Source organism: Biomphalaria glabrata, chromosome 3 (assembly GCF_947242115.1).
Source record: "Biomphalaria glabrata chromosome 3, xgBioGlab47.1, whole genome shotgun sequence".
NCBI lineage: Eukaryota > Metazoa > Mollusca > Gastropoda > Planorbidae > Biomphalaria > Biomphalaria glabrata.
The window spans coordinates 5555001-5762500 of NC_074713.1; the positions used below are offsets into that span (position 1 = coordinate 5555001).

The 207500-nt window shown below is 39.7% G+C and overlaps 2 protein-coding genes and 1 long non-coding RNA gene across 4 annotated transcripts; 1 reads left to right on the top strand and 2 right to left on the bottom strand.

Moving 5' to 3' along the window:
- Positions 1–52724: 52724 nt before the first annotated feature.
- On the bottom strand, positions 52725–53417 carry LOC129924994 (variant surface antigen E-like). Its single transcript, XM_056022794.1, has one exon. It carries the CDS (start codon positions 53415–53417, stop codon positions 52725–52727), a length of 693 nt encoding a protein of 230 aa, XP_055878769.1.
- A 6613-nt stretch (positions 53418–60030) lies between these two features.
- LOC129924995 (coiled-coil domain-containing protein 1-like) lies at positions 60031–119080 on the bottom strand. The gene is made up of 2 exons (XM_056022795.1): positions 118750–119080; positions 60031–60137 (listed from the first exon to the last, which is right to left on the bottom strand). The coding sequence occupies exons 1-2, from the start codon at positions 119078–119080 to the stop codon at positions 60031–60033; spliced, it is 438 nt and encodes a 145-aa protein (XP_055878770.1).
- Positions 119081–121752: 2672 nt separating this feature from the next.
- On the top strand, positions 121753–192421 carry LOC129925233 (uncharacterized). Of its 2 annotated transcripts, none has more exons than XR_008777041.1 (3): positions 121753–122380; positions 150556–150668; positions 150858–151717. It is a non-coding gene; the product is annotated as an uncharacterized LOC129925233 (long non-coding RNA). The 2 variants fall into 2 exon arrangements; XR_008777042.1 differs by lacking the exon at positions 121753–122380 and adding an exon at positions 191232–192421 and having other exon boundaries at positions 149354–150668; positions 150858–150930.
- The last annotated feature ends 15079 nt before the right edge of the window (positions 192422–207500 follow it).

Consider the following 207500-nt stretch of genomic DNA (forward strand, 5'->3'; position numbering starts at 1 on the left):
CTTTAGTGACATGTTTATATCCATGGATACGTGTTTATCAAGTGATAGATGTATTTTCAGTAATGCGTGTATCTCCGATGATACGTGTATTTCTAGTGATACGTGTATCTTGGGTAAATGTTAAAGTGAATAAGATTGTTGGTACGGAAGTACTCAAATATATTATCTAAAATTAAACCCTTTTTTTATTTTCAAAACCCAGCCACCTCTATCTTTCAGCATGTTAGACTCGACAGTAACGCTGGTCCGCCCCTGCTTCAAGACTGATATGTGTCAAATAAAGTGTGAATGGAATAAAAAAAAAACAACAGTCAACTCTCTACGCGTTGCTCGCGTGCGCGGTGAAACCTAAGCCAGTCAAAACATCTGCCACATCTTGCCGAGATCTGGGTTTACAAGACAAAACAAAATAGGTTTTAAAACGCCTCCAGTAATGTGCAGACGATGCACGGACTGTGCGCGCGCTATTGATTGCTATGGTGACATATTATTAATTATTGGGAAGTCGGATTTTCGTTAAACGCCCTATCAGACTAATGACCTCAAATGTATAAGAAAGTCTTTTTTTTTCTTTCGCTCTACTAACCTACATCTTACGATATGCATAAGAAAACTAATAGGTCGCTTATTAATTATCGAATTATGTTTCACGCAATGACGTCCATACAAATGCTGGGTAATAATGTAAATTTGAAAAAAAAGTAAAGTTTCCCCTTTCAGACTTTACGATATATAGGGCAGATGATGTAAAGGCCATCTGTTTCTGTGACTCACGGCAAACATGAGTTCATGTGGCCAGCACAACGACCTTTACTGTTCCCCTTCGCTAAAAGTAATTATTTGACTATCTACTCAGTACCTAACCGCGTGACTCGGGGGTTTATTTTTTGTTGTTTTTTTTTTTTGCACTGATTTACACATTTCTGCTTCCAAACGGAGAGGTCCAGGGCTCGAATCTCGGTGAAGACTAAGATTTTTCATTTCGGGATTTAAAAGGAAGCCCCAAAGTCCACCAAAACCTAATGAGTACCCTAACTTCTCATGGGGAAAGTAAAGGCAGTTGTGATCGCTACATGGCAAGCTGCATGTTAACCGTTGAGCCAAAGAAACGTTGATATTTTTACAACAATAGAAATAAAGTTTACTTAGTATCTTTTTACTTCGTCGCCAAAAAGTGAAGACAAAGAGGAATGGAGAAAGACGGTCGACCGATCCTGTGTGGTGTCCCAACGTTCCAACAGACTAAGAGATAGGTCAAGGTCAAGGTGAAGGAGAAAAAAAAAGGGGGGCGTTGTGGCTGAATGGTAAAGCGCTTGGCTTCCGAACCTAGAGATCGTGGTTTCGAATCTCAGTGAAGACAGAGATTTTGAATGTTGGGATTTCCACCCAGCTCTAATGAGTACCTGACTATAGATGGGGGAAAGTAAAAGCGTTTGGTCGTTCCGCTGAGCACTTGACACCCTCGTTAACAGTCGGCCGCAGAAACAGATGACCATTACATTATCTGCTCTAGAGATAGCAAGGCCTGAAAGGGCTACTTTACCTCTACTGTTTTAATTTTTAAAACTTTTTTTTTTCTTTTATTTCTACTTATGCTTTATTATTGCAAAAACCTTAAGGCAGGCGACCCAAAAGCAGACCCCGAAAGCGATGGATTGATGATATGGAGGCAAATCTGCAACAGCTTGGGGTTAGGGCGTGGAGACGAAAGGCTTAACAGAGATCTGAATGGAGAGATGTGTTGAAGCAGACCAGAACCCTCCACGGGCTGTAGCATCACAGGATGGATGGATGGGTTTATTATTGCTAGGATTCATACAAATGAGCTCTACATAATCAATTTTTTCTATAATAGTACAGCCTGATTTCTGCATAAAACAGTTTGCAAAATATTCATGTAAACCAACGTATTTATCCATCTCTTTAATAACCACAAAGAAACATTTGAGTTGAGTGAGGTAATTCTCCCTGACCTGTGTTAAAAAATAAGCCAAATTTAATTGTAAGATGATTACAGTTAGAAAAATTCAAACGGTCAAAGCATAGATTTCGCTGAACGGCTTTTTTGTGACGGTACGCACCGGTACGGCGTACCGGCACCTTTTAATGAATGTGGGAAAAAATTATTACTTTCTTGTATTTTAACGTATATTATTAATTTATTAGTAGTTAAAAGTTAGGCAATTAATCACTGAGTACCGGCACCTAATCACTGAGTACCGGCACCTATTTTTTTTTTTAAAAGCACTGTTTCACGGTGTGGTCGATTAGGTACCGGGTATTTTTTTCTCCCAAAGATATAGATCTACATAAACTGTCCCATTTCTAGCAAAATTATGGGAAAGATTTTCGGAAATTCTGGTAAAGTGTCCAGGTTCCTCCTAGTTTTAACCCAGAATTTTGACATACTTAATTAACTCAAACACAGTGTTGACCTGCTTAACACAGGCACAATGTTGACCTGCTTAACACAGGCACAGTGTTGAACTAGGTAACTCAGGCACAACGTGGACCTACTTAAATCAGGCACAATGTGGACCTACTTAAATCAGGCACAATGTGGACCTACTTAAATCAGGCACAATGTGGACCTACTTAAATCAGGCACAATGTGGACCTACTTAAATCAGGCACAATGTTGAACTAGGTAACTCAGGCACAATGTGGACCTACTTAAATCAGGCACAATGTGGACCTACTTAAATTAGGCACAATGTGGACCTACTTAAATCAGGCACAATGTGGACCTACTTAAATCAAGCACAATGTGGACCTACTTAAATCAGGCACAATGTGGACCTACTTAAATCAGGCACAATGTTGAACTAGGTAACTCAGGCACAATTTTGAACTAGATAACTCAGGCACAATGTGGACCTACTTAAATCAGGCACAATGTGGACCTACTTAAATCAGGCACAATGTGGACCTACTTAAATCAGGCACAATGTTGAACTAGGTAACTCAGGCACAACGTGGACCTACTTAAATCAGGCACAATGTGGACCTACTTAAATCAGGCACAATGTGGACCTACTTAAATCAGGCACAATGTGGACCTACTTAAATCAGGCACAATGTGGACCTACTTAAATCAGGCACAATGTGGACCTACTTAAATCAGGCACAATGTGGACCTACTTAAATCAGGCACAATGTTGAACTAGGTAACTCAGGCACAACGTGGACCTACTTAAATCAGGCACAATGTGGACCTACTTAAATCAGGCACAATGTGGACCTACTTAAATCAGGCACAATGTGGACCTACTTAAATCAGGCACAATGTGGACCTACTTAAATCAGGCACAATGTGGACCTACTTAAATCAGGCACAATGTGGACCTACTTAAATCAGGCACAATGTGGACCTACTTAAATCAGGCACAATTTTGAACTAGGTAACTCAGGCACAATGTGGACCTACTTAAATCAGGCACAATGTGGACCTACCAAAATCAGGCACAATGTGGACCTACTTAAATCAGGCACAATGTGGACCTACTTAAATCAGGCACAATGTGGACCTACTTAAATCAGGCACAATGTGGACCTACCAAAATCAGGCACAATGTGGACCTACTTAAATCAGGCACAATGTTGAACTAGGTAACTCAGGCACAAAGTTGACCTGCTTAACTCTTTCAGTGCGAATTATTTTGATTGAAAAATTGGAGTTTTCCGGAACGCACACAATTTTTCAAGGGGGGTAGAGTTACTAAAACAACTATAACTTTTATATTTTATTCAATAATCTAACATATTTTATTTTATTTTAAAGCAAAATGAATGGGTTTCAAAGGTGAAATAAATTAAATAAATTATTCAAACAAAAACTTTTTCATTTATTTCAAAGTGAGTACGAAAAAGAAAATATTTTTAAAATTCATAAAAAAATCTATATACTGAAAGATTTAACCTTTTAATTAAACATTTAATCCAGTAATATTAAACAATCACCATACTTAACACATTTAATCACTTCAAATTCATAAAAGATTAACAAATGCACTAAGAAATTGCACTAAGAAATTGTATTATTTACATTTTTCGGGTCCCGGGAATTAAACTAAAAAAGAGGAACCATTAACATAATGTTGTCTATTTTTTTTAAACATGTTGATACTGCATCGAATTTACAATCAAAACAAAGACCAATCAGCCCCACATCCGGTAAATTAAAAAAAAAGAGAGAAATAAAAAGTTCAACTTAAAAAGATAGTGAAATAAATATTATAAACCAAGTTACTCGCTGAGAGTAACGCTGCACTGAAAGAGTTAACTCAGGCACAATGTTGAACTAGGTAACTCAGGCACAATGTTGAACTAGGTAACTCGGGCACAATGTTGAACTAAGTAACTCAGGCACAATGTTGAACTAAGTAACTCAGGCACAATGTTGAACTAAGTAACTCAGGCACAATGTTGAACTAGGTAACTCAGGCACAATGTTGAACTAGGTAACTCAGGCACAATGTTGAACTAGGTAACTCAGGCACAATGTTGAACTAGGTAACTCAGGCACAATGTTGAACTAGGTAACTCAGGCACAATGTTGAACTAGGTAACTCAGGCACAATGTTGAACTAGGTAACTCAGGCACAATGTTGAACTAGGTAACTCGGGATCAATGTTGAACTAGGTAACTCAGGCACAATGTTGAACTAGGTAACTCAGGCACAATGTTGAACTAGGTAACTCGGGATCAATGTTGAACTAGGTAACTCAGGCACAATGTTGAACTAGGTAACTCAGGCACAATGTTGAACTAGGTAACTCAGGCACAATGTTGAACTAGGTAACTCGGGATCAATGTTGAACTAGGTAACTCAGGCACAATGTTGAACTAGGTAACTCAGGCACAATGTTGAACTAGGTAACTCAGGATCAATGTTGAACTAGGTAACTCAGGCACAATGTTGAACTAGGTAACTCAGGCACAATGTTGAACTAGGTAACTCAGGCACAATGTTGAACTAGGTAACTCAGGCACAATGTTGAACTAGGTAACTCAGGCACAATGTTGAACTAGGTAACTCAGGCACAATGTTGAACTAGGTAACTCAGGCACAATGTTGAACTAGGTAACTCAGGCACAATGTTGAACTAGGTAACTCAGGCACAATGTTGAACTAGGTAACTCAGGATCAATGTGGACCTACTTAAATCAGGCCCTACATAACAAACATCTTATAATTGTTAACACTAAACGTCACCAGCTACACACCAACAGAACAGACTCAATGTGGATGGCTGCCTGGTCGTGCAGTATGCTTGCTGGACTGCTGTTCAATCGTCCCGATGGTCCTGGTTCATACCCTGCCCGCTGCCATCCCTCGTCGTCCTGCGGGAGGTTGAACCAGAGCGTACATTATCCATGGTAAACATTTGACAAACAAGACGTTATAACAATGACAACATTTACAATTTCTACAACTAAATACCAAAACCAAAAAACAACCTCTTGAACAAAACAAACACATGAGCACATTAGTTCCTACAACCTCTTGAACAAAACAAACACACGAGCACATTAGTTCCTACAACCTCTTGAACAAAACAAACACACGAGCACATTAGTTCCTACAACCTCTTGAACAAAACAAACACACGAGCACATTAGTTCCTACAACCTCTTGAACAAAACAAACACACGAGCACATTAGTTCCTACAACCTCTTGAACAAAACAAACACACGAGCACATTAGTTCCTACAACCTCTTGAACAAAACAAACACACGAGCACATTAGTTCCTACAACCTCTTGAACAAAACAAACACACGAGCACATTAGTTCCTACAACCTCTTGAACAAAACAAACACACGAGCACATTAGTTCCTACAACCTCTTGAACAAAACAAACACACGAGCACATTAGTTCCTACAACCTCTTGAACAAAACAAACACACGAGCACATTAGTTCCTACAACCTCTTGAACAAAACAAACACACGAGCACATTAGTTCCTACAACCTCTTGAACAAAACAAACACACGAGCACATTAGTTCCTACAACCTCTTGAACAAAACAAACACACGAGCACATTAGTTCCTACAACCTCTTGAACAAAACAAACACACGAGCACATTAGTTCCTACAACCTCTTGAACAAAACAAACACACGAGCACATTAGTTCCTACAACCTCTTGAACAAAACAAACACACGAGCACATTAGTTCCTACAACCTCTTGAACAAAACAAACACACGAGCACATTAGTTCCTACAACCTCTTGAACAAAACAAACACACGAGCACATTAGTTCCTACAACCTCTTGAACAAAACAAACACACGAGCACATTAGTTCCTACAACCTCTTGAACAAAACAAACACACGAGCACATTAGTTCCTACAACCTCTTGAACAAAACAAACACACGAGCACATTAGTTCCTACAACCTCTTGAACAAAACAAACACACGAGCACATTAGTTCCTACAACCTCTTGAACAAAACAAACACACGAGCACATTAGTTCCTACAACCTCTTGAACAAAACAAACACACGAGCACATTAGTTCCTACAACCTCTTGAACAAAACAAACACACGAGCACATTAGTTCCTACAACCTCTTGAACAAAACAAACACACGAGCACATTAGTTCCTACAACCTCTTGAACAAAACAAACACACGAGCACATTAGTTCCTACAACCTCTTGAACAAAACAAACACACGAGCACATTAGTTCCTACAACCTCTTGAACAAAACAAACACACGAGCACATTAGTTCCTACAACCTCTTGAACAAAACAAACACACGAGCACATTAGTTCCTACAACCTCTTGAACAAAACAAACACACGAGCACATTAGTTCCTACATTATTAGCTGTGACCGTAACAAAAACAAAATCTTTGCCGAAGCATAAATGTCTCCTCTGTTGTAGCAGCCTCTCATCGGAGTAGAAAAGAGAGAGACATCTCAGTACGAAGACTTCTATCCAATACAATTGAACTTGTCATATTAAGTGAGATCAATACTTGACCGACTTCTGCCATTTTTTATTTTCTATCTCGGAACGACTCTGTGTCCGGTTTGAGGGAAGTCTCAGAATAGAGACAAGAGTTGGGAATAGTATGAGTGGTCAAAGTAATCTTAATAGGTTACTATCTATCTATCTATCTATCTATCTATCTATCTATGCTATCTATCTATCTATCTATCTATCTATCTATCTCTATCTATCTATCTATCTATCTCTATCTATCTATCTATCTATCTATCTATCTATCTATCTATCTATCTATCTATCTATCTATCTATATCTATCTATCTATCTATCTATCTATCTATCTATCTCTATCTATCTATCTATCTATCTATCTATCTATCTATCTATCTATCTATCTATCTCTATCTATCTATCTATCTATCTATCTATCTATCTATCTCTATCTATCTATCTATCTATCTATCTATCTATCTATCTATCTATCTCTATCTATCTATCTATCTATCTCTATCTATCTATCTATCTATCTCTATCTATCTATCTATCTATCTATCTATCTATCTATCTCTATCTATCTATCTATCTATCTATCTATCTATCTATCTATCTATTTATCTATCTATCTATCTATCTATCTCTATCTATCTATCTATCTATCTATCTATCTATCTATCTCTATCTATCTATCTATCTATCTATCTATCTATCTATCTATCTCTATCTATCTATCTATCTATCTATCTATCTATCTATCTATCTATCTATCTATTTATCTATCTATCTATCTATCTATCTATCTATCTATCTATCTATCTATCTCTATCTATCTATCTATCTATCTATCTATTTATCTCTCTATCTCTCTCTATATATATATATAAATATATTTTTTTTTGCTATTTGTAATATCCACTTCAAGGCCAAATTTAAGTAAATCGAGGCCCCGGGGCAGTATTTTTATGGAGGCCTTTGAAAGCTTGAATAAATAAGCACTAATGAATGAAATAGTAATATCTAAAAGCGTGCTATATTTTAGAACAGTGGTCTTCAACGGGGGCGATATCGCCCCCTAGGGGGCGTTTTCGAGATTTTGGGGGGCGCTGAGAGCCAAAGGGGCGGTTGGGGGGCGCTGGGCACAAAATGGGGCGGTAAGGGGGCGCTTGGCATAAAGGCGGAAAGAAGAAACTAAAGGTGCTCTGAAACATAACAAATTTAAAAATTCTTCAACATTAAAGCTGGGAAACTGAATATAGACAAATTATAGTTAACTTGCTTCTAATTTAATTTTTTCTATTTTTAAATTCTTACTTCTTTTACTGTGATCGTAGAGTATTTATTGTCCTTGGATCTTGCGCGTATAAACGTTTAAGATTTGATCAACAAACTAGGTAATACGCCTTTTAGATTATATCTAGATATGTTAATATATTGATATTAAAATATTAATTGCAAAAAACATTAAAGGTAACATTTAATAGAATAATTTAACTTTTTGAAAACAAAAAACATTGATTAAATAATTTTACGAAAACTCACTGGGATGTCATGTAATATTTCCTTGAGATTTAGTGAATTGCCACTAGAAAAAAAGTAAGTTCTACTTTGATGGCATTTTCAGATGATTATAAATGACAATTATTAAACATCTGTTACTGACTTTCAAATTGAGTTGCATGAAAAAATAGATTTACAAAACTATGTCTTCAGTAAAAAGAATGTAAACATAGGAGGCACACAGTGGCGTAGCTAGGGGGGGAGGGGGGAAATTGAAAATCCCCCGGGCACCCATTTAAGGGGGGCCCAAATTAGTGCTTTTTAAATTAATTTAATTAAATATTAGCAAAATGCAGCGCCCCCAAAGATGTCAAGCCCCTTGGACCCAAAACGATGGAAATTCCTAGCTACGCCCCTGGAGGCACAACAGAGATGTGGCTGCATTTAAATGTTTCAGTAAATTTCCAAAACTGTGGTCGATATCGGAATTATGTTTTAGCTTTTCAACATACATGGGTAACCTAAATTTAGTGCGTAACAAAGTTAATGAATAAGCAAAGAAAGAGACTGGATGTACCCACTAGAGACCTTCGCCTTGCTTTGGCTAACTTAAAAGCTTGAAATTTCTAATATTGTCAGACTGCAGGCACAAGGTTACCAATAGCTTAATTTCATTTTGTATTGAATTCAGCAATAATAATATTTATATTAAAAAGTAAAACTAAATTTACAATTAAACCTAAAAACAGTAGGCCCTAATATTCCAAAATTTTAGCGGAGACTATTCTTAGGATTTGAAAGAAAGTCTTTACAATTAATTTTTGTGTGTAATCACTGCAAATTATTTGCCATAATTTTTGCATAATGATAATATTGCCTGTTTTTGCCTTTAATCCCGAAGAGTCCAGTGTTTCACATAACTAAGCAAACCCAACTGCGACCTACATATTTTCCCGAATTTTATGCAGACAAAGCCGTTGTATGCTGGCTTTTCTTTGAGTATCAAATGTTTGTCCCGCAGTTCTTGTAAGTGCTCTCGAACTGTTTCTCTCAGAGGCTATCTGCTGACAGAGAATACTGCCAGGTACTTTCCTCTATGCCATTGAGAGCGAAATGGCGCCTGAATACATCTTTATAGCGCTCACGGGGGAGGGGGGCACCTCTGTAACTCAGTCCTCCTCAAAGCTTATCAGTCATAGGCCAAGGAGTTCACAACAATCGCCTTTGGCACGCGGTCGTCTCCCAAGCGGGATAAGTGTTATTGACAGCATACAAATTAATAGATAGATGATATTTTGTTCAAATTTGCCTTCTCACGCTTCTTTATAACTGTTTTTCTTAGAGGGGGGCGCTGGCGAATTATTGTAAAGAAAAATTTCGAAAAGGGGGCGGTAGGCCAAAAAAGGTTGAAGACCACTGCTTTAGAAGAAAGAGATGGATATGTTGTAAGTTTGATCTCAATTTCCTTTTTAAAAAAATATTTAATATGCATAGGCTTATTTTAGTTTTTAAAAATTGAATATTTTTGAGTTTGTAGAGAGTAATGCCCTTGGTGGACACACTGTCGTAAACACGGAGCTGTATTGACTTATTCCCAGCATGCTACAAGAGGACATTTCTTCATCACGACATTTTTGAAAAGTCGAAATACGAGGGGGAAAAATTAAAAGTTTCTGACTCGTCGAAATTCAAATATATTTTTATCTCTTTTGTGCAAGCGCCGTTTTCGTGGAGGCCCATGAGGGCGGCTTTAGCCCCGCCTGCCCTTCCGGCAATAATCCGGCCCTGGCAATCTTAAAAGAAACTCCACACAAACTCATACAAACTTCTTAATATTTTGTCGTCAAATTTGTATGCTTGTTTACTATAAGCGCTTTATATTTAAGGATGGAGATTTTTTTATTGTCCAGTATATCTTGGAGCAGACGAGGTTAACCAAATCAGTAAGACATGTCAAGTGAAATTTAAAGTTTCCTTGACTAACGAGTTTACTAGAATGTAATGTAGCCAATACAATGATCCCCCTTCATTCCGTCTGATGATATAAGGTGCTGACTACTAGCCCAAGAGTGGACAAAATCACGTTTTCTTTGCTGTATCTCTTGAAGGGCTTGAACCTGAGTGCTTTGGTGTACCAGCCAAACGACCGTTAATGAACCACCAAATACTTGCAAACACAAACTTTACTAAAATTAATTATTAGACTATGAACCTAACCACGTGACTGGGTTTTCTGTTTTGCTCTGGATTACACATTTCTCCTTCATCCTGTGAAGGTCAAACCTGGCCGTCGATTGAATTATCTTTAAGTAGACTGTCTATCTACAAGTAGCTGCCACAGTGGTCGGGTCGTATCAGAAATTAGAGGCAACGGTTCTCAGAATATGTGTCTAGATGACACAGGACTCAGGAAGATCTATCTTTATATTAGTCAGTGTTGGAAGATCGAGCATTTGAAAAATGAAAGGAGCTGACATTGGTTACATTTACACACTTTTACTTATAGGATTATAACATAATTTAGCTTAAACTAACGCTAGTGTTTCAATAGTTTATTTGAAATCCAATGACTCTCAAACCTGCGAAGATGACGCCCTTTCTTTACAGTTGTTCTCGTGTGTTGGCGTTTTGGAAATATACCTTTTACTAATGAGCAAACTGCTATTTTGTGACTTAGTTCAACTCGCTTCATATCTAGGTCGGAGATCAAAATTCGTTTGTGCGTTTAACCGGAGGTTGCGACTAAGTGGAACATATATATTTAAAAACGAGCTCGAGTTTGTTTGTTTACAGCATTTATTTTTAAACAGCAAACGAAATGTGATCAAAATTATATGGGCCATGTTTTGCATGTGTGAGTGTGACCTTCTACATTACACGGGCCATGTTTTGTATGTGTGTAGTGTGACCTTCTACATTACACGGGCCATGTTTTGCAAGTGAGAGTGTGACCTTCTAAATTACACGGGCCATGTTTTGTGGGACATTCTAAATTACACGGGCCATGTTTTGTGGGACATTCTAAATTACACGGGCCATGTTTTGTGGGACATTCTAAATTACACGGGCCATGTTTTGTGTGACCTTCTAAATTATACGGGCCATGTTTTGTGGGACATTCTAAATTACACGGGCCATGTTTTGTGTGACCTTCTAAATTACACGGGCCATGTTTTGTGGGACCTTCTAAATTACACGGGCCATGTTTTGTGGGACATTCTAAATTACACGGGCCATGTTTTGTATGTGTGACCTTTTAAATTACATGGCCGTGTTTTGTTTGTTGTTCATGTGATTGCCGTCATTTATACTTTGATGGTGTTGGAGCTAGATATAAATTGAAAGTGTAGTGACATTAAAGGGGTTTGGTGTTTTATAAATTTCACCTAGTGGGAACATAAAATAAAGTAGGCTTTTAATTTTCGGGATATATTTTGCACTCATAATTAATCTTTAAGACTCAATCACAACTTAGACTCCTTCAAGTATTTGATGACTCGTCAATTTCATGCATCCACACATCTTCAATATGTATTATTAGATACTTCATCTTCTCATATAATGGTATGGAACTACAGTGTACACGCAACTGCGAAAGAAGTGTAATTATCTCCCCCTGAATACACCCAAAACCGTGTTCTATTTATTGTGCTGAAAATAATTCATGAATAGTCTACCATTTGTTGCTATGTTGTTGTTTTTATTTTTTTTGTTCCTGACCGATCTATAAACTTACGCACATTTCTATTACGTCATTTGACACAAGGAAGTGTTTTGCTCAATTGATGTCCCTACAATGATAACAATTGAAGACAGGGGATATCCAGTAACCCATCTTTGCGAGGACAGCAATAAGCTCTTCAATAACAGAGTCTCAGCACTTTAATTATCAAGCGAGGCGAAAACTGGGTTTCTGGGTTTCCCGAACAATGACGAAAATAAACATTGATGGACATTTCGACTTCGTGGTTGTCGAGGAATGGGGTAGGTAAGAGGGGGGGGGGCTTAATAAATGTTTAATAAAAAGGGGGGGGGGGCAGTGAATTGATTTATTGTGACGCGCTTGAAGGGCTTCAAAATAAAATGTCTATACACCAAACTTTAAAAAAAATGTGCGTATCTTGCAAAGACAATGCAGGTTGGAGGAAGAAGGTGAGTGGGAAAGAGATGGAGGTTCCCAAATGTTGATATCTGGGTCATTCAGTAAGAAATCGGTTGCCAAGTTGTAAAAGGAGGGGTCTAGAGTTTTACGCCCGGTGGTGACTGGGTTTTTTGAATTACGGGAATTGAAGGTCGCGTTCGAGTCCACCGAGCACACTAAACATCTATCTATCCATCCATCCATCCATCTTCTATCTATCTATCTATCTATCTATCTATCTATCTATCTATCTATCTATCTATCTATCTATCTATCTATCTATCTATCTATCTGTGTGTGTGTTACATTGAACACTTTTACTTACAGGACTATAAACTAACGCAAGTCTTTCAAAAGTTTTGTTGAAACCCACTCTCACACCTGCGATGAATACACCCTTGGAGTTGGTCTCGTGTGTTTGCGAGTTGCTACATCAAGAAATAAACAGGCTACAAACAAACAAAATCAGAGAATTTACAAACTTAACAAACTTAACAAACTTAACAAACAAAAAAATAAAAAAAAAAAAAACGACACAGCCATCTTGGCATTGACAGGTTAAAGGACAGCAGGTTTTCTTGTTTCTCACATACACAAAGAACCTCGAAAAAAAAAACCAATTTATGTTTCCCATTTCATCCTCTTCAGAACCCAGATTTATATTTACTGCGATGTAACATGATGATTTTGACATTTGATATCAATTCCAATAACAACCAAAATTTTTGACATATTTATCTTCTTTAGAGTAGGTAAAGCATCTCTCTCTCATCTGACCAATGACTTTCGTCTTAAAAGCGCTTTGACTGCACATACAGCATCGCTCCCTCTCCCTCTCTTTCTCTTTTTCTCTCATATGACCCTTGATTTTCGTTGTAAGTCTTCTGTGACAGTTCGTTAGGGTGTTGTGACAGTTCGTTGGGGTGCTGCGACAGTCCGTTGAGGTGCTGTGACAGTCCGTTGGGGTGCTGTGACAGTTCGTTGGAGTGTTGTGACAGTTCGTTAGGGTGCTGTGACAGTTCGTTAGGGTGCTGTGGCAGTTCGTTAGGGTACTGTGAAAGTACGTTAGGGTGTTGTGACAGTACGTTGGGGTGCTGTGACAGTTCGTTAGGGTGCTGTAACAGTTCGATATGGTGTTGTGACAGTTCATTAGGGTGATGTGACAGTTCGTTGGGATGCTGTGACAGTTCGTTTGGGTGCTGTGACAGTTCGTTTGGGTGCTGTGACAGTTCGTTGTGGTGATGTGACAGTTCGTTGTGGTGCTGTGACAGTTCGTTGTGGTGCTGTGACAGTTCGTTGTGGTGCTGTGACAGTTCGTTGTGGTGCTGTGACAGTCCTTTGTGGTGCTGTGACAGTCCGTTGTGGCGCTGTGACAGTCCGTTGTGGTGATGTGACAGTTCGTTAGGGTGCTGTGACAGTTCGTTGGGGTGCTGTGACAGTTCGTTTGGGTGCTGTGACAGTTCGTTATGGTGCTCTGACAGTTCGTTGGGGTGCTGTGACAGTTCGTTGTGGTGCTGTGACAGTTTGTTGTGGTGCTGTGACAGTTCGTAGTGGTGCTCTGACAGTTCGTAGTGGTGTTGTGACAGTTCGTTGGGGTGATGTGACAGTTCGTTGGGGTTTTGTGACAGTTCGTTGTGGTGCTGTGACAGTTCGTTGGGGTGCTGTGACAGTTCGTTGCGGTGCTGTGACAGTTCGTTGGGTTGCTGCGACAGTTCGTTGCGGTGCTGTGACAGTTCGTTGTGGCGCTGTGACAGTTCGTAGTGGTGCTGTGACAGTTCGTAGTGGTGCTGTGACAGTTCGTAGTGGTGCTGTGACAGTTCGTTTGGGTTTTGTGACAGTTCGTTGTGGTGCTGTGACAGTTCGTAGTGTTGCTGTGACAGTTCGTTGGGGTTCTGTGACAGTTCGTAGTGTTGCTGTGACAGTTCGTTGGGGTTCTGTGACAGTCCGTATTGGTGCTGTGACAGTTCGTTGGGTTGCTGTGACAGTTCAATAGGGTGCTGTGACAGTTCGTTGGGGTTTTGTGACAGTTCGTTGTGGTGCTGTGACAGTTCGTTGGGGTGCTGTGACAGTTCGTTGGGGTGCTGTGACAGTTCGTTGGGTTGCTGTGACAGTTCGTTGCGGTGCTGTGACAGTTCGTTGGGGTGCTGTGACAGTTCGTTGTGGTGCTGTGACAGTTCGTTGTGACAGTTCGTTGTGGTGCTGTGACAGTTCGTTGGGGTGCTGTGACAGTTCGTTGGGGGTTCTGAGACAGTTCGTATTGGTGCTGTGACAGTTCGTTGGGTTGCTGTGACAGTTCGTTGCGGTGCTGTGACAGTTCGTTGTGGTGCTGTGACAGTTCGTCGGGGTGCTGTGACAGTTCGTTGGGGTTCTGTGACAGTTCGTATTGGTGCTGTGACAGTTCGTTGGGTTGCTGTGACAGTTCAATAGGTTGCTGTGACAGTTCGTTGGGGTTTTGTGACAGTTCGTTGTGGTGCTGTGACAGTTCGTTGTGGTGCTGTGACAGTTCGTTGGGTTGCTGTGACAGTTCAATAGGGTGCTGTGACAGTTCAATAGGGTGCTGTGACAGTTCGTAGTGATGCTGTGACTGCAGCATCTCTTCATCTGACCAATGACTTTCGTTGTAAAGGTGCTGTGACAGTTCGCGTAACCTAATTCCTCCCGTTCATCTATAACAGAAAAAAAAAATTAATTTGAGAAAAAAATCGTACGACCACAGTTCTATATATATATATTACACCTAGACTGGAAAAGGAGGACAATCGCTCTTTTCCTGGTAGAAAACTTATGATCTCATTTTGCGGATTTTAAACTATGTGTCCAGACAAATCTTTGACATAAAGCCATTTGCTTTTTGTTTCCATTGAGATAATGTTTCGACAATCCTAGATCGAAATAATTTCAAGCGTGTTGATTCTAAGCTTCTTGTGACTTTAGAATATACATTTCAATAGATCGATTACCTAGATCTTTCTAGATCTCGATAATGGATCTAAAACTTGCAGAATAATTATTTTGAGACGAGTTTTTTCTTATTAACGGTGTTCAATTAATCGGACAATACAGTATAACGACTATTAGTGTTATATATTACATAGGTTAGGGATGAAAAAAAAAAACAAAAAAAAACTTTACTTCTTATAACTACTTTACAAAACAGCACTTTGTTTCAGCTTTTGAAAGTTGTTTCTTTTGGTGTAGTGTTAAGAAATCGCATGTCCAGTCTAGGTATTATATATATGTTTATGTTTCAAGCAAGCTCATAATTCGTATATTTCTCTTTATATATATATACAGGTCTGTGCGTTCGACCTATTAATAGTCAAGAAGGTACATTACTAAATTCACAGTTTTATCTACCTTGGAATATGAAAGTGTAGAAATGGCTAAGCTAATATCAAAATCTGGGATCATAGAATGTCATGCTATGGTATTTTTCGGAGTCGAGGATTCTTAAGTTATTCCTTGTCTTGATATTTGCAATGCAATTTGATATTTCGTAAGGGTTGATATTTAAAGTAATTGGGGTGGCAGTGCGCAATTAAATTCCTCCCACTAAATATCAGCTCTTCTCTGACGTCGCGGCGCCCCCGACTCCCTCTCTGTGTATCCATTCTTGGTGTTTATTTGTCTACCCAAAACGTAATTCTAGTAATGACACCCCATTACTGCTGACGCCCACGAACGAATTGGAGAACGCTGATAGCGGAGCTTGGCCTGCTAAATATGCAGCATATCGAGTTTTAGTAATGACGCCGCCAAAAAAGTAGTTCTTTTTTTATTTGGGAAGGGGGGGGGTTGTTTATGTTTCTAGCAAGCTCACAATTCGTATATTTCTCTATCTATCTCTTACTCCCTTCCCCCTCGTCCCTTTACATTTTCTTTCTCTCTCTTTCTCTCGTTCTCTTTCTCTCTCTCTTTCTCTCTCTCTTTCTCTCTCTCTTTCTTTCTCTCTTTCTTTCTTTCTCTCTTTCTATGTTTCTTTCTATCTATCTCTTTCTCTTTCTCTCCCTTTATCTCCGTGTTTCTCGCCCTTTCCTTCTCAACCTTTCTTGCCCACTCCATCTTGCTGTCTTTCACTCTTTCTCTCCTCCACTTCCCCTCTCTTCTCTCATTTGTTCTGTTTCTTATCCTCTGTTTCAGAACCTCTATCTACCCTTTCTCAGTCTCTCTCTCTCTCTCTCTTTTCATCTCTCTCTATCACCCATTACCCCCTTTCTATCTTTTGCTCTAACTCTCTCTATCCTCCTTGCTCTCTTTCTCCCTCACTTCCCTCCCTCTCTCTCTTTCACTCTTTGCTTCATGTTTTTACTTCGCACCAAATTTCCTTTTCTAAAAGATACTAATTTATTATTTTTTATTATTTTTTTTAGGACGCAAAGAAAATTGACTGGATGTTTCCAAAAAGCCACAGAAATGTCTTCAGCCTGAAGGCACAGACCGAAAATAGAACAATTTATAGGCGAGCATGACGTCATATCTTTTTTCTTTTTTAGAGCTACTTTCGGAGCCAAATGAAGAGAGTTTAAAAATAAAAATAAAACATCCGAAAGGTCAACTAAGTCCAAGCTGTGATCATCTCCAGAAAACGATATTGTCATTTAGTATAAGGTCATGAATGTGACATTCTGAAGCTGGGAGTTGACAAGGAATGGGTGTGGGTGTTGCAAGAATGTGGTTAGAGGCAGCGGTGCCCAAACTAGGGCCCGTGGGACGGTGCGATCCGGTCCCTAGAAAAACAATTTCACAGTCCGTAATGTAGCCTTGTGTAGAGCTTTAGGTCGTCGGCTAAAAATGTGACACTAACAACAGATAACTATAAAACCTTTTATTTTCAGACGTACTTAGCTAGCTTAGTGGCTAGAGCGTCGACCTTCCGTGGTGAAGACTTGAGCCTTAGAACTCCAATTCAGACGTGCGATTTTAAAATATTTTTTTTTTACATAGATTTTGAAAAGCCAGCACGGAAACCTTCTTCCAGATTTCCCCCTCCTCATCCCCGCCCCTACAACTGGTCCACAAAAAGTGATTAGACCAAAGCGCATTCAGAATGCTAAAAGCATAGGCCTACAAATTACGCTAAACAAAGAATAGCTTAAAAATATTTTCATCTCACAAAATTATTATTGTTAGTCTACATCTGTTTAAAAAAATAATTACATAACTGTTTCAAAATAATGGACACAATTACACAATAGAAGCTTTTGTCTTTCCTGTTTTCTTTGTGATGCCCTAGATATGCGTGTCGGAAATGTAACTGACCCTCGGGCAGAAAAGGTTGTGCATCACTCGATTGACTTAACGTTTTGTGTTGCAACACTTCATTACAGACATCATGCTCTGTCAACTAGACCAGAGATTCTCAAACTTTTTACACCTGGGGAACCAGTTATATAGTCAAAACATGTCCACGGACCCCCTAGGTGAAAAAGATTTTAGCGAAAAAGTTATTTTAATTGTATAAAATTGTCATCTTTCTGCGGGTCCGCGGACCACAGTTTGAGAGACACTGAAATAGACAAGCTATAAATATTTATAGAGATTCGAATTTCCAAGGATAATGTAATAATCATATAATAATATCCTTGCTTGGTCGGCCCAAGTCACGACTCTTTGAGGTGAAAAATAAATAAATTGTGTTATTGGTTAGATATTGGACTGGATGTTTCATTATGTATACAGGACACTTTGCAAGGCTTGATCAATGTTTGTAAAGCGTACAGCGTACTCGTGTTACATATTCAGTTCGTATTACATAATTTACTTGTTACATTCACGTCTTTCACACTTCTTATCATCTTATAAACTACAGACGTTACTTCAAAAGAGAAGATAATTACGCCCTACGCACTTGCTGTTGACGACCGTTGACTTGTAGCACCAAACTTCTGGTAGACAACTAAACCGTTGTAGGCGTATTATAATTTAAATTGTAAAGCTTGAGATAACTTGGGTTACTTCTTTGTGATAACTTTTATTACAATATAAACACATTAAATTTGTGATGAAATAAGTAACTGTAGTAGACTTTAGTAATAATATAAAATAGTATTCTGAACAAAATCTAACTCACTAGAAAAACACGTCTTTTCACTCTGGCTTTCTGGAGTCGTCTCCCCTAAGTCCGCTGACGACATTGCCGCTAGTTAGCGATTGGTTGGTGGCTATGAAGTGTGAATGATGCAAGATAAGATGCACTGTCGTAAGGGGTACGCCAGACGAGCCCAGGATGCCAGAGAGTAAAGACGTGTTTTTGTTGTGAGTTTAGATTTGTTTAAATATCAGTTTATTTCATTTCAAGTTGAATTTGTTTATATTGCAATAAAAGTGATATTTAGTTTTGTTCGCAAAGAAGTTATACAAGTCTTATAAGTTAAAATGATAATAAGCCTACAGTTTAGTTGTCTACCAGCAGTTTAGTGTTATAAGTCAACGACCGTCAACAGCACAGGGCCGGATTTAAGAATGAGGAGGCCCCTGGGTAGGATTTTTGTGGAGGCCCCTAATCTTTCTTTCGAAAGGTATAATAAAACTTCAGAAAGTAATAATACTTATATTTAAAAGCGATATTCCAGAAGAAAGAATAAGAGTTCTTGTAGCTTTAATCTTATTTTCCTATTTTAAAATAAAATATTGAATATGAAAATTTTAGTTTTAAAAATGTATATTTGAAGGTTAAGGCCTGGATTTCACGCACAGGGAGCCACAAGCGGGCACTTCTTAAACACGATAGTGCTGCCTACCGCAAAATTTAAAGTATTGTTGGTAAAAATGCAAATAAATAAATTAATTAATTATTCGAAAAAAATTGAGAATTAGAAAAAAAAAGTAAAAAGCTTCTGACTAGTTGTAATTGGGATATTCTTTTATATTTATTTTTGGGGGCCCCTCTTTTGGTTATCCCATTTCTTCAGTAGCCCCGTGGGCTCTCATTTCAATCCGGCTTTGACTGTGGCTAGTTAAGTTAGAACGCTACCTGACACTTAAGATGGAAGAGTCAAGTATAAAAAAAACCTGCCCATGCTAGATGTGCACTCTAAATATAAACCACAATAGAAATGTCTGTTGAAGTTGCGGATAACGGCAGAAGCAGGATAACCATTTAAATAGTGTATTATAAAGTTGAGTGAAATGTAACTGCGTGTGTATGTAGTGTGTGGATAAAAGCGTTTAAATGCGTTTTAGTTATTGTATCTTATGACGTAGGCTGTATTTATGTAAGACGTGTTTCTGTCGGCTGGATTTTGACGCATTGAAAAGGGAAGGGGGGGGAGGGCGTCTAGAAAACAAAATGGGAGGGGGGGGGCAAGTTAAGAGATCGCAAATAGATCATATAGGTTAAAGCAACATCGCCGTAGGGGAAAAAGGGGGGAATGATGGTGCATGTTGAAGTCTACTCTAAACGTTAAGTGTGATGTAGATGTACGCTGGGAAGTTTGTGTTGGTAATAGGAGAGCAGACTTGATACAGATCTGATTTCTGATCTTGTTTTCTGCAGTGCTGTACGCTTTTTTTATGTCTAGTGTGTTAGGGGATATGTTGTGAGTGTGTTAGGGAATGTGTTGTGAGTATGTTAGGGAATATGTTGTGAGTCTGTTAAGGAATGTGTTCTGAGTATGTTAGGGAATATGTTGTGAGTGTGTTAAGGAATGTGTTGTGAGTATAATAGGGAATATGTTGTGAGTGTGTTAAGGAATGTGTTGTGAGTATGTTAGGGAATATGTTGTCAGTATGTTAGGGGTATGCTGTGAGTGTATTAGGGTGTATGATGTAAGTGTATTAGGGTGTATGATGTGAGTGTATTAGGGGGTATAATGTAAGTGTATTAGGGTGTATGCTGTGAGTGTATTAGGGTGTATGATGTAAGTGTATTAGGGTGTATGATGTGAGTGTATTAGGGGGTATGATGTGAGTGTATTAGGGTGTATGATATGAGTGTCTTAGGGTGTATGCTGTGAGTGTGTTAGGGTGTATGATGTGAGTGTATTAGGGTGTATGATGTGAGTGTATTAGGGTGTATGCTGTGAGTGTATTAGGGTGTATGCTGTGAGTGTATTAGGGTGTATGATGTAAGTGTATTAGGGTGTATGATATGAGTGTCTTAGGGTGTATGCTGTGAGTGTATTAGGGTGTATGCTGTGAGTGTATTAGGGTGTATGATGTAAGTGTATTAGGGTGTATGATGTGAGTGTATTAGGGGGTATGATGTGAGTGTATTAGGGTGTATGATGTGAATGTCTTAGGGTGTATGATGTGAGTGTGTTAGGGGGTATGATGTGAGTGTATTAGGGTGTATGATGTGAGTGTATTAGGGTGTATGATGTGAGTGTGTTAGGGGGTATGATATGAGTGTATTAGGGTGTATGATGTGAGTCTATTAGGGTGTATGATGCGAGTGTGTTAGGGTGTATGATGCGAGTGTGTTAGGGTGTATGCTGTGAGTGTATTAGGGTGTATGATGTGAGTGTATTAGGGTGTATGCTGTGAGTCTATTAGGGTGTATGATGTGAGTGTGTTAGGGGGTATGCTGTGAGTGTGTTAGGGTGTATGATGTGAGTGTATTAGGGTGTATGATGTGAGTGTATTAGGGGGTATGATATGAGTGTATTAGGGGGTATGATGTGAGTGTATTAGGGTGTATGATGTGAGTGTATTAGGGGGTATGATGTGAGTGTATTAGGGTGTATGATGTGAGTGTATTAGGGGGTATGCTGTGAGTGTGTTAGGGTGTATGCTGTGAGTGTATTAGGGTGTATGCTGTGAGTGTATTAGGGGGTATGCTGTGAGTGTGTTAGGGGGTATGCTGTGAGTGTGTTAGGGTGTATGCTGTGAGTGTATTAGGGGGTATGCTGTGAGTGTGTTAGGGGGTATGCTGTGAGTGTGTTAGGGTGTATGATGTGAGTGTATTAGGGTGTATGATGTGAGTGTGTTAGGGTGTATGATGTGAGTGTGTTAGGGTGTATGCTGTGAGTCTATTAGGGTGTATGATGTGAGTGTGTTAGGGGGTATGCTGTGAGTGTGTTAGGGTGTATGATGTGAGTGTGTTAGGGTGTATGCTTTGAGTGTATTAGGGTGTATGATGTGAGTGTATTAGGGGGTATGCTGTGAGTGTGTTAGGGAGTATGCTGTGAGTGTATTTGTGGGTATGCTGTGCGTGTGTTTGTGGGTATGCTGTGAATGTATTTGGGGATATGCTGTGGGTGTGTTAGAGGGTATGTTGTGTGTTAGGGGATAAGCTATGAATATGTTAAGGAGATGCTGAGAGTGTGTAAAGCTGTATGCTTTGTTGATCGATAGCTGCATGTGTGGTATATAAGCTTCAGCTGCACATGCAATCATAGTCGTGGCTTCTTATAGCGCAGCAGTAAGGATTTCCCACTCCGTTATTAGCCATCTTTTTCTGTCACCCGTCCATTTTCCGTTGGCAGTCATCAGTCGCCACAGGAGTATTTATCTTAGGTCGCATATTACAAATAACTTCCTGTTTCCCTAAGCCCAAAGATAAAAGTATTTCTAACTAACTTATCCGTTTTATTTCTTATATATTTGTAGCCTTAGTATATAACATAGTCAATTATATATTTTTTATAACATCGAATACTTCAAGAAGTAGCAAGGACTAGCACCACTTGACCCCGATGTGTGGTCACATGACCCAAACATTGTGTAAATCAGGTGACAAATCAGGTTCCTGGATATTCATTTCAATTTCTTAAGACCATGATGAAATATTTTCTTGTTTTATTTCTAGAGTCTCCTTGCTGCAAATAATACCTCAACAAATGACAATACAAATCGGGAAGTTCCGATCAATGTTTTGAGATAACCGAAAGGCTAGTGTGATGAACGCGGGATTTTTAGAACTGTTAAAAATAGAAATGGACATTTTTCTCTCTTCTCCGCAGTAAAGTGACTAGTTAGTCACCAAAGTATGAGAGAGGAGGGGGGGGGAGGACTTAATGTGTTGTGGAGTGTTACGAGATGCACGCGGTGCTGAACTTTTGAAAGTAATGTGAATTTTAAAAGAAATATATATTTTTAAAGACAATTGTGGGGAATGTGCAGGTAGCAAGCAGATCAACCTGAGTGTCTGTCATACGTCTGGTCAAGAGTATTTGGTGTTTCAGGATGTCACGTTGTGTCTGTGTGGAAGATGACCCGTGTCATCAACATGTCATGTGTGTGTGTGAAAGAAAGTTGATTTCAGTCACCATAATGTCATGTGTGTGTGAAAGATGATTTCAGTCACCATAATGTCATGTGTGTGTGAAAGATGACTTCAGTCACCAACATGTCATGTCTGTGTGAAAGATGACTTCAGTCACCAACATGTCATGTCTGTGTGAAAGATGACTTCAGTCACCATCATGTCATGTCAGTGTGAAAGATGACTTAAGTCACCAACATTTTATGTCTGTGTGAAAGATGACTTCAGTCACCAACATGTCATGTGTGTGTGAAAGATGACTTCAGTCATCAACATGTCATGACTGTGTGAAAGATGACTCCAGTCACCAACATGTCATGTGTGTGTGAAAGATGACTTCAGTCAACATCATGTCATGTCTAAGTCAAAGATGATTTCAGTCACCATCATGTCATGTGTGTGAAAGATGACTTCAGTACCCATCATGCTGTGTATTAGTCTTTTGTTGTTCTGTTCTGTTGTTGCAGCTTATGAGGGAGGGGGAAAGAGAATAAAAGATGGGGGGGGAGGGGGCGGGAATGGACTAATGACCTGGGAAAGAGAAAGAGAGAAAAAATATGTCAACCTTGCACGAGACAACGTCGTGAGGGGTCACTGAGTGCTTGCCAGGGACTCGTCCATCTCCCGGACACATGTTGCCACTACCTTCCGGCTCAAACCCAAACCTCCAGGTCCATGTCAAATGTCATTTGACTTATAATTGCTAATAGATGCTTGACCTACATGCAAGTAGGTGCACTCGGTAGAGACTCAGAGGCGGACTCACGAAGAGGTTGCTATTTGTGGACACTTTAAGACTGCATAACCGAATCTTAACAGTGTCTGTAAACATAAATCACTAATGAAGCTAATTCTACCTTTCTAGAAATATACTGACGATAAGTATACAAAATGGAAAACAACCTGCACTGATGTCATTGCAAATTAAACACGTGCCCTGGGCATCACCGAAAAGTGGGCATCATTCTGCAAAAATCATGGCAAATAAAAGTATAGAGTCTGTTGCATTGTAATAAATGTATAGTCAAAAACCTTAAATATGTCTAATGAGTAACATAATAATTTTTTTTTTTTCCTATCGCCAGTCCGATTTTGCATAGTAATATTTACAAGTGCTTTTAATTAGTGTTGAAAATACCTAGTTATAACGAAATGTCTGTGATTTAAAATGTCTAATGATCTCAGATCTTCAGTTGATTCTTACTGAAACAAATAAAAACAACATTTAATTAAATATATAAGTGTACTTTCTGGAATGAGTTCATCAAGATTTATATTATTCCGGTATTAACAAAAATTAACATTCTGTCGTCATCGAGAAGTACATAGAAGTCTATTTATAAAGCGCTGGTTATGTGTATGTTTTTTTTTATCGTGTGTGAATGTCGTTCGTATGTGCATGTATATCGTGCATCTAGATTGTTATTGTACAGTAGTTACGCTGAGGTTGCCAATTGTAGTCAAACCGAATTTCCATTTGATTGGATCAATAAAAGTTATCTTATCTTATCTTATCTTATTATTTTTTAGCATGACACTTATTGTTAACGGGGATGTAGATAGTTAACTCTATCCACCAGTCGTCTGTCCTACATCCTCGTAAGTACATCCTCTGTTACTGTAAAACTTACGAACTAAACTCTTCCAAGATGCAAAAGTAATCCAATCATCATCTCATCGCTGCCTGTGGTCCCGATTGGGCATAGGCCACAGACCAACTTCCTCCTCCAGGGGTCTCGGTTCTGGACCATTCTCTCCCAATATCTTGTCCATCTGCTTAGCATCTGAATCCGAATCTCGGCGCCATGTTTTTCTGGGCCAGCCTCTTTTGATAGAGGGTCTACGCACGAAAGGAAAAGGAATTCATTAAAACTTGTCTGGTGTTAGAAACGAAACAAGCTTTGAACAGTTAGAAAGTGAACAGTTAGAAAGTGAACAGTTAGAAAGTGAACAGTTAGAAAGTGAAAAGTTTTCTTTCCTAAGACATAAAAGCAATCATCGAAAAGTGAGAACTGAATTCGTCTTTTTTCTGCTGGGTTCAGTTCTCACGTCAAATGTCTTCCTTCATTGTAAGACTCGATGACTTTTAAGCGCTAGACATTTCTAATCAATTTATTTTTCAGTTTTTTTTAGTTCAATTTAAAAGTCTTGAGATTCTGTTATTTTTGTATTTTATAAATGTTTCGAAATAAGAGAAGATGAAATATTAAAAAAAAAATAAAAATTGATAGTTCAGGTTGACATCGCACTGTCTGACGTAACCACAGATTATATTTCTGACGACAATAGCCAGGAGAAAGATATTACTGGTTAGGCCTGAGACTTATGACTATGTATGCGATATGGCTGCATGACTTTAACATTTGGTCACTTGAGAACTCAAGAGACGTAACCCAACAAAGGGACAATACTCAACAGGAGTGGAAGGAAAAGGTCACAGACTCTTTGCATTTCACTCGGGGTTATTGTGTCCCTAATGGCATTTCAACAAGGATCTTGTAATGAAAACCTTTTGAAACTTCTTGAAATATTCAAGGGAAATTCATATCAATGAAATCAACACTCTTTCAAAAGAATATTTCCAAGTAGGTCAAGGTTTTGAAAAGAATGGCATCCATTTGCAGAATTTTACATTTTCAAAGTCAAAGTAACACCACATTTCAAATGTTTTTGTTTTTTTTTTGTTTTGTTTTTATTTGTTTTGTTTTTTTATTGAGAGATAATTAGACGAGTGGCTTAGCTTTGATCTAAAAACGTTTATTTCCGCCATCTTGTATGTATCGACCCATCTCAACAATACGATTAAGTGCAATGTCTTCGATGCCGAAGATTAAGTATGAGTGCAGTGTTTCACATGACTACGCAAACCGAGTTGCGACCTACATATTTTCCCGCATCCCGTGCAGGCAAAGGCGTTGCCCGCGGTCTAGAGTTGTCGTCTTCTGTGCCTGTCTTCAACAAGGGATTTTTCTCATAAGTGTGTGTCATACGAAAATGACATAGATTCCCTCAGTACAGCGGTTCTCAACCTTTTAAACTCGGCGACCCCTTTTTACAATCCACTATTCTGCCGCGACCCAACCCCCAACACACACATACAGCGATAGAAGAGTAGACAATAAAAATCCACATTTTCGATGGTCTTAGGCGACCCCTGGCCAATCGTCAATCGACCCCCCAAGGGGGTCGTGCCCCACAGGTTGAGAACCCCTGCCTTAGTAGATACAGTGCAGGATTTTAGTAAGTGGATGTTACTAATAATAAGCTAGATAACACAATAAGTAATTTACAACGCTCTAAGCCAGGTCCAATAAGGACTTTTATTAGCACACTAACATAGCACACAAAACACAGAACATTACTATGTGAACTCTCTTGCTAAGGGAAATAATTCTAAATAATAAAATGCAAATATCTCAACGTCAAAAGTGGACGCCACGCCCTGGATATAATTTTTTTGAGGCCCTTGCCAGGGCCAGCTTTAGGTAGTTGATGGCCCTAGCGAAGGGTGACCCCAAATAAAATAGGACAATAAAAATTTAAGACTGAAAAAATAAACAATGACTTGAAAGATTCCCTGTATCTATATCTAAACCAACAAACTAGTTAAATTAAAATAGCACTATAGGTGTAACCACATAGAAATAAATATATTTGTACAGACGTCATAAACTGAATGTGCTTCATGGACGATTCATGATCTCTAAACTGTAAAAACGGTTCGACATTTCACCAAAAAGAAGAAGCAATGGTCCTCGAACCTAAGTAGCCTAACAAAGTAGATCTTTGGGAATAGACCCCCCCCCCCTAAGTCATAGTGGATACTTAGAGGTACGCTAGTGGAGTTCCGCTACATTTGAGATTTAATCCAAGTTTCGCATTTTTTTCTCTAGAAAAAAATAATAAAATTTCATTAAGTGTGAGGCCCCCACCAATCGTAGACCCTAGGCGGTTGCCTAGTTTGCCTATGCCTATTCTTTAAGCTCCATTATAATGCACTTAATAATTGGGTATTTCTAAATCTAAAAATGTTGCATTTGTGAAGAAAGTAATAGAATATTTATCCAGTTAATCTCATTTTTCGACTATATGCAAAGTTTGGTTACCAATTATATTTTTTAAATGTGGAAGCCTTCTTTAAGGGTACGGCCGGCGGCTTCGACGCACAAAACTAAACACTGCCCGGGAGTCAGCTAGCATATACTGTACCATAAATACGGCCTTAATTTTAACAAAGCTTTTATCTAATCACTCTGTCAGTCTAGGTAGTTTCGTATATTTTTTTCTCCCGTATATTTTTTTCTCCCAATTCCTATGCTTGGATCCAATTGAAACCTAGCATAATTATAAACTGGGTTTTTTTTTTTGTGTTTTTTTTTTCGGGGGGGGGGGGTTGGGTTAAATATTTTTTATTTATTGCTTTTTTTTTTTTTTTTTTTTTTTTTTTAAATTACACATCTATACTTTAGACAGCTCTTCAATATGTAAGAACAATTATTGTCATAGCAGACGATCTATGAGTGAGATGCAATCAATCATTGTCTTGACAGAACTTATTGGTGCATGGACTTCAAGGCAGTCTCAGTTTGTTGTTTTTTTGTGGTCCCGTCCTTTGTCCTTAATCAACTTGTTTGTTTCGTTTCTGTTATGGCTTCTGAGAACGAGTCCTATTACTCCGGATACTATTTCCGGTAATCTACATTTTGAAATGCTCGATGCATGATATGGCGTTTGATAGCGTTGTTTACGTCTGCAAGATTAAATCTGGATTTCAGAGATTTAACTCCCTTCTATTTCCTTTAACTACAAAAAAAAAAAAACTAGCAGATTAGCAAATTTTAAAAAGAGATTGTTATTGTGCAATATAATAAAACGTCATAAGTTCAACTAGGGGAAAATCCGTAAATTTGTGTAACTAGTTTGAGCTTTTGATTGATTTATGTTTATTTTTTTATTTCAGTGTTTGTATCTTACTGCGTTTGTTAAAATAAAGACACATCTATTTTTGTCTTATGTTACACTGTTTGTTACAGAAGCACTTAAGACTGGATACGTCACATGCTGATATTTTATACTTAGACACCATTTGTCATTGATCACACATAAATGATAGGGACTTCGACTATGAGGCCCAGGGCGTCTAGTCTGGGATAAGAAGCAATGTTCCACGGCCTGTTACAATGTTATTGATACTGATTCTTGTCTAAATCTGTCTGTCTCATGTAGGAGACGCGGTGGCTGAGTAGTCCCGGGGGTCCCGGGCTCGAATCTGGTGAAGACTGGAATTTTTAATTTCGGAATCTTTAGGGCTCCTCTGATTCCACCCAGCTCTAATGGGTACCTGACATTAGTTAAAGAAAGGTAAAGGCGGTTTGTGGTTGTGTTGGGCACATTATACCCTCGTTAACAGTGGGCCACAGAAACAGATCACTTTTACATTTACCCTATAGATTGTAGGGTCTGAATGGTGGAACTTTACTAGGTATCAGTGCACGATAATGTCAAGAGGTACTCTGATTTCCCCATGCTAAGTAAGTGGATAGGAGTTTTAATAGAAGGACTGTAAATAAAACTTTTAAAAAACTAATTCCTACTTAATGTTCAAATAATTTATTAACACTTGCCAAAATGTTTTAAGACACAGACTACAAGTAGTCCAATATATCTATGACCTTTCTATCAAAACTAGGCCAATATATCTATGACCTTTCTATCAAAACTAGCTCAATATATCTATGACCTTTCTATCAAAACTAGCCCAATATATCTAAGACCTTTCTATCAAAACTAGCCCAATATATCTATGACCTTTCTATCAAAACTAGCCCAATATATCTATGACCTTTCTATCAAAACTAGTCCAATATATCTAAGACCTTTCTATCAAAACTAGCCCAATATATCTATGACCTTTCTATCAAAACTAGCCCAATATATCTATGACCCTTGTATCAAAACTAGGCCAATATATCTATGACCCTTAGATTCAAATCAGTCCACTATATCTAAGACCCGTAAGAAACATCAATGAAGCATTCACACAGATAGATCGAATAGCCAAACCCAGCCACTGAATGAGTTATACATGTCTGGTCACGCTCTTCTGAACTGGACAGGACTCAAAAGTCTAGACAGCGATTGGACATGGTCAATTACAACGGATAGACAAGAGTGTGGGAACATCAAGGTCTTTGTGGTGATGGGTTCTCGTGTGATATATATAGTTCAGATTTAAAACGTATAGACTTAATTATTTTGTTGTTGAACCAGAGACGTGACTATTTAGGAAACTAATGTGCCATTAATAAAATATCAAACTCTAAAACACCACTTGAATTTTTAAAGATGTATTACATTTCTATTTTTCAGCATACATCTAGGTTAAAGGTATATTTAAAAAAAAAAAAACAACTTCAGCTTATGTAAATATTAAAAGAAAAATCTGAATTGATTGGTCTCGCGAGGAGAGGTCAGGTTTGAACTGTTTTACATTAGCATAACTATATTTTTTGTTTATCGACGTCCTTCAAGCTCTCAATGTAGGCTCTGCACCAGTCTTCATTCGAGGTCAACTTTCTCTCTATATATATATTAACCAATCTTAATCCACTCTATCTAACATTAATTGAGCAGTTCAGCTAGTTAATGTGTTAATTTGACACGTGATGCCGGACGGGGAAAGTAAGGAAGAATTGGTTGCTTATGAAATGTTCAGTTCCCAAACAACCTGGTCCTGGATCATGAAAGTTTAGACCATCTGTAACTGCGTTGTTACAGTCCCTACATAGGTCTCCGTCAGTTCGTATTGAAACACTTAGGGCAGTGGTTCTCAACCTTTTAGGCTCGGCGACCCCTTTTTACAACACCCCACTCTGCCGCGACCCCCCCCTCCCTTTCCGTATACACACTCAGCAATAGAAGAATGGACAAAAAACAATTCGTTTTTTCGATGGTCTTTGGCGACCCCTGGCAAATCGTCAATCGACCCCCAAAGGGGTCGCGATCCACAGGTTGAGAGCCCCTGACATAGATGATCAAGCTGGAAACGGCTTCAATTATTTCATATTGACGAGAGGATCGTTGAGTGGGTGAGCCGAGACATTGGCGAGTGGGACATGAAAGGAAATAATATCATTTTTTATCGGTGCCGGATCTAATCCTACAGGTGCTGGGCTCTGTTCTGATTGTTACAGCTTCACCATTGACCTTCGAAGCCACGTGCGTTCAACATGCCTCGGAAGTATTACCGATTGGGGTCAATGGGACCTGGCAACAGGTGTGATACTTTCCTCCTCCCCCCTCCCAAAACTAGTACTCACACACACACACACACATCACGTAATCTGTGTCTTTGTTTGCCAAATATTTATGACCAGTTCTGCGTCTTGGCGTGTGGGGGGGGGGGCGCGGTGGCAAGAGTGAGAGAACCGTGTGGTGTTCCTCGGGCGCTAACGATGTCCCAGGGGCGCCCTTCTGAAAGCTGTTCAAAGATGGTGAAGATTGCGCTCTATTTCACTGGCAGACAGATTTGATCTATCATCCGACAACAGAAAAAACAGCAGCTACAATATACATCATTTTAATCAGAAGCGTTACTGGGGTAGGTGGTCCAAGGGGCAGGAGCTTACTTCTAGTTACCTTCTGAAACTTTCACATTAACCAAAAGTCAAAGAATTTTTAGGGCCACAGTTAATTTTACACTTGAAATGTCTCCCTCCCCACCCTAGGGTGCTAGAGGGAATCAAAATTCAACCTTTTAACTTTCTGGGGTAGATTGCTTTGTATTGGGATATAAAAATTATCGGACTAAAAAATGATTAGTCTTTGTCTCCTGCTTAGGAGATTGGGTCGCTGTTTGATTCGGGAATCGATTCTAAAACTTTGGTCACTGGAGTGATAGTTTGAGTTGTCACCTGGAGGGATTCTCCGGCGTTTTTTGTTGTTGTTGTTGTTGTTGTTTTTTTCGTGGGTGAAATTATCAAATCACAATCAAGTGATCAACATTTAATCATGCGCGCCTATTCTTGACATTTTTTCTTCTGTCAGGGTATTATCAAAACTTGTGTCGCGAGAGCGAAAATATCTAACGTTTTGTCATTTGAAGTGATTTTCCATTTTTTATCATGTGAAGTGATTCTCAAGCTATTGTCATGTAGACATTTGTCTAAATTCAAATTTTTGTCACGTGAAGCGATTCTTAAACTTTTGTTACATTAAGCAAATCCCAAACTTTTGGCACGCGAAGCGATTCTCAAACTTTTGTAAGGCGATTCTCAAACGTTCGTCACACTTTGCGATTCTTATACTTTTGTCACGTGAAGCAATTCTCAAACACATGTCACGTGATGCAATTCTCAAACACATGTCACGTGAAGCAATTCTCAAACACATGTCACGTGAAGCAATTCTCAAACACATGTCACGTGAAGCAATTCTCAAACACATGTCACGTGAAGCAATTCTCAAACACCTATCACGTGAATCGCTTCTACTTTCTGCGCATGACGTCCTCTCTTGCTCAGAATACTTCTCTTATTTATGACGATTTCATTTCCTCAGCATCGATACCGAGCTCATTTAAATGATCGATACCACTGGATACCATATCGATCTGCCTGACCTTTTTTCTATTGTATTAGTTTAACAAATGAACCGTGAAGAAATAACACTTACAATAATTTAGGATTCTTATCTTTTTTTTTTGTTGTTGGACATGGGGGGGGGGGGGAGGGGGGACGATGGAGAAAGGGGGGAGCAGAAGGGTGGTCTATTAAAACGAGGTAAGTTCTCCTACATAGACAATCAAGTACTCGTTTTTTCTGAGGTCATCTTCGTAATACTCGATATAAATAAAAAAAAAGACTCTCATAACGATATTTGATTATGTTTATATTGGTGCAACGCGCGTCTGATATATGTGATATCATTATCAATTAAGTCTGTAGGCATTAGATCAAAAGAAACTGGAGCACTCGACTGTGTAGTATTTGTGTGTGTGTGTGTCTGTGTGTGGCGGTGGGTGCTGAGAGCTTGATAAGTGTGCGGGAGAAAAAAAAGTGGCGCATACAATTGAAGACATAATGTCTATAGGAGAGGAGAGGGGAGAGGCTGAGAATGATTGTGTGTGACTCATGCATATATTAACCGATTTGTTGTTCAAACTATGCGACTTCCTAGTGTTTGTGATTCTCTCTCTCTCTCTCTCTCTATCTATCTATCTATCTATCTGTCTGTCTGTCTGTCTGTCTATCTATCTGTCCGTCTGTCTGTCTGTCTTTCTGTCTGTCTGTCTGTCTATCTATCTATCTATATGTCCGTCTGTCTGTCTGTCTTTCTGTCTGTCTGTCTGTCTGTCTATCTATTGTCGACTATTCTTTTGTTCTTTTTCTCTGTCTTTCTCTTCTTTCCTCTATATTGCTATTTCTCCTCCTGTCTCTCGCTCTCTCTTGACTTCATCCTGTCTACCTCTTTTTTTTTTCTCTTCGTTCTTGTTAATGGTTTCTTATCTTATCATCTTATCTTATCTTTTGGTCCTCTTTACCTTCTTGTTTGTTTTTCTACTATTTTCTTTTCTGCCCTCTTTCATCTTTCTCTTTTTCACACAATCTTTTTTTTTTCTGCATTTCTAGCCCTCATTTTCACTCTCTCTCTCTCTCTCTCTCTCTCTCTCTCTCTCTCTCTCTCTCTTTCTATCTCACTAATTCTCTTTATTCAAACGTGTTCTGTCAACTACAGTCACTATTACCATAAAGGCTCATACCAACTGTTACAATAGGCTGCTGAGAAAGCAATTATCAATAAACTTCAGGGACTTCAGTGCAGACTACATATCTAGGTAGATAAATTAGGTCAAGGTCATCACTATAAAAATTACTCACACACACACGTAATAAAGCGCAAAGATGTTTGGCGCCCGTAATAACTTTTATTTGTGGCTCATCTCGCCCCTTCCCCGCCTCTACCACGGCACCCCCCCCCCCCAGGGCGACACACAAGTCGTTGGTCAACGAAAAGCGTTTGTCCAAGATCTGTGACTCGGCGAGACCCGACGTTTCATCGCACGTGCAGATAAACATTACTTAGCTCAGGTGTGAGTCGCTATTGAGCAGAGAGGCTTACATAACGACGTGAGCACCGTCTTTCCCCCAGCCACACAGGATAGCTATTAAGATTGTTGGTTAACTTTTAGGTATGTAAATTTCAGTTAGAGAAGAAAAGCCAAAAGAATAGGGCTTTCAATCTTAGGGTCTCGAAGTGAAATCTTAGTGGAGGCAGGCAGGGCCGGCCTTAAAAATTGCGGGGCCCAAATTAATGGATGTTTGCTAGACCCCTCTTATATTTTGTGTAAAAAAACAAACAAATATTAGTATTAGTTAGATCATTATATAAACATTTATTATACGAAATGCATAGGAAGCTAAAATAGGCGCCAGTGAGTTAATAAAAAATATGACCATCGTACGATACACTAATTATGTTAACCCTTTAAGTCCTAAATTTTGGCCTGTGACAAGAGACATGACTGATAGTGATATGCAAAATTTAAAATTTGCGGGCCCCTGCCAGTCGCGGTGCCCAGTTTTGACAATCGTTCAAATAGTCTAAGGCCGGACCTGGAGGTAGGGTTTTTGTATATATTCGTGTAAGCGTCCCTGTGCGGCCATCTAGTCCTAATGGATATCTAACATCTTTTGGTGAGCATGACGGTGTCATTGTCAAGGCAACGTAGCCCCAAGGTTAACCTTTGACCCGATATTGGGTGAACCTTACTTCACCTGTTGATGGACCGAAAATATATATTTTTAATGAAATCAAACATGCATGCAAGTGTGAGAGCAATGAGAGTGAGAGTGCACTATGTCTCTACCTCAATCCATTAGCAAAAGAATGTGGCTTTCAAATGGACTTAAGGGTTTGTTCAAGCGTTAAATAGGGTAGAGTTAAGTCAGTTTTAATGTTCACCTTTGGCAAAGTGCTTTTTTCCTAAATCTCTAACTTCCAGGGGCAAATCTAGAAGGGGCAAGTCTACCAGGGGAAATTTTTTAAGGTGAACATCTAACTGACATGAGCAATCTATTTACCAGGGACACATCTAATAGGGGCAAATCTAATATGGGCTAATCTATCTACCAGAAAAAATTAACAAAGGTACAAATCTAACTACCAGGGGAAACTGTAGCTACCAGGGGCAACTCTTGCTACTAGGGGCAGATCTAACTGACAAGAGCAAATCCAACTAGTGGGGCAAATTTAACAGTGGTAGACCAACCAGGGGCATGTCTAACTAGCAGCTACCAGAAACATATCAGAGGCAAATCTACCAAGGGCAACTCTAACTACCAAGGGCAAATCTAACTGACGGTAGAAAGTCTAACTACCATGGGCAACTTTTAGCTACCAGGGGAAATACCAACCAATGACATTCGTTCCACCGTTCTGAGCGTTTCTCTACGGTATTCCATTCATAGAAGGGTGTCTACTGTGTCTAATGTGCCTAGGGTGTCAACATGGTGTCTACTGTGTCTATGGTGTCTATTTTGCCTATGGTGTCTAGGGTGTCTACTGTGTCTAGGGTATCTACTGTGTCTATGGTGTCTACTGTGTCTAGGGTATCTACTGTGTCTAGGGTGTCTACTATGTCCAGGGTGTCTACTGTGTCTAGATTATCCACTGTTTCTATGGTGTCTACTGTGTCAAGGGTATCTACTGTGTCCAGGGTGTCTACTGTGTCCAGGGTGTCTACTGTGTCTAGATTATCCACTGTTTCTATGGTGTCTACTGTGTCAAGGGTATCTACTGTGTCCAGGGTGTCTACTGTGTCCAGGGTGTCTACTGTGCCTAGGTTATCTACTGTGTCTAGGATATCTACTGTGTCTAGCATATCTACTGTGTCCAGGGTGTCTACTGTGTCTAAGGTGTCTGTCTAAGGTGTCTACTGTGTCTAGGGTGTCTGTCTAGGGTGTCTGTCTAGGGTGTTATTAGATTGAAGATATGGGGAGTCATGTAGGAGATGCTTGCCCTAAAGAAACGGCCAGGCCTATTTTCTACCAAGCTTCATTGCAAAGCAAAAGCGTTTTTCACTTTTAATGTAAGTATACAGACAACAGATACAGACCACAGACAACAGATACATACCACAGACAACAGATACAGACAACAGATGCAGGCAACAGACGAAGGCATATATAGTTTTGTGTATGTATTATAAACTTTAAAAGCGGGTCAAGGTGATTTAAAGATGATGTGTAGTCGCGTATGCATGGCTGAGTGTGTGTGTGTGTGTGTGACTATACGGATGCGAAAAAGGGCGAGATGTCATCACATCATCAATCACATCCAATATCACTACGAACAAGTTTACCTTTTTTTTCCAGATCAAATCGTTTCAATGTCTTTTAAATCTATGTACTATAAACTCTATGACTAATTCTAGATAGTAACCTCCCTTATTACTCTTTAAACGTTGTAGCACTTATCTTCTTTTCTCCTGTACCAAGTAGGGCAAGTCGAACCATCGGGCTCATATTGCACGGCAGCCTACACGCAGTGGCGTAGAAAAGCACCACACGGCCCTTGTTCCACAATATGTTGAGTTCGGTAACACTAACCAAGCCAGCCACCCTGAATGTATCAGTACATTTACAGACAGCAGAATCAGACAGCTTGAGCTTTGGAAGCTAAAAATTGAAACTAGTGAAACTTGCCCTTGTAGAGCGACACCAAGGACCAAGTCCTTCAAAGTTGCATATCAAGTGGTCCGAACAAGGCACTGACCCTCCAGCCCCCGGCGCCAGACCAAAAACCATGCAAAGAGTTACCTGATCTGGCAACAAGTGCGCAGTTCATCTCAGATATAGGGCTGGTTGACTGAACCCCGTCAACATACAAAAGAGAACCATGAAGAAAAAATGCAGTGACAAAAAGACATTCCAATGTATTTACCATCTTTTAGAAGCAATAGTGTTCAGTCCATTCAGTAACGATCTCTTTCAGGTGATAGTGTTTATATAATTAAATGTCTTCCCATAATTAATAATTCTATCGTTTAATGGCACCTCAGGGCCCCTGTTGGTCACCGCTCCTTCGAAACCGTAGTTGCTACGCCACTGCCTGCACGCGAGCAAAGGTCAAAATGTGAGCTGCATAGTAGACAGGCTGTACTCAGGATGCAAAAAAAAGTGAGCTGTCCTACAAATAAACCTCGCTCTCGTTACCGGCCTCGGGATTATGCGTTGTGTGTGGACAATTATTTACAGTACAAATACTTGGATTATATAGGTCATGTGTTTGTAGTTGGACAGGCGTGAATCGTAAATACCAAATGGACTTTAGTATCTATTTATAGATCACACTCAACCACACACACACACACACACACACACACACACACATACAGGCCCAGCAGTGACTAAACACTTTGTCCTGTCAAGCTAAAGGTAAGTTCAGTTAAGTGTGACCCGAGTACCTTTTATGATTGTGTTTCTGAGTGACTGAGCTCGTACACTAGGTGACTACAGGTGGCCTCGGGGCTAGACGTCAGAATAACTCGGCCGAATAAATTAAAACAATACACCGTGCAAGAATAACAACGACACTCTTTTTGCCCTTTGAGAGTGTTTCTTTGTGGACATGTTTCTATCAAACCCTTTACGACATCGGCAATACCTATTTTTCATAAGCCGTGTGTCGTATCACCTACTTATCATAAAAACAAACAAACCCGGAAGAGATTAGAAACAGGATCAAATCAGCAATTAGGCCACACGATGACCCGCTGACCACTGTCAAAAGACGTAAACAACACCCATACCACAAGGTCCTCTGGGGCTTGCAAAGACTTTCCTTCAGGGAACAGTACCAGGAAAAAGAAGAAGAGGAAGACAGAGAAAAGCGATGGGAAGACAACATCAAAGAATGGAAGGCCCTGTCATGGAAAGAGATTATATCCAAGACAAAAGACAAGAGAGGAATGGAGAAAGAAGGCAAACAGATCATGTGTGGTGACACAACGTGTATGTCTTCATTTTAAACAAAAATTGCAAAAAGAATAGCAACAAATTTACTATCTAAACATATTTTGTCTGAGACTTGTCAAGTGAATTTGTAGTTTGTGGGCCAATTTGGTTCCAGCAATCTGTGTGGTAACTTGATGATTAACCCTTTGCTTCCGAGCCAGAGATCTTCAGACAGAATGCCTACGGGAGGTTAAATTAAATTTTTATTCGAGAATCATCTCTGATTCAAGGCAACACTACTGATCCTACTTACTGAGCATGTGTTAGCGGAGTTGAATCAGTTGGTCTTTATTTTGGGTCCTCGTTCTATTACGGGATGAATAGCTTTGAAAAAAAATTCAAACTAACAAAGACCAATTTTTTATATAACTTGTAGGCATATAATTGACAGGTTTAAAATCCCATTAAAGATATGCAAGAACGCATACTAAGATAGTAAGCGCTAGAAAGCAGAGCATGTAAGGAAAAAAGAAATGGCGAGAGTGGTGGGGAATATATTTATGTTCTCTTGTCACATTTACGATTTAAAGGGAAATTTAAACTAAAGTCGTGACCACTTCCACTGTCTGGGGCCACGTGGGCTCATCAATACACTGGCTATCTCTGTCACGTGACTGAACAGCATGTCGCGCATCTTTCGCGGGAGGCTAATTAAAATAGATAAAGTAATGACCACCGTGCTGGTCAGTTGGAGGCGAGCGTCCAAACTCCAGCGCCACCCACACCCCTCCACCAACACACGCCTCAACCGCATTCATTAAGGTGATAAGCTGCGGGTAGGTCGAAAGGTTCTCCATGGATTGGGTGGAGGTTAATGTGACTTTTTTTTTACAACGCCAAATGAATCTTTCAAATTTTATTCCTTTGGACAATCAAAAGAAAAGCATGTCTTGAATTTTCTTGCAAATAAGCGGATCCGATGGAGACCGCCTCTGAGTTTGTGTGATAACACAAACTCTCTTTGTAATCTTGTTCTTGTTTGACTTTCAAATACCTGGAACGTATGTTTAGCGGCCCTACGAAAGGAGAAAAGACGCAATTAGTTTTGTGTGGCCTGTCTGTCCGTCCGTCCGTCTGTCCGTCCGTCCCAATTAGATCTCAGAAACTAGAAGAGAAAATGAAAATCGGACATTATGATAATTTAGATCAAAGTTCTGATGCAACGGCAATTTTTTTCTTTTCCTCATAACTCCTCCTACTACCTTACCCCACCTCCTCCCTAACTGCTCCTCTGTAAATGATCATCCTCCTCTTAACTACTACTACTACTACCAAACTACTACTACTCCCTAACCCCCTCCTACATTACCCCACATCCTCCCTAATTTCTCGTCCATTACTCCCCCTCCCTTACTACCACTACTCCCTCCATCACTCCTCCTCATCCATTACTCCTCTTCCATAACTCCCCTAAGCCTCTTGGCTCTTAAGTATATGACTGACAACTGACAGACAAACAACTTAAAACAACGCTGCGAGTTCAAAACTTTCAAAAGCAGCAATAAATGCTACGATCACGAAACAAACACTTCCCACAGTCTCAAAGTAAGTCACGACCAGAAGGTCTAGTTCGGATTCCAATAATGTCTGCTGATGTTCCTATTCAACCATTTCTCTGCGGTTTTCGGGCAGAAGGTCAAGGAAATTATTCAGTGTCTCGACGTCCAGCCTCGGGTATTTGATCTTGTCTTCTGACGGAATTAATTAGTCGTCTTGCCCGCTGGGTTGCGAGGCTTGAACTTCAGACGTAGACCTTAAGAAGGTCAGATTTACCTGGGCTTCTCGAGTGGACAGGTGAAAGGGAGCCAAAAGGTCAGCCAGGAGAAAATGCCTCGGATTTCTGCAGGTACTTGATAGCCCATGATGGACAGGGGTGGACCGTGTCTGGAGGAGTTATGCTAACCGCCGAGTCATGATGTATAGATCTGGAGCTCATAACGACAGACAGACAGACAGATGAGGGAACGGAGCGCGTGCCTTTGAGACTGCTCAGAGCAGGTAAATCAAACTCATTCGGCTACTCACCCTCGACATTCCGTTTTGTGATCGTATAAAGTGCTTCTGAAAATGAGAAGGCAGTTGTCATCATGCTAATGGATTTATACAATAGACGGATATATCTAGCCCTTTGAATAGATAGATAGATAGATAGATAGATAGATAGATAGATAGATAGATAGATAGATAGATAGATAGATAGATAGATAGATAGATAGATAGATAGATAGATAGATAGATAGATAGATAGATAGATAGATAGATAGATAGATAGATAGATAGATAGATAGATAGATAGATAGATAGATAGATAGATAGATAGATAGATAGATAGATAGATAGATAGATAGATAGATAGATAGATAGATAGATAGATAGATAGATAGATAGATAGATAGATAGATAGATAGATAGATAGATAGATAGATAGATAGATAGATAGATAGATAGATAGATAGATAGATAGATAGATAGATAGATAGATAGATAGATAGATAGATAGATAGATAGATAGATAGATAGATAGATAGATAGATAGATAGATAGATAGATAGATAGATAGCAGGTAATTACAATTTTTAATAAACAAGCTAAAAAATGTTAAAAAACTTTTTAAAAAACTTATACATGGGTGAAGAACTGTGTATTTACAGCACTATGGCTCATTACTGTAAGATTTATTTCCTTTTTTTCTATATCAAACTTAATTAATTACCACTAATTAATTAATTAATTGGTTAATCGATTAATGTTTTGTTAGGGATATTGAATAATTGCACAGAGTTTTAACTTGACCCGAGAATGGGGAAATGGTTGAAATAACGTGTACACAGTTAACACAAGACAGACGGACGGAGAAAGTTGATATATGAGTTTTGTTAAAAGCTTTGTATCTGTTTATTTAAATATTGAACAATGCCACGCTGCAATCAGGGTTCGAAGTCTTACCTTCGGCACATATTGATGCTTTTTTATTGTAACATTGCGAGTCTTTCAGTGTCGACGTCTGAACGCCACCAACTGGCCGCACTTTCTTCCAAGCTGTCTGCTGCTACCCTGGGTCGTGGTGTAGATGGTCGTCTGCTATTATCTGCACGTCTCATGTCACATAATTGTTTAGAAGTCCTCACTTCACTTTTCCTTTACCACCCCCCCCCCTCTTCATCCTAGTGCTCGTCTTTCCCCTAGATTCTCCCCCCCCCCCTCCCCAACCTCCCATCACGACTTTGAACCGTGAATGGCAATCGGCTCGAACTCTAGGCCAACAGAAAGACAAAGTCATTCAACCGTGCAACTCAGCGCTAAGTGGTAATATTAACGGCCCATCACACGCGCGCACGTACAAAAACGATCGGTCCATGTGGTCCATGTGGTCATTTCATTGCGAGGAGAGGAAACAAAAAAAAAAACAAGACAAAAAATATTTCTTCATTCACGTGATACATCCTCAGTCACGTGTGAGTCGCTTTCATTGTCCAAAACATTATTCAAGTCTCTCCACCCCTTGGCTTTCTTTATTGTTTTTTTTTTCTAACAGGATTCTTTTTTCAACAACCGTCCGCCAACCCGCCCGCTACTTTCGACTCCGCGTATGGATAATGTCTACAATGTAACATCCGTCGCAATCCGTAATCCATAAAATATCACCCAATCGCTCACTCTCTCTTTAACAGATCCTCCCCCAGCGCCCTTCATGCTCGCCCCATGCAAGTTGGTCTTGTCCTTCATGCAGCTGCGCCCCCCACACACGCCCCCCCCTTCCCCCGTTGTCATTCTGGCCTTCACTTGATCTGAGTTCATTTGTTCTTGGGGGATCAAACACCCCACTCCCACGCCGGCGATTGTCTTTGTCAATTAGCAGTGCCTGCGATGAGGCCCCCATGGCCGGGCAATCTCGGACTCCGAGAGAGGCACTACAAGATCACGTCTGCTGAATACAAATGGCGCATTTGTTGACGTTATCTGCGGGCTCCTAATTACTTTTTTTTTTCCTGTGACAACATAAAACTGTAAAAAGAAAAAGAGAAACAGTTAAAATACATAGAACAAAAAAAAAGTCTCCATTGATCGCCCACATGTCTGTTACATTTCTCAAGACAAGAAAGTTTTCTGTTGGCGTTCAAAATAGTGAGTGTGAGTTTGAGTTTAAGCTTGAGTTTGAGTTTGAGTTTAAGTTTGAGTTTGAGTTTGAGTTTAAGTTTGAGTTTGAGATTGAGTTTGAGTTCCAAATAGTAACATTCACACCAAAAATAAAAGTTTCCATTTCAGACCTTGTGGTCTATAGGGCAGATGATGTAAAGGTCATCTGTTTCTGTGTCTTACGGTTAACGAGGGTGTCATGTGGCCAGCACAACGAACGACCACCTTTTACTTTTCCCCAACTAATGTCAGGTACCCATTAGAGCTGGGTGGACTCAGAGGTGCCCAAAGATCCCGAAATTAAAAATCACTGTCTTCACCAGGATTCGAGCCCGGGACCCCTGATTCGGAAGCCAAGCGCTTTACCGCCTCCGTTCAAGATAAAGATTTCAATGTGTGGGATAAAAGTTTAAAAAAAAAACAACAACAATACCTCCTTTAACTGATGACGCTTCGTATGAGCGATTTATTTACTTTTAATAACTTATTTATGTTGGATATATAAAACAGGGAACACTGTTACTCCGCCCCAAATGCCACCTTACCACGAAAAAAAAAATGTAAGCGAAAGTATAAATCCACTAAAGTTACGTTTCCCTTTCAGACCTTGCTATGTCTAGGGTAGATGACACAAGCTAATTGATACATATTAACAGTGCTTTTTTTTGTAAAACAATAGGTGCCGGTACTCAGTGATGGATTGCCTAACTTGTAACTACTAATACATTAATAATAAACGTTAACATTCAAGAAAAGTAATCACTTATCCTCACATTGAAAACGTTGCTGGTACGCAGTACCGGTGCGTACTGTCACAAAAAAGCTCTGCATATTAATATACGCTTTTTTTTTTTTTAAAGTATTTCTTTTTATTTTCATTGTTATTTAAATATTATTATTCCATTGTATTATTACATTATGATGAGGATATGATATACAATTACTGCCCCCTTGCATTCCTATTAAGTCGCATTTGTTTATAGCACATGTAAGCCTAGAGGCTATTAAGTAGTTATTATGTTAATATTTTTAAAACAAAATTGTAAGCACAGGGTATTAAGTGGGATGGCTGTGCAGACGTCATACTTACTTGCCCCCAGGGCACGCCTCTGTTCATTGACCAATTCCGTGTTTGTTTGTTTGTTTGTTGTTGTTTTTTCTTCCTGGAAATGAAATAATAGATTATATCTCTAGGGTAATGTTTACCAGTTGTTAAAAAAATATGTAAATTAGCTTTTTTTAAAAAAAATTCAAATTGGTGTTACAAAATGTCAATAGCAGACTTAATCTCTCGACATTAAAAACGATTTAGGAATGAAATGAGCCTAGAAGGTCACACAAAAGTCAGACAGCTAAAAGGGTCAAGGTCACAACAATAAATGTTTACACCGTTCAGAGTCAGACTGAAGGGCGGACTTGGTTTCAAAATCGACCCTGGCGATACTTACTATCAGGTCTTGGTCTTGCGTGCCATATGACAAGTAGCCATTTGTACCTGTCGTTATAACAACGTTTGGTCATAGTCATAGTAAACTGAACTAATGCATTCGTTGTCTTACGTAAAGTAGAGGCTCTATTGTATCGGTCTGCCTTACTTCTTAATTAAACTTCATTTGAGCTGCCTTTTACTTGCTAGGAGACATTGTGGGTTAGAGACTTCAGTTGCCTTGCCTTTTACTTGCTAGGAGACATTGTGGGTTAGAGACTTCAGTTGCCTTGCCTTTTTCTTGCTAGGAGACATTGTGGGTTAGAGACTTCAGTTGCCTTGCCTTTTACTTGCTAGGAGACATTGTGGGTTAGAGACTTCAGTTGCCTTGCCTTTTTCTTGCTAGGAGACATTGTGGGTTAGAGACTTCAGTTGCCTTGCCTTTTACTTACTTGGAGACATTGTGGGTTATAGACTTCAGTTGCCTTGCCTTTTACTTACTTGGAGACATTGTGGGTTATAGACTTCAGTTGCCTTGCCTTTTACTTACTTGGAGACATTGTGGGTTAGAGACTTCAGTTGCCTTGCCTTTTACTTACTAGGAGACATTGTGGGTTATAGACTTCAGTTGCCTTGCCTTTTACTTACTTGGAGACATTGTGGGTTATAGACTTCAGTTGCCTTGCCTTTTACTTACTTGGAGACATGGTGGGTTAGAGACTTCAGTTGCCTTGCCTTTTACTTACTTGGAGACATGGTGGGTTAGAGACTTCAGTTGCCTTGCCTTTTACTTACTAGGAGACATGGTGGGTTGTAGACGCTACAAAAATGCGTTACTGAAGCTCAGAATGCAGAAAAACGCCTGGCGCCTTACCTCCGACCCAGACTGTGGTGTTTGAGCTTACACTGCTTACACCAATCCCCCTTGCAGGCTATTTTTCATTCGGGAAGGGGAGGTGTCACGTGTAGAAGTTGAGAACCACTGACTTACTTGGTTTAATAACAGGCAGTTGAAATCGTCAGATGTTTCAACGTATCACAGTGTGTCCCGGTGTCATTGTGTGTCTGTGTATCACTATCGATGTGCCTCAGTGCATCACAGTCAATGTCTCAGTGTCAATGTGTTTCAGTGTTAATGTGTCTCAGTGCTAATTTGTCTCGGTGTATCACAGACAATGTGTCTCTATGTCTTCGAGTCAAACCTGAAATGACAAATTTTCCCTAAAAATGTTTCTCACGTTCTCTAGGATCTAACTTAGACAATCGTGTCAGCACTCCCTCCCCCCCCCCCTTTTAAACATCTCCGAGCCAAATCAATGTAAGACTATGTTTTGAATTCATCGTGTGATTCTATAAATGTCACCAAAACGCACCAACCATGAAGGGGGTTCCCTTGTTGATCTTTGCTGGCTTGCTGGACTCGCACATTTTTTAAAAGAGAAAACTGAAGACATCTTGAATACGTTTGGCGAGAGGGAGGGAGGGGGAAGAAAACCGCAGAAACTGTACAAAACAAAAACCTGCATTCTATCAATTTTTTTTTTAAAAAAAGGTAATTGAATATACCGGAAAATGTCAGGGGTAAATGTCGTTCTCAAAACTTCATTAAAGAAACATTCATGTGCCGAAAATAGAGAATGTACTTTTGAACGGCTGCTGGCGGAGAGGGTTGGGGGGGGGGGCTGTGGCGATCAATAAGGAAGATGATGTAAAGTTCATCTGTTTCTAGGGCCAACGGTTTACGAGGGTGCCATGTAGCTAGCACAACGACCAGCCGCCATTACATTTTCCCTAATAATGTCAAGTATTCATTAGAGTTGGGTGGACGCCCTTCAAAATCCCGAAATTCAAAATCTCAAGTCAGCAGTGAGATTTGAACCCGAGTCCCCTCTTCCGAAGCCAAGCGCTTTATCACTCAGCCACCACGGTCACGCCCCTGGCCTTACTAATTAGTAGATTAAAATGCCAGAATAATATCTGTTCTCTCTTTCTCTCTCTGTTCTTTCTGTAAACTTTCTCTATTCTCTATACATCTTCTCTCTCTCTCTCTCTGATCTATCGCTCTTCTTTCTCTCTCTGTCACTGTGTCTATTCTCTCTTTCACACACACTCTCTCTCTCTCTCTGTGTCTCTCTCTCTCTCTCTCTCTCTTAGCTCTTTATGTCTGCACTGTATCTGTTCTTTCTCTCTCTGTCACTGTGTCTATTCTCTCTTTCACACACACTCTCTCTCTCTCTCTCTCTCTTAGCTCTTTATGTCTTCACTGTATCTGTTCTTTCTCTCTCTGGTTTATCTCTGTTTTATCTGTTGTTTATCTTACTGTTTAAAAAAAAATTCACATTGCCATTGGTACTTATTAGTACTTTTTATAACAAAACCGTCCTTTTTTTGCTTTTTTTTTTATATTTTTGACCTTTGTGGAGCTTGTTATCCAGTCAAATTACCAATTGCTACAAATGCTTGTCATAGCAGTTTATTGAGCTGGATCTAATGAAAATAAATATTACGTTGTCAATACTTGCCATTAGAAGCCATGCCGAAAATAGAATAAACCTACTGGAACTTTGAGACGATGTTTGGATTGGAATCTATTTATAGTCTCCTCCTTGTTATCATGTGTTAAGGGAAGCATGATCAGAAATGGAGATTAAGGCTATTTTTAGATCCGACTCAATTTGTGCGGTACTAAAAAGGGAATAAATCCATATTTTTAATGGGTGTTTTCAGACATTGCTCTGATGATGTTATATATATATATATATATATATATCAGGAGAAATCAATGGGAGCGGTGAGATCGATCAGGGAAGTAGATGCTGCTTACATCAAAACATATGTTGATGACGACATCTACCTTGACCTTCCGACCCACATCGCACAATGTCCTTTTAAAATGAATGACCTAATTGTATCGTCTGCTGAGATGCTTTTGTTCAAGATCAGAGCTGTGCATTCTATGAGAGAATCATTAGTAGTATCATTATCTTATTCAGGCTCTCTCACTTTCTCTCTCTTCTCTCTGTCTCTCGTTTTCCTGTCTCTTGGTGTTAATTCTCTGTTCTTATTTCAGGTACACTAATGTAAAGCAGTAGTCAGTGGCGTAGCTAGGGGGGGGGGGGAGGGAGAATTTGAAAATCCTCCCGGCCCCCACATGCGGGGAGCCCCCATATGAGTTTCTTTTTACATTAAATATTAAATATTACGCAAAATGCAGGGGCACCCCAAAGAGGCCAAGACACCCCCCCCCCGGGGCCCACAAATGATCCCAACTTCCTAGCTACGCCACTGGCGGTAGTACACAGCTGTGGAACTTCCAGCAACCCTGTCATTGGGATACAAGAATAGACAAATTTTGTACATGACACACACTCACACACACGCTTGTTGTAATTCATTCAATAAATCTCATAGAGACCCGTACTAACGAAGATCAGTTCGGTTACTATACAGAGCATCTGGTTAGCATGAGTCTTAAGCTGACACACAGAAACTTATAGGACACACACGCACACACACACACACATATAAGTAATATTTTCTTTCATGCTTAAACACACATGCACGCATTCAAACGCACAAAGAGACGCGGCCAATAAATGCAGACAAAGACACAGACCTGATGGACTTAATAGAGAGCGCGAAACGCTCGATATCCGATGGTCCCCCCCCCCCCCTTTTTTTTTAAATTACCCCCGCCTATGCAACAGAAGTTTACCGGCGTTGTAACAGACTGTCAAGGGCACTAACTCTTGACCGGGGCGGGGGGGGGGGGGAGGTTGAGGGGAGGGGGGGGATTTAAGGCAAGGCAGGGGCGCCACACATGTCCTACCATATCGATCCCAGAATATAATTACATCTAATCATTCAGATGACCCAGTGCACCCAGGGAAACCTTGTTTGGCACTGGCCACGCCCTTTGCTCCGCCCTCAAGTCAGACACGTGACACACACTGTCCTCTTTCTCACGAGTCGAACCCAACAAAAACTACGTTTTGAAATGATCTGTACATTAGCCTCAATTTACTCAACACTAAAGCACAATCTCTTGGCAGAAGTTATATCTTGTTTTTTTACTTTCGTTATCACATGCAAATAAGGCGAACCAAAGTTGATTTCAAATATCTTTTTTTGATGTTGTTGTTGTTGTTGTTGTTGTTTATAAAAACTTACAAGATGACTGCGTAGTCGTGTGGTAAGCGCTCCGGACTGTCGTCGCGATGTTCCCAGATTCGAACCCTGTCCACGCCGGCTCCTGCCGTCCTGCAGGAGGAATGGGAGAGGACTTTTAGATCTATAATCCTTGACCTTCCTCTAGACAACTAGATCTATAATCATTGACCTTCCACTAGATCTATAATCATTGACCTTCCACTAGATCTATAATCATTGACCTACCCCTAGATCTATAATCATTGACCTACCCCTAGATCTATAATCATTGACCTTCCACTAGATCTATAATCATTGACCTTCCACTAGATCTATAATCATTGACCTTCCACTAGATCTATAATCATTGACCTTTCACTAGATATATAATCATTGACCTACCCCTAGATCTATAATCATTGACCTTCCACTAGATCTATAATCATTGACCTTTCACTAGATCTATGATCATTAAAGCTTTTATGAACAGCCCATTTGAAGTGAATACGTGACCATGAAACATGCCAACTCTGAATACATTTTCATTAAGGTCTGATATGGTTCAACTGTTATTATATATTTCCTTTCTGTCTCCGATTAATTACATCGCGGTAATGTTTGTTTTAGTACCATTTTTGTAGTGCATACATTTGGTAGCAGTTTTATGCATTTGAAACTATAAATATTACAAGGAGACGTTTAGAAAGAAACTATTTGGCGCAAAACTGAAATTTAAAAAAAGTTTACGTACAGATGTCTTCGCCTGCTCTATACACACACACACACGCACACACACACGCACGCACGCACGCACGCACGCGCGAGTATGAAGTAGATAAATATAGAAAAGAAAAACAAGTTTTCGTGGCCAACTTATTTCTGTGTGAGAAAAGAGTGATGGTCAGGTTATTTATTCTTGTATTTTTTTAAATTTATTTTTTTTGTTTACTAGAAATCCGGTATCATATACGAGATTTGATTGTTTGATCCGCCATTATGACGGGTTCAGCAGCTAGTTTTCATTTGACACACTTCCCGCCCGTCACTTGTTTTTGTATTTTCATGTTGTTTTTTTTTAATCGAAGTTAAAGGCTTATATATCTAAACCAGTGTTTACCAAGTTTGTTTTTCTTAACGGAGCCCTCTGCCAATTCTAAGTATTTCGCGGAACCCTTTGATTTCTTTAGAGAGAATAATTTACGTGGTGGCCTACAAGCTAATTATTACAGTAGTTCGCGGAACACCTATTCAGGACTCGTGGAACACTATGGTTTGTGTTCCGCGGACCACAGTTTGAGAAACACTGATCTACGCTAATGATTTAACACTCTTTCGATATATACAGTGAATTAGCTTGTTCACTTTATATTGATGAAAAGCAATTTTTTATAGGTTAGTACTTGAAAATACTTGTTTTTTAATAGGCCTATATATAAATTACACACACGTATTCTAGAAGCTATAGAGGTTAGAGTTTATGTTCTTTCAGTAGACTTGCTTATTCTACACTATTGTTATTACTCTGAGATTGACTTGACAGACTTTGCATTAAACATCCTGTGATAAAAATATTATTCAATAAATTTCTGCTTCAAGTAGTTGAGACTGTCGCCCTCTTGTTTTGTTTTTGTAGAGATGTGTGGCGGGGGGGGGGGGGGGGGTAGCCGCCGACTCAGCCTAGTGCTACCATTAGCCATTGTATTTATCGGAGTCTGATTGTTTGGCTACGCTAGTCCGCTAATTAGTTTTCACGCCCCTGAAACGCCAGGGGCGGGGAGAGTAGTCACAGTTAAAAAAAAAAAAAAAGACAGTTGAAATGGGGGCGGTAGGCTTAAAAAAAAAATAGGCCTGTCGATTTGCACGGCCGTCTCCTGGCCCGTCACCTCGCATTGCAGTGGGCCATAATTGTGGCTCCTCACACGTTACAATGGCCACGGGGTGACAGATGGCACGGCGGAGGCCATGCACGTGCGTGGGGCTGAGAGGTCTCATCATTTCACCCACGCCTCTAACCCCCCCCCCCCCAATTTTTTAAATCTCACCGTCAATAGCGTTAACGCGCCCCCCCCCCCTTCCACCCCTATTGTTTTTGTATTACCTGCTCTTGGGTGAGCACTGAGGCAGAGTGTATTGTCCGTCATACTCTTTTAGTTGATTGAGTAAAGAGGACAATCAGAAAAAAAAAAAGTGTGGGGGGGGGGGAGGACGTTTAGCGGGGGGAGGGGTATTGTGTAGTGTGGGGGATGCTGAGATTGATCCCCTTTTTGTAACGGGTGACAACAGAGTAACTAACAAGTCTGACAGATACGCCCATGTGTTCTCCCCTCAACAGTCGTTCATATATCAGTTACGAGAAACTGACACCCACACACACACAAACACTGTGACACACATGCATATTTGGAATAATCGGAAAACAGACAAAGGCATGAGCACTTTGAAGACATTGGGGGCTGTTAGTACTCTGTGGTTGGTTCGTAGCTCCGACAGTGTGTACGGTGCGGGCCGTCTTATAGTTATATTAAATTTTTCATGTAGAACTTGAAATAAACATAAAGAAGCTTCTTTTAAAATGCATATCTGAATATAACTTTTATATATAAATGTACACAGATTCACCTTCAAAGTAGCAGTGTACGTAGAAAGAAAAGTGTAATACTAATTTTAAATCCTCATTTCAGACCTTGTGATCTATAGGGCAGATTGTATTAAACTCTTCGGCCAACGGTTAACGACCAAGTACAACGACCAGCCGCCTTTACTTTCCCAAGCTTAAGTCAGGTAGGCACTAGAGTTGAGTTGACTCAGGAACGCCATAAAAGTCCCGACATTCAAAATCCCAGTCTTTATCGAGATTCGAACCCACGACCACTGGAAGTGAAGCGATTAACAACCACCGCGCCCCCTAATAATAATTTAAACAAGATATAACTTAATAAAATAATAAATCCTAAAAGAAAATTTGAAAACGCTTATCTCCCCTAAGCTTAGTACATTTTCTATATAAAAACAAATGTAATCAGTTATGACTTATTGATTAACTATTTTATGTTATTCTCGTGTTCTCACTGAGCACGAGCTTGTATGCAAAATTTGATGACGATTGGATGAGAAGAGATGGTCGAACATTCGATTGTGAAAATCCCAACCAGCCAGAAAGATACATCGGGAGTTAATAGCTTTGTAAATACTCGTCTCACGCCTCTGTCTAAGCTCCTCTGTCTAAGCTCCTCTGTCTAAGCTCCTCTCTTCAGCTCTCACACCAGTATTTATTGACTTGATCTACGACACGCCTCTGTCTAAGCTCCTCTCTTCAGCTCTCACACCAGTATTTATTGACTTGATCTACGACACGCCTCTGTCTAAGCTCCTCTGTCTAAGCTCCTCTCTTCAGCTCTCACTCCAGTATTTACTGACTTGAACTGCGACAGACCAGCTCGTGGTTTCAACGGAATCCATTTCGTCCTACACAACCAAAACTTCCTGCTCCCCTTTTTTTTTCTCACATCAGACACTCTCTATCTTTCAGCAGTAACAGAAATGGCGAAGGTATTAGGATCAGAAACATCTCAAGTGAATACCCTATGTCTGATAGGAAATGAAACAACGATGCTGACACCAAGAAATGTTTCATTAAATAAAACCACACATTCTGGCCTGACGTGGAATTGAAACATTGACTAAAGTGCGCTTGATTAACACACACTCATCTATAACTATAATACTACTTCAGCATTCAAATATATGGCTAAATTTGTTGGGTTTAGTCCCCTTAAATAATTGTTAACGCTATTTCTCCCTCACGTATTCTCCGATCAAGTTGAAACTTTAATCAATTATTTATTCTATCTAGCCAAAACATGAATCGATGAACTAATATACTCAAATAGTTAATTAATCATTGGTAATTAATTTTTGTGTTGCGTAGGCATTATTGTTAGATATAATTTTAAGGACAGAGTTTTTCCCCTTTAGACAAGTTTTTTTTTTTTTAATTTTTCTAGTTTTTAAACTATTTACTATTTCGCCTTGTTTGAACCCGAGACCTGCGAGACGTCTGTCCAGAGCACATACCACACGACCAGACAGCTCTCCAAAAGTAGTGAAGATCTCATGTGGTATAATACGTTCGATATTTATTGACAATGGACCTCATTCACCAATCGTAAACAAACAACATTTAGCCACGTGGTGCTCTATCTCTTCTATATAATTTACGATCTCATGTTTAATTCATGATGGCTGTCACGTGACAGTTTTTTTTCGTTGTTTTATCAATAAGATCACGTGGCTAAATGTTGTTTGTTTACGATTGGTGAATGAGGTCCAATGAGAGCTCGCGCTTATTCTGGATGTAAGTCATGGTATGTTCAACGAACTAGCACAATATGCCTGGAGTCGCGAGAAATGTGAAAACTGCCCCCCGCCTCTTTCCAACAAATCGCTAATCCTCGCGGTTTTCAGACGACTCTTTTCCCCCATAGAAACACATTTCATTATCGATACTAGAACCTTCTCGACCCTTGTGCAAACATAACAAAGTCTTAGTGTGTGCGCATGTGTGCGCGTGCGTCTATTACCCTGCACAACACCAAGTCTCAAGCAAAGCACGCACCAGTCAAATGCGAAGTTTGATCTATTTACATTCCATTAGCGCAGTCTACGTCTGGAAGAAGGACTTAATTTTTAAGCTGTCCTTTCAGTGGACATTGAACGTACAGAAAAAACGTCATTCGCTATGACAAGGGAACTTACTTTGTATATTTATTATCTGAATTTCATTCTGTCACAAGGCGCACTGCGGGGCTGTGTGGTACAGTCAATGTTCGCCATTTCTCATCATTTTCATTCTAATTGTGGCAACAGTCTATGAAAATGATAATAATAATAATAATAATTTTATTTATAAAGCGCTGTTAACAAACAAAATGCAGGCTCAAGGCGCTGTAATAACATTACAAACACAAACACGACACCACAAATCAAATGATTGAATTGTATCCGGGATCTCAGTTTAGATTTATCGTCCGGGGGGGGGGGGGAAAGGAGGGATGATTAGGAAAGGAATTGGAGGGGGATAGCGGGGGCAGTTTAAACTTTAGAGGAACTATCCGATAAATCCCGTTATGTGATAACTTTAAAAGAGAGTAGATAAATAAAAAGTATGTGGATATTTTTTGTATCAACAAACTACGTAAAAATATCTTAACTCTTCAACAGCTCATGACCTTATTTCCACTTCTATAAACTCTCTCAATGCTTACCATAGCATGCCCTACCCAAAGCGAAAAAGGAAACTTGATAACATGAAATGACTGCAGGTCACAAAGTAAAAGTAAGTAGAAAGTTATCTGTTTCTGTGGTCTACTTTGTCAGGTACCTATTAGAGTAGACTCAGTACCGCACTAAAGATCCCTAAATTTAAAAATCCCTGTCTTCACCAGGATTCGAACTCCGGAGCCCTTCGAAACGAAAGCCAAGCGTTTTACCACTCGGCCACCGCGCCTCCAGATCGTTACGATTGCGCAATCAGGTTAAACGTTTCTATTAGAGACTTATATATTTTATTGTGAGTTGCAAGCCGTTCTTTCTTGTGAGTTGCAAGCCCTTCTTTCTTGTGAGTTGCAAGTCCTTCTTTCTTGTGAGTTGCAAGCCCTTCTTTCTAAGAAAGTCAATGTTTGGTTGGCTATCTAAGGCTCGGACATCCTTCAGAAAGGACAATTTCTACTTAGTGGTCTAAACCCCTTGCGGGACGGCGGGGAATGATGACAGGGAATGATTTCAGGGATTGATGACAGGGAATGATGGCAGAAAATGATGGCAGGAAATGATGGCGGGGAATGATGTCACGGAATGATGAGAGGGAATGTTGGCAGGGAATGATGAGAGAGAATGTTGGCAGGTAATGATGAGAGAGAATGTTGGCAGGGAATGATGGCGGGGAATAATGACAGGGAATGATGTGAGAGAATGTTGGCAGGGAATGATGGCGGGGAATGTTGACAGGGAATGATGAGAGAGAATGTTGGCAGGGAATGATGAGAGAGAATGTTGGCAGGAAATGATGGCGGGGAATGATGACAGGGAATGATGAGAGGATATGTTGGCAGGGAATGATGAGAGAGAATGTTGGCAGGGAATGATGGCGTGGAATGTTGGCAGGGACTGATGGCGTGGAATGATGAGAGAGAATCATGACAGGGAATGATGGTGGGGAATGTTGGCAGGGAATGATGAGAGAGAATGTTGGCAGGGAATGATGGCGGGGAATGTTGGCGTGGAATGATGAGAGAGAATGTTGGCAGGGAATGATGGCTGGGAATGTTGGCAGGGAATGATGAGAGAGAATGTTGGCAGGGAATGATGGCGGGGAATGTTGGCAGGGACTGATGGCGTGGAATGATGAGAGAGAATCATGACAGGGAATGATGGTGGGGAATGTTGGCAGGGAATGATGAGAGAGAATGTTGGCAGGGAATGATGGTGGGGAATGATGACAGGAAATGATGGCGGGGAATGTTGGCAGGGACTGATGGCGTGGAATGATGAGAGAGAATCATGACAGGGAATGATGGTGGGGAATGTTGGCAGGGAATGATGAGAGAGAATCATGACAGGGAATGATGGTGGGGAATAATGGCTGGGAATGATGAGAGAGAATGTTGGCAGGGAATGATGGTGGGGAATGTTGGCAGGGAATGATGAGAGAGAATCATGACAGGGAATGATGGTGGGGAATAATGGCTGGGAATGATGAGAGAGAATGTTGGCAGGGAATAATGACAGGGAATGATGGCGGGGAATGTTGGCAGGGACTGATGGCGTGGAATGTTGGCAGGGAATGATGGCGGGGAATGTTGGCAGGGACTGATGAGAGAGAATCATGACAGGGAATGATGGTGGGGAATGTTGGCAGGGAATGATGAGAGAGAATCATGACAGGGAATGATGGTGGGGAATGTTGGCAGGGAATGATGAGAGAGAAGCATGACAGGGAATGATGGTGGGGAAGAATGGCGGGGAATGATAGACCAAGCAGCCAGGTGATTTCAGGGTAGGGGGTGTAAGCGAAAACAATAAGTTGATGGGTTAGAAATTCTTGAAGTGCCGCCCCCCCCCCTTTTTTTTTTCTTTGTTAAATGGACACAGGTCTAGAGTTCACATTTTATAGAAAGCTAAACGTCTCGAATGATGTATTACTTGTTGCAGGCGTTTCTCTTGCTAAAATATTGTCAGCTCTAGTCAACACTCGTAATCACACGCGCACACACACACACACATACACAAAGCTATTAGCGCAATGGTGCATGACGAACCAATTAATATATTTACCAGCATGTCAACATGGCAGAAATGTTCAGGACTTATGCAGAGAAAGAAAGTGTACATAGGCGTAATTTGTACATAGGCGTGCTTTAAAACTAAACATAGCCGTATTTTAACTACATAGAGTTCAGATCAAAGTATAATTTGTTATTGATATTATCTTAAATTGATAAGTAAATTTAAAATATTTGCCTAAAAAAACTCTTATATACATCAGGTGCGAAACTTTTTGAATAAAAGGACAGGAATCTAATTAGACTTAAGGAAGGTCAAAGTTCAAAAAAGTATATCGTTTTAGTTGAATTGATAAGTAAGTTGTAAATATTTGCCTAAATAAATATCTCTGATAACATCGGGGGCGAAGCTTTTTGCATAAAAGGACAGGAATAGCCATTAGACTAACCCTAGCCTGAAGAAACAGAAGTCATCGAGACAGATCTAAGGGGGGGGGGGGGGGGACATTCACTTCTAGCAACAAAAAAAAAAAAAAGGAAATATCTATGTCACTTTTTATAGTTAGCCTTTTGAATTCTTTCAGTATACATGTATCCCGTATTACTCTTGTAGTGCCATTATTGAAGTATATTGACCCATAAGTGAAGTGGATTGGGATCAATGATCTAATTGAGGTGTTGACCTATATACATATTTTAAAATGCTCATTGTCGTTAGTCACACTCTGACAATGTGACAGTTGAGCCAAGAATAAGGCACGGAGGTATGTGACTATCCCCTATCCCAGACTAAATGCTCAAGTGACGGCGAATCACAATTACCAATCTTTAAGCGTCCCATTGTGCCCCCCCCCCTCCCATTTCTTCATTCTCCTCCCTAACGCCTGGGCCATTTGCTCACACACGGCTACATTTGGTCATTAGATGCCTGCTGTGAGCGCCGGTGTGAATAGCAAGTCATGGGATAGCACGTGCAGATGAGAGGTGAAAGGTTGGGACAGAAATGTCAAGGTTGTATTTTTTTTTTGTTAGATTAAAATTCCAGTTGAATGGATGTGCAGTTCTAGTAGCATGGTGTGTAGGCCCGAGTTCGAATCTTCAACTTTTTGAAAAAAAAAAGTGACAGCGAATCTCAAATTTAGGTTTGACACAATGGCAGGCAGTTAAAATAAAAACGGATCTTTAAATTATGAGGACTTCTATGTATGGATATTATAGTGGTTGAGTGATAAATACGTCTCAGAAGTTAAATCCCTTTATATTTCTAAAATTAGCTTCACCAATTGACAGGACTGAATCTGAATATTCAACTGAAAAGATAATGACTGATCCCGTCTTTTGTCTTCGCTTGTGTTTATAAACCTTCTCTAAAATTAGCTTCCCCTATAGACGGGACTGAACTCTACTGAAAATATCCATGACTATGCTTATTTTTAACTGACTTTTCTATTTATAATTCTATTGCACTATCACTGTTGTTTCTCGAAATGTAAACTCGGCGTTTATTGTTTATGCAATGAAATCAAAATTGAAATTTATAAAAATGTGACAATAACATATTTATAGTATGCAGAACTTTATAAACTTAATTGATTATTGTTGTTTCAGTACAGACTCTATAATTAAAGCAACCAATTCAATGTTTTCTTTATATTAGATTAAATCATTTTTGGTGTATTTAGTGTTTTGCTGTTTTCCTTTTTTTTTTTTTTTTTTTTTCACAGAAAATGAAGTATCTTCACAAATGACCACTCACAGAATATATACATAGAGTTGACCAAGCCTTACAATAAATATAAACTTGTGACACTAATTTTGTGGTCAGACTATCCCTTTGATTTTGTGGTCACGAACTATCCCTTTGATTTTATGGTCAAAGACTATCCTTTTGATTTTGTGGTCAAAAACTATCCGTTGGATTTTGTGGTCAAGAACTATCCCTTTGATTTTGTGGTCAAAGACTATCCTTTTGATTTTGTGGTCAAAAACTATCCGTTGGATTTTGTGGTCACGAACTATCCCTTTGATTTTGTGGTCGAAGACTGTCCTTTTGATTTTGTGGTCAAAGACTATCCCTTTGATTTTGTGGTCAAAGACACTACACAATGGAGTATGGACTTTAAACTTACCAAATGAAAATCTTCACAGCAGGGAGATAATTACTACTAAAGCGATCTACCGATGAATTTATGGGAGAAAATCGGTTCAGAATTCAGACCTCCTATAAAGAGAAGCTTGTCATTGATACGATGGATTTGGTTGACGAATATGTTTGAGTATGTTTTAGAGGTCAAATCTGATGACTCAGTATCTAAGTGTATGCCGAGGATTCTAGTATTGGAGAAAAAACCAACAACACTCTTGTCTAGATAAAATAATGTAAGTTTCTAAGTTGAAATAATCAAACAAGAGATCTCGCACCGGACTTCCTGTAACACGCAATAGAATTTAAATTCAATAATAATTTCACAGAAGTAGACTTAACATGAAGTTTGAACTGTACACACTGATTAGAACTCTGGTTTAAGGTCGTCTAATCTATTTATGGTTAGTCCCAGACTCAAAATAAAAAAGTAATAGAAATTTCTGGTACCGAAGACGAATTATCTCCACTTTCATGTAGAAACTCGAAGTTACCAGAATCCAAAGTGAAACCGAAAAATACTGCTTATATATTTTATGGCAAGCTTGACGGTACATTTTTGTGTACTTATCGTTTCCTTCTACACAGTTAATGAATACGCCCAGAATGTTTCTTTTGAGGGTACATTCATTTAGATAAAGAGAACATTAGTCGCCCATACGTCATGGTCCATATCCTAACCTGACTAGAGTGATGCAAAGATGAAAAAGGGGGGGGGGGAGGCGGATACCTGACGCCCCCTAAGCATGGAGTTTCGAACAGATGGAGGTAGTCAGCCAAATAAAGCAATACGTCTAGGACAATGGTGTACTCTGATTTCCAATCTCCGTTGCCTTGGGGTGCCAATGCTTCAGAAGCCAACCTCTTGGAAGAATCTGAAGTAGAAGTTCGTTTCTTTGGGGTCCATCAACCATGACTTTGGTGCTCTCTCGGACAACTCCTAAAACTGAGCCTGGTGTCGAAGTTTTGCATCTCTATTTATAGCACTCTTCTCAGCGTCTGTTTTTCCCTTTGGGTTGTTGCTCTTCCTACACTGAACGCGTTCTGATCCAATACTAGCTACACAAGTGCCTTGCCCATTTCTGGATGTCAATGCTTCAAAGATGTGAGAGCTACATCTCTCCTCCAATAAATCTAGTACTCAACGACCTCACTCTAATGACCTTTCAACCCCTGCTTCCTGTTTTGAGCTGACATGTAATTAACACTTAACTGACTTATCAATGTTTTTTATGATTGAATAGTTGTTTTTTATGTTATTGTTTTTTTTCCTCCTTATTTCTGTTTATTAAATGTAAGCGAGCATGTCGTGCTGGATATATAAATCAGCTGTCGACAGTATAAATTAATGAAAACTAGAACACGAGTTGTCTTCGCATGACTGCTATATAAAGATGAAACTGAACACTTATCTCCCCTGCTGATTCTTTGTCTATTGAAAAGATCGACTTTTTATTTATGCATACATTGAACATAAAATGTCTATTTATTAGGTCTTCACTCACTCACGCGCACGAACACATACACACCATCTCAAACGCATTCGGACACACACACATACACATGACGTTAAGTCACTCACTTAGTCACACACGCTCACTGTACCACAGATGCACTCAGGCTCATACCACAAAACACACACGAGAAAATGTGTGCGTGTGTGATCCTGTGGAGCGTTTCTATAAGTGTGTGTGTTGTTAAGTCAGCGTATTTGTCCTTTCGTTGTTTCACTGCGTCCAGGCTATCCATCCACCAACCCATCCATCCATCCATTCATCTATCCATCCACCAACCCATCCATCCATTCATCTATCCATCCACCAACCCATCCATCCATCCATTCATCTATCCATCCACCCACCCATCCATCCATCCATTTATCTATTCATCTATCCATCCACCAACCCATCCATCCATCCATCCATTCATCTATCCATCTATCCATCCACCAACCCATCCATCCATCCAACCATTCATCTATCCATCCACCAACCCATCCATCCATCCATTCATCTATCCATCTATCCATCCACCAACCCATCCATCCATCTATCCATCTATCCATCCACCAACCCATCCATCCATCCATTCATCTATCCATCCATCCATCTATCCATCCATCCATCCATCCGTCCGTCCGTCCGTCCGTCCATCCATCCATCCATCCATCTATCTATCCATCCATCCGTCCGTCCGTCCGTCCGTCCATCCATCCATTCATCCATCCATCTATCCATCCATCCCCATCCATCCATCCATCTATCCATCCATACATACATACATGTATTATTCCATCCATCTATCTATCCATCCATCCATCCCAGTGGCTCTACAGCACATGGTTGCACTGACCTGCCTCAGCGAATCACTCCATTCAGATCTCTCCCGAGCCTTTCGTCTCCACAATGTGTCTCGTAGTTTCTGATTCTCACTTTGAAGTGAAACGCTTGTATAGTAGGTTTATTAAAAGTTGAAACTCTCTAAGCTGAGATATAGAAGCACAAAATTCAAGCCTTTTTATACATAGCGCCCGAAGAATACTAGATTCTGGTTATTGTAATTTTTAACTCCCTTAAACTTCTGTGAGCTATTTTTCTCTCTATCCTAAGCTTCCTGTAATTTCCAGAACAAAAGAGGGTAAACAACTTTTGTTTTTATATTCGACCATTAGCTCGTTTTGTAAAATGGTATAATGAAAGTAACTAAAGATACAAATACTGGTTAGAATCTTGTTTCATTTTATATTCTCCAAGAAGCACCATTTTGTATTCTCCCAGAAGAACCATTTAATATTCTCCCAGAAGCACCATTTATATTCTCTCAGAAGCACCATTTAGTATTCTCTCAGAAGCACCATTTTATATTCTCCCAGAAGCACCATTTTGTAGTCTCCCAGAAGCACCATTTAGTATTCTCCCAGAAGCACCATTTAGTATTCTCCCAGAAGCACCATTTAGCATTTTCTCAGAAGCACCATTTTGTAGTCTCCCAGAAGCACCATTTAGTATTCTCTCAGAAGCACCATTTAGTAGTCTCCCAGAAGCACCATTTAGTATTCTCTCAGAAGCACCCTTTAGTATTCTCTCAGAAGCACCATTTTGTAGTCTCCCAGAAGCACCATTTATATTCTCCCAGAAGCACCATTTAGTATTCTCCCAGAAGCACCATTTAGCATTCTCTCAGAAGCACCATTTTGTATCCTTCCAGAAGCACCATTTAGTATTCTCTCAGAAGCACCATTTAGTATTCTCCCAGAAGCACCATTTTGTATTCTCCCAGAAGCACCATTTTGTAGTCTCCCAGAAGCACCATTTTGTATTCTCTCAGAAGCACCATTTTGTATTCTCCCAGAAGCACCATTTAGTATTTTTCCAGAAGCACCATTTTGTATTTTTCCAGAAGCACCATTTTGTATTTTTCCAGAAGCACCATTTTGTAGTCTCTCAGAAGCACCATTTTGTAGTCTCTCAGAAGCACCATTTTGTAGTCTCCCAGTAGCACCATTTTGTATTTTTCCAGAAGCACCATTTTGTAGTCTCTCAGAAGCACCATTTTAGCACCATTTTGTAGTCTCCCAGAAGCACCATTTTGTATTTTTCCAGAAGCACCATTTTGTAGTCTCTAAGAAGCACCATTTTGTAGTCTCTCAGAAGCACCATTTTGTAGTCTCCCAGAAGCACCATTTTGTAGTCTCTCAGAAGCACCATTTTGTAGTCTCCCAGAAGCACCATTTTGTATTTTTCCAGAAGCACCATTTTGTAGTCTCTCAGAAGCACCATTTTAGCACCATTTTGTAGTCTCCCAGAAGCACCATTTTGTATTTTTCCAGAAGCACCATTTTGTAGTTTTCCAGAAGCACCATTTTGTAGTCTCTCAGAAGCACCATTTTGTAGTCTCTCAGAAGCACCATTTTATAGTCTCCCTGAAGCACCATTTTGTATTTTTCCAGAAGCACCATTTTGTATTTTTCCAGAAGCACCATTTTGTAGTCTCTCAGAAGCACCATGTTTACGTTTCAAAGTTCTCACTAAAATGCCTACTTTGCTAAACATGTTTTAATTAATACTTGCATTGGTCAGGATGTCTGTATAGAAAATATACCATAGACATAGTCTACATTTAGGGAAGCTGTTTGGACCAAAGTAAAAACACGGTACGTTAGGGCCACGAGGCCTTCATCGGCTACAAATAAATGCAAAAGACAAACAATTAACACAAAATGATAATAAATGTATTCAAACTGAACTGTGTGTGTGTGTGTGCGTGTTCATTTATGTTTACGCGCAGGCGTGTGATTATAGATAGCTTACTCACAATCCACACCAAAAAATAACAACATTCCAATGAATTATGCACAAACCCAAAAAAACTAATAAAGAAACGGACTAGTCTAGACAGAATTATATAAATAAATGTTTCCCTGAGGCCAGGAGACATTTCCGTGTTTTCTTATGAGCATATGTGCGTGTATATGTGTGTCTGAATGTGTGTCTGTGTCACGTGGATTGAAGATTTAGGGATTAAGTGGCTGTTAGACACATGACCATAAAACGTTTATTTTACCTAGAGTTTATTTTGTGAGAAAATTGGTGGAATTAATTACTAAATTAGTGAATAGACACGAGTTTTAAATGAAGTCATTAAGTACTTTTCATACCTTTCAAAAGGACTTATGCCATTATAATACTTTATGTCAAGTTTCAACGTTCGCAGAATGGGTCGTTAGGCAAAAAGTTGGTTAGACTAATTTACATAAAAAGACCGGTATTAACTAAGGAAATTACAAGTATTGGTTCTGTCCATGAGATAAAGAGAGACTTAAAGTACGTGAACAAACACCACTCAATGGCCCAGTTTACCACAATACCACTACTGCCGCTAAGAATAAAAAAAAAAAGAATTAGAAGATCAGTAAATATTTTATCAAGGGACACCATTAGCGAATATGTTTTTTTTTTCATGGGTCACAATTCATGGAAATGAATAACATTTAGATCAATGATTCACGCACTAGCCCATGGATGCACAGGTCAAGGTCGTGTGTCTAAAAAAATTGAAAGAGGAAAAGATCAAATATAAATTACGACGGAGTGGACAAATGGACAAAGTCCGATTCACGCCACTACTGGTCAGCTGGTCAGCCAGTTCACGTCATAGTAGAGAACTAGAAAATGAGATATTGGATGAAAACTAAACAATGGCTCGAGTGGACAGTTACTGTCCGCTGTGGTCTACACACACACACACATCCTGTCAATGTTGCTTTTGCGGTGGGGGTGAGCAGTTTGATTTACTGGCATGCGGTTGGCAAGTGTAGATACTTTATCATAAATAATAGGTCGGAGGTTAAGTTAGATGAATCTGTTCAGATTGCCGTTGCTATGACAGCACGAGACAGTGTAATGGACCTATTTCCTTGAGTGCAAGTCCATTGATCACAATCGGACCGAATCAAAGTTTTTGTGATTGCGAGCGATGAAGAAGCTCCGACAGTCAAATAAAGCAGTGTTTCCCAAACATTTCTTTAACGGAACACTTCACACATTCTGAGTATTTAGCGGAACATTTCGCACATTCGGAGTATTTAGCGGAACACTTCGCCGATTCGGAGTATTTAGCGGAACACTTCGCACATTCTGAGTATTTAGCGGAACACTTCGCACATTCTGAGTATTTAGCGGAACACTTCGCCAATTCGGAGTATTTAGCGGAACACTTCACACATTCTGAGTATTTAGCGGAACATTTCGCACATTCGGAGTATTTAGCGGAACACTTCGCACATTCGGAGTATTTAGCGGAACATTTCGCACATTCGGAGTATTTAGCGGAACACTTTGGTTTTTTTTTTAAGAGAGATCAATTCCAGTGTTGGCCAACTTGTTAATTATTCCAGTCGTTCGTGGAACACCTATTCAGGCCTCGCGGAACACTTGGGTTAAGCGGAACACAGTTTTGGGAAAGACTGAAATTAAGCAAAGAGTTGTTCTCCCATAGATCGTTTGGTCTGAAAGGATTACCTTTAAAAATAAGTTACCTTTAAAAATAAGTTACCTTTAAAAATAAGTTACCTTTAAAAATAAGTTACCTTTAAAAATAAGTTACCTTTAAAAATAAGTTACCTTTAAAAATAAGTTACCTATAAAACTGTACAGCCAATCAGTGTCTCGCTGGATTGGTGTGTCCAAATCTCAGACATGGTTAGTTGTTACACGAATACATTATATTAATTCCATTATAATGTTGTTCAGTCTTTTTCTTATAATACCTTAAACGTTTGTTTGTGTACAGAGTATAATAAATGATTTCCTGTTTCATATTTAATTACGAGGCACACTTTAGGAAACAAATTACTTCGCTCGCCAACCAGAAATTCTATTTCGCCATATTTTTTTTGCCTCGTTCTAGAATATAAATCTAGCGCCAACTATAAATAAAGTCTCCTCCCTCATAAAACCTTGGATTAGGTCTTCTGTCGCAGTATGTATTAGACTAGGTCTTCTGTCAGAGTATATGTTAGGCTAGATCTCAACGTAGATAAGGTCATCTGCCTCAGTAAACCTTAGACTAGATCATCAGCTTCAGTAAACCTTAGACTAGGTCATCAGCTTCAGTAAACCTTAGACTAGGTCATCAGCTTCAGTAAACCTTAGACTAGGTCATCAGCTTCAGTAAACCTTAGACTAGGTCATCAGCTTCAGTAAACCTTAGACTAGGTCATCAGCTTCAGTAAACCTTAGTCTAGGTCATCAGCTTCAGTAAACCTTAGACTAGGTCATCAGCTTCAGTAAACCTTAGACTAGGTCATCAGCTTCAGTAAACCTTAGACTAGGTCATCTGCCTAAGTAAACCTTAGACTAGGTCATCAGCTTCAGTAAACCTTAGACTAGGTCATCAGCTTCAGTAAACCTTATAGGTCATCTGCCTTAGTAAACCTTAGACTAGGTCATCAGCTTCAGTAAACCTTAGACTAGGTCATCAGCTTCAGTAAACCTTAGACTAGGTCATCAGCTTCAGTAAACCTTAGACTAGGTCATCTGCCTAAGTAAACCTTAGACTAGGTCATCAGCTTCAGTAAACCTTAGACTAGGTCATCAGCTTCAGTAAACCTTAGACTAGGTCATCTGCCTCAGTAAACCTTAGACTAGGTCATCTGCCTTAGTAAACCATAGACTAGGACATTTGCCTCACTAAACCATAAAAAAGGTCATCTGTCTAAGTATACCTTAGACTAGGTCTAATGCCTCAGTAAGCCGTAGACTAGGTCTGATGCCTCAGTAAACCGTAGACTAGGTCTAATGCCTCAGTAAACCTTAGTCTAGGTTATCTTCCTCAGTATACTTTTAGACTAGGTCATCTGTCTCACTAAACCATAGACACAGTGACAGTGGCGTACATTAAATACTAAATATTACGCAAAATGCAGGGGCCCACAAAGAGATCAATCCCCCCGGGCCCCCAAATGATGGCAAATTCCTAGCTACGCCACTGCAAGGTCATCTGCCTCAGTAAACCATAGACTAGGTCTAATGCCTCAGTAAACCATAGACTAGGTCTAATGCCTCAGTAAACCAGAGACTTGGTCTAATGCCTCAGTAAACCATAGACTTGGTCTAATGCCTAATTCTTTAGTTTCAAAAAGCTACTCATGAACTAAAAAAAAAGGCCGACAGCAAAAACAAAATATTATCAAGTTTTTGTATTACTTTTTTTTTTATGTTCATGACTTATTGCATTGTTTGACCCCTCCTATTTCTTATTTGTCTTCTCCCCCACCCCGGGACGAATCCTCAAATACCCACTCAATGTCTTCACGCGATGCCACAGGATGGAATAAATCTATAGTATCGATCACTTGATATCAATCTACTTTGATCGAAACTAAAAACAAAATCTAAAGAAACAAAATCCCCATTATCGATCTGTCTCCCAGTCGAATGAAAACACGACTGTCTGATGACTAACGTATTGACAAGACCCAGGCATGATCGGGATCGATACGGTAAGTACTGATAAGGAAAAGATAATCAAATGAAGCTGCTGGTTAGTTCCCCCTTCTTATTTTTTTTTTCATAATCTTTGAACACTGGCGATTTGTTTGCTAAAATAATCAATCTTAGGGAAGGGCGTTGAACTCTTGTCGCAAGAAATAGGAGAAAATAGTCCCAGAGTTCTTGTTCTTCATTCGTTCTTTATGAACTTTGAAAAAAAAATATTTTGTTTTTCTTGCTATCTCAAAAACAAGACATTTTCTGGAGTGTGTGTGTGTGTGCTTATGGTGACAGGGTTTAGTGTATAGGCTAAATGTATAATGGAGCCATTATCCTTGAGCAAACACAGCAGTCTTGTAGGCCTGTAGCCTATGTTTTTAAACCTATTTCTGGTGTGTGCACGCGAGCACGTAGTGAGCTCAGTGTTTGTGTTTGCAGCTTAAAGTATGTGACTTATTAGGAAGTGTTCTGAGTGGAGCTGGGTTTTTACGACAGGCCAAGTCTGGGTGTGAGGATCTACTTAAATGAGTTTCACTGAGGCGTTTACTCAGGAAGAATGAAAAATATTAGGTACGTCCTGGCCCAAACCTCCTTCTGGATGACAATGTATTGCTGCGGGCAATGTCCAAACCCAGGGGTGGTGGTGGCTGTGGTAAAGCGCGTAGCTTCCGAACAGAAGCGTCTCGGGTTCAAGCCTTGGAGTAGACTGGGATGTTGAGTTTCTAGATTTTTTGAGGACCCCAATGGGTACCTGACATTAGTTGATAAAAGTAAAGGCGGTTGGTCGTTGTGCTGGCCACATGACGACCACGTTAATAACCCGCCAGAAATTGATGACTTGTATACAATCTTCCCCGTGGATCGTAAGGTCTGAAATGGGTACAACGTCCGAACCCGGCGCCATGGCGACGACAGTGTTCAGCGCAGCCTACTCGACCAAGCAAACATCCTGACGAAGTGTCTATCCTGGATTGGGGAAGTTCAGAGACTCGGACCCCCGGGTATTTTTTTCCCCAAACCCTTTCTTTTTTTTTTGGGGGGGGGGGACATGGTGATCAAGCTGATTAAGTATTCATTTCGTCAGAATAACAGTTCTTCTAAAAATAGATCAGCTAACTCTCCGGAATTAAAGTTTAGTTTATGAGAAGAAAAAAAAAAGATAAGTATGAGCTTATAAAGCCGAGACGGTACCCATGAAATGATTAGATATCAGAATACCATTAGTGCCCAATGCGAACAGATCTGATCTGGTAAGTTCTAGCCAATCATAATTCAGTACTTTAAATGTACATAAGATAAAAAATATGAGTAAAAACCCCATGTCCTTATAAAAAAAAAGATCTGTGCGATTTCTAGGAAATTGGCAAAAATCGGCCTACTAAATGTACGCATCTTTGTCAAATGAATTGTTATTTGTTATTATGAGTTCCAGAAAATGGGTATTCCCCTTACAATTTGTGTTGGCACTACAATCTAAGAATGCCCTCACTGTGAAAATACCTTTCCCCCCCCCCACACACACACACAAACACACACAAATAGGTGGCAGAAATTGTAACCGTCGTTACTGTGGTACCAAGTCTGAACCTTGCACGCTGTCATGACTTTCTTTGACTTCTTTCAGGTAACCCTCAAAGTTAGGAGGACTCAACTGAAGCTGACAAAAAACTAAGAAAGACACTTTCTTTGTAAAGACAGTACCTCCTTTATACAACTTAGAAAGCGATTGTTTTTCTCTTAATAACCAATAAATGTTAGATTTTTTTAAAAATGGAACATTTATTAACCCTCTAACTCCCCCCCCCCCTTTTTCCCCCGAAAGAAAGAATCCTGGTTCAATGAATTGAGTAAACCTACTAGACTTTAAAATATTCCAATGATAAGCTTTAGATCTAGACTTTATAATATTCTAACGATAAGCCTTTAGATATAGATTTTATAATATTCTAGCGATAAGCCTTTAGATCTAGACTTTATAATATTCCAATGATAAGCCTTTAGATCTAGAGTAATCTAGACTTTATAATATTCCAATGATAAGCCTTTAGATCTAGACTTTATAATATTCCAATGATAAGCCTTTAGATCTAGACTTTATAATATTCCAATGATAAGCCTTTAGATCTAGACTTTATACTACTCCAATGATAAGCCTTTAGATCTAGACTTTATACTATTCCAATGATAAGCCTTTAGATCTAGACCTTATACTATTCCAATGATAAGCCTTTAGATCTAGACTTACAAGACGATGAGCAAAACCTTTCTGAATTGATTAAACTCTTGAAAAACAAAATATGCCTACATGCGGATATACCCGAATAGTCCCTTCAAGATAAATTATTTTCTAGCTCTCTAGCCCAATTTAAGTTATATATATATATATATATATATATATATATATATATATATATATATATATATATATATTTATATATATATATATATTGAAAAACTATATTATGTTTTATTTTATTTATGATTTGAAAAATTATAGCGGTAAAAAAAAACAACTAGAGATCCCCGTGTGGCCAACGAGCCAGTAATTATTTTCCAAACACTGAACCCATAGACATACATAAATATAGACTGGCCGAAGGAAGTAACTTCATGTAACTTGAAAACATGTATATCTATTGTATTCGGATTTCCGAATTATGAAAAATTGCATGATCTTCAGTCTTAGAGATTTAAAAAAAAAACACTAGTGAAAATAATGTAATACATATATAGGTTATGGCTGAAATAGATATGAATACTTAACTTTTATACTGCTCATAAATGCTGTATAATAAAGTACACAAAATTGCAAGTCACAAATTTTTGTTTCATAAAACTCTTTAATCGGCCAGTCTATATTTATTTATGTCTATGACTGCACCATAATCTTGAAATACAAAACCAAAATTTAATGAAATACTCAGAAAGACACAAAGATAAAGGCACATTCCTCGTTCTATATGCTAGGACAAATGTGTACAAATACTCCTTCTTCCCTAGTGCTATTAGAGCATGGAATGGGTTGCCTGAGCTAGCCAGGAAAACCAGTGACTTGGCAGAATTTAAGTCATTGGTTAATATGCATGACTGAATGCATGACGCGTAGGACGTAATCATCTTCTTTTTTTTTTTTTTTAAGGTAAATCTGTATTATACAAGATAGCCTATTAAATTTATAGCAAAATCGTTAGAGCCGTTTTCGAGATCCGTGTCCACCCAGGTTTTTTAGCTTACCCCTTAAAGGTTTTAGGCTTTAGTATCCACGAAAGTACAAGCTGAATAGAGGTATTGTAAAAAAAAAAGAGCATAGCTCTACCATTGTAAGACCCGAACCCATGTGTCTTTGAGTCAGATTAAATGACCTCTAGTAAAAATGTATCCACTACGCCACTTGTATCTAGCTTACGAACATGAATAAAGCTACGTGGGTTGAAGATTTATTAAAAAGGTTGTAAAAATTGTTAAGGGTGGGGGGGCTGTATATCAAGTGCAGTCTACATTCTCTGTTACACCCACGTAGAGAATTTTACTAGAGTTCCCCCACTATGGTTAACCTTGACCTATAAAGCCGTAGACTCTAGAGCGCAAAGCTATTTTTAGCTATACACGGCTGTAAGGGAATACCCGAATATTTTTATAGTGATAGAGTTGTCTTCTGAACTTGTTAATTTCCAAAAAATACATCAAGTGAACAGTAAATCGTCATACACGTCACAAGTAGGTCTTTCTCTATCTCTGTCTCTCTTTCTGTCTCTCTCTGTCTGTCTCTCTTTGTCTCTCTCTGTGTCCCTGTCTCTCTCTTTATTTCTCTCTGTCCTCTCTCTGTCTCTTTCTCTCTCTCTCTCTCTCTCTCACACAATTAAGTAAGTTCACCATTCAGACCATGCGATCTATAGGGCAGATGATGTAAAGGTAATCTATTTCTGTGACTCACGGTTGTCGAGGGTTTTATGTGGCCAGCACAACGACCAACCGCCTTTACTTATGGCCAATTAATTTCAGGTACCCATTTGAGCTGGGTGGACTCATGGGCACCATAAGGGTCCCAAAATTAAAAATTTTCATCGGGAGTCTTAAATTATAATTCTGGTGTGTTTACTATAAGTTGTGTACAAGTGCAAAATACGCATAATCGATGTAAACCTTATTACAGTAAAATCAAATATATTAAAGGGAGTTAAGTCTTAAATTGTCAGTACAACATTTCAAGGAAATTCTTGTGTGTTAGATTTTTTAAAATAATAATGATAGCAATAAAAATGACAACTTTTTAAAAAATATATATATAAATCATTCGTTTTTGCTTTTGTTTCATAGATATTTTCATCTGATATTACGGTACATATTGACTAGTTAAGATATATAAATTAATAGTGTAAATAGACAGTAACATAAACTTTTCCTTATTATTAGTTATTTCATCTGGGGTAAAATTACCGGTAGACTAGATATACTGTTTTAAATCAAAAGAAAAGAGGCATAAGGCCCAAGGATTCCTATGATGATAAAGCTAAAACTGAATAGCGCAAATTCTGAGGTTTCCTTTAAAAAAAAAAGACTAGATATACTGTTTTAAAAAAAAATAAAAAAAATAGACCAGATATACTGCAAAGAATAATCAATCCTAGATTTCATATAGTACTCCCAACCTCTCATGAGTTCTCTGCAATGCTGTTTGGCCTCAGTCTTGGGTTGACGATAAGTTAACATCTGGAAATCGTACCGGTCTGTCCACTTGTGGAGGTCCGCAACGTGATGTCCAGGAACATTGTTGATTAGCCCAGCTTTAAGTGTTGTACATAAAAACATCAGATCAATAGGACCTCAGGCTGATCTGTCAGCTGGTAAACGCAGCAACAAAATCATTAACAATGAACAATTTTGGATCTACGCTCTTTGTAATGAACATGAGAAACTGATCTTGTTTTGACCACTCGCTAAAGCTCCTATATCTGGGACTATGAACTCCAGCGAGTATATTACAATGAACAGTGTATTAGATCATGAACTATATACAACTTCTCAATAACCTTGACTGCCCAACAGTATTATATGGTCTGGACGTGGATGCGTTAATCCTGTTTGTCTTGTGTGGTTTGTCTTATGATATTTTGTGTCTGGCCTCTCTTTTGATATTTTGTGTCTGGTCTGTCTTATGATACTTTGTGTCTGGTCTGTCTTATGATACTTTGTATCTGGTCTGTGTCTTATGATACTTTGTGTCTGGTCTGTCTTATGATAATTTGTGTCTGGTCTGTGTCTTATGATACTTTGTGTCTGGTCTGTCTTATGATACCTTGTGTGTAGTCTGTCTTATGTCTTGTTTGTTTGAAATGTTCAATCATACTAGATACAGTAAGACTTGGTTTGGGCTCAGTCATAGTCTACTGAAGGGGGGTGGGGGCTTGACGTTCAGTCATAGTTTACTGAAGGGGGGCTTGACGTTCAGTCACAGTTTACTGAAGGGGGGCTTAACGTTCAGTCACAGTTTACTGAAGGGGGGGGCTTGACATTCAGTCACAGTTTACTGAAGGGGGGGGGGCTTGACATTCAGTCACAGTTTACTGAAGGGGGGCTTGACATTCAGTCACAGTTTACTGAAGGGGGGCTTAACGTTCAGTCACAGTTTACTGAAGGGGGGGGGGCTTGACATTCAGTCACAGTTTACTGAAGGGGGGCTTGACGTTCAATCACAGTTTACTGAAGGGGGGTGGGGGCTTGACGTTCAGTCACAGTTTACTGAAGGGGGGTGGGGGCTTGACGTTCAGTCACAGTTTACTGAAGGGGGGTGGGGGCTTGACGTTCAGTCATAGTTTACTGAAGGGGGGTGGGGGCTTGACGTTCAGTCATAGTTTACTGAAGGGGGGTGGGGGCTTGACGTTCAGTCATAGTTTACTGAAGGGGGGTGGGGGCTTGACGTTCAGTCACAGTTTACTGAAGGGGGGCTTGACGTTCAATCACAGTTTACTGAAGGGGGGTGGGGGCTTGACGTTCAGTCATAGTTTACTGAAGGGGGGTGGGGGCTTGACGTTCAGTCACAGTTTACTGAAGGGGGGTGGGGGCTTGACGTTCAGTCACAGTTTACTGAAGGGGGGTGGGGGCTTGACATTCAGTCATAGTTTACTGAAGGGGGGTGGGGGCTTGACGTTCAGTCACAGTTTACTGAAGGGGGGCTTGACGTTCAGTCACAGTTTACTGAAGGGGGGTGGGGGCTTGACGTTCAGTCACAGTTTACTGAAGGGGGGCTTGACGTTCAGTCACAGTTTACTGAAGGGGGGCTTGACGTTCAGTCACAGTTTACTGAAGGGGGGTGGGGGCTTGACGTTCAGTCACAGTTTACTGAAGGGGGGCTTGACGTTCAGTCACAGTTTACTGAAGGGGGGTGGGGGCTTGACGTTCAGTCACAGTTTACTGAAGGGGGGCTTGACGTTCAGTCACAGTTTACTGAAGGGGGGTGGGGGCTTGACGTTCAGTCACAGTTTACTGAAGGGGGGCTTGACGTTCAGTCACAGTTTACTGAAGGGGGGTGGGGGCTTGACGTTCAGTCACAGTTTACTGAAGGGGGGCTTTACGTTCAGTCACAGTTTACTGAAGGGGGGCTTGACGTTCAGTCACAGTTTACTGAAGGGGGGTGGGGGCTTGACGTTCAGTCACAGTTTACTGAAGGGGGGCTTGATGTTCAGTCACAGTTTACTGAAGGGGGGTGGGGGCTTGACGTTCAGTCACAGTTTACTGAAGGGGGGCTTGACGTTCAGTCATAGTTTACTGAAGGGGGGCTTGACGTTCAGTCATAGTTTACTGAAGGGGGGTGGGGGCTTGACGTTCAGTCACAGTTTACTGAAGGGGGGCTTGACGTTCAGTCATAGTTTACTGAAGGGGGGTGGGGGCTTGACGTTCAGTCACAGTTTACTGAAGGGGGGCTTGACGTTCAGTCAGTTTACTGAAGGGGGGTGGGGGCTTGACGTTCAGTCACAGTTTACTGAAGGGGGGTGGGGGCTTGACGTTCAGTCACAGTTTACTGAAGGGGGGATTGACGTTCAGTCACAGTTTACTGAAGGGGGGCTTGACGTTCAGTCACAGTTTACTGAAGGGGGGTGGGGGCTTGACGTTCAGTCATAGTTTACTGAAGGGGGTGGGGGCTTGACGTTCAGTCACAGTTTACTGAAGGGGGGCTTGACGTTCAGTCACAGTTTACTGAAGGGGGGCTTGACGTTCAGTCATAGTTTACTGAAGGGGGGTGGGGGCTTGACGTTCAGTCATAGTTTACTGAAGGGGGGTGGGGGCTTGACGTTCAGTCACAGTTTACTGAAGGGGGGCTTGACGTTCAGTCACAGTTTACTGAAGGGGGGCTTGACGTTCAGTCACAGTTTACTGAAGGGGGGTGGGGGCTTGACGTTCAGTCACAGTTTACTGAAGGGGGGCTTGACGTTCAGTCACAGTTTACTGAAAAAGGGGGGGGGGGGAGACTTGACATTGTATTCCTGACCCCTGACCCCTGTGTGCCAGCTCTTGCAAGTTACATGCAAACATCTGTTCATTAATGCTTTCCTTTTTTCACATTTTCTAAGTACCATATCATTTATTTCATTATTTCATTTTAATCCAAGAGAGTCTACATCCAGACCTATTCTGTCTGTTCATCTAAGTTTAATAACATGCCGTGTGGCATGTCAAAATAGCTGCATATAGGGGAATTCCCCCTAAGGGAGAGAAATACATGCATGATTCATTGTTAACGCATGCCTTTGTTAATTTTTGGTTAAAGCCAAACGTTTTTTTTTTTTAGAAATCGGAAATTTCCATTATTTGAATGATATTCTTGCGGGAAATAAAGACGGGGTTGGGGTGGGGGGTGGGGGGCGTTTAAACTCTGAAACCGTTTGACTCATGTTGACGAGATTGAATCAAAGAAATTTCCCATCCTTCGTCTAGCTACGCCATTCAAAGTAACGCGCGCTTTGACCTACTTAAGACCACGTGGTGCTGACTTGACGCGGCTTTCAGTTTGAGTTGAAAGTTCCCAAGAAATATAACCGGACCTTTTTTTTTTTTAGATCGGCATAACAAGGGTGTTGTCATGTCAGGCTTATTATTTCCTGTCAGGCCATGTTGCATCATACACGGAAAGCGTACTGAGGGGAGATAAGGGGGGGGGGGGTCGAGGTGGAGCAACAGATGCTGGTCGATGCAGTAATAAGAGTAGACCACAGAGGCTTGGATGAAAGAAAGAAAAAAAAAAGGGGGGGGGGGGGTTCGAATCTAATGTAGCCTGAATAGACTAACAAGAAAGGCCACCTTCGTTATGCTCCTTCCCCCCCCCCCCCCCCGTTACTACTACCTTTGACAACAGAATAAATTAGTACAATATATATATAACTAAAAGTATATAATATGTAAGCAAATAATTAATATTTTGAATCGAAATTCATGTTTAAGCCCTGACGTCCTACAGGAGGTTTGGAGTAGGTCTATGATGTTATACTCTTCATGTTCGGAGTAAGTGAAGTTCCTCTTTCAGCCCACGGTGAACGAGGGTGTCATGTGGCCAGCACAACGACCAGCCGCCTTTACTTTCCCCAATTAATGTTAGGTACCCATTAGAGCTGGGTTGACTCAGGAGCGCCCCAAAGATCCCGAAATGAAAAATAATAGGTATTTTTCACCAGGATTCGAACCTTGGACTCCGTTTCGAAAGCCAAGCCACCACGCCTGTTCTGTAACAGCCCACCTGCTATTCTCAGACGGTTGTTCAGTGCCACAGTGCATGAAAACAAATACGTAAAATGTGGATATATTTGTAGAATGAAACCGTCAGGCATAAACATAGAGACATGTACACACTTGTAACAATGGAGGCTTACAGTAACACTGTGTCCCTTCAAACATGGTGCTATTAAACATCCGGGTATTTCAAAGTGCATTTACAGGGGCATGAAATAGTACGAGACTTTAAACACTGTATGGATAGATCAAACTGGTTTGTGAATATATCTTAATCTATCTATCTCTCTGTCTGTCTGTCTATCTATCTATCTATCTATCCATCCATCCGTCTGTCTGTCTGTCTGTCCGTCCGTCCGTCCGTCCGTCCGTCCGTCCTCTCTCTCTCTCTTTCTCTCTCTCTCTCTCTCTCTCTCTCTCTATCTATCTATCTATCTATCTATCTATCTATCTATCTATCTATCTATCTATCTATCTATCACCTAACCCTAACCCAGTTATCCTTTAAATTTATTCATGCAATAGAGAAACAAAAAAAAATGTGTTGACGTGATAAAGAGAAGGGTTTGACGGAGGGGAGGTAATCAACCATTTTCAATAAGTGACATGTTTTAAAGCGGGGGGGGGGGGTGCAAATAGCATTTCAAACGTGGGGGGAGGGAGAGGTGACGATAACGTTAGGGGAGAGAGGGAGGGGGGTTAGGAGAGAGACAGAGAGACAGGAAGACACAGAGACAGAGAACACAACAACATGAATGAAAAGCTCGTAGACCGGTAAATATTGATTACAGTCTGTAAATTCAATCGAGGGGCTAACAGAATGTTGATTAGCTTCCAACTCGACCACACCCAAAACTACTCACCCCACCATGCAAGAGTGCAAGGCCAGAGGAGTGACCACCGCAGCTCGGGTTTAATGACGGCATTCGCTGCCATTCAGAGACAGAAAAGGGGGAGGGGGGGTACAACGTAAAGTACTCTTTGAGGTCAAGGTCATGGGGAAACTGTTTATCTTTGTGTCTCAATGAACAGTAGAGAGTGGACTCAATGACGTGAGTCTTCGCGTATTGACAGAAATCCCTAAACGGAAATGGGGGAATGCCAAGTTTTTCTGATGCGTACCAACAAAAAAAAAATATAAACCTAAGTTTGAGTGGTCAATGTCCAGCCATAAGCATAGTTCCACTAACCCCCCCCCCCTTCCACACATGGTTGGACAAATAAAGGCCGTTGCGATGAAATCCAAGAGGGACTAGTGGCACTTTGCTTTAAAACAATCTTCCAGTAGGGAACAACCTTGACAGTCACAGATCATGCTAGAGACTCTCACTTACATTTGAGACCTGAACACACACCAGCGAAGTCACAGCCTGTGGTCAGTTTAGGCTAATAGCTCGTTGCCACGTCACAGATCCGTACGAGCCTAACGAATGGTCTCGGTTACACCCCCCCCCCCCCGAGGAACTGCAATTAAAGAAGTCGTCAGCTGTGATATGCTTTATATCACACCACTAAATATTTTTTGCTCGAGTAACAGGTTCGTACTAAGTAATGAAAGTATCCCCTTCACACCTTGCGAGCTATAGGTCAGATGAAGTAAAGGCCATCTGTTTCCTGTGGCCCAAGGCCAACGAGGGCGGCATGTGGCCAGCACAATGAGCAACCCCCTTTACTTTCCCCAATTAATTTCAGGTACCCATAAGGGCTGGGTGGACTCAGTCACAAAATCAGAACTTTAATTAGTGGAGTGCTAGAGCTGGACTTTGATGGAAGCTCCTTTACTTTCAAGCATCAATCTAAATTCACTAATTAGTATTGACAAATTTAAAAGCGTGTGATATTTGTGCAGAAAGAAATACTTGTAAATTCAATCTCATTTACTTTTAAATTATTATATTTAATTGGCATATATTTTTAACAATTTTTTATTTTTGAAATGCCGGAAGCCCAAATTTAAGGTCGAGGCCCCACAGTTTTGCATTAGCGTAGATCCGGACCTGACAAAGGGGCTTTTTTGATGGAAATAAAATAAATCCGCACCCTCTTCGATGTTTTAAATGTTGAAAGTACCATCGTAACAATACTTTATCGGTGGTACGTATGTAACGAGTTTACTTTAGGTCACAGCGGTTCTCAACCTTTTAGGCTCGGCGACCCCCTTTTAACAATCCCCCACTTTGCCTCGACCCCCCCCCACACACACACACACATACAGCAATAGAAGAATAGACAAAAACAATTCATTTTTTCGATGGTCTTAGGCGACCCCTGGCAAATCGTCAATCGACCCCCCAAAGGGGTCGCGATCCTCAGGTTGAGAACCCCTGCTTTAGGATCTTTCCGAGACGGAAGTTTGTTCAGACAGACAGATGAAGGCAAGCTTCCATAGGCCTGGAGTTCCAAGAGTCTTCGACCCGACTCTTAGATTGATTACAATGTAGAAAAAGAATCCATGGACTTGTATTCCATAAATAAAAGCCGTGATGTAGTAAAACTGTTACAAAACAATACATTGTCACTACCGGATTTGTTTTTACTTGCAATCTTTTGTTTAATCAAAGAAAAACATCAGTTTATCAAAATTTATGTGTGTAAGTGTGTGTTTTGTGAGGGGGGGGCACGGTGTGGGTAGGGTTAGATATGCTCTGGGTAGAATGAATTTAAAAAAAAACAAAAAAAAAACTAACGTCTCTTTTAGATAGTGAGACTCAAGTAGTCAGGTCAAAACAATATGGCGGAGGAGATCTTGGTGAGAAGATAACAGGAATATACATTTGGTTTGTTCAGAGTGAACGCCCTTGTTTGTTACCAAAGAAAACGGGGGAAAAAAAAAACTTCAGCAGTAGCCCTACTGAGAGTTGTAACGTATGTAAAGTATGTGGACTTAAAATGAATGGTCCAGCACTTGGCTTTTATTGACATTAAATAATAAAAATGTGGGCTTATAATAATGAAGAAAAATTATCATTTATCTATCTATCTATCTATCTATCTATCTATCTATCTATTTATCTATCTATCTATCTATCTATCTATCTATCTATCTATCTATCTATCTATCTATCTATCTATCTAAGCTCTTCCGATTGAATGACAGAATGCTTTCAATACAGATATTGCATGTGACATGTTCTCTATGACTTTAAACTCATGCGAAAATAAAAAAACATATAGGCAACTAAAGGTTTTAGTAAAATAGAGTTAATACGAATATCAACTGATACTCAATCGAGACAGAGTTAAAACTCATTTTTTTTTTATTTAGTTGGCAACAATGTAGTTTAATTTAGCGTCCTTGGCAACGCTTAGTTTATCGTGAAAATATCCAATAACACAATTCACATATTACGAATTATATTCATTAAATAATTTGGCCTTTAGCCTGCAACGTTTTGGACCTGGAATGGTCTTTGACACCAACATGTTTCACCACTTCTCAACCAGGAGCCATACACATACAGGCATAAATATAACAAAAACAACAACAACAACACCCCCCCCCCCACCTTCAAAATCTTTCGTCACTGAACGAGAGCTGACCCTAAGACTAAGAGCCCGCTAAGCACCTCCAACACTATTACAAACAAGCTGTTGCACTGACAGTCGCGTGCTCAATACCCCCCCCCCACTCACATAGTTTAGCTTGCTGTATTAATACAACGAGTCCTTAAACAGCTTTTAATTTGTCGCATTGTGCTCAAATTGACCTTGTCTCGTAAGAAGGTCTGACCTGTGGGACTCACATACTATGATGGGTCAATCAATACATTCCTTAACTCTTTCACCCCCCCCTCCTCCTCCTCTTTCCTTTAACTTTGATCACCTCCAGGGGGGATACAACTCAATGTCAATGGGCCCATAAAGGGTGAGCTGATAAAGAAAAAGGTTGTCAACGAAGCTGCAGTTTACACGTGCAAGTGTGTATTTACTAGTGTGTGTGTGTGTGTGATTTCGAGCATCTAGGCTTAATAAGAGGGGACATTGATGGGGGGCGGCAGTCAGAGTAGTGACCCTCCCAAGACTCTTAGCTACTAGGCCTCTGCCCGACATCTTTTTCTCCACATATACCTGCTGCATATCTCAAAATAGCAGAACGAGCTCAGACCTTGACCTTCGTAACCTCATACGTCACTAAACGGGCAGAAGCAAAGGTTGAAGCATAAGTCGAACTTAGTGTCCAAATCGTTAAAGATTTACGTCGAATTTAACCGTGGGCCACAGAAACAGCTGCCCCCACAAAAATTCGCAATGGTTACCAATTTTTTTTATATTTACGCTAAGTTAAGACAGACTAGAGAAACTGATGATCAAAATAACATTACTAATTCTATTAATTAATCAATAAAATTGAGTGTTTTTTTTATAATTATTATTATAGCTTTTATATAGCGCTACTTTCATGCTTATATAGCATGCTCAGAGCGCTTTTGGTCCAATCTCATTTGTGGACCAGTGGGGAGGGGGGGGAGGGGGTATCTAGGAGTTGGTTTTCCGTGCTGCCTTTAGGCGCTCAGTAAACACAACTCTGCCCGAGTCGGGTGTCGAATCTCGAGCCGCCTTCTAGGTAGCCAAGCACAAGCCAAGTTCAAGCGCAGTAGGCCTCTCGACCACGAGATGTAACTACTAGTATATTTTCAAGCGAACTAAACAACTTTACAGCTATGAGTTCGCTAATTTGTGTTCTCTAAATTTGTGTCTCAGACCGGGAAGTTACGCAGCACGAAGCCCACAGCGCATAAAATTGAGGATTAAATTGTACTTCTCAATCAAGCATGTATGTGTGCTGGTACTGTGTGTGTGTGTGTGTGTGAGTGTTGCCATGACGACAGAGTATGAACAAAGAAACCGAGCATTGAGTTAGTCGACATATCAATACAACTGGGATTTTTTTTTTTTCGATCTTAAGTCTATGGGAATGTAGGCTAGCGGTAGAACACCTGATTATCACGTGGAGAAGGGGACTGCTGAGGCGGAGATACAAAGAGAGAGAGAGAGAGAAAGAGAGAGAGGGAGGGAGAGAAGAAAAGAGAGAAATGAGAAAGTAAGTAACCTTTTCAGACCTTGCGATCACCTGTTTCTGTGGCCCACGGTTAACGAGGGTGTCAAGTGGTCAGCACAACAACCAACCGCCTTTACTTTTCCACAACTCTTGTCAAGGTACCCATTACAGCTGGCTGGACTCAGAGGTGCCCAAAGATCACGAAATTAAAAATCCCAGTCATCATCCCAGGTTCGAACCCGGGACTACGATTCAGAAGCCAAGCGCTTTACCGCTCAACCATCGCGCCTCCGAATATGTCATATAACATGTAAAATAACATGAAGGACAAAAGTTATCAACTTCAAACAACCACCAGGGAGAAATGAATACTTTCTAATCAAATGACTAACCACGAATATCCGAACATAAGTGGCGATGAGGGACAAGGAATGGTATTTTAGTCAGGACCATCAGGATAACAGAAAGTCTTCTAACACTTAGCATTAAAGTGCCACTAGATAATAATTATTAGACACGTACTAGCTACTTACCCTGCATCCAACCGGACAAACCCACAAGGAAAGAGACGGCCCAGAAATACATAGCGTAGCGATTGGGAAGCAGAAGCCAAGCAGATGGGAAAGGACAGTTGGAGAGACTCGCCAAGAAGACGCCTGGAGCAAGTTGAGGCACTCTGAAACGGAAATAAAAGCTTTATATTAACAAAAGTTGAACGATACTTTTTTTTTTAAAGCGTATCCAGGGAGAGAAACCTCACACTTTCAATTAAATCTCTCCATAATGCAGAATTTATTTCCCTTTTTCGAAATGTAAGAAAATAATTAATTGATTGACTAATTAGTTAATGCTTTAATTGATTCCTGTTGTGTTAGATACAATAAATATAATTGTGTTAACTTTTAACTTGGGAGAAATAACGTGCATAAAATTAGTACCAGACAGACAGACTGACGGACAGAGTTTATATAAGCTTTGTAATAATAAGAAGAAAAAAAAAAAAGAAGAAACTGTGGCTGATTTTTAAAAAATCAGGCTTCATAAGTTTTTAAAGAAATGTTTTATAAAGTGACACAAAATGTATGCAGGGCATGCTGGTCGAGACAAACCTAGTTCCTCGCTTAGTCTTTTGAGTTTTACTTTTCAATCTGTCCTGGAGTTCAAGGGGTCTGTTTCTCTTAGGCAAACGTACGCATCTCATTCCAACAGATGTTTCATTCGACTACGCCCCTGACATTGTTTACACTAATAGTTATTGATTTCACAGTAACTACACCATACTTATCAGCTACAGGTGAAAAACTTTGAAACACAAAAATCAAAATAAAGGAGGGGGTGGGGGGGGGGAAATAAAAATTATTATTTTTTTCTTTTCGGGGACAAACTAAAAGTTCTGAAAACACAACCATTCTGAGCTTCTACGCGGACAGTTCTCGAGACGACCAGGTGTAATTTCACGTCTGCTACACACCATACCAAAGAGAGATCATGAGGTGCACGTGACTGGGATGCTTTGTTTCCCGCCAATACTCACGTCTGCATGCCGACACTCTCTTCCTAATCAATACCGATAATTTCAGACTAAAACCTGATGAAATGGATTTTCCCCAAAAAATTTTCCCAAACCAACCAATCAGGTAGAGCTGAAATTAGTATCTTCCAAAAAGCAAGATTTATGTTATTTTCTTTACCAATTACTCCCCGCCATTTCCCCCCCCTCCCCATCCCACCGCCAAGGTATCAGACATACCAGACACGAGTACTTACTTTGTATACATTACTCACATGGGTATTTCCAAGTATTGATCACCAAATTACCGGCGGGTTTTCATCAAGGCAAGACGAGGCTCAATCAATGGTATTTTGTTGTGATGAGTCACTTGCTTACATCAGGTACACCTAGATCTCGGTTGACAGAAACGTAGGGGGACATGTCAATGACAACTTAACAAGGTAAAAATGGTTTGGCGGATTGACTTGGCTGGTGAATGGATAATGGATGGAAGGATGGATAAACGGACGGATGTATTAATGGAGAGATAGTTGGAAGTATGTATGAATAAATAGATGGATGCATGATTTAATGGATTGATTGATTGATTAAGCATATCTACATTTACCGACACAGTGTTTGTTTTTTTAGATGAATTTCCATTCTTTTGAACGTAATCCATTTCTTGTTATTATTTTACAAAGCCTATATTAACTCAGTCAGTTTGTCTGTCTGTCTGGTATAAAGTTTGTACACGTTATTTCTCCCACACCCAATCTAGGATCAAGCTGAAATTTTACACAATTATTTCTTTTACCTGACAATACAAGAATTTTTTTTTAAAAGTTAAAATTAGTTAATTAACTATTGGTAATACATTATTTTGTTTAGTATCTCGAACAAGGTAAATAAATAGTAATTGACTGAAGTGGTGGTATAAGCTGAATTAGTGCCCTTTATAGGTCATCGTCTGAGTCTTAGTGAACACAAACCTGAAAAATAGGACGAGACTATAGAAACAATAGGTAAGTATACAGTCTTCCATGTTCGTAAGCTTTCCACTAGCAGAGTGGTTAACGTGTTGGCTTGAGAAGCCAGAGAAGGCTTGAGCTATGAGTTCAAATTCAGGTCTTTCCCTTTCCCCCCCCCCCCTCTTTTTTTTTTCTATAAATGCTTTTTTATTGTTAGTCTAGATCTATTACAAATTTAATTACATGACTGATCCAAACTAATTGATACAAGTACGCTTAATATAAGTATAAGCTTAGGGTTGTTGTTTTTTTTTAAGTATTTTTTAAAACTTTTTTATTGTGTTTGTGAAAAATGAAATGGCTTAAAGTAAGCAAATAAATGAAAGACACATTTCTTGTTCCATATGCTAGGACATGTACAAGTGCTCCTTCTTCCTTAGTTCTATTAGCGCATGGAGTGGGTTGCCTGAATCAGCTAGGAAAATCAATGATTTGGCAGAGCATTAAGCCACTCATTAACACGTATGACTAGATTGATGCAGGGACGCGAAAAGGAATTGATTATCTTCTCTTTTGAAGTCACGTCTGTAATGTATAAGATAAGAAGATATGACATAAAAACTAAATGTTATCTTTATATATAAAGTGCTAGATCTTGAAGCTATATCATCTCCTTAGAAATGAAAACAGAGAGAAACAAAGGGGAACTCGTTATGGTATTGTACTAAATCAGGGTTATCAGCCTGTGGGTCGCGACCCCCTTTGGGGTTGATTGACGATTTGCCAGGGGTCGCCTAAGACCATCGAAAATTATTAATTGTTAAAAATTGTTACTGTCTATTCTTCTATTGCTGTATGTGTGTGTGTGTGTAGGGGGGTCGCTGAAGAGTGGGGGATTGTAAAAAGGGGTCGCCGAGCATAAAAGGTTGAGAACCGCTGGACTAAATGATTTGTGTTATCAAAATTGTTAAATGGACAGACTTTAGGTGGAGACTTAATGAAGGTCAATAAATATTTTTGTAGAGGTGAAGGTCGTTCAGGAACACCTACAAATAAATGTACCAATCAATAAGTCATTACACCTAAAGTCATTGCGACCCTGATGGAAATCCCGAAAAAAATGTACTAGATAAACGCATTGGGGAAATCCACAGGTGACGGGGGGGGGAGGACTGAGACAAGGGGGAGGGGAGAGGGAGTAGTGAGGTCAGTTATGCTACAGACCATTACTTGGACATATTGCATGGACACCATACAATAAATTCAAAGACACCTTATACGGGTAAATTATCTGGACACCTTTCACAGTACTTAGACCCATTACATAGACACATTACGTGGACATTACGTGGACAGATTTGACACATTAAATGGACACTTCTCATGGACAAATTTACATGGACATATTACATGGACATATTACATTGAAATGACATTACATGGGCATATTTCCAGAACAAATTGCATGAATACATTACTTGGACACATTACGAGGACACATTACATGAACACATTGCATGGACACATTACTTGGACACATTACTTGGACACATTACATGAACACATTGCATGGACACATTACATGGACACATTACATAGACACATTGCATGGACACATTGCATGGACACATTACATGAACACATTGCATGGACACATTACTTGGACACATTACTTGGACACATTACATGGACACATTGCATGGACACATTACATGGACACATTACATAGACACATTGCATGGACACATTACATAGACACATTACATAGACACATTGCATGGACACATTGCATGGACACATTACATGGACACATTACATGGGCACATTGCATGGACAAATTACATGGGAATGACATCACAAGGATCTATTTCAAGGACACACACATGAGCCTGACACTACTATTAGTAATATATATATATATTAGTATAATATATATAATATAACGGCATGACAGGAATATGACATTAAATAGACATCAGATGACATAGCTGCGCCTTATACTGTTCACTTGTATCAAATAACTCTCGAGACATTTCGAGCTCTCATCTTTAATTCCCAAATTAAACTCTTCTTCCGGTTCTCTTTTATGGCAAAGATGGCCAACCTTTTGTCGTTCTAGAGATCACGTCTGCTACGCGTTCCACACATCCACGTGTCACGAGAACAAACAGAGAGTACGCTAACTCCAGAGTTTTACTCGTGTGTCTGTTTTCATACTTCTGCTCTCTTGGTATCGCTGTCCCAGCCAAAGCCATTCAGCAACGCTTAACGATGAGAGAAAATACATATGTCAGAATCGATTTCACTTTTAGTTAGTTGGTCAATCCGATGTAGAATCGATATCAACTCGTACTACTTGTTGCATCTCGTGAGAGTTTGGAGCGTTTCTAGACATGGACTTTCTGTGGTATCGTTTTGCTCTTTACTGAATTCGAAAGTTCGGATTTTACTTCTTCGAATCCCCGTTTATAATGTTACATAAAATAAGAATCGATTCCAAACTCAATAGTAATTTTTTAAAACAATTACGACTAACACATATAGATCGTCCCCTCCACTGGAACTGAACTATGCTGCCTCTTTAAAGAAAACTCTTATAGTTTTTTTGTTTTTTTTCAAATTTGAGTTATTGACATATTGAAATTCTTCGTAAAAGGTGTAATATAAATTATACCATTTTCCCATTTAGATGCTTGGAAATTATATTTAATATATTAGTCATTAAATTCTTCACATGCCAATGAGAGTACGAGCCCCCCAAACAAACCCAGATAACATTATATTTTGTTCTTAGACATGCCTACGTCACTCCCCTCTAGATCAAACCAATCGCATCGATTTTGGCATCTTTGAAATGGGTCACGAAGATTACGATCGCTTAATATTTACAGTGACTACCGGGCCTAGTCCATAGGATTAGGCTGTGATAGTCATTAGTCGGAGATTCCCTTTAAGCACTAAAAAATGCTTCTACTGGCCGGATGTGGCCCGCGGACCGTAGTTTAGACACCACTGTGCATGACTTATCAGAGGCGTTACCTATTTATTTTTTTTTTGTTTCCGAAGGGTCTGAGAGTGAATATATGTATTTATCACAGCCCCCTCCCCCTTTTTTGTTACACGCCGTTAGATGTAAGTCTCTTTGAGATAAGTTTGATGCTACAAAGGGAGAGGTGGGCCCTAAATTACATTTCTCCGGGCCAGCTACACTTCTGAATGTAGGTCAGTATTCAATTACAAAAGCGTTATCCAACAATGCAAAACGAAGAGCCTTCCCCTGGTCGTGTCTTCAGGACAAACTCATTAGTGCTGATGGCTTTAATTGTGTAGTATGGTCACGTGGGTCCCTGTTGAGATTACAGAAGTGAACGTTGGCCAGGTTCCAGCTGGGGGTGACACCTGGGAGGACAACTTGGTTCATGTCTGTCCTAGAACTGTAACGGAATTCGTTTAAATCTTTTTTTTTTTTTTTGTTAAGACTTTAGGCAGACGACATTTAGCTGGGCAACAATGCTATGAACACATTTGTTTTGACGACACATCTCGGTGTGCTCGAGGGAAGCACACTGGTTACAGGAGGTCAACATGAATAATTCATTTTGAAATTTAGCAATTGGACGAAGCATCGTTTAGAAACACACACACACAGATATATATATATATCTATATATCTATATATCTATATCTATATATCTATATATCTATATCTATATACTATATATCTATATATCTAAATATATATATATCTAACTATATATATATATATATATATATATATATATATATATATATATATATATATATATATATATATATATATATATACAGAGAGAGAGAGAGGGAGAGAGAGGGAGAACAGGAAGACAAAAAGACATACTGAAATATTAAAATCAATAAAATTGTTTTTCTTCTTTTCCTTATATTTGAATACTGATAAATGCCGTTCTTTATTTATCGCGCGTGGGATTGGCGTTTTCCATCTTAAATAACACCCCAAAGTGACAATTTTTGTCTATATATTTCAGAAGATTTGTATGAGTTTTCAAAAGGTTTTAATTATGTCCGGAGATTTCAAGGACTTTTTCGTACATTTCGCAATTTAAGGAGATTTCCATGACTTTTTCGTATATTTTGCAATTTGAGGAGATTTCCAGGACTTTTTCGTACATTTCGCAATTTGAGGAGATTTCCAGGACTTTTTCGTATATTTTGCAGTTTGAGGAGATTTCCAGGACTTTTTCGTATATTTTGCAATCTGAGGAGATTCCCAGGACTTTTTCGTATATTTTGCAAATTTGAGGAGATTCCCAGGACTTTTTCGTACATTTCGCAATTTAAGGAGATTTCCAGGACTTTTTCGTATATTTTGCAATTTGAGGAGATTTCCAGGACTTTTTCGTATATTTTGCAATTTGAGGAGATTTCCAGGACTTTTTCGTATATTTTGCAATTTGAGGAGATTTCCATGACTTTTTCGTATATTTTGCAATTTGAGGAGATTTCCAGGACTTTTTCGTATATTTTGCAATTTGAGGAGATTTCCAGGACTTTTTCGTATATTTTGCAATCTGAGGAGATTCCCAGGACTTTTTCGTACATTTCGCAATTTAAGGAGATTTCCAGGACTTTTTCGTATATTTTGCAATTTGAGGAGATTTCCAGGACCTCATGTTTAATCGACAGGAGGCCGCGGGAAATCTTTTATACGTTGTAAAATGGTTTAATTTGATAATTTACAACTACAATTAGCGCGGGTCCTATGAAAGTGCGGGGCCCAGCGCGGTCGCATAGGTTGCAGTGGCCTAATGCCTGCCCTGCAAAATAGCGGCGTATGCTACGCCGCGGGTCGACTAGTATTTTAAATTTGTCTGGTTTCTATGTAACTATTTCTCCTCCAGCCTGGTCGTTACACGCTCCAATGATTAACCAAATCTTACATGTCACTGGGACAACAAAGGCATTTTGAAGAACAAGGTCACTTCTGGAACTGACAGACAGACGGGTCATGATCATGGTGCCAATGACGTAAAACGAGTGCCCTCCTGAGCTGCCCTCACCCCGGCCCCACAACACTCTATTCTACCAATTACCCTCACATCAGTGCGTACATGCGGGGTAACATCAGTGCCCCAAAACCCTTTCTATTTATAGATTAATCACAAAGAAACTTCTCCAGACCGTGACTGAAAATCACGTGTGCAATTACTATAAATAGTAACACAAACATTTAGAAAAGTATACGTATACTATATGGCTGAGCTATTAATAAGTACATTTACTCTCAGACTCTTGCGATGTATATCTTCAGGGATAGATCTAAGTCCTGTTTACATCATGTTTAATTCTGTTTCAGTATTAAGTTTCAAAATGTCATAGAAATCTTTCAACAATTTAGTTACCATTTCATTTTTCTACCTTGCTGTTGCTGCTGTCGTTACCGCTGCTGTTTGTATAGTTCACTGTTTCCCAAATTGTTTTCCTTAACGGAACACTTCGCACATTCTGAATATTTAGCGGAACACTTTGCTTATTTTTTAGAGAGATTAATTCACGGGGTGGCCTACTAGTTAATTGTTCCAGTAGTTCGTGGAAAACCTATTCAGGTTTGGGAACACAGTTTGGGAACCACTGGTGTTGTTGTTTTCCTAGTATGCATTAAGTCCTTTCGAAAACATGAGGCGGCCTTAGGGGGTCGAGAGTGGGGCAACCGTCCCAGGCACCGCACCTTAGCCCATTGTATAAATATTCGTGGTCCTGTTAGGACACTCGCCCTGGGCCCTGCGCACTGCTAAAGCCTCCTCTGCCGAAAACCTATTACTAGGCCTGCCATTGAAAACCTCGAAACTCCCAAAATCCTGCTGAGTCAATCAAGTTCATTGATACCACAATTGTCGAAATTGTCTATTTTATAAAAGTGGTTCACAAACTAACTTTACTTTTAGAAGTGGTTCCCAAACTTTCTGTGCTTATTGCAGTGGTTCCCACACTTCTTGTGATCAGTTTTGCTACTTTAAGCAACTCACAGCAAACCTTGTAAAAGTACGTCCTAAAGTACGTCCATTGATGAATTTGAGGATATGAATCCCTAGACTGGGAACCTCTCATCTCTAGACTGGGAACATCTCATCTCTAGACTGGGAACATCTCATCCCTAGACTGGGAACCTCTCATCTCTAGACAGGGAACCTCTCATCTCTAGTCTATTGATCAACACCACTTGACCTAATTTAAATCTGAAAGATGGTTTGTGTTTGTTGTTTTAAGTAGACTACCGTCTTTTAGTTTACTGCCGCTTTCTTGGGACTTCTACTTTGGGATGTTCAATATTTTATTTTGGTCTGTCTTTTTTTTTTAGCTGGTGGGGAGGGACACGTTTACTTTGTTACTTGGGAATTTTACTTGGGACTTTTACTTGTGAGTTATACTTTGAACAGGAGACGCGGTGGCTGAGCGGTAAAGCGATTGGCTAATAAAATTGGAGGTTCGAATCCTAGTGAAGATTGAGATTTTTAAATTTCGGAATTAATCTTTGGTGCCACTGGGTACCTGACATTAGTTGGGGAAAAGTAAAGGCGGTTTGCCACATTCAAATTCGTTAACCGTGCGCCACAGAAACATATGACCTTTACATCATCTGCCCTATAGATGACAAGGTCTGAAAGGGTAACTTTACTTTATACTTTGAACTTTTTAAAAATTTATTTTGGAGGGAGGGGGAGTTTTCTTTGGATATTTACTTGGGACTGTTACTTTGGATATTTACTTGGGACTGTTACTTTGGACATTTACTTGGGACTGTTACTTTGGATATTTACTTGGGACTGTTACTTAGGATATTTACTTGGGACTGTTACTTTGGATATTTACTTGAGACTGTTACTTTGGATATTTACTTGGGATTGTTGTTTGGAATTTCGCTTTGAAACGTAAGTGCTGGACAGGAAGTTGTATCAGACGACTATATTGAAGTGAGTTTGTCACTTTGTCCACCTATCGTTTTGCTGGACTCACAACATTCTTATATGATCAGAGCGAAAATAACAACGAATTGCGAACTGTCAATCTAAAAGTACTCCCTCAAAACGTAGTTGGACGAATGACTGCGGACGTGCGTGTGGGAGTGGGGGGGAATGTGGAGACAATGGGGGGTCGGCGTGACCTTCGCTCACAGTGACAGCACGACCGACTGGTACAAGACACCGAGGTGGTCAATATTTGGCATCTAGTCAGTTAGGAGGGGGGAGTCGAAGCCTTTGGTCAAGGCCATCTCAAGGCGGAATTATCGTGGCGAATATAGCGTGCTTTGGTCATCTCCGGTTTGCTGATAGCAACATCTTGCTGGGGTCATCTCCGGTTTGGTGACCATCTCCAGAGGAAGCAGTTCTCTGCAAGTCAAACAGGAGTCTGGATAATGTGTTTGCTCTCAGTTGACCATTTGGTAGCTGACCATTAGACCAACAATTGATTTAACCTCGACGTTAGAAGATAAGCGAAAGAAAAAAAAAAGGGAAAGACACTGGAAGGACAACAATTAAAGAAAACAAACATTTACTTTGTGCTAATGCATAGACCAACAGAAAACACCCAAAACTTTGGGGTATTATATATTCCAATTTATATAGATTATATTTTTCTTACCAGCAATATAATACAGTATACAAAGAGTTCAAGAAGCAGGGGCGTAGCCAGGAATTTTTTATCATATGGGGGCCCCGGGGGAGGGGCTTGACTTCTTTGGGGGCCTCTGCATTTTACGTAATATTTAATATTTTATGTAAAAAAAACTCATTTGGGGGGTCCCTCAAGTGGGGGCCCGGGGGTATTTTCAAATTCTCCCTACTCCTCCTCCCTCATCCTAGCTACGCCACTGTCAAGAAGATACAGGGGGCAAGAGAAGCGAGCATGTCTCTAGTGAACGTACAAAACTAGAAATTGTTGTAGGGACATATAGACGGAGACAAATAGAGAGACATAAACAGTGAGGGGGGGGGGGGTTGTGGAGATACTGGCACACAGAGAGAGAGAGAGAGAGAGAGAGAGAAAGAAAGGGAGAGAAATAGAGAGGCATTGAGACTAAGTTAAGGAGAAACACACACTGAAATAGATTGGCATCAAGAGATACACAATGATGGGTACAGAAAGAAAGAGAGTGAGAGAGAGAGAGAGAGAGAGAGGGAGAGAGAAGGTGTGAGAGAGTTATAGAAAAAAAAAAGGTCGGAGGGTTGAAAGATTGGGCGAGACTTATCACAAAACAAACTCCAAGAATTTTTTTTAAACAAATCTTTTCAATAGATTATGACATTCAGGTTTCACATTCAACCTCAAAACCTGGAAACAAATGGAACATGAAAACAAATGGAACATGGAAACAAATGGAACATGAAAGCCAATGGAACATGAAAGCAAATGGAACATGGAAACAAATGGAACATGGGAATTAATGGAACATGAAAACAAATGGAACTTGAAAACAAATGGAACATGGAAACAAATGGAACATAAAAGCAAATGGAACATGGAAACAAATGGAACATGAAAGCCAATGGAACATGAAAGCAAATGGAACATGAAAGCAAATGGAACATGAAAGCAAATGGAACATGGAAACAAATGGAACATGGGAATTAATGGAACATGAAAACAAATGGAACATGGAAACAAATGGAACATGGAAACAAATGGAACATGAAAGCCAATGGAACATGAAAGCAAATGGAACATGGAAACAAATGGAACATGGGAATTAATGGAACATGAAAACAAATGGAACTTGAAAACAAATGGAACATGGAAACAAATGGAACATGAAAGCAAATGGAACATGGAAACAAATAGAACATGAAAGCCAATGGAACATGAAAGCAAATGGAACATAGAAACAAATGGAACATGGGAATTAATGGAACATGAAACAAATGGAACATGGAAACAAATGGAACATGAAAGCCAATGGAACATGAAAGCAAATGGAACATGGAACATGGGAATTAATGGAACATGAAAACAAATGGTACATGGAAACAAATGGAACATGGAAACAAATGGAACATGGACACGGTTCTGAAAAACGAAGGGGGGTAGGAGGAGGTCCGGACGGGGTCAACGTGTTCCTTTGTGTAAATTCTAACATTCACTAGTTATTAAGAACAATATAACCGCACTATGAGATGTGTAAAGGAGGTACTCTATTTTATAAAATAAAGTTGTTGTTTTGTGTGTGTGTGTGTTTGTCTTGTTCTCAATGACTGTCTTGTAAGAAGTTTTTTTCTGACGTGACCTACACGCCAAAGGTTTCATTCGCTTTCAGGAAACGAGGTTACAGTAATTAATTGGATTTTGAGAACAAAAACAACGACCACAACAGCCACAGCAACAGCCTGACAACTTTAACCCCCTGCCCAGTACGTGCGCGCGTGTGTGTGTGTGTGCGCGCACCAGTGTATGATTGTCTGGCCGGTTAAAGAAATATAAAGGGAGATAAACAATTGGGTTTATGAATGGACTTAACTCCCCTGTTTTACATTTGAGGCTTTTGAGAAGGATATAGACAACAAACAAACAAACAAACAAACAAACAAACATGGCCAGAGACAAACGAAATCTGTGTCAAAGCGTTTCAATTCCATCACTCAAGTCAGAAAATAACATTCAATGCAAGCTATTAAGACTTTAAGAATGTAACGCAAAAATAAAGTGATGTCATCTAGGCAATTTAATGGCTCCGAGAAGGATATACATTGAATACCAATGTTCTGATGTAGGCTTAATACTGATGTATTGATGTACTGATCATGTAGTAATGTAAAGATGATGTATTGATGTACTAAAAATGAATGCCCTACTGATGTTAGAACGAAATGGCTCAAAGAAAAAAAAATGATTGTGTTCAGTTTGAAGTATTGGTACGGTATTAGTACAAAATATATTCTAGTTCAGGAAGAAAATAGATAATACGTTAGCAATGGTCTACTAGTAGTCTCTTCGTCAGTCTTAGGACAAAGAAAAGTGTTAAACAGACATTCGCTCTATATTTATCTATCTATCTATCTATCTATCTATCTATCTATCTATCTATCTATCTATCTATCTATCTATCTATCTATCTATCTTTCTATCTATCTATCTATCTATCTATCTATCTATCTATCTCTCCATCTATCAATCTATCTATCTATCTCTCCATCTATCAATCTATCTATCTATCTATCTCTCCATCTATCTATCTATCTATCTATCTATCTATCTCTCCATCTATCAATCTATCTATCTATCTATCTATCTCTCCATCTATCTATCTATCTATCTATCTATCTATCTATTTATCTATCTATCTCTCTATCTATCTATCTATCTATCTATCTATCTGTCTGTCTGTCTGTCTAGTGTTCAAATACAAGGAAAAGAAGAACAACAATTTTATTGATTTGAACATTTCTCAAAAGATAAAATTCGAAATGCTGGCGCGTGTGTTTTTTTTTCCCTCTGTGGTTTTGTTTGTTCTCTTTGTCTTGAGATAAACCCAGAAATAACATGTGATGTCATATGATGTCATGGATATTTTCGCTCGGGGAATTTCTTCAATGAGAATCGCCCGGAGTCTCCACAACATAAAACTGTTCCATTAATGATACACCGGATGAATAAGCTTGCATTTCGCAATGGCTTTGTCTCCCATGTTAGTCTTGTCTGTAGAAGAACATATAATGACATTCAGGGGAGAGAAAAAAAAAACCTAGAAATACACAAAACACTTTGACATTTTAAAACAGAAATTGCAGAATCGATTTCTTTTGAAGACAGAGAAACAGTGTACCAAGAAAATAATGGAATCTTGTTATTTTAAAGTCTCTTCAGCTCCCGCCCTGACCTCTTAATGTCCACCCCCACCCCCCTAACGCCCCTACCTCCTACCCTCTATAAATAACACGACATTTCCAATACGTATTTAAATCGGGAAAATTTCGCAATAATTTTTTTTTTTTTTTTTTTTGTCGAAATTTTAACAAAATCGAATTTTAAGTGAAGGATTTTGAATTGTCAATGAAGTGTACGCTTTAAAAAGGGGGGGGGGGAAACTCTGTGGGAGAAATCAATACTTCATTGATCAATCTGGAGCAGACGATGTGATCTCGCCCCCCCCCCTCCCCTATTTTTTCTCTCCATGAATCATCGTGAGGAATGAGTAAGTTACCAGGCTCCAATTTCTTGCTCAAAGCGCAATTTTCTGGTGTGGTGTGGAGGGAAACAAGGGTTGTTTTGTTTTCGAGTCTGGGAAATCTGTCCCAAATGTGAAATTTAAAAACAGAACAGGATCACGTGACTCGGTGAGGGCTTGGTGACTTCCTTTCAATATTTTGTAGTTTTTATTTTCAACTTGAAGAATCCCCCCCCCCCACTTTTTTTTTAAGATGGGAGAAAAATTGATGTGAAACTTTATGTCTGCTTGTGACGTAATGAGAGGAGATTGAACAGAAAGCGGAAACCAGACCGTCACGTGACGTAGGAAAAGTATCGTCAGGGCCGCTGCGTAAACACCTTTTATGAGACCCCCAAGAGACCCCCCTCGTGAAGGGCGCCACGAGACCTTACGATATCCAAGTGAGACCCCAAGAGACCCCATTGGTAATTTTAAACTGGTAAAGATCTTGAAGCACCTGAAACACAGACGACTAGGAAAGTCTAGAATGTTTCAGTATAGAGATGGAGGGATGAAAAAAAGAGAGAAAGATGAGGTAAAAGAGAGAGGAACAAAAAAAAGAAGAGAGAAAAAGACAAAAAGAGATCAAGAAAAAGAAAGTTATAGAGAGAGAAAGAGAGAGAACGAAGCTTGGAAGAAAGATACACACGATGATAATATAATGAGATAATAAGAGAAGGTTTAAAGTAGAAAAAAAATTGAATAAGAGAAAGAGAGAGAAGGAGAAAATAAGAGCGCGTGTTTTTTTTTATGTTAAGAGAACAAAGCTTTAAGTTGAGTGAGACACATCAGAACATCCCCCACAATTTTTTTTCATCTCAGGAACTCCTCTCACACTCTCCCACACAGAACATTTCCCACACACTTGTCTTTGAAGAACATTCCTCACACTTCCCCTCACAGAACATCCCCTACGCTGCCCACCACAGTCAGTCCACCACACTTCCCCTCACAGAACTCTCCCACACTCACACTCCCCCCCACCCCGGTCCCACCCCCATCACAATCTATCTAAAAGTATCATGCAATAAGTGACTTCCCTCCTCTCACGCCCCCCTTTCCCCCCCCCCCCCACCTCTCTGGGAGGAGGTAGGGAAATGCAGTTTGTGTTTACATCTTTGATTACTAAACATTAAATTTAGATTTTGAAATGTCTGCGATGTCGTCATCAGCAAGTTTAGATGTGTATGTGCAGACGTAGAGCTTATGATTGGTCCATGCACTCAAGTTGTAGTTTAGTGGCTACCATTAGCTTATATATACAGGCATAGAGCTTATGACATTATGTATCATGCACCATAGTTGTTGTTGACTAGCAACCATTAACTCCAAGGGCGTGTCTATCGTGTTATTAAAGACAACAACCCTTTAAAAGACTTATTTGTTTTCTTTAGTTACCTGTTTGAAGAATGTTGTGGCAAAGAGAATTATGTGTGGTTTAGGAAAATAGCCTGTGGTCATGAGAAGGGTGTGTGGCCACGAGAATGGTGTTTAGTCATGAGAATGGTGTGTGTGGCCATGAGAATGGTGTGTGACCATGAGAATGGTATTTGGCCATGAAAATGGTGGGTTGTCATTAGATTGGTGTGTGGTCATGTGAATAGTGTGTAGCTACGAGAATGGTGTCTTGTCATGAGAATGGTGTATAGCTACGAGAATGGTGTCTTGTCATGAGAATGGTGTGTGGTCAAAAGAAGAGTGTGTAGTGATGAGAGTAGTATGTGGTCATGAGAATGGTGTGTGGCCATTAGAAAGTTGTGTGGTCACAAAAGTAAGAAAGATGACTACGTCTTGTCTTACGGAAATAAGTCAAAACTTTTATCTACAGGCCTCGTAGCGAAACCAGCAAACCGCTGGTCAAATCTACTTCGGTTCCCTAACCAGCATGCCCAGTTACTTCCGACTTTCTCCATCATTTGGTATTCATGGCTGTCTTCTGCTATTTCAGTTTCCGGAAGTATTATCATAGATAGTTTTATTTTTTTTATCATTATTTCTTGTCCAATCAACACAGTTCGCTCCGTCGCGCTGACTAAATTATTCATTGCCAAGTCTGTCTAGCTTCTTAAATCTACGTGTTGATGTCTTACTACACCAGGGAATACTCAGAGGCGTCGCTTTGGGAAGTGGGGGGGGGGGGGCTGCAAGTGTCTGACACATTTTTTCCCCCCCGTTTAGACCAAGATTATGTCTTGTTAGATTTCTTTCCCGTGTCATTACGTTGACCGATTGCATTCTGGCATTCCCCCCAAATCAAACTATTTTGGATCCAAGCGCCGTAACTCAATCTTGGGTAGATACAAGTGCTCTAAACTTGCCAACTTTCTTCAAAGTTGGTCGATCAGTCAGGATGTAAGACGAAATGACGTAATGCCGCTTCAGTGAGGGAGACTTCCTGTATCATGGTGACATAAATTGAATTGTGGGATTGCAAGCTGTTTCGTATATCAGCGAAAGTCAATACCGTTTTCCAACGTTACGTTATGACCTTGATATTTCTGCATAATTTTTTTTCTTCGCCCTCCTTAAACCCTTCGTCACTTAAAAATATACAGTAGATTATCTTGCTGGGACGGAAAGTCATATCTCTCCCCTATTGCAAGCTATCCAACTAATCTCCCGCCATTTAAGAATTAAAATTTTTAAACAAATTGAACAGCAGACGTGAAAACATTCTGCGAGGGAAACTCAAATTTATATTCCGGGTCTCTAAGCTTCAAGTCTACTTGTTTAAAGTAAAGTACCTCTTTCAGACCTTGCGGCCTATGGGGCAGGTCACTTGTTTCTATGGCCAGCGGTTAACAAGCAGGGTGTCATGTGGCCAGCACAACCACTAACCGCCTTTACTTTCCCCAACTAACGCCAGGTACCTATTAGAGTTGGAGCACCCTAAAAATCCCGAAATTCAAAATTCCAGTCTTCACCGAGATTCGAAATCAGGAACCCAAGTTCAGAAGCCAAGCGCTTAGCCATTCAGCCATCGCATCCTCTGGATATACTTGTTTACAGACAATTATTAGATATTTTACACACCTAAAACAAACCCATGGAGTTTGTCGAGGTTACCGTGTCTCATGATACTATACTGCTCTCTCTCTCTCTCTCTCTCTCTGTGTCTCTGTGTGAGAATGTGTGTGTAGAAAGAGGCCCATAAGACATCATCCAACTTATAGGACTTCGCCAAAATTTAAACTTATAGGATATTGTTTAGCTTCAATTATAGGACATCATCCGACTCTAGATAATATTTTCCATTTATTACAAAGCTTATATGAAGTCACTCTGTCTGTCTGTCTGTCACGGTGAATTCTTTTACACGTTTTTTTCTTCCACTTCCCATTATCGGATAAACTTGGATGGAACTTTGGATAATTTGACACTATCGATGGTAACATATGAATCCATCAAAAGTTCACTCATTAGTTAATTAATTAGTGGTAATAAATTTATTATGATTTTTTTTCTATAGAAAAAGATAAATCTTGCACTATTGATATATATGGCAGTATTTTTGCGTTTTTTTTTAAATATTGTTGTAACTCTGCTCCCGCGCCACACTGATTGTGCGCATCGCAGCACTATTAAACACAAGTAATGGAGAAGACAAGATTATTCTACAGCAGGAGTTCTCAACGTGTGGGTCGCGACCCTCTTGGGGGTCGATTGACCATTTGCCAAGGGTCGCTTAAGACAGGGGTCGGCAACCTTTTGAGTCGGAAGAGCCAAAAAAATGACAGTTTACACAATTTCAACGTTTTTAAAGAGCCACAATATTTTTTTCTTCCAAACAATAAATAGTACCCGCATAAATAGTTTTTTTTTAATTAAAAAAAATAATTTAAATAGCCATAAGAAAAAATATCAATTAATAGTGTTTTACACAACAAATTTGATTATATATATATATATATATACGGCGTACCGGCACCATTTCAATGTGGAGAAATGTGGGGAAAATATTAATTTTCTTGGGTTTTAACGTTTATTATTTATATATTAGTAGTTAAAAGTTAGGCAATCCATCGCTGAGTACCTGCACCTATTTATTACAACAAAAAGAAATGTATACTATTAAACATTTACGTACAAAAATGTCTCATAGTTACATAGCAAACTATTGAGCAAACAAATCTAATAGTAACTATGGCTTTGCATGGTTTTGGTTCATATCTTTTTTTAGTTTCAAACTCGACTCTAAATTTTCATTTGTAAGTTGGCCTCTTACTTTACTTTTAATTATATTCACGCAAGAGAACGCTTGCTCGCACAAATATGCCGATCCGACAGTAGTCCGCCTTCCAAATGCCAACTTTTTCACCTGACTGTAGCAAGACTATTTCATGCGTTGAATATAAGTGCCTCAACTCGCAGCATTTCTTTTAAAACTGTCCACTTTTGTGGACATACATTCTAGACCTTCAACTTTTACAACAAAGCTTTACTTTTGAAATCGATAAATTTCATGGTCTAGAGATCAATTCCAATGTGGTACTATAAGTGTTGAGAAGATTTTTGATACATGCTACAGTCGTTTTGTTTGTTTTGAATTGCTCAAATCTGTCAATAAATTCATCTTTAATTTTTCTTTATAACTGTGCTGTAGAAACTCGTGTCTACTGTTGCACTGGTTTTATCGCAATATTGCTTTAATATGAAGTAATTGACCACTCTGAATAATTTCCAAAAAGAATACATTTTTCTTCAAAACAAACGAATTCTTGTACCAAAACATAGACTGGGTATCCCTTTCCTAGTAGTTGTAAGTGTTTCTCATTTAATTTACTGTTATTACACCTTATAAAGTAAAATGCTTGAAACCATTTGAAACTATTCACGGTGATTAATACCTTTTTCATTTAGAAATGTATTTAATTCATTCAAGCACAAAGCAAAACATTTCAACACCCTACCTCTGGAAAGCCATCGCACTTTATTGTAAAGAAGGAGGTCAAAATAATGAGTCTCCATTTCGTTAAGAATTTTTTAAACTGACGATGTTAGAGTGCTTTTGACAAGATACTGTTAAAAATCTTGATTACCAAATTCATGACCTCAACTATTTCAGTTGGAAATGTTTGGACACAAAGCGCTACTTGGTGTATTATGCAGTGAAAACATAAGAATTAGTTGGTTTATTTTGCACCAAAGAATCGTAGTTTCCCCATTATTGTTTTCCTGTCATAATGCTTGCTCCATCAGTTGCTATTGAAACGATTTATTTATATCGATCTTATTGTCTTCAAGGAATTTTTGCACGACATTAGTTATATCTTCTCCTCTGGGAAGACATATATCTGACAAAAAAGTCAACTTTTGCAGTGTCTTTTAGGTCGCAGGACTAATCTATATCAAGTGATAAGGCAGTAGAAAGTTGAACATCTTCCACCTTCAAATATGTTACATTTCAAGACATGGGGGAGGGGTGCGCTGAAAAGCGAGTACAAGAGGCTGAGAGATAGAATCGAATCAGAACGGTTTTTAAATATTTTTTTTCGATAAAATAAATAATATTTGCGTATGGAACTGAAGAGCCGCAGCTTAACATCCAAAGAGCCGCATGTGGCTCGCGAGCCGCAGGTTGCCGACCCCTGGCTTAAGACCATCGAAACTATGGATTGTTGTTGCCTACTCTTCTATTGCTGTATGTGTGTGGGGGGGGGGGGTCGCGGCAGAGTGGGGGATTGTAAAAAGGGGTCGCCGAGCTTAAAAGATTGAGAACCGCTGTTCTACAGGAAGAAGGACTGTTGTGGATCCGGCTGGAGCGATCTGCAAGTGATTGGAGTCTGAGCTGTCTTGACTCAAGAGAACGTCCTTTGTGCTATCTGTGAACTGTGTTTAGGACCTGGGGGGCGGCACTGGGAAGTGTGTCGGTGGTCTGTACTGGTATGTAGGTAGAAAAGGACTGGTGTCTCTTAAGATAGGACACTCTGGGACTTAATAGCTGAAATTCAAGCCTATTTGTACTGTAAATAAATACATGGTTTATTATTACTTTCTACCTTTTGTTGACTGCTGGCCGTAGGCTTACAACAATATTTTGCATGTTTTATTTGGTCTCTAGCGCTGAACCACAGACAGACGAAGACAAAAGTCTCATCTGCACAGTGGACTCACATTTCTAAAGAACGACAACTCGGCTCAAGTCTGCCTAATTGTAAACATTTACTCTGGTCTTTCATTAGCTCAAACTGCCTGGTCAGTGATCCTTGGCACATCTACAATGACCCTTGCGGTCAGTACAATAATCCCGTGAATCTCTTGGTTCAATGATAGGTTCCGATAAATCAACCAGGACAAAGCAAGACCTTAATACGTCACAGCCTTTTAGCGGATTTGAACCGGACGCCATGTCCTTTTTCACTTTCCTACCTCCTTTAATCTTTACACCACCCGCCGCGACGCCGGATGTTTACTGATCCGCTTGAGTTCACCAAATAGTTATGGGCCGTGCCCTGTGCCGTCAGCCATGTGTAGAGGTTTTCAAACTACGGCCATCGGGGCACAAGGCGAAATAATTTCCTGCTTCAGTGGCCTAGGTCTAAGTTAGGAATCACCAGTCTGTATCACCAGGGCTGGTAGGTATGATCACTATGAAGTAAGACAAGTAAGTGCTCAGGGATCCATTTGTTGTTGTAATAAGTACATTAGTAGTTCATTCAATTAAGGAAGCCATACAAGGCCTTGTGTTGCAAACAGATGCAGATAGTTTGTTAGATACCGGTATTATAATGGTACATATATGGTTCCCGGTCATTTCATCCCCGGTCACTTCATCCCCGGTCACTTCATCCCCGGTCATTTCATCACCGGTCACTTCATCCCCGGTCATTTCATCCCCTGGTCACTTCATCCCCTGGCCACTTCATCCTCCGGTCACTTCATCCCCTGGTCACTTCATCCCCGGTCATTTCATCCCCTGATATTTTCATCATCTGATCATTTTTATCTAACAAATTGTAATTTTAAAAATCATGAAATGAGCAATATTCAATGTATGTCACTTATTAATGCTATTATCTAATTCTCTTACTATATTGATTTCGTTATTATCGTCCCCACCCCACCCCCATCCCTAGCCTGACTTAGTAGTAACGTACGATGTGGAATAGAGCTATTGGTCTAAACTGCCCACAGGCTGTGACGTTGTCAGCGCTACGGCCTTCCATAACGAATGGCGTCAACTCGAGACCTGCAGGAGGGCAGCGAATAGTCATAACAAAAGACCAGGCAGTCACCCTTTGAAGACATTCGGTATAATACAACTATCTGTTTTTAATAATAATAATAATGAAAATAATAATAATCTTTATTGTCTGTTTTATTATTTAAAATTCTCTTTGTCATATTTTGTTTTCTACATTCTGGACTAAAAAAACAAACAAAAACCAACATGCTCTATTTTTAGCCTCCATGATGTCCACTAGAACCGGACAGGAACATGAACAAAGAGGCGTCACTCCGAGTGTTTTCATCCATATTTCCAAAGAGCTATTTCTTACAAGAGCCTCAACTCATCTTAACCTTTGCAATTCAATCATATTGACATTTCCTTGGAAACAAAATGTTCTGTTCAAACTTATATCGGATCATCCCATACGTTGTACTTTTTTTTCGTTGGATTTTTCTCCGAAGCTAACAGAAAGAAAAAAAAAAAAAACAAGATGGATGTAGGTATTTATATAAACATTTTTTTTGTAAAGACAATCTGGCAAACATTCCGAATGAAATCGCGTTGAAAATGTAAACAGATTATTTTCGAACTGTCACAGTCAGAGAGGTACACACTGATACAGTCATGTGTCTTTTTGTGACATGCACACTGACAAGGGAGACATGGGGGTGTGACAATTTATAGCCCCAGGTTGCAGACTGCTTGACTTGTCATAGCGACCACATCCTGAAAGTCCAGTGTAAAATTAGAAGTGAAGGTGGAGATAAACTCAGAAGGTTGTTTTGCTCTCCCCCTGATGTCAACTTTATTTTTAAAGTTGTCTCCCCTTGTATTCACTTAATTTTAGGTTGTTTTTATTTATTTAGTGACAAAAGTAAAATTAAATCAGCAGACGTTTGGTAGATGTTGTATGGTGTATTTCTATGTTGTCTTGTAGGCCTGTGTCGTCTGCTGGTTTCCTGTCATTCTAGAACTCCTATTTAATCGTCATATTTGTATCATACTCTTAATGTGATAATTATTGAAGTCATTTATGCAACGGGATATTATAAATACACTTAAGTCATTGGTTAATATGCATGATAGAAAGAGAAAGAGCGAGGGACAGAAAGAGAAAAATAGAGAGACAGACAGAAATAGAAAAAAAAAGAGAGAGAAAGAGAAAAAAATATATATAGAGAGAGAGTGGGAGAGATGAGAGAGAAAAAAGAGAAAGGTAGAGGTTGAGAGAGAAAGAATAAGAAAAATAGACTAAAAGAGAAAAAAGAGAGAGGGAAGGAGAAAGACACACAGAGGCAGAAAGAGACTAGAGTAACATCTTTAGTAAAATCACTAAATTTAGAAAGCCTTCAGGACAGAAGACTTAAAAGTAAAGTAGCAATCATACATAAAACACTGAACCATAATCTTCAAATACAAAAACACAATTTTATGAAATACTCAGAAAGACACAAAGATAAAGGCACATTCCTCGTCCCATATGCTAGGACAAATTTGTACAAATGCTCCTTCTTCCCTGGTGCTATTAGAGCATGGAGTGGGTTGCCTGAGCTAGCCAGGAAAACCATTGACTTGGCAGAATTTAAGTCATTGGTTAATATGCATGACTGAATGCATGACGCGTAGGACGTAATCATCTTCTTTTTTGAAGTAGCTTTACTTTTGAATCTTCTATCCTGAAGGCTTTCTAAATTTAGTGATTTTACTAAAGGTGTTACTCTAGTCAAATGTGAATATTTGTTTGTTATGAATCTCACTGCTCTATTTTGTCTGTTCCAGTTTCTTAATGTTATCTTGAGTTGAGGGGGTCCTAAACAGAGGATGCATATTCTATTATTGGCTAACCAACGTTAAATAACTTTTTTATGTTTTTATTTGATTTGTTTACATGCGTGGCTAGATTGCCCCAGGGACGTAATCATCTTGTTCGATGTAACGTCTGTAATTTATAAGGTAAGCTAAGATACGAAGAGTTAAAAATGTCATATTTTGTTCAGTGTATCAAATGTTTTCTTTTAGTTTCTTAAACATACAAAAAAAAAAAGTTTTTGTTTTTGCTTAACTCTTTCTCTCCGTAATTATTTACCACATTCTGGTGGAATCAACGCTGGTATCGTCAGTTAGGAGAGAAAGAGTTAAGCTGGTGAGAACCATCACAAAAAATTAACGGACTATCTACGCCATTAGATGTTTCATTCCCTTGAAAGTGCTGACCTACATCGCTAGTTGAAAGACTTCTAGTGAAAACGTTTTGTCAAGTCCATTTTAGTAACAGATTTTGACGGGTTTTCCTTTTTAGTACTTTGCCCTGTTTAGTCTAGCAGAGTGATATCCCTTGTAATGAAATTGCTTAAAAGAGCGAAGCTTTAGTAAAATAGATTGGGGCAGCGAAGCGGATGTGGATGCAATCAGTTACGTCCCCCTGTTGCCACGGGAGACAGACATCTCTATGGACGCTCTCGGCTAAATTCGAGGGGAGAGAAGTACAAGTGAAACATATTTAGTGAAATTGCTTTTGATTTGTCATTAATGCTTTAAACAGTGGGCTGGGGGTGGGGGGGGGGGGGGGGGAATGGTGGCGTTTCCATGAAAACAAAATGTTTGGTAAACGTTAAGTTTGGAGGCCTTGCTTAGTGTTTGGAAAGAAACGCTTTCTAGTGCTCAGGGTTCAAGCCTCCAGCATCACGCTCTGTTTATAAAATGTATATGTCTTAAGAAGAATAGTGCGAACTATTCCGGTCATTTTAGGAGGCGCGGTGATTCCGGGTTCGAATCCCGTTGAAAACTACGATTTTCAATTTCGGGATCTGAGTGCATCCAGATCTAATGGGTACATGATATTAGATGGTGAAAGTAAGGGCGGTGATTCAAATAGATGACAGACACCTATATCAGTGATTCAAAAGTAAAACGACTCAAGCAGGGACGGACTGGGTGTCAAAATCGGCCCGGGCATTTCTATACCATCCGACCCATAACTTGTGATATGATGAGCCTCCAATTCTAGGTCTACCAGCCCCCAAGGTTATTATTATTGATACTGTACCGATAACTGTACACATGCGTATAATGAACTCTATATCTTTATAAGAAATATAGGCCTTAAGTTTCTTGTTCATTGCTAAGTGTGTGGGCCCTAAAAGGATAAAGCCTACTAGCAGCACTGTCTACGATGTAGGTTAAAACATTATCTCGATTTTTTTTGTTAAACACGACGCTCAGAGGGCCCTTTTTATAAGAGAATATTATAACACCTTTAACAATTTAATACCTACCATATTGGCATCCATGCGAACCTTTCGGTGACCCTACCTGCCCATATAGCCAGTCCGCCCCTGGACTCAAGATTAGTGGCTATATGAACACCCTCATAAAACTAATCAAGTCACTAACTAAGCTTAGTAAAATCCCAGGTTTCAATAGCTTCACAGAGCTATAATCTTAGCAGACTTTTGTCATCTAATCACATTTTAAATCCAAACTGTGTAACACACATAACCCTAACCCTAACCCTAATTATTATTGACATATTTCCGAATTAATTCTCTTTAAACTTCTAAATCGAGGAGCTAATATTGGCGTTAGTGATGCGGATGGCCTTGACCTCTTCGACTTCTAGCGCTTCTGATCTAGACGCTAATGTGTATAACGTTTCCAGTAGCAACAAAGATGTTAGCGTAATATCTCATTAACACACAAAGATGTTTTTGTAACATCTCGTTAGCAACAAAGATGTTAGCGTAATATCTCATTAACACGCAAAGATGTTTTTGTAACATCTCAGTAACAACAAAGGTGTTTATGGTGTTACATTTCAGTAACAATAAAGATATTTGTGTAACTTTTTTTTGTTTATGTTAAAACTAGTATATTTAAAGAAGCAACCAAAAAGAAAAAGTACCGGCACAAAGAAGGGTGCATTGGAGCGGGGGGGGGGGGGGGGGGTATAAATGCAGAAAGTGGTTAACATCTTAGACGAGAGGGGTGTGGCTGTAAAGTGAAGAGTGGTTGACAAACTTGACGTCTGGGAGGGAAAAAAACTTAACAATGTTATTACATCAATAACTTTTCCCATAAAATTGCCTTCAATTCAAGAAACGGAATTCCGTGATCCATTAAAACCCGATTGAACTCTTTTAGTTAGACCAGTGATGCTCAACCTTATTCGACCTGCGGGCCATTTTAACTTTCGAAACGCGTGTCGCGGGCCACATCAACAAAAAGGTACGAAAAATGAAATCAAAATTCACCTGAAACTATTTGAAACTATTGAATCTAGTACTTACATTTATTAATGGGATAGTTAAAGTCTATCATTTTTAAGCGTCTTAAAATGGTTTCATTTTTCTACTTAAAATGTGAGCAACATTTTAGCTACCTTTACCACCAACTTATTTTCTTGTCTCTTTTCGGTAAATATTCTCATCGGTCCTCCAATCTCTAGGCGTAGTTTAACCAACCTTTTAGACACGGCTTAAACCAAGAAGGCCTTCATATTTGTTTTACAATGCCGCTGTATATGGTTTTTTGTTTGAAACAGCCAGACTTTCTTTACAAAACAAATATGTCGGCTTATTATCATGTTCCACAGAAAAAGATCGATTCACTTTTTCTGGTAGATTCTACATTCAGAATTCCATTTCATAAACTCATAAACGCACACTCGTTAAAGGTCATGGTATCAATCCATCACAGAAAAAAGTGAGGGCCCTAACGAAGGTAAAGATACATTTACAACTATTTTTAAGGGGGGAGGATTTTCTACTTTTTGTGCCGACGTTTCGGTGGGCCGGATGGAACCCCATCGCGGGCCGGTTCTGGCCCGCGGGCCGTACTTTGGGCATCGCTGAGTTAGACAATCAATGTCACCCGGAGAGATAACTCTCGATGGAAACAGACGTAAAGAAAGAAGCAATTCGCCGATAGATATTGACTTCCCCGAAATTTTCTAATAACAAAAATATTCATAAATACATTATTTTAATTAAATTAATTAACAAAATCAACGAAACAACACAAAACAAAACCCACGAATTACTAAAAGTGTGAATCTATCAACATGAACCAAAGATTATTATCACGAGTTGTTGTTCTTCTTTTCTTTTGGGTCAATTTTTTCACATCGGAACTGGGAAACACGCGTGAATATGAAATCATCGAACTGTCTAAATATAGCATCACAAAGGTTGATAACGTCATCAAGGACTTGCCATGTTGTTCTCCTCCTGGCCAGGTTCAAGAAAGAAAAAAAAAAATCGATCTCTTTCTTTTTTTATTTTTTTTTTCTTCTCAGATTAGAATCCAAACCGGCAAGAAAACATTTTTTTGTGTGTGTTCGATTGGATGACAAGTCGCGGAAGAAAGAATTTCTTGGGCGTCCTTTGTATGCCAGGTTTTCTTTTTTATCTGGGAATTAAAGACTGCCAATTAAAAGCGAGTATTAGCCAAAGTAAGCAAATGTATAAAAAAAAAATCTGAATGGTAACGGTAAATGTGTTAAATTGTTCAACCCATTAGGAGTTAAGTACGGATATAATTATACCTTACGTTTCAAATGTACTTTAGCTCTGATTGTTATGTTGATAAATACTCGTTTTCTCTTAAGATATTTGGTTGTCATACGGCTGAGTGGAAAACGAACTGTCTTACACACTTTGCCCCCCCCCCCTTCTTTTCCCCACATTTTTTTTTCCCAAAACGAACATCCCCCGGGGCTCTCCATGTTGACTGTTTCGGTGACAGCAATCAAGGACTCCGCCAAACAACGACATCAGCCGCTAGCTACAGCTATGTACGACTTCGACAAAGTCGATTTTTGTGTTACCGAAAAGAAGGAGTTTATCAATTTGATCAAATGTAATCGACTGCTACATAGAGAGTAAAAAAAAAAAGAATGAATGGAATCGATAAACTGTGTTTACTTGAACGATACTTCTAAACGATGAATAATACGAAACGATTTCCCACAAAGAAGAGGTGAGGTCATGGTCAAACTTGGTATGCAGCTAACCTTTCGTGTTAGTGTAACACACTAGTTAACTAACATAAGTGACCGTTAAGCCGCCACTACCTCTTGAAGCCGCCACTACTTCTTCAAGACGCCACTACCTCCCTAGCTGCTCCTTGTTTTTGCTATTCTTAATTTTTTCAGTGCATCTGTGAGTTCATGGAAAAGTCATTTTAACTCAAGGGATGACAATTGTTCAGTTATGGTTATTGTATCTTGTGGAAGAGGCTTTTTTTTTTTTTTGGAGTTGTGGTTACTGTATCTTGTGGAAGAGGCTTTTTTTGGAGTTGTGGTTACTGTATCTTGTGGAAGAGGCTTTTGTTTTTTGGAGTTGTGGTTACTTTTATTTGTGGAAGAGGCTTTTGTTTTTGGAGTTGTGGTTACCGTATCTTGTGCAAGAGGCTTTTGTTTTTAGGGTTGTGGCTACTGTATCTTATGTTTTGAGGCTTATTGTATTACGTGATGTGCAGTTTTGTATTTGTGTGTGGTTGGGGCTAACTTAGAGTGCGCAAGTACCAATGCAGTGGTGGTGGCATTTAAACAATCCTTTTAATTCTGTCTTCTACTTAGTAGTAGAAAAGGCTGAACATTTTGGAAGTCAGGAGAGAGGGCGAAACTTTTTTCTATGTCGCATCCAAACCCGCAGCATTAGCGATCAGCTTTAATAGATGTTCTCAGCCATCTGACTGAAAGACTACACAAATTTAATGCAAGTTGAATTCTTCACAGGGGACAACATCAGTGCATCGGAATCCCCATAGCAAGTAAAAAGGCCTTTCACTTCAAGGGAGCTTATCCCTATCCTCTTTAAGACGTTTTGAATAGGTGGCCACTTTATCTCTCCATATTTTATAAATTACAGACATTCCTTCAAGTAAAGATCCCCTTTCAGACCTTGCGATCTATAGGGCAGATGATGTAATGTTCATCTGTTTCTGTGGCCCACTGTTAAAGAGGGTGTTATGTGGCCAGCACAACGACCAACTGCCTTTACTTTTCCCCAACTAGTGCCTGGTACCATTTAGAGCTGGGTGAACTCACAGGCGCCCAAAGATTCCGAAATTAAAAATCTCAGAATTCGAACCCGGGACCCCGGAGGTTAATTGCTTTTTACTCGTAACCATGTGTTAATCTAGTCGCGCATGTTAGAGACTTAAACTCTATTAAGTCACTGGTTTTCCTGGCTGATTCAAGCAACCCGTTGCTATGATCGCTCCTTCTTGAGGTGATTACATAACAGATGTAAAAGACGTTTAATCATTACTGTGGGTGGGCTGCCTGCTTCAGTGGCTAGGAGCTAAAATTTGCCATCAAGGTAGTCCCAAGTTCGTCGCAGGATGTCTGGGATAGGATGTAATAATTTTCACTCTTGAAGGAACATCTCAAACTTATTAAGTAATAAGTAATGTATACCCATTTCAAATTTTACGACACATAAGGCCAGATGATGTAAAGGTCGCCCGTTTCTTTGGTCGACGTTTAACGAGGGTGTCATGGGTCCAGCACAACGACCAACCGCCTTTACAGACTAATGTCAGGGGCGCCCTGAAAAATCCCGAAGTATAAAATTTCCCAGTTATCACAGAAATTTGAACTCGAGACCCTGTCTGTTCGGAAGGCAAGAGCTTTGCAGCTTGACCACCACTCCCTTTAGACATGGAAAACAAAACAAAACAAAACAAAACAAAAACAGAACTATTGTAAGGAATGCAAGATGAGTTTTGTGTACTGACCTGTCCAGCAACAGCGGGTCACACTTTTTGGGGTCTGAAATTCAAGCCTGGTTGAGCCTCAACGGAGCGTTACTTCCTGTAACAGAATCATTATTTATGAATTGTCCCCCCCCCCCCCTTTTACGCAAGATCGCTAGACTATATTAATGATCTAGATATCAGTGACACTGAGATAACAGGCACCCATCAATCATTTGGGCTTCCAACTGGTTTGAATGGAAGGGAAAATAGTCTTCTCCTGAATTGGCACTTGTCCATATTTCTAAGCAAGGAGAATCTATGTCACAACGATTTTTGCTTGTCTTAAATTACACACGAGTTTTCTCCCCTTTGTAAACTTTTTTTTTAATCCGATTATCTCCCGTTCTAAACAATGTCATTTTTGTATGACAGAAAAATCGAAATTTGAATGTAAATAAGAACAAAGTGTGTCGAGAAAAATCGGTGCGTGTGTGTGTGTGGTAAGATATAAATATTTAAAATAAACTCTGTGTATTCTAATGGCAGTGTCGAGTTTTATGTTGCTTACCAATCTTTCATATAAAGTTTCCCTTTCAGACCTTGAGATCTATAGGCCATAGGACAGATAATGTTAAGGTCATCTATTTCTGTGGCCCACGGTTAACGAGGGCGCTAGAGCTTGGTGGACTCAGAGGTTGTCTAAAGATCCCGAAATTAAAAATCCCAGTCTTCACAAGGATTCGAACCCGGAACCCCTCGGTTCGGAGGCCAAGCGCTTTATTACATAGAAAATTATAAAAAAAAATTAAATTAATTCTGATTCAAAATATAGTTCTGTATATGGTATAAAAGCAAACTCCTGATATTTTTTTAATTTATTTTTTTTTTTTACTCTGCAACAATCAGATTATTGTTTTTACATTTTCTTTTCCGAATCACATTTTTCTTTCAAGGTCACATATCCCAAAGATCACCAGGACAGATGGCGTAAAATAGAAAGGATCTCCTCTATTCTAAAGAAGACTCAAAAAAAAAGAAAAAATGGTTGTTGAAAAAAAAAATCGTGTCTTCAATTGGCTCCGATAAATTGAGTGATTTAGCCTCGTTCTGACAGCTCGGACGTCCAAATGTCCTCCATATTATGTCAACTTTGAAAGAACATGCGGAAGGTTTTCCCGGGGAAAAAAAAAAGGAGTCCGCATTTGGCTTTGACCATTTTGTCCTCACAAGAAAAATAATTAATAGGGTGGGGTCCAATCTAATAAAAATTAAAATGGGCGGAGCCTCTACCAAGAAAATGTCGTTATCTTTTTTTTTTTTTTTTTTAAATCAGAATCTTTATTGGAGGTGACATGGCGTCGACACTCCAATGCATGGAAGCAGCCAATCAAAGCGCCAGCACTGAAAACATAGCCTCTAACCCAACAGCCAATGAAAATCTCGCTCTATCATTTGAATCTGATGCAATCACCGTCATTAGCATTTCGTTGTGTGTTTTTTTTTTTTTTTTAAATCCTTTACGGGGTGTTGACGTCAAAACGAATACAGCTGCGACGAAGATCAAAGTGGCTATTGCGAAGGGGAGCTAATAATAATCGGCGCTGGCTGAACACAGAAGGTTATTTCCCTTGATTAAATTTTGTATTTTGCATAACGGAGACGACAATCAGTTGCATCACTCCGGACCAGTGTCAGAACACTCCGGCGCACTACATTTAATTATTGTTACAGACCTTTTTGATTACAAAGATTTTTTTTAAAAGTGGACCCAACGTACAACTCAATCGCATAGCCGGACGGCAGGATATAAAAGAAAATCGATACTTTTAGAAGTTAATTAGTTCACCAAATGTCTCTCGGAGTCGCAGACAAAGGGACTCCAGACTAAGGGGCGATTACCTGCTCATCCACTTGGTACTGTTGGAGTAATTACGTAATGGCTCGTACTAATGGTTGGGTGGGAGAGGGGCAGCTAAGAACTTATTTTTATATCGCAATTTACAATGCTGTAGGGCTGCATGTGATGTAGTACTGCGCGGTAGAAAGCAGTGCCTAGAGAGGCACACAGGGAAAGATAATACATGCTTCAAATTGTAATTTTGTTTTTATTGGATAAAGAACGTAGTTGTTTTTTTTTTTTATAAAACTTATATCAACTCATTCTGTCTGTCTGTCTGGGAAAAAAAATTTGAACGCGTTAATCCTCCCAGTTCCCATTCTCGGATGAAGTTGAAACTTCGCGCAATTATTTATTGCTCCTAACAAAACGTGAATTAACAAAAACGTTAACCAACTACTTAATTATATAGTGGTAATTAATGAATTTCGTTTGAAATAGGAAAGGGGGAAAAGCGTACAATAATGAGATATATGGCTGTAAATCTAGAGATATTCTCCTTAGATTAGCTCTCCTTTTTTATATATATTTTTTTTCATATTTTGCTTCTTTTTTTTATTTTGGTAATTTATATTATAAACACGAAAAGAAATGTACCGGGTATATGTGCTTTGCTACACAGATTCAACAATGAGAGAGAGAGAGAGAGAAGGAGAAAGAGAGAGAGAGAGAGAGAAGGAGAAAGAGAGAGAGAGAGAGATGAGGCGTTAGAGGCACATAGAGTAAACGAGAGAAATACTTGTTTGTTTGTTTTTAATTTAGAAAGCAATACAAAAAGAAATGTTCAATGTCCAGTTGTCATGAGCTGTCATAAATCATTTCAAAAAAATACATTGATGTAATCTTGTAAAAAACTCCAAATTATCTATTCATCTCGATCTCTTCTCTCTCTCTCTCTCTCTCTCTCTCTCTCTCTCCATCTCCCGTTAACAGAAAGTCGCTATAATTAAATACTTCCACACCATCTTTAAAAAACAAAAGTATTGAAAATAGAATTATATATATATATAATGTACATATACACACAAACAACAAATACACTTCAAACGTCAAAGATAATTTTCAGAATATTATACTCGAGGTCTGAACGCCTCAAAGTTCTCCCAAATATTAATTCATAAGCAAAACACAAAAGACTGTTTCAGCGATACTTTGTTTCGTGTGGAATCGATATTTAAATTACGTTTTTATTTGAACTTATTATTCGATTCCATTAGTTGCGTGATAAAATATTAATTATCTTCAATCAACCGATGTTGAACTGTGGTATCGACTATTTTAGAGCCTTTCAGTTGGAAGAAGGAGGGAAAGCGGGGAAAAAATCGATATTTAGGTTTATTTAAACCCAGCTTTCCTTTCCTGTGTGACAATTCGACTAAATGTTCGTTCTCTTCACCACACCAGATCCGTTGACCGTTGGGGCACCACACCAGATCCGTTGACCGTTGGGGCACCACACAAGATCCGTTGACCGTTGGGGCACCACACAAGATCTGTTGACCGTTGGGGCACCACACAAGATATGTTAACCGTTGGGGCACCACACACGATCTGTTGACCGTTGGGGCACCACACAAGATCCGTTGACCGTTGGGGCACCACACAAGATCCGTTGACCGTTGGGACACCACACAAGATCTGTTGACCGTTGGGGCACCACACAAGATCCGTTGACCGTTGGGACACCACACAAAATCTGTTGACCGTTGGGGCACCACACAAGATCCGTTGACCGTTGGGGCACCACACAAGATCTGTTGACCGTTGGGGCACCACACAAGATCTGTTGACCGTTGGGGCACCACACAAGATCCGTTGACCGTCGGGGCACCACACAAGATCTGTTGACCGTTGGGACACCACACAAGATATGTTAACCGTTGGGGCACCACACAAGATCTGTTGACCGTTGGGGCACCACACAAGATCCGTTGACCGTTGGGGCACCACACAAGATCCGTTGACCGTTGGGACACCACACAAGATCTGTTGACCGTTGGGGCACCACACAAGATCCGTTGACCGTTGGGACACCACACAAGATCCGTTGACCGTTGGGACACCACACAAGATCTGTTGACCGTTGGGGCACCACACAAGATCTGTTGACCGTTGGGGCACCACACAAGATCTGTTGACCGTTGGGGCACCACACAAGATCCGTTGACCATTGGGGCACCACACAAGATCTGTTGACCGTTGGGGCACCACACAAGATATGTTAACCGTTGGGGCACCACACAAGATCTGTTGACCGTTGGGGCACCACACAAGATCCGTTGACCGTTGGGACACCACACAAGATCTGTTGACCGTTGGGACACCACACAAGATCTGTTGACCGTTGGGGCACCACACAAGATCCGTTGACCGTTGGGACACCACACAAGATCTGTTGACCGTTGGGGCACCACACAAGATCTGTTGACCGTTGGGGCACCACACAAGATCTGTTGACCGTTGGGGCACCACACAAGATCCGTTGACCGTTGGGGCACCACACAAGATCTGTTGACCGTCTTTCTCCATTCCTCTCTGAAGTTTCCTTTGGATAGAATCTCTTTCTATGTCAGGACCGTCCTTTCTTTGACGTTGTCTTCTGATCGCTTTTCCTGTCTACCTATTCTTTTTCCTGGTACTGTTACCAGAAGGAAGGTCTTTGCGAGCCCTGAAGACCTAGGGCATAGAGTTTTAGTTTGCATTTTTTTTAATAGTAGTTAGCAGGTCGACGTTTGGGGTCCAATCGCTGTACTAACCTTGTCTCTAACCTCTTCGTTTGTGATGTGGTACAGGTTGGACTAATTACCCAAGCAAAAAAATGGGATTTTATAGACTATCACCAGCTTCATAAAGAAACTTTTTTAAAGTACTGTTATTACTTTCTGGCTTAACTCTTTCTCTCCTAACTGACGATACCAACGTTGATTCCAACAGAATGTGGTAAATAATTACGGAGAGATAGAGTTAAAAAAAACAACAAGCAAACTATGTTTATTGTTTTACTACTTAGCAGTACATGGCAACGATGTCTTGACTGCGGATTTCATTTATCAAGATCTACTGTGGCGGTATAGTGCACTGGGGGGGGGGGGAGGGGGAGGGGGAGGTGGGTCCAACGTTGTATGACCGCAGAGATGGAGGGCTTCCGGTGCAGAGAGAAAGTATGTTGTAAGCCTATATCTACCCATGTCTATTCTAAGATAAACCAAACGACTGGCTGAGATGAAATTGTTGTTTATGACCTAATTTCCCGCGCTAAATGTTTACACCGCGTGATTGCTTGTTATCGAGCAGACGATGCCGCCATTAATTTCTAACATCAAAGTGTACCTACTGTTTTGTAATTATTATTTTTACATTAATTTATTTCGTAGTTAAAAATATTTTCAAAGGCTTTCATTAGCGAGTCTTATTGGGAAAAAAACTTTTTTTTTTGTTTTCTTCGGATGCTTTGTAATAGCAACTGTTTTGTCGTCTGCTTGTCCCGCGGGCGCGCTCGGAAGATTTGTAAAGAAAGGAAACAAATGAGGAGAATGAGGAACCGGGAGAGAGGTTCGTTGACGTGCGCAGTGAACCTAGTCACGTGACGGGCTCTTGTTGCTCTTCTCTCCCTCCCCCCTCTTCCCCTCCACACTCAACTCTCCCATTGACGCACGAGGCAAACGTGAGCGCCGCCTAAAGGTGAAAACTCTTTTGTCTCCGCCCCTGACGTCGCAGAAGTGTTTGATCTGTGCCGGGGCCATTATGCGGACTTGGTCAGCGAAGACGGAACAATGGCCGCGGACAATAGCCGTGCGTCATACTCGGAGATTTGTTTCTCTTCCCTCCTTGTGGAAATCTCTGGAAGCGCCTCGTTTTGAGATATCGTCTGCAGGCCGAGCATGACTTAATCTCTTCTCCAACTTAATTACCCGCGTCTGCCTGTGTCACGAAAATTAACGTATTTTCAACCAGCCCAGGAGGCTCCACTTCCGGTGCGATATTTCTGTCTCATTTCCCTTTGATGGACAAAAAAAAAAAAAAGATTTCTCTCCCATTCTAATGTAAACACACGCTATCACGTGTAAACACACACACACACATACAATATATTTAAACAAAGAAATTCATTCTTTCTGTGAATTCCCATGTTGCTGTATATATTTATTTTTGGCTGTTCTAGAGTTCTGACCTTTTAATGAATTCATCTTAATGAAAGAAAAAAATATATATATACTAGCAGAAATGCCCGGAGTTACACGGGTTTATTTATTTTTATTAAAAAATTTAGCCAGTAAAATTGAACTGCTTTTTTTTTTTTTTTTTTTTTTGATGTTCCCCAACCTGAGTGATGGTGGCGGAGATCTCGCTTATCTTAACGCCTAATGAATATTCATGCCAAGTTTTATCAGATTTGTTTAACGGTGCTTATTTCTATAAATAACATTACCGACCGATAACTCGACATTTTCCTTTTTAAATGAGTAAGAAGTTAATTAGTTGACAAGTCAATGTCTCCTCATTTAGTTGAAATACAGACATTTGAACAGACAATGGCCGCTTGGTTTTTCGGTATGCATACAGAACTGTCGTGATGATGGACCCGAGTACGAACCCTGGCCGCTTCCACCCACCGCTGGAGCGTTGGACTATGACGTAATAATCTTTATTTCTGAAAAAACTAGTTCTACTAAAGAAACCTGGAACAGGTCATCATCTGGTCAGTCGTGACCTTATTGAAGTCGGCCTTTGGTCAATAGATGAATGTTAGTACTGTTAGGCCGTAAGCAAAAACAAAACATCTTTTGACTCCTCTTTACCAAGATCCTATCGGTAATATAGCGTTCAACCTATTGGTCATGACGCCTAGAAGAATCCTTATCAGCTTTCTTCAACAGTCATCAACTGAACCGAAAAATCGCCGCTACAAACTCATAGAATCTACTTGTGGAAGACTCTTGATGATAGACTCGTTTTCCACTGCGGGTTTACAGCGTACACTAATTTCTACTTCCTGTGTCATTGTTTACACTACTCTCTACCCGCCGCTGGACGACTGCCCCCTGGTGAATTGCTCTGTGTGCCAGCTCTGATCAAGGCCAAACTAATCAATAACAAGAAAAAATGTGACCTTGGCCCACTTCCACTTGATTTCGTCCGACACTTTAATTTTTATTGTTTGGAAGAATGAAGCTTTGCTGGGATTTCGCTCCAGTAGTATTCCGTAGAGATTTCTGTGTTAGTGCTACTGTTTCTTCTCAATGGCTAGTCTGTTTACATAGATCTGCAACTCTACTGAGAAATAAAAGTGTGATATCTAGACCATGCTAAGTTTATGTTCTGTAATGACCGAGAAGTAAAACTTATTATTTATGTATTTCCTGGTGTCCCTATCACGTGAAATACCATACTCCCCATTAACCTTTAGACTCACAGACATGCCCTATTATTGGTCTTTCAACTAATGATACTTCATACAGAGTGAACAATTCCATATCCAGATGGCTCACTGGTTGTGGGGGTTTGTTTAAGCCCTGGCGTCCTTCATGATGTTTGGAGAAGGTCTATGACGTTATATTCTTCATTTCTGAAGTAAGTAAGTTCCTCTTTCTATCATCTGTTTCTGTGGCCCAAGGTTAACGAGGGAGTCATGTGGCCAGCATAACGACCAACCGCCTTTACGTTTCCCCGACTAATGTCAGGTACTCATTAGGGTTGGGTGGACTCAGCGGCACCCAAGGATCCCGAAATTAGAAATCCAGGTCTTCCCCATGATTCGAACCAGGGACTTCGGTTCGGAAGCAAAGCACTTTACCAATCAGCCACCGAGCCTCTTTATTTCTTATACAACGTTCTAAGCTTATAAAACAAAAACAGTTAGGTCCTTTTTTTTTTTTAACTTGCTCATCAATAAGTGATGTCCAGCCTACGACCCGTGAGCCATAATCGGCTTGAGATGTGGTGATCCGGTCAGCCCGCACTGCAGGAAATCGTTTCAAAAACGTATATGTTTGCAATGCTGCCCTCTATCTATATACAAAGGTATAAAATAGAAATAACCAAATGATATTTTGTCTATTTAAATAAAGGAAGTCGTGGGATTATTTCCTCTGCCAGGCAACTGCTGGAATAAGCGAAACATCAAAAATATGACGCTAGCACATTTGTTAATTGAAGGGTATAGTACCACTTGCATGGTGGCCACTAGCTCTATTTTACAGTCATAAAAAGAGTATTTTTTCTGGTAGGCTTGATTTGCATATTTTGTTGTTCAAGAAACTTAAGAAATGGTACGTTAGAAAGGAACAATTAATCTATTTCAATATGATCGCTGTCTCACTGGAGCGTGAAAAGTTTCGCCTCAGTGGCTATACGACATTGCATCCGAGGGGGAGGGGGGGGGGGTCATCACCTCTTCATGTTTCTGTTTTCCGAAGGCGGGAAAATGAAAGACACAGAAAGCGTTCAGAAAGTGCTGACATACAAACTGCGGGTCATGTCTCTTGAGATAGTCATTGAAACATCTATGTCTTGGCCATGGTTGTACAAATCTAATATCCACTCACTGTTTTTTTTTTCTGGTACAAATTTTGTACACGTTATTTCTCCCACTTCCCATTCTCGGATCAAGTTGAAACTTTGAACAATTATTTATTGTTCCTGACTATGTATGAATCAATGAAAAAAATTGACCAATTAATCAATCAATTTGTGTTAATTAATTAATTTTGTTCGATATTAATTAAGGAAAATAATCCTACAGTAATGATAAAAGTGGCTATAAATACATACCTCTTCCCCTTAGAAACGTTTTGTTAAATTTAAAGAAAAATATGTTCACAAAATTGTCTACAGTCTAGTCCGTGTGAATTTACTGTCATAGTTGTGTTTGATTGGAGACTATAACAAGAGAATGAGAAAGAGGAAAGAGAAAGAGAAAGAGAGAAGGGGAGGAGGGAAAGAGAAAGAGAGAAAGAAAAAGAGAGAGAGAGAGAAAGAGAGAGAGAGTAAAGGCAGAAGAATAATATTTCAACAATTGATCTTTGCTAAACTCATGTCTCTATTCTATCCAGAGGTGAACTTTTTTTAAAAATTATTACTAAGCTTAAATCAACTCAATCTGTCTGTCTGTCTGGTTCTAATCTTGTACACGTAATTTCTCACACTTCTCATTTTTCGGATAATGTTGAAACTCCGAACAGTTATTCACTGTCGATGACAACCCATGAATCGGTCGAAAAATTAATCAATTAATTGATTAATAAGTGGTATTAATTAAAAAGTTTATATATATATATATATATATATATATATATATATATATATATATATATGTATTTATTTATATATATATAAAGGATATACATCTTGCAGTATTAAGAAATATTGTAGTAGTTGTGAGGCTAGTTCCCTAATACACGCTTTGTTTTTACAAAGTACTATTTTGTTATTTTATATTTCAACAAGAGAATTCGCAATTAAGCTAAATTAAACTATTACAACTCTGCTAGCCACAAATTCTCGACCTGTATGGTGACATGTATGCACTACGGAAAACAGCAGGATTTCTGTCCAGGGCTTTTACAAGAGAGGATTTGAACCTCTCAAGCCCTCACTCAAATGGATTTTGATGTTAACGATGACTGACCTCGCTTTCTCCACGCCTCTAAACTTTAAAACAAAGTCAAAATTTTTTGAAGTAGTCAAGACGCCTTGTTGCACTTAATAGCCATCAGGATGTACAAAGTTAATGAAGTTACTAAAGGGGCATCCTCCTATGACGTCCAGATATTAGTGTGGACTTTAAAAAAAAATATCAACCAACGCACGAGACGCAAAGGTTCTAATATAAATCTAAAGAAAAAGCTCTATCTCACCAGACAATTCTTACACTATGACCTTTTCTTAATTATTTTTTTTTAACTAATATTTTTCAGGTCGTCACACGGGGATGCTGCCTTAACAAAAAACTTCAAATGCTCAGTCCTCGCTAGTTCATAAATCGGCCAAACAATGTGGACACTGTTCATTTATTAAGCGCTGTAGAAACCATAATGTAGGCCTTGGGCAGGAAGTGCCCTGACATGACGTCATCACGTGACAGAGAAGGACGAAGCAGCGATTTCCATACGCTCTACACCTCCAGCATGTGACTATTTACTTTAACCCATTGGCTACTGGACATAGAGACTAACATATGTATATATATCGTGAGAACGTTTTCTTTTGGTATACGCTGGAGGAAAGAGTTAACAGACCGCAAGACCTCTGGTGAAATTAAGACACCCTCCCCCCCCCATTAGGGGGCCTGTTAAAGACGATATGCCTCTTATACGGCATACACTAAAAACGTAATTGCAATTAAGATTTCGTTTTTATACTTTTAAGTTGTATATTACGTCTATTGATGTCTTTTTTTTCCCCAAACAAGAGTCCAGAGACTTATGCTGATGAAAACAAACGTAACGCTAATGGTGGGGAAATAAAACTTAAAAAGAAAGCAAAATGTAGAAAAGAAAAAAAATAGTTTTAAACAAAGCTTATATAAGGGAAAGAACTGCACATTTACACCTATGTATCTCAATACTGTAATATGTATTTCCCATTTTCCATATCAAACAAAATTAAATAATAACCACTGATTAATAAATTCATTGTTTAATTTTTTTTTTATTGATTCAAGTTTTGTTACGAACAATGATAATTTTTCAAAGAATGGGAATTGGGAAAAATAACGTGTACAAAAATGTGTACCAGACATAAAGACAAACAGACAGAGTGAGCTGTAAAATGTATGAGGAGGTTTCAAAATATAAATTATGCTATTTCTTAGAAATATCAATGGTAAATTAGTGGGTTGGAACTACTTGAATATGACTAACGGTGGCTGTCGTGTCCTTTTGTACAACACTTACACAAACATCTACACACACAATATTCAATATATAAACATATTTACACAGAACCAACGTAAACACACACACATACACACAATCTTAGTTTGGGTTTCTTGAGTCTCTCGAACATTGGACTCCCCTGTTTCGGATGAGCGCCCACACTGTACGTCAGACGATGAGGTAGATACCCTCATGTCACCAATAACTGATACCGCCAGGTCTGTTGGATGGCGTCCTTAGTCTCGGTCCAACCCAAGTGCCCGTATTCAACACGACTACTCAAGCGTACCAATTAAATCACAAAGTGGAGTAGCGATACAAATGAAAACTGGGTTAGGACAATATCTTCCATTAGTCCTAATGGACTTTGCTCAAATATTTATACGCACAATAGAAGAGGTAGAAAGTGTTGTTTTTTAATCGAGAAAAGTGGTTCTCAAATTATACCATCAGAGTGTTTTGTTGAGAGTTCAATCCAACCAAATCTTGTTTCATGCATAACTCGGCTGAGTGACTAAGCGTTGGCTTCCTGGCCTGGGCTCCTGGGTTCGAATCTCGGTGAAGACTGGGATTTTGAATTTCGGTATTTAAGGGCGCCCATGAGTTCACCCAACTCTAATGGGTACATGCCTGTAGTTGGTGAAAGTTAAGGTGGATGGTCGTTGTGCTGGACACATGACACCCTGAGCCTTGGCCAAAGAAGCAAATGACCATAACCTCATCTGCCCTGCAGATCGCAAGGTCTGAAAGGGGACCTCTGCTTTACTTTTGCATGCATTAACTGAACGCACAATTTGAATGAAAGCTTCAACTGTTCTTGGATTGATAAAACGAATCTCAAATTTTGTATTCATCTCAATGAAGCGAAGGTGCTAAACACAAATCAGATTCTAAGTGGTTCAAGGATGGTCAATTATCTCTTAATCTTCTACAAATCTACTCGCTAATTGTCATTCGGTATTTCAACATGTCTGCTGTTTCATTAGTCGTCTCCTCCCCTCTTCAATACAAAGAATATGCAAGCCACATTTCTAAAAAAAGCATCTTAGTCATATTGCATCAGTCAAAAGAAAAACACCAACACCATAACGCATCTAAGAGTTTCACACACACACACACACAATTAAAATTGGAGTGGGAGGGTGAATAGAGTGTGGAAAGGAGGGACATCGTCCAGCGACTAATGTCCAGTAATGATTGGACTTACCAGTGTTTAATGTCTTGGATTTTTTTTTTTTTAATAATAAATACAGTACATAGAGCTCTTTGGGCGCTCTGGCTGAGCGGTAAAACGCTGGTCCCTGGTTCGAATCCACGTGAAGACTGGGATTTTTAATTTCGGTATCTTTGGGTGTTTCTGAGTCCACCCAGCTCTAAAGGATACCTGACATTAGTTGGGTAAAAGTAAAGGCGATTGGTCGTTGTGTTGGTCACATGACACCTTTGTTAACAGTAGGCCACAGAAACCGATGACCTTTAACTCATCTGCTCCACGGATCACAAAGTCTGAAAGGGGAACTTAAATTGTTTTATATAGAGCTCCTTGATCAGGCTGAAGTTGCACCGATCAGACACGGACTTGGAGTATCTGCAGTGTTATGTTTGACCTGATGCTACGGTGCAGACTTGAGATAATGTAATCAGTAGATACAACTTGAATGTTTAGAACAATAATAAATACGCTTAAGAATCTGAAATATTATTTTTTCCCGCAATAAATATATATATATATTCAATTTTAAAATATCAAGAAAAAAAAAATAGACCCGCGCTAAAACCTAAAACACCATGCCATTCAATAATAACATCCATGTCATCCGTATCATCCATGTCATCCGTGTCATCCATGTCATCCGTGTCATCCGTGTCATCCATGTCATCCGTGTCATCCATGTCATCCGTGTCATCCATGTCATCCATGTCACCCGTGTCATTTATGTCATCCGTGTCATTCGTGTCATCCGTGTCATCCATTTCATCCGTGTCATCCATGTCATCCGTGTCATCCATGTCATCCATGTCATCCGTGTCATCCGTATCATCCATGTCATCCATGTCATCCGTGTCATCCATGTCATCCGTGTCATCCATGTCATCCGTGTCATCCATGTCATCCGTGTCATTCGTAGGAACAATCTCAACCCTAGCGAGCACGAAGCGATCACTACTTTCATAACAATCACCTCATCCATTATAACCAACCATAACGAGTAGATCAACCACAACAACCACGAGAACCATGACAACCATGTTCTATCTCTGTTGACTGTCTGGCAAATAAAGCGATTTTAAAAAAATAAAGTTAAGTTAGTGAGGTCAGCTTCTGCATCAACTACAACATGTACATGTACTAACCCAAACACTAACCCTAACACTAACCCTAACACTAACCGTAACATCTATTCAGCATCAGTAGCCACTACAGATTTTATCTCCACGCTACATCCATGTCTTCTAAAATACCCACTTCAGTTAGTAGAAAAATATTTTTAAAAATCCTTACCAAAATACTTACGTAGAGCCCAACTCATAATTGGACTCTTTTAAACAATTTGCACTGACTAGACTCGATGAGTTCAGTTGAAATATGAGCTCCATGTGAATGTATTGACCAACAAGGTCACGATTGAGTTTCTCCCTACATTAGGGTCTCCTTGATGCAGACATCAAGTTTGAAACATTTACTCGAGTGACCAGAGATTCTAAAAATGTATTCTATTTATTCCTTAAGCGCATTCAGAGAAATTTTAAAGACTCATCAGTCCTAGAGTTAATTACAATGGCGTAGCTAGAAATTTGCCATCATTTGAGAGCCGGGAGGTGGGGGCTTGACCTCTTTGAGGGGCCCCATCATTTTGCGTAATATTTAATATTTAATGTAAAAAACAATTTCGAACACTCATTTGGGGGCCCGGGGGGTCTCAAAATCTCCCTCCCCCCAAACAAGCTATGCCTCTGGTTAATTCTAATCTTAATACAATTCGAATTGTCAAATTCCTCCTTATTTATTTATGTGTAGGTAAGTTGCCTGAACCAGTCTCTAATTGATATGCACGACTACATTGACTCATGTATACACGTAAGACGTTAGCATCATCTGTTAAGAAGTCACATGTGTAATTTATAAGAAGATCCCCAATGCAAAAAGGACTGAGAATCCCCGGTTAAATTAACAGTTAGCAAGCTAAAAAAAAAAAAAGTTTCGAAATGTACCTTTAAAAAAAAGTATGTTAATTATGCTGTAATCAGATCAACTGTCTGGTTAGTCATTCGATTAATTTGTACTTAATAAGCTAGAAACACACTGCTGTAGATTACAGAGTAAGGAAGTGCTCTTAAGTGACCTACATCGATCAAAAATGACGAGACTAGAACGTGAACACAATAAATGGGATTAAGAGATATGTGTACACTGGAGACAAGCTCAAATCAGGGTACGACCTTCAACTTGGGAGTGAGAAACACTACTGAGGCAGGGACATAGACCTGTGTTGTAATGGTGTGTGTGGAGAGGGAGAGATTTTTAAAAGCGTATGGGACGATATCAGCATATAATTTAATGTAATAGTAAATTTGGCGCATTAGCGCTGCCTACGAGTTTGTGTTTAACACAAACTCCCTTTGTAATTTCTTTTGTTTATTCAGTCTTTAAGGGTTAGGTTTGAAACAGGGCTATAGTAATTAGTTTTATATATAGATATTAAAGAGGTTTAGTTTAAGGTCATGATAAACTCTGATGTCATTCTTTAGTCCAAAATGGATTACATAGGTCCAATTTCAAAATGTCTACCCTATTGACCCAACATTACAGCCAAGGACGCTATCACGTACATGCTCTAACCGGCGAGTCATTGAAGTTAAGTAGTAAGTAATTTGTAACAGCTGCTGACAGCCGTGTCCCTATGATGTTGCCTTATATGTGTGTCAGTTTTAATAACCCTTTTTTTTTTTTGTGTTCACTGGAATGTTTCTAACTGCGATTAATATAATGTCATATCATCTAGGCCTACATTATTGTGCGGCATGATAATTGCTCACCCCCAACCGCATGTTGCCTCAGGGAATGTTATGGCGGAGTGGTTTCGTACTTTTTTTTCTTTTGTTTCATTATGCAATCAATTGAAGTACGTACCCAAGGATATTGCTGACTGCGCATGACTGTGTATGCCAATGACGTTTGATGCCTTCTTGTATGCAGCGTCGTTTAGTATTGATACTGTTAGCATTAGCTTCCTGGTAGTTAGTATCGTACTGTAATAGTCTAGTTAGAGAGCTGACCTTTGACCTTTCAAAGAGGTCAAAGAAGTTGAGGGGCGTGGTGGCTGAGTGGTAGAGCACTTGACTTCCGAGCCTGCAGGGTCTTCAGTTCGAATCCCGGTGAAAACTGAGATTTCCGTCTTCGGGATTTTGAAGACACCCCTGAGTTCAACCAACTCTAATGGGTACCTGGCATAAGTAAAACTGGTTGGTCGTTGTGCTGGCCACATGACACCCCGTAAACCGTCGGCAATAGAAACAGGTAAGCCTTACATCATCTGAACCAATAGATCGCAGAGTCTGAAAGGGAAACTATTGCTTTACTTTATCAATCCAATAACAAATTTTTTTTTACAATACTTCTACTCATGTCACTCATTCCTGGAGAAATCTGGTGGATGGGTGGGTAGGCGGGAAACTGATCTTAAAAACGGCTCTAACGATTTTCCTAAAAAATTTAACATTTTATTTTTTTCTTATATTTGAAGCCTAATGGTGGATGTATTTGTCACAGTCCCAGTTGACATTGCATGATGTAATGTTCACGTCATGTTAAGAGGTTAAAAGACACGTGGAATTCCTGATGTAGAAAACAGGAAGTAGAATGAATAAAGTTGACTTTGAGTTCAGCCAAGTCAGTTAAGTCAAGTGGGATACTTTGGACCGGGTGGTCAAGTCAAGTGTTATTCTCTGTACGAGGCAGTCTAGTATATTTTGGTCCAGGATGGACAGTAGCGACTTAGAAAAGTCGAGTAGTACATTCAGTTAGATAATAACTCAAAGTATCTTGTGGGCAGTTGTTGCCAGTGGTCTTTTTGAGACATATATTGGTTAATCTATATTTCTGCACAGTGTTACCCGCTGAGATGCGGACGTGATTTGTAATCTGGAGACTTTAACGTATTGGATATATATTTGATACCGCTGTCATGCGGATAGGATTGTTTGTTATTTCTTGACACGTAGCACTAACAAGGAGTGCAGTATTATTATTATGTTGTAAAATAAACTTTATATTTGTCTGCTGAAACGGACTTAAGTCAGTTTGTAGTGTATATAAATGTCACGTGGTAAGAGTACTCCAGGAAGCAAGAACCCAGCATTCCACGACATTCGCATTCTTCAACATTACACCATTGAACATCATTTACGGTATTGTCTTGTGTGTGTGTTTTTTTAAAATATACTTTCGAAATGTTTTTTCTTGTGTCTCTTTAAAGTTTCTGTTATAAACACATGTCGAGTTATTGTGCTCTTTGTTGGAAAGCTATACTGTAAGCGACTTCCGCATTTCTGTTTTCCGAAGTCTTGACATTTGAAACAATCGCCTTAGGCTGGCCTGCCTCTGTTCTCCTTATGTTATTAACTGACTCGATCAGCCAGCAATGTGAATACGTTATTAATGCTAAAACGCAGCTAATTGTTATAATCGGAATATACTTTGAATTAGACCAATACGTTGTGGTTATTGTTGTGTTGGTTTCGCTTCATTCATCCGTTGGTTTCAGATCTACATCTTCAATGTTTTTAATGTTCCGTGACTCTAAGAGATATACATAACATTGAGTACGCATCTCTTTTTTCACACAATCGATGCATTGTGAGTTTGATAGAAGCAGGAGCGTCTACTCAGACAAAAAAAAGGGATCGAAAAGTGGTGTCTGAGTGGTTAAACGCTTGGCTTCCGAACCTGGTGTCCTGGGTTCGAATCTCTTTAGTTGGGGAAAGTAAAGCGGTTGGTTGTTGTTCAGGCAAATATTCTGAGAATTCACAATACAAAAACCTAAACAAATGTTATCAGAAATTATAAAGCATTAGTCTTAGCAAAAAAAGCTAAATGCTAAAAGCTTGAAGGGGGGGGGGTGATGAAGAGAGATTCAGATTATTCTACCACGTGACTGACATCAGCTGATGAATGGATGACGTCATTTTGTTATATTATTACTCAGAAACAACTTACGCAATGCCTAAACCTTTGCAAAAGGCAAATGTGTCAACACCGGGTTGTTTTTGTTGGTTTTACATGTTTCTGATGTGTTGTTGTTTTTTTTTTCGGATTTGAAGATTATTACATCCTGGCCCAAACCTCCATCAAAACGTCGAGGTGCCCGGGGGGGGGGGAGAGAAATTGGAATCATCGACAGGACAGTCCAAAGCGCAAACCACACAAGCAGGCAACCTGATTGAGGCGGGGGTTGAAGACAAGACGTCTAGGGAATTAGCATCTCCCGCCAACAGGGATATATGAAGCGCGACCCATTAAAAAAAAAGCGAGTCAATTACACAGTTAATCTTAATCATTACAATGGCTTTCTTCTTCAAGCTCTAGGAAAAAAAAACAATAAAAAGATGGGATTTCGTTTTATTTCATCTCGTAACTTCTGCTCATGTCCAACTGATCTTCTCTTCTTGCTGTACATTTAACGCCGTGCAAAGACACTGATATATTTGTGATACCGTTGTCAGCTGTTCCAAAATTAGAAGAAGAAAAATAAGAATTGTTTCTCTTTATGTGTACCTTGCAACTCCGCACACCCAAAAACTTCCACATAGGTCTTCACGACAATTATTCTATTTATAATTTCAAACGTATGGGCTGTTCATTCGCCCCAGAAACAACGTGACGTAACTCTTGTGTAAAACGTATCTTCCTTTTTCTTCTCTGTTATAATTCCTTAAAATTCCTCGTCAAGGGGCTCAGCAACAGAAATAAACATCTTTCCGCATCTATCTATAACATACGACTTGAAATTTTCACGAGAAACTTTACAATGTCAAGGACGCTCAGGACTGTTGCCAACTCAACAAAAAAAGAATTGAGATTTAATTTTGACACTACTTCAATGCCTGGCAGTTGAGTCTTGTATCAAATCCCCTTCATTACTGCTAGCCAGATGACCAGTGGTCTTGAAATAAGTGCCAAGTCATAGTGTGGCCACAGTTCCTCCACACTGAAGTTAGTTTGTGCTACTAATGGAGAGCTTAGAAAATTTTATTCGACAGTGCTACCTTTTAAAAAAAAACACCTAGCTCAACAGCACTTCCTTTATTTGTTCACCGGATACGCCAAAAAGTGTGTTCTTTATAGTTTGTTTTTTTCCCCCAGCATGCACGAGCATGTCCACTTACATGACAGTTTCCCTGCTAAAACAAGTCGTTTAAAAACATGCCTGCAGAAGCGGCATCAACAGAACGCGAGGCCCTGGGCCTAAACTTAACCCTTTCTCTCCTAATCGACGATACCATCGTTGATTTGACCTCATTAGATTAAATTAATGTTTAATTTTATAAACTTGACTTTGTATGATATAAAAAGATAACGCATTTTCCTTTAATTCTAGACCAAATAAAACAGTTTCTGATAACAAACAACAAAGCTAGTGAAGCTTAATTATAACAGGGCTAGTGAAAAAGTAATGAGCAAAATGAAGAATTCCTTCGAAACGTGGACAAATAATAACGGAGAGAAAGAGTTAACACTATCCTAAAATACCATCGTGAGAGTTAGTAAGCCCTTTCGTAGTGATTGGTATAGATGCAGGAGAGGCTTCAATAGTATTAAGTAATAAAAGCTCCTGTGGATTGACGCATGTAGCTATGCATCACGGTGTAGTTCAGGCTATATGACATTGGTTGGGTATATTAGAATGGGTGGCAGAGTCCCCGCATATTTGTGTGATTTGCTGATGGTGACATGTTGCTGGCAACCGTTGGCGGTTTCTCCTATTCGGCACCGCAGAGGTTGACTCTAATATATATAATCCACTTCACAGAATTAAACATTGTTGTTTTTGTTTTTTTCTTTTAAAAATAATAAGTTAATAACGTGTGTTCCTACATTAGATATATCGATTTTTTTTCGATAGTTTTTTTTTAAAGCCTTTAAAACTTAAATGTGTAGACACCGGTAACCTTGACCCCCCAGAACGCAGTACAAGCAAGAGCGTACAACTGTCGTCTGAAGACACCAAACAAAATGTACAAGGCCGCGTTGCAGTGTTGAAGACACGGTAACTACCGCAGACGTCAAAGCCCCGCCAAATCGTGACACGATATCTCATAAAATTCCCGCCTTTCTAGCGAATGTAACTCGTCCTTGGAATTATTATTATTTTTGTTTCGCCGCCTGCAGCCGCATGGGAATGAAGAGGTCACGTGAAATAATCGCAGGGTCGTAGAGTTGCTTGATCATTACACAGCCTGGCGTCACGATTTCTGTAGCTCAAGGGTGGAATGATTCTCATTTTAAAACATTTACAATCACACACTAGAAAAATCTGGCATATATAGACCCCAAAAGAAAAAAAAATAAACAACTTGCGATGAAGAAGTGATATTGTGTTTAAATGTCACAATGGCTATTAGGAAACTTTAAAAGATTCTGTGATGAGCTGTACAATACAGACACACAGAGAGAGAATGACCCGCAGAGATAAATGAAATAATGGAATAAAATACTTTAGATACTGTTTATAAACATAGCTTTTTTTAAGGGTAGTACTGTACATTTACAGCCAAATATCTCAGTATTATACTATTTATTTCCCTTTCTATTAAAAATAATTCCCTCTATTTAATTAATTAATGGGTCGATTCATGTTTTGTTAGGGACAGCTTGATCCGATATTGGGAAGTGGGAGAAATAGCTTGTACACATTTTTTACCAGACAGACGGACAGACAGAAGGAGTGTGTTGATATCAGCTTTGTAAAAGTGTATGTACTTTCACTTTTGTACAGATGCAAACTTTTGAACAACCTAAGCAAGTACGAGGGATCAAGACTTAGTCAATCTAATGATAATAATAAGGCCCGGTGGGCAGGCACCCAATGTGGGCAGGTTGGGTCACAGCCAAATTAATAGTGAGAAAACGTTTGAACGGATGCCCAACAGATAACATGCAATTTGTAGGTCAGGTTATGTGTATGGCCTACGCCAATTTGGACTCCTATTCAGCCTCTTCTCGATAGGTTAGTACCTGACAAGAAAGAAATGTAATAGTGATTGAATATTGTATTGGCCACATGACATCCTCAAGGACTAAAACCTAAGCTCTGATTCCTCCCCTCACCCCCCACCCGCCCTTTTTTTCCCCTCGAGACGAAAAACCTTTGTTCATCTTCGCTTGAATTCCCACTGAGTTCTTGATTCTTTCCCCTTCATGTAGGCCTTACCTTAGTCTGATGAACCGTTGGGACACAACACATGATCTGTCGACCGTCTTTCTCCATTCCTGTCTTTAGATTTAGATAGAATCTCTTTAAATGACTGGCCCGTCCATTCTTTTAATATTGTATATCCAATCGCTGTCTCTGTCTTCCTCTTCTTCTTTTTCCTGGTACTGTCCCCTGAAGGAAGGTCTATGCGAGTCCTGAGGACCATGTGATATGGCCATACAGTTTTAGTTTGCGTTTTTTAAACAGTAATTAGCAGGTCAGCGTGGGCCCTAATTGTTGTAGTAACCTTGTCTCTAATCTCTTCATTTGTGATGTGGTCTTTCTAGAGTCTAGAGCAGTGGTTCCCAAACTTTTTTGTCTCATAGACCCCTTGCCAAGTTTTCTGGTTTTCGGTAGACCCCCTTCTTAACTTTCACATTATTGCAAATTCATCAACATGTTTTCAATAACTAATTTCTAACTGTAGTGAGTTGAAGAGTGAAAAGGTTTTTTAAAGTTACATATAAAGTTATAGAAATTATTTACGGAAATGTTTTTTTTTTTCTTTAGGATTCGAATAAGAGATTTAATACAACAATTTTTCGTTTCAATAGCAGGATAAACATTTAAAGGATTAATTAAGGTACAAATTATATATTAGTGTATGAAAGAATTACATTAATGGGTTGTAAAAATTATTTTAAGCCACGACCTGTTTAAATGAAATCTATTATCGTAGACCCCCGAGGACATCTCATAGACCCCAAATTTATTTTTTCACTTTCGTAGACCCCTTGGAAGTCTTCGTAGACCCCTGGGGGTCTATATAGACCACTTTGGGAATCACTGGTCTAGAGCATATAAATTCTATTGGTAAGATCCTCATCTCTAGTCAGCGTCCTAGATTCGCAAGCATGTAAAGAGTGTGGCCATGACCAAGTAGCGCATCCATGGCCGGTCTTAGGCTTAGACAAACTAGGAACTGCATAGGACACTCACAGAATTCAAAGAAATGATTTCTTTAGAGAACAAATTAGCGAAACTTGGATCAAATCTCAAACCTAGCAGAACCCTCAGGCTCTATGTCTGCAAACCTAGCAGAACCCTCAGGCTCTATGTCTGCAAACCTAGCTAAACCCTCAGGCTCTATATGTCTGCAAACCTAGCTGAACCCTCAGGCTCTATGTCTGCAAACCTAGCTGAACCCTCAGGCTCTATGTCTGCAAACCTAGCTGAACCCTCAGGCTCTATGTCTGCTAGCCTAGCAGAACGCTCAGGCTCTATGTCTGCAAACCTAGCTGAACCCTCAGGCTCTATGTCTGCAAACCTAGCAGAACCCTCAGGCTCTATGTCTGCAAACCTAGCAGAACCCTCAGGCTCTATGTCTGCAAACCTAGCAGAACCCTCAGGCTCTATGTCTGCTAGCGTAGCTTTAAGTATCTGCTACGATTTAGGGTTTCTTTATAAATGTTTAGATCTACATGTTAGACTTACCTTTACGTTTACCTATCCCTTAGTCTGTTGGACCGTTGGGGCACCAGGCAAGATTTGTCGACCGTCTTTCTCCATTCCTCCCTTTTTTTTTTGCCTTGTTTAGAACCTCTCTCAATGGCAGGCCCGTCCATTCTTTAATGTTTTCCTCCCATCGCTTTTTCTGTCTGCCTCTTCTTCTTTGACCTGGCACTGTTCCCTGAAGGAAGGTCTTTGCGAGCCCCGTAGATCTTGTAATGTGGCCAAAGGTTTTAAGCTTTCGTCTTTATACAATAGTTAGAAGGTCGTCATGGGCTCCGATCGCTACAGTAACCCTGTCTCTGATTTCTTGGTTTGTGATGCGGTCTTTGAATGTGATGCCTAGGATCCTTCTGAGATGCTAAAGATGCATGTTAGACTACATATGCTAAAAGATCATTGTTTCTTCCCTATGGTGAAATGTCGAATCGTTATGTCTAGTCACGTGATCATGAATCGTCCATAAATCACTCCGGTGCTATCGGCGCTATATGAATTTAACTTATGTGCTCCTTTCGATATAGATACCGAGCGCCTTATAATTCATTGCGTATTTTTCGGTCAAATTTTTTTTTTGCATTTTCTTTGGGTTCATCCTTTACACATCGCCTAGGATCTCCAGTAATCTTAGGCCAGCCCTTGCGCCTCAGTCAGATTTTAGTGTCGAAGGGCTATGCCTTTGTCTTTAACTCTGTATCAGTGATGCTCAAAATACAACCCGCGGGACTTAATGCTATTTGTCCCCTTTAAAAAGAAACTACATCGAATAGGCCCGTAAAACGTGGTGCGTGAAATTTGACCCCTGACTTTAGGAAGTTAAGCCTCATTGCTCTAGATACCCATATTCGGCCCGCGACGTGTTCTATCCGGCCCACCGAAATATCGGAACAAAGTGTAGAAATCCCCCTCCCCCCCCCCCCCCCGCCCCTAAAAAATGTTGAAAAACGTATCTTTACCTACGTTAGGGCCCTGATTTTTTCTCTGATTATCTGGTTCATTGGTACCATGCCATTTAAAATGTGTAAGTTTATGAGATGGCAGGTCTTTACTTTTTTGTGGAACATGATAAGTATTGTTACACTGCGCCTAGAGATTGGAGGATAGATATTTACCATTAAAGAGACAAGAAAATGAGTCGTTGGTTAAAACTAGCTACAATGTTGCTCACAATTTAAAAGAGAAATGGAGCCAGTTTCCGATTCTTAAAAACAAGAAGAACCACCAAAATCCGATTGTAAGAACCATAATCTTCAAATACAAGAACAAAATTTAATAAAATACTCTGAAAGACACAAAGATAAAGACACATTCCTCGTCCCATATGCTAGGATAAATTTGTACAAATGCTCTTCTTCTTCCCTTCCCTAGTGCTATTTGAGCATGGAATGGGTTGCCTGAGCTAGCCAGGAAAACCAGTGACTTGGCTGAATTTAAGTCATTGGTTAATATGCATGACTAAATGCATGACGCGTAGGACGTAATCATCTTCTTTTTTGAAGTAACGTCTGTATTATATAAGATAAGAAGATAAGATCCACAAGTTTCTGATAAAATTGTTTCAGGTCCATCTCATTTCGTTCTTGTACTTTTTCGGTCATGGGGCCCGCGACATGAATGCCGGAAATTTAAATGGCCCGTTGTTCGAATTAGGCTGGGCAACACTGCTCTAGATGTATTACACAATAACAAAACAAAAATGTCAAAGTTTTTAAAAAGTTGCTGTGTGAGAGATCACGCTTCCGTGAATGACATCACCGCTATAAATAGACGCATAGATTTTGGTGATAGGGAAGAATAAAAGCTGGCATTGTTTTAAAGACCTGGGCTAACACTTTCCCAGCCACTTCACCCGAGCAGACGATACAGAGATGTAAGAACTGGCTCTTGAATCTTTTGCGGAACTCTATTTATAGAAGATCCATAAGAGACTCTTTATTACGTACTCTGTCCCATGTTGAATGTATGTATATTATGAAACTAGGCTTACAGAGTGAATTAGTCATGTCTCGCACTGCCATGCAGTGATATTTCCTTGAATAAACGGTTATTATTAACTTCTTGACCACTATGAGAGTATGAATACTTCGATTACCCGCCATTTTATATCAACGTATCGAACGTTCGAACCGTATTTCACAAAAACAGTGTACTATTATCGACCACATATAATCATTACACCTAATACATATATTTCTGAGAATATAAGTAGCTCACCCGAAGTAAGTCTTTTCTGCCTGGAACCAATCCATCTTGACTCACTGATTCCTAGGCTGGTGAGGTTGTACCTTTTAATCTCAGCTGCCACTTGCGCTGTCTTCCCAGTCTCATACATTGTCCGGACGTTCCATGTACCGATGTTGGTGGTGGTCCTGGTAGAGATGATGGTCTTCGGCCTGTCAGCTTCCAGATGACTCTGGCTTTCCCCAACGTGTGTCATAAACCTTCCAGCTGGAGGTCCATCTTCTCCCAGGTCCGTGACTTTTGTTGATTTGCTGTTTGGTGTTTCTGTAGCTAGTGGTTTTCTACAGAGTAGTGTATATATATATATATATATATATATATATATATATATATATATATATATATATATATATATATATATATATATATATAATACTAATAATAATAATAATAATAATAATAATAATCTTTATTATCCGTAAGGAAATTTGTCTTACACTGCATTACACTAAACAAAAAACATTATAACTATAAGAAACCAAAGTGTACATTCACACCAGACTCACTCATAATTTACATGTGACAAAGTTTATACCAGATTGTTCTTATTTAATGATTTGATTGCCAGGGGAACAAAAGAGTGTTTGTGTCTGTTTGTCTTTGCTATCGGTGTCTTGTATCTCTTTTGTGATGGTAAAATCACAAAATCCTGACACCAAGGGTGATTCTTTATTTCGAGGATCTTGTTAGCTTTTTTATAGATGTTTGTCTCAAACAACTGCCCAAATGGGGTTTGCTTTTGCCAATGATTTTGCCAGCAGCATTGAGGATTCTATTAAGTTTATTCCTATTTTTAATGCTCAGATTGCCATACCAGGCAGTGATATTGAAACTTAAAATATTGCAGATGTGAGCGTGATAAAACATAGCCAAGGCCTTTTCGCTAACATTGAACGAGGACAGTTTTCTTAGTAGTCGTAATCTTTGCTGCCCTTTTTTGCTGATATAGTCAGTATTTGCAGTAAAATTTAGTTTATTGTCTAGGACAGTACCAAGGTATTTAAAGGTTTGCACAATTTCAATAGTCTCTCCAGCTACAGAAACAATATAATTTTCCTTCTTGTCCCTGCGAAAATCGATTATCATTTCTTTGTTTTTTTTTACATTTAATAATAAAAAATTATCTTTACAGTATTCCTCAATATATTTATAGATATAGATATAGATATAGATAGATAGATAGATAGATAGATAGATAGATAGATAGATAGATAGATATAGATATAGATATAGATATAGATATAGATATAGATAGATAGATAGATAGATAGATAGATAGATAGATAGATAGATAGATATAGATAGATATAGATAGATATAGATAGATAGATAGATAGATAGATACAGATAGATAGATAGATAGATAGATAGATAAAGATAGATAAAGATAGATATAGATAGATAGATAGATAGATAGATAGATAAAGATAGATAGATAGATAGATAGATAGATAGATAGATAGATAGATAGATAGATAGATAGATAGATAGATATATTTAGATAGATATAGATAGATAGATAGATAGATAGATAGATAGATAGATAGATACAGATAGATACAGATAGATAGATAGATAGATAGATAGATAGATAGATAGATAGATAGATAGATAGATAGATAGATAGAGAGATAGATAGATAGATAGATAGATAAAGATAGATAAAGATAGATATAGATAGATAGATAGATAGATAGATAGATAGATAGATAGATAGATAGATAGATAGATAGATAGATAAAGATAGATAGATAGATAGATAGATAGATAGATGTATAGATAGATAGATAGATAGATAGATAGATAGATAGATAGATAGATAGATAGATAGATAGATAGATTTAGATAGATATAGATAGATAGATAGATAGATAGATAGATAGATAGATAGATAGATAGATAGATAGATAGATAGATAGAAAGATAGAAAGATAGATAGTCAGTCACATTAAAATCAATCTAAGGTCAAACACACTAAAGTCTAGAATCAAATTCACTTGTTATAGCTATACAAGCATTAAGTTCAAATAGATTTGTTTATAGTACGCCAATAGATCAGCTTTTAATTCGACTACAGATCAATCACAGTGCCTGATAGATCAGTTTTATTGAGCTCATGTGTTGTTGTTTTTGGTTTTTGTTTGTTTGTTTGTTGTTGTTGTTTTTAGTGCGCCAAAAAATCGTATCCAAGTGCGCTAAAGGATGTGTTCAGTGCGCCAATAGATTAGCATTTTATGCTCGTTAACAACTGTATGCATTTACAGTTTTGAGAACCGTTGCTCTAAGATTTGACTGTATGGAATCAGAGGCGTAACCAGAGTGGTTCAATACCAGCTTACTGCTGCCTCTTTTTTTTTTTTTTTTGTAAAGTAAAAAAGAATGTCCACACATGAACAAATGTCCTCTCTCACAAAAAGTTTCACCATATCTCCATCATCACCCCCCCACACACACACACACACCATTTCATCTATTTGAAAACTCTGGAGTCTAATAATCGACGCTGTAGTGTGTAACGCCTTTGTGCTGTCCCCTCCCTGGTGTGTGGACCTGTAACCAAATATTTAGGTCGTTGGTTTGGTAACTTAAAACCTGGACAATTGGTATCTGGGTGAATGTCACGGCACCAAGGGAAGGGTAACAGCTTCCCCCCCCCCCCAAGTTTACTGCGAGAGAGAGTGTGTGGAAGTATTTCTAACTGTGTGTGTGTGTGTGGGTCAAAGCGAGATGTTGAGAGAGAGAGAAAGAGAGAGAGAGAGAGAGAGACAGAAGAAGCTAGATATTGAGGTAAGAACAGTTAACAACGATCTGAACTACCAGACATACCAGGCAGTATGTAATACAGACAAGACTATCCTTATATAGAGGCAGTATGTAATACAGACAAGACTATCCTTATATAGAGGCAGTATGTAATACAGACAAGACTATCCTTATATAGAGGCAGTATGTAATACAGACAAGACTATCCTTATATAGAGGCAGTATGTAATACAGACAAGACTATCCTTATATAGAGGCAGTATGTAATACAGACAAGACTATCCTTATATAGAGGCAGTATGTAATACAGACAAGACTATCCTTATATAGAGGCAGTATGTAATACAGACAAGACTATCCTTATATAGAGGCAGTATGTAATACAGACAAGACTATCCTTATATAGAGGCAGTATGTAATACAGACAAGACTATCCTTATATAGAGGCAGTATGTAATACAGACAAGACTATCCTTATATAGAGGCAGTATGTAATACAGACAAGACTATCCTTATATAGAGGCAGTATGTAATACAGACAAGACTATCCTTATATAGAGGCAGTATGTAATACAGACAAGACTATCCTTATATAGAGGCAGTATGTAATACAGACAAGACTATCCTTACATAGAGGCAGTATGTAATACAGACAAGACTATCCTTACATAGAGGCAGTATGTAATACAGACAAGACTATCCTTACATAGAGGCAGTATGTAATACAGACAAGACTATCCTTACATAGAGGCAGTATGTAATACAGACAAGACTATCCTTATATAGAGGCAGTATGTAATACAGACAAAACTATCCTTACATAGAGGCAGTATGTAATACAGACAAGACTATCCTTACATAGAGGCAGTATGTAATACAGACAAGAATATCCTTATATAGAGGCAGTATGTAATACAGACAATACTATCCTTATATAGAGGCAGTATGTAATACAGACAAGACTATCCTTATATAGGGGCAGTATGTAATACAGACAAGACTATCCTTATATAGAGGCAGTATGTAATACAGACAAGACTATCCTTATATAGAGGCAGTATGTAATACAGACAAGACTATCCTTATATAGAGGCAGTATGTAATACAGACAAGACTATCCTTATATAGAGGCAGTATGTAATACAGACAAGACTATCCTTATATAGAGGCAGTATGTAATACAGACAAGACTATCCTTATATAGAGGCAGTATGTAATACAGACAAGACTATCCTTATATAGAGGCAGTATGTAATACAGACAAGACTATCCTTATATAGAGGCAGTATGTAATACAGACAAGACTATCCTTATATAGAGGCAGTATGTAATACAGACAAGACTATCCTTATATAGAGGCAGTATGTAATACAGACAAGACTATCCTTATATAGAGGCAGTATGTAATACAGACAAGACTATCCTTATATAGAGGCAGTATGTAATACAGACGACTATCCTTATATAGAGGCAGTATGTAATACAGACAAGACTATCCTTATATAGAGGCAGTATGTAATACAGACAAGACTATCCTTATATAGAGGCAGTATGTAACAGTCTCCCATAACTCAATAAATACGTTGTTTTTTAAAGTATTTTTTATATTGCTTGTTTGTTGTTATATTTCTTTACCCTTTTTAACAGTCTCGCAGCTAAGGTGGGGGAGGAGGGGGGAGAATTTAAAAATCCCCAGGGACCCCATTTCAGGGGGGCCCCAAATGAGTGGGGTTTTTTTTACATTAAATATTACTCAAATTGCAAGGGCCCCCAAAGAGGTTAAATCCCCCGGGCCCCCAAATGATGGGAAATTTCTAGCTACGCCCTTGCTATTTGATGATTTTGTAACAATTGACATAAAAATAAAGTCACCCTGTCAGGCCTTGCAACTTACTGGGCAGACGATGTAAAAGGTCATCGGATTCTATGGCCGACGGTTAAAAAGGGTGTTAAGTGACCAGCTGCAATTGCTTCCCCCAACTAATCTCAAGTACCCATTAAAGTGGGGTGGACCGGCACCTTCGACATAGACACGGAGGTCACGGGCGGACTCAGGGATGTCCTAAAAATCCCGAAATTTAGAATCCCAGTCGTCACCGATATTCCTACCCGAGAGCCTCGGTTTGGAAGCCAAGCGCTTTGCCATCCAGGCACCTTGCACCATAATCTGCCCATGGTATGTGTTCTCAAATAGTGTAACGAGAAAATAAATTTAAAAAAACTGATAGTCCTAATGAGTGCAAAGGGTTCCTGACTGCTGAATATTAGATACACTAGATAAAATAAAATACCCAGAAAAACACAAAGATAAAGGCACATTCCTCGTTCCGTATGCTAGGACAAGTTTCAACTCGTATTAATAGCTTGAATTTTTACATGATGAGGGATTTTTAAATATTTTATATTTAACCATTTGCATTGAAATTGTCACGGGCCGGACTAAACATTTCCGAGGGCCAGAGTTTTCCCGCGGGCCGTAGTTTGCTCATCACTAGTTCAATAGATACTGTGTTACAATGATTTTGAAATCATATAATGTATTCTATGATAAACTATATCATTATGAAGAAATATCGCTGAGTTCCTTATTTCATTTTTTTTAATCTTATCTTCTTATCTTATAAAATACAGACGTTACTTCAAAAAAAAAAAATGATGATTACGTCCTACGCTTCGTGTTACAACACTTTATCAGATGATGACGACGCAACAGGAAATGATTTGTCAGAGTCACCGTGCTGGAGAACCTTCGTCTGGACATCGCTGATTGTCTTGGCCAGGGATACGAGATGGAGTGACCTCTCCATTGCTGGGGGAAGGCCTGGGCGGTTAAATTTGCGAGTGCTGGGTTGCCCACACGTCAGCACACTTCTCTCTTCTATACTGACCGGGTTAAAAGGGATGGCAAGCCATCACAGTTTGGGGTCAGGTGGCTGCAGGAGTTTGCCAGAGTGCAGTAGTCTTACTACTTTCCCCCCGCCTACGGGGCTCCAGGACCGGATTTTCTGTTCGGGTCTACTCCCTTAGCCTTAGACCTTGCAGGGAAGCACACAAGGCAGTGCGACCATTGACCTATAGCCAGGGGTTTGGTTTGTGGGCAGCAAGGCGTGTCCGCACGCCGACGGGCCATGCCTGCCTCACATCTTGGGGCCAAGCCTCCTCCGAGACCCTTGCAGTTTAGCCTGAGACTTCACTTCCTCAGTTTCCATTTGCCACCACGAGGAGGTACTGCATATGTCTAGCTGTGGAGAGGCTATGTACTGGCAAGAGAGACTTACAAGATTGCTCCCCTTTCAAAGATGCTAGCCAGCGGTGGCAACAAGTTAAGCTACCACACTAGATGCTTCCCACAACCTTTGGACTGACAGGGATACGACAATTGTGCAAACATGAAGGGAAAGCACCGAGGAGCTCAAGAGCACATTATTCGCAACAGTCGAGCTTATTACTCCCCTTGCGGCTGCAATAATCTCAACCTCCAGCGTGTTTAGCAGAAATATTATTATCTATTTTGTTGATTGTTCATGAAAAATAATTTGTGAATCATTAGTTACGTTGATTAACCTTAAAAGGCATCAGTTTAATTTGGATATCAATTGATCAGTTACTAAAATTTTGTATTTTTTCGTATCAAAAGTAAAATTATCGCCCTCCAGATCTTTTTATTTATCTTAAAGGCCCATATCTACTTTGTTCGTTTAAGTCAGTGATGCCCAAAATACGGCCCGCGGGCCAGATCCAGCCCGCGACATGGTTATATCCGGCCCGCCGAAACGTCGGCACAAATTGGAGAAAATACCCTCTCCAAAACAAAAAATAAAGGCTGAAAAATGTATCTTTACCTACTTTAGGGCACTCATATTTCCTTCTGATGGATTAGTACCATGATCTTCAACGTTTGTGCGTTTATAAACAGGGACTCTGAATGTAGAATCATTGGAAAAGTGGGCAGATCTTTACTTTTCTTTTTGTATGTGGAATATGATAAGCCAACAAATTCGTTTTACAAAGAAAGTTTAGCTGTTTAAATAAAAGAACATATATATCGGCATTATAAAATAAATATAGGGCATTATTGGTTTGAGCCACAAATAAAAGATTGATTAATTACGACCAGAGATTTGGAGGATCGATGGGATTATTCACCAAAAAGAAACAAGAAAATAAGTATGTTTTAAAAGCACCTAAGTCCTACACTGTTGCCAACATTTTAAGTAGAGAAATGAAGCTATTTTCTGACGCGTTGAAAAATATAATCGTCATATAGGGGCGTATTACATGAATGTAGAACTACATCCAAGGGGTTCTGTTAAAATAGTTTTCAGAACAATTTCATTTAATTTTGGAACTTTTCGGTCATGTGGCCCACGAGACGAGTGTTGCAAATTACAATGGTCCGAAGGTTGATTTAGGTTTGGCATCACTGGATTAAGACATTTCTTCTTTAAAACCCATCACAGATGGAGTCCATAAATTTAAAATATACAATGCTTTCGTGTGCGCATCAAAATGACATTTAGTTTTATTTGTATATGTATACTAAAAGATTGTATTTTATTGATGGTTAAAAACATTTAAAAAATAATAAATTTATTATTTTAACATATTTAGTTAATAACTGTATTTACCATTTAGCGTCATTTCGTTTTGGGAATAAAATTTAACTCAATTTTTCATGTTAATCGAAGGTTTACAGTACATTTAAAAAAATTTTTCATGTTAATCGAAGGTTTACAGTACATTTAAAAAAATTTTTCATGTTAATCGAAGGTTTACAGTACATTTTAAAAAATTTTAAAAAGTTAATACACACATTTATTGAGTTTACTCCCTTGTTGAAAACTAAATTCGTCAACTTGAAACTTGAAAACCATAAGCACGGTATATGAAAAAATTCGACGGATCACTTATTTACAGAGAATGTTGAAAACGTCTTCAAAACGAGGGTATTTCCAGTTTACTTTGTAGCGTGATAAGTAGTTTGTTGCTTGCTTGAAAGTTTTGGAGATGGAACTTTTTTTTGGGGGGAGAGGAGGGAATTTTTTAAAAAGTGTTAATATACTATTATTGAAACCATGAACTTGTAATCATTACTCTTGCAATGTTAAGATTCCGACGCCTTATAAAGTGATATCGCAGCACCTGTACCTCCATTAGCATTATCCACTTTGGAATTTATCTTCTGTTTTTGTGTGTTCAGCAGTGTTCACCAGTGTTCAGCAGTGCCGTTCTCTCTGACAACACGAATCTTACAGGTATTCCAAAGCCTTGAAGATGTCGGCCAGGTCACCACAATACGTATGTCCCTTCTCAGACCTTGCGATCTATGGGGCTGATTATTAAAAGCTCATTTGTATAGGGCATCCTTGGAACGAAGGTGTCATATGGCCAGCACAAGGACCAACCGCTTTTATTTTTCCCAACTATTGTCAGGTATCCAACACAGTTAAGGAGAACTCTGAGACATTGTAAAAAATCCCGAAACTCAGAAACCAAGACTAGGATTTGATCGTTGATTAGGAAGCCTTGCTCTGCACAGTTCACAGTTCAGAGTTCACAGTTCAGTCCCTACACCTTCACTTGATAAATATCAAAATAGGAATTGCTTGTTTCTACTTCCATTCTTAATTTTAATTTTTTGTTTTTGAACATTTTAAGTTAACTTGATCCGGGAGGCACGATGGCAGCGTGGTAAAGCACTTGGCTTCCGAACCGGAGTCCCGGGTTCAAATCCTGGTGAAAACTGTGATTTATAATTTATGGATCTTTATGGCGCCTCTGAGTCTACCGAGCTCTAATGGGTACCATAATTGGGGAAATGTGAGGGCGGTTAGTCGTAGTGCTGGCCACTTAACACCCTCGTTAACCGTGGGCCACAGAAACAGATAACCTTTACATTATCTGCCCTATAGACCGCATGGTCTGAAAGAGGAACTAATTGATCCAAGACTTGGTGTGGGAGAAATAACGTGTACAATTATTTAAGGGGACAAAACCCGACATATTCAACCATATCTCTATAAACTTAAGGATTAATTTCCTTTGCTGGTATGAAACAAAATAACCAGTAATTAAATGTCTAATTAGTTAATATTTACAATTGATTAATACATTGCCTAAGCTAATGAACAATTGTGCAAAGTTTCAACTTCATCCGAGATTGGGTGTGGCAGAAATAACGGGTTCAAACCTTTTACCAGACAGACAGACAGAGTGAGTTGATATAAGCTTTGTAAAAATATAGAGAGAGTGAAATGGAATATCATTGGGTGCTGGAGCTCAAATGCTGATGATTGTACTGGAGCTAAGTAAGTCTCTTTAGCTCCTAAGTCAACAAATAAACCTTCACCCGGGCACCAGCTCATCCGTACATCCAAACAAGAAAAACATTTTAAAAACTTTACAAAAACAAAACAAAACAAAAACAAAACCTCCTTTCTACAACTTACAGAGCGATTGTTTTTCTCTAAATAATAATAATTCATGAATGTTAGTTAAATACTCTGAAAGACACAAAGATAAAGGCAGATTCCTCGTCCCATATGCTAGGACAAATTTGTACAAACACTCCTTCTTCCCTAGTGCTATTAGAGCATGGAATGGGTTGCCTGAGCTAGCCAGGAAAACCAGTGACTTGGCAGAATTTAGGTCATTGGTTAATATGCATGACTAAATGCATGACGCGTAGGACGTAATCATCTTCTTTTTTGAAGTAACGTCTGTATTATATAAGATAAGATAAGAAGGTTTATTGCGCCATCAAAACTTGACTTTCATTAGCAGACGGTGAGTACAATTATTGTATTATTTATTAAACTCTTGAATCGATGATGCCTTACACTCGAACGCGACGGTTCTTTCAAGAACGCGCTAGTCCTTTCAAAACCGATGTAGGATCTAGATCTAGACCACATTCTCTAGCCAAACTTAAATATATTTCTTTTTTTTTTTTAATTGAAAAATTAAAACGGTCAAACAAGAGTTTTCCCAGTGTGTCCAACGAGCTTTCTCGGCGTCATACATCAACTGTTAAATTTATAGAAACTTCGTTAGAGCCGTTTTTGATATTCGTGTCCAGGTTCCACCCATCCAGGTTTTTCCCACCCAGAAGTTTCCTCCAGGAAGCTGTGACTTGAATAGAGGTATTTTAAAAAGAAATCGGGGCTGGAGTAAATTGAGAATTCTACATTGGCATGGAGTAGCGCTTTACACGACTAATAATAATAATAATAATTATTATTATTATTATTGGAAGTATTTTTAATTATCAGCAGAACGGCTCAGTAGTCTGACACGACCATGTCAACAGAAAAAAAAAAACAACTTTAATCTCTGCTGATAATTAAAAATACTTCCAATAATAATAATAATAATAATTATTATTATTATTAGTCGTGTAAAGCGCTACTCCATGCCAATGTAGAATTCTCAATTTACTCCAGCCCCGATTTCTTTTTAAAATACCTCTATTCAAGTCACAGCTTCCTGGAGGAAACTTCTGGGTGGGAAAAACCTGGATGGGTGGAACCTGGACACGAAGATGACAAAAGATTCTCTTTACAGCGTCAGCACAAATAGGCTGTCTCTCTGGTGACAATTTACCCACCAGGATAGAACCTCAGACCGTCAACTAAGTACACACATGCTCAATCGCTCGATCATCCTGTTGCTAACCACATTGAAAATAAATTTGTCCATCGTACTGCGCCATGTTGTATTTTCGGTGATTATATTTTTTTTTTTGTATTGCCGTTAGATATGTCGTGGTGGAGAAGTTCTCATTTAGATATGCTAGATGTCATGCGTATGTCAACGGGTGGGAAGGGAATGGCGAACGTCGAGAGAGTTGTAGCGATGCCAGTGTACGAGTTACATGACATTCGTGCACAATGTTTCAATGTTACATGTCACTGTAACATGACATACGGCATATCTAACGGCAATACAAAAAAAAAATATAATCACCGAAAATACAACATGGCGCAGTACGATGGACAAATTTATTTTCAATGTGGTTAGCAACAGGATGATCGAGCGATTGAGCATGTGTGTACTTAGTTGACGGTCTGAGGTTCTATCCTGGTGGGTAAATTGTCACCAGAGAGACAGCCTATTTGTGCTGACGCTGTAAAGAGAATCTTTTGTCATCTTCGTGTCCAGGTTCCACCCATCCAGGTTTTTCCCACCCAGAAGTTTCCTCCAGGAAGCTGTGACTTGAATAGAGGTATTTTAAAAAGAAATCGGGGCTGGAGTAAATTGAGAATTCTACATTGGCATGGAGTAGCGCTTTACACGACTAATAATAATAATAATAATTATTATTATTATTATTGGAAGTATTTTTAATTATCAGCAGAGATTAAAGTTTTTTTTTTTTTCTGTTGACATGGTCGTGTCAGACTACTGAGCCGTTCTTGTATTATGACTACCTGGCCGCAAGGTATGTGCTCCAGCCTGTCATCCAGTGTAGGGTTTGAACCCTATCCTACCCGCCGCCCTCCCAGTCCACCCTAAGGAGGTTTGAACTAGGCTGTAAAAGTCTTCGTTTCTGAAGAAAAATCTGAAAACGTCCACAAGTCACTAGTTGATGTTGTTTCATACTTATAAATAGACTACACGGTAATGGACAAATTGCGGGACACTTAAAATGAACTTTGGTTATTGTCTTAGTCTAAATTTAAAACAAAACAAAAAACTTGGCTGTTATTATAATTACATTATGTTTAGTCACGAGCTAAGTGGCTTTCGTTGAATAGAGTAGGCCTGGACTTGAATACAGCACTAATGACATGATTTGAGAAGTGATAGTGTCTTCATATACTGACAAGAAGTTGTCATCTTGAGTTTGTAGATGGGAAAGATTTGAACATTTATTAAGGATACGATGTGTTAATTGGATTATTAGAGCAGCCCTACTCTATATAACGTGTTTTAAGTCAAGTTTGTATTAATCCAAAATGCGTATGTGGTGTATACATGTGACTTTGTGCAACCTAATGTGTGGAATGCACAGCAGTCCTTTAGGGTCCGTATATGAGTTCGTGTATAACAAAAACTCCCTTTATTATTTGTCATTTCTTAAAGTTTATATGTTCATGAATACTATATTTCATTAAAATGTAAAATAAATATGAATGATTCAGTAATTACTCATAAAATACCTTGACATTTTAAAGAAAATGTCAAGTTTTAAATTAAATGATGGCTCGTCTTAGACTTAAATTTTATTCTCATTACGAAATGACGCAACGTGACAAGTACAGGTATTAACTATTGCCCTTTGTTTCTATTTAAATATACGCCATGCAAACTGATTAATGTCGTTATTGCAACTGCTGCCCAGGCTTCAAGTGACAAAGAATTGTGTCTTTGACATGTTTCAGGCGATCCTTCAGCCTCATGCAGGACGGCGACTGGTGGGGTTCGAACCAGGGACCATAGAGACGATAGTTCTGAGCCCATATCGCACGACCAGGCAGCCTGAATACAATGGGATCAATGGTAGTGGAGTGCCTTAAGTTTTTTTTTTTGTTTTTTTTGCGAGTTTGAGCGAGGTTTGAACAACTTATTAACTTGGCTAAAATAAAGTTCACCCACGCCCCGCTCCCCCCTGGGAGAAAGTCGTAGATGGGGAAATGTAGCGCGGGGAGACCACCCCCTACCTCTTCCCCCCCCCAGGGAGCACAACATTGAGTCAAAGAGTGCGTTAAATTGATGACTGTCAGCAGTGATTTACCGCCACAAAGGAAACGTAGTGAAAGATGGGTGGTAGTGGGGGGTGGTGGAGAAGTTCTCATTTAGATATGCTAGATGTCATGCGTATGTCAACGGGTGGGGCGAACGTCAATAGAGTTGTAGTGATGCCAGTGTACGAGTTACATGACATTCGTGCACAATGTTTCAATGTTACATGTCACTGTAACATGACATACGGCATATCTAACGGCAATACAAAAAAAAAATATAATCACCGAAAATACAACATGGCGCAGTACGATGGACAAATTTATTTTCAATGTGGTTAGCAACAGGATGATCGAGCGATTGAGCATGTGTGTACTTAGTTGACGGTCTGAGGTTCTATCCTGGTGGGTAAATTGTCACCAGAGAGACAGCCTATTTGTGCTGACGCTGTAAAGAGAATCTTTTGTCATCTTCGTGTCCAGGTTCCACCCATCCAGGTTTTTCCCACCCAGAAGTTTCCTCCAGGAAGCTGTGACTTGAATAGAGGTATTTTAAAAAGAAATCGGGGCTGGAGTAAATTGAGAATTCTACATTGGCATGGAGTAGCGCTTTACACGACTAATAATAATAATAATAATTATTATTATTATTATTGGAAGTATTTTTAATTATCAGCAGAGATTAAAGTTTTTTTTTTTTTTTCTGTTGACATGGTCGTGTCAGACTACTGAGCCGTTCTTGTATTATGACTACCTGGCCGCAAGGTATGTGCTCCAGCCTGTCATCCAGTGTAGGGTTTGAACCCTATCCTACCCGCCGCCCTCCCAGTCCACCCTAAGGAGGTTTGAACTAGGCTGTAAAAGTCTTCGTTTCTGAAGAAAAATCTGAAAACGTCCACAAGTCACTAGTTGATGTTGTTTCATACTTATAAATAGACTACACGGTAATGGACAAATTGCGGGACACTTAAAATGAACTTTGGTTATTGTCTTAGTCTAAATTTAAAACAAAACAAAAAACTTGGCTGTTATTATAATTACATTATGTTTAGTCACGAGCTAAGTGGCTTTCGTTGAATAGAGTAGGCCTGGACTTGAATACAGCACTAATGACATGATTTGAGAAGTGATAGTGTCTTCATATACTGACAAGAAGTTGTCATCTTGAGTTTGTAGATGGGAAAGATTTGAACATTTATTAAGGATACGATGTGTTAATTGGATTATTAGAGCAGCCCTACTCTATATAACGTGTTTTAAGTCAAGTTTGTATTAATCCAAAATGCGTATGTGGTGTATACATGTGACTTTGTGCAACCTAATGTGTGGAATGCACAGCAGTCCTTTAGGGTCCGTATATGAGTTCGTGTATAACAAAAACTCCCTTTATTATTTGTCATTTCTTAAAGTTTATATGTTCATGAATACTATATTTCATTAAAATGTAAAATAAATATGAATGATTCAGTAATTACTCATAAAATACCTTGACATTTTAAAGAAAATGTCAAGTTTTAAATTAAATGATGGCTCGTCTTAGACTTAAATTTTATTCTCATTACGAAATGACGCAACGTGACAAGTACAGGTATTAACTATTGCCCTTTGTTTCTATTTAAATATACGCCATGCAAACTGATTAATGTCGTTATTGCAACTGCTGCCCAGGCTTCAAGTGACAAAGAATTGTGTCTTTGACATGTTTCAGGCGATCCTTCAGCCTCATGCAGGACGGCGACTGGTGGGGTTCGAACCAGGGACCATAGAGACGATAGTTCTGAGCCCATATCGCACGACCAGGCAGCCTGAATACAATGGGATCAATGGTAGTGGAGTGCCTTAAGTTTTTTTTTTTGTTTTTTTTTGCGAGTTTGAGCGAGGTTTGAACAACTTATTAACTTGGCTAAAATAAAGTTCACCCACGCCCCGCTCCCCCCTGGGAGAAAGTCGTAGATGGGGAAATGTAGCGCGGGGAGACCACCCCCTACCTCTTCCCCCCCCAGGGAGCACAACATTGAGTCAAAGAGTGCGTTAAATTGATGACTGTCAGCAGTGATTTACCGCCACAAAGGAAACGTAGTGAAAGATGGGTGGTAGTGGGGGGTGGTGGAGAAGTTCTCATTTAGATATGCTAGATGTCATGCGTATGTCAACGGGTGGGGAGGGAATGGCGAACGTCGAGAGAGTTGTAGCGATGCCCGTGTACGAGTTACATGACATTCGTGCACAATGTTTCAATGTTACATGTCACTGTAACATGACATACGGCATATCTAACGGCAATACAAAAAAAATAAAAATTTAATCACCGAAAATACAACATGGCGCAGTACGATCGACAAATTTATTTTCAATGCGGTTAGCAACAGGATGATCGAGCGATTGAGCATGTGTGTACTTAGTTGACGGTCTCAGGTTCTATCCTGGTGGACAAATTGTCACCAGAGAGACAGCCTATTTGGGCTGGCGCTGTAAAGAGAATCTTTTGTCATCGTTAGTCCATCCTACAAATATTCGGGGGCCCTGTTAGGACACTTCGGGTGCCCTGTTAGGACACTCCCCAGGCCCCACGCACTGCTATGGCGAACTGACTGGCACTGTTGCTTCTGATTGAAGGGTGGAAGTTTTCGAGTCCACCCTACTTTATACACATACCCAGCCAAATCTGGCGGGAAAGTTAAGACGTCTGGTGTTTTTGTGACAAGATCTAAGGGTTGTTACTCTAGACAACTAGTACAGCTAAACCGATATAGGAGTAATTCTTCCTTACAGCCGATCTTGAATAAAAACTTCTTTTAAAACGAAAATGAAAGTACATTTTTGTTAACCCTTAAGATGCGTGTGTTAGTTTAGCCTCTAAACTCTAAACAAGAACATTGTAATTTCATTTTGTATGTCTTTATTGCCAAATAGCTCAGCACTTTAAGGGTTAACAGCTTTCAGCTTCTATGTAGATGTGGAAACACAACTGAAACAATCGTATCTTCGATAAAATAATCTCATTTTAAACGATTCGTCGTTCTATCGCCAGTTTCTCGTCTCCTCGGTAAGCGTCCAATTAGGGTCGAGCTTGCTCTCATTTATGACCCTTTGACCAACGGAAAGGAGTTTACCCAGGAATGAGAGATTGAACCTGCAGCGATACTTCTGTTCAGGGGTTCCCCATCGACTAAATAATCATTTAATCACTTTTGTCTACGTAAGTCACGACTCCTTGAGCCAACGCTATGGGTTTCTCATTCCCATTCGATGTCGGAGGCCGAGCACACTGGGGTCTCCTCCGTTTTCCTATAATGTACCGCCAGTATTAGGGGGAGGGCCATCACCACCGGTAGGGTCCCCGTTGAGGAACGGCGTGGTGGACATCTTCCCCACATGCAATGTACCTTCTCTAGAACGTAATATGTAAGCCAACTGGAGGCAGTGATAGATCCTAGTTAGACCATTTGATCTTCAACGAAAATTTAACGTTTTGTTAAACTGCGGTATCAACATTAGTAGACACTGCACTTGGTCATGAAGTCTTAAAACAAATAGAATTTAAACGGATGCACCCCCAAAAAAAATCATAGTTAAAATATGGCATTACTTTCATTTTTTAAGATCTATGACTTAAATCCTTTTTGTTGTGCACCTAGATTTAGGGTTGTGGGCCTGGTGGCTGAGTGGTAAAGCGCTTGGATTCCGAATCGAGAGTTTCAGGTTTGAATCTCGATGAAGAATCAGATTATGAATTTTTAGGACGCCCCCAACTCCACCCAACTCCTCTGGTAAATGACATTAGTTAGGGAAAGTAAATGGGGGTTGGTCATTGTGCTGACCACATGACACCGACGTTAACCATAGGTCAAAGTAACAGATGTGTTTTACATCATCTGCTATATAGATCGCACGTTTTAAAATGAGTATAAACTTTTCTTATATATAGGCTCGAGATTCTAAAAAAAAATCAGGTACAAAAAGCCATTGGATCAATTAAATTGGCCATAAAATTTCCACATATTTCAATACATTATCAATTTGGCCGTAGGATGTAATCTTAGAAGTTTGTTTTTTTACTAAAAATAGAATCCTATTTCTAACCTCATTTTCAGATCGGTGGTGTATTAGTAATTACCATCTAAAGCATTGCCCATGGCTATGTCAGTGTCATTCAGTTCACAAAGTCACAGTCCAGCTTTCAAATCTGATTAGGTTAGTCCATTTAAGTAGGCAGTCTGGTAGTTAATGTACTGGTTTGTATCGCCCGTCTTGCATTGAAATAGCCTCGTCAACTTTCTCTGGTTTTTTTTTTTTTTTCGCAAAAAATTGAATATGTGCGAAACTTCATTTTTTTCTTCGCCCTTTACTTGTGACTGGGGGCGAGGTGGCTGTTGGTATGAGCTTGGCTTCCGAACAGAGCAGTCTTGGGTTTAAATCTTGGTGAATTTTGGGATTTTAAGGACGCCCATACATACGCACAACTATAATGGTTACCTGACATTAGTTGGGGAATGTAAAGGCGGTTGGTCTTTGTGCTGACCACATGACACCCTCGTTAACCGTAGGCCAGAAAAACAGATGACTATTATATCATCTGCCCTATAGATCGCTTAGTTTGAAATAGGAACTTTACTTTTTTTTTATATCTGTTTTGACTTGTGACTCTTATAGTGTCCATGCAACTTCCATTCATATTTCATCATGTACTTTCTCTTCCAAATTCGGACTCTTAAATGTTGTAATTGCAGGGCCGGATTTAAGGGAGTGGATGCATTACTTTTCATCTCTTCATATGTAATATGTATTAATTGAGCATGTTTTTGTTTGTGTTACATGTTTCGGTGTTCAGATTTGAAGACTCTTACATCTCCTATCAGGCCCAATCTTTCTTCAACTCTCACCTATTGCTGTGTTTAAAACAAATAAGGAAGGAGGGGGGTAGCATTAGCCTACATGGTCGAAAATGAATTTCCAATGGCTACGCCTCTGGTGATAATCACATGTTGCCATTATTTCTACTATTTTCCCTTACCAATGCGTTTATTTGGGATTGGCTATTGTGAGATAGTCGTCCTACTTGGTCAACGCCTCTGGCAATAAACTGGTGCTGAAATTCCGCATCTAAACTAACACCCGCTTTTTTAAATTTCAAAGGGATCGCGAGTCACGGTCCAGAAAAAAAGTTCCTGCCAAGTTTATAAAAAGATGGGGGGGAAAAAAGCTTTACCGCCTTCAAGTTCAGAGATATCAGCAGCCTTGACATTTGGGGGCTTCCATGACGTCAACGCTATTGCTTTTTTTCCCTCCACCTTGACCCTCCTCTCCAATGTTTCCCGCCTAAAAAGCACGCAGCAGAAGTAAAAAGTGTGTCCAAGGCTAGCTGGGTTCAATGGTGCGGTCTGTATTCATATCTATACATGGAAATGTTTGAGTTGTACGATCGCGCTGTTTTCCATCAAAGAAATGCTTTGGGGCCTTATCGTGTGGTTCTAGCTTTTAAGATCCTATTTACTACGCTCAAATAACGGCTTTGCGAAACACTGAAGATTTTTTGGTTAGCTCTAAGTGTGTCCAAGACTCATGTCACATTAGCTCCCCCAGATACGCCGCGCCAATTTCAAACAGACGCCCCCCCCCCACCCCCTTCTGCTAGGTCGTCATGCAAATGTGACAGAGCGGCTCGCGTTTATTTCCAAGTCAACGGCACACTACGGGATTGTATGTCAAGCGCAACTCCTGACTGTAATTACTTTTCTATGGTTTCCTTGTCAGGTATATAAAGTCTGATTGAATCTTGATTATAGTCAAGTTACATTTAGTCCATCACGTGTATCCCATGTAAACAAAGTGTGTTACACATGAACCAGGTAAAGAGAGCCCAGGTATGTGTTGTGTTTTACGTGGGGTCCAGGCCCAATAGTATGTTACGAATGGTGCAGACACATATAGTGTTACATAGTCAACAATTATTTTTAAACTCAATGTGGTCTAAATTATAGTAAGACGTTGTGATCAAGCCCGATGATTTAGGAGAGACGAGAAGACGAACTGCGATTGCTATATCCATGATGCATCTTATCTTGTAGAAATAATTCGATTAAAGAAATAGGTTTAAAATAAAACATGTGAGACCAAGATTTGATTCCTGGTCTTATGGTATGTGCTGAGACCAAGATTTGATTCCTGGTCTTATGGTATGTGCTGAGACCAAGATTTGATTCCTGGTCTTATGGTATGTGCTGAGACCAAGATTTGATTCCTGGTCTTATGGTATGTGCTGAGACCAAGATTTGATTCCTGGTCTTATGGTATGTGCTGAGACCAAGATTTGATTCCTGGTCTTATGGTATGTGCTGAGACCAAGATTTGATTCCTGGTCTTATGGTATGTGCTCCAACTTGGCCCACACCCTCCATGAGATAACTAAAATTACATTCAACTCAAGATAGGTGTCACTTGCATGTATTTAAATGTCATACCTTGCATTATATAACCTTTTGTTTTATTTTTAGCTGCAGGAGTTAGCAACTTGATAGAAAAATACATTAGACACACATAGAGAGGAAAACATTTGCCCCAGCAGCGCTTCTTCTATGAATGTCACTTGTTTTTGTTTTGTCAATGATATGGCACACTAAAATCTCATGACATAAAATCCTGGTTTAAATTAAATATTTATTTTAATCTAATTTCCTAAGAAGGGGCTACTTTCGCCCCGGGGACGACCTAAAAGCCCGCCACCCCACCCCCCCCCGACACACACACACACACATACTGATGGTGAAATTCGTAATTCTATAGATCAAGTTTCACCGGACAGGAACTATTTGATTCAGCGGGTTGACATCTTCACTTAGCCTGAGGGCAGAGCCAGCGTGACACTGTTAGTTTAATCAGGCATTACGCTACTCAAATTGACTGTGTGTTTGCCTGTGAGTACGAAAGTGTGAGTGTGAGGGAGTCTTTTTAATTTCATTTGCATACAGATACATCGCACTTCCGGTCAAATTGCTGTGTCTCAGCCCCTAGATCAAAAGTGGCAAATAGTTGTTTGGGACTTTGATATATGGAACTTAACCTTACTTTCAAATCACCTTTCAGTAGGAAAGGTTGTCACCTATAATGTTATTCGTGCCAGAATGCATTATCATTGGGGCACACCTTCTTCGAGTTTTCCAGTGTCTTTATTGGCATAGTGGTCCAATAGGCAAGCTACTCTCTCTCTTTCTCTCTCTCTCTTTCTCTCTCTCACTGTCCATTGAAGCATCCATCTTGCAGGCCACCTAAATTCACTTTGATACTGCGTTGACATTTTGTTCTCAGTAAAACTCTAAGGGCCAGTTTATCAAAGTTGTGTTGACGATAGGGCTGCTGATCCAGCGGTCTTGGTTGTAATCTTGGAATTGGGAGAATGTACCTTATGGACCTAGACTCTTTTATTAGTCTCTACCACTGCCTACTAATTAATCAAGTCTGGTCAACTAAATAGAAACACACACACAAACTTTGAGCAATCATTCAGTATAACTGAGACTGACTATCTTTCTCTCTTTCTCTCTCTTCATATGTGTATAAGTTTTTTTTACATACAATAAAATCGTATCTTTTAATTTTCAAAAAAAAAAAAACTGTATAAAGACACACACACACACGTTCTAAAACAACACATTAGTTTAAGAAAGTGACCTATTTGTTTAAAATACACAACACACTATGTGTAGTCTAATAATAGACTCGCTTTTATATTGGCAAAGAGCCACTGGCGTTGAGAGAGAGGAGGGGAAACAAAAAGGGCGGAGGGGGTGGGGGCTCTATTTACTTAACAAATAATAGAGCAGAATAAAATTTTGCTGAAAAATTACTGCCCTACAGCCCATTAAATAACATGGTAGAGTTCTGGGATACATAGCACTAATGTCCCTGAAGGAATCGTGGTCCACCAAGTCCGCTGACCAAATCAACTTCTTTTAAGTGCATTTCACTTTGACTTCAGGTCTTCAAATGTCGACTGGACAATGGATGCAGACGTCGCAAATGTCATGTACAATGTGTATATATAGCCCGGAGAGCGAGCGCATGACATTGTCTGGTGGACGGGGAGGGGAGGTAAATATGATTAATGTATATTGTATTTTAAGAGTGTAAAAGAAAGGAAAGATAACTCCATGTAGAGTGGTTTTAGTAGAGCCAAATCTTTTTCTGCACAGCCATGTAGTTTTAACTAACATTATGTAGTGTTATATATACATGATTATATTATATGTATATATTCATTATATGTATATATATATACAGACACAGGAACTACTTAAAACACAAATGCATAGAGAAAGAATGGACCAGTGGTGCGTGACTCTTCTGAAAGCAGGTCAGTCGTGTGTTTGAAGTCAAGGCTGCAGTTAATACCAACCTGTACTGTCTTTTTTTTTTTTCGGTGGTTCTCAATATCCAACTAGTAGACTCACATCATTGCTTCTGTGTATGTGTGTGTGTGGTAAGCATGGGTGTGTGAGAGAGACCTGTTTGACATCTAGACTCTATTCACTTAAAAGTCTGCCCCCCCCCCCAAACGACCACCGCGAACTCCATACCCCCCTCGAACCTAAAAAGCCTTGCATTGGTAACATCCTAATTAAATTCGAAAGTACTGCAGACGGAGAGGAGGGGGGGGGGAGCGGGAGGAAAAAGGAGACGCTAAAGGATTCCCGTTAATGTCCAGAGGATTCAGCCAGTAGCCCCGAGGGGTCAAGTGGTCAATGGCGTCCAGTTAGAATTTGAATAGCCAAGTAAAAGGGAAGAAAAAAAAAAGAATGCACTGTTTTCGTTTGGGAATGTGGAAAAGGGGAGGGGAGGTGGTGGAATGGCGAGGCGAAGCTATATTTTGCCCATTCACGCTCCACGGGCGGTCAAAAGAATGGTCAGCCCAAACAACCTGTTAGTAGTGACCGCTAGAACAGAAGTGGGAGGAAAAAAAAAAAACTACTGATGAAACTGATGTGTGTATGGAAAGGGGAGACATAGGAGCCAAATGATGAACAGGTGACTTTTAATGGTGGTCATACGGTGCTGGGCTGGGCATTAGGATTGCCCTTCAAACGAAAACAAGGTGAAGGTCATTCTACAAAAAAAAAAAAAAAAAAAAAAAAAAAAAAAAAGCTTTTAAAGCTTAAGTTAAGCGACCAAATTTAAAATTATCATTCTATTTAGATTTCTGTCTAGAAGCAATTTATATCTATTTCACGTACATGTTCCCCCAACAGTAGAGATTTATTGATATGTATGACCTACCAACAGTAAAGATGTATTGATATGTATGACCTACCAGCAGTAAAGATTTATTGATATGTATGACCTAACAACAGTAAAGATTTATTGATATGTATGACCTACCAGCAGTAAAGATTTATTGATATGTAAGACCTAACAACAGTAAAGATTTATTGATATGTATGACCTACCAGCAGTAAAGATTTATTGATATGTATGACCTAACAACAGTAAAGATTTATTGATATGTATGACCTACCAGCAGTAAAGATTTATTGATATGTAAGACCTAACAACAGTAAAGATTTATTGATATGTATGACCTACCAGCAGTAAAGATTTATTGATATGTATGACCTACCAGCAGTAAAGATTTATTGATATGTATGACCTACCAGCAGTAAAGATTTATTGATATGTATGACCTACCAACAGTAAAGATTTATTGATGTGTATGACCTAACTATTGATGTGTATGACCTACCTGCAGTAATAATAATATTTGTCACTCAAGTCTTAACTTCAAAAACAAAAAAAGCGTCTTTGATTATTTATTATTAGATTTAAAGAGAGGATTCTATCATCAAAGTAACACCAGTTTGTACGGAATACACGTGCAGCTCAAACGTGACAGACAGACAAAAAATTGAGACAGAAAATTGTTTTAGAAGAAACACTCAAACATATCACACAACATAACTGATGGGTGTCAGTTCAAATACTATGAAGATAAAGAAACAAATTCTTACGAGCAGAGAAATGTCTCCCTCTGTTCCCCCCCCCCCCCCATTTTCCCCGCAGCTTCCCCTTTCCTCTTGCCCATTTTAATATCTTTCCATCACATGGACATATTTGAATCCTCTTTATCTGTCCATCTAACCAAGAGTGTAAGATTGCAAGAGAATCAGAGGAGATCAGACCACAGCAAAAATACTCCACCCACCCCCCTCTCTTTATTCACCACTACCCCCCCCCCCCCAGGCCCACATCTTCTTGATTTTTCTCATCTGTTATTTCTACCAAATGTTAGTTAAAGAGAGAGAGAGAGAGACAGAGAGAGAGAGAGAGAGAGAGAGAGAGCGAGAGAGAGAGCGAGAGAGAGAGAGAGAGAGCGAGAGAGAGAGAGCGCGAGAGAGAGAGAGAGCGAGAGAGAGAAAGAGAGAGAGAGAGAGACTGAGAGAGAGAGAAGAAGAACGAAGGAGAACAAAAGAGACACACAAACAAAAAGAGAGAAAGAGAACCCAAGGGAGGCAGAATAAGAGAAATGTGTGGAGAGAATAAGAGAAAAAAGGAATGGGAGTGAACAAGACAGAGAGAAGGAAAGTAAGGGAGAGAAAGGGAGGAAAGAGAGAGAGGGAGAGAGAGAGAGAGTATGACATTGGATAAGAAAAGAACTCTAGAAAGAGAACACTAACAAAGTAATTGTACATTAATTCTGCATCAGTTTTTTGTAGTGGGAGAGAGGTCAAGCCAAGGAAAAGCTTTAGACTTCATCTCTGGACCTAATACAACACTTAAAGCGTTACAAAAATACATCTTAGATGAATGGTTTTTGTTGTTGTTGTTGTTTTTTTTTCTTCTACGACTTCTGAAAACCCTGAGTTGGATTTACCTACAGATAGCATAATCTATAACTTAGGTCCCCCGCTTGTTTGGCTGCCCTTCAGAAATATTTTCAAAGATATTTTCAATCGTTTAGAAGAAAGATTCAAAGAAACAAAGGGCTCCCAAACCCCGAATAGCTTAGGCGCTTCGCAAGTCTAAATCCGGCCCTGTTTAAGCCCACAAACCAATCATCTTGAGTGATGTGAACAAATCAATGTTGAATAATGTCTGCCTTTCCCCCAGCTACATTTTGTTTGCGCAATGCTCACCCCCCCCCCTCATGACCATAAGTGAATGTTAATTATTCGAAAACCCTAAGTTCAAAAAACCATTGTTCTCGTTAGGTATCAAGTGTTGAGAGTGTCGGTCAATTAACAATTCGATGGAAAAAAAAAGTTCACAAAAAATATAGTTTGAGCTTGACCAGCTGCTGTCGTAACTGTAACCTGGCTATGACGTAGCACGTGTAGCTACGTCATCCCTATCTTTAATACGTTGGGGTCGCTAAGGGGCAGGCGGTCTCTGCTTCACAGTCCACTTGATGCAGCGATGATTAGTCCACTCTGGTGCATTCATGGTCAGTCCTCTCTGGTGCTTTGATGATCAGCCACTCTAACGCATCGATGGTCAGTCCACTCTGATGCATCGATGGTCAGTTCACTTGGATGCATTGATGGTCAGTCCACTCTGATGCATCGATGGTCAGTCCACTCTGATGCATTGATGGTCAGTACAGGACCACTCTGATGCATCGATGGTCAGTCCACTCTGATGCACTGATGGTCAGTCCAAGTCTACTCAGATGCATCGATTCCATTGATAGCCAGTCCACTCTGATGCATTGATGATCAGTTCACTATGGTGCATTGATGGTCAGTTCTCTCAGATGTATTGATTGTCAGTTCACTCAGATGCATCGATGGTCAGTCCACTCTGATGCACTGATGGTCAGTCCAAGTCTACTCAGATGCATCGATTCCATTGATAGCCAGTCCACTCTGATGCATTGATGGTCAGTTCACTATGGTGCATTGATGGTCAGTTCTCTCAGATGTATTGATTGTCAGTTCACTCAGATGCATTGATGGTCTGTTCACTCAGATGCATTGATGGTCAGTTCACTCTGATGCATCGATGGTCAGTCCACTCTGATGCATTGATGGTCAGTCCAAGTCCACTCAGATGCATCGATTCTGTTGATGTCCAGTCCACTCTGATGCCTGAGTGTCCAATGTTGCAATGACCTTAAACTTTCCGAGACGCTCGTTCCTATCTCCGTTCTCCTTTAAAGGGCAAGTATTGTCTACATCGGTTGTTTTTTCTGTGTTTTTTTTTTTTCAGAGGCAGATGGGGGTTTTGTTTTTGTTTTTGGAGGGGTCAAGATATAATTATTTTTAGATTTGGAACTACATCTATAATCTCAGTACAGTCCCCTCCCCCTATTTTTTTCCTACGTTACCTGTTGTAATCGCCTTACTGTTCGGAGTCGATACGCAATGGTGAAGAATCGATTATCACGTGGTATCGCACACAACTTTATTGCCAGAAAACAAGGGTGTCATGTGACAAGATTTGAATGAATCATTTAAGATATCATGTGACCAAAAACAAATCGAAGAAAAAAACACAACTAGGCCAGAAAAGACTAACTAGATCTACAACAAACTGAAAGTTGCTTTAAAAACGTCATTTATGGGTTATATGTAGTTGGAAGTCTTATGATCTGTGAACACACAAAATTTTTTTTTAAAGGTCAACGAAATTTCAGTATGCAGTGGTTTTGTGTTTCAAAGTACATTGATTGGATGTCCAAATTTTTTTTATGTCAGTTCATACGATGGAGAGACACAAAGTGCCCAAAGACCAAAAAAATACTCCCGGTACTAGATGGCACAGTCAACAAGTGACAACTGTTATGTCAAAGCTGCCAATGCTCGAAAGATAGTAAAGGCTACAAAGGGGGGGGGGGTCAGGACAACCCACCACGATCCTTTAATTGACAGTTACGTATGTAACATCAAAAAGACGTTTAGCAAGGCCTGATGTCATCACACGGAGATGTCATCACACGGAGATGTCATCACACAGAGATGTCACGTGATCAAATCTATTGATGCAGCACCTCCGATGTTACCAGTGTGTGACAGCGTGACTTGTCACTACACCCATCTTCGAATCTACATAGTCTGAATTTTTTTAATTTTTTTTTTCGTTTCAAACAACACCTGGGCCATCTTGATAGTCATGGTAGATCTCCCCCCCCCCCCCACCTCGGCCCCCCACCCCACCCCATCATTATTCACTAATTGTTAGTTAAATCAGCCAAAGGGCGGAGAAGCTAGAGATAGAATCTGAAATGTCAACGTGGGTTCATATTTAAAACATTCGTTTAATTTGATTCGGGCTAAGGTATTGATGAACGAGGCCTGGGCTCAGGGGCGGCGAGCGGGGTGGGGTTACAAAACAACACCTCACAAGTTGACCTCAGTGTAGCTCAAGTTTCAATTACTCCAGCCAAACGCTGTAAAATAATTCCGTCCGCGATTGTTATCGCAAGCGGCAGCTAGAGTTACGTACTCTGGGTGATTATAACACCATTTGCATAAATTAGCATATTGTTGTTGGTAGATTATTGCAGCGCTAATTATCCCGGCCTCACTTTGTGCATTTATGTTTCATATCAGGGTAGGCAACTCTCGAACGTGGGCGTATGACCCGGGAGGGGGGGGGGGCGGTTGTCCAGAACTTTTAATAAGAATACTCACCCATGCACACACTGTATGCATTTCGGTATGTGGGGGGCATGATGCATATTAATGTCTAGCTTGGCTACATTTATATACGGGCGCTAAATATGATGTAGGTGTTATATTAATTAGAACCAGCTCTATGCAAATAGCAGAGGGGACAAGCTCTAGGTCCCAGGCCTTATGATGGCCTTGCAATAAGTGTATATTTCAATGTGTATAAATCTTAATGTGTACTGTACAAATCTAAATGTGTATAAATCTAGATGTGTATTTAAGAAGTCTAAATGTGTAGCCTATAAATCGCAATGTGTAGCCAATACTGCCAAACCGCACTTGGAAACCTATTTGACAAAAACATAAACTAAGAAAGCTATAAATATGTTAAGCAAAAAAAAAATCACCCTCTTCTTCATGATTCTTATCTTATCTTATATAATACAGACGTTACTTCAAAAAAAGAAGATAATTACGTCCTACGCGTCATGCATTCAGTCATGACTTAAATTCTGCCATCACAAAGAAGACATAAGACAAAGATTAAAAAAATAGAACAAATTGACACAAAAACTCTTTGGTTCCTTGGTCCATTGAACAAACTGTAACTTACTGTTGTAAATGTCGCAAGTAATGTTGAAAAAAATCTGGGGTATAAATGTATATTTTGTGTGCTTTAATAGGCCTGCATTGTGTTTGCTCTAATAATGTAATGTTTTTGTAATACACATATGTACAACAAATTTATTCACGGATAAAAAAGATTATTATTAATAATAAATCTAAATATTTAGCTTATAAATCTAAATGCCTATCAATCTAAAAAAAAAAAGTAGGCTATAAATCTAAACGTGTATAAATCAAGCTTTGTTAGCAGCAGCAGACGATTTGGCTGCCTTGGCCTTGTTCACATAATGCCACAAAATCGACTCCCACAAGACGGTGAACTAACAGAAGCCGCAGGTCGTCCACTTCTAAGGTACACTGATGAATGCAAACGCGACATGAAGTTCTTCAAAATCAACACTAGCAGTTGCGATAAAGAGGCACTGGATAGATCCACACGGAGAGAGAGCATAAAGGAAGGATCCTGGATTGCAGATGCCACACACCACAGTAGTAGAAAGAAGGGTGAAAGTGCAACGGTGCCTGGAGATTACATATGCCCAACCTGTGACCTCAGTTGTGTATCAAGGATAGGCCTCTTTAGTCACACAAGAAGTTGCAAAAGGAAAAGACTATCTATCGAGACCTAAAATGCCTCAGAATGCACCAAACTTTGTTTCATATAAGCACTACGCTGTTATGTTGTACCGGTTACCAAAGTTCTTCCTCCTGACCCGCGTGCGAAACATTTTGCTGAAATTGACAGCTGCACTTTACCAACATATTTCCTGAGCAGAACTTCCCCACCTTTTTTCTTTTCATGTTAACCCCACCCCCATAGGGACCTAATTGATCCAGAATTAACATTAAGTGATGAACATAAAAAAAATAATCAGTTATCTACAAAAAGGATGTGTATGTGTTTTGCGTGTGTATATGTGTGCTAAAAAGGGGGGGGGGGGCGAGGATACAATAACAAATTCTAAATAAATTGTAAATGAACATTTGTATCTGTTGCTTCCTCTGTCCAGGTCCATTTCACTCAAACAGAAACAGTATAGAATTTAGATGTTTGTATTAAGATAGGATCTACAAAGAAAGGCCAAGGTTAGAGCATATCCTCAGCACCATCAGACTCCACTGGAGTGGGGCATCGAGGGTCAGTTCCTTCCTCGCAAAAGCCTTGGACGAAAACCATGCGGTTGTGCGCAATGTAGATCACCATATAGGTCAAGAACTCGTGTGACTTCCCAGACCTGAAACACAGTAGGTCTGGGTCGGTCAGGAAGAATTTTGGCTGAAATTTGCGAAATAGAATAGATAAAATGGTGTTAGGCGAAGAATCGATGTAGATTTATATAATATAGAATATAATATAATATATATATATATATATATATATATATATATATATATATATATATATATATATATATATATATATATATATATATATATATATATATATATCTGTGTCAGAAGAAATGTACATGTGTTTAGATATACTTTATATTTGACCAGCCGACCCGTGGCCTAGCATACGCCCCACCCCTCTTTTTTTTTCTTTAGTCCCGCTCTCTTGTCACCGCAAAAGTTACGTGGGGTAACTCTAGTCCGACTTGCAGAAATAAAATAGTTATCTTTCCATGACTTTTTCATCGTGGTGTCCCAAATGGTTGGGCCACGAAGAGAATTATGTAGATAAAAGTAAAGTAAAGTTCCCCCTTTCAGACCTTGTGGTCTATGGGGCAGATGATGTAAAGGTCATCTGATTCTGTGGCCTACGGTTCCGTTAACCAGGGTGTCATGTGGCCAGCACAACCGCCTTTATTTTTCCCCAACTAATGTCAGAGGCGCCCATGGATCCCGAAATAAAAATCCAAGTCTTCACCAGGATTCGAACCCAGAAGCCAAGCGCTTTACCGCTCAGCCAACGCGCCTTTTGAATTATGTAGATAGATGGTGTGAAAAATCTTCGGACCTGCATATACAGTTTAACGTTTGGCATATAGTCGCTCCTGTCAGTTCATTCGTACCTTTTGCCATCTCTCAAGGAGCAACACGATGCGGCCTACATATGCATTGGAGAGGACAACCTTTCCCCCCCCCCCCTCTTGTCTTGGATAGTAAAGTACAAGTTTGTATTATCTGATAGAGCTTTGTTTGTTTCAGCTTGTTTTGTCCAATCAGGGAAACTATGGTCTAAATAACTCTCCACTCTAGAAGTACCAGATAGATGGGGTGACTAATTGCGTTTCCTGTCATGTGATTTGGAGCATATGTTGAGTACAAGACATTCCCCCGGATGAATAAAGGTCTCTTAATGGGTACTAGACCAATGGCGGACACATAGGTGTGTATGGGAAAGGGAACGGAGGTGGGTTGCTACTTGCTACAAACAGATATGAAGATGAAATGGAGAGATTGGAGTTATTAGATTCCGCCTTTTGGAGTCAAGACCAGTTTTGAAGGTAAACCCAATCTAATGAATTATCAGGTAGAGGGCAGTGAAGGGCTAGATTACAGTGAGTCCCCCGCTTAACCTGGATTCAAACTCAGTGCTTAAGCCACCTCAAGCTGACACTGTACCACTAGGCTAGCGAAGTGCTTATGAAAGCAGTAGCGGCCTTAGGGGGGGTGGGGCAACCGCCCCAAGCCCCGAGTCTGAGAGGGGGTCCCGCGATTGGAGATTCCCTGTTACCGTCTGTTTCGAAAACCAGATCCGTTCTTATAAACTAGGACTCGTTAAACTTGGTCAAAGTTTTAATGCAAGTGTTAGGGCCCTACCTTGTAATTCATGGTCAGTTTGCGACTCCAGCAGGTGTGGAAGAAATTATTAGTCATTAGTAATTCTCATCATACTATAGGTTACGAATCATTAGTTACATTCACTAACCTTAAAGGCAAAATCTTCCATGCAGTATGTGATGTAGTCAAACGGCTAATAGTACAGTACTCACGTGAGGTACTAAGCTTGTAACAACAAAAAGCGTTAGCGTGATGAGGTACGGTTTATTTAGTCTACCCTTACGGCTCAGGGCCCCGCATATGACACTTTCCGATTGTTCCTCGCCGCCAGGGCCGCCTCTGTATAAAAGTGAAAGATTTTATAGTTATCTATTGTTAGTTTCCAACGTTAGAGCTGCTACCTGTAAAGAAGGCTACGTCAGCTTTATACCACCACAAGTCAAGTACGATTTCTTTCCCTTGTGCGAGATACCAAACAAAAACTAATAATTTATTACCAATAGTTAATTAACTAATTAGTATTTTTTTTTTAATTGATTCTTGTGTTATCAGTCAAAAGAAATAATTGTGCGAAATTTCAGCTTGGATTGGGTGTCGGAGTAATAACGTGTACACACTTTCTACCAGAGACACAGAGTTGATAGAAGCTTTACAAAAAATGGACGAAAATGTGTATATTATTTTGAATCTATAATGTGTACGCATAAAAGAGAGTGAGAATTTTGTGTTTTCTCATTCTCTCAAACTTTTTTTAAAAACAAAGCCTCAGAGCCAGTGACTGATATTACAATGACTTTGCACCAAACGACCCAATGTACATACACCAAGAACTAAATCTTATCTAATAAATTATGCAAACATCGATCAGAGAGTCCAATCGCTGTCAACTTTATAGAGATATAAATATTTAGTATGTAGTGTACATGGGGCTCTATGAGAGTTTTGAGAGTATACAACGTCACGTTGATGCAGGTTAGAGAATACACAAAGTCACGTTGATGCAGGAATAAAGGTTAGAGAGTACACAACGTCACGTTGATGCAGGTTAGAGAGTACACAACGTCACGTTGATGCAGGACAGAAGGTTAGAGAGTAAACAACGTCACGTTGATGCAGGTTAGAGAGTACACAACGTCACGTTGATGCAGGACAGAAGGTTAGAGAGTAAACAACGTCACGTTTATGCAGGTTAGAGAGTACACAAAGTCACGTTGATGCAGGAATAAAGGTTAGAGAGAACACAACGTCACGTTGATGCAGGTTAGAGACTACACAAAGTCACGTTGATGCAGGAATAAAGGTTAGAGAGAACACAAGGTCACGTTGATGCAGGTTAGAGACTACACAAAGTCACGTTGATGCAGGAATAAAGGTTAGAGAGAACACAACGTCACGTTGATGCAGGACAGAAGGTTAGAGAGTACACAACGTCACGTTGATGCGGGACAGAAGGTTAGAGAGTACACAACGTCACGTTGATGCAGGACAGAAGGTTAGAGAGTACACAACGTCACGTTGATGCAGGACAGAAGGTTAGAGAGTACACAAAGTCACGTTGATGCAGGACAGAAGGTTAGAGAGTACACAACGTCACGTTGATGCAGGTTAGAGAGTACACAACGTCACGTTGATGCAGGACAGAAGGTTAGAGAGTACACAAAGTCACGTTGATGCAGGACAGAAGGTTAGAGAGTACACAACGTCACGTTGGTGCAGGTTAGAGAGTACACAACGTCACGTTGGTGCTGGACAGAAGGTTAGAGAGTACACAACGTCACGGTGATGCAGGGCAGAAGGTTAGAGAGTACACAACGTCACGTTGATGCAGGGCAGAAGGTTAGAGAGTACACAACGTCACGTTGATGCAGGAGAGAAGGTTAGAGAGTACACAACGTCACGTTGATGCAAGAAAGAAGGTTAGAGAGTACACAACGTCACGTTGATGCAGGACAGAAGGTCAAGGCAAAACAAAATCTAACTGCGAATAAAAAGAGTAGGGGAAAGAAATGAAAGAATAGTTGGAGTGAATAAGTTAGAGCAGGGGTTCTCAACCTGTGGATGGCGACCCCCTTGTGGGTCGATTTACGATTTGCCAGGGGTCGCCTAAGACCATCAAAAATAAGGATTGTTATTGTCTATTCTTCTATTGCTGTATGTGTATGTATCGGGGGGAGGGGTCGCAGCAAAGTGGGATATTGTAAAAAGGGGTCGCCGAGTTTAAAAGTTTGAGAACCGCTGAGTTAGAGATATTCAGACTGACACGCACAGACAGACAGACAGATTAGATAGATAGATAGATAGATAGATAGATAGATAGATAGATAGATAGATAGATAGATAGATAGACTTATAAAATAAAGAATAAAGTGAACTCACATATACACACACACACACAAAAAGACAGAAGTACACATTAAAAAAAAAAAAAGATGGAAATTCTATCCCGACATAACAGCATGTGTAAGCTACTTTATTTCTGTGCTATCATATTTTTCGTTCGTCCTTGCACTTTGACACATCACTCCCTTTGTTAGACCCTATAATGCAAACTCTCTGGCCCCATGCTGAAAATTTTAATTTCTGCAGTAACGAGTTTATCTCCCCCTTGTTGCAACTGTGCATCTGTGTATCCGACTGTGTTGTGTGTGTGTGTTGTGTGTCTGATGTCCATGTTTGTGCATATTGCGTTTCATCATTGTTGCTGTGCAGACGAGATCTCGGGCTGGTTTGGGAGATTTGTCTCGGGTCCGAGTCGAGAGCCGCTCCTCAAGAAAAAAAAATTAATGCCGTTTACCTCCCTCTCCCATTACCTTTAGTTATATTACCCTCCGCTCCCATAACCACCCCCACCCCCCAAATGTTTTGTTGTTTGTTGTTTTTTTTTAAACTATTCTTAGGGATTGCAGTTGAAGGTCACACCAATGTCACAATTACAGGTCACAAAGTAAAAAATCAACAACATGGTTAAACGATTTGATTGTGTGTTAGAGAAATGCTTACAATGGCCAACATTTAATACCTCCACAACAGAAACATACAGGTGAGCAGAAGTCAAATTAGAAATGGGCATCAGGAGCGTGGCTTAGAATCGGAGGGCTATGGTTCAAATATATGATCCCACCCCCCTCCAGGTTAAGAACAAAGAAGTTGAGTAACAGAAAAATCTAATCATCTTCTATGTGTCGAGTCATCTTCTACGTATCGAGTCATGTTGTATGTATCGAGTAACATTTTTATGCATCAGAATGTACAAAGAGACGGACTACTTTAAGTGCCACATTACGGACTACTTTAAGTGCCACATTTGACAAGAACTAGTGTCATGACACTTAAGACGTGTAGGCCTTCCTTCGATGAGGCCGAATCAGTTCATGGTCGCTGGCAAAATGAACCCATTCATTTTATGATTGTTATGCCACTGATTGGCATCAATGTGTGTGTGTGTGTGTGTCTGGTAGTGTCTGGTTCTGGAGAAGGGAAATCGCCCAAATTTTGGTTAATGTCATAATTGATTATAAAATAATCCAATAATCACACAATCTTATTTGATGATGCTCTGCTGATTTGATTTCACTTTATTTTCTTCGGGTTTTAGAGTGACGTCATCCCAACAGTTACCAAGAAGTGATGACGCAAATACTTGACCTTATGGCGCCCAGACTCAAAAAGATCTCTTTCATTAGGGTTACATGATCTTTTTTTTTTTTTTTACGATAATACTACGCCCTAGGTTAGAAATACCACTCTCCCATTTCATTGTCACCATTGACACCAACATCACCAAGTCTCTCTCCTTTCGAACCCCAAAGACACAAATCTTTTTATGAAACTTTTTGATAACTTGGAATAAAACTTTGCTTTTTCGACGTTGAGATTACAAACACACGTCATCAGCGTTTAGATACTATCTATCACAGAATGCAATAGTTCCATTTGACACTAACACCTTTATGATTAGTGTATCAGTGATATTATTATTATTATTATTATTATTATTAGTGTGTGTTGCAATAACTAGAGGCTTTGTTCCATGCACCCCTATAAGGCAGCTGATGTAACGGTCGTCTGTTTGTGTGGCCTACGGTTAACGAGGGTGTCATGTGGCCAACACAATGACCAACCGCCATGACTTTACCTCAACTAATTTCAGGTATCCATTAGAGTTGGGTGGACTCAGAGTTGCCTTAAAAATCCCGAAATCCTAGTCTGCACAGGGATTCGAACCAGAAACCCTTCACTTAAAAAACCAAGCGCTTTACCACTCAGCCCCCCACCTTCACATTCTTTCCATCTACAGATCACATGAAAACAAACAGAAAGAGCGAGATTTATTTATTTTTGAAGGGGGGAAGATTATAATGGTTATTATCGCCAGTAGTCATTTACTGAAGATCTTCCTTGTACAAGGACCACAACGGATATTTCAGTAATGAGAGAGGGGGGTACTGCTAAATTAATCCACCACATGTTGACCTGATGTCAGCTTGTGTGTGCCACCTGAGTTCGAACGGGTCCCCACAATCAACAGGTTTCACAGTAAACAGTTTTGAGTTCTATACCAAATGTCTCTTCATTTGCTAATTGCTTCCATGTTTTGCAAATAACGAATCCTTGACAATAACAAAAAAAAATTAGATTTTTTTTGACATTGCCACTCTAAGAGAAAGCAAGGACAGCAACTTCAGGACAGATCTATTTTACAATAAAAACTAAAGCGACTTTGTCTTATGCCCTTGTTGGTCGGGCCAGGTCTGAATGATCGTCTGTGATGCCAAAGGTTGCACGCGACCCCTTTAGATGGCGTGGTGTGGACCCACGGCATGCTTCTTCCTGATGCTGTGACGACCCCCCCCCCCCCCTTGGCAGTAGACATTCACATTTGTAAATAAAAGAAAGACTTTATTAACTCTTTCTCTCCGTAATTATTTACCACATTCTGGTGGAAGCAATGTTGCTATCGTCAGTTAGGAGAGAATGAGTTAAAGAATATTCTTGTCCTTGAAAGCATTGCTTCCTTATGCCAACCCAGTTTATGGGTCGCTTCACGGTGCTGAGAAGTCACGTGGGATGGAACCCGGAAAACGGGGTTGTCTCATTTCATTGCACGGAATACCTCGTGGCGTTCAAGAAAAAGCCGTCGTCTGCATAATCAGTGAAGCGTGTGTTGAACTATGAAAAAAAAAGACACTGTTAGAATTCGTTGCAGACGAATTGAACATTAAGCTTCAATTCAAAAATGTTGTTTTTTAAGCAATAATAAGTTAATAACACTCAAGTTTTGGGTTTTCTGATTCGAAGATAATTACACCCTAGCTTAAACCTCCGACAGGACGACGAGGGAATGGTAGCCGTCAGGGTTCGAATCCTTTACCCTCGAGACCACCAAAAAACGACAGCCCAGAAGTCATCCCGCTAATGTTAGAATGAACGGAGAGGTGTTCACTAAAGTTACGATGACATGGAGCCAGTTAACTCTTTCTCTCCGTTATTATGTAACACGTTCTGGTGGAATCAACGTTGGTATCGTCAGTTAGGAGAGAAAGAGTTAACAAAGACTCTCCTTGCTTCTCCACCCTCCCCATAGCACTGTATCGGAAGAACCACAGATATCGTGGTCAGTGCTGGTTGTACAACATAAGCTATAGTTTAGGGCCCCCACCCCAAAAAATTGTTTTAAAAAAAAACAAAAGAAAAAAATAGCATTATGTTGATTACAAAGGGGGGCCCCGTATCTCAGATAGCTTAGCTTTTTTAAGCCTTAATCCAGTCCTGATTCTGGTAGCTTCCCCCCCCCCCATTCCACACCCCATTCATTTCCAATGTAGATAAAGATAAACGTGTTGTCATTTTGTGTGTGGTGTGTACCACAAAAAAAAAAGTGTTTGTAAGAGTGTATGTCAGACTTTATGCACTTCATGGGCTCCGCGATCCACGACTTTGCCCCAGCACAGAAAAAGTGCCCCTAAAGTGCATGACATTGATTTGTAAATATCATTTTACCCAAGGAACTCCTGGACGTGTAGAGATCACATAACCAGCTTGTTCGGATGTCCAAATCAAAGAAACATTCCTAGGTTTTATTGTGCTAGCGGTATTTCCATAACCGAAAGAGATTAGCGGACGACAGCATTGACAAAAACATTTTTTTTAAAGGCGAACTTGTTGAATCGGATAACCGGATTCCGAAAATAGCCGGATCTCATGAAAGCAGTAGAATGGCCGTATATTGTGAACAAGTAGGTCTACACTTACAGAATCTTGTTCATTTCAATGGACCTGACAATGTGAATGCAGCTATGGCGCCTTGAAAGAAGTACATGGATTGACCTACACCCAATGGCGAAGAAGTCAGTACTAGTTAAGTACTATCCAAGCACTATCTTAAACATCTCCCCCCCCCCCTCTAAATAGTTTCTCTTTAAGAGACAATCTTCTATTCTAACCTACTTTTCATTGTATTTGACCTGTCACCGAAATCCCTTCACTCTATCTGTCCGATCTCAAGCACCACTTCATGAATTGTATACGATACGCTGCAAGCCCCCCCCCCCCTCCCCCTCCCCCTATAATCCTCAAATCTCTTCCCCAGCCCTCCTTTTTCTCATAAAAAAAAACTTTTTTTTTTCTCTCTCTCTCTCTCTTTTTTGGTCAACCCTGTTAAGAAGGTGAAATAGTTTTTTCAAACCAAGGGAATTAATACAGCCGTATCGACCTTGTTATGCTTTTTTCTTGCCTTATGAAAATTTATTCCCTCCCCTGTCTTATATGGTCCTAGTTTGCCTCTTAGATCTCGGTTCGTGGTTTTTTTTTTTTTTTTCTTTTGTGAACAGAAACTAGACTATGAATAGAGACTAGTATAAAAGATACAAGAGGGGGGGGGGAGGAATACGCGCGGGCTGCAAAGGTTGTATGATTCACATCGAGGCACTTCCTATGCAGACCACGTGACACGCTCTAGTCAACAACAACAACAAAAAAAAACGATGACGTGGTGGCCTTCTGTTTATCTCTGGAGACGTACGTCATATTTGGGAACTATGAAAACTAGCAGACGACGGGGGACATGTGCTAAATTATTGTCACAGTTTTTTATTTTGACAGGTAAAACTAGCCTAGGAAAGAAAGAAAACAAAAAAAGTATGTGAATAGATCTAGGTAAAAGAAAAAAAATATAGAGTTGAGGTCTAATCGGGTCAAACTGTCAAGACGCCTTCATTTGCAATGGTAGCCAATGATAGATATGGATATTTTCCCCCAAGGCTAAGTATAGTCGCACACTCAGCTACTACGCATGACCAAAGTCACACATTTAAATCAAAGTTTAATTTTCAAAAAAAGGTTTTTTTTTCCTGCTTACTAAAAGGACATTTCTTGCGTGGAATAATAATCGAAAAAAAAAAAAGATTTTGTGTGTGTTAAATTAATCAATAACCAAGAAACAAATGTTCCGGATATTTACGACTCCATTTTGTTAGCAATCAACGTCTACAGTCAGATAATTATCGAGCACTCAATAGTTGGTGGTTGAAGAACCAAACGTCGCTTTTATCGAAATATCGCAACAATAAAGTGTGGTATGTTAAAACAAAAACAAATGTCACTATCATTTAGGTTAAAAAGTCTTGACAGGATGATAAAGCACTTGGCTTCGAAGCAAGGGCCTCGTGTTCAAATCCCGGTAAATATTGGGATTTTAAACATTGGGATTTTATGGACCCCCCCCCTCCTCTAAGTTGACCTAACTCTTAATACCTTACATACGTGGGGGAAGTAAAGGTGGTTGGCCGTTGTGCAGGCCACGTGGCACCGTCGTTAATCCTGACCATAGAAACGGATGAGCTTTTCATCATCCCATAAAAGTAAAAGTAAAGTTCCCCTTTCAGACCTTGTGGTCTATAGGGCAGACGATATAAATGTCACCTGATTCTGTGGCCTACGGTTCTAACTGAATGGAAATTATAGATCTATGTGTCATTTTGATTCGTTTTCAATGTAAAGAGAAATTCTTCTTTTCAAAGTTTGCCTGATCCATGTGACTGATGGGAGGCGCGGTGGTTGAGCGGTAAAGCGCTTGGCTTCTGAATCGGAGGGGTTCCGGGTTCCAACCCGGGTGAAGACTGGGTTTTTTAATTTCGGGATCTTTGGGCGCCCCTGAGTCCACCCAGCTCTAATGAGTAAAAGGCGGTTGGTCGTTGTGATGGCCACATGACACCCTCGTTAACCGTGGGCCACAGAAACAGATGACCTTTTTCCGCCCTATATATCGCAAAGTCTGAAAGGGGAACTTTACTTTGTTAGACGTTCTCTCTATGACTTGAAACTTATTTCCAAATAATTAAATTGAGGGAATGTCGAAATTTTGAGCTCAATTCTTTTTAATGTAGTTGGCAACATTTGTTAGCGTCCTTGACATTGTTTGCTTTAATGGGGAAATCTCCCAATAGACACATTCTGACGCAACTTCCGTCCACGCATGCATACATTTGCATACACAGCCCTGCAATTTCACGATTAACCACGTTTGTCATCTTGTTTGCTCGCTAGCAGCTCAGATCATAATGATGTTCCTTTCACATACCAGGTCCACAAGACATGGTCCCCACGATAGCAGTACACCGGCCCACATACTGCCAACTAGTCAATAAACTATTGACTTATGGGCAGTTATCTCTTGTCTGTTATCTCTAGCTTGAAGAGTTTCTCAAGAGGTTCTCAGCCTGTTGTTTTAGCGTAGACACATATTAAAGGCACACATAGCAACAGTTAAAGCGTTGGGGAACAGATTCACTAAATAGGTTATACAAATCACGCCTTCTTTTTAAGTGACGTCATAATTGGGAAAATGGCGGGTGTGGATACCAAAATTCAGACAACAAAATACTAAATTGAATTTGATACGAGAATACAGCAGAAAGGATCTTCAATGCAAGATATATGATAGTTCTCATTTTTAACACACAAAAATATGTATTGGGTTGAGGGAGTTTCATGTCAAGCGCTTTGCTTTGGTACCGAGAGGTCTTGCGTTCAAATCCCGGTTTAAACTGGAATTGAATTGCTGGATTTTTAGTACTTCCTGTTCTAATGAATGGCGCCAAACGCTAAAAGGGAGACTAACTATCTCACTTTTGACAGAAGTGCTGAAAAAGCACTTCCGTTAAAAAAAATAGTAATTAAATATAACTTTACATCCTTCTTAGATTTGTTTCTATAAGATATGATGTCTTGAGATAAACTCCGATTGGGAACAGAGCAGGAAGGACTAATTCTCCCCTAGTGCTCTAGCAAGAAACTGCCACGTCTGGCGCAATACCTTGTAGCCCCCATACAGACCACCCTCCCCTTTTTAAATCTTGGAGTTGGGGACGCTCTCTCCAACGTGACGGCATCAGGAGTCGTTTGGACGAAACAGGAGAGTTTCATACGACACAGCGCAATGATTGGAATCTTAGAGACCACCTTGGTCTCGGAGCCATACAAAAAAAAAAGTGGTGAGAATGACTGCTTTGTAGAGCTCCTCCAAGTACTTTATCAAAGGTGCCTTTGCTCCATAATGGGCATCCTCTGGTAAGACTACCTCACAGAACAACGTCTTCTGCTGGTGGCAGGTGTGGACAATATATAAGCGATACTTACCATTCGATTGCTGTGCTGAATTGGACACTTATCCCGTATGGGGGCTGACCACATGCCAACGGCGACGTTTTTTAAGCGAGCTAAATGGAAGACCGAGTAACAGAGGTGCTCACCTTTTCCCGGAAACACTATAAAGATCAAATCTGGCGCCGGTTCGCTCTCACTGGCATACAGGAAAGCAGCTGGCTGTGGTTTGCCTCTGTCATAGAAAGCTGGAGAGTTGTCAGGAAGATCGCGGGACACACCTTTGAGACTAATAGAAGGGCCCTTGCCGAAGACAGGCGCAGCTGCCTAAAATAAATGACTCCTTATCTGGCATTTTCAGTAGCAGACTTTATTAATAGTCAATGTGGTCTTTTTTTCCCAATACGATGTTTCTGGGTCACACTTTAATCAGATATTTGTAATATTATTTGTCCATTTCATTCCCACACTTCTCTCTCTCTCTCTCTTTCTCTCTTTTCTATCTCATATATTGTGTACATGTACACATATCAATCTTGACACTTTCTAAGTAGTGCTGCGCAGATTCTCAGCATTTCAAGACTTTCCCGTTCAGTTAAAAGAAGACCTTACCTAACCAGCGAAAACCTCATCAATCAAAGGAGGGGATTCCCCTAATTTGAATATGCTTTATACTGAGCTGGTAATATCCGCTTTTAGAAAGACCAGAACAAAGAATACACCTACATGAAAGCATTTAATTATTTATTTATTGTAACTTTTTTTTTTCATTTTCAAAGGTCGCTATAAAAAAAAAAAATAATCATAAAACAAACTGCGGTCTTAATAATAATATATTTATTATTTTTTGAGGTATTGTCTTACAATTTGCACATTGCACATAACAAAACATAATAACAATAGCCATGGAAATACATCTCTCCTTGTGACTGTTTATGTATCTTTAATGGTACAATGTTAAAACGCCGTGACCTAGATGGCGTTTTTTTTTTTAGCGGCCCCCGAAAGGGAAAAAGACGCTATTAGTTTTGTGTGGTCCGTTTAGAGCTCGTAAACCAGAAAAGATATTGAAAATCCGACATCATGGTATTTTAGACCTTTCAAAGTTTGGCTTTGAATTTATTTGACTTTATTTTGTTTTTAGTTGCCCCCGAAAGGGGAATAGACGCTATTAGTTTTGTGTCCGTCCGTCCGTCCCGTTTAGATCTCTTAAACTAGAAAAGATATTGAAAATCCGACATCATGATATTTTAGACCTTTCAAAGTTCTGATGCAAGAACAGGCCTTCCCAGCATCTTTACGGTCCTCAGGCAACGTCGCCTGCGCTGTTTCGGACATGTTCGAAGGATGGAGGACAATCGCATCCCGAAAATCATTCTGTACGGGCAGTTTGCGTCTGGCTCAAGAAAAACTGAAAAAGGGATTTAAAATAAGAAAACATTGATACTGACCATTGGGAAGACATAACCTTAGACCGCTCTAGTTGGAGAGAGACAGTGACCAAGAAAGCTATAGACAGCGAGAAACCATGGGCCTCGATTCTTGAAGAAAATGGCGAAAGTGAAAGCCACCTTGACATGCAATATATGTGGACGGGAGTGTCTCTCCAAAATAGGGCTCCACAGCCACATGAAAAAGTGTTCGAGATGAACCATAGTCGTTTTAAGACTGAAGGAGCCCGGGCATGCTACCCTGCCTCATAATTTTTTTTTCGGAAATGTTGTTGTTGTTTTTGTTCTTGGGACTTTGAATAAGAGATTAACCCTTTACAAAACAATTAGATCAATTAGATTGCATTCCTCACTAATCTTCGGACTCGAAGACAAGCTTTGTTATTATTAGATCAATTAGATAATCATTATATGACATCAGTTAGGCCAGGTTCACCTCTAGCTTCACCTTCACTTTTACCTATCCTATCGTCTGCTGGGCCGTTGGGGCACCACACAGGATCTGTCAACCTTCATTCTCCATTCTTCTCTATCATTTGCCTTTGAAAGAATTTCATTATGATTTTCTATCTGTAAATATTGAAACTTGCCTTTTTACCTGCCAGGGTGGACCACTTCGGCACCGATTTAGAGTTTGTGTTTCCACACAAACTATCTTTGTAACATTGTTTATGTTTTAAATCTTTTTAGCTTTCTTACGAATGCTTTTTTTCTTGAATAAATTGTCTAACAAGTGACGTCATTTTTGTTGCCAACTGTCTATACTACAATCATTCTGAATTTGATGAAGTTTATTTATACTGTCAATACAGACTGTCACACCAGACAGCAATGTTGAAAGTTAAAATGCAGCAGACGACAGCCTGGTAAAGCAATGACCAGGTAACACAAAAGGACATTTTTCAACATGTTGAGTGCTCCGATATTTTTAGAGAGTTCAAAGACCCATCGCCAACAGTTCCGTTGGTCTCATCCTGTAGGGCCTACTTAGGGTTGCAGGTGTTTGAAAGATAGTCTGCTACCAACATCCGGGTTCGACTCGCGCCAGTCATCCAGACATCAGGATGTGGGCTATTTTAAATTAGAAATACCACAGACAAAGAGGAGGGTTGGGTTTGGATGGATGCACATGGCGAGTAAGTGACAATGATCATAAAATTAATCTTATTCATGCGAGACTCGCAATCTCATATAAGAAACAATGTTTATTTAACCTAGTATTAGAAACAGGTGACGTTATCTGCACAGTAACCGTATGCTAACTAGCGCCACCTACTGGGGGGGGGAATTTGTTTTCTATAAATAAATAAGGATGTGGTAATTGTGGCGTATATATTTAGTCAACCTGTGGGTCGCGACCCCCTTGGGGGTCGATTGACCATTTGCCAGGGGTCGCCTAAGACCATCGAAATATGGATTGGTATTGTCTACCCTACAATTCTGTATTTGTGTAGGGGGGGGGGGGTGCGGGGATTGTAAAAAAGGGTCGCCGAGCTAAAAAGGTTGAGAACCGCTGCTCTAAATCGTGATTACCTCCTGTCCAATAGTCCATAATCTTCTGAAGACCTGGCCATTCAGGGTTGGGGAACGCGCTCCGGATTGTGGTCTAGATGGTTGGCAGATCGAACCCTGTCGCCGCCATACCGTGACGTCATGATGGAGGTTTGGGCTAGGATGTAATAATCTTCATGACGTAAGGAATTCCATGAGTTAATAACACTGTCGGAGGCGCGATGGCTGAGGGATAAGGCGCTTGGCTTCCGAACGGGGGTTCTCTGGTTCAAATCCTGTTGAAAACTGGGATTTTTTAAATTTCGGCATCTTTTGGACTGTTCAGAGTCCACCCAGCTCTAAAGGGTACCTGACATTAGTTGGGGAAAAGTAAAGGAAAAGCTGGCTGTTGCGCTGGCCACGTGACACCCTCGTTAACAATAGGCCACAGAAACTGATGACCTGCCCCATAGTTCGCAAGTTCTGAAAGAGGAACTTAACGCTGTTGTTGGGCGTGTGTGTGTGCTCCTGAATGTTATTGGTGTTTGCATCGATATTGTTATTGTAGCTTTGCTGAGGTGGACAATTGTAGTCAGTGGCGTAGCATCCATGGCGCGAAGGGGTTCAATGAACGCGGGCCCACGACCATTAGGGGCCCAAAGTCTGCGACTTACCAACCATGGCAAGTTTGGGTTTTATTGCGATTGAGCCCATTGTTCTTGACCGATTGGGGGCCCACATGAACCGAATTTAAACTACACTTGCATTTGAATGTCTTTTGGTAAACATTCAGACTACTCATTTTTTTGCCACACATTAAATTTGTCTTGGGGGGGGGGGACTTATATTTTCTTGAACCCGGGTCCATGGATACCTTGCTACGCCACTGGTTGTAGTCAAACTGATTTTCCATTTGTTTGACCAATACAATTATTTTATTTTATCTAGAACTAGCCCTACGACAAAATCTGTTACAGGGGGCCTACCAACCAAAAATTAGCTGTTTATCCTAAATGCAAATCAATCCTTAAAATTTACTCTCTAACCCAGAGCTTCTCAACCTATTAAGCTTGGCGACCCCTTTTTACAATACCCCACTCTGCCGCGCCCCCCCCCCCACGCACATACACACAGCAATAGTAGAATAGACAAAAACAATCCACTTTTTCGATGGTCTCTGGCAAATCGTCAATCGACCCCTAAGGGGGATCGCGACCCACAGGTTGAGAACCCCTGCAACCAAACACCGTTCTCGATGAAGGCAAAACACTTTAAAAAAAAAAAAAAAAGAATATGTCTATAAACAGCAAATGCTATTGTTTTTTTTGGGCCTTCTCTGCGAAGCGGGCGCAGACGAAACGTGGCTCTCGTCTGCTCATATTCACTGGCTACTATTAATTTGAGACTCTCTGTACCGATAGATAAATAGATTTGGAAGAGTGCTTGACTTTCTAGAAGTGTGCGGTTACCATGTGTCTGTCTCTGTGTGCACGGGAAAAAAAAAACAATGCATATGTGTGAGATAAAGTGTGTGTGTGTGTCTGTAAACGTTTGTTTGCGGGAACGTGCAATCTGCGCCTAGTCAAAGAACGATAACCATGCCTGCTCTTGTTTTTTCCCTAAAACGCAGTCGAGATAGACAAGGGTGGTCTTGGGGAAAATGATAATGGGTGGACCGTTAGCACAAGCGATCTATCTCCACTTGGGCCAGCCTTGGACAGCTGGATTCGTTGTGCCCCACGTGTGACGACGAGACGACACGCATGGCAAGCCGTTAGATTGCATCATGTTGCAGGACTGTGCTGACACACATTCATAACGAGGCTCACAATAAAATAATTAAAAAATTTAAAACACATTATGATATCATGCCTGAACATGAAACAATGTGTAACAGTCATTTGAGATTTAGAACTAACAAACTTTTTAGACAACGCAGTCTAAGTATTTATGCAACTATTACATTTTCAAGCATGCTGTTAATTTCGTACCAATGACACCTTCACCTGTTAATCTTTTGGTGCACCACACAAGATCGGTTGACCATCTCTCTTCATTCTTGTCTTTTGCTAGGATTAAAGCCTTTTTGTTTTATATGCTTGATATGCTCCTAGAAACTTGAAGATAATTAGATCCTAGCTCAAGCCCCCCCACACGACGATGGAGGATTGCAGCGGACAGATTTCGAACCAAAAACCCTCGATGTGGTAGACCAGAGCGCAAACAACACGACCAGGCAGTCATCCTACGTTCTGCGATACAGTGACGATACTGTATTCCTAGCTCCCAGAATAGCCTGCAGTTCGTTTTGGTATCATCGTCAGAGACAAAGTCTGTCCACCTGCGGTCAATGCATTTATTTTGTTCAGCGTTCAGGCCATCAGAAACAAATGTCCACTTTGGCCTACCACCTTAGGCGATTTGAGCTTTTCAGTAGAAGCCCATTGTCAAACTTAATGGCAGTAGGTCTTAGCTCCGGGGGGGGGGGGGCAAATAAAAAAAATAAAGAATGCCCAACACATATATACCAAACATTTATAAAAATGTATACAATCACCATGCTAAGAGCTGGTATTAATTTGTTCTGGCTTCATCGGCGGCGTTTTGGACCGAGTCCAATTGTTATAGAAGATCTGAACACTGACCTGCAACGTCACAATCTGTGGGGATATTGGACTGGTACAACGTGTTCACGAACAATTGGTCTAAACTGACCACAGGTTGTGAAGCTGCGGGTCAGTGTTGAGGCCAGTGGCGTCACTAGAGGGGGGTGCGACCGCACCGAGTGACACCCACCCAAATGACGCTACTGATTTCCCACTTCAATATTCTATATTAATAATAATTTAATGTATAGACAAACATAACGTAAGCTCTGTGATCAACTGAGAGACAAAACCATGAGCGGTAAAATGGCAAGCTAGTTTCAATACGATTTGAACGGTGGTAATGTTTTATTCGAGTGCAGCATTTCATATTAACACAATAGCCCAGTTGCGACCTGCATATTTTGTAACATCCAATGCAGACAAAGCCGTTGTCCGCAAAAGGGGGGGGGGGCAACGTAAGTTGTCTTTTCGTAATCTGCGCTAGTCTTCGGCTAGGGCCATTTAGTGAGTCTCAAATGTGTGCCCCGCGACCTTAGGGAGAGCTTTCAGCTTTCAGATGTCTCTTACCATCCTCTGTCAGCTGCTTCTAAGCCAGTGCGGGCAAAATGGCGCATGATTTTATCCTTTATGACGCTACACAGTGAATGAAATCTCTGTTTCCGTGTCCATCTTTAAGCTCGAAATTGGTAATCGTTCATCTCCCCTAAGTGTCCGACCCAGCGCAGCTGTCGAATGGTAAGTAGGACTTCTATATTGTTAACACCGGCCTCCAGCAGAACATGGTTTAATAGTGAGTTACTCTTGCCACCGTATAGGCTACCCAGTATGGAACATTGGCACCTTTGACGGAGACCAGGGCTCACGATGTTTATAATGAAAGTTATATTGATATCATGGGTTTTTTTTTTTTTTTTTTTGTTGCTGTTAGGGTCAGCGTACTGTAAATAAAAATATTGTGTTCAGATTGATTACAGACACAAGAGAAGTTGTTAGTTAGAGTGTGTGTGTGTGGAAGGGAAGAATGAATATGTGACGTTGTGTGTGTGTGTGTGAGTGTCTGACAAATGAAGAGAGAGGCAGAAGAGCGATGCAGACAGAGCCTCAGAGTGTAGAGCATGGGTGGTTGAGGAGAGGGGGGGGGGTACTGTGTACTAATTGGTAGTTCACCGGTGTGCCCGAAGGTAAGGCCGTATGACGTCACGCCATCTATTAATGTCACTGGAAAACGTGACATCAGGTTCAAGCTAGACTTCAAGTTCTATATTTAATTATTTCTTTTTTTTTCCTTTTTAAACATTTGCATTTGTTACGGACAACACATAGATTCATGATACATCCACATGAACTAGCTACCTATGCCGGACTGTTATAGTTGACACAGACACACATAGATTCATACAGCCACATGAACTAGCTACCTATGCCGGACTGTTATAGTTGACACAGACACACATAGATTCATACAGCCACATGAACTAGCTACCTATGCCGGACTGTTATAGTTTTTACAGACACACATAGATTCATACAGCCACATGAACTAGCCACCTATGCCGGACTGTTATAGTTGACACAGACACACATAGATTCATACAGCCACATGAACTAGCCACCTATGCCGGGACTGTTATAGTTGACACAGACACACATAGATTCATACAGCCACATGAACTAGCTACCTATGCCGGGACTGTTATAGTTGACACAGACACACATAGATTCATACAGCCACATGAACTAGCTACCTATGCTGGACTGTTATAGTTGACACAGACACACATAGATTCATGATACAGCCACATGAACTAGCTACCTATGCCGGACTGTTATAGTTGACACAGACACACATAGATTCATACAGCCACATGAACTAGCTACCTATGCCGGGACTGTTATAGTTGACACAGACACACATAGATTCATACAGCCACATGAACTAGCTACCTATGCCGGGACTGTTATAGTTGACACAGACACACATAGATTCATACAGCCACATGAACTAGCTACCTATGCTGGACTGTTATAGTTGACACAGACACACATAGATTCATGATACAGCCACATGAACTAGCTACCTATGCCGGACTGTTATAGTTGACACAGACACACATAGATTCATACAGCCACATGAACTAGCTACCTATGCCGGGACTGTTATAGTTGACACAGACACACATAGATTCATACAGCCACATGAACTAGCTACCTATGCCGGGACTGTTATAGTTGAGACAGACACACATAGATTCATACAGCCACATGAACTAGCTACCTATGCCGGACTGTTATAGTTGACACAGACACACATAGATTCATACAGCCACATGAACTAGCTACGTATGCCGGGACTGTTATAGTTGAGACAGACACACATAGATTCATACAGCCACATGAACTAGCTACGTATGCCGGGACTGTTATAGTTGAGACAGACACACATAGATTCATACAGCCACATGAACTAGCTACCTATGCCGGGACTGTTATAGTTGACACAGGCACACATAGATTCATACAGCCACATAAACTAGCTACCTATGCCGGGACTGTTATAGTTGACACAGACACACATAGATTCATGATACAGCCACATGAACTAGCTACCTATGCCGGGACTGTTATAGTTGACACAGACACACATAGATTCATGATACAGCCACATGAACTAGCTACCTATGCCGGGACTGTTATAGTTGACACAGACACACATAGATTCATGATACAGCCACATGAACTAGCTACCTATGCCGGGACTGTTATACTTGACACAGACACACATAGATTCATACAGCCACATGAACTAGCTACCTATGCCGGACTGTTATAGTTGACACAGACACACATAGATTCATACAGCCACATGAACTAGCTACCTATGCCGGGACTGTTATAGTTGAGACAGACACACATAGATTCATACAGCCACATGAACTAGCTACCTATGCTGGGACTGTTATAGTTGAGACAGACACACATAGATTCATACAGCCACATGAACTAGCTACCTATGCTGGGACTGTTATAGTTGAGACAGACACACATAGATTCATCATACAGCCACATGAACTAGCTACCTATGCCGGGACTGTTATAGTTGAGACAGACACACATAGATTCATACAGCCACATGAACTAGCTACCTATGCTGGGACTGTTATAGTTGAGACAGACACACATAGATTCATACAGCCACATGAACTAGCTACCTATGCTGGGACTGTTATAGTTGAGACAGACACACATAGATTCATACAGCCACATGAACTAGCTACCTATGCTGGACTGTTATAGTTGAGACAGACACACATAGATTCATACAGCCACATGAACTAGCTACCTATGCTGGGACTGTTATAGTTGAGACAGACACACATAGATTCATACAGCCACATGAACTAGCTACCTATGCTGGGACTGTTATAGTTGAGACAGACACACATAGATTCATATAGCCACATGAACTAGCTACCTATGCTGGGACTGTTATAGTTGACACAGACACACATAGATTCATACAGCCACATGAACTAGCTACCTATGCTGGGACTGTTATAGTTGACACAGACACACATAGATTCATACAGCCACATGAACTAGCTACCTATGCTGGGACTGTTATAGTTGAGACAGACACACATAGATTCATACAGCCACATGAACTAGCTACCTATGCTGGGACTGTTATAGTTGAGACAGACACACATAGATTCATCATACAGCCACATGAACTAGCTACCTATGCCGGGACTGTTATAGTTGAGACAGACACACATAGATTCATACAGCCACATGAACTAGCTACCTATGCTGGGACTGTTATAGTTGAGACAGACACACATAGATTCATACAGCCACATGAACTAGCTACCTATGCTGGGACTGTTATAGTTGAGACAGACACACATAGATTCATACAGCCACATGAACTAGCTACCTATGCTGGACTGTTATAGTTGAGACAGACACACATAGATTCATACAGCCACATGAACTAGCTACCTATGCTGGGACTGTTATAGTTGAGACAGACACACATAGATTCATACAGCCACATGAACTAGCTACCTATGCTGGGACTGTTATAGTTGAGACAGACACACATAGATTCATATAGCCACATGAACTAGCTACCTATGCTGGGACTGTTATAGTTGACACAGACACACATAGATTCATACAGCCACATGAACTAGCTACCTATGCTGGGACTGTTATAGTTGACACAGACACACATAGATTCATACAGCCACATGAACTAGCTACCTATGCTGGGACTGTTATAGTTGACACAGACACACATAGATTCATACAGTCACATGAACTAGCTACCTATGCCGGACTGTTATAGTTGACACAGACACACATAGATTCATACAGTCACATGAACTAGCTACCTATGGACTGTTATAGTTGACACAGACACACATAGATTCATGATACAGCCACATGAACTAGCTACCTATGCCGGACTGTTATAGTTGACACAGACACACATAGATTCATACAGTCACATGAACTAGCTACCTATGCCGGACTGTTATAGTTGACACAGACACACATAGATTCATGATACAGCCACATGAACTAGCTACCTTTGCCGGACTGTTATAGTTGACACAGACACACATAGATTCATACAGCCACATGAACTAGCTACAGATGGACTGTTATAGTTGAGACAGAGACACACATAGATTCATGATACAGCCACATGAACTAGCTACCTATGCCGGACTGTTATAGTTGACACAGACACACATAGATTCATACAGCCACATGAAATAGCTACCTATGGACTGTTATAGTTGAGACAGAGACACACATAGATTCATGATACAGCCACATGAACTAGCTACCTATGCCGGGACTGTTATAGTTGGCACAGACACACATAGATTCATACAGCCACATGAACTAGCTACCTATGGACTGTTATAGTTGAGACAGAGACACACATAGATTCATGATACAGCCACATGAACTAGCTATCTATGCCGGGACTGTTATAGTTGGCACAGACACACATAGATTCATACAGCCACATGAAATAGCTACCTATGGACTGTTATAGTTGACACAGACACACATAGATTCATACAGTTACAGTAAATAGCTACCTATGCTGGGACTATTATAGTTGACACAGACACACATAGATTCATCATACAGTCACATGAACTAGCTACCTATGCCGGGACTGTTATAGTTGAGACAGAGACACACATAGATTCATGATACAGCCACATGAACTAGCTACCTATGCCGAGACTGTTATAGTTGAGACAGAGACACACATAGATTCATGATACAGCCACATGAACTAGCTACCTATGCCGGTACTGTTATAGTTGAGACAGAGACACACATAGATTCATGATACAGCCACATGAACTAGCTACCTATGCCGGGACTGTTATAGTTGAGACAGAGACACACATAGATTCATGATACAGCCACATGAACTAGCTACCTATGCCGGGACTGTTATAATTGAGACACAGAGAAACATTGAGATACATTACAATATTTACATTATATAGCAAATTCTCTAACCACCTATGCTGAGGATAGAATTGGTTGGTGCAGATAAAGACTTATACGGAAATAAAGAAACATGTCGACTTAACATTTCCCATGTTTATGACTTTTACCCCCTCCCCCATTCCCCAAATATACATACATGGATGTTCGTTTACATAACTTTGTTGAATTCTTTATATTATTTCTTTCTATTATGGTCTTGTGCAGTTCTGACCTAGCCTACTAGCGCAATGTTCTGCTGTAACACTACTGAGAAACTAATTCCCTGTTTATGTTCCCTGTATATCTGGACAGGTGGCTAGTGTATCATCCCTTTCTAAAACACATAAATGCGCCGATTGTTGGGCTAGTGTGTGGAAACTGTGTGTGTTCAGATAAACACGGGCAAGGGCGTATGCCTAAGGGGGGGGGGGGGGGGGCTTCGAGGTGACAACCATTCTTCGTCTTTCAGCAGAGCAGCTAGAATGAAGGCGACAAGCGAGTTGGAAATGATGGCCGGAACTGTTTTAGTTTGTTAGACAAAACAAAGTGTTAGAATGCCCTGCGTTATTTTTGTTTGTTTTGTTTGCTTATTGCGTCTTCCATGCTGCTGTGGTGCTCACTGGGCATGCATGGGTGTGTGTGTGTGGGGGGGGTGAATATGTGCAAAGCTGTCCGTGCACCTCATCAAACTTAATTAAAATCTCTAAAAAAAAATGTTACTACTGCATCGGGATTCTAACTTGAATGTCTTCGGTAAGATGTATGTCACACTAAGACTCACATCCCATGAACCAAGACCACTAAGACTCACATCCCATGAACCAAGACCATTTCACTAAGATGTATGTCACACTAAGACTCACATCCCATGAACCAAGACCATTTCACTAAGATGTATGTCACACTAAGACTCACATCCCATGAACCAAGACCATTTCACTAAGATGTATGTCACACTAAGACTCACATCCCATGAACCAAGACCATTTCACTAAGATGTATGTCACACTAAGACTCACATCCCATGAACCAAGACCATTTCACTAAGATGTATGTCACTCTAAGACTCACATCCCATGAACCAAGACCATTTCACTAAGATGTATGTCACTCTAAGACTCACATCCCATGAACCAAGACCATTTCTCTAAGATGTATGTCACTCTAAGACTCACATCCCATGAACCAAGACCATTTCACTAATATGTATGTCACACTAAGACTCACATCCCATGAACCAAGACCATTTCACTAGGATGTATGTCACACTAAGACTCACATCCCATGAACCAAGACCATTTCACTAGGATGTATGTCACACTAAGACTCACATCCCATGAGCCAAGACCAATCGTTACGGAAGGCCTACGTATTGACCTGCTATTGGTTTAAATTGCCCACAGGTTGTGACGTCGCAGGTCAGTGTTGAGGCCTTGTATAACGATTGGTTCCCATTAACCTTTACTAATGCTGGGATTCTGACACTACTGGACATGATACTTGCAAACGAAACAGGAATGACTTCCTAGATGCTCTAGTGTCTGAACTTTCTTGCACGAGTGTCCGCATTGTCGCTCGAATCGCAAGGGAGCCATGAAACAGCAGAACTTCCTGTCAGGCAAGTTAGGGGAGGAGTGGACGTTTTCCTAGGAGGAGCGATGGCTGAGCGGTAAAGCGCTTGACTTCTGAACCGGAGGTCCCGGGTTCGAATACTGGTGAAGACTTGGATATTTTTAATTTCGGGATCTTTGGGCGCATTTGAGGCCACCCAGCCTTAATGGGTACCTGATATTAGTTGGGGAAAAGTAAAGGCGGTTGGTCATTTTTTTTTTTTTTTGCTGGCCACATGACACCCTGGTTAACCGTAGGCCACAGAAACAGATGACCTTTACATCATCTGCCCTATAGACGAAAAGTCTGAAAGGGGAACTTTACTTACTTTACTTAGACCTTGTCATACTGCCACTCGAAGTTCATGTCATTCATGTTAGCTCTGTCCATTGATCGAGGCGCCTCTCGTTAAATTAATTTCATTAATTTAAATCTCAGAAACGCTTCCAGTGTGTTGCCATCTTGGAGTGACGCCTCTGATATTATCGTGTTGTTGTCCTACTTTACAAAAAAAGAAAATTGTGTTTATGTTTCTGTCTTGGAAGTGTGAAAACAAAATGTCTGCTGGCAGATGTCATGATGTCACTCTAATCTAGGGACTGTTTGTGTAACAGTTTGTTCTTTAGTGTGAGCGCGCTCTTGCGCAGGTGTAGCGTGAGTCAATTGTTACCGTACCGTCTCGTGCTGTTTGAAACGTGGCTAAGAAAAGTAAAACAAGTTACTTCTAACGAGACGGCCAGGGGTTCAAAACCTGGCCTTTACACGTTGGAATGTTTTCATGTTTGATTCGATGTATGAATTGTAGCCTGGCTTTTTTTAAATTTTTTTTTTAATAGTACCGAGTTCGAGTCCCCCCCCCCCCCCCCCAGTGTAACACGAGAATAAAGATTTCGGCTGGGACGTAATTTAGAATGTATTCAATTTTATAGGAACTTACACCAGGGCCAGCCCTACAGATTGCGGGGCCCTATGCGAAACAGCTTGCGCGGGGCCTAGTCTGGTTAGGGAAAAGGATAATACGTGAAAATTATGTAAATTCTTTGCATGAGAATTTTGTCTTTTTTCAGGACATTTTTATGAGTTTTTTGAGGATATTTTAATAATTTCAGGAGATTTTCATGACTCTTTTCGTATACTTTACAATTCCAGGACATTTTCAGGAACTCCAGGCCACGGGAACCCTGTTATAAGTTAAAATGGTTTAATTTAATTATTTACAACTAGAATTAGCGCGGGGCCTATGAAAGTGCGGGGCCCGCTGCGGTCGCATAGGTTGCAGTGCCCTAAGACCGGCCCTGACTTACACAAAAACACAGAATGAAAATTTTAAAGCTTATTTCTATTTCATCATCTTCATCATCTATCCTCTGCGTTCCTTATGGAACATAGGGCCGTAAGTAAAAACACGTCACATTTAACACGGTCTCCTGCTAGTTTCTATTTACATTTGTTTAAAACAAAAAAATTCATCAAACTCTCTTATCAACATTGTCTTGTTGTTTACTGTGTCAATAGTAAGGCAGATATTCAATGGAATATTTATTATCTGTTGGTTGTTTACACTTGTTATTTATTGCCGTGTTCCCCCCCCCCCGCCCCCCGTCCCCATTCTATTCGTTTCCACCTTTTTTTTTTAACATGTCGAGATATTTATTTCATTTACAACACTGCAACAAAATTGGTTTGACATTTTAACTATTTTCTGACCACAAATAATCGTGTGCAGACAATGCGGGGCACATGTCTCCTGGCCACAACTTGGCAATGCTTCGTACCACATGTCACTCAACTTGGCAACCAATTAGCATTAAAAAAAAAATCTGCCCAATGACGTCATCAAGGTGTTAGGGAAAGAGGGGAAAAGAGAGAGAGAGAGAGAGGTCGATGAGGGAACAAGGGAGGGATGGGGGGGGGGGTTGCGTATCAAATTAATTAATTTGAGGGAAATTGCAAACATTTTTTTTGTTAGTTTAAATCTAGCTAAGAACAGAAGAGACAAAGATGAACACATTTGTCCTCGGGTTTTGTTTGTTTTCTTGTATCTTGATGTATTTTTATTCCACTAAACATATTTTTTAAAAGGAACTCTCACTTTTCCTGGTTTAAAATAAATTGGAACAGCTTGCTTAGTTAATGTGTTCCTATTGGGAATCAGGATCAGGTCGTTATGGACATTTTAACTCACAAGGTTGACTTGGTCGCATATGTCACTTCCAGGTTTGAAAAGCTGGAGACATTTATTTTCGAATTATTATTTTTTTATTTGAGTATAACGAATAACGCTTTGTCATATTTTGGTAATTAAATTAACCAAATAACATTATTTGGTAAGGGGGCGCGGTGGCTGAGTGGCTAAGCGCTTGACTTCCGTACCTGGGGGGCCTGGGTTCGTGTCTAGGTGATTTTAAATTTTTAGAGCGCCCCTGAATCCACCCAACTCTAATGGGTACCTAACTTGAGTTGGGGAAAGTAAAGGTGGTAGGTCGTTGTGCTGGCCACGTGACACCCTGCTCGTTAACCGTTGGCCAAAGAAACACTACCTTAATTGCAAGTCCTTTTTTTTTTTTTTTGCTGGCAAAGTTTAAAAAGCAGTGATCAATGAAATTCCGACGGATTGGTCTATGCAATTCTCAATATTAGGGGCACCAAAATGGTCCAATTAGAGAGTGTGTGTGTGTAAGTGTGTGTGTGTGTTTCTCGGAGGGATAATAAAAAAAATCAATAAAGGTTTTGTACTTTTTAAGGACACAACGTGAAATGTCATTGCTTCAGATTATCAAGGTGGTTCTGAAGACAAAAGAATGAAGAGAGCCCGAGGCGAGACCGTTCGTTATAAAAGGCCTGAACACTGACCTGCCACGTCACAAGCTGTGGGCTGTTCAGACCCATAGCTCATTGTCACGTCACAAGGTCTGTCGACGTGGCGACGAGCTATTAGTTTAAACTGCCCACAGGTTGGATATGACCGGGTAGGTAATTGCGACGACTAGGAGCTGAAAGTTCTACATGGATTCCCCCCCAGTGTGGAGATCCAGTGTGGAGATCCAGTGGGAAGATCCAGTGTGGAGCCCCAGTGTGGAGCCCATCACATCTTTGTGACGTATAGCTTGTAAACACTATTGGGTGTACACAACTCTATATCTGATATCTGATTGACTAGAAATTTAATATATACATCAATATTATAGCTCCAAACCATAAAATTTCAAATTATACAAAAAAAAAAAAAAAAAAAAGTTTTACATCAGTGGTTCTCAAACTAAAGCGGGGGCCAAATGTGTCATATGCGTGTGCTATGCGGCCCCTCGAAAACGTATAAAACATAGTGCACAATAAAACCAAACTAGGCCAACGTTTGATACACAAATAGGACACACTTTGATTGGGTAAGGAATGGTATGTGAATAACAGGCTGTAAGCGATGCTACTAAGGAGTCGCAACCTCAGCACAACGATTTAGGAATTTTACTATCCTAAAAATGTTGTTTTCTTTTCAAAGGACGTAACAGTGTTTAAAAAAAAAAGTAATACTTGAAAAAGCTTTCCGGAGATAAAGGCTGGGGAAAAAAAATGTTTTGCTGTGTCATGTCACGTGAACACACGATGTGGGTGTGTGTGGGTAGGGGTGTGGGGGGGGGGAGGTAATTAGGAGACTGAAGACACCATTTTGTACATTGATATAGATGTCATTATTTCGTTGACTCTCTAAATTGTAAGTTACAAATGTTCTTGTGTTTTCGAACGTCAGTTTGAATATACGACACACACAGACGCACAAGAGTATAAAACTAGCAAAGACATTCACAGACGCATAAAACTAGCAAAGACATTCACAGACGCATAAAACTAGCAAAGACATTCACAGACGCATAAAACTAGCAAAGACATTCACAGACGCATAAAACTAGCAAAGACATTCACAGACGCATAAAACTAGCAAAGACATTCACAGACGCATAAAACTAGCAAAGACATTCACAGACGCATACAACTAGCAAAGACATTCACAGACGCATACAACTAGCAAAGACATTCACAGACGCATAAAACTAGCAAAGACATTCACAGACGCATAAAACTAGCAAAGACATTCACAGACGCATAAAACTAGCAAAGACATTCACAGACGCATAAAACTAGCAAAGACATTCACAGACGCATACAACTAGCAAAGACATTCACAGACGCATACAACTAGCAAAGACATTCACAGACGCATACAACTAGCAAAGACATTCACAGACGCATACAACTAGCAAAGACATTCACAGACGCATACAACTAGCAAAGACATTCACAGACGCATACAACTAGCAAAGACATTCACAGACGCATACAACTAGCAAAGACATTCACAGACGCATACAACTAGCAAAGACATTCACAGACGCATACAACTAGCAAAGACATTCACAGACGCATAAAACTAGCAAAGACATTCACAGACGCATACAACTAGCAAAGACATTCACAGACGCATACAACTAGCAAAGACATTCACAGACGCATAAAACTAGCAAAGACATTCACAGACGCATACAACTAGCAAAGACATTCACAGACGCATAAAACTAGCAAAGACATTCACAGACGCATAAAACTAGCAAAGACATTCACAGACGCATAAAACTAGCAAAGACATTCACAGACGCATAAAACTAGCAAAGACATTCACAGACGCATAAAACTAGCAAAGACATTCACAGACGCATAAAACTAGCAAAGACATTCACAGACGCATAAAACTAGCAAAGACATTCACAGACGAATATAACTAGCAAAGACATTCACAGACGCATAAAACTAGCAAAGACATTCACAGACGCATAAAACTAGCAAAGACATTCACAGACGCATAAAACTAGCACAGACACACCTACAAAGACAGATCTGACTGCTGGAATTCTTTAAGAAAATGGACAAGACTCTATAGGCACAGGCTGTCTCAGTGATCTGTCTATATAGACTGTCTCAATAGGCTGACTCAATATGCTATCTCAACATGCTGTCTCAATATGCTATCTCAATAGGTTGTCTCAACATTCTGTCTCAATAGGTTGTCTCAATATGCTGCCTCAATAGGTTGTATCAACATTCTGTCTCAATAGGTTGTCTCAATATGCTGTCTCAATAGGTTGTCTCAACATTCTGTCTCAATAGGTTGTCTCAATTGCTGTCTCAATATGATTTTTCAACATGCTGTCTCAATAGGTTGTCTCAACAGGATGTCTCAATAGGCTGTCTCACTGTGAAATATTTCCCCACCAAATGATCCTTCAGGTTACCCAAGAGTCATTGCGTCACGTACACATACACATACACAATAATGAGTTTAACAAAAAAAGGAAGGGGGAAACGACCTTCTCCTGAACAAGTAGGTCAAATGATTTAATTACATTTAATTAGTTGGAAACGCTTTGAGACATTTAAGACATCATTTTGACAGCTTATCTTTCTACTTGATGAGGTGGCGTAGCTGGCCGGGGATCCAAGAGAAACCACCTGCCCCCCTTCTCGCTCCCTTTCTCCCTAGTATCGACCTTAGGAAAACAAATATTGTGGAGGCATCAAGTTATCACATATCTATTGGAATGGTTTGTGTGCTGGTGTGTTTAGGCTTTCTTGTGAGACATGATCTTGGTGCTGTACGCGTCAAGGTCTCAAGAGAAGTGTAAACAGGAAGCTTTTTTTTTTAACACATTGGCTTTCAAGTAGCTTCGAGTTTCTACCTTGAAGATTATCAAAATAATTGATTTAGCAATGAAAACTTGTGTTTAGTAATTAGAAGCGAAAAGCTTTTTTAGTTAAGTTTTCGCTAATAGAACTTTCGTGTATGAAAAAATAAATAATTGTGTAAAGATTCAATTTGATCGGAGAATGGGTGTGGGAGAAATAACGTGTACAAACATTGTACCAGACAAATAATAATAATAATAAGCGTTGTATTAATCTTGAATGATAAGAACACGTTACAAGGAACATGTCAGCAAGCAATCTTACAGAGCACAACACCAGGTGAAAGAAAAAAAAAAAAAGAAAAGAAAAAAAGATGTTTGGGGGACATTAAGATTGGAGCTGCCTTAACATACTCGTTGGGGGCAGCAAAGTGGATGAGTGTCGTCTTGTGGTATGTGCTTCGGACTGTCGTTATGGTAGTTCCGAGTTCCAACCCTGTCCGCTGCCATTCCCATGCTGCCTTGCAGGAGGTTTTGGTGGGCAAGGGCTAAAAAAAAATATATTTATTTCTGAAGGAACTTCGAAACTTATAAACCGAACGTACACCGCGGGGGACCAAGTCAGATGGCGTGAAGTTGTAAAAGAGTCAACAGTTGTGCATTGACAAAGTTACGGTATAGAAGTAACAGATGAAATGTTACTTACAATGAAAGCAAACTTTGACTTACGTAACTTTTTTTTTTTTTGGTCTGCACCAGATTACTCTTTGAGAAATGTCCTATATATCTTGAAATAGTGTCCGGAAATCGGTTCGTAGAGTCCAAAGATATATAGATGATCATTCTCACTGGTCAGTTTTGGTGTCAGAAACAAATTCAAAATAGCATGTTTATATAAACAAGAACCAGGTGGTCTACTCATAAAGAAAACAAAAAACTCACACTGGGATGAACTGATTTTTTGGAAGAACCAGAAAACAAAAAAATCTGGATTTGTAAGGTAGGGCAGGTCACAGTGACTACGCCCTTGATACTTTGGTCACGAAGACATTGTCACGTTGAATAAAGAAAAAATAAATAAATGTGCAGTTCTGCAGTAATTGTGTATGCCAGGGGGGGAAAAAAGTTGATCTGAATGACTTAATATAATGTTTTGTTTTTATTACATGGCTTTGTATGTATGTGTGGGGGCGGGTTAATGCGACATGTAGAGACACCAAACAAAACAAACTGACATATTTGTCTTCGAGGGTTCTTAATTAATGGGAACTGTGTCAAACTGACTTTGGATGACACACACACACACACAAATCAATCAAAGAAATTAAAGTTCAGAAAGAAAAAAAAAAGAAGGGGGAGGGGAGTGAAAGAAATATAACTCAAAGGTAATGGAAGCTGTGAGGAAATGAATGTGAACAGAATAATTGTGTGCTAGATAGAATTCATTTTGAGAACCCCCTTTGATGTACCAGAGCAGACGGGGCTACTGACTGCACTGGTTGTCGTCCTGTGGTACATCGTGTAGTGGGTAGTCACTGGTCAACTTGCCCCTGTACCACCGCAGTCTGACCGGTCAGCAAGATCCATGATACATTTTTACTATTTATGTTACCCCCCCCCTTGTCTCTCTCTCTCTCTCTCTCTCTCTCTCTTTATCACTCTTAATTGTCTATCTTGCTATCACTCTCTTTTTCTCACTCTTCCTCTATTTTCTCTTTCTCTTTCACTCTTCAATGTCCCTATTCTATTTCCCTCCTCATTACAAGGCTTGTATCAACTTAATCTGTCTGGTACAACTGCTGTACACGCTATTTCTCCCACTTCCCAATTCTCGGATCAAGTCGAAGCTTAAAACAATTATAAGTCGTCCCTAACAAAACACGAATCAATCAAATAAAAAAAAAGTAACCAACTACTTAATCCATTTGTGGTAATTAATTCATTTTGTTTCATATAGAAAAGTGGAAATAAATCTTACTGTCACGGATGAATGCGTGTATGTATGTATAATCTATATTTACATTCGGCGCGAATGACCGGAAGTGTGTTGGTTGTTAGAGAGAGACCAGCGCGTGTGATATGCAATAAAGATGATTAAAGTTTATGTGTTTGATCTAGTGGTTTCATTGTTTTATTTCGTTAACTAGAACTGAACCAGGGACACCTAGACGTATCGAGACCTAAGGTAGATTATATCGAGTTATTATAAATATAATAAGGAATCTGTGACACTTACATTATCGAGATATATGGCTGTTAATGTGCAGTTTTTCCCCTTGTATAACCTTTGTTCAAAACGTATTATTCATATTTTTTTCTCTCTACTCTCTTTTTCATCCTCTTTCATTCTCTTTTCACTCATCCTCTCCCGTACTTTTTTTTTCCTTCCTCACACACCTGCGCTTATGTAAACACACAGCCAGATGTAAATTAGTCTCAGCTATTTTATTAAGTGCTTTGAGAAACATTAAAACAAAGAACTCTAGAGTTCTAAAATGGGACATTCGCAATTAATACATTCCAATATGAGTGTTTGCTAAGTGATGAATTCAGAGGTTTGTATTTCGTAACTTGACATGCAGCAAAAAATGTGCCAACCAGCTACAAAAGATAGTCAACAAAAGTATTATTAAAAGATATTTTTAAAAAAAAGCCGAACTCCAGTTGAGGTGACATGCGGGTTACTACTACTAGACGGGTAATGACGTGACCTCCTTAAGCTACGGTACTGACTGTGTCTTTATCCGGGCACAAATAGTTGCTCTCTCGGACCACATTGGTTCCTCCCTGCCAAACTATCAATATTCTGCCATGAAATTTCCCAGTGCAGCTCTGGAAACGTTAGCCTCTATGTGTCCGCCAAAGAAAACTCTTTTCCAGGAAGGATCTCCTTCTTTCTTTCCTCTTGTCTTTTCCCCTGTCTTTTCTTCTGTCTATTCCCCTGTCTTTTCTCTTGTCTTTTTCTCCTTTCTTTTCTCCCGTCTTTACTTAATCGTAACAGTGAAACTGAACATAAAACTTAGTGCTGACAAAACTTAGTGCTGACAAAACTTGGACAGTAAACAAACAGACGAATTCAAACAAAACACAAAATCTTATCAGGCGATAAAAAAAAAAAAAAAAAAGTGGTGCAACTAAAGAAACAAACACGCAACTTTAAAAAAAAAACAACAACGCAGAAATACATAAGTTGTTGACTTGCCCAGATAAACACGGCATGTCACAGAATAATGACAGTCATATTGATAAGGGCTTCTTGTTCTCTTTGCGTTCAAATAGGAAAGTAATTTCAGTCTTGGGCGGGTTTGAGGTGGAAAGAGGTTGGAACAAAAAAAAAAAGGGGTTGGGGGGGGGGGGGGAGGGCGGCAATGATATTTATCGGGACTTAAGAATTGCTACGGCAGCTTTTATAGCTGTTCTCTTTGAACAGGCCCTCCTCCCCTTCCGCTCCCCCCCACCTCTTCACGTGACTTTTCATTGCCCTCTTGTACTATCGGATCCCACGTGTTGCTAGTGTTCTAGAATCAAGTAGTCTCTAAACACATGGCTAACATGAGACTAAATAACACTGAATCTCTTAAAGAGAGAGAGAGAGAGAAAGATAAAGAGAGAGAGAAAGAGAAAGAGATCGTTAGAAAATAAAGAAAGCTCATCTAGTTCTATGAGCAGCTTTTAACGAGGGTGTCATGTGGCCAGAACAACGACTAACCGAACCTACTTTTATTTTCTTTTTCAGGTCCGGTTCAGAACAACAACAAGAAAACTTCCAAACCCCAGTCTGAACTTCGAACTCAAGACCTTGACCTTGAGACCTTAACCTCGAGACAGTTCCGATACGACTTCAGGAAAGTTACAATTGTCGCTTTGTTAGTCAGTCAGTACACGATGCTGTAAGATGAAATCAATCAAATGTATAATGTAACCATTTTTGGAGGTTTGTAATTATGCAATGCTAGGACATTGTGCGCATCAGTCGAATTTTGGTGCCGAGGGCTAAGCCCTTATCTTTCCATATTATTTTAAGTTTTGAAAGGGCTGCTGTGGACTGTGCTATTCGGGCCAAGAGTTCGGGTTTTGTTCCCTCATCTACGGGGCTCGCAAAGACCTTCCTTCAGGGAACAGTGCCAGGAAAAGAAGAGGCAGACAGAAAAAGCGATGGGAGGACAACATTAAAGAATGGACGGGCCTGCCATTGAGAGAGGTTCTAAACAAGGCAAAAAAAAAAAAAAAAGGGAGGAATGGAGAAAGACGGTCGACAAGTCTTGCCTGGTGCCCCAACGGTCCAACAGACTAAGGGATAGGTAAAGGTAAAGGACATTGTGATAAGTGGTAGAGCGCTCAGCTTCCAAATAGATGGTCTCGAGTTTAAATCTCATTGAAGGCTGGGATTTTGAATTTCATGATTTTTTAGAACGCCCGGTCCCTAAATCCACCTAACTCGAGGATACCTGACACTTGATGAGGAAAGTAAACGCGGTAAATCGTTGTGCTGGCCACACGACACACTGCTCGTTAACCGTTGACCAAAGAAACAAATGACCTTTACATCACCTTCCCCATAGACCATAGAACGCAAGGTCTGAAAAGTTCACTTTACTTTTTTATTACTTCATAATTTGTATCAGTTGATATTTTGAAGTGTGTGTTCAAATTTTTCAACGTAACCTACGAGTAATACTATGGCGGATAATTGGTTTGTATTGGTGGAAGAGATTCTGATGTAACCCACGAGCAAGGTTACATATTAAGGGATTGAACGTGGACGCCAGGGGGAGACAGTGACAGAAAGACGAGTAGTTTAAAGTCTTACGTTTTAAATTGTTCAGGAGAATATTTCACTAGTGTCTCCACATAAATCTACATTGAACTTATCAGCTGAAAAGATGGTCAATAAACGTTGTGTTCATGTTTTCGCTAGAAAAAGAAGTTTGTTCAAGTTTTTAGTCAAGTTTTGCATTAACAATACATTACACCTACAATGGTTTAAACTTTTGGTGGACTACCTGTATGGAGCTGCAACCCAACGGCCGTGTCATAACTATGGCATACGATGGGATATCTCAATTACTGCTGCCGAGGAAAAACGCAGACGACGAAAAGAAAATCTAAATCGACCACCTGCGGACAATGGCTATGCTTGCCATGGACGTGGCAGAATATGTAGGTCACAGCTGGGGCTGCGCAGCCACGGGAAATACTGCATTTCTCACTAATCCTCGGACTCGAAGACAATCTTATTATTACGATGGGATATGGGATATTTTCACAAATCTTTCGCGTCCCAAGCTTTAAAGATTTTTTTTTTAAATTCTATCTCTCGTTCTATTCGTCTGTCAAGTTTTACCCCCACATTTGTTGTTTTTTTTTATTGCGATGCACCTCCGGGCAATGCACTCTACAGACAAACGAAACTTAGATACCTTTGCAGTGTGGTGAATGATATAAAGTGAAACAATCGCATAATAGTAAGGGGAGCGAACTGATCTATATCCGTCTGCTAAGTTGAAAACCAAGCGAAATCATCCACAGGTGCACCATAACAAGTCCCTGAAAGAGGAGGTCAAAGGTCAAAGACAGAAAGACAAACAAAATTGGTCACGCTGTGGCGACGGAAACAGATCCTATCTTGTAAAGCACGGCGTTGTGCCTCGTTTTGGGTGATGTCATTGAATTGGAACAGTTGAAAACAGATATACGAGTAGTCAAATACAAAAGCAACCAAGCAAAACAAACAAATCAACATGACAGACAAACTAGCACGCAGGTCTTTTAAGATGCTCGAAATATATACATAATACAATATATACACACACAAAAAAAACAACAGCAAAGGTGTGAGATTTTTTTTAACACAGAAAGAACTAAAAAAAAAAACAACTTTTGAAACAAGGCGAACAAAGCGAGTGACCTTTACAAAAAAAAAAACAACAACAACGAATTGGACCACACAAATCAATGAAACAAATCTAGATATCAAAGATAAAAAAGAATTCGTTAATTTGATCCTTTTTTTTTTCCCTTGTACTAACTTTCATCTTTCCCTTTTGTGATCTAACAGCACAATGTGGTGTGTCTATGTTGTGGTCTAACAGTACAATGTGGTGTGTCTATGTTGTGGTCTAACAGTACAATGTGGTGTGTCTATGTTGTGGTCTAACAGTACAATGTGGTGTATCTATGTTGTGGTCTAACAGCACAATGTGGTGTGTCTATGTTGTGGTCTAACAGTACAATGTGGTGTGTCAATGTTGTGGTCTAACAGTACAATGTGGTGTGTCTATGTTGTGGTCTAACAGTACAATGTGGTGTATCTATGTTGTGGTCTAACAGTACAATGAGGTGTGTCTATGTTGTGATCTAACAGTACAATGTGGTGTGTCTATGTTGTGGTCTAACAGTACAATGTGGTGTGTCTATGTTGTGGTCTAACAGTACAATGTGGTGTGTCTATGTTGTGGTCTAACAGTACAATGTGGTGTATCTATGTTGTGGTCTAACAGTACAATGAGGTGTGTCTATGTTATGGTCTAACAGTACAATGAGGTGTGTCTATGTTGTGTTCTAATAGTACAATGTGGTGTGTCTCTGTTGTGGTCCAACAGTATAATGTGGTGTGTTTATGTTGTGGTCTAACAGCACAGTGTGGTGTGTCTATGGTGTGGTCTAACAGTACAATGTGGTGTGTCTATGCTGTGGTCTAACAGTACAATGTGGTGTGTCTATGCTGTGGTCTAACAGTACAATGAGGTGTGTCTATGCTGTGGTCTAACAGTACAATGTGGTGTGTCTATGCTGTGGTCCAACAGTACAATGTGGTGTATTTATGTTGTGGTCTAACAGCACAGTGTGGTGTGTCTATGGTGTGGTCTAACAGTACAATGTGGTGTGTCTATGCTGTGGTCTAACAGTACAATGTGGTGTGTCTGTAATGGTAACGAGATGGAAGGATGTTTACATATTACCACCTTGGCATTTTTACAAAGCAACAGCCCCCCACACACACACACATCACCAGCAGCAGCAGAAGGAGCACTACCCGCACCACTGATCTCATAGACGCCCTTAACATCCCTAAGAAGATTCTCGTTGCTTGTCAGAGGACAGTACTGCTGCAGACCTGCCACATCACCAGAAAATTTCTCAGTGGACACTGTTAAAGGGAGACTACAATGAATTTTGTTTTTCTCTCACTAAGTTCGACTCTGGCAGTGCCCGAGACTGAATATTAGTTCTTTCATAACCTAATAATATTAGTTCTTTTCTAACCCAATAATATTAGTTCTTTTCTAACCTAATAATATTAGTTCTTTTCTAACCTAATAATATTAGTTCTTATCTTACCTAGTAAATTTTCCAACCTAATAATATTACTTCTTTTCTAACCTAATAATATTAGTTCTTTTATAACCTAATAAATTCCTGAAACAAATAATATTAGTTATCTGCAGACGCGATAAATATTCCAAATAGCACAGGGTAATAATACTATTCTAATCGTATTATAACAGCTCCTACCGGAAACATTTGTTGATGAGGGGGCGGGAAATAGATGATTTGACGAGGGTATGACGCTATTGGATAAAAGCCTCAACCGAGGCTAATCGTCATAGAACGGCTGAACACTGACCTGCAACGTCACAACCTCTGGGCAGTGGAGACCAATATCTAGCTGCCACATCACAAGTCTGTACGACATGGCAACGAACTATTAGTCTGGACTGCCCACAGGTTGCTACGTCGCAGGTCAGTGTTTAGGCCTGCTATAACAATTGGTCTCGCACCAACCCTAGCGATGCCTCTGTTTGACGATAATCTCTATGCAGTCGTAGTGAAATGATTTGATCAGTTCTAGTAACGAGCTGCTGATATTAAAACCTGAGGTCCCCTCAGATCAAAGCTAGTGACATCGCTTGCTACAAGAACCAGTCAAACTGAATTGCATCATCTGTTGATCCGACCATAAGTTTCGCTTATACCGCTGACGTAAGCGCCGCATACAGTTGCATTGACACTGCGACGTAGAGCGGATGTGACCTGACTGTTGACGAAATATGGTTGCCATGTGTGTGTGTGTATGTGTGTATGCCTAGATAAAGTTGTTTATATATAGCGACATGACATCTTGGCTGAGGATCAGACTTGTCAATGACAGGCACCGTGATAGCCTGCATATCATGTTTTATCAATACGGTTAACAATTGTTGACATTTCTAGAACTATCCATGTTGTCTTGACTTGTTATTCGTTTTCAAGCTTACAGTAAGTGTATACATGTGACCTTGGCCTTGACGGTGTGTAGAACGTCAGATTTTGATATGTCAAGATCCCCTTCCCCCCCCCTCCTTGTTAATTTTCTCCTTTTCTCCGTACCCGCACCCTGATCATCCGCAATACATCTCTCAGTGTGACTTTGAATCAATAGATCGATCTAAATCTATCGATATCGAGCTTTGTTGACTAGTCACTTATTAGTTCTCGTCCCAAATTAACGCTTGCACCGTGTTTTAATCTCTCTCTGTCTCTGCCTCCCTCTCGCTCTTCCCCTCTCCCTCTGTCTCTCTCCCTCCCTCTCTGTCTCCCTCCTTCTCTCTCTCTGTCTCTCTCTATATCTCTCCCTCCCTCCCTCTATCTCTCTCCCTCTCTGTCTCTCTCTCCCTCTCTGTCTATCTTTCCCTCTCCCTCCCTCTCCATATTATAATATTCACGAAACTAATGCCCAGATACGTCAAATAATATGTCAACTCCAGGACGTAGACCTGACATTGCGACAAGATGTCTACTTGCATACGGCCCTCTCAACACACGTTGAGGACTGACCAAGAAAACAATAGTGTGCAAATTACGGAAAGTTTGTAAAAGTTGAAGAAGAGAGCAATATATAAAATATAGAAAGGAAAATTTTTCTTTGACTACAGGACAGCTCTTCTCATTCTAATATTTTTGAATCAAAGTTCCTAGTATTGTTAGCCCATTATCCCCACTAGTCAATCGAACTTAAGTGGAAAAAAAATTTGTTTGTATCAAAATAAGACATACTATACATATGCTAATAGAATACGAGTCTATAAGTCATGATAGAACTTATTATTTGCTTTTTTTTTTTTTTTTTTAAATCAACTCTGTCTGGTAGAAAGTTTGTACATGTTATTATCTCCCACACTAAATCTTAGATCAAGTTGAAATTTTGCGCAATTATTTCTTTTTTTTTTTTAAATCAATTTTAAAAAACAAGGGAAAGAAAATGTACTTGACAGATGTGGTGGTATAAATAGAATTAGTCCCCTTTACACTTTGTGTAGCGTAAAAGTTTCAAACTAACAATAATAATAATAAAAAGGTTTGATTAATGAGGAATGCATTACCCCAAGTTACTAATTAGCACATCTTATAGTCAGTGGCGTAGAAACCCTGGCGCGTGAGTAGATTGCTTCCAAGCCTATGATCAATAGGAACTCAAGGGGTCATTTGAAATATATATATTTAAAAAAATACGGTATGATTCCATTTTTGGGGTCACATCCTGCCTTGAGTTTCTAATGGGGCGCACCATCTTTACGCCAGGGCCACGGGTACATTGCTACGCCACTGCTCATTGTAAATTCAGTGACATTTTATGTTTTCTTAAGTGATGTGTACCCTTTGAAAACATTCATGTGATTAAAGAGGCCAATCGGTGCACATCCAAGGTTACAGGTTAAGGCATCTGTAATCAACTGATGTTGCAACATTTTCAGGATATTTCCTTCTTCTTGTGTGTCCTTCTTCTTGTGTGTCCTTCTTCTTGTGTGTCCTTCTTCTTGTGTGTCCTTCTTCTTGTGTGTCTTTCTTCTTGTGTGTCTTTCTTCTTGTGTGTCTTTCTTCTTGTGTGTCTTTCTTCTTGTGTGTCCTTCTTCCTGTGTGTCCATCTTTCTGTGTGTTCATCTTTCTGTGTGTCCATCTTCCTGTGTGTCCATCTTCCTGTGTGTTCATCTTCTTGTGTGTCCATCTTTCTGTGTGTCCATCTTCCTGTGTGTCCTTCTTGTGTGACATCTTCCTGTGTGTCCATCTTCATGTGTATCCATCTTAATGTGAGTCAATCTTCCTGAGTGTCCATCTTTCTGTGTGTCTATCTTCATGAGTGTCCATCTTCCTGTGTGTCCATCTTCCTGTGAGTCCTTCTTCCTAAGTGTCTATCTTCCTGTGTGTCCATCTTCCTGTGTGTCCATCTTCCTGTGAGTCCATCTTCCTGAGTGTCCATCTTCTTGTGTGTCCATCTTCCTGTGTGTCCATCTTCCTGTGTGTCCATCTTCCTGTGAGTCCATCTTCCTGTGTGTCCATCTTCCTGTGTGTCCATCTTCCTATGTGTCCATCTTCCTGTGTGACATCTTTCTGTGTGTCCATCTTCTTGTGTGTCCTTCTTCTTGTGTGTCCTTCTTCTTGTGTGTCTTTCTTCTTGTGTGTCTTTCTTCTTGTGTGTCTTTCTTCTTGTGTGTCTTTCTTCTTGTGTGTCTTTCTTCTTGTGTGTCTTTCTTCTTGTGTGTCTTTCTTCTTGTGTGGCCTTCTTTCTGTGTGTCCATCTTTCTGTGTGTCCATCTTTCTGTGTGTCCATCTTCCTGTGTGTCCATCTTCCTGTGTGTCCTTCTTCTTGTGTGTCCATCTTCTTGTGTGTCCATCTTTCTGTGTGTCCATCTTCCTGTGTGTTCTTCTTGTGTGACATCTTCTTGTGTGTCCATCTTCATGTGTATCCATCTTAATGTGAGTCAATCTTCCTGAGTGTCCATCTTTCTGTGTGTCTATCTTCATGAGTGTCCATCTTCCTGTGTGTCCATCTTCCTGTGAGTCCATCTTCCTAAGTGTCTATCTTCCTGTGTGTCCATCTTCCTGTGAGTCCATCTTCCTGAGTGTCCATCTTCTTGTGTGTCCATCTTCCTGTGTGTCCATCTTCCTGTGAGTCCATCTTCCTGTGTGTCCATTTTCTTGTGTGTCCATCTTCCTATGTGTCCATCTTCCTGTGAGTCCATCTTCCTGTGTGTCCATCTTCATGTGAGTCCATCTTCCTGAGTGTCCATCTTTCTGTGTGTCCATCTTCATGAGTGTCCATCTTCCTGTGTGTCCATCTTCTTGTGTGTCCATTTTCCGGTGTGTCCATTTTCTTGTGTGTCCATCTTCCTGTGTGTCCATCTTCTTGTGTGTCCTTCTTCCTGTGTGTCATTCTTCCTGTGTGTCCATCTTCCTGTGTGTCCATCTTCCTGTGTGTCCATCTTCCTGTATGTCCTTCTTCTTGTGTGACATCTTCCTGTGTGTCCATCTTCATGTGTATCCATCTTCCTGTGTGACATCTTCCTGTGTGTCCATCTTCCTGTGTGTCCATCTTCTTGTGTGTCCTTCTTCTTGTGTGTCCACCTTCCGTGGTCCAGGATCTCTCCTTTATTTATACTTCCTTACAAAGTGTTCATAAAAACTGTACAGACCATGGTTGGGTGAAAGTAAAAGTTAAATATGTACCTGAAAAGTAAAAAAAAAGTAACGTTTCCCCTTCAGACCTTGCAGATGATGTAAAGGTCATCTGTTTCTGTGGCCCACGGTTAACGAGGGTGTCACGTGGCCAGCACAACGACCAACCGTCTTTACTTTTCCCCCAACTAACTAGAGCTGGGTGGGCTCAGAGGCGCCCGAAATTAAAAATCCAAGTCTCCACCAGGTTTCGAACCCGGGATCACCGGTTCGGAAGCCAAGCCCTTACCACTCAGCCACCTCATAAAGCTTTCCCAGCCTTTTCCCTACTTCTGATTTTCTCAATTTTCGATCCTTTACCCCGCCCCCTCCCTCTTTCCTTTATGCTTGACATCGATGTGGGTCTCCCCTGGAAATTAACCGCAACAAACCTAAGATTCGCATAGAGACTGTTCAGACCATGAGTCAGTTAAAGTTAAACTTGTTCCTGGGGTGAACATTTGATTATACTGGATATGGTCATCACAAGCACTGACAACTGCTTTTCCCTTGACCAACTAATGTCAGGAACCGTCACCTGTTAGATCTCGCTGGGCTCGGGCGAGGCTAAATCCCTTATTAATCATTTCAGAATGTATATTGATCTCCTAAAGTTCGGACATTACCAAAGCAAACAACTTAGCGCTAATTCAAAAAAAAAAAAACAAAAAAAAAAAAAACCTAGCAAGACTGTAGGGTTTATTGGGTACCGATATCGTTGGTACCCAGGGCCGGTCTTAAGCCACTGCAACCTATGCAGCCGCAGTGGGCCCCGCGCTTTCATAGCCCCCGCGCTAAGTATATCTGTAATTGCATAATGATGCAAAATATACGAAAAAGCAAAAAGAAGTTGGCTGGAAACATGGATGTTGTTGCAATCTATCCAGCCAAAAGTTAAAGGAAAAGGCAGTATGATAAATTTATGGAAAACTTCATACATCGAAAAGCTGAAGATGGCTACAGGATAAAATGCTTCAACAGAATTGTGAACACTGCAATTTACTCCTTGCAGCTGAGATTTGAGCTGTAACTGTGGCATCTTGTGAAAGAAGTTTCTCGCGTCTTAAACTAATCAAGAATTACTTAAGGTCAACAATTCACGAAAAGAGATTGAACAATGTGGCAATTCTTGCTATTGAGCGTGATCTATGTAGGAAACAGAATTTTGATGATCTACTGTATGACTTCGCTACACACAAGGCTCGTAAAGTAAAGTTAATTTGATCGTGATTTTGTACTTAGTGAAGAATGTATAAAATGCAAAGACGAATTTATTTTTAATACAAAATCTTAATTTTCACTTATTATCCTTATCCCTACCCATAATAGGCCTCGCCCAATCCGTTTCGCATAGGGCCCCGCAATTGCTAGGACCGGCCCTGTTGGTACCGTAATATTTTAAACATATTTTTAAACACAGTTTTACTACATGTAATATTGATTTAATCGATTCCAGAATGAGAAGTGGTATCGATACTAGTACAATCTCCTTCTGCCACTCCCCTATTGTGTTGGGTGTCACATGGCAAGCTGCGGTGTATTGTTTCTGTTGCGACTCTTTGGTTTGTAATGTTATAATGATATTATATCAAGCCCTCAGAACTTGGTCCCTTGCCAAACCCTGGTTGGTCAGTTAAACAGCGGAAGTGGGTAATTGTCTTGCCCTGGTGTGTGTGCGCGCCGGGGACTACATTCTCGTGGCTGTGGTATCACTCCGCGTGAGCCAAAAAACGAGACTAATGTCAGACTATGACTGTGTATGAAATATGTCAAGAGGACACTTTAGAGTTGGACCAGTCGAGAATGGTGTAATTGTTTGACTCATTATGTAAAGCCGAGAGCACAGCTATAGCCAAAGAAGGCCGGGAGGTGCGCTCCCTTTGAACAATGTAGATCTACTGTCTTTTTATAAAGCGTGGCTCTACTAATAACACACAACCCTCGAGCACACATACACACACACTTAACAACACGGTGACTATGTACTTTGAGTTCTGTACCAACAGAAGTAGTGGCAGAAAATGATTCCACATCTTTGTCTTCGTAAAAAAGTGTGTGTGTGTGTGTGTGTGTACATGCATTTATGTTAAAAATAAACTAAGGGAAGTAATACGTTTTCATGAAAATGTTTTATCAGATTGAACAAAAACTCTTGTAAGCGTATAGATTTAGGCAACTTTCACGGCGAGAAAAAAATATATTGAGGTCTTGTTGCTAGGCCGATGGCAAACATTGCGAAAAAAATATTTTTTTAAATTTTTTATTTAAGGTATATGAAGTAAATGCAACCATTGTAAATAATTTATGAAATGTAGTCATATACTAGTAAATATGAACACGCACGATGGTATAGCGGTACCACATAACGATTATAATGTACCAAAATGCAATTTTAAGACTGCTAAATTGAAATGTACAGTACTCCTTCTATTTTATACCCCACATTAGCTACAAGCTAATGACATGTAACAAATTATAATGTACCAAAATGCGATTTTAAGACTGCTAAATTGAAATGTACAGTACTCCTTCTATTTTATACCCCACATTAGCTACAAGCTAATGACATGTAACAAATTATAATGTACCAAAATGCGATTTTAAGACTGCTAAATTGAAATGTACAGTACTCCTTCTATTTTATACCCCACATTAGCTACAAGCTAATGACATGTAACAAATTATAATGTACCAAAATGCAGTTTTAAAACTGCTAAATGAAAATTAACAGTATTCCTTATAATTTTATACCCCACATTAGCTACAAGCTTAGCTCTCTATATAATGTAGTCTCTATGCTTAATGTTGAACTGGCTCTGGCGGGGTTGTTAAGGACTCGGTAATAAGGTCTATTAAGAAACTTGTATTCTCCCCCCCCCCTTTTTATCCCTAAGTAATGTCAAAAACCAAAGTAAAAAGAAAAACAAATCAAAGAAATTTATCAACAAATAAACAAGATCACCAAATCGAGTTCTATCGCATGTCCATGTGTTGGGCTACCATTGTACTGATAAGAACATACTCTAGCCACATGTTGACAGGCTGGAGTTCATGTAGACATTCCTATGTTAGAAGTTTATAATTACAATGAAGAGATAAGCGCTTTAAGAAGCAATGACATTAATAGCCAGCCCATACATCTTAGGGGAGGTGAGGGAGAAGTTGAATATCTAAAAAAAAAATAGACACTTTCAACCAGTTTGCTACTTACGATTATTTTCTGAAATACTTATTTAATGAAAAGAACAAGGGCAGCAACTGGCAATTCATTGTTATCCTGGTGAAGACTTGGGAGTTTTTAATTTCGGGATCTTAAGGACGCCTCTGAGTCCATCCAGCTCTAATGGGTATCTGACATTAGTTGGGGGAAAAGTAAAGGCGGTTGGTCGTCGTGCTGGCCACTTGACACTCTCGTTAACCGTGGGCCACAGAAACATATGACCTTTACATCATCTGCCCTAGAGACCGCATGGTCTGAAGGTCTGAAGGGAAAACCTATAATAGTGACATTGTATATTTTGTAAACGATTGTACACAATTGTAAACAAGGGATCACGTGAGAACTGTAGGTCGATTTCTTTACATTCTTTACCGATTAATCAGTTTCACTTTAGTGGTAGGGACAGAAGGGAGACGATTTGTATAGGTCTGTGATCTGATGCAATTCTACGATGGTATTGCTGAAGCAAAAAGGTGAACGGAATAATTATTTCCTCGTGAAATATTTGGACTGAATATAAAGGCCGTTTCGTCGTTAACTAACTCGTGGATAGTTAGTTCATTGTAAGCTCAGACACTTAAAAAAAAAGAGATTAAGTATTGGAATGGGCTTTAGAAAGGCAACAAGAGATGAAGACTTAATCTAGATACAGGGCAGGCCTAAGGCTTAGGCAAACTAGGCAGCAGCCTAGGGTCTGCGATTGGTGGAGGCCTCGCACAGGACATTTTTTTTTTAGAGCAGAACTAGCGAAACCTGGGCCCAACGTTACTGCTGGAGCACACTGGCTAGGTTTTAAATAAATTGCGTCCAGGGCCTCCAATTATGTAAGGCCGGCCCTGCTAGATGTCCATACCTCTAGTCTTATTCAGGGTAATGGTGTCCACGGGGAAGGCGATGTACAGTTCACTGTGAATCCGACGGTTTACGAGGGAATCTTGTGGCCAGCACAACGGACAATCAACCATTACTTTCTACACAAAATATGTACATGTTATGTTACTGAATGTTCCATGAGGAACTCAAAGGAGTGATGATGTTACTGAAGACAAAATAGCCGCTTTTTAAAAAAAAATCAATAGTTACGTAACTAGAAACTATTTTACAGGAATATGACTACAGCAATGACAGCTAGCAATAGTGGCGGATCTTTGGGGATTCGTGAGATTCGTATATTTCTGCTTCCAACGTTGCGCCTGGCGGCTAAAGACAACAAACACGTAGAACAATGCACAGATGCACTTTGAAGGTCATTCCTCCACCTCTCTCCCTAACCCCTCTCTACACTCCTAATTAGAACAAATTAATTAGGGACAAAGTGATTAGACAGAAGTGAAACGAGCATCTATTTATAGCCTTTGGTCACAAATGACCCTACTTGACAATATTCTCTATGCGTGTGTGTGTCTATGTTCATCTCTCTCTCTCTCTCTCTCTCTCTCTCTCCTCTCTTTCTCTGAGAAAGTCATGCGGCTGATATTAAATACACATAACTAATTAATAATATTAAATTAAATGAGAAGGAGAAAACAAAACGTCGTGTCAAGGTGACCTAAATTTAAAGCTTTAAAAAAAATCGATTGTACACAAACACACTTAAACATCAACAACGGCTAAATAAAAGTGTATATCTCCTACATCTCTGCTACCTTAGTTCCAACATCTCTGCTAGTGCTACCTTGGTTCCTAAATCTCTGCTACTTGGGTTCAAACATCTTTGCTACCTCAAAACTAAATTCTGTTACCTTAGTTCTAACATGTTTGCTACCTTAACTCAAATATCCAAAATCACCGCTACGTATACCCAATACTGCAAGTTGCTACCTTAGCTCAACAACACTGTTGGCGACGCCCAACCTGATGTAGCCACTTAGGGCTAATATGTGAGCTGTTTTGCAATTTCAACCATCCAGAGAATGATTTGCTGGTATAAGTTAGACAACATATTAACGATAATATTTACAATATGAACATAACAGTTGAGTGTTGCTTGTTTCACAGCAAATCGGTGCTGAATTTGTCATAATCGGACATAATGCACCTCGCGACATTGCTGCACTCGGTAATCGAGTAGTTTAGGACAAAAAGGCTTTACGCCAGAAACTTAAACGTAACAATTTTAGCTTCATTTTTCTTGGCATAATGTACTTTTTTTTTTCTTCTATTATCTTTTATTCCCTAATACAATGATTCTCAATCTGTGTTACGCGGAACTCTAGTATTCTGAGAGGCCTGAATAGGTGTTCCAAGACCTACTGAAATAATTAACTAGTTGGCCACCACGTGAATTAATCTATTTTAAAAAATAAGCAAAGTGTTCCGCTAAATACTCAGAATGTGCGAAGTTTTGGAACCACTGTTCTAATACATTTTTTGTTCTAAAACGAAGGTATATCTATTTCTCTCACTTAAATATTCTCATCTTTTATTCCCCTCAAATTTTTTTAAAATTTTTTTTTTTACAATTTTCAAGTAAGATAAACAAAATTACTATTTGCTAATGATAGGTACAAGGCTTGAGTTCGAGTCCCATGATTAAGTAGGAGTTCAGTATTTTAGGTGGCAATGCAAGTCTCGAATGTGCTCTATATATTTAGACACATCCAACGCAAACGAAACTAGTGTCAGGTGGTTGATGTTAGTTCTCTTTTAGCCGTCTACGCCTGGGTGTTAATAGGCCTACACTTCTGATCCCACTTCTGACACCAGAATGTTGTAGACGGTCGTTGGCTTGTTGCACCAAACTGATGGTAGGCAACTAAACCGCTGTAGGTGTATTACACTTTAACTTATAGAAATTGAAATAACTTGAATAAACCTTTTTTTTTTTGGGGTGATCAAAACTAAAAATAACTTTTTTAAAAATAATATAGACGAATTTAATTGGTGATGAAATAAACTGATATTTAAACAAATTTAACTCACTGTAAAAACACGAATTTACACTCTGGCTTCATGGGGTGCGGAACATGAAAAAATAGGAACCATTGATTCTACAAGAATGAAATCGCACACTAGAGACATGAACTAGAAGTGTCGCCCGGGTGGGAACAACCATTAAAGGATAGGATTAGGGAACAAAATCAGAACTTCCTCCCCCCTGTTGCCCCTCCCCGTTGAGGTGCCTAAGGAACTAGTTCATTGCACTCGCCGGTGATGGAAGAGAGCTCCAGCAACCATACCACTGTCCACACACTTTTCCTCACGAGGGCCGTTCGATGACGGATACCCGCACGTCAGAAGTAGTACAGAGAAGCAATATAAGGGCATTTCCTGGTGTATGTACACTTATGTAATAACTGTGTAATAATTGCATTAAAAATGTTCAGAGTCTCTGCTGAATTCGGTGTACCAAATACGGAAGTATTGAAAAGCTGTGAATTGTTTTCTTTTGTAAAGCATATATTTATGTGCAAGCTATAACACTGCGAAATCAGATTTCTTTTTAGGCGGTAATATCTCTCACTACTCTCATCTTCTGACATTTTAATTTAGGTTCTACTGTACTGACTCTAACATTTCTACATATGGCTTTCTTTTCTTTTTTTTTTTTTCCCCCTTCTCCTGCTGTACTTTATGGAAGACCGGATCGTAAAAGATCACAATGTAAACAAAGGGCACATCACTGTGATTAACTTTAAGAAACTGCCCTACTTTTAAAATAGAACTTGGGAGCAGACGACATTATGTCTTCGATTTTGTAATATTATGTACGCATGGCTTATGAATTGCATGTGCGCGCGACGGGTGTGTGTGTGGGGGGGGGGGGGAGAAGTTACGTGTGTGTGTGTGTGAGTGTGTTTTGCGGGTACTGGTGGAGTCTATCAATTATTGTTAAGAGTACATTGCTTCTAAAGACAGGTGTAACAATAATTATGGGTGAGCAGAAAGAGAAAAAAAAAAAAAAGAAGCGGCTCAAGGTCACAATGAGCAGATATTTAATGTACGGAACGGGGGGGGGGGGGGGGGAGGAGCCCTGTTTGAAGGTGACATATCAACGACATGATATTGTGTCATTATTATATGATGGCGGAATGAACCCGGGGGGGGGGGGGGAGGAGGTAATTTCAAAAACTGTGACATCCCTCGCATAGTAAATGTTGAACTGGCATATGATTTGAAGTGAGAAAGTAGATCTAGATTATCTAGAAATTAGAGGATCGTCAATCTCTGATACAACGATTCTGTTTATAGATGCACAAGCAGAGCTAGCCACGTGGTAACGATGATTTTCATACCGGGCAGAAAAACTATAAATAGCTAGCTTTTTGGTGTCTCCGAGGTACGAAAATATAGGAAGTAATGATACGCCATGTTTGTTTTTTAAACGGTGTTTGTGCACTTTTTAGCACTAGCTAGCTAGCTCTGCTTGCACATCTATAAACAGAATAGTTTTATCAGAGATAGTCTGAGCTGTTTCTGTTATAGCACAGAATACCTTAATTCGAATACAAGGAACTTTGAGAAGATCATTATAGGATTTTAAAGTGATTTAATATAAATGGGCTACTAACTAACGGTAAAAATGGAGAGCTGATTTGAAGTTCAGCTGGTATTTTTGAAATTCTAGCTCAATTCTTTTTTTGTATTTAGTTGGCAACAGTCAAGTTGAGTTGATCGTAAAAATATCCCCACACTGTTCCTCTAGGGGGGGGGGGGCGTTTTTTTATGGGGACACATGCGCGGATGATGTGGTGCAGAGAAGGAATATGGGAGAGTTTCCTATGTGTGCTCGGCATTTGGTCTCGCTTTTAATCCGACAGTCTTAGAATACGAGCCATCGGTAATAGGGTTGTAATTTAAAAAAAAATATTTTTTTTTACCTTTTTCAGACAGACGCCTGGTTTGCTACCCCTCATTGACCTATCTAGTTTCACTACTAGACTTTTTCACAAAGTGTCACGTGGAGGCTACGAGCGCTCTCCGAGTTTACATTACCAGCCATATATAATATATTCGGTCACATGATTGATCATTCTATTGTTGCTGTAGTCTTTACTTGTATTTCTAATGTATACAAATTGACACTATTTTTATTTTTTCATTATTTTTATTATTGCTTTTGTTGTTTTTTTCCCGACTCCTCTCCGCCTCAGAATAAAAATTTTGTTGTCCGTGTTTGTGTGTTGCGGACTACAGTTTGAGAACCACTGTTCCATAACCCTGTAAGATTGAGAATAGTTTGGTTTCAGATTTCTTTTTATGGTTTTGTTATGTTACTTTTAAACCTCGACGCAGTTACAAGTGGCTTGGGGAAGGGGGGGGGGCTGAAATCACAACCGAATTGTCATGTTGCAGTTCCGATTTCACGTCCAT

Bases quoted from the DNA above. Each gene is read 5' to 3' on its own strand.
- LOC129924994 (XM_056022794.1), bottom strand. From the start codon at position 53,417: ATGATTCTCTCTCATCAGTCCCTGCCAACATTCCCCGCCATCATTCCC.
- LOC129924995 (XM_056022795.1), bottom strand. From the start codon at position 119,080: ATGGATGACACGGATGACATGGATGACACGGATGACATGGATGACACG. The intron at 60,138-118,749 runs GTTTTAGCGCGG...ATTTATTTGTAG, and splicing joins TGAATGGCATGGTGTTTTAG to CCGATGAAGGCCTCGTGGCC.